Source organism: Dermacentor andersoni, chromosome 5 (assembly GCF_023375885.2).
Source record: "Dermacentor andersoni chromosome 5, qqDerAnde1_hic_scaffold, whole genome shotgun sequence".
NCBI classification, from domain to species: Eukaryota; Metazoa; Arthropoda; class Arachnida; order Ixodida; family Ixodidae; genus Dermacentor; species Dermacentor andersoni.
The window spans coordinates 125,763,460-125,994,357 of NC_092818.1; the positions used below are offsets into that span (position 1 = coordinate 125,763,460).

At 46.1% G+C, this 230,898-nt stretch overlaps 10 protein-coding genes across 10 annotated transcripts; 2 read left to right on the top strand and 8 right to left on the bottom strand.

The window, feature by feature from the left end:
• Positions 1-30,956: 30,956 nt before the first annotated feature.
• LOC126531106 (beta-mannosidase-like) lies at positions 30,957-38,757 on the top strand. The gene is made up of 5 exons (XM_055070502.1): positions 30,957-31,051; positions 31,516-31,660; positions 35,736-35,947; positions 36,133-36,327; positions 38,752-38,757. The coding sequence occupies exons 1-5, from the start codon at positions 31,031-31,033 to the stop codon at positions 38,755-38,757; spliced, it is 579 nt and encodes a 192-aa protein (XP_054926477.1). The 5' UTR covers positions 30,957-31,030.
• A 9,425-nt stretch (positions 38,758-48,182) lies between these two features.
• On the bottom strand, positions 48,183-89,310 carry LOC126531104 (beta-mannosidase-like). The gene is made up of 17 exons (XM_050178500.3): positions 88,734-89,310; positions 87,083-87,229; positions 86,459-86,607; positions 83,210-83,415; positions 79,305-79,375; positions 78,321-78,511; positions 76,489-76,642; positions 75,699-75,835; positions 73,984-74,160; positions 72,099-72,181; positions 69,880-70,070; positions 67,352-67,534; positions 66,024-66,118; positions 63,117-63,261; positions 57,792-58,015; positions 53,752-53,940; positions 48,183-48,938 (listed from the first exon to the last, which is right to left on the bottom strand). The coding sequence occupies exons 1-17, from the start codon at positions 88,894-88,896 to the stop codon at positions 48,678-48,680; spliced, it is 2,766 nt and encodes a 921-aa protein (XP_050034457.1). The 5' UTR covers positions 88,897-89,310; the 3' UTR covers positions 48,183-48,677.
• Positions 89,311-96,824: 7,514 nt separating this feature from the next.
• LOC126532058 (beta-mannosidase-like) lies at positions 96,825-126,406 on the bottom strand. The gene is made up of 15 exons (XM_055070503.1): positions 126,397-126,406; positions 125,541-125,687; positions 124,633-124,781; positions 123,661-123,866; positions 121,803-121,873; positions 120,466-120,674; positions 119,208-119,355; positions 118,501-118,643; positions 116,791-116,967; positions 113,592-113,674; positions 112,774-113,000; positions 106,444-106,553; positions 105,387-105,534; positions 99,822-100,048; positions 96,825-97,146 (listed from the first exon to the last, which is right to left on the bottom strand). Exons 1-15 carry the CDS (start codon positions 126,404-126,406, stop codon positions 96,859-96,861), a joined length of 2,343 nt encoding a protein of 780 aa, XP_054926478.1. The 3' UTR covers positions 96,825-96,858.
• A 4,371-nt stretch (positions 126,407-130,777) lies between these two features.
• LOC129384780 (solute carrier family 2, facilitated glucose transporter member 8-like) lies at positions 130,778-136,068 on the bottom strand. Its single transcript, XM_055070373.2, has 2 exons — positions 135,395-136,068; positions 130,778-131,844 (listed from the first exon to the last, which is right to left on the bottom strand). Exons 1-2 carry the CDS (start codon positions 135,583-135,585, stop codon positions 131,490-131,492), a joined length of 546 nt encoding a protein of 181 aa, XP_054926348.1. The 5' UTR covers positions 135,586-136,068; the 3' UTR covers positions 130,778-131,489.
• Positions 136,069-137,164: 1,096 nt separating this feature from the next.
• On the bottom strand, positions 137,165-139,017 carry LOC126532059 (uncharacterized). The gene is made up of 2 exons (XM_050179753.2): positions 138,516-139,017; positions 137,165-137,403 (listed from the first exon to the last, which is right to left on the bottom strand). Exons 1-2 carry the CDS (start codon positions 139,015-139,017, stop codon positions 137,165-137,167), a joined length of 741 nt encoding a protein of 246 aa, XP_050035710.2.
• A 7,502-nt stretch (positions 139,018-146,519) lies between these two features.
• LOC129384781 (solute carrier family 2, facilitated glucose transporter member 8-like) lies at positions 146,520-151,832 on the bottom strand. Its single transcript, XM_055070374.2, has 2 exons — positions 151,209-151,832; positions 146,520-148,156 (listed from the first exon to the last, which is right to left on the bottom strand). Exons 1-2 carry the CDS (start codon positions 151,397-151,399, stop codon positions 147,802-147,804), a joined length of 546 nt encoding a protein of 181 aa, XP_054926349.1. The 5' UTR covers positions 151,400-151,832; the 3' UTR covers positions 146,520-147,801.
• A 10,955-nt stretch (positions 151,833-162,787) lies between these two features.
• On the bottom strand, positions 162,788-167,943 carry LOC129384782 (solute carrier family 2, facilitated glucose transporter member 8-like). The gene is made up of 2 exons (XM_055070375.2): positions 167,319-167,943; positions 162,788-164,270 (listed from the first exon to the last, which is right to left on the bottom strand). Exons 1-2 carry the CDS (start codon positions 167,507-167,509, stop codon positions 163,916-163,918), a joined length of 546 nt encoding a protein of 181 aa, XP_054926350.1. The 5' UTR covers positions 167,510-167,943; the 3' UTR covers positions 162,788-163,915.
• A 640-nt stretch (positions 167,944-168,583) lies between these two features.
• LOC126532061 (uncharacterized) lies at positions 168,584-171,342 on the bottom strand. Its single transcript, XM_050179755.2, has 3 exons — positions 170,786-171,342; positions 169,421-169,644; positions 168,584-169,004 (listed from the first exon to the last, which is right to left on the bottom strand). The coding sequence occupies exons 1-3, from the start codon at positions 171,285-171,287 to the stop codon at positions 168,681-168,683; spliced, it is 1,050 nt and encodes a 349-aa protein (XP_050035712.2). The 5' UTR covers positions 171,288-171,342; the 3' UTR covers positions 168,584-168,680.
• An 11,696-nt stretch (positions 171,343-183,038) lies between these two features.
• LOC126532415 (endothelin-converting enzyme 1-like) lies at positions 183,039-184,562 on the bottom strand. Its single transcript, XM_050180120.2, has one exon. The coding sequence runs from the start codon at positions 184,541-184,543 to the stop codon at positions 183,293-183,295; it is 1,251 nt and encodes a 416-aa protein (XP_050036077.2). The 5' UTR covers positions 184,544-184,562; the 3' UTR covers positions 183,039-183,292.
• A 24,884-nt stretch (positions 184,563-209,446) lies between these two features.
• LOC126531109 (phospholipid-transporting ATPase ABCA3-like) lies at positions 209,447-229,869 on the top strand. The gene is made up of 12 exons (XM_072288354.1): positions 209,447-209,689; positions 210,931-211,930; positions 213,064-213,364; positions 214,186-214,623; positions 214,744-215,209; positions 216,069-216,719; positions 218,807-219,521; positions 220,912-221,040; positions 222,290-222,664; positions 223,696-223,939; positions 224,659-225,099; positions 229,174-229,869. Exons 1-12 carry the CDS (start codon positions 209,447-209,449, stop codon positions 229,769-229,771), a joined length of 5,601 nt encoding a protein of 1,866 aa, XP_072144455.1. The 3' UTR covers positions 229,772-229,869.
• The last annotated feature ends 1,029 nt before the right edge of the window (positions 229,870-230,898 follow it).

Genomic DNA, 230,898 nt, shown 5'->3' on the forward strand with positions numbered 1-230,898 from the left:
GTAACTACAGAAACAGAATACAGGAACCCGTTTACGGTGTACCTGTTTTGCCACATACTTTCGAAAATCTGCCTAAAGCGTCCTCAACCTACAAATACTAGAAGCAAGCGTCTGGCGCAAAAATTATTCACGTTACCATTGTCATCTACTACCACACGATTACCGGCTTATCCCCCGTAGTGGGTTGTGCTATTTCCCTTGAAACCAACCAACGTACCTTGCGATGTCAATGAGAGTATGACAGATCTGTTGTTGCATATTGTCTTCCTATATTCCTGCGTATCTCTTGTAAAGACATTTGCTGAGTTTTCCCTGGAAGGCCAGTGGAAGGCACGCAACCGGAACAAATGTAAGCCTTATTTTCTTTGTGCGAAATTGCACGTTTGTGGGTCAGTACAAGATAGCAAGGAAAGGTCTCCGCCGTTCTTAATTTAAGTTTTTGCCTTCATTTGAATGAATGAATGAATGAATGAATGAATGAATGAATGAATGAATGAATGAATGAATGAATTGTTCATTTAGACAACATATTGTCTGGTATGTAGGGGCTAAAGGCAGATGCAACTGCCTGACAAGGCCCCCCTACCCGTACATTGCTCAGGGAGTGGAACATCATGAAAGTACACTTTATACATAATATATCATCAGTAATGCGGGAGAACATGAAAATATTTAAACAGGCAAATAATAAGTATGTGTGTTACAAAACATTATACAGCAAATAGGAGAAAAAATTTAAGGGAAACAAAACGACTTAGGAACTTAGCATAAGTTAATTCCTAACATTTTTCTTTAGACTATAAGCAGATCTGCATTCCTGAATCATACTAGCGATTTCTGGATTATTATTGAGGAAATGAGGTATTAGGTAGGCGAGTGTCTGAGTACCATATTTGGTTCTAAACATAGGTGTTCTAAGTCTGTTATGCCTAAGGTGATATTGTGAGTTGTCGGATGACAAAAATGTGGACAGGGTATTTGGGTCATGCATAATTTCCCTATGTGTATACATAGCAAGCCTTAGTTGGAATAGATGACCTATTGTGAGTATGTTTAGCTTGGAAAAGTATGGTGCAGTGTGGTCACTACGTTGAAGGTTTTCTATGCAACGCACTGCTTTTTTTTTTGTAGGATTATTAACCTATCTAAATTTGTCTTAGTAGTTGTACCCCAGATTAGTAGACAACAGTGCATATGTGAATGAACAAGGGCATAGTATAGCTGTAGTTTTAACTATTTTGGCACCAAAGTTTTGGTATTATACAATATAGAAATTGACCTGCACATATTTGCATGTATCTTGTTTACATGTGGTGTCCAGCTCAAGTTTTCTTCAAAGACGACACCTAGAAACTTATAAGTACAAACCCGTTCGATAGCGCAATTTTTAAATCTAATACAGGTACTATAGTCATCAGGCTTATTACGGCTTTTGAAAATTATATACTTAGTCTTTTGTACATTTAGTTGAAGTTGATTAGAATGCGACCAGTTTGATAGATTAGTTAACCATGTATTAGCTGCCTTTTCAAGTTCATATAAGTGTTTACCTGTGAAAAAAAATACTTGTGTCATCTGCATAGAGAACTATGTCAGGAGTTCGCGGGACGCTTACAGGATCATTTATATAAAGAATAAAGAATAATGGTCCAAGGATAGATCTTTGCGGTACGCCATATTTTATCGGCTGTAATTGGGAACGGTAACCATTCAGGCTAGTAAATTGCACCCTGTTGGATAGATAACTGCTTATCAGGTTTAATACCAAACCCCTAACACCGTAGTGTGGGAGTTTGCGAAACAAAATGGGATGCTTAATAGAATCGAACGCCTTTTTAAAGTCTAGAAATAAACCAAGAATGTATTGCTTATTATCAATATTATTAACAAATTTTTCTTTGATATCTAAGAGCGCCGTTTCGGTTGATTTCTTTTCACGGAAGCCAAATTGCTGCTTGGAAAGCATTTGGTGGTCGCGAATAAACTTCATTAATCGTGATTTTAATGTATATTCTAACACTTTAGAAAATAAAGGTAGCACAGATATAGGCCGATAGTTATTCAACTCATTATGAGAGCCACCTTTGTGAATGACTACTACTCTGGCTATCTTTATGCCTTCAGGAAAAGTACCCGTGGTGAAAGCTTGATTGCAGATGTGCTGAAGTGGGCCACATAGTAATTCAGCAACATGTTGAATTGAACATTTGGGGAATATCCCCTGGGGATCCACGATATATATTTACGACAGTAGACTCTTTCGTACCACGGTACTGTGTTGGTCCACTTTTAGCAACCATTCCAGAGAACAATTGACCGGATTCGATAGAGAACTTGAGTCTCTGTTGAACCATATGTTTCGTGGATTCTCCCTACTCTGCCAGATTTAGCGCAGTCGGAAGCATTCGATGAGACTTAGAAGCAAATAGTTATTTTGAGACAGGTCACTGGCACTGGCATAAACGTTAAATAACCATACACGAGGCCGAGGACAGTTACGGAGAAATGTTCTTGACCTCTCCCTGACGTTTCCGCAGGTGCCAAGTTCTAGAAAAAGCCTGCGTTTGTACAGGTTTCCCGTGATAATAAACACACTTGTCTTTTATTTTGATAAAAGAACGCACCAACTCTTCTCGACTGCAGTCTACAAGACACAAACGGCACAAGTTGGGGGAAAGAGTTCACAATACGATATTGTTTTGCTTCAGTGGTACATAAAAAAGTAAATAGATAATGCCCTGCTACGCCGATAGAATGCATCGCCGCTATTTCATGGACAACCGTCAACAAGTCAAGTTTCTTGCTTTAAGCTGTGTGCTTTTCCAATTGATGTGTTAATATCGTGCTCCGTCAAAAACACCCTCTTTATCGGCGCTATGACCAGCGTCTCCTAAAGAAAAGGCTGTGGCTAAAGCCATAGCACTTCATACAATTATTTGAAGGAACTGTGGCGCTCGTGTCTACGGGAGCTGCAAGCAGCGCAGTTGAGCCAGCATGGGAATGATGGGTAGTACATGGATCTGCGTAAACTTAGTCCTTCGGGCTTTAAATGGCTTGGTGACTTTGGAAGGTGATCATATTAAAGAAAGTGCTGCATTGTGAATAATAGGGGAAACATTATTAAAGTTGTGCAACGGCAGTATTGAAACACATGACCTCTAGCACAGAGGCGCGACTTTGAGACCATCACGCCACAGGCGCATGAAGAAGCGGAACCGTTGCAATTAGCAGCGATTATGCCCGCTTGCAGAGTCTTATTACCTTCTGCGTTAGAAAAGTATAAATGGCTCTGAAATAGAGGCCAATTTAGGCCCAGATAAAGCGTAATAAACGAAGCCACAGGAACGTCTCAAGCCTCAAGCTCCTGCGAAGTCCCGTCTTTGAGGACCAAATCCTGGCCGTCCAGTGCGCCCGCGATCGGGCCGGCAGACTATCTGTCCGTCCCGTCGTGGGATTAGCCGGGTGCGCGTTTTATCGCGCTTTGCTGGACCAAATAAAAGTTTATTCACTCACTCACTCACTCACTCACTCATTCACTCACTCACTCACTCACTCACTCACTCACTCACTCACTCACTCACTCACTCACTCACTCACTCACTCACTCACTCACTCACTCACTCACTCACTCACTCACTCACTCACTCACTCACTCACTCAATCACTCACTCAAGCTCGAAGATCAGACAATTCCGTGTACTACCCATCATTTCCATAGTGGCTGAACGATCACAGCGCCAGAGTGCCCTGTAGTAATTGTAGCAAGCTCTATGGCTAAGTCAGACTCCGCTAGGTCAGACGAATCCTTATAACTTTATGTGTACGTTAGATGGATCCGCAAGTTTCTTTGTTTTTTTTTTCATTCAAGTATGCCCGAAGTATCTTGCTGGTTTCGGCAGGATTCGTGCTAAGATGTGTCCGGCAGAAGCACGCTGAACAAACTAAATACAAGCTTCCCTCATGTCAACGTTCATTCTTTGTGTGCTGTGGTGGAGCGCGCCTAAGTGAGGCCCAGCCGGCGCTGATCGGCGTGTTCATCACTGCTGCAACAACTGATTGTCCTTCCATGCGTTGATGCGCCATTTTACAGGGAAGAAATGCATTCTATTCTGTGCCTCGTGACGTGTAACGTGTGCTTCTCGCCAATAGACAGACCGTTGATGCAATTAAGCTCCGCTAGATCAATTTCAGTGGTTCATGGAAATACGTCCTTGTTGCACTGCGCTTTCTTTCTTTTTTTTTCTTTTTTTTACATGCCTAGACGTTCCCGTTAAGGAGCATTGAGCGTGGAGCTCGCACAGCCGCCATATTGAAGAAAATTAGCTGAAGGAATTGTATGAAGACTCAAATCTTAACACAACGCTAATAAGGAGACACGCAACTACCTTCCGATAACTCTAACAGACACCGGTGACATATTTTATTCCTCTGCACTAATTTGTGAGGACGTAGGCAACACTCATTATTCTACTGGACATCACTAAACACTGCTCAGGTACTCCGCTAATGCAACTTCGGTTACTGCCTTGTGCTATCAAGTGACTTGAGAATGCATTTAAGGCAATCAGAGAACGAGAAACGACGCCTCGTTAAAGATTTAATTCCAACGAGTAGGTTAGCACCGAGTGCGTTTCGCATAATGATGCATCGCCAAGTAGGAGGTACTCAGAATGCCACCTAATCTGAAGGTTGTTTTTAGCTGTACGATTGACTAAACAAATCATTTGTCAGTGCAAGTGTATTGTCGCTGTAACCCCCCTCCCCTCTTTTTTTTCTTCTTGGTTTAGCGATTGAAATTCGCGCCATTGTTCCTGGTGGCATTTACACGGATCTGATGAGGAGTGGCATAATTAGCGAACCGTACTATGGTTTCAACGACGTGAACTACGAGTGGGTCGCCTTGGAAGACTGGACGTTTTACAGATCGTTTATAGGTATGGCTGCCGTACGCACATCTTACACAACGTGCGCCATTCCGTTGGTCGATAAAATATACGATTGAGCGGAAATATTCTGTACAATGCGCTCGCACACAGCTCCCAGAGACCTCCTGGAACACGAAGAGGTAACCCTCGTTGCTCACGGTATCGATACGGCATGCGGAATTGTGCTAAACGGCGTTCAAGTGCTCAACGCAAGCAACATGTTCGTTAGGTACGAGGTAGAAGTGAAGTCCTTACTGAAGGTAAGCTGTGTGAAGAAAGTCTGATTGCATTGGTGCGCATTGGTTGCCTCTCTTCGTACAGACCCTTTTGTCCACATTGTGACAGCAGACTGTTTTGGGAACACCAGAGAGCTTCCGGTTGCGCGTCTTTGTCACCCAAGTTCACAAAGAAAGAAGAAGTATTTTGCCTTGTATTTCAATGTAAATCAATCTTCTTGCTCTGCTCAAACATGAACAAATATCATTTATCAAGCAAGTTTTAACTGTGCAGTAAAGCTGGTGCCAGTGGCTGGGTCCTATATATTTCCAGGTTATTGCAACTTGTATTCTCTTCATTACTCGCTAAATTTATCGGGCTCTTCCAGAAGGCGATACCCGAAGTTCTTTGGGACCTTTGCGTGCAAACTTTAAAGGAGTCTTAGGGTACAGTCACAGACTGCTGACAAAATTTTATGCGATAACGGCTTCTGTATGCTTTGAAAGAGAAAGGTTAACCTATGCGTGTAAAAACGTTTTCATTTACCGAGCCTGCATCATAATGACATTACGAAATTGACTAACGTACACGGGCGTATGTCAGAACCAGTGCGGGAATGTTATTTAATTATATGAAATTGCGGTTTTTAATGTCCACCTTAATGCAATCGCTTCCTACGTCTCCTGGAGGCAGATCAGCTTTCAAGGCTAACAATGGACAAGTACTACAGTCGTCATTATTTGCAGATAAGATTCAAATGAGCAAGGAAAAAAAATTCATCAACAATTATGACACTCCCTAATGCGAAATTTTAGCTCAGCTCTATACACGCGCTTTCATTTCGCGATATACTGAGGCAAGAAATTTGAGACACACGTAGCAGAGTGGCCATTCGTCGAAAATCTGATCTGCGGGTGAAGCGCAGCGGTTTTTATACTTGACTCGTCGAAGGTTCCAGTGTAACCGCGGGTGCCGCTTAGCTTCCAGAAAGTACTGCACAATTCGCGTCACGCATAGAATTAGGTTACAGAACAATCGCAAACAATGATAATCAAAACAAGCGCGAACTAGACCGAACTAAGCAAACCAAACAAGCGCGAGAGAGCGCTGACGCAAGCATACGATATAGTACGAAACAAATTGTCTGGCTGAGACCAGATACGAGAATGCATCGAGCGGTCGGACCGGTCGCCATATTGTACGAAACGAGCGGTCTGGCTGAGACCAGATACGAGAACGCATGAAGCGGTCGGGCAGGTTGGCATGACACCATTTTCCCGAGCGCACAACTCTGAAGGTGTCGCTCTCATTGGTCTCCGCCGTTCGCGGCTCGCGTCTTTCATCTCCCGCTCCGCCTTCGATCTTTTATCGTTCGCTGTGCTCGTTCGCCTGGTTACGCCGCTTACACCGACGCCGCCGCCGACGCCGACTCACACAGCAGAAACGGGCGCCTAAGAGCTGCGCTCTAAATGAGATGTAGTATTTACTTTTGCAATATTAGTCGTATAACTCGGCGTTCTTGTTTTATCATAGCAGCGATACCATTTAATTTTGCGATTGTAAAAAAGAAAAGATAATGGCGAGGACTTGAGCTAGCGGCTGCAGTTTGCACGAGCGAAATGTACTATGGTCCATAACTTGACTTGACAAAGCATTCTGTTCGCCAGAACTGCTTATCATTGGCTAACGGCTATTGGTATTAGAGAACATTAAATTAAATTCCGTCATTCTGCGTGCTAGAACCACGATCTCATGATGATACCCGCCCTAGTGGGAAACTTCAGACTAACTTTGACCACCTATGGTTCTGCAACCAGCGACAAAATTTAAGTACGCAACTGTTTTGCATGTCGCCCACATCGAAATGCGGCCGCCGAGGCCGCCATAGAACCTGGGACCTCGAGCTCAGCAGCTCAACGCCATAGCCGCTAAGATACTTCGGCGGGTTATAAGAGATAGAGGGAGAAAAGAAAAGGCCGTAGTGCTAGCAGTCAGCAATGGTTCCGCACTTCAGTAACACCTTTTTGTTGCCTTGCTAAAATACGTGCTGTTTTGATCTTTTGGCAGCGCTCCCAAATGCTAAAGAACCAATTCACAGGAGTGGCGGCCAAACATCGATTAGCATAGACCTTGCGGCGATCGAACATCATGCATCTTCTTGGCCTCCTAGTCCTAGACGCAGTAGGAATAATACAGAAGTGTCGCTCAAAAAGCGATTGTTTATTTGTTTTGTATTCCGTCGCAGCATTGTTGGTTCAGGTAATCGGTGATATTGAACTTTAAAGGCGAAGCTGCGCCAAAAGCCGGCGCTCAGCTATGATAAACGCGAGCATGCATGTACTGTTAACCATAAGGAGCTTACTCTAAGAAGCTATACGCGCTCAACTTAGTCCACAGGAAAGGAAAAAAAAAGTAATAAAATAACAATTTTCCTTATCTTTTTCTGGTGCTGTGAATAACGGAACGGTGAAGCCTTTCGAAAGCAAAATGCAATAAATGTGTGAGTCAGCGTTATGCAAAAAGCTGTGAAATACCGCAAAACTCACGTGGTGCCTTATGCTTACAGAGGAGGAACACCATTTCCGTGCGTTGCGAGTCGCCTGTAAAATATGCGAAACGGATGCACGAGGTGCAACGTGCAGCTTACCCGGTGTATCCGCTTTGCCCACCGGCGGTGCAGAAAGGGCACTGTCACGTCAACTTGATCCGCAAGATGCCATGCTCCTTCAGCTGGGACTGGGCGCCTTCGTTTCCTTCTACTGGCGTTTGGTAACCAAGCAACCGATCAGCGCTTGCTACTCCGCCTGAGGCGGACGTAGTGTGCAAACACCAGTGTGCTACACTTACCGGTAGAGATAGCGAGCAAGGCGTTTTGCTTGGATGAGCATGAGCTGTAATATCTTAGCCTTATCTTATCTTAGCCTATGGTCTTATCTTAGCCCGTGGAAGCGCTTTTCATGTCAGTGTACTTGTTTTTCTATTCGGTTTCATACGAACATGTCGAGAAATCTTCGGACATTTTTGTCGCAGCTTACCAGTTTAAATGCATTCACTACTCTAGGGCAAACATGGTCATAGTAGTTTATCGGGTCAGGTGGCTTCGCGTAAAATTATTTTTATTTCATGGCAATATTTGATTAACAAAGGTTCACTGATATAAAAGACAAGTGAGCGGCGCAAGCCAATGTCCCTTAATGAAGTGCTTTTTAAGCTTCTGTCTAGCGGGTACCTATATTCCTGGCTTCATGAGAAAATATTTTTATTTACATTGAAGCACGCAATGAAGAACGCACCACGCTAACGCTTGGAAAGAACATTGGTCCTATTTGTTGCTACAAGGAATACTTTTTAAGCGTTTAACGTCCATTTGAAGACAGTCGACGTCGCGTCTGGTTTACATCAACCATCGTGTGTAGACCACCAATCCTCTAGAGAATACCTTAGTGTCAGCCGACTGCATTTTGTGCACATGTGTGCGCGTGCGTGTGTGCGTGAGTGTACGTGCGTGCGTCCGTGTGTGTGTGCGTGCATGCGTTAGTACCTGCGTGTGTGTTTGTGTGTGTATGTGTGTGTGCGTGTGTGTGTGTGTGTGTGTGTGTGTGTGTGTGTGTGTGTGTGTGTGTGTGTGTGTGTGTGTGTGCGTGTGTGTGTGTGTGCGTGCGTGTGTGTGTGTGTGTGCGTGTGTGTGTGTGTGCGTGCGTGCGTGCGTGTGTGTGTGTGTGTGTGTGTGTCAGCGCCCACATACACACACACACACAACAACAACAACAAAATAAAAAATAAAGGAATACTCGTTTTGCAATTCATATCGAGCTCGACAGTACATGTGTGGGAAAGGGCATTACTTTTCAAAGCTAAGCTTTCTTTGCCGCTTCCCCACCTTGCGCGTGCTGGCTGTTGGCTGTTAGTAGCTGGCTTGCCTATCTTATACAACAGCTTGGGCCACTGGGTTGTGTCTGAGTATAATACTTGTGGCACTGGGTACGTGCAACTGGTCATGTGACACCGGGTATGTGAACATTCTTGGCCAATCCCCCAGAATGTGTATGTGCCACGGAGCAGGTGACCCAATAGTATAAGCAGAACAAGAGGCCAGAAGCAAACTCGGCAACATAAAATTGAAGTCTGCTGCAGAGAATTGATAAAGTCTGCCACAGAAACGGCCAAGTGTGGAAGTGAACAAGATGGGACCAGAGCGTGCTTTGAACGAGGAGCCTTTAGGTGCCTAGTAGTGAAGAAGACGGCAGCTCTGAAGTGATAACATTCATATAAGCATCAAAAGAAGCGTCGCTCATCACCTATTCACAGATTTTGGTGGGATATTGTTTTCTCCTCAAGTCATAATTTCATTCATTTGTCGGGAGAAAAATATAACACCACCCTCTAGTTCTCACACACAGTTACAACATATAGTCATACGTTTAATATAGCGCCACTCCGAGGGCTAGCTTGTACACCACTCTCCTTTTTGTGCCTATTAGAAAGCTAGCCTGACCCAAAAGCCACCAGTATTCATCTGTATTATAGCAGCACTTTTAAGTGCTCCACAAAAGGCCGACGAAAATTATACAAACTCAACTTTTCACAGTTTCTAAGAATGTGAGTTTAAGATAAAGGTGCGTTTAGAACTCTCCGATGAGGCTGCGGTTTTTTCGGTCTTAGGGCCCTCCTTCTCCATACGTGGTATAAACGCGCTAGAATATGCGAGGTGAGGCCCTTGCTGGCATGACCAGATGTTAAATCATTGCGTCGCAATACGGCCAAGCTCCCTCCCCTTGTTTTAATCAAGCCCATCTACCGTAATAAATATATAGCGTTGCGGACAAAAGTTTCCTATATGGCCACATTATGCTGCTTTGCTTGTGATTGCTTTCTTGCGACGATACCAGGACCTGAGAATATTTTAAGCTCCCGTAACGTGTCTGTCAACACAGCCTATCAAGACATTAAAATTCAACAATCGTTAACTTTACACGTCAGAGCCATCCTTGGGTCGACAAAGAGACTTTGTACGGCAACGTGTTACCAGTCTAATACTGTCACTGACACAAAAACAGCATCCTATCAAACTTTCTTGAGTGCGTTTCCAGAATCATTCCCGAAAGCAACGAGTGATGCTTATAATGTTCAAAATATGAATGGCTCTTCCCTTTTGTCATCAGGAAGCCTATCCAGCTGGAAGGAACCAATGGCGTCGTCATCCGCGATGTATTAGTGGAAACGATTTCTCACAGTAAGCGTGCTTTTACACGTTATCTGTGTCGTGAAATAGAAATACCGTGGCGTTCCACTCACCACCAAAGCACTCGTCGCAATTTTCTCCGCGTTTATATAGAGCTGTTTTGTTGTAAGAATTATTGATAGCGATGTCACTCCTGGTAATAGGCTTGTTAAACAAGAACAGTATATATAACGCTGACATCTGTGGCGCCACTGCTTTATTGCTGTGATCATCAGCGTCAATAATTATTGGTGCCAGCTTCGGTTACTAACCGTTACTGCTACTCGTGAGTACGAAAACAATTGCTTGCCAATTGTGGTACATTGATGCGCCCGTATTCGCCCTCGAGGAGCCTCTCGCAAAGTTCTTTACCTGCTTAAAATTTTCGTTACGCTTACAATTCCCGCAGTACTACTGTACTGCTATCACATGCGTCGCAAGCAATGGAACAGCGGCACAATTGGTTCGTAACAGATTGTATAAGACTCCCTCTGATCATGTTTTTTTTCCCCGGAAAGAGTTGTCACTTCTCTCATGCTCAGCTGCTTATAAGACGATCGGCACTCAATGCAATAGGAAACGCTAGGCGATTACACACACGTTCGTTTTGTTTTTTGACGTAGTCTTCCCAGGTGTCTGAAGGCCTAAGAACTTGTACATCCTAATTGGGCTGATGTTTCTATGGGCCTATCTTTCTTGCGAGGACCTGGGCCGGTGTTTTCGGTGCGTTGGTTAATGTTTCCGTACGGCACTTGGCCCGATATTTGAAGGACGGTGATTGATAAGATAGTGATGGTGATTTATATGTGTTCGCATGCTTCGTGTTCACTGATGAAAGAGCAGCTCCGCGTAGCCCTGCAGAGTGTAAAACAGTAACACAGACTGACTGCTTATACTGCAGCAAATCTATTGAGATGCTGTTTGCTTCCTTCGATAGATGTAGAATACGCATTCAGTCACCCACTAGCCCCAAACTACAGATCAATGTGACTTGAGGTTCATCCAACCTGCTCGCTTTTTTCAGAGCAAGAACACGGTACCGATAGATGGGCCCTCAATGTTACCCTCTGTTACAAGTCTTCAAGTACTAAGCCACGGATTGGAACAGTCTGGATGACATTGCAGGATGTTTTTCTGGGCATGGACTCTGTTACATTTCATCCGTCGATGCAACCGGATAGCAAGCTCGAACTACTTGTCCCAATGCCGGAGGTAAGCTTTTTAAATCTTGTATTTTTATCTACCTTTTTAAGGAACAGGGTTCTGTGTGCTGTGAGTGGGTCATATTTTTGTACAGCTGGCAAAAAAGCGCTGCAGTCACAGTTCCTTCTTCGCTAGAGCTGTTCGCTAAAGAACAAACCATTCATGGTTTCCGGCGTATATTTAAGATTTTATAAGCAAAAGAACAGCAAGGTTTAAAAATGTATGGGTTCAAATGAATAGCACAAATATTTATGACAAGCTCCTAATTGAGTACACCTGATTTTTGTTTTATAATATTCGACGTCATTGAGTTCATCTTAGGGAAGACAATAAAGGTACATTTCTTCATTGCTCCATTGCACACTAAGTCAAAGTATTGATAGTTTTTTTTAAACGCAGGACATCACTATTCTTCGCTGGTGGCCACTCGGTTATGGTCCGCAAAGTTTGTACACGCTCAAGATATCAGCTTCCGTAGACGACGAACCGTTTGAGAAGATCATCCGGATCGGGTTTCGAACAGTTCAGCTGAACGAGGACGTGATCCGTAAGTTTTTTTGTTGTCCCTGGACAGCAACTACAAACATTTTTTGATCCGTCAAGGAACAGCATCAATCTGCACATGACCACTAACACCGAGAACCTCGTCTGCTGATTTTATATTTACAAAGAACAAGTATTTCAAGAGTGGGTGTCATAGAAATGATTAGTCTATTTCCCTCAATTCTCTGTTAGATATTTATTAAGTATACGCATTATATCTAGGGTTCAACGTTCGCGGTTTGAAATAAAAGAAAAAATAACAAAGAAAAGCAAGCCGTTCTTTTTACATCGAAGCTGTATACCGCTACCGTCCAAGGAAATTTTCGTGTCGTAAGTAAAAGACTCCCCATACTTGGGCCGATCCCAGAGATAGTGCAATGCCGGGCCGAGCCGCAGTGGAGATGAAGCAGGCGTTAAGCACTGCCCATACGTGGGCCGATCCCGAAGATAGTACAATACCGGCCCAACCCGCGGCGGAGGTCCAGTTCGCCATTAAGGGGCCCCCATACACAGCTTCGCTGGTCATACTTCTTCTCAGAGTGGAAGGGCACTGAGATTATTTTGTTTAGCTTTTTTTTACGCAAGAATATGGTTTGAACTGAAAAGAGTCATGAAAGCAAATTTAACACAGAGCTTAGACAGTGCTTCCCCTGCAACTGCGGGGGTACATACTTGTTCCTGGCCTAGTTTGTACTTGCTGTGGGTCATACGAAGCCTGTTACAAAAGTTCATGCAGTGAGTCAGCAAGAAAGTGGGAAAGGGTGCAGCGGCTCGGCTCTCTCCCCTTGAAAGGACCCGGTTGGCACCTCGTACAAGCCAGAGTGCTGCATGACGAGAGATAATTTTCCGCGAGCACTTTTTGTGCAACCAATTTTAATTACTCTGTCTAAGTGAAGATCTACGAATTGACGGAACCAAAAATCAATATCAAGTTTCCTATGAAAATGAGCAAGAATGGTGCAGGAAGTAATCGAATGTTACGAAAGGTCTATGGGAAGGATGCGCTCAAGGCAATAGCTGTGTCCAAGTGGCTCTAGCGCTTTCGGGCCGTGGAAACGTGAGGGACGGTGCAAGATCAGTACGGCCCTCCACTTCGCGCGAAGATAAAACATCGATCATGTGCGTTCTCTTGTGCTCAGTGACCGTTGAAGAACTGGTATAATGACATCAGAAGCATTTCGTTTGGATAAGTCGTGCATGCACCAAGCTCTCATTGAATATATATGAAATGAAAAGGAAAAAACTACACACTCCTGAGCAAAAGCTGCGACGAAAGGAATATTGCATTAATAAGAAAACTTCAGACGACAGCGATGAATTCATGCAAATGGTGGTATGTCACCGGCGGCGAAACTTGGATTTACGAACACGACATCTAGAGCAAAGAGTGGGAAAATAAAGGTAAACCGAGCCCCCCCCTCTCCCCCCTCAAAAAAAGAAGGTTATAAAATATAAAGCAAAAATTAGTCATGTTTAACGCATTTTCTTTTTTATTGCCATGCAATTGTGAACCCCACAAATTTGTACCTGAAGGTCGAGCTATCAATGAAACTTTTTACGTGGAGATCATGAAGCGTCTGAGAAATAAAGTGCGTCGCGTGTGACGAAATTTGACAAAACAGGGGCACTAGATTAAGCCCCACGAAAATGCCCCTGCGTACTCTGAATTGATAGTGCTTGAGTTCTTGGAACCAGTTTATCCTTCGCTGTACAAGAACACCGTCGCTACTCTTCGCTCTGCATCCACTCGCGTGAATGAACTGAGAAATTTCACGAATCGTGGCACATAATCGTATTTACCTATTCATTTTTTTTCTGCTTTGATCATTCGTGTTCTATACCCACTTACTGTTACAAGTCTCACAATATTTGCTTTGTAATGTCAAACGCACTAAATTCTATTCCTGCTTGGTGAAATCGCAGTAGGACGTTATGTCCTTGCTGTGCTGCTTCCTGAAGGCTTTGTTATTCTCTGTATTAACTACAACTGCAGTGTTGAAGAGTACGATCTGCAGTTTTAGAGCACGTTTCAGCGACAACAAAATTACAGAATTGCGCACTTACTGACAAAACGAAAAAGAAATGGCGAAGCTCGACACAAGAAATGATCCACGACAGAAGCCAGTGAAAGTTTATCTGAAAGCACATATTCACAAAAAAAAATACAACTTCACAGATGGAAATAAAAACAAAAAACATGCTGAGTTTTGGGAAAATAAAAAGAATGTCACACCATAATGAGATCATCCGAAGTTAAAGTTCTCGCTAAGTCATGATATAGCTTTTAATCGTCAGTCATTATTTTCGGCTACAGATCTTGATAGGCAAATGCTACTAAGTAGAGCACCCTTTCTGATGCTTCTTTAATGTTTTCTGAAGAATTATGTTCCCGCTCTCATGTCGTAGTAGACATTGTACTTCTTATGACCAAACAGAGAACAGCGGTTTAGTGCTGATTTTGATTATTGTGTATTTAGGTATGTGCAGTCGTATTGCTATTGGCTAACTCAAAGAATTTGTATGCGTTATCTTGCGCTATAACCGTGCACCTTTAGGCCGGCGTTACAAAACTGTGCGAACACGTTTTCTTCTGATACATATATTAAAATTAAGAATAAGGCTTTAGCAGCGTACGGTATATTGGATACTACCACATGTAGCAAGTCTGACTAATTGTGACGTCGGTTCATGATGTCACACGCCCCAATTCATCACAAAGTTTTGCGTGACGTTACGCGTCACATCCTCGAACCTCATAGCAAGCTCTGGCAGTGGCCTCTAACCACCGTACAAAATTAAAAAGTCATTTTTACGTGAAATCGTTTGACGGCTGTCTGCACGTCAATCCACCTAACAAATTAAGTGACAGTGCCGGAGGAGAAATTGTGGCAACTTCAGAATCGAAAACAAAGGTACCTTCAAGGGCACGACAGCCAATGAATTGAGAATCACGATGTGACAGTGGGATTTACTTATTGGACGTTTGTAGATACATGGCGGTTAAGGTACACGTCTGTGCACCATGCAATTAATAAGACAACCGCGAGCAGTTTCAAATTTGGGGCCAGCCACGACAGACGATACTATAAGGCCCTACAGCTGCACCAGTGGTCATAGATGAATAATTAAGAGCCAATGCATAAACCAAACAATCGTTTTATCGGCGCGCATAGAGTCATCCATTCCTAGACAAAACACCTGCTCATTAGTATTCAAGTGCTCCCCGCCGTGGAGGTGTAGTAGCTTTGGCATTGCACTGCTACGTCCGAGGGCGCGGGTTCATATCCCGCCCGCGGCGGCCGCATTTCGATGGGGGCGAAATGCAAAAACGTCCTTGTGCTGTGCATGGGTGCACGTTAAAAAACGTCAGGTGGTCAAAATTATTCTCGAGTCCCCCACTACGGCGTGCCTCATAATCATATGGATGTTCTTTTTTTCACATAACACATCAGAATTCATTTTTTTATTCAAGCGCTCGAGCACGTTAAACCTGCTTCAAAGATGATCACCCTATAGTACTTCGAAAGCATACGTGCACGGTGTGCGATAACGATAGAAAATAATATCATACTAAACTGATCATTACATTGTGCTAGTCTTGCATGCTGTTTATGCGTCTGGCTAAAACCATGATGTTGCGAAGGAAACGCAGACGTGTTGGTTATGAAGAACTATACAGTCGAGTTTGCAAGACAACACAGAACTTGTTTCTTTTGCGTTGAATTCCATTTGCGTTGCAGAGGACTTTGACACTGCGACTGCTTTCGGCTTCGTGGTGAATGACGTCCCCGTATATGCTAAAGGCAGCAACTGGGTGCCACCAGATATATTTCCGGAGAGAATCACAAACGAGTACGTCAGGGAGCTGCTGCTTTCTGTCAAGGTAACTTTGGAAGCATTACACTGAAATGCTTTGAAAATCAAGAACGTTATTTGTGTCCGTAGCTACTGCAATATTGCTTCCCGAACGAAAATAGAGTACTGGGCTAGTCAGAAAGTTGCGTCTACAGTGCTAAACAAAAACAGACAAGAAAGAGTAGGATCCCAGGGGCGCCGATGTCGTCTCAACGTATTCTCGTCTCTGTCTTCTTGGGTTTTGCAATATATACATATCTTTTTACCTGCAGTGTCATATGCAGCTGATGAGTGTTATAAGTGTTGTAAGAGCTTGAAACGATGAAGTAAAAATTCACCGCGTGACGGCGGGAGGTGTCTGCGCAGTCGTGTTTGCATATTACGCGGGTGTGTGCACAGACACCGCTGCTCCCACAAGAAAAAAAAAACACTAGGACGATGTCTATGGAAATCTGAGTTTTGTTGATGAAACCATGGCACCGTTCTTGAGTCTATACTTTCTCGCAAGCAAAATATTGCCGAGCTCTCCACTGAATGTAGCCACCTCAGCGAGTCCACTTGCCTTGAAACTTGGAGTTTGCACAATCTCCCATAGCGATCCCACTGCCCGGTGGTTAAAGAGAGCACCATTGGCGGGGGCTGTTCTTGGTAATAAAATGAAAGCACTTCAGAGAACTCAAATGTATTACGTACGCTCAATGGACAGGCAAAAATACACAATGAGACCCGCTGTTTGCACCCATTCTTTGCAGGAGGCGAACATGAACATGCTTCGCGTTTGGGGCGGCGGCGTGTACGAAACGGATTACTTCTATAGCCTCGCCGACGAGCTGGGAATCCTTATCTGGCAGGACATGATGTTTTCAGCGAGTCTTTATCCGGCGGATCGGTCTTTTCTATACAGTGTCTCCACCGAAGTCCAGCAACAGGTGATCGTCAACTAGATAACGCCCCTGAGAGCCTTTACCTATGTCAACTGGGGAATAACACCGCTCACACGCGAACTCTACATACAGAGCTGACTGACTGCCGTCACACACACGTGCGCACACGCGCACGCACACACGCACACACACACACCCACATATATATACAGGGTGTTTCAGCGAACACTCAAAATTTTTTAAAGGTTGCCTGTGGCAGATAGCTCAATTCTAGTTTATGAGCCGGTCTACTCAAAGCGGCGGACACTTCTTGCACAAAAAAATTTGATTCAAATTTGACTAATTCATAAAAATTCACTCATTAAGTTTTTAACTAACTACATTATGGCCTATACTGCAATTTACAAATTCTAGCCGTGGAGCTCGCAAGGCGGACCCACTTGGAACGCTCAGGACGACACCAGTTTCGAGATATAAATTCCCGAACTTTGCGGAGAAATGCATTGGCGTTCCAGTTACTTGTGTGCTTCAGTGCATGAAACGACATTTTGTGAACAAATTAACTGCAACACCAATGCATTTTTCCGCAAAGTTCGAGAATTTATATCTCAAGACTTGTGTCATCTTGAAAATTCGTTCCAAGCAGCGCCTAAGCTGCGCCTGTGTTGTGTTCTTCGTTCAGTCCTCATCTTGTGCGCTGTACAAACATGTCGATATTGAATCACCAACTCGCTCAAGCTTCCACCTTATCCCCTTGTACTAGATTTTCCTTCCAGAAAGTGGTGTGTCCATAAGAAGCTTATAGAGTTTCCAAAGGCGTAACTAGACGTACCCGCCGTCTGACTCCTGCTATAAGAAAGGTTGAAATCAAACAAAACACATGACGGGAGCGAACCAGGTGATGAGTTCATGAAAAGCTTCGTAGGCTATACTAGTTCTTAAGAACACATGCCGGGTTATTATGTTAGAGAGCATATTATAAGCAAAGGCGACTGACCGATGATAATGAGTCCTTACGAACGGAAAGCTTTGTGAATTCAACGCAACGAGTTTCTTGAAACTCATGAACTGCCCAGCCCAGGCAACGTCCACAGATGAATGAAATAACGGTGCGATGATACAAAATCCGCCAGTTGCGTACTTTAAATTTTATTGCCTTTATATCAATAGGAACGTCACTTCATGGGCAGGCCACAATGCGTGCCTTGCCTCTTCCTTATCTCTTCGCGCTCGCGAAAAGTAGCTCAAATCAAATTATTCCTTTTTTTAGAACGAAGGGGCCAGAACTGGAAAGCCGCCTTGGTTTGCCTAAAGGTCCCGACAACCTTTCACATAGTGACACGTGGCAGTACAGGAAATAAAAGAATAAAACATAGGTAGACTTGCGTTGACACACATTGATGCATATGTCAATGAAAGAAAAAGATGCGGGTAATAAACAGAGAACAGATTTATTCAAACAGACCGAAGCAAAAATAAGCATCAAAATGTAAGGTGCGGGTGTATTGACAGCGTCTGCCTCTTTACCATGGCCGGTTGCACAGCTGCAATATAAGGTTGCCTTATGGATCCTTTATTTACGAAGGTGTTCAGCGGTTCAACAATCGAAAGTACGTATTAGTCATGCACCACGCGCAGTAAGAGCCAAAAACGGAAGATGCACATGGGGACGACTAAGGCAGCCCAAACGCAAGCGCAGTAACTGCGAGGGCATCAAACATGTTCAGGAGAGGGATTACCATTACCTCCCGTTTAAACAATTTCCTCGGTATACCATTACAATAAAATTTTTACTTTTAAAAGGCCCAAGTAACCAAGCTGATAATTCGAATTGGACATTTTCTCGTCCTCTAGATACTTATCAGCCGCCTTCGTAAAGAATAATCGATTTTGCTACTGGTTAACAGTTATGAGCTTCCTGCTTTCAAGGTACTTGGGGTCAACTGTTTTCGACAGCGTTGAAACTGTTTCAGGGAACGAATCAACATTTTTTTTTGCATACTCGATAGATGCTTGTGTAACATTTAAATACAGCCAACTCCGCTCAAGGTGATTCTATCCTTACGATAAGACCATTTCCGCCTTTCATACATGTTTGAACTTAGAAATTTATGTTTGCCTTAAGTGAAAGCTTCATCTCAAAATTTATGTAATAGCCTATTTTTACAGTTTCCGGAAGCATCAACAAACATGAAATTCAGATTTTGAAGAGCCCGTACCTTCAACATTTTGTCGGCACACTTCAAGAATTTTTTGTAATGTGGTGGTCATCGCTCACAGCAACTTCGAATCAACCAACCATTGGTCTGTATAGACCTCTGCATTAAAACTATTTCGTCCTTAGGTTCGACGACTACAATATCACCCTTCTCTGGTCATTTGGGCTGGAAACAACGAAAACGAAGACGCCCTTTCTTCCGGTTGGTGGTACGCATTGTTGTCCTCATTTCCTAAAAAACTTGAGAGCCTCGATTTCATTTGGTATTGCGTGAAAGAAAAGAACTGGGCAGCATGCCCGCTTGCTTTGAAACGCACAGTTAGCTATCAATAACTACAAGGAACAAAACTCTGTCTACCTCGAAGAATGACTTCGGGCTAATTAAGATGTGTGTAACATTGTTTGTAACCGCATGCTTGGCTTATGTTAGTAGCCTCTCACGTAGCGCTGACTGGCTACAAATTCGCCTATTCTCTTCGAAAGGAGGGAAGTACAGAAGGACTACGACCTATACCGTACCGATTACCTAAAGTTGTACATCGGCGTTATCAAGACCATCGTTGAGACCGAAGACAGGACGCGACCTTTCGTCTCATCAACACCGAGCAACGGAAGAAAAACTGCCGAAGATGGCTGGATTAGTTCCTCACCCAACGGTGAAATGAATGGTGATGGTAAGTGCAAAACACGCGTATGCCGCATAACAGTTCAATAGATAGTCTTGGTACGTCTTACGGAAAGCACTTGCGTTTTCTATAAAATAGCAGGTACTAAGGGCCGCATGCATACAACCCAATAAAATAAAATGTGGTCACCTAAAGCAGGCTGTCCTAGAATTAGCTCTTTTCGGGGATTCATAAAAATTTCACGGGGTGCGCCTCACCTCCTAACCCCCCCCCCTCCGCCCCCCTTCCGGGCTTTCCCTTACTTTAAGCACTCCTGCGTCTATGCCCAATGGCTGAAAAGATCAAAACCCTCTATATGTTTGTCTGCGCCTAGCATAGGGTTTGTTCTACCTTTTCGGCAGTTTTAAGAAGGTAGGTATCCGCCTTTACAATTTCATATGCTATAATATGCTGAGCATATGAACTAGCAAAGGCAGATCATCAAAAGCGGTAAAGCTTAGTAGGTGGAGGCTGTTTTTCGAATTTTGGGAGAAGTGATAGTTTCATCAAGGTCATAACAACTTAAACTATGACGTTACGCATAAATTATCAGAGCTGTGCGATTTCCCCATGTACACTCTAAAAAAAGTTTACACCCTTTGGGGCTCATCTTGCCCCCCAAAAATAAGCGTCACCTGCCTTGATTGCGTTTCTTCTCTTGAAAATACGGCGCTCGCTACTTTCCTTTTGAGAATGCTGTGTCAAGCTGATAACGCGCAAGCCGTTCGTGACTAGGAAGTACCAGGCTGGCAGCGTTAAAGAAAGGAAATGCGGGCAAGACAGAGGACGATTATTTTGGGGGGACAAAATAAAACCCAAAGGGTGTAAACTTTCTTTTAGAGTGTAGCAGCGATTTATTCAGAATTCTGTACAGCGTTCACTACAGACATGTTTCATCTCGCCTCGGTAACATACTTGTAACACCATTAAGTCCGCAGTCGAGACGTACTGCATTTGCACTTGTTCCCCGAAGAGGGAGATCATTCTTCACTCTCTCTCTGGTTCCTTTTCCTTTTATTTTATTTTTTTGCGGCTCTCACTTCTCTCAGTGTTGCTGCTGTACTGCGTGTGGTTTAAATGACTTTTAAACGAGGAACAACCTTGCGTTACAAGCGTAAAGCAAAAAAAAAAAGGAAATGAATGCGAGAAAAATTGCGCTAAGGTAATCTCTTCACTAAAGTAAAAGCTTTGTCAGGGCATCATAACTGCCTCATTCCCTGCAAAAAACATCTTCGCACGTCATGATTGGTCTCCCTCTCTGCTGACTTTCCTTGTCGACTGTTTCTCATAGCGTGAAGTTGCTTCCCGTCCAATTTACCGCTAAAGGCAAATACTAAACGCACGCAAGAATGAACATGGCGTTGATGCTCCACTTCGCACCAAAGCATACCATTGAGAGCCCCCTTTCTCTTTTTGCGAAGGTTGTTTTTCATATTTCTGTTCGTGTGAGAATTACTGATTACGAATCTTGTGCGCCGAAGCCACTTAATACGGTGCGTGTCCAAGTGGACATTCCCTGTTGCCGCTCTCTTTGATATGAAGGCAAAAAGCCACGATTTCTGCTGTACGATATCATTCCAGGAATGAGCTCCCGAATTGCATGCTTTTACGCGCAAGCTTGACTGGCCAGCTGTTCACATCGGCAGTGTTTGTCCGAGGCCGCGACGCATCTTATATGACGCTAAACTCGCTCAGATTTTCTCTAACATTCTTTACAATGTTATTCCTCGGAATTTTAAGGATGACAGCTCACAAAACAAATGTCATGAAAGAAAGCACTGACCGCGCATACCTTTTATGTTACATTTTCTCAGAAAGAAATATTAAAAATGCGAAACAATAACAAAAGATCGGCCTACGCAAGGGACCGCGTTTTTACCAGGAAGCCCGCCTTCGCTTATAGCGTTTTGCTTAGACGCTGCGTAATCGCAGCGCCCCTTCTGTGCATGCGTAGCAGGGGTGCGTTCCTGTGGCACGCCAGGCGTCGCACCGCCGAGATCAATGCAGCGTCCGCGACCTAGTTCGCGCCCTTTGAGTTCGTGCTTCTACGCCGTTGTGCTCGCTGTTCATGTTCGCGGCGTCCATACGCTTGCGCGTAACCCGCGTTCATGAAGTGAAACGAAACTGACATTTTTTTTGTTCGAGTCTAACTGGTTTGATGAGTCAGCAAGTTTGTCTCCTCTGCTTATAGCACGACCGGCCTTGACACCTGCGCATACGAAACGCTTAACTAGTCGCGTGATAGTTGAGAGAAAAGAAAACGCCCACTTTAGAAATACACCATGCCAGTGGGTTTGTCGCATAGCTTCGGTCATCGCCGATAGGACGCTCAGATGAAGTATGAGGATGCTGACTTGAGAGATGAACTTGTCCATGCGGTTTTTTCTTACTTTCAGTGCACTTTTACAGTTACAGCAGCGAACTCTGGAAACCGTCGAGCTTCCCTGTGCCGCGGTTTGTGACCGAGATCGGCATACAATCCTATCCACCCAGGGACTCGATGGAACGTGTTATGCCCGCATCGATGGTCACTTACCCTTTCTCTCGCTTCCTGGACCACAGGCAACACTACGCCCTCAGTAAGGCTGCATCTGTCAGAGCTACAATGACATTAGCAAAATGTCCCCTGTGGCATATATTCTTCTAGACACCATCTTACACAAATAAATACCTCCCGAATGCACACTAAGGAAAAATAAATTGTGTTGCACTAGTAGATTACCCTACTAAACTACCAAAAAAAGTATCTCTTATCGTCAGAAAATCGCTGAGAATTGAGGGAAAACGCAAAAGCTAAAGATGGGTGGCGACGCTGCCTCGAAATTTCCGCGCCAATTTGCTGTGACGTCATAAATTTTAACGGCACCTGCTCGGGCCTAATTATAACTTTACGTTTTTAAAACGACTACATTCAATTATAATATCCAAGGACTGAATCCAGCAAGTTTCAATAAAATTTACGTACTGAGCCACAGTGCCCCATATAGGAAAAATTACCTTACTGAAATTTCGGTGGAAAATTCACGAAACGGAACGGTGACTATAATTTTCTCTTCTAATAGTCAGCTTATTACTGCGAAATTAATGCTAATAGTCGGAAACAGTCTAATCTGATTTACCATTTCGGTAGAGAGCCTATGGTTGAATAAATGGGAAAGCCAGAGCCTGCAAACAAATTTATTAGCACACCTAGAGCACTCATGCAATTAATTCTTGGCACTGCGTAGCGTGCAGATTGTCGCAGTTGCCACTTAACAGCATTTTAGTAATGCAGGACTCTTGGCCAGTAGAAATCGCGTTTCGTTACAGGCTGTGTCCTGTACGACAATGTTTCTTTTTGTACGCTAGCTTTCTATTGAAGTCCTTATTACCATTATTACGGCCTACTGCTTTTTCTACTACTACTACTACTGGTGCTGCTCATGCTGCTACTATTGCTACTACTAATGCTATTACGACTACTACTGCTTGTGCTACTACTACTACTACTGGTGCTGCTCCTGCTGCTACTATTGCTACTACTAATGCTATTACAGCTACTACTGCTTGTGCTACTACTACTACTACTACTACTAGTACTACTACTACTGGTGCTGCTCCTGCTGCTGCTATTGCTGCTACTACTGCTATTACGACTACTACTGCTTATGCTGCTGTTCCGGCGTTTGTCGCCGGCAATCACTGCGTGAGCAGCAGAAAACTTAGACAAAAGGTTAATTAAGAAGATACGTAAACAATGCACACTACTACTACTACTACTACTACTACTACTACTACTACTACTACTACTACTACTACTACTACTACTACTACTACTGCTACTACTGCTACTACTACTACTAACTGCTGCTACTGCTATTGCTACTCCTGCTGCTTGCTGCTGCTAGTATTGTTACTACTACTACTCTATCGCTGCTACTATTTCTACTGCTACTGCTGCTACTACTACTACACTGCTCCTGCTGCTACTACAGTTACTACTTCTCCAACTACTGCTACTGTTGCTGCTGCTTCTGCAGCCTCTGCTGCTACTGCTACTTCTGCTGCGGCTGCTGCTGTAAAATGCTGTAAAGGATGCTGCTGCTCCACTGAAATAGAATACTATTGCTTCGACTACAACTACACTACTACTACTATTACTTCTGCTATTACTGTTTCTGCTGCTACTACTCCTGCTACTACTTCTGCTTTACAGCTGCTATTACTACTAGTACTACTACTGCTGCTGTATACTATTGCTACTATTGCTAACTGCTGCTGCTGCTACTAGTGCAGCTGCTGCAACTACTGATGCTGCTATTGCTACTACTACTACTACTACTACTACTACTACTACTACTACTACTACTACTACTACTACTACTACTACTACTACTACTACTACTACTACTACTACTCTTGCTACTACTAACTGCTGCTGCTTCTACTACTACTACTACTACTACTACTACTATATACTGCTGCTGCTCTTGCTACTGCTGTTAGCTGCTGCTGCTGCTGCTACTGACGACGACGATGCCACCACCGCCGCCGCCGCCGGTGAAGCGCCGCAAGCTGCTGTTCCGGCGTTTGTCGCCGGCAATCGCTGCGTAAGCAGCAGGAAACTTAGACAAAAGGTTAAGAAGATACGTAAACAATGCACACACATTATTCCGGCTCATTTCGCCATGTCCAAATGCTAGAATCAGTGCTGTACAGTAGGCGTAGTAGAAGGCAGAGCTAGAAGTTGTTTACTAGGACATAGTGGTACGTATAAGCTCAGCCACTGCATTAAATCGAGATTACTGTCATTCGTTTAGGCTTCTTTTCTTTAGTTATCGTCAATGGCTTGGAAGCCACAGGTTGTACGCAATATAATTTACATTACATTACATTTTAGTAGCTTACAGAGAAGACGTGATATCGTTCGACCCTCGTTTATGTTGTGGCTCGTCACGAAACATTCAGCTTTGAGCATTATTACGTGACATAGGTAAACCATTCATTCTTCAGCATGCACTCAAATATACATGCCTGTGAGTCTCAGTGAGTTTCAGTGCATAAGGCTCGATGTTAGTCCCACTAAAAGTGCGAGAGAGTGTCTAGAAAATTCGCATTACTGTGTGTCCACCATATTTTTTCAAAGAACCTTGCTTTTGACCAAAAATAATCGCAAGATTGGTTCACTGGAGCAAAACCTTGATTTAAATTAAATAAAGGTTCGGCATTTCATTCCGAGCTTGTGGCGCAAAAAAAAAAAAACAAGGACGAAGAACTACTTGGATGACAGTAGCTACAGTAAAGCGCGCAGTGCTAACAGAACGCCGTTAACGAGAAGCATATTTTTTTATCGCTAATTGTCCATTGTGAACACAATAACACTGCGAGCTGATCATCTTTTAATGCAAACATCTGCGTGAGAATGCTGTGATGTGAACGCTGAACGGACGCATTTGATATGCGCTCCGTGTTTTTCGGGCGATTTCTCTTTTTATCGGCCACTTCCATTTTTTGGAGTGGACTTGCTACCACCACTTCGGACCTGGTGTTGTGCTTTCCGTACCAAGGCAAGCAAGTTATCATATTTTTTCGACCTTTCTCTTTTGGCCAAACCTGCTGCGGCAGCTAAGCCTAAGAGCTGCCACGACCTCGACGCGTTCGCGCGCAGCTGCGGTGGCAATGCCGCACCCTGCCATGCCCAACGCCGCATCAAAGATGCCTTACACCATAGAAGGCTCCGATATCACCACCGAGGAGTTATCCGACGGCACATGGCGTTCGAGATGCAACGCCGCTACCGAGGCCCATCTCCGCCTGAACAACAACCTGCCGGAGCCCAGACGCCGGCCACGACGCTGTCTGCCCCGAATGCACGCCAACGCGGCCGCCCTCCACCACCGACCAGAAAGCGTCCGCTTCCCCGCCTGCCCTCGGACGACCTCAACATAGTCCTTCGCCCGCAGGGCACACTCAACCTCCACACCGTCAGCCCCGCCCGATTGGCTGTTGCCATTTACGCAGCCGCTAACGTCGACCAACGCCTGGCAGTTACTGCCGACCAGGTTAGAATCCACCCTGCCAACAACACAGTGACAGTGAGCACGCCTGACAGTGCTCGTGCAGTGTCTTGCGCCAAGGTCCGCGCCATCACCATCGACAGCACAGAAGTCCCGGTCGCCGCCTACGCCCCAGCCCCGGACAACTCCGTGCGGGGGATTCTGTACCGGGCTTACAGCTATGAAAGCGACGCCGAAATCTTCGCCGAGCTTCGGGCTCGCAATCCCGACATCCCTATCGTTGCTGCGCGGCGTATGGGCCAGGCACGACACTTTGTCGTCACGCTCACCGAAACCAAGCTGCCCCGATACATGCGGTATTTGGGCTTCACCTTCGAGGTCTTCCCTTACAAGGGGCGCCCGGAAGCTTGTTTCAACTGTCGCAAACTAGGTCACAGAACAGATGTGTGCCCACAACCGCGCCAACCCACTTGCCGCCGCTGCGGCGTGGCCCACCGAACCTCGACCAGCCGGCCAACCACACACTTGTCAAGCCACGTGCATCGTATGCAAAGGCCTACATCCCACTGGCAGTAGAAGCTGTAAATACCGTTTCGTGCCTACCAACCAACCTAAATGTTCCAAATCATCCACGGACACTGAAACTGACCCCGGCACCTTGTCACGGGGCCATCAGTCTCGCTCTCGGAGCCGCGGCCGTCAACAACGATGCGCTCGATGCCCCATTGCGCTCTCGGGACTCCCGGGCAGACTCCCAGGACGGGCCGGATACCAAGTCCACCAAACAGGTCGCGTGGAAGATCCCTCCACCAGCTACAAGAAAACTGCCCAACCCCCAGGTAAGGGAACTGGCAGACATGGTTAAACAACTACAGCTACAGTTAGCAGAGATAATGCTAAAATTCATAGCCTTGATTCTGCACGGGCGCACCCACAACCGCGGCCACAGCAGGTGGCTCGCGCTCCCACCTCCGACCCCACCAATGACCCCCACATGGGCACCGTCCAGCCCAAGTGCAATAAGCGCAAGGCACCTCCCCCCTCCTCTACATCTGACCTTGATGCATAATTCTAAGCCTTTGACGCCCGCTGATCTAAAATAGAGCACGTCCTGAAACGGCTGACCCCCACTATCGACCAGCTCATTGAAGGCTGCACCAAAATGGCAGCCAATATTCACACCCTAACCACACGCCTCGACCACCTCATGGGCCCTCCGCAAACTGACGCCCTCACTACACCAAAGCCCACTCAGTCGCTTGGTGCGCCTCCCTCTATACCGACAGTGCAGCCGCGCGGGCGTCTGCTGGCGGTATTATCAAAACCGACGTAGCGTTTCCGCAGCGTCCCGAACCCTACAGGAAACGCGATGGCTAGCGCGCCCATCACAGTATGGCAGTGGAATTGCAGGGGCTTCAAGGCAAGGCGGAGAGCCTTGGAGTATACCCTGCAGGACCAGTCATTTACACCCCACATTATAGCGCTCCAGGAAACATACACCGACACCAAACTCGCCAGCTATACCGCTTACAACCAACCGGTGGCGCCGGATCTCCGCCCGAGCACCGCCACCCTTGTACACCGCAACCTCACCGCCAATCAACTCGATCTTGACTACTCAACATCCTAAACGTGTACAGCCCCCCAAGTGACAATAGCGCTAATGTCGCCACTCTCCTCCGCAAGGCGTGTGCGACCGCGCGGAACGAGATGCTACTTATAGTGGATGACTTTAACGCACCACACGCCGAGTGGGGCTACCCCAGCAATGCCTGCGGTTGTAAAGGAGCCAAGGTTTGGAACACTGCCAAGACATTGGCTCTGACGCTTCTCCTCGACCCCGAACGGCCCACCCGTTTCGGTAACAGCATCACGAAAGACAGCTGCCCCGACCTCACTACGAGCTCAGCGTCCGCAAAGCCCCATAGACGACCTCGACACATGGACAGATACTCTGCTCCGCGACGCAGCCAACTCCACCTCCACAGTCACCCAGGAGGAGGGTGGCCCCACCCCAGATGCTAAAATCATGCATATGTGGGAGGCCCAGCGCAGCATCCACGCTCGCTGGCTCCAACGCAAACACAACCGCCCTCTCAAGCTTCGCCTCGCTAGCCTCGAACGAGAGATCGAAGCCTACTCCACCAAACTTAGTCAGGAACAATGGAATTAGACTTGCGACCGACTTGACGGGCAGTTGGGATGCAAGAACACATGGCTTCTGCTCAAGCACTTACTTGACCCGACCCACACCAAGTCTGCATCACACAAGAATCTCAACCGCGTCATACACGCGTTTCCAGGCACGAACCAGGAACTCCTCGTTACTTTGAAAGACAAATACATCAACACCTCCACCTACATTCCCACCCCCTTAAATTACAAAGGTTCCCAGAACCCAGACATGGACAGAGACATCACGGCGTCGGAAGTCCGCACCGCTCTCAACCGCATCAAGACTACCGCGGCCGCCGGCGATGACCGTATCACCAACAAAATGCTCCGCAACCTCGACGACCAGTCCGTCGCAGCACTTGCGGACCTTTTCAACCACCACTGGCATGAAGGTCACCTTCCGGACTCCTGGAGCATGCCAAGGTAATCTTCATACCCAAGCCAGGCAAACGACTCGATCTGGGCAACCTCCGGCCCATCTCGCACACATCTTGGCTGGGGAAGGTTATGGAGAACGTAGTTCTAAACAGACTCCACACTCACGCAGACAAGGCTCCTAAATTGGCTCCTAAATAGGCTCCTAAATTGATATACGGGCCGAAATGTGCAACTAGAATTAAATGATGATGGACGGTACTTAAATGGCACAGATTTAGCAAAACGCTTTATTGGGTACTTTACGAACCTCATGGACGACATTGAGGCTGCCAATTTTCTAGGTGTACGAAACTGGGAAAGTGCACTCTTTCGACCTACAACTCCGGAAGAAGTGTGCGCTATGCTTATGCCACTAAAAAACACCCAATCCCGCGATATTGATGGACTTAAGATAAAGTCAACTAAATTTGTTATCGACAATATCCTCCCAGTGCTCACCCGCATATACAATGTTTATCTGTCTACTGGAGTATTTCCGACTGGCATGCAGTGCGCGAAAGTTACTGTGTTATTTAAATCTGGTGACAGAAACAGCCTTTCCAATTATCGACCTGTGTCAGTACTTCCAATAATTTATGAATGTCTCGAGAAAATCATCTGTAAGAGGGTGGTGTCATTTTGCGAGAAACATTCTCTGTTAACTGAGCATCAATTCGGCTTTCGTCGAGGCATGTCAACAGAAATGGCTCTGCTAATGCAAGAAGATCTCGTATTGAGAGGGTTTGAGGAAAATAAAATACCACTCGGTGTCTTTGTGGATTTTTCCAAAGCATTCGATGGGATTAATCATATCGCGTCGTTCATGAAATTTGAGCATTACGCTTTTCTCGGTTTGCCTCTTGAGCTTCTTAAGTTGTACTTTCGCACTTAAACAAATGAAAACAATGTGTTAGTATTGGAAATGATCGCTCAGGTTTATTAAACATGCACGCTGTGGTTCCTCATGGCAGCATACTAGGGCCTGTACTTTTCATTATTTCCATTAATGACTTAATAAATGTTACCGACAAAGCCCAATTTATACTTCATGCTGATGATAAAGCCTTTTTCTTCCAGTCATATTACATAGAAAAGCTGACACAATTAGCAAACACCGTATCGTGTAATCTATTGTTGTGGTCAAAAGCAAATTCATTAGATGTAAACACAGAAAGAAACGGCAATACTGTTTACACCTGTACAGAAAACCGTAAATCGTGATGCGGAAATCTTTCTTGGAAATAAAAAAAAAATGATATTGCAGCTAGTGTGGGAACACTGGGAGTAGCGTTCAATCAACATTTAAGTTGGGATGAACATGTTGAGCGCGTAACTTCAAATATGGCTAGAGCGTGTGATATACTTTGTAAATTGCGAAACACTCTTCCCCAAAAAATAAGGCTACTGCTCTACAATTCTATATTCACTTATCAGGCAAACTACTGCTACCTTGTCTGGGGAACGACGTCCGAAAAAAAATTTATGTCGCCTATCTGTCTAACAAAAAAACAAAAAAAAAGCTTTGAGCCACGTTGCTCAGGTTGCGCATGACGCTCCCACGGGACATCTATTTTCATCACTTCACGTTCTTCCCTTTTATCAGCTGTATGATTTTAACCTTGCAATAAAATACGTGACTAGCGTGAAATGCAATGATACTAAGTTTCTTAGTCTTTGCAAGTTAGAAAAACCTGAAGTGCAATACGACATTCGAAATCATGAAATATGGGCGGTTCCTTTTTCACGGACCAAACAAGGCCGTAACAGATTAGAATGCAGAATGCCGATGCTACTGAACAACTTTTCAGAAAGAAATGTCGACATAAGCACAATTAGCCGGCAGAAATTAAAAAAGGCATTGTAATAACTATGAATAAACAGGTGCATATACCATAAACGCAACTTCTCTGCAGAACACTGTATTATTCTCTGCGAAATTACCAAAATAAAACATCTGTACAGGTTGTGTTAAAATTGCGTCGCTGATTAGAATGCATTTAAATGTGCGCCAGGGAAGTGTTCGTATAGCTAAATATATGTATGCCCCTTGATACATTTTCCCCCCTCTATTAATTGTTCGACACACGTTAAAGACGTTTATATGCGATTGTGATGTGTACATTGTATCTGAAGTAACATTGTTGATATAAATGTATTGTACTAGATAATCATCACGAGTAGAAATCATGATTACAACATAAATCTATGTTCATATGTTATTTTATACTTAGTTATTGAAATGTCAGATATCATGTATGTGTTTTCTTTATATCAGATGTTTTTCACTGACAAATACAATGGGTGCCGGAGCTTCTGTCAAGCTGCTGGAAAGCGGCTTCTTGCTCCAGGCCTGGCATTTTTTGTTCTTTGTAAGAATTGAATGCGAAATAATAAACTTTCTGTCTGTCTATGGTAACGCGCCCGACGCAGCCGGGGATCGAACCGCCGCGGAAGCGACGCGGGAGGTCTTGAGGCCACAAATGGCTAGGCGCGGTGTGAGCGCCATCTGTTTATGATGAGCCAACTAGCCCGTGAAAAAGGCACATAGTGATATCGCCAATAGACGCAGTTTGCTTAGACTGCTATGAAGTGGTTCAACTGCAATAAAATTATGCGTTCCTTATCGTAGGTGCCCACTTTGCTGCTCGGATTATCCAAGCTTACTTCCGCATTAACAATGCGTCCGGGAACGACAGATCAGCGGGCTACGACATGGTCTCCTACCTCACGCAGGTCAGTTTATATTTTTCGAAAAAATGACGTCCCTGGAGTGTTTTTAGACTTGTGTGCTCCGAAGACTATATCGCAGACAGTAACCTGAGCAGCCGAAGTGGCTTAATGACTATCACGTTGAGCTGCTAAGCTCAAAGTGATGGGTTCGAATCCCAGCCGCGGAGGCCACATTTCGATGGGGAGTGAATGCGAAACCGCTCGTGTACCGTGCATTGGGTGTGTGTTAAGAGAACCCCAGGAGGTTAAAATTATTCATTTGCCTCACAATCCATGTGCCTCACAATCAGACCGTTGTTTCTTGCACGTAAGACCCTGGAATTTAATAAATAATTAACATAGCGTGTATGGAAAGCAGATCTTCTGGACGAAGTGTCGGCTCAGAATAAATGCGCGAGCACCACTCGCGGCTGCTCGTTCCGTGCCGAGCCCGCTCACAGACAGTATTCGCTTCTGTCGCCCGCCAGGTCATCCAAGCTGAAGCCGTACGCACGGGCTGTGAAAGGTTCAGACGCCTGCGCGGTCACCTCTACGATGGCCTCGGCCACAATATGGGCGTTCTCTTCTGGCAGCTCAATGACATTTGGCCTGCGCCGTCGTGGGCGTCTATCGGTCAGTGAAGGGCATCTGTCTGTCTGTCTGTCTGCCCGGGCGCGAGCGCGCGCGCGTGTGTGCGTGTGTGTGCACGCGTTACTGTGCGTTACTGTGCGCACACGGACGTGTACGTGCGTCCCGTACAATGTGCGCGTGTCATATACACTCAGGAAAATGCTACACGTATGAAAACGTCACTTCGAGTTCCCGAAAACACGAGATCCCCTGTTTTGTTTCTGTGTTTACAACGCGTATAAGAATTTTATCTCCCTCTAAAATAAAATAAAACTATCTACCCCTTTGAAGCATCGTGCAGAATATGACAGGCAGTAAGCAACAGAGTATACCCGTTTCTTTCCAAAGAAACAGGTAACCTGCATTAACCGAATGGCTAATCATTCGCAAGCCACCGAGGTGCTGTTGACGTGCTTCCAACGTGGATGCCGGAAGTGTTTCCCCTGATACTTCCGGCGTCCCGCCAGACTCGCGGAAGGACTCACTGCACGCTTTCTTCGCCGCTCTCCAGTCCTCGCACTCGTGCGTACTGACACCAACGCAAGTAGTCATCACAAGCGCTCGACACGCGTCGCGCGAACCCTACAGTGCGCTTATCCGTTGGCATTCATAACGTACACGAAGAGCCCGTAGATGCTTCCATTCCACAGACCATCTCCAGTAAAACGAATAGAAATGAAGCAAACTTCTCCCCATGAAAGACTCATCGTGGAGAGGCCAGCTTTGACAACATTTTTAACGAGCTGTGTAGCCTGCATACATCGCCCAAGAGGCACGCCCTAACTACCGTATACAACAAGCTGCCTGAAAACCTAATAAAATGTTTGAGAATCGGATCCGTAATTACGCAAGTTCTAGGATATTTCTCAAGAAGTTTCGATTCTACGTTGTTTAAAGAAAGCTATCAGTGTTACAAGGAAGCTCTGGCTCGGATTCTCCGTGCTCAAGCACATGTGAAATATAAATTGCCTCATTAGGTGAGTGCTCTACACCTTTAATCCGACTTGTAACATTTAGGAGACATATTATGGTTACAGTGGAGGATAACTGCAGTTTTCTTTTTTTTCATTCCATTCATTGCAAACTTAATTAAATTTATGTAGTAGCATCATGTAAAAAAATTGCAACCGCAAGGTTACAGCTCGTTAATTACACGACTGAACCTCGTGTGAACATTACGTAAGCTTTAATAATAGAGAGTTTAAATAATTGTCCTGAAAGCCTTGCATTATAGTTTAAATGCAGTATTTAAATCAGTCACGGGAATTTCAAGTTTGTAAGTTAACAGCGAGCCTCCATGTAGTCGAAGGCTTCCTGTTTAATAAAAATTGTTTGTTTTCTATAGCATCTATTATAAACCTTACAGTGCTTGCAATATCTGAGATAACTTGGCTTTTTTAAAATCGTGCGATTTCTTTCAACTTTTGTAAAATATATTCATATCTAAATACTGATATCAGTACTTCTAGACAATACAATTTAGTGTCTTGTTTCATATATATATATATATATATATATATATATATATATATATATATATATATATATATAATTGCAAATTTGTTTCACGATCGCCAAAGTAGAACATTTTTTAGGGGCTTTTCGTCAAACTACTTTGTGCAGGAATCGATGTAAAGATTGGTCTTAAATACGTCAGTGTCACCAAAAACCTACACGAGGTCCTGTTCGGTCGCTGGGCATAGCGTTCCTAACTGGCATATTCACTGTCGCTACCACCTACATATTGCTAAGAATAGTGTGCGCAACGTACTTCGTACTTGCTGCGTGACCACTGTGAAGATAAATGAGTAAAATTTCGAATAATTGAGTACTATTAATAATTTAACTCGGCATATAGACAACCGAAAAGCAATCAGCATGCGCCCGTACTTTTTGGAAGAACGGGGAGCGTCAGCTACACAAGCCTAGAAATGGCAATTAACCGCGAGTGCCTAAATGTCTGTCACTAGCTTAGATTGTTAATATCGCGAATAACTTAAAGTAATTCCACAAAAATTTATAAATTGCGGGTGCCTTCTTTATAAGCGAGTAACTATTGGTTATCAGTGAATTCATTAGCAGTAATTGCGGTCTCTATTATTGTTAGCGAGCGCAATGTGTTCTGTCGGTGTTTCAATCCAATCGGGCAAGAGTGTCGCGCCGCCGTACGATCGGGGATATAAATATTATTAGCGAAAACTTAAATTCTACTTAATCGATTGACCGTAACCGGCGCGATTGCCTTATTGGTGAGCCCTGCACTATGATCCATATCAGACCTCAATATACTTGCCATAGACTCACCTCTAGGTGTTCTCAAGAAAAACATTACTCGAAGCTATTTTAGAGACGTTCATCGGTCCTCTCAAAATTCTTCAATTAATGCTTTATTTTCCCCCAACTGCAATGTGGCAACTTTATAAAACTGTTGTGAAGGAAAGAAGAAAGCGAAAGAGAATCAGTCAGCTTAACGAGAGAAGGCTACCATTGGCTTACCGGCTGCGGTATACCCGCAGTGGCTATGACGTTGCGCTACTCAGCACAAGGTCGCGGGTTCGATTCCGGCCACGGCGGCCACCTTTTGATGGGGCGACGAAATGCAGCGACGCCCACGTGCTTATATTTAGATGCGCTTTAAAAATCCCAAAGGGGGTCAGCGTTATTTTGGAGGCCCCTACTACGGTGTGCTTCATATTAGCAGCTATCGAACCGTAGCTTTTTCCACGTAAAAGTCCAGAATTTATTTTCATGTTAGCCAAGCCCGTAATGGCGGGAAGGAGTGATTGGGGAAGAAGCGCGCAGAAAGAAAGAAAGAAAGAAAGAAAAAAAGAAAGAAAGAAAGGAAAATTATGCAGCTGCAACGTGCATCTCTGAATTTATGTGAAGCGACGCTTTCACGAGTGCTACGAGCTTGCCAATTTCATTCCTGCATCTGTGGCGTAAAAGAAACTGGCATTCATGCATGTGCTCTCGCGCACCCATGCCACGCAACATGACAACAGGCGACGATAATTTTAGAAAGCTAGTTTGACGTTGACACGATATAGAAGTATACCTGCGATTGTTACATCGGGGTCAGAGAATCGGGACGCTGTGCTGGGGGGACCGACGTTCAATCTTCCCTTCGAGCACGCAAGTATGCTTTTTTTTTTTTTTTTTTTTGCGCGTGAGCTATCCGGCGAGACTGCAGTAGCAGCCAGCAGTACCCTGCAGCCAGGGTCAGAAAATTCCGGGAGGGTCCGCAAAGGAAGAGCTTCGCTTTAAACGAACGAAAGAAAGAAATGAGTTGGGCGGATGCATACGATGCAGCACACGTCGCCGATCTTCCTAGTCTCTCACGCAATCCTGGTGATATCAAAAACTCTGGTAGCGTCGTCGAAAGCCGACGTAAGGAATTGGTTGAAACACTCTTTATATTACGCGAAAGCTTCTAACGCGCAACACATCGGCATACACAACAGGCATACACAGACTGTCCAGTAGAAAAACACATCCCGAAAACAGGTTCAAAGTGGGGCATGCCCACCGCCTGTGCTTTACAAAGATGACCCTGCATGTTTGCTTATCTGCGTAGGAAAAAGAAACTACTGCTAGTCAAAAGAAATCGAGTGTCTTCCAGTGCGATTTCCCTAAATGAGTGGCTTTGATTTATACAGATAACCTTGCTTTAACTTCACGACGTATGGCGGACAAGTCACGTTCGGCGCGGAAGTTAACGTTAGTGCAACTCAGTATTAAGAAATCACTGTACTTTATGCTGACTTGAATGACCGTAATTTTCCCACGCATAACGGTCGTTGCTGACTTTATTGCAGCTGTTAGAGCAATGCAAGTGGAAAAGCGGGCCGAGCAATTCGGGCTGACGGTTTTGCGCAGACTTAGTGGTCATAAAGAAATGTTTTCCGAGCAGCGAGAACAGCGAACTTTTTTTTTCTTTTTACGGCCGACTGCTACGGGAGACACGTATAGTGTAATTCACGCGGATGCAATCACCTAGCCTCTCAGTTCATTTTCAGTGCACTCGTTTTATAGCCGCATTCCGTCAACCTTGCACCGCACCTCTTGTGTCTTTCACCAGAATACGGTGGCCGCTGGAAGATGCTTCACTATTTCTCGAAAAAGTTCTTCAGTCCCATTATCGTATCGCCGTACCTGGAACGAGTGGAGGAACTCAGGGTGTTCATCGTCAATGACTTGCTCACACCTGTAGAAGGCGCAGTGCTGGACGTCACACTACGCTCATCAGCGTCCTTCACTCCTCTCTGGGGATTTCAACTGCAACCCAAGGTGGTGAGTCATCAGCGATTTCACCAATGGCGTTCGCCAGACGTCAACGCATTTTGTGACTCGTGTCACTCGGGCACCGCAAACCGCACTTAGCAGGCACGCACGTGCACACACCCGCGTTTATAAATGGACGCAGAAAGCAATTCTGTCAGCGATGGTCTTCTGACACGGTGGTTTGTCACTTACAGGCAAGTGCCCTTTCTGTCGACCTTGGGAGCTACCCTGTAAGCGACCCGCTACGACGTCACAGCTGCTCGAGATTCCGGCTCTGTTTCTTCTGGTTCGAACTACGCGACCAGACAACGGGAAAGCTGTTGGCTCCAGAGGCGTACTTACTTCCGGGCGACTTCAAAGAGACCCATCTTCACTCCACAACAATAAAGGTAACTTCCACTGCTTACCATTCAACAACTTCGTGCTCAATAATAACTTCATTCTAAAGTTTCGATAACGACAACCTCAGAACAGTTTGTGCCAGAACGCTTAGCTTTGTAACAGTAACAAGCACAAAAAAGATGAACCAACGATACGTTACCGTTTTGAACATGATGCCTTGACCTGTGCAGTCCATTTAACGTTCTTTCTTAACTTTTATACGAAAAGTACGTGGGCGCTTCATCGCGATGGGGAAGAAGAAGCGCCGAGCAGTGCAGACGTGGAAGCATCGGCTCCGTTTCTTTTTCCATGCTCCGCTCGTCAGTTTTTAGAGTGCAACGAAAAGAAGCATACCACTGGATCTGCGAAGCGACGGCGAATCTACTGACACCAAGATTCGAGGTGGGGCTTGTTTTTTCACAATCTTACGGAACATTTTCTGCTCCTTAGTGAGGAGTAGGGCCACCTGACCGCAGCCATGGCGGATACAAACATGGAAGATAAAGATTTTTCTGGAAATGAAGGAAACATTGGTCAGGACGACTACGGCTGGCAAGTAGTGGCTGGCCGAAGATCACGAGCTAGCACAAAGGCTGTGGATCAGGACAGCACATTGCCACGTAATCAGCGAGAGCATGGAGTCAAAGGAACCGCCGTCGGTGGAATGGTCAAGAATCGGATTATCAAAGCTTCGAGGAATCCTCAACTGCCCGAGGAGCACAGAAAAATCATTATACGACCTCGAGGAGGGCTCAATTTGAACAAGGTGAGCAACACCACGATTGGTTCCGCAGTCATCGAGGCGTCCGGCCTAACGGAAGAGGAGGCCCGTGAAGATGTTTTCTGCCCGAACTTCACTCAAAATATCATCGTAGTCAGCACACCTAAGCCCGAACATGCTGCGAAGTACGTTAGAATCAAGTCTTTCAAGATTATGGAAGCGGAATACGAGGCAAATGCATGCGAAGCGGCACCACATGCCACATGCAAAGGCGTCATCCGAAGAGTGGACATCAGAGACTCGCAAGCTATAATAACAAGAAAGATAGTGCATGACTTGAACCCGCTTGCGCTGGCTGCCAAGCGCATCAAGACGTCGGGATCGGTCATCGTACTTTTCGATGGACTCAAAGTGCCCAATTTTGTCAGGTACGGATCCACACTAGTGAGATGCTACCTCTACAGGAAGCAATTCGACGTCTGCTTCACCTGCGGAAGGGTCGGGCACCGCTCTGATGTGTGTCCAACACGTGACTTTGTTCAGTGCAGGGGATGTGGAACTCGCAACCCAGGAGATGAACATGTGTGTGTACCTAAGTGTAAATTTTGTAAAGGCGATCACCCTACCGGCGGCAAGTTTTGTGAGCAAAGATTTCAAATCCCTTCAGTCATACGACTTCGTCGAAGAGAGCGCAAACAGGACTCGGTCGTCAACAAGAGTGCAGTCGGAATCGCAACAGCTGGCGCCCAACCATCGCCCCGAGGACAGGGAGCACTCACGCTCCAGGAGTCGCACCAGATCCAGGCATCGTTCACTATCCAGGGAGAGAAGGCGCTCCAAGTCAAGGGAAGCGCAGGTGCGCTTCGTGCAAAGGGACTCAATACCTGGCGAGAAGACGCCAGGAAACACTTGGGCTGACAAAGTAAAAGGTATGGCGAGAGTGGCTGGGGGCGCCTCAGTTGCTGTGGTTGATGACAATCATGCCAGAATAGAGCAATTAATTAAAGAAGTAACTTCTTTAAGAAAAGCTAATGAAGAATTGACCAGGCAGGTAGTAGAGCTTCGTAAAAAAGACCAGTCGAGCCCTGCTAGAGTAGAGATTGATAGACCTGTAAGCAAAAGCAGCGATCCAGGAGAATCCAGCTCTCCTGCCCCTAAAAAGAGGGCGGTGAGTTCCGAGGATGAGTCAGTCTTCTCAGCCCTCAGTGAAATAAAAGATGCAATTAAAGCGATAAGAGAGACAGTGGAAACGACCAACTTTAAAGTGGACAAATTGTGGAAATGGAGACTAACGGCGGAGAAAAGACTTAGGAAAATTGAGACGCGAGGGGATGACGACGATGAGTATCTGCCATCGGAGGCGGATAGTATAAAGTCCATTCCTGGATTGTCGGGGGTCATCACAAAGAGGAAAGTAGCGGGTAATAGAAAGGCAGCCTCACCTAATAACAATGGACAGTAATCATGGATTTAACGTGTGGCAATGGAATTGTCGCGGGTTCCAACACAAAAAAGCAGCGCTGCGACAGGTGATCAGGTCATCTGAGGCCAGGCCAAAAGTAATTATGCTGCAGGAAACCTTAGCGGACGAGATTATGCTTACTGGGTACAAAGTTATATGTAGAGACAAAAAAACGGGGAGGGGGTTGGCGACCCTCATTGACAAAAAGTTGCCATACATTGAACATGATATTCATCTTGGACATTCCAGGTTTGAATTTATTCTAGCTGAGATAATACTTAAAAGGAACAGAGGTAAGACCCAAAGCATTTTCTGTTTGAATATTTACAGCAGTCCTAAAGACATGAGACAGAGGTTTAGAGCACTCTTCAACAAGGTGCTTTCGTTTGCCAAGAACTCCCCGCTCATTATTGGATTAGATTAGATTATATTATGGGGTTTAACGTGCCAAAACCACTTTCTGATTATGAGGCACGCCGTAGTGGAGGACTCCGGAAATTTCGACCACCTGGGGTTCTTTAACGTGCACTTAAATCTAAGTACACGGGTGTTTTCGCATTTCGCCCCCATCGAAATGCGGCCGCCGCGGCCGGGAGCTCATTATTGGAGGGGACTTTAATGCTCCCTATCACACATGGGGTTACACTTGGAACGCAAAGAAGGGAGAGGAGCTATGGAGTCTTGCCCTGGATTTGGGGTTATGCTTGATTACTGATCCGGCGTATCCCACCCGTTGTGGCACGTCCACAAGCAGGGACTCCACACCAGATCTTACTTTCGTAAACAACTCAAGAGGAGTCAATTGGGAAAATTCAAACATGGATCTCGGGAGCGATCATTATATCATACACATAACCATACGCATACCGAGACAGGAAACTAGAATCTTCAAATTCACTGATTGGGATCAGTTCAGAAAAATCAGGGCGAACAGAAGGAAAGTGGGGCCTCTAGATACCGAGCAGGATCCCCTTCAGACGTGGGTCACCCAGCTCAGAGAGGACGTCAAAGAGGCCACTAAAGAAATCAGGACAGAGGAAAATATTGAGGCTATGGACAGCAGGCTGGCGCCTCTCATTGAGGCCAAACAGTCTATATTACAGAGATGGAAAACGCAGAGACTTAACAGAAGGCTAAGGAAAAAAATTGCGCAATTAAACAGAGAAATTGATGATCACTCGAAGACTCTCGTGAAGCAACAGTGGGATGAGATCTGTAATTCGGCTGATGCTAGACTCAAGCATGGAGGTAGCGGGAACCTCCTCAAGCACTTGCTCAACGAGAATGAAACAAGGACAAGCAAGAGAACAGCTATATCTAAGTTGGTTCATCAGGAAAGCCAAGACAAAACAGAGAAGGATATCATGGATAGTCTCGCAGCCAAATATCTCCCACTTAAACAACCAAACGAAGAAGACCAGATCCCCAAATATACGGGAGGCATATGTGAAGAACTTGACCGGGACTTCACTGAGAGTGAAGTGAGGGCGGCTCTTCACAGTCTTAATAGTAGATCGGCAACTGGACCTGACGGAATAACTAACAAGATATTAAGAAATCTGGATGATGAATCAATTTCTTATCTAACTGAACATTTCAATGAGTGTTGGAGAAAAGGGGTATACTCAGAGGAATGGAGGGTGGCCAATATTATCCTCATACCAAAGCCAGGAAAACAACTCACTCTGGACAACCTCCGTCCTATTTCCTTAACGTCCTGTCTAGGCAAAGCTATGGAACGTGTCATCCTAAATCGACTCACTAAATACGTTGAGCAGAACGACATCCTCCCATATAACTTGATCGGCTTTCGTCCCGGGCTGTCAACTCAGGATGCTATGCTGCTGATCAAACACCAACTTATACAGGCCAGCCCAGCGCATACGAAAGCTCTTTTGGGATTGGATGTGGAAAAAGCTTTTGATCGTATAAAGCATAAGGCAATACTTGGCGTCCTCTCGGAGATGGGGTTAGGTAAGAGACTTTTTAACATGATTAAGGACTTTCTTAGAAATCGAACTGCACAACTCATGCTGGGTGAGCTTAAATCAGAAGCTAGGAATTTGGGAAATAGGGGCACTCCACAAGGGGCTGTGCTCTCACCCATGCTATTTAATTTAGCAAAGTCTAAGGTTGCAAGAAATCTGGAGAAAATTGAGGGTATACTATATGTGGTATATGCCGACGACATAACCATATGGAGTGCCAAGGGTAATGTAGGACAGACAGAGACCAGATTACAGGAAAGCTTATATGTTGTAGAGAACACACTGAAAGACATGGGGTTGAAATGCTCGGCAGCCAAATCAGAACTCTTGGTCATTAAACATCGCAGAAAAGGTCGCAAACCAAGAGGTTACATTCCGGAAGATGAGCCAAGAGTGTGCTTATACACTCATGAAGGATCCGCAGTCAGGCTAGATGAAACAATCAAGGTTCTTGGGTATCACATAGATGGTAACAATGCTAACTATAGAACAATACAACATATCTCGAATAAAACAGATGAAGTCATTAGGTTACTAAGGAGAATTACCAATAGACACAGAGGCTTAGGAGAGGACAGCGCTTTGAGGCTAATACACGCCTTTGCTCTCTGTCACTTCACTTATGTGGCTGGATTATTCAAATGGAAGCAGGCAGAACTTAACAAACTTAATGTGATGCTCAGGAAGCTCGTTAAAGTAGCCCTAGGGATACCCACTAACGCTGCAACTGACAAACTCATGAGTCTAGGGGTGCACAACACAATGGAAGAAATCACGGAGGCCCAACAGCTAGCGCAACACGAAAGATTGACAAAATCACGAGCTGGCAGGAACATATTACAGGCAATAGGTGCAGAACTGAATACATCAAGGAGCCCAATAGAGGCTGAAGTAGAATTAAGGACTGACGTTAGGAACAAGATCAGAACCAACCCTCTCCCCAGAAACATGCGTCCAGAATATAACGTCGAAAGGAGAAAGGCAAGAGCTAAAGCACTCTTGCAGGAAATACAACAGCAGAACCAATTGGCAGCTATAGTTGATGCAGCCTGGGTGAAAGGTAAAGAAGCATATACGGCCATTGTCTCAAATTATCAAGGGAAGGTGCAAGATGCTATCACTATTTTTACCAAGGACCCCATGGTGGCGGAACAAGTGGCAATTGCTCTAGCCATCAGGAGTAATAAGTGGGCCTGCATTTACAGTGATTTGAAATCCGCTATAAAGTGTTTTGATAAAGGCTACGTAGCTGGTGTTGCAGCTAAACTTTTTGAAAGCATTGGGATTATGGGAACTGAAATTCGATGGTTTCCTGCGCATATGGGAAAAGTGGACGAGACTCGGATAAACCTCAATGAGGTTGCTCATGACTTGGCACGAGGACTTGCTAACCGTGACAGTCACAAGCGAGCCGTTCACCATCAAGCCAGGGAATCTCGAGATCATTTAATAACATACAATGACATTACCAAACACTACTATTTAGGACGCAGGCAATTCCCATTGCCACATTCAAAACTGAACAGGGCTCAGGCAGTCTCACTGCGCTTATTGCAAACAGGTACATATCCCACACCGTACACCATTAATAAAATATATCCAGAGAGGGAGATTAAGATGGACTGCAACGATTGTAATGGCATCATTGGAATCAGACGTATGCTGGCGGGGTGCCCCGCGATTCCCCCCAACCTCGTTGAGGAATGGACACAGTGGGAGAATAGGATTCAAAGCCCATTGTTTCAAAACCAACTAAGGGCCGTCCAGAGGGCCCATGATGTCGCTGAAAGGCTTGGCCTGACAGTGCCAACGTGGGAGCGGCCCGCCTTGACTTAAGAAGTCAAGCCTCCGGACCTCATTCCAATAAATGTTTTCACACACACACTTCATCGCGATCTCCACGCCCATTTACCGTGCATTGGACGCACGTTTAAAAAAACCCGGTGGTCAAAACCAACTCATAGTCCCACACTATGGCATGCCTCTTAATGCTGTCGTGGTTTTGGCCTGTGAAACTCCCAAATTCGATTAATTAACTTGATCGGCAACTTCAGCGAAAGTTTGCTTTCGGGCTCATGACGTGAATACCCTTAGGCATCAACTCAGACATGTACTAGGTTAAAGTATGCAGATGCTCACCAGAAACATTGTATATTTACTACCACGCAATACATGTACAAAATGGAATACTGCAAATGTATAAACTTGAGAGGGGAAATGCTTCAAGTCTGCCTCTGCGCTGCCAGAACGTCACTGGAATAGCTGTGATGATGTGACGTAGCTGTGATGAAAAATAAAATCAAAACTGAACTATTAGGCGAGGATGTGTCAAAGTTGTGCCAGGGTCTTTTCGCACTAGTGCCTGCTGTAGCTGTGATGTAGCATAAAAGTAAAAACTGGACTATTAGGCGGGGATATGTCAAAATGGCGCAGAGCTATTTTCGCACTAGTGGGTGTTGGTATTGGCGTCGATGTCCAAATATATCAGCGCTCAGCATATCGTTCCAGCACCCACACATTCACCACACGAGTTTGTTATAGAACTGGCTGCTTTTGCGAGCGAGCTCGTGAGTGCCGAAAGTCATTAAAAAAAGATCAGAACACGTGTTACCTTTTTTTCAGCCTCTTAAATATCTCATTTTCCGTGTTCCTGCAACGCTAGACACAAAAGCAAAAACATTTCCTAATGCGGAAAAAATCATGTTTATTCGCATTAAAAGCCAGATTTTTCTTGCCCTGCTTCTTTTTTTCGTGCGCGAAGCAATTGAGATCTGTTGCATTTTTCAAAGCGTGCTTCAGCATGTCTGACAGTCACATATATGCAAATTGTTGCATCCGATACGTTTTTGACGGTTTCGATAATCACGCACCATTACGGGAAACATTGCAAGATGACGTGCCCTTCACGGAATGGTCGCTTCAATGCTTACTCTCATTAAAACCGGATGTGAGGCATAAAAATCAGTTTGTAAATTGTACATTTGCATTTGTGATACATTGCACATTGTGGAATTGTACATTGCCGCTTGCTCCTAAGACTTGTTCCGTTCTTCTCCTTAATTCACTAAATGTGTTTTCTTATTTACAAAAGTGCAGACGTGTTCATTTAACCGCTTTAACGGTCCCTTTAAACCTAACATGCTTTGGAATCCAGTAGCACCTTGTCACATCCTTCTACTAGTACAAGCCTATGGGACGGAAAGTTCGGGGGTAGCGAAAAACCTTCAGGAGAAGCTAAGGACCGCGCAAGGAGCTATGAAACGAAATATGACAGGCATCATGCCAAGAAACGGGAAGGCGGCGTATAGACTACAGAGCACACAGGTGCACATGATTATTTGGTTGAGATTGACAGAAATCAGTAGAGTTTGGCAGGTAATGTAGAGCTAAGAGCGGATAACCAGCGAGCTATTCATGTACCAGAATGGGTAAAGGAAAGGAAATGCACTCCGCTAGCAGAGGATTAATTAGCTTGTGCGATGTGGCTAGGAATTTTGCAGGCATAAGATGGAATCAGCTGACGCGTGACAGGCGTAATGGATGATCGCGGGGCGAGGCCTTTGTCCTGCAAGTGGACGTTTGTCCTGCATGGTGGTGACGAGTATTATTAACATTGCACGAATAAAGAAATTAAAGTGAAACTGTAGTTGCCTAGTGTCCACGTGGGAATTATCCGGAGCGTTTAATACACGGTAATTCGCTGCTAGAGTCTGAGTGATAAATTGTTCCAACTAACCACGTGCCGATAACACGGTACTGAAGATGCATTCTTTACCGATTTGCTTCGACACGCGTGTGTCCCACATGTATTGGCTTCTTTATTATGGCAGCCTAGAATGCTGCTACCGCTGCCACCGTGCTTCTCGTAAGCGTATGAAGTAGAATCTCGGTCAACAAAAATCGCTAAAGCGGCGTTGCCGCTTAAAGGGAAGAACATTTTTTAAGTTGATTGCGTATATATATATATATATATACAACAGCTGTTCGAAAACGCTTAAAAGCGATGGCGAAGACTGAAGCCGGCAAAAGAATATGTACTTATTTAATGCTTAACATGCATCTCCGTGGCACCGCTACTCGCCCCATGGACGACCAAGCATAAGCACAACCAAAGTTTCGTGCGCGTTACAGCATTCTATTCGATAATGTTTATTCCCTACGCTCGGCCGTGCGCTATTCAGCAAACGACTGGAGCAGTACGAGCTAAATTGTTTGTTTCGATAAATTGACGGGGTCTTCTCTTAAATGAAACTGGCAAATTCTAGTCCATCCAGTAGCCGTCGACGGCGCCCAAAGCACGAGACAAACTAGCTGCTACGTTTACTCATTTATGCTTAACATGTCTAACAGTAACATGCTGTGGTAGCGCAGTGGCGATGGCTTGGGCTGCTGAGGTCGAGGTCGCTGGTTTGATCCCCGCCGCGGCGATCGCATGCCGATGGGGGCGAAATTAAAAAAAAAAAAGCGCTCGTGTACAGTGCATTGGGTGCCCCTTAAAAGAAAAAAGAAAGCTCCAGGTGGTTAAAGTTAGTCCGAATCCGCCCACTAGCCGTGTGCCTCGTAATCGGATCGGGACTTTGGCGTATAAAATCGTCAAACTCATTTAACTTACTATTGCGACGGTGTTAAGAGGATGCATCACAAACAATGCTCCACGTCGGAGAAATCTTCGGGTAAACGAAACTCCTGTTAAGTGGAACACATTTCTGCGGTCTCGTGAGGTTCCGTTTAACGAGATTCTACCGCAGCGCGGCGGTAGAAGTGCGAGTCTGGAGACCGCTGAAGTTATCTGAAGAGCGCACCTAGGTCGCATTCGTGTTTTGCACGTGATCTTTAAGGGCACTTTCTGACGGCGCATGCAACGGTAACCGTACAATATTGAATAAACCCATAATTAGGGGGAGGGGGGGGGGGGGGTTCTGTTTTGTTCTTCTCAAAGGTCTGCAACAAAACTGTCATCGCCAGGATTTTTTTAATCGCCATGTCATCTTGGCGTCAGGGCTCCGCTTGACTAATGTTTCGCTTCACATGGATTTCAACATGCGCGTTGCATAGGCATAATTTTTTTTTCTTCGTCGTCTTCCTCGGCATCGTAGATACAGCGAAAGACAACGCCAGATCTTTCAATAACGGACACTCTTACTCATCAACTTGATAGATAGTCTTACTCATACATATTGCGGCGAGACCGTGCTGCCAACAGCATCATTGCGTTGCAGGTAACCTCAGTCGTAGGGCCCACGGCGGTTTCCCCGGAACCTGGCTTCAGCACGTTCGACGTCACTCTACGTGCAAGCAGCGTCGCGCTCTTCGTTTGGCTGACGGCTCGCCACCTGATTGGACGCTTTTCTGACAACGGATTTCTGCTGAAGAATCCAATCATGGTTGTTCAGTACATCACACGAGAAAATGTTACTGCCGAAGCACTTGAGAAAGCTATAATGATCGAAACGCTCTCGAATTACGTGAGGACAAGTGATTAGCTTCATGATAAAATGAATTGCACGCAGCGCTTCTGGTATGCTGCAATTCTTCGTGTGTTAGCCAAAATTTTTCTTTTCCATCGTACCGTCAGTTCAGTATTCTCAGCCTACACCACTATTACGTGGCGAGTTGTACCGACTCCTAATTTCATAATATCTCCCTTGGCACTGTCCGAGTGTTAGCGAAGAGCTTTGTTTCCGACGACTGTTTTGTCGACAACTCAGTGTAGTTAGGACTTTACAACTAATCTTTCCTGCGAGAAATAATGCAAAGTGCCTCATTCTCTGCGTGAACTTCAAATTGACGCGCATCGAACGATTTTCTACTCCCTTAGTAGGATTCCTGATTTAAATGTCGCAGTAGTTTACCTGCAGTTTTCTGTTTTTCATGTTATCGGTCTAGTTTTCTAAGTATGTGAGCCCAAATAAAATATCCACTTAGTGCGCTCTTAATGGAGTATGTCGTGGTCCACTACTGCAGTGTTACCGATACGTCACAGCGTACGCATGATTGTGACTCCCTGACAGGAAGACACGCGTCTGAAGCCTACGTACAGGTAAGGATACCCGCGTGTACTTGCCCGAAATGCCAGTTGCCATGTCATAAGCCAAGGTTATGCCCCATATGCTAACATATGGGGCAAAAACATAGAGGTTCCTCTAACAAGGAAGCTCGAGAACAAGTTAACGACCACACAAAGAGCGATGGAACGGAAAATGTTAGGCGTAACGTTAAGAGACAGGAAGAGAGTGGTGTGGATCACTGAGCAAACGCGGATAGCCCATATTCTAGTTGACATTAGGGAGAAAAAATGGAGCTGGGAAGGCCATGTAATGCGTAGGGTAAATGACCACTGGGCCATTAGTTACACAATGGGTGCCAAGGGAAGGGAAGCGTGGATGACAACTAGGTGGAGTCATGACATTAGGAAATTTGCAGGCGCAAATTGGAATCAGCTAGCGAAAGACAGGGGTGACTGTAAATAACTGGGAAAGGCCTTCGTCCTGCAGTGGGTATAAAGATAAAGATAGGCTGATGATTATGGTGATGAAGCCGAGACTGCGTGGGACCACGGAAAGTTGACGGCGTCTCTAATGTCGTGGTAGTATGGACTTGCCCAGACTTCCAACTTCCCCAGACTCCAGTCTCCTACTGCAAGCTGGCCCCTCCAACAGTGCACAGTCAGCTATAATGGCTAGATGCGTGACAACAGATACCACAGAACACTGCTTCAATTCATAAACAACTCATGTATTATATGTTTTCTTTAAGCATAGATATAACACATGCCAAATTGTGCAGATATCGGCATTGAGCGAGGCATACCATATGGCTCACTTCCTACGGCTGGATGAGGAATATTTCGACTACGTTTCCGCGATAACGAAAAAGTAATTTGCTGCTAGAATCACACACACGAAAAGGAAGAAACTTTGACAACATCATGGGCAGCAAACATGTCCTTCAGCAAATACCAGCTAAGCCTTGAACCACTTCTTATGAAACCTCGTTAATCCTCGCCACTAGCTTCTGTGTTACCGGGTGCTTCATGAACCAGAGCAGGAATATTTTAACTGGCTCTTGGAAAGCTGGATGGACGGAAATCTTTGCCGAAGGAAGTTCAATTGAACCTTACACTTATGTCGTTTGACGTCCGGAAAGTGCACGGCGTTTTATGAGGGACGTGGTAGTGGAGGGCCCTGGCATGATTTTGACCACCTGGGCTTCTTTAGCGCGCTCGTATGTCTAAGGACACGAGCGTTATTGCATTTCGCCCTCGTCGAAATGTGACCACCACAGCCACGAAACTACCCTGCGGCCTAGTGCTCCACAGCCATTTCACCTAATCTAAACTAACCTACAAACGCAATCGCCACTGAGTCACGCGGTGGTGACTTGCATAGGGCAGTTAATGAAGTTTATTATGCTTGACTACACTCGACGCTGGTTACCTATAGAGCGGCCGCTTTGTTTGAACAGATATACTTATATTGAAATATTATACGTACTCGCATGAATCCCACGAAGGCTTCGAAAGTAGGAAAATGAAAAAAATGCATTCACTTCTGCACAGTGAGGCAAGAAGAAAGAAAGAAAGAAAGAAAGAATGAAAGAATGAAAGAAAGAAAGAAAGAAAGAAAGAAAGAAAGAAAGATGTACCTTCATTAACAGCTTGATGCTATGCGTGCAAGCTGGAAAATGCAAACATTTTGTGTGCACAAGCAAGAAGGAGTTTAATGCAAACGAAAAACACAGCAGCACAATAAACGACGAACAAAACGTGCACGAACAGCAGCATGTAGCAAGAAATAAAGTGTTTCACTCCTTCACAATGAGGCAAGCAGAAAAAAAAAAGATAAACAAACAAGCTTCCCAATGTTCTTTTCCTTAAAAAAAAATCCATCCACTCGCATTGTCAAAACTCAGACAAACGGCTAAACATGAGAAACTAAAACTGTAAAACAAACAACAACTGTAACAATAAACAACAAAGGAAAGCGCTCTTCCTCAAGCAGTCTTGAAGCGTGCAGTCCACACTGTTACGTTAGTGCAGTTTGCTACAGTGTGTTCACAAAATGTCTCGCTGAGCTTTTCCCTGGCTGCTTGGAACGCAGTGGTGTCCGGCAGTCCTCGACGCGCACGAAACACACACACACAGCGCAGCAACCTCCCTCATTCGGTGGTAATTTGCAGAGCCTCCTTTCAGCGGGACAGTCTTGTGTAGTCTGTGAGCGAGGTTACGTTCATGATCTCCTGAAGTCTTCCGGCGCTCACGTTATCGGTCGTTCTGAAATCTACAACCATGTTGCGGTCCTTCATAATGAAGCCGTTCTTCATGAAGTGACCCTGAACGCCGGGCACTTCCAGCCAAACGTACAAGGCAATCCTCTTCGCTCTCAAGTGCACCTTGAACACCTTCTGAGTACGCATAGCGCTCAGTCTGGGAGGCGAGATGGATACGATCTGCGCAAATCGGGAAAAATATTTACTTGCGCGAAGGTGGCCTATATTGCAACTAGCTACGACCGCAAGATCAAGCTATGCCATACATACATACATACATACATACATACATACATACATACATACATGCATACATACATACACACACACATATATATATATATATATATATATATATATATATATATATATATACATACACACACACACACACACACACACACACACACACACATATATATATATATATATATATATATATATATATATATATATATATATATGAATGCGACAGGAATAGCTAGATGCGCACTGCAGCAGACTCTTCGCAAAATAAAAACATGCCCCCTATGCGACAAAAAATTCTCTTCCATCGGTGTGAGTGGCACAGACTAACGTTTCCAGGACTACTCTTGTGCACGTATACACAAATTCCCGAGATATTGGAAGGGAGAATGACCGCCGCGCTAGCTAATTCGGTAGAGATCGGCAAGTGTAAATGCCTTCGGAGAAGTATGTGGGTTCAGCTCCAACATGCGGTAAATTAACTTGTTCTCCACTTTCATTCAACGTTTTCGTGTTATTTCCATATATCGATCGAAGTCCCCCCATGCACTTTCTGGCTTCATTTTCTTTGCCTATTTTTGTAACTAACGAAAACTCGATCCGCTCGTATCCCCTCACTCTTTCCCCTAATGACGGAATCGGTGATGACGGTTACTCCTGGGCACGCAGCATAGACGGGCTTGCGAAATGGTGCACTTTGCTTGCACCCACAACTGGAAAAAAAAAAATGCCACGTGCCGCACACCGCTGGTGGAGTAAACGCGCGTGATCTGGCTCTTGAATTCCCGAGGGGACACCTTTTTAAAGAAAAACAAAAACAAAATTATAGTGACGCTTCACTTCGTCAACGCGGGTTACGCGCAAGCGTGTGGGTGCTGTTCCGGAGTTTCTAAGCTATGCCGTCTTGCCTGACACACTCGCATTTGTCGCGAGCCTCCTGGCACGCTATTCGGGAGTCTCCTAGGTATGCCTAGCCCTCGGCTTTTGCCGGTCTTCAGCTCACGTCCGGCGCTTGCCGACAACTACGGGGTCGGTCGACTCACGCTCGGCCTGCCACGGCTTGCGTTGCTGCTCCGACGTGCTTCTCGCTCGGTGCTTGGCCTCTCGATCGCCAGACGAACCCGGTACATCCCCGACCCTAGTGTCCCACTTATTCTCGCCTATTTCGCAGACGGGGCGCTAACGATCGAGACGCTTGCGCTTAAAAAACAAAGCAATAGTTGCGCGGCAGTTCTCGTTGTTGAAGAAACACACAGTCATTCAGACTGAAAGAGGAAGTTTACACACTTAACCTCTCGGTTTCGAGGCTTCCCCTCATAGCTGGCAATGCATTTAGTTCTCTCGCGACAGTGCTCAGAAAACATATTGTGGCAAAGTGAGCACTTTCCTCCTAAAAAAAGGAAATTTCGCGAAGCAGGTTTCTGATTATTGCGGCTCCATTCTTCTTGAAGATTGCCTAGAGGGCTAGACTTACCAAAGCGAGAGTGATGGTGACTTGAGCGGGTGGTTGCGAATGCAAAATATTGCGCCGCATGTTAACTGGTTATTTCTGTGCATAGCTATTTTGGACTTTACGGTGGTGCACCGTTTGCTTATGACTGATAATCAATAGATAAACAAGGGGTCACGTGCGCCAGAGCACGACTGGGTCACAGAGAGACTTCGTCGAGTGCTTTCTTTTTCTCCGGTGTCCTTGCCTAACGGCCTTGCCTTCCTTGCCTAACTGTACTATTGGATTTCTCACAGATGTACTGTGCTGACTTCCTTATTGGTTAACGAAGAAAATAGCAACAAATAAAAGAAGTAGAATGTTATTGGTTCTGCTAATTGTTCATCAGAGGGATCATGTTCACCGCTCATGCACAGTCCGCTGATTAACCGTTGAGGACGCAGCTAGTGCTTTTTTTTTCTTTTGTGCTTTTTCTATTTGCTCCTTTCCTTATCTTCATTGTCTGCGTCAATATGTAGTTCTCATTTCCTCTATTACTTATACAAGACTATCCAGCGAAACCATTAGTGATCCAATTTCGTCGGGTTTATTTTTAATGAAGATTCTGTAGGAGTGTTGTCAGAACCTCCAATTTGCTTGTTTGATAACTTGTTTTTTCGCTCTTTCAGTGATCGACCATCGCAAAGCTCCTTCACTATTACAGCCCATTTCCTTGTTTACAAACACAGCCTCCTAGGAGACCTTTGCCTGAAATAACCCGTCAGATTTGATAGCAGAAGAAAGAAAGAAGAAAATAGAGAGCCCTAGAGATCCGCCGATAGAAGCCTCCACACTCCCCCCACGTATTCCCCTAATCTGCGAACTAATCATAGCTTTGTAGATAAATTCCCCCTCCACATCTCTTCAAAAGAATAAAAATACCCATGCAACGTGGTACATATGGATAGCCTATATACCGGCTGATTTCTTTTAGTGAAAATAGGCTAATTGACAAACCCCTTTGGCAGGTACGGGAATTTTGTCACACCAGCTGCATTACTTGCAGTTGCGGAAATGCAGGACAAATCTTGGCGTTATGTTAGCCAATGAGCAATGTTTCGCTATATTTTTAACTATTCGACTTAGGTCGAGCAGTAACAAATTCTTATCTATGTCGCAAAAATTTTATCCCTCTTTCTATTAAATCACTTCGTTCCGATGTGGTACATACATTGCCTTCCTGTCGTGTTCAACACACTAGTGGGCCATTTATTGACAGGTAAAACTGCGTAAAAATTTCGCGGTCCTTTTTCTTTCTGTGGGGCCACCCAGATGGTTCCTGCTCAAACAGGGCATTCTATCCAGAGCCAATGTGTAGCGTAATCTCTTGTTCGTTTCAAAGTTTACAAGAAACGGCATGTACGCGAAGGGCATACAACTAAGCACAGCAAGAAAGACATTCAGCTATATATATCGAACGGATGTGCAAGAATGTTTTCCCCAACCGTCCAGTATAGGGATGCTGAATAAATTCTATAGAATGTTACTTATTACTTAGCTCGGATCGTCTACCGCACGGGACAAGCTAACTGCACAGTAAAAAATTACGGCGCTGTCCAAGTCAGAGAATTAGCACAGATGCGCCAGCCAATTGCGGTTGATCATTTGCGTGAAGTCATGGAGATGGCAGGTATTTTCTAATATCGGCCTTCCTCGGTAACAATTCTGCAACGTGGAGGCTCAGACGGCGGGTTCCGTGAGGCTTTGTGGAGGCCGGTTTTATGCTGAATGCCATAGTTATCAAAAAGTCTAGCGTGGGAAGTGGACAGCCACGAGACACATGGTCTGAAGTCGCCTGCAGTCATGCACATAAGCCTCCCGCGGCTATGAAGAAGCTGACTACACTATGCAGTGTCGGTACTACGCTATGCAGTGTCGGTATAGTTTCTATCACCGCTGCAGTCCATCGCGTGAAGGGGCATAACATGCCTATCTCATTAAGTATTGGTTATTTGGTCTACTAAAGTCACTTTCAGTCAACCACCCAAGCCAGTCTATCGATAAGGCGCTGATATTTAGTGGCCTGAGGCGTAAGCGAGCGAAACACATACCTCTTAAGATTGGCAAGCATGGCTGCAGCACAATGGTTGCAAAGCTTTAGGCAGCGAAGCAGACAAATCCGAACCCCTGTCGAACACATCCGTTCTATATAATATATCGTCCGCACGCAGTCACGGTCGTCAGTAGTGCGCAGTATTTGACCTAGCGCCACGTGAAGCAATGTTTGAAAGAATTCAAAACGGCTGCCATCTCGATGTATCTTGGCGGGCTGGCGATGCTATATCAGGCAACGTCTGTTAGCTTAACGTTTCTGTTTAGCAGCAATACCATTTCTTATCTGGCGGCCTCACGTTGAAAGCTAAAAACGCTTGCATAAAGTGTTAATAAATGTTGTTACTTGTGCTTAGTTCTTGTGAAGGAACATTAGTAAACGAAATACGTTCACTGAATGTTGCAGGGATTGCACTGAGGTTGGCCCTTCGCTCACAATTAGACAGTGTATACCCTTGTACTTGGTGTTCTGCCATAATTTAGCTCTATCTAGTTTTCTGCATATTTACAACACACGTCTCTTTGACTGCACTTTGTAGAGACAGACCAGTCAACCTAACATTCAGTACAAATAGTGGAAGTGGAAGGTAGACTAAAGGTGGAAGTAGGACTGCAAAGGCACGCCGATAATAGCGCCGTTCGATAGCCGTCTCACATCGTTTCTAGAGCTGACAGTTTCGCAGTGTTAAAACTGACAGCGTGAAAGAAAGCATTATTACATCCGCTATGAATTTCCTGGTGTCTTATGTTAAAGCGAGGACTGAGTGACGCCTCTTATTTACGTTACTCGTTTGAACCTTATTTAAACTCTTTATTTGCACTTTTTTGCAGTTATTTGCACTTTTGAACAGGACCCGTGTAACCAGGGCGCATTCGCAAGGATAGTCCAGGACTGACTTCCCGCATTGGTGTACACCTTTTGATCGAGGCCACTGCTCGAAGGTGGCGGGCGGCGCGTTCTCTGGCAAGGCAACCTACCTGAGGATCTCTTGCCGTTGGGTTCGTACTGTCATGCAATCTCAGGCAAGTTACAATATGTTGGCGGACACCAAGCTCCACCGCTATAGAAGAGATCAAGCCAGCTGGAGCCAGAAAGCTTACAAATATCAGTGGTCGACCACGTATATACCTTTAACTTCGTTAATGCCAACACACTCCGCCAAGCTGTGCAGTTTTCACTGCGTGAAAAAAAAAAAAAAACCTCACCGAGACCGCCGGTCTCCGGTGCTTGGACAGGTAAGGCGTGGAGGGCCAGACGAACGACTCGGGAGCCAGCAGGCCACCCTTGCTGTCCCGAAGCGTGCACCACAGGAAGCAGCGCTCGTCGTCGCACACGCTCTCGTTGATCATCGGCTTGAGCTTGCTCTCGAACACTTGCGTCGCCGACCCGCTCGCCTGCGAATAAACCCCGCCATTACTGCACGGTCCGCGGTACACTCTCAGTGACACCTGCGGCACCTTAACCCCCGTTGTTCTAGAACGTTCCTCGACTCAACACGCCGCACCTCGACTCGAGTGTGTACTTGGCAGTGCCGCCTCTCAACGGAAGTGGTCACCGCGCTTCACTGACACTCCACAGCAATTCTTTAGAAGCGTAATGTCTTCTGCAGTCAAAGGGCGGCGCTGCGCATAGCTAGGTGGAACAGCGACATTAAGGGAGCTTAATATTTAGAAATATCTATAATAATAATATTAATACTATTGTTATAATATTATTCGAATTGAAAATTTATCTGGTTCGTTTATCACATACTATTATATGTTCCTCTCTATACGTTGGAAATTTTATAACGCATACAGCCACTCTAGAACGGCGCCACCTATATGCAAGTACGAGAAACTCTTTGAGACATGGGTAAGTCCAGACTTCCGAACGTGTTAAAACTACCAGCCGCAAAGACACGACTTCCCCCTTTGCTTTTAGTAAACGCAGAGAGGTCGACCACTACACTCGAAAGCAGTTAGTGTCATATTTCGCTGATATTTGATGCGTTCCGCTCTTCTTCTTGTACGTCCATTGTAAAACACGCTTTATTTTTTTTAAGCAGCCAATTTCAATTCAATTATGGTTTATTTTTCTTTCCTGTTTTTGTCACGCTGTATATAATATTGAACCTAATTCTATTATTCTGTGTTTTCACCGGTGTTCCAACTATGAACAACTTGTCTTTGCATTGTCACGCTCTCTCTGAAGGACAACAATGTTAAAATGTCTTTTTCGTTCTTCACGCTTTCATGTATTCCACCATTAACTTGGTTTTAGTTATTGCTATATTGTACTGTCGCGAATTCTACGCACACTGGTTGCTTTTGTCTTGTAAGGGTCTTTTGGTACACGTCAAGCTAGTTAGGAAGCTTTTAGCCCAAAGAGACCATCCAGCACATACAGGAAAATAAAATTGATTTGATTGATTGATTACGACCAACCTAGACAGGGAGTTGCTATGAGATATATTCTCAAGCACTAGAGCACAGACGACGATTTTGTGGAGCTGTTGAGGGAAATGTATAGAAACGGAACAATGGTATTGTGTTGATAAAATATTTAAAATAAGGAGAGGCCCTACCTGCACCAATATATAGAGACAACCGAAGGCAAATATTGTGAGAATGCCGGAAATGAAAGTGTGGAAATTCACCGATTGCCTAAATTATTCACATTATTTTTCACGCTTTATTTTAAGGGCATAGAAAGACGACGGGAAAACAGTAAATTAGGTTTTGGTTTATCTTACATTCGTAATAGGCAAAGAGTGCAACAGAAGGTCCCTGGCTGCTGTATGCGGACGGCATAGTACTACTAGCGGGCAATGCAAATAGTTTACAGAAACCTGCAAATATGTGTCGCAATGCAGCGATAAATCCAGGCCTTAAGTTTAGCACAGAGAGATCCGAACTTATAATTTTTAACGAAGAGACGAGCAATGGCATGGTGTCAACTCAAAAGCTAGTAATAATAGAAATACCAGGTTGTAAACATAAATGAAGGAAAGGCAGACTCAATATCCTACAAGATAACCTCAAAATTAAAGAGAAGTGGAATGCAGCATGAATGGAAGAGAGGGCACACTGGGGCTACAATGCGGTGCGAGTAATCTCGAAAGGGATATTGGTACCGGCGCTAACGTTCCGAAATGCCATTCTGTGCATGAAATCAGGCATCGTGCCAGGGTTGGAAGTTAGCCAAAGGCTGGTAGGCCGGTTTGCTTTGGAGGCCCACGGCAATAACACCAATGAAGCAGAACGGGGAGAAATGTGTTGGGCCTCTTTTGAAGCCACAGAAGCTCAGAAAAAAATTAGTTTTGAAGACTCAGGAAGATGGATGAAAATAAATGGGCACCAAAGTGCACAAATATCTGTATCTCAAGCGTGGACGAGAATGGAGGAAGTGGTCCAGAAAGTTGGCATCAAGGTACAGGTTAATCGAAAGCGCAAATATGCAGCCAATCTATTGTCTCTCCCGCAAAATGGGAGAGACAATAGATTGAATGTAAAGTACGGAAACCAAGAACACCATAGAGATTTACAAAAATTGGCAGAAAGAAATTACAAGGGAAAATCTGTACGATAACACAAAGGGCAGTGCCTTGCTATTTGAGACCCGAGCTGATTTCTTCAGGACCAAAATATACGGGAGCAAATATTCGCGACAGAATGAGGCATGCGTATGCTGCAGTAGAATCCGGAGACAACTCAGCACGTCCTAAGGAAATGCGAAGTTATTCACCTTACGAGACCCATAGGAAACGTCCACCTTCCAGTAGCGCTGGGATTTAAAGCGGCTGGAAGTATTAAGCAGTAAGCCGTCGAGATAAGCAAGAGACTGTTAGAGTGTTGGGGGAAAAAAAAGTAACGAAATTAATTTAGATATGCAGATTTTAAGGAAGAGACCAAAAAACAATGAGGCAGACAAATGCTAGACTGATAAATACCTGTAGATTACTCGATTAGCTCCAGCAGGCTAGGTGACTATTTGTCGCCGCCCCGTTTCGAATGAGTGGCCAATAAATCATCATAATCATCATCATGGAGTGGAGGAAGAGTGTCCGAGTCGAGTGTCCTTTGAGAATACAGGGGTTAGTCCTCCATGCAGTGCAACTAAGACGCAGCTTTATCTCGTGGCTATCTAAATTTTTAAATACTCCGTTTAGATGCGGTGTCTCCCAATAAGTAGACGCAACTTTTTGAATGTTCCGACTAGTGGCGTCAAGAAAAAAATCCTAAACATACAGTGCTGTTACTTTAGTAGGGAGAGTAATACAAAACGCTGGTATTTGAAGAGGTGCACTACCAAGATTGCCGAAGTTTGACTTGCTCTGTATCACTGCTGTTGATCAGTGTTGTTGCGTCATAAGGACCCGTACTGAATTTAACAAGGGCATTCACTTAGAACAAACTTTTCAATTCTCTTCGTAATTGGATCATCTATAAGAGAGTCCAATACCCCTAACCATTTTTTTTTCCTGACGACTGGCTTGAAGTGATTTGAACGTTCATGCTACTGGTAGTCTGTTTTTTCTACAAAGTTTGTGCCATATCACCAGAAGAATATAATTTGGAAGTATAAATATAAATATAAATTAGAAGGCGTTGAAGTCCCTCAGTCATAATTCCTGACTGAAGTGCATACACGCAAAACACAGAACCAGCTTCACTCGCGAGACGCTGATCTGGGCTCGTATTCACAACGTTATTCGTTAGTAAGTGCTTTTGACGATTGGCCGGCCGCCTCAGTTAATTTCACATCATCAGCATTGACTGGCATTTGCTCTTACGAACAATTCTAGCGTAAAATCTTTTTGTGAAGACAAGCCCTGGTTTGGTATAATCCGCTCATTTTTGCAGCTACATTCTATTACTTTCTTATCAGCCGCCGTTCACGGCCAGCTGGTCGTGCTGATAATGTGGGTGAGGCGCTGCTCGGGACCCTGACAAAGCGTAATAAGGATGGATGGATGGATGAAAAACTTTATTTGGTCCTGCAAGTAGTGATAATTAAGAAGCATTGGAATACAATTGATACAGTATCCCATCCCTGATTTTGATTATACTGTCTATGTCACATTCAACAGAAAACTTGCGATGCTAATGAAGTGTATGGTCTGTCATGTCTCCCCATTCAATTCTAGTTAGATCATTTTGCCAGTGCGCGCGGTGTCCACTGTTTGGCGCGCCGAAGACCGCATTTCTCCGGTCTCACAATCGTAGCTTTGTTTCATTTCTTTTTTCTGGTCACGCGTACTTACCACGTCCTCGATTTCAACAATGTCCTCCTTGACAGCTTCGAACTGCGTCCAAGCGTACTGCTTGATGGAGAGCGTTACTGGTCCGAGATTGCGGCGCAGGTCGTTGACGACCCAGACTTTAAGCGTGGCCGTCAGGTACTTCCACTCGAGGAAACCCGACACTAGCACGGGACTGAAGAACTTTCGCGCGAAGTAGTGCAGCATCTTCCAACGGCCACCGTATTCTGAAAAAAAAAAACAAATTTCAATACTTTAAAAGTATGAAATTAGAACCGCCTCTGACTAAGTTCCTTTACAGGGGTCGTGCAGCCAATGTCGTGATTCCCTTTCCGTTATCTCGTTTCTCTCAGTTTAAACACTTCTCAGTCACAGTAAACCTAGTTTTCCTGCGAGGAAATTTGCTTATCCTATAGCGGCTCAATCATTTGTGCAAACAGCGTGTACAAGCGTACCAAAGGACGAACCCCAGCATGTGCAGTCAGCACTTAGTCTTCACTTGAACGATGACCGGGGCCGTATTGGTTGGTCATGTGAGTAGCGCAGAAAATCGCACTTACCGAAATGGAAAAATCGACTAATGCGTGTTAATTAACAATGACATAACGCAGGAAAAAACAGAACAAAGAGTAATACAGTCACCATAAAATGCTTGCAATTTTTACGGCCAAACCATGTTTAGTTTACCTAAGTAGTCCTGATTAAGAAAGAAAATACCTCATAAAGAATGCATCCGGATTAGGAGCCTGACTTCTGACGCTGACTGTGCTTTATTTATTTATGTTTTGCAAGTGCGCCCTAAGGGATAATTTAAATGCTCCATTAAGGGGTTTTAGCTTGTCAGTGTGCAACGAACGTCCACGAGATGTCACGTTGTAGTGACGGTAAAAAGCGACAGTAGCACAACGGCGAGTTAGAAAGTGAACCCCTTATTCGCGAACTTGTTGGGCAAAAATTTAATGGGCCAAATCTGATCCACGGGTTCAACGCGTCGGCAATTTATACATGACTAATCGTACGTTTGCGCGTAATCGGTGGTGCTCGCGTACGTTCCGGAATGCAGAGGGCTATTCGCGTCGTGCGCGCAATGTAATAAGGGACAAGATTTTTTTCGCTAGAGAATGCGCGACATTGGAGAGAGTTTCGTTACATGTAGGCGCGTCTTGCACCAAGCGATAACATTGTAACAGCGCCAGCCGGTGAAAAGCGGTCACTGAAAAAAAATAAAAGCAATCTGCACGTGTCAATATTGCCAGGTACATTCAACGAGGATTGACGCGCGCTTAACGCGGCTTGGCGTGAGTCAGTGTCTGTAGCATATGTAGCACGATGGGTTTGAAGGGCTACGTGCTATAGCACTATATCATTCAAAGAACCTGCTAGACCTAATCGCCCATTGACTAAGCCGGTAATTCCACAGCGCACACCACGCCCGTGCTTACAGCGTCCCGATTGGTGATAAAGACTCGCCCACTGTCCCTTTACCTCTCGAATTATTTTCAAAAACGAAAACATTACCAAAGTACCAATTTCTTTTAATTCTTGGTGGAATCGGCGCATTAAATAAATGCCAAAAATACATTCCGAACAATGCGTTCATTTGAGAACACACATTAAATAAAAAATATTATGCCAAAAAAAGTTGGCTTTTATTTATTTTATTTATTTATTTATTTTCAAAATACTGCAGGCCAATGTGGTGGCCCAAGCAGGTGTGGGTTACATCCAACATGAATGTACAAAAGAAAAGACAACAAAAAGCAAGTAAGAAAGAAAAAGCAAAAAGAAAAAATAAAGCTTAAGAGAGAAGGTGACACTCCAACTCAGCGAGAAAATTATTGGAACCAAAAATATTAGACGGCAAAGAATTCCATTCTTCCACAGTTCTTGGAAAATAACTGAATTTGAAAGACTTTGATCGGGCAAAGATTGGGGTTAGAGCAAATTCATGGCCATGGCGTGTGCGTCGTTTTGTTAGGGGTTTTATACTGTCAGGCAGATCTATTTTTATGTTACCAAACATACAATTATAAAGAAATGAAAGGCGACTAGACTTTCTGCGGGCTTCTAGAGTAGAAATACAGTTTAATTGCATTAGGTTGGATGGGGAATCAAGTCTACGGTATTTGCCAAATATAAACCTAACAGCCTTTCTGTTAATACGTTCAAGTTGCATGATATCTTTCTTTAAATAGGGATCCCAAATGATAGAAGCATACTCAAGCTTAGAACGAACACACGTATTATAAGCTAAAAGCTTTGTTTGCGAGGGTGCGAATTTCAGCTTTCTTTTAAGGAACCATAACTTACGTAGTGCAGATGTGCAGATATCAGAAATGTGGGTTGACCAAGTTAATTTGCTTGTGAGGGTGACACCTAAGTACTTATATTTGCCTACAATCGAGATACTATTGTTTCTAAGGGTATAACAGAACTGGCTAGGATTTAGTTTCCTGGTGATACGCAGTAGTACTGTTTTCTGAGTATTTAGTTGCATGCCCCATTTTTGACACCAGTCGTCAATAACATTCAGTGCATGTTGCAATTCAATGTGATCTCTGGGTGACACAATTTGTTTAAAAATTATACAATCATCCGCGAACAAACGTACAGACACATTTTCGGGAATAACATCTACCAAGTCATTAACATAAATTAAAAACAAAAGTGGTCCGAGTACACTTCCCTGTGGGACTCCAGGCGTGACATGAAGAATAGCACATGATGAATCATTAATTACCACATACTGTTGTCTATTATGAAGATAAGCCCCAATCCATTGAACTATTTTTCCTGGTAACCCCAAGCACTGTAATTTGTACAGCAATTTCCCATGTGGCACTTTATCAAAAGCTTTACAGAAATCTAGAAAGAGAACATCTATTTGTCCTGACTGGACGGCTTGAAATTGGCTTCTTCAGCGCCAATAAAGCTTTAAAAAACATTATTTTTTTTGTTATTTATAGTTACTGCGTAGAACTCATTCCGGAATTGCACCACAGTAATGGCGCATAGTAAAATAGACGAGCCGTCGACTTGCGACGCGATGCCGAAAAAGCATCGGCTATGCTTTCTGCGAGTAGATTTACAGCGCTTCATTGTATGCTAAGAAAGATAGGGAAAAAGAAAAGAACAGAGTGCGCTATACACTAGGCATTCTATACACTAGACACTAGAGTGAGCGGTACACTACAGACATTCCCTAGGCCATGATGCCATACAGAAAGCTGCCTGCCACTGCCTACAGTGAAGTTTGCTGGCTCTAGCAGACACATGTGATTCTATTGATCCCGAGCCTTCTCACCCCTTTTCATTACCGCACAGAAAAAAAAGAAAAAAAAGGACGAAGAAAAGTAGAGCTAAGCCACAGATAACTGCGGCCACAAATCTAAGTGGATTAACGTGAAAGTGTCTATGTTTTATTCGGTCCATGTACCTTGCGTGCTAGTTACGTCATAAGCTTTTATTATTATTCTTTTACAAACATGATGCTTGTCAATGCAAACACAATTTGGTCACTCGTGCACTGTTTTATTCTTTTGCCGATGGTTATTTTTCACCTTATTTCACTGCTGCCTAGTTATCGCTCGACGCAAACGCGCCTACTGTAACCAAAATTTCTTGAATTGGTCGCCTGATGTATAGCTTATTAGACTGGTCTCATCAGAATGCACGCGTGAAGCGAATAGTGTTGCATACATTACTGAATAGGTGATTGCATTTCTGGAATAGCAATCAACGATTTCTGTGGAATGTACACTGATACCAGAGCAAACCGACTTGCTCCGAGTCCAAAACCCCGACCGACTATGCTCGCGATTATTGAAATTGGTTGCAGTAGCCCGTCCAATAAAGAGTTAAATTCTTAACTTACACGTCTAGGAGCGTTTCGTCCTTCACGGTCACTAGAACATGGCAGTATTAAACCGGATACACCTTCAGCACATAGATATTGTGACACGTTAGACACAGACGATCCACTAATGAAAAAATAACCCGCAGGTTCGATGATCAGTGTGAGTACTTGAATAATAAAGGGTTAGCGTAAAATCCGACGACTTTTTCATTAGCGCCAGCTTCCTGTATGCATTTGATACGAATTGGTATTACGCCGCGCTCTGTAATTTTTATGGCGCTTCCCCCTTCAACCCGTATTTCTGTTCAGTCATATCTTTTCAAAGCGCAGCTCTCGGGCACCCGCTCCTGGGTTGGGCGTCGCTGTCCCTCGACGTAACCGCACGAACGCGCTCGTCCCACTGCTCGCGCGTTTGTCGTCGTCTTCCATAGCTGGCTCCCACGCTGCTCATCATGCCGGCGCTCCCAAACTGCCCCTCCCTCTGCGAAGGCGCTGAGGGCACTGGCCCACTGCCAGTCGGTGCTATGATTTCGGTCTCAAATTCATTGTCTCAATATATCGCGAATTGAAAACATGTTTACAGCTGCGCTCGAATTTCACATTAGGGAGTATCGTAATCGGCAGACATTTTACAGCGAAAGCTGTATATGACTAAACTTCCGTATTTTTTCGGCGTCCAGCAACAGAAACGAACTTAGCGATTTCTAACAAACCCATGTTGGTGCAGTGTGGCGGAGCGGATGTCAAAATGCGGAACAGGTTTGAACGCTCGCCGGGAGCAATACCGTGACGTCAAGGTTATCGCAGTATATAAACAGGAGAGGTATCGGCGCTAAAGACAGCTGCGTTATCAAAGGGGCGGACTCATATAGTTCGTACACCCGAAGAACAACATGCGCACGAGGAGCGCCGGAGGGAACATCAACGAGAACGTAAACGGCGCCGGTGAGAAACGACCACCGACGAAGAACGTTCCGGTAATGCTGAACGATAACGACAATCGCCAGCCCGAGCACCTCCCAACGAGCAACGACGCCAGACTTGCAACGCAAAAAATGACAACCATTCCCCTCTGTGAAGATGGAATGGCAGTGAAAGCACTTTGCTTTTCGTTTGAGAGCTTTAACTGTCGTCAGATTTCGGTGCCATTCCATCTTCACAGAGTAGAATGGTTCTTTATTTTGTTTTTTTTTAATTCTCAATCCTAAACAACCCAAACGGTGTCGAATTGCAGAAATATCGACCACCCGACTTTCCTGCTCATCGATGTCCTCCACAATCTACCTCTTCCTCGCTTTCAGTTATATACGACATGTCGAGTTCATCCTTTCGTAATGTGATCTAAACCAAGAAACACAGCAACAGTAAGATCGATATGCCGGGTTCCCATGTCGCCAAATGCAGTGCCTGCGTTTCAACCGCATCAAGAGCACTCAGACGGACACTTCGGTCCTCCTAATCACGCAACTCACCAATAGAGGACCAGCTGGGACCGGGCCACATGTCGTTCAGGTGCCAATACATGGCGCCCATAGTGTGGCCGTAGTTGTTTTCCATGCGGGCCCTGTTCCGGCGAAAGTACTCGGTGGCTACGCGCACAGACTCGGCTTGCTCCAGCTGCAATGCGTCCGCCAGCAGAACAATTCTCAGAGCCGTAAGGAGAAATCGTAGAGACTTCTCGAGTTATGACGAGCAGAAGTCAGTACGAACAACACGCACACCGATTTCAACCTTTTAAATGTGATTAGCATTCTTAGGATACTTCACGCACTTTGCAGTATCTATCTATATATCGGTCTATGTCCGGATCTAACCGTTTCCCTTTTAGACCAGCTTGGGTTACTGTGTCTGTACTGCTGGTTATGTGCCACCAGGTGTGTCGGTGGGTGTGTGTCGCTCCTCAGTGAACATCTTCGACGCCAACTTGGGTCCAAACACACACGTACTCCCGTTTCTGTAGGACCCCAGTTGTTGACAATGGTTCACGTGGTGTCGGTCGTGCCTTGCAAGTTCGCCGTTTTGCAGAGAAGCTGTTACTGGGACTACAACCGTTCGAAAACGTAATCTCGCCTAAGTGTCGGGCCGTGCATCATTTGCAGCTGCCCGACATGGGAATTTAGCAGGAGTCATGTACAAAGTCATGTACAAAGAAACAGGAGAAAACTGTACACGACACTAAGGACAATCGATGGCAGCTATAAAGCCATGAAGTGGTAAGGCGCGGACACTTCCAGGCAGAAAATTTGAGCCTTCGTTGGTGTGAATAAAAAAGCGCTTTATTTAAGCACTATATGTTCAGCCATAACACAGCATAGTGTTCACATGGTAACTTCTAGTTATCGAAAGTTTTGCAAATTTGAGAAAACCAACTGAGAGAGAAGGTTCTGAGTTAAAAAGAAAAATAAAGACGCGCACAATTTTCAAACGCTTCTTTAGAACATGGTAAATACCGTCGTGGTTAGAAGATGGTCAATATACTCGTCGTGGTTGCTTACTGGCTTTAGGGTTACGCTGCTAAACACGAAGTCGCGGGATCAAATCCCGGCCGTGGCGACCGCATTTCATTGGGGGCGAAAGTCAAGAACACCCCGTGTACCATGCATTGGGTGTGCGTTAAAGAAACCCAGATGGTCTTAAATAATCCGGAGCCCCCTCCACGGCGTGCCTCATAATCAGATCGTGGTTGTAGCAGACAAAAACTAAGAATAAAAATAAATAAATAAAATATCGCCAAAGAACGCGCTATACATTGCCACTCAGTTATTTGATGTAGGCGTTGTTTCGGGTCGCATAACTTCAATTTCTGAACCTGTCTCATGGTCTGGGATGTGTTCAGTAGCCTAGAATGCGCTCTCCGAATGATGCAACAAGTAGGGGACGATACTTGGTGAGGCGATTCCAGTTGTTTAAGGCTTGTAAATGCTATTAACTGTCTTTCGCCTTGCAGCTTGCAGCATGGCGCAATAAACAGCGTCTTTACGCCACATAAATAAAACAGCAAAGGCGCCCGCCTGTACAATCATTGTTTCCTTTCTTACAGCTACTCCAGTTTCGCATTGCTGTGAAGTTGATTTCAAGTTCTGTAGTGTAATTTTGTGTTGTTGCTCAGCATACCTGAGCTCTGATTTTTCTTTTTTCTGGTTTTTCTTTTTTTTTTTTTTGTTGCTGCCCTTCGTTATATCGCTTTACATCGTCCCCACTCCTCCCCCTACCACCCTCTTCTTTCTTTAGGCTAAGACGCAAGTACATAAAATTGTTATCATGGCTTATTCTCTTTGCCTTTGGTGACCCGCAAGAGAGCAAGCCCTGTGAAGATCGCCAAAGAACGCGCTATACATCGCCACTCAGTAATTTGATGTGGGCGTTGTTTCTAGGGGCATAACTTCAATTCCTGAACCAGTCTCAGGGTCTGGAATGTGTTCAGTAGCCTAGCATGTGCTCCCCGAATGATGTAACAAGTAGGGGATTCGTGATGTTGTTTTGTTTGCTTACCATCAGTCATGTTTTAATAGTGAACCAGTGTTCTTTCTTTTTTTCTTTTTGCTTTGTTTTCTTCTATTCAGAATTGGTCAGCTATTGAATATTTTCTCATTATTGCATGCTAAATTGCAAATAATGTTTATCCTCACCTGCTTGGTCTTTAAAGACCGCAGTATTGTCTAAATAAAACAATAAATAAATCGTTTTCTTTTGTTATGTCGTAACATTCCTACTTTCTTAATAAATTCTATTGCATATGTCTTGCTTAATATTACGCTATGTAAACTGTTATGTTGAAGTTGACATCTAGACACCTCGCAAAGTGTCTATTCTGCAGGGAAGCCGCTACTGCGATTACAACCGTTAAAGAAGCAGAATCTCGCAGAAAGTGCAGCATCTGCTGCTCCATGCCTATACTATTGCAACTACTTACACCTACAGATTTGCAACGAGCTGGACAATTATGAACAATGTAGGAGGCCAATAAGTGTGAAGCGCGAGCGGAGTTGGAGGTGTGGTTGCAACTAGGTGCATCATGAGGACTTATCACAAGTTTTAATTATCCGTACTCTTTGGCCAGAACTGACCCTTGCGTCATTAAAAACCATTAACCAATCATCAATGAAATTTTAATTATTTGCTTCCCTGAACTATTCTGAAGATCCAAGGAAGCGTCCGGGAAAAGAAATATTCGATATACTGGGTTGAAATTATGTATAAGTAAAATACATAGTTTATACAGTAAAAGTAGGAGTGGGGGAGGGATAGGATGGGAAGCCTTCGGAGAACTGGGCATGAACCGCAGAAGTCGTAGGCGGCGTGCGTTTATGGTTTTCGAATTGTGAATGAGAAATTGTGGAGTAAGGTGGAAGTACTGCATTTGCTCAAGACCCGCTCACCTGGGTTATGTATGAGGTCATATCGTAGCCCTTTACCCCAGATTGCATCTGGAAACGGAAGTGTTTGTGGAAGTGACGTGAAGCCTCTTCTCCTCCTACAGAAAGAAAGAAAGAAAGAAAGAAAGAAAGAAAGAAAGAAAGAAAGAAAGAAAGAAAGAAAGAAAGAAAGAAAACACGAATTACAGTGATTGAAGCAGACTTGCACGAAGGATGCACATGCGGACCCCTTGGAAAGCAATGTTTGTACTTCAACCTGCTCAGACTTAAAAAAAAGCTTAGTGGCAATATACATTCTACAATTAGAATATTGTTGACGACGGGCAATACAGGAACCTCAAAAGCTCAATTTTGATCGAATGGCGTCTGTGCAGGTGCACGCAGCAGGATTGCTATACAGGTATAGACAAAGTGTCCATTCCACAGGAACGTTCTAGCAAAATACTCTTCTTTATCTCATTGCATCGCTTAAGCTATAAAATCCCTTGGTGAGTTGTTTCCTTGATTTTTCATCCAGGACAGGACCCATGGCACTTGATGCCTAACAATATACATAATTTGAGATGCACTTCGTGAACGTCGTCAGGGGTGATGCAATTACCATGCACAAAGTAAGTCTATTTGCGAGAAAAAAGCATAATTGCGGCAAGGTGATTCGACCTTTATTATATGTTACTGCTTGCATCTGACTACAAGTTAGCGCGTAAAACGTTTGGTTATGTAATCTGACTAACATTTGAACAGGATAAATACCTATGTTCATGAACAAGTACAAGGGCTTTCCGTTGTGCATATTTTCAGAAATAGTTTATCCTTTTCTCTCTCCTTGTTGTATCGCACGGGTTTCAACAGTCATGTAGAAGCAGTATACACTTCATCTTTTAAAAACAAAGCATTCTTGGCTTCCCTTTGGGATGTAGGGGGCGGGCAGAATTTTTTCTTTATTATTCCGTCGACGAATTCAAATGTAGAAAACTGCTGGTACGGCTATCTTGTTTTGCCTTCTCTAAGTTTTGTTAGACGTCGTTCCTTCGAGGTACTCCACATCTACGGCTCGATTCGACTGCATTGTACCAAGTTGTCAAAACAAGAAAGAATTTAACGTAAAGCTGAAGACATGAAGTAGCAGCAACCCCTGACGAAGACAAGTCTTGTCGAAAACTTGGCTCCAGCAATATTCCTTGTTTTACCGTTGTACGAAGTTTCATTCATTTAATACGCTCTTTACGCAAAAGGAATGGATGACGACTCCGCGCAAAGATGTGGATCCTTCGAAGGCCAACACTGTTGCGTGGTAAACAGTAAAAAATTAACGCGCGAAGCATTCTCACCTCCAGTTCTGCGATCGCGGTGCTTCAGAAATTTTGACTCTGGCGCAATCGCGTCTTGAGAGTCGGTGAACTTTTCCATCAACTCCCGCGAAGGGTAAGACGTGAAGCCGTACGCCGACACGAAGCGAGCTAATGGGTAGTTCTGGTGGACCCAACCGTCGTCGTGATAGTTGAAGTGGTGAACTGCAATGAAATATTGAGGATACGTGTGTGATATGAATTCTGCCGGATTTTAATAGCGTTGGCCAGTGAGCTCTATTATTAATGTCATCGTAGTGTCCAAGGTATTATCAATAATAATAATAATAATAATAATTATTATTATTATCATTATTATTATTATTATTATTATTATTATTATTATTATTATTATTATTATCATTATTATTATTATTCTCCGGACAAATAGGACATTATGTATAGATTAAAAAAAAGATCACGGTATGTACTACGTACATCAAGCAACGTATACAGGGCTTTTCATTTAGAAAAACACAGTTCTTGTTTTCTTATAAAACAGCTGTAGGCGCAGCGAACATGGCGTTTTTGCAAGCGAGTTCCTAGACGACATGGGCACACTTTTCCGCCAGAAACGTGAGCTTCAAAAGAATAGTTAACCAAATTTATTAGCTTTCTGGCTAGTGCATTAGGAGCAGCTGCTTAAATGGTGAATGTGAAGGCAGACACATTATAATGAACCCTGATTATTTAAAAATCTTGAAAGTCGCACCAAATTTGAGAAATATTTAGCATCGAATTTCAACTGTAAATGCAGGCGATATCGCAACCGAACAGCGCGGAAACGCAGAAAACGCGGCCCCGCTATCTTGTCCAGCCGAAAAGCCCCATGACGACAAGCGCGGGAAAGTTTGAAACCAAACGTTTCGGCCAGTTGCGGCAGCTACTGATTAAGTCACGCTTTGCGTGGTAAGCACGTGCGACTGCGCACAGGGTCAGGATTTGCTACGGCATGCTATCATTCAAACTTCACCCCAGACTTGCTTTTTTTTTACGGGGCGTTGCCGTCTGACGCATAGCGGGACGCGCTCAGTCTCAGTATTGCCTCCACTAAGCTTACGAATTCGATGATGGATATCTCGCATTAGGTGGGATTTTCAAGATTCTTAAAGGATGGGTGTGCTGCAGGAAAATGGCACTGCCGCCGAATTTACCATTCACGCAACTGCCACGAAGGCACTAATAGAACAGTTAATCTTGTTAATTGGCATCCTGAAGCTCATGTTACTAACGGCAAGAATATGCCTGTCCGCCTCGCCTATAGGAACTCTTCTGCAAGAGCGCCACGTTCGCTGCGCTCATTATAGCTTTATAAAAAATATGTATAGTCTAATAAGAAACACTCTGTATGGACCAGTAGTCAATCAAATGAATGCAGCATCTCGTTTAGTGAGCTCGCCCTACGGTCAAATAGGCCGGTAGGTATTAAGATATAAAGTATAGCCACACCACTCTTGCATACAACTTCTGTCACTGGAAATTTCGGTGCAACAGATACGTAAAATAATAACATAATTTAATAAGCACTACTTCAGAGCACATTAGCGCAGCCGTGGCGAGTATATGCACTTATTCAGCGCTCACGAAAATACGCTTTCCATTTAGTACTTATTGTTCCACACTTTGGTTGAAGCCCTCATAGGCTTGAAACCGCTAGAAAATCCACTACTGGGTTCCAGTAAGTGTAATAGAATGAGTTACGTTGGTTGCTCCACTGCCATTCAAATATGCACGTGTCCTAATAGGACAATAAATAGCACCTGGCCTATTTAGTTCACCATAACGCCTACCACGTCATCATAACATTCAGTATCCAATTACAGAATTGCACTTGACGGAGTGCACGGGCCATGGCTTTCGTTTCGCTGCGCCGGCACTTCTGTTTGATGGCTGAAAAGAACTCTTCGACGATCTTGCCTTTGATTTACCGCTTATCGATCGCTAATGTGGAGCTGTATTACTAAATTAGTTTCTACTGTACCACTAATTTTCGGCGTGTGAGGAAGCTCGATAAGCTAGAAAAGACGCAGAAACGAAAGACGCGTGGTGACACTGTCTCCAAGTTCCCGTCCCAGCTTGCCGTGACGTCATAAATTATTTTGATGGCTTCTGCTTGAGCTCTGTTTTATGTTATCGGTAAACATGGACTTCATTGTATTTCAAAGAACCAAAATACTGAAATTTCTGAAAGTTTCGATAACTTTCACTGCTTAACGGTCCAAATACGAATACACGCATTGACATCTGTGACGTCACACTAATAAGCCACCGCTGCGATTTCACCGCGAAATCGACCTCCATTCTCTGTTTTAGTAGTCAGCATATTAAAGCGATGTTAAAGAAAATATGCTTTTGAAAGTATGTTTCAGGGGTCCGAACAGACAGCATTTTTCTAGAGTGCCCCGTTAAGCGAATAGGATCTTCAAATGAAATTAGAAATAGCTGGTAAATACGAAGCATTCGGTTGAGCAAACCATTGAGCAGCGGGCGGCGATGCGTTACGAGCTCACCGTCGCCATAGCGCCTGGTGTTAGGGTTCAAGCCGATGCCTTCTTCCGTGAAGCTGGCGTTTCCGTTGGTTGGACTCGACAGGATGTAAGGTCGTGAGCCATCCTCCACCTTCACTATCTTCTCGATGGTGTCGATGAAAAGCAGGCGGTAGTCGAGTTTGTGACGGATCTCGCGGAGAAGCATCTCCGGCCTGCGAAAGTGTCATCACGGGAAGGCCACAAGTGCAATGACTGAGTCCACAGATTGTTCGGGACCTCGGGGCGCTCAGAATAGCGAGGATATGCTTGGTTATCAACAATATACTTTAGACATAATAATGAGGATGCGACATGTCACGTGCGTAAAGCTGGAGGCTGCATGTCGTCACGTTCTTTATAGCCAAACCATTAACAATGTAAGCGTCGGCCAGTTGCTGACTCTTACGTGGTGTCAGTGTAACAAGCACATACTCTGAGAAACAGATACAGAAACTTAGACATACGGCGTCACTTTCATGACTGTGGCTGTGTGCCATGCACGTGACAGTCGCATAAACCCGCCGCAGGCAGCTACTTCTGACAGAAAGCTTATCCCATGTTTATTCATTGACACAGCGACCTGTTTGTCCTATCTAGACCATTCTGCATGTAATCGAAATTTTGTAGACTATGTCAACACAATACATAAGTCCCTGAATGCTCTTTCTTACAAACCTTTTGGTGGCCTTGAAACACGTGGACATAGCCCAGACAACTCACAGGACACAGCACACAGCTTCTTTTCATCAAAATTTGTTGGGTTACAGCCATATAGTCAGTATAGATAGAAAAAAAAAGATCGTCAGCGCCTGTCGTGATATGTAGTTATGCTTTTCGAAAAGTAACAAGAACGCATTATCGGACTATCACCGCAAAAAAAAATACTTTACCCTTGATACAGGGCAGTCAGACAAATTTACATTAACATCTTTGAGTCATCTTGGCTCCGCATCTTCAAGTTTTTACATCAGTGGTGCTGGCGTTTACGTGCTTGATCTAGCACAATCTGTTATTCGGCAAGCCAACTTGTACGTGAAGGTGGCATTCGCCGTTCTTTCCGCTAAAGTGCGGTTTGCGAACAGACTGCGCAACCTGTCGCGATTTATCAAGTGCCTGCGAAGGCACGGGCTAGAGAGTAAAAGAATCTCGTTGAAATCTACTGAACACACAGGTGATGAACAGCGGTCGAACAAGGAATGTCACTGCAGCCAACAAACGTTGGCTGCAGCGCGATTCCTTGTTCCGTTGAGCTTCTTCCTGTGAGCGTCTTCCTTGTATGGAGCATACAGAAGACAGGATAATATAAAAATAAAAGAAAACAATTGGGCATCGTACAGGCTATCGGCTGTGCCCTTTGCAAATTCAAGAGTGAGAGGGAAAGATTAAAAGGGTAGCAAACAAGACCCGGCATGCTGCGTCCCGTTTTAGGTCGTTTTACTAAACTCTTTAAATTGGCTTCTTGCAGGCTGTAAGAACAACGTTCGTGCTGTCAAATTCATTTTGCAGGAAAGTAATCCACTGATCTGTTTTGAAGTACATCTTTGATAATTCAGTACATGCAGATGAATCACTTAGCTGTGCTCGTACGTGAAGATAGTGGAGAGTGAACGTACTCCCTGAGCGAGCACGAAAATTCAAGTTACCCCTTCATATCCTGCAGAAGTAGTTGCGATCAGCCCCTTTGCTCTTGTTATACAAATACAATGAGCGACTTACACGAAGTAAAAAAAAAATTTTGCAAAGAACACGATTCTTTTGATTAAATCTGGCGTGAGTACGTCGCGTAAACTTTGCCCTTCACGATAAAATGGTTACTGAAATTGTATAAAATTTTGCATGCTTCAGCGCGATAAGAAGAAATACTTAATAGAAACGTGTCTTCAATATCGTTTCTGGTTTTTTTTTGATAAGCCTAATTGAAAAAACTGAGTAAGCTTCTTTTCATGCGTTTGCTCTTCTTTTCACCCACGCACACTACGTCATACCAGTGCCGGCGCTACGCACATTGGCCAGCATTCAAGAATAATTTCTTACGCTAGAACTGTTGTAGAATCAGGTGCCAGTTAGTAATAAATTTGGACATTATTATTAGTGGTTGCTTCCGGGAAAGTAGCAAACAGTTCCTACGAACAAAAAGGGTTTTGTGAATCCAGCCCGTGTTCTATTCTTCGCCTTATTGCAGGCTAGATCGCACCACGTACCACCATTTGTAAGCAATTCCTTGCTCAATCTCGTAGTTTCCGGCCCACAAGACAATCGATGGATGCCGCTGTAAACGACGAACCTGCAAAGCGCAAATGTTGATAAGTAGTCGAGCAATCGACATTGACGGTGCAATGTTAGTAATACATTGTGTGCCCTTCTGCGTGTCTTTGTGGTGAAAGGACATCAATCCGTCCTTTCATCATTTACCAAGTGAAGTCGCTATGCGCTTGATTGAAGAAAAGAAAATGTGACGGACCAGTATGGTTTACTTTAATTACTTCACCACTCGGGACGGCTCCGCGTTGTTCGAAAGTCACCCAGTTGTCTCCTCTTTATTAAAAAAAAATCCTGTCACCATTTGCACGTAGTGCTCGTTGGTGCAAGCCGTAAAAATTAGTTTTGCGTTGAAAAACGTTTAGCACAGTGGTCCCGAAATGCTCGAGTTTGCGCTGCCTCAGGCTGGCAGAATTCTTACAACTTTACTATTGCCTCTGTCAAAAGGAAAATCGCGCGAAGGTAGCAATAACAAAACATGATTGCGGACGACGACTCGATTGGAGGCTCAGAAATATATTTGTGTCGAGCTCTTGAAATTCAGCCTTTATTGTTTTATCATTTCTATTTCGGTTTCGTGATTTTCGAAGAACAAACAATTTTTTCAGTAGGTTCATTAGGACGTATATTGGTGGCTTGTTCATCTTGTTCAAGCCTTGTGTCAGCGCAGCTACGTGCATCGCAAGTTAGCTTCCTTACCCTAGAATTAAGCTATTTTCAAGATACGTTTTAAAAGCTCATAGCTGCACTTTCAAATTAATAGCCGAGTGGTCTATGGCTGCACGAAGAATACAGTCGTAGTTACTCGCTACTGTTTTGTATTCGAAGGCAAACATGCGCTCTTATTCTGAGATTCGCGTGCTTCCACGGCTCCACGTGTATGTGCGGAGTCTGCGTATCTCTGTCAACGGCGTCACTGCCCTCTTGGTTTTGCTTTGGCCCACAGCAAATGTTCGGCAGTTTTGGACATTCACAAAGGCTTCTCATTTTGTTCTTCGTGTCACATTGCATTAGCGCATCAATCGTATACTTGCAGTTGCCGAATCATTAGCTGCGAATAGTGCATATTGTGGAGCATACTAACTGTGATGTAGTGCATCGACGGGATCATCTGGTCTCGTCGTCACTTTGCGATTCACCACTCATTATCGTACCTGTCTTCGTTTCAATGGTGTCGTTTTAAGAGAGCTGCACTCAGCAGTAGTACAACTTACCACTGCTCTAGTTATGTAATTGACCGAAGGCTGCCTATCACAAACATTAAAGCCCTGCACAGTGGTGCTTGTACGTTTCAGGAAGGCCTGCTTCCAATGTGCACGCGACCTCCATCTTGCGTTTTCTAAAGATACTTTTGTGCAAAGTATGGTGGTGCTTGCTAGTCAACTTCGATGGCTACATGCAGAGCATAATGACCTCCGATGCGTCGCTGTTCAGATAATTCATGCCAATCATGATATGGCAGTCAACCGAAGAAATTTGTCCTGTCCTCTTGTATTATGTATCGTCTATCTTTCTGCCATTCCTTACAAGGCGTATCTATCTCTTTGTAAATTTTCAAAGATTCAAATTATAAAATACGGACAATTTGCTTCGTAACACGATTGTTGGAGGTCAATTGTCTTGTACGTGGACCACGAAATATAATCTGGAGCTCCATGTCATACCCCACCTTTAATTACTATTTCTAAGGACACGTTATTGGTTGGGCAGCAACGAAGTTGAGCTGTCGTAAACACTGTTGGTCCGGTGTGTGCAAGCAGAATCCACGCAATCTTTTGCTCTAGGCACCAATTTAAAAGGAGGAGCTGCAACGTCATTCTCGCTTACCTGCTGCTTGACTTCAACAGTGACGTCAGCAAGGAATTTGTTGTGTGCAGGATAAAGGCTGGTTGCGAACATCATCTCCTGCCACACCATGATGCCCAGCTCGTCGGCAAGGTCGTAGAATTCGTCCGACTCGTAGTACCCGCCTCCCCACACGCGGAGCATGTTCATGTGGGCCATCTGCACATGCGAAGGAGGAGGTAGGCGAGCCGAATACTTGAAACAAGGTGAAACTTAGATTGGAGCTCTTTATTCTTCTTGTTTCTAGTCATTTTGCTTCCAAGCTGATATTCCCCAACAAATGCGTGCTGTGCGTCAATTTGTTCAGATGCATGAAGATTTTAGTTCTAGTAAGACCGCATTTTGTGCAATGTCCTTTTGAGCAACCTTCAGCTTTCTTCACAGAAGCTGTGCTTTCTTACGTCGTTCTATACTAAGTAAACAGAACACGTTACATGCCACCGTAGCTTATGTCGAGCTACGTGGTTGAGGTACTACAGCATTAAAAAAAAACTAAGCAAGGCTGTGCGAGAAGAGAAAAACACTAGTTGCCGCACTTCCGCACAAATAAAACAAAACTGGTCTTCAGGCTGACAGAATCCTTATCAAGGAACCGCTGGAAGCTATGAAGACAGTGACAAAAGAATTAACGTTTAAAAATGGATAAAATATTACAATTTCAGGTAGAAAAGTCCGGAATATTCTTGTCGTCTAAATTCAAGCAGCTGCTATGCTTTGCCGCGACGGCTGCTATGCTTTGCCGCGACGAGGTCTCATCTGCCTGAGGGAAACAAAACAAAGAAACGGCGGTTTTATCACTACAAAAACGCGTTCGAACTGCAAATCGTCAAACTAAAGTCAGAAATCTTTTTTTCTCGCTACACGGGTCACCAGCCCGCCACCAGCTCGCCACATGAGAAAGCAGATTTTTTTTTCGAACCGTTCTGAAGCGAAAGGCGTTTTCTTTTTTTCTTTTCTTGACATCTTAGTTTGCGCTTTCGTTCGCTTCGCGTTCAGACCAAAAAAAGAAGTCTTTCACCACTGGTGTAGAATGCTTTATATTCACTATCCCAGCAGCGTATACCTTTGATCATTTCTGTCAGAAGTGCACAGTCCATACAATAACTAGTTACTGAGCGTAAAAAGAAAAACTCAAAATCTGGTCAATTTCCTTTCACTTCTTTTACATTCAAATTGGAGACAAGTTTTCCACGGCTTAGCTTTGAAACCAATAAAGTACAACGCTTGGATTCCTGGAAAGGAAAACTTCGTACTTTGAAAGGATCAGCACGGGAGGTCTTGCCACGTACTGCAGAACCAGTTGCTTCTTGAATGTCGTAGAATTATATGTTATCTTTGGAACAGCACACTAGAACTGGACGTACACCGCGCTGTCCTATGTGCACCTTTCCTGTATGTCTAGTTTTTTCGTTTTTTTCCTCGCACTGTCCCGAAAATGCACTTGAACGCTTACTAGCTGTTCTTTCTGTAGTGCGCTCGTTGTTATTGCACGATTCCCTCTCCACATCATTTTTGACAGTATTTAGGTGTTTCTTATTCAGGCTCAGAGACATATAATTGTATGTCGGATCAAAAGTGTATGAACACCGGCGCAGTTGAGGCAAGTGCCTTTTTTGTAAAACGAAGTGGTATTAAACGACTACCGCTCTTCCGCTTCAGGCTGACGGCAGATTGATCCTTGGTGGCACCCACATTACCTTAGCAGAGCGCAGGAGGTGCTGTATATGCTCAAGTGACACCCTTTCGGGGAAGCTGTCCGCAGGCACCCAAGTACTGCCTTTGGCGAAGATGGGCACATCGTTGACCACGAAGTAGAATTCCGCTCCGTTTTTCCCTACAGTGGTACAAGGCGTATAAAAGAAACTTATGGGAGAACGTGCACAACAAACGCGATAAGCAAATACAGGCAAGAATGTAATAGAATTGACACTATACGTCGTACTGCAAAAAGCAAGTGAGAATATACAGGGCCACTGTGGAATTAGTCGAGCAGCACTAAAGCTTATGGCAGTTACAAGTGACTTTCATACAGCTGCTTTCAGGTTGTCATCACTTCGCATAAAATTTGTATGTGCTCAAGGTTTATTATATACCGAGTTCAATAAATTAAGTACAGTATTCTTTTATTGGGGGGGGGAGGGGGGAGGAGTTTCCTTGCATTAAAGTCGACGCACATGCTTTTGATTTATATTTTCGGCCTTGCTCATATCGTAGGTTGGCGACCTAACGTCCACTGTGATTACAGGTGTCGCTGGGTGTTGCAACATGCCAAAACAATGGACTAATTACTAGTACCATGTCAGCGGAGAACAGTGAAACGTTCTAAAGAAGGAAGTGCCATTCTATACCACTACCCGGACCATCAGCGGCAACAGTAACATATTAATAGTTGGCTATAATGTTCTGTCTAAAACGTTCAACAACACCATCAAAACAAAGGACGTTCAGAGTAAAGTAAAAAAATATTCTATGCTGAAAAGTACTTACTTCTGCCGAGGAGATCCTCTACCAGTTGCACCGTTCTGAAGCCGAACCTGGCGCTTTTGGTGTACGTTGTCCCGGCAACGCCGATAGCAACTTTGAGAGTGTATAGATTCTGCTCACCGTAGCCGTTAGGCCACCACCTCTTTATTTTAAAATACTGCAAAAGAACCGAAATCCGAGTCACTGCCATGCACTACCATTGCGTAGAAATATTTCCACAGCACAGTACACAAACTCGCCACATGTTAACGTTCTCATGACGGTAAGCAAGCGGTTGCGCTGATAAAATAAAGCATGCCCCTTATTAAAACGAACAATAAATGAAGCAGGCAGGAAACGACCCATTAAACTATCATACCACCACCGCACTCGGTGCTAAGAGTTCGCTGGTCAAAAAACACACAGCGCCCTTAAACTAACGTCAGGACATGCCCCCCATACCCCACATGCCACAGGGGTTGAGGTATACCCACCTTAAGACACACGCGTCACTGTGTCAACACCACGAAAATTAGGTTGGTCACAGTAAATCAATGCGCAAAGAAATGCAATTGTTGACACAGAAAAATGCTAATATGACACCACTTATAAACATCAACTTAAGTTGGTACTGTAAGAGAGTGAAGCATGGTGCAAGGCATCTTCAGCTTTCCGCGCTTTTCCGCACGTTTGTTATCCCAAATCATTCTCCGATTACGAGCTTTTTGGCTGAGCCATGTTTTAAGAATCACAATTTGGAGATTACGCATGCCAACCACACGTCAAAGTTACTGTGACGCATTTCTTGACAATGTGCAGCTGCGGTGTTCTGTTCTTTTTTCTTTTTTTTGCTCTTCGTAGTACTCTGAATGCATTTAACAATTTTATGTCACTGCGGGGTAAAGATAAAAGCATGAGGCATGCTAATCATTTCTCAAGTTAGCCATGATCACCAGCACACTAAGACACTGGAGCTTCTCATGCTTCTCTTCATTACACGACCAAACGTACAGGTGGCACTATATTAAATGGGAGCTGCTCCAAATCTCGTCAATATTCATTCCTCTTCTTATGACACCAAAATGACACCCACTACTCGATTGGGCCCAGAGCAGCACATGTGACGACTGCGATTATCAACGAGCCACGCGCAAGCGTGCTGCGGTATTATTTATATTTTCTTCCCGATCAAAGTACATTCTGAGCCGTTGAAAATGCCATTCAATGGTGACAAGGTGATTTTCGAATTCAATCACAGCGCAGCACACATCTGAAATGATAGACAGGTTGAACAGGGGAACTGCGAAGGCTTAACAATACGCTTAAGCGGAGCGAACCTCTCTAAATTTTCCTCAACGCACGGAGAACAACTGGCAGCATTTCAGCCATAGTTAAACGGGTAACACATCTGGCATCTCTAATCAAACGTTGTCTTCCAATCGCGCAACTCGCACTCCACCGCTAGAATATTTACGGATATTTCTTTTATCGTGCCCTTTTGCTACAAAAGCAGCGCCGAGAGGTATAAATCGCTGAGAGAGGAAGAACTGCTTTCTAACGGCTAAAGAGAACGCTCTGCCGCTGACACCGTAACTGTATAGTCCAAGGCAGGCAGTTGGACAACACTTGGAAGACCGTTGGCAGGCATGTGTCGCATTCGCGGTTGAACAGGGCCATGCGCACTCTACGTTCACACGCTGTCCGCTTCTCGTGGACTGGCCGAACCCATTGAGATACTTGGCTTCGTTGACGTGACATAAAATGACATATTCTGCAACCCGTGGCCGAAAGGCTGAGGAAACAAACCCAAGATAAAGAGCCTAGCACAGTTTGCTTTTCTCCCGAATTCAACGTACCCTAGGAACGCTGAAATCAAACGAGAGCATCCCTTCAAGGTTCGCTGTGGTTTCAATAAGGACGTCCTTGTAGTAGGCCAACTGACGTCCGTCCAAACTGAAGTGGAGCGAACCGTTCCACGCCTCGCTGGACGCCAGTTCAGTGTAGATGGTGACGCTGAGCGACCACTGTTCAGTCCCGTTCTCCAGCACTGCAACAACAACAACAAAAAAGTGTTTTCCAAAGGCATCAAAAGCATGATTGTTCCGTGGAGAGGCTCATCTCTGCAGTAAAGGTGGTTGCTTGGCCCACCAAGTTTTCTTTTTTCTCCCCTATTCTCTGACCGTTCGACATTTCAATAGATGGCAATTCATCCATATCTTATTATTTCTGTTGTCGCCTGTCAGCCCGTTCCCACTCAAGATGTGCGAAAACTATAGGTTGGGGTATTTACGTACAGCGCATACTGATCTCTACATGCCGTGCCAGTCAGGCGCTAAGATGGTTCGTATGTATCACAATAGCGGCAGCAAGGTTTCGTTACGGAAAGCGTCCATTACTCAGACACGTATTCAAACCAACAAAGTGTATCAGTGCTTTTATTGCATTGAAAGAAAACTGTGCATTGTAGTAATATAGCATTTGATTTATTAAGTACCCACGTGCTATGTGAAACACATCCAGGTTTTCCTCGTGCTATGCAATTCGCAGTCAGGTCAAAATCCAATTTATAAACACACCAGTCATAGCAAGTGGAAGCAAGTAGATATTATCTGCAACCTACTGCTTCCCAAAAGGTGAACGAGAATATCGCGTGCTGTTACTGTGGCACCAATGGAAAATAAACTAATGAAAAGTCTGGTCGACGAAGCTCTAAGAAATGATATTGCGAGCAATGCACAAGGTGACCGTCATTGCTTGCGTTCTGTGAATAATGCTTGCTTTTTGCTATCTCAGTAGTCATTTGCACTGTTTGTGCACCGCCACTACATTGGTACACTTACTTTCCACCGTGGGGACGACTGTCAGGTCCCGGATTAGGACTTCATCGTACGATTCAAGGGTGATGGGTTTCCTGCATAGAATAAGAAAACGTGCTAGTAGCAGCTTAGCTAAAGAGTAGTTTTCAAGTCTCCGTATACAATATCAAAATTGTACAATGTTGTATTAGAACCGCGCTCCCCAATAAAAAAGCAAGCCAAAGGAGAACGCTCAGATAGACGTGACATAAGGACGAGGGGTAGCGTTCAAGGCGTATCTATCTTCACTAGGGTTGAGGATTGGGCAAGTTGGTATTGCATCCTAAAATTGGTACAGCGCAACATAAAAAGGAAGAAACAAGCCGAACCTGTATCTGTACCTGGCCGGCGCTGCTAGTTTCTTCCTTTCTATGTTGCGCTGTAGCAGTTTTAGTATTTATCTTCGCTGCTTTTAGAGTCCCTTATAAACAATTTCAAAACATTTGAAAACGTTTAGCAGGGCGTTAAGCTCCAACCATTTGGACCACATTTCAAGCGGCTTTCTCGCGCGGCATCGTAATGTCTACCTACACGCGCTGACCACCAAATAATACCCACAGGGCACACCCCAGACACTCAGCATGCGCAAAATATACAAGCCTGATTAAATTATGTCTGTGCCAGCGCCTCCCAGAAAAGCTAAACATGCCTTCTTAGAGTCGGACGCAGAGATGACGCTGGTCCCGCCATAACAAGGCGTGATCCCTGAAGTATAGTATTCGTTGCGTGGAGGACAATTTAGTGATTCTGCACCATACTTCTGCACCAGTTGTTAATTCAACGACAACCATAGATGTTTTGGTCTTACCTCTTATAATTAACTGTCTTAGTAGAACACAGTTCACGCCATACTTCACTTTCTGCAGTACCGAGTGTCTTACCCGGTTCAAGCAGAGAGCACACGAACATCGACAATATGCCAAAGTCAGATCAGAACAGGCAAGGATCGTTTCACACCCTTAAACATGCCTTATTCAAATTTAGAATGTATAGAACGTCGTTCCCACCTAGAATTACAACCACGTGTAATCCAGTCCTGCCCTATCGAAATGAAGGATGAGGAGGGGGGGGGGGGGGGGGGGGGGGAGTATTAAGGTGCAGCGTTCAGTAAATGAGCCGAAGTATCTACACAACTGCGTTGGAAAAATAATCTATGTGATCGTCGCTTTGCGTCTTGCTCCGCCGAGAGCGATAGACCGGTTATCCGTCTTCTGCCCTCATTCCTAATTCCGGCCGCTGAGGAAGAACGCTACCGTACGTCGCACAGGGCGCCAATCGACAGACAACGTGCTTAATGATATTGCGACTGAACTGAATGCATTGCAGTGCGTATAGATAAGCAGCCTCCTCGCTGTCATTTCAAAATCAGGGTAGCCTCGCTGTTCGGGTGCATCTGTGATAAAAGCTCATGAAAAGGCCTGAAATATGAGCCCCCCAGTGTTGTGAACAGATAAAACGACATGGGATAAAAGGACAGGGAGAGAGGATGTAGTGACGAAGAACTATTTACTCACCTACAAGATAGAAACTAGGTCAAAAATATCAACACACAGCTTCTGGGTGACTTTCTCGAGAGAGTTTGTCATCCGGACCCGCCCACAGGCACCGTTAGGTCTCGATCTGTTGGTCAATTACATTTCCGTCAAGAATGCTTTATCATCAAGCATAATTACTCGAGTGATCCTTCAAGGTCTCAGTTTCGCATGTCTAAAGTGACTTCCTTTCGGGTATATATTCCCGCAGATTTTTTTCTCTTCTTTTTCTGCAGGGCTTCAACTCTGTCCAATACTCATCTGTCCAATACTTATCAATACACACGAGCACGCACGCACGCACGCCCCCCCCCCCCCCCCACACACACACATGCGAAAGCCGCACGGAGGGATATGATCGGCATCATCCTGTTGAGCCCTGACTTCTCTCATCACTAAAATCACAGGCTAGAGCCCACACAGCTAAAGGTGTGAAGGTCGATAGCCGTTTGGCCATTTATTGAGGTGAATGACGCAGCCTGTCTATGTATAGCCATCCCTAAGGCTCAAAAACAGCCTCCCATGGCGATAATTTTTGCACACTTTAGTACCACAGCGGCTACAAATGTTTCAACCTGTCGCTTGTCACTGAGGCGGAAACGTATGATTTTTTTTTCATCAAACTAAGCACACTGGACTCCTCGATCTAATGGTCACTGCACTCATGGTCGACGCCACGATCTCTTTTTTCCGCCATGACGGAGCACAGCTGACGTAGATTAGACAAAATCATCTCATAACGGAAAGCTACGCGTCATTAAACACTTTGTGTAACAACGGCCTTGCTCGCCGCATTAAATCTACCGTGACGCCCGTAAGGGTGTGACGTTCGCTCCTCGGAACTCGGCAATATTTAGGACCTCGCCCTTTCAGTATGACGTCAGCGCTTCAAGTAAGAAGAATGCGAGATCTGGGGCTGAATTGACGTAGCTTTTTGTTCACAAATGCTCTTCGTCATTGGCCGACCACCTTCACTGATATTATGTCCAACATCGCCAATGGCTGCAATATGCTCTTATGAACGGTTTCAGCGTAAGAATGTTTTTGTCAATACGAGCCCAAATTACTCCACACTTAAATGGCTCTCTTTTTTATCGATGATGTTTGCTCGCCTCGTGACCACTGTCACGTAGTTGTCACTCCGCACAAAACGCGCTTACCTGTATTAGAAATTTCCACCATGTTGTCACCGACTCTATAGCGAAATAGTCTCGTGTGATCAGATTGCGCGCGTAAAGCGAACAGTGGCGTAGCTTCTAGAACGTTCGCCAGCACCAGCTGGCCAAATCCAACGACAGTGGAAGACGCTGCCCCGTACAAATAGCAAATAGCTGAACACTACAGAACATCAAGGAAAACCGCATTATTTTGCCCCAACCTCATCCTTCCCTCAACACGGAACAAGCACATGTCCTTCGCAAAGTTCAAACTAACTCTCTTCTCACGCCACTAATGCTCTACAACTTCGGTTGGTGTAGCACAGCTCACTGCCGCAACTGTCCGTAGATAAGCGCAGGTGCAGAACACATTCTGTACTCATGTAACACTGCCATAACCTCTCCTTATTTTTCTTACCCTTCCCTTCCTACCTAAAGTGCCTGGTTTCACTCGGACTCGGCGGACGAACAACCGGCCTTAGCGGAGCAAGCGCTCTACTTTACTGGGCCTTAGTGTTGGCCTTAAATAAAGTTTTTTCCTCCTCCTCCTCCTCTAGCACCAGCGATTATGTTATAAGGTACGATGGGTCATGCATAAATATCCGACGTACTCGATCCGTAGATCATATTTCAAGTTGCGACGACTTATATAACCAATCTGAAGGAACACACAATGCCAGATACGATGTTTCACATCTCTGTTTCCATCACTAAACTTGCAGTGCCTACCGGAGGGGCCGCAACAGATGCTCATGCATGCTGTATACGGAAAGTTCGACTAACGTTCGTAGACGATCGCACACGACCCAAGTAATGTCTTTCTCTGCTTGGGAAAACACTGTGCTAAAACATCCACATGAAAAAGAAAAAGAAATAATGCAGGAGATATTTGACATACAGGCAACATTAGATGGAAGTGTGGGAGTAAATACGTGTTTGTTTCAGCCAGCTTAATACGTGACTCACGCGTAGCTCAGCAAGCTCGTATCCATCTATTAACACCGACGCTTTCACCAGCTCTTCTAGAAGTAATAAGTAAACTGGTAATAGGCGCCATGCGCGTGGCATGGGAAAGCGTAAAGGCTATCGATGAGCCTTCTTAGCAAGATCGTACAAGAAAGCCCGGTTTTTTTGCAAACCACCTCTTAGTTCAGTAACTAATACCCCCAACAAAAGGCTATCACTGCACCCGTGCACTTACCAGATGCCCTGCGACGGAAAGGCTGGTCCCAGTTCCGAGCCGAATCCGCTCTGGACGCGCCGGATGTGGTTGCCATGGCAGTAACCGTGGTGGTGGGAAGGGGGGCACAGCGGGTACACAGGGTAGAAGCTAGCTTGTGCCTGGTGCTGGCGCCGCGCGTAGTTCACCGCTGACTCACACTGTACCGATATCTTGTTGTCTTTCTCCTGCACGTACGTGACGAGGTTTACTAGACAAAAGAGGATTGGCACCGTCGCAGAAGTTATGAATACTGAAGTCGACGGAGCCCCATGCAGCGGACAAAGGCGAGGGGCGAAGACCACGAAGTGCAAAGTACGGTTGCAGTTTCTTGCACACGGGCACTTTAACGTAAAGTTATTCCAAACTGTTTCTATTCAATTTATGCAATCAGCCCTCCACGATTGGCCAATGTTCTTTCGAACCCCCGCCCTATCCCCCACTTCGTCTGTCTGTCACGCGACGACACGAAAACAGCAAAGAACTCCCAATCTCATATGACGTGTGCACACTGATTAGGCATGATTAATCTGAACGAAAGAAAAATAATTCCGATTCTACACCTTCTTCGCCATTAGCCCTTTGCTATTGGTCAAAAGATTGCGGGCTGCACCCACTTCGCCTGTCTGTCTTTTGACGCAACACCACGAACACTTACCATGTCAAAGTGACGTGCACGCAATAATGATTGATTAATATGCGAAACAAAACAATTTTTTTAATAGCTGGAGACTGGCCCGTTCTGAAAGGAATAGAAAACGGCTACCTGCCAATCGCTCTGGCACTGGCTACTTGGGGTTACCGGGGAGAATTAATTAAAACAAATTCGCGGCAGTATAACGTTGCCGAGTGCTCTCGCAACATATACGACATCGCTTTGCCAACTACTCTTCGCTGAGGATTCCTTTTAGTGGCATTTTAACCTTCCGTTGCACGCAACCTCGATTTTCTACCAGCCACCTCAAGGTAAGCAAAAGAAGTGTACCATAAGCAGATGCTGGCCCCGCCCTCCTCATTCAGTTATCTACTTTCACTACGCTAGCTGGGCACCACGAAACTCGCGCTCCACTTACTTCTGCGTGCTCCTTACCTCTTGTCAGCCAGTTAGATAAGAAAAGCCTGTCAAGGTAGGCAATGATATTCGCTTTGAAAGCAAAAGGAAGCGACCGCCTATAAACGAGGAGAGCGATTGATTGGGCTGTTCAAACAACGCTGCTGGACACCGCCTGATGTTTGCGTCGGCTATTACGTAAATTCGACGTCAGGAGATTGGAATAAATACAGAGTGTAATACATATTTTAGCAAGCGCCTCTGTCGTGTACCCGATTTTCTGTGTCCCTTTATTTGCGGTGTGCTCATACCAACAAGCCCGGCTGGACACCATTCTGAAGAGTGAAATAGTTTTAAATTAGATGGCCCCAGGTCTGCTTGAGTAGGTTAGGAAGTTTTTTTTTTTTTTTTTATCAGCTCACTACAGTTAAAGCTAGTGCACGTGTCTAATTAAAGATGTTGGGAAGTTGACCAAGTTATTCCGTTACTTCGGTCAGTTTACTACTTTGACCAGTTCAGTGTTTTAGTGTTTGCTTCCTCACTCAACTGTTGAGAGCGCGGTATACTGTATTTCCAGCCTGCTTTCATTGAAAAGCTGTTGCGCTAGACCCGTGGACTTCACGTGGCAATGGTAGAAAGAAATAGAACCTTATTAATTCTGACGCCCTGTACAGATGTTGTTACATGTTTTATTGCCCTGGTCTTCTTTCGTCGGATCCTTGTGTCATATGCTGCCTCAGTGAGACTGATGTTTATTACGAGCTTGAACATCGTAGTCACATTTCTTGCCAATGAGTTGGCAAGAAACTTCCTCAAGAGTCTCCGGTTAATTTCAGTTCTTTCTTTTTTATAGTACTTCATTTTATTTATTTATTTATTTATTTATTTATTTATTTATTTATTTATTTATTTATAAGGGCATTACCACAGCGTATGCTTAATGTTCGAGTACCCTCCGCCCTTATCGCATGTGGTGGCCCTCCCTTATACTTCATAACATCATCGTCGTCATCGTCGTCGTCGCCGTCGTCATCACAATCATCAGTACCATCATCACCACCATCCTGTTTATTTCCACTGCAGGACGAGAGCCTCTCCCTCAAATGTCAAATTATCCAAGTCTTGCGCCAAACTCCACATTTATGCCTGGATATTTCATAGTTTTCTTTTTCTTTCCTGTCTTTGTCCAGGCCGTGCTTCATTAGATATCCTTACGGATTGGCAACGTGCCCAAACTACCACCCTGGTGAGCTGTATGTACTGCATTCTGTAACATGTACGTTGTGACAAGAAATCGGCTACCAGCTGCCGTCCCACATCAGTTGTAGTCTCATAGACACCATGCTGATTGGTTCACACCACGTCGGCTTTAGGTGCACGTGGACTTTTTCGTTGGTGCAGCGCAGCCCACTCTTTAGAAGCCATTGAAGGCGTGCCGTTCACTATCACAATTAACTGGCACTTAGTCTTGCTAGACTACAGTCATACGACGATCATACGACTACGAAACTGTCTCTACACGAGCGGGATAGCGCCCTTCACTAACGGCATACGGTGACCAAAGCACCACAGACGTTGTAAGTGCACCCGGTACAAAAAGATGCGCAGAAGCGGAAGAGCTTGTTTTTTAAGCTAGTAGGAGTGTAGACTAATGGTGTTTCATTACGTTCTGGGATTTTACGTGCCATAAGCACGATCTGATTGTGTGGCACATTGTAACGGGTTACTCCGAAATAATTTTGACCCTCTGGGTTTCTTGAACATACACTCAACTATAAGTAAATGAGCATTCTTGCATCCTCGTGCTCAGCCCCATAAAGCCTTAGCCACTGGGCAACCGCGGCAAGTGAATAGCTGTTTAATGATGTGTTTAAAGATGCACGTTGGCTGAAAATGAAACACAAGTGTGCCCATTCTAACTGCTCCGGTCAGCTGAATTACTGTTCGAAGCGACCACCACAGCAATCATCCCCGCACCGATTAATCGATAGTAGAGTGTTTCCTGTCGTATTCGCGTAATTCTTCGTTTCGATTAGTGTGGTGACTATGTATTATTTTCTACAATTCGTGTTACGTCAACCACAGTTACTTCAGGTCTAATATGTTTTTTCATATAGGCTGCAACAGAACAAGGCTAAGATATGATACAGGTTCGCCGTTTGCGCAAACGCTACACGCACCTGGAGTACTTGCTTGGCGTCTGCCACATGACGCACGAACATGTTGGTGGACGAGATGAGAAGGGCGCCGTTGACCCTGACGTCGCAGGCAGTGTCTAGACCATGCGCCACTAGGTTGACCCGCTTGCGCTTGAGCACTCCCGACGGTACTGCGTCGAGTGTCGAAAAAAAGGAAGCTATAAGCTATCCCAATATCAAGAAAAAAGCCTAAAAGTTCTATAATCGTGGAATGTGATAAATGTTCAAATAGCAAGATACAATGCTTAGAAGCTGCACTCGGGAAAATCTGCATTATGCAGCGACTGAATTTTTTTTTTCACGCAATTTCCGTCAACTCATATGCACTAAAACTTTAAAGAATGGGGCGGATATCAAATATGCGCGGACATTCCTGTGTGATACAGGTAGCTGCAACAATGGCTAATTTGCCTTTCGTTTTGGGATCATATGGGTTCTAGCCCGGCTATAGTTGTGCTTGAAAACTAGCAAATGAACATTACAACAGCAATGACTGCCATCTGTGTGAGCACTTGTAAAGGTCTTTATCATACGATCCCCGGTCACGATTTTCGTTGTCACAAGCCCGAGTGCAGGGGCGATACCGAACAAGCCGCTGGTACTAACCGTCAAAGGTCCTGTAGAACGTCCAGTTGTCCATGGCCACCCAAGTATACTCCACGTCATTGAATTCGTGGTACGGCTCCTGGATGATGTTATTACTTTGAAGAATTGTGTAGATTCCTCCAGGAATGTCACCGGGTACAGAGATCGCTGCGAGGAATTCAGGTATGGGACGAGGATTGAATTTCTCGTGGACGTTCCTAGTCGGAGAATGCTTAGCACGACAGTAAAGTGATATGAAGTTACGCCTAACTTTTCTGGACACACGACTGTAATGGTTTTGCAAGATGGCGTAACGGTTAGAACACTCAGTTTGAAGCTGCGTGTCCGCTGGCTGGATCCAGTTATACGGTGAAACGCGCTTGGATATGAGTGTTTAGCCTTTCGTCAAGTCATGTTTTAACGAAAGCGTGACACGATAGGTCATAAACAGGATGTGCCTATTTTCTACCGCATAACCATTGTTTTTAGTAAACACAAATGTGAATGGAATTCCTACACCTACTCTTTGTAACGTCACTGATTATGGCAGTACATGACCGTAGCTGGTTAGTAGTAGTTCTATAAATATTGACTAACTTGAAGCCTAAGCGATGCATGGGATCACCCTGGCAAGTTCCGTGGACTTTCGGGAAAATGTGCAAATATACGCAAAAATACAGCGAAATCTGTTACGTCAGACTGTCAGCTCCACGTTTTGGGCTCAAAATTGAAGTTATAATAAGTTATAACAATCAACCTGCTTTTTATCCGATAATAATCAACCTTTGTACTACAAAGAAATACTGGTGGCGTTTTGAATTATTAATCTACCGGCCTGCCCTGACAGCTTCTAGCAGCTTCGGTAATCATGTGACCTACAAGGAAATCTTTTCACCCTATCTCAGAAGCGCTGGATGGAGCTGTCTTGTTCTTTGAGCAAATAAGTAAAAAAAAGCGTTAGATCATTGCATTCTGCATCCAGGCATGCACAACTGCAATAATATCAATATGTGCAACTCTTGCACCCCTTGCGTTTCGCGTTTTGCATTCTTGCGGTGGGAAATCAGCGAGCAAATACGCTATTGAGCCTTTGCTCTCCCTTCTATAACTGCTAACGGCAATGGACAGCACTAGTGGAATTTTCATTCCATTTCTGACGGCTAATAGGTGGAACTTCCAGCACACAACGTTCTACTGTACTGCAGTTGGCTTAGTTCTGCTCATTTAAATTCCAGCTGGGTTACTCGTCAATACATCGGTCCTGCGAACGAAATGCACGCTTGTGCAATACTGTTTCAAAGCAAGCTCGCACGCAGTTAGTAAAAACTATACCGCAAGTGAGCGGGCGTCCTTCATTATGCCTAATTTATTCTCTAACAGCTAAACTTCCTTGAAAGGACACATTGATAGGTTTGTCGTTGACAGAACACTAAAATGTATCATGCGCAAACAAAATGTAGACTGCCGACGACCAGTAGCGAATGGTTATTTTGTGTCAGAGCCACTGCAATTCCCATTTCCGCTTATAGCATGCATTATAAAGGGGCACCCAAGGGGACTTACATCTGCCCAAAAGTCAATCGAACATGTCGAATAACCCGCGTATCAGTGTTCTATCTTGATTAAAAAACTGTTGTTCGGGGACGCGACTTCATAATATTCGGGTACTCACATTTGTTGGCATTGGTGACCATCCATTCGCCTCCCAGGGACAGTTCGATACTCTCGGACACATTCATGGAGTACATAATAAACACTCCAAATGCCACGACACCGAGTCCTAGGAGGTACGGTGCCCTTGGCCCGTTAATATTGCTGCTGAGCGTGGAGAACATCTTAGGAAGGATACCGTGATCCCGGCTGGGGCAGAACCTTGACGACGGATCCCAGGGTTCGTTGAACGGTGACGATGGCCCTTTGCCTATGTTCCTGACCTTACACCCGTTTGCCTGCGTTCCACACGCCTTCTACTGACGATGGCGATTGGCCTTCAATCTTTGACAGAATTCTCCTGCTTCTTCTTCGTCCACATGAAGTGGCATGCAGTAAGGTACAGAACAAGGAAGTACACTATGATAATAATGTTTTTTTTTTTCAGAAAGAAGATATATATTTGATTTCAGAACCAAAGAAAATGAAAGCAGAGGCGTTGCCCTTGATGAAAATTTTTCTGGACATTCTTATTTCCACTGTGCTAGTATGAAGGAGCAGAACGATATCGCGTGTGTTTATGTAAAGAGCTTATGTGGGACTAATACAAGTTCCATTGCAGATTGTCACATGACGTTAGTGGGAGATTGAGATATAGCGTGCTTGCGTTTGGAAATATAAATTGCGTGACATGGGACATAACCAAAAGACGAAGAAAAAGAAGTTAGCGAAAGAGAGCAGCAAAAGTAATGACGAACGTTTGCAAAAAAAAAAATCTTTACTCAACAAAGAACGACAATTTACACAATTAGATTAGGGTGAGCTTTCATATCACCATGACAATGCGTTGTCTCTTGCCAGCCTTAAATATTTAGTTTTGTGGGGCTGCCGTGGGCATCCTGACCCTGCGTCGTTTTTGTGGCAACGCTGAAACGCTTGATCATTCCGTCTTTCCTTGCCGCGCTTTCTCGTGTTTATCTCAAAGAATTTTACGATGGCTGTTCCACAGACTTGACTGGCATTCGGTTTTGGGGCCAATAAATAATGTATTTTCGGTTGTTGTTGTTGTTGTTGTTGTTGTTGTTGTTGTTGTTGTTCTTGTTGTTGAGAAAGAGTTGAGCTGACCCAGCCCGAAGAGGGTTCGACGAGTCAACCCACTCCTTGCAGCCGGGTTGCCACTGAACTCGCCTCGACGCTAGCGTTTACATCAACCCGACAACCGGGTTTCAGCCCGACAAGCTGACTCTACTTTCCTTCGTCGTGCTCATAAAAACGTATCCATATAAACCTTTGCTCTGCTGCTGAGGTGAGTAGACTTGAGTTCCAATTGAAATTATGACAGAAATGTGATGGGTTATTCCGACAAAAAGGGCATTTCGAGTAGCTTCCAAGACTGTTTGTTAGTGTCTTTGTATTAATTTTATTATGTTGCTACAAATGATCAGAACGCCAAGATTAAAAAGAAACTACTTGCTGTAGGCATTGATCTGTGGTTATCATAGTGACTACAGTTCCCCTGCACCAAAACAAATGTTTCTGAACGTTTGGCTTGCACCAAGTTAATCCTCTGCAGAACAACAGTCGTCCTGACCATTTAGTAAAAAGAAAAAGACAAAGTTACTCTAGTGCAATCAATTATCAATACAGTACGGGGGCATCACAATGCATTAAAACTGCCGCTAACGCTCAGCAGCTTCAAAATTAAGGAATCAGTGTTCCTGGTACCATACGCAGGTCAGAAAGTCTCTCGCAAGATCGTATTGCCACTGTCGGAACGAGTTATGCATGATGCGTGTAGTGAAACGAGACTCTTTCGCGCTTTCTTATAAACACTCGGCGCCATCTAACGGCACCGCCGCGAAGCCTGCGTATGGCCTCCGAAATGCATGGCGCGCCGGTGCGTGTGAGCGCCGAGAAACGCGCTATGCGGCAGCCGGGCACCTTTCCCGCGCTTCCTTCCGAACACGATGTGCCATCTAGTGGCGCCGCCGAGAAGTCCGCGCGTGGCCTCCGAGGCGAGAAGCATGACTCGCCTGTACGGGCGAATGCTGAGAATTGTTCCCTCACTTGTCGCACACTCAGTGGCACGTCGCAGTGAGTCAAGTTGGCGAGAGGTTCATTGAAGAGCTGCGCATACCCAGTGCAGCTCGTTAAACCGTTGGCGCGAAAGAGAGAGAGAGAGAATAAACTTTATACAAAAGAGCACGCGAGCGCAGGTAGCTCTTCCGCTCTGCTTTAGGTGGTCCCCTCATGCCAGGAGTCCAGCGGCCTTAGCTGCCCTTCTCGCTAGGTTTAACAGGTTGAGCTGGTGCGTCGAGTTGCGTCGAAGACGTTCACTGAAAAGCGTCTCATAACCAGCGCACTTGTGGTGCAGCCTACTAAATCGTTGGGCTGCTCTCCTTGAGGAAACCATGTAACGTGGGTTCAATTCCGACTAACATCGGATAAGCTTGAAGAAGAAGAAACCTTATTAAAGAATTATCCGGCAGTTTTTGTTGTGGTGGCCTCAGGTGGCGGCTCGAAGTCCTTGGACTCGGGCGGCATCTTCGGCTTGCCGGGCGACCCAGAGCTGGTCTGCCAACTCTGAACTTTTGAGAGCTGGCGCTTCTTTTGTCATTGTAGAGTGGCACACACCTACTGGCACTAACCCAGTGACCCAAGTTCGGATCCAAGAGTTTCAATGAAGAGCGTTACCTACCGAGTCCCGCATCTGTTTTTGTGCTTCAATGCGTAAAACAGCAGTTTCTAAAAACTAACTGCAATGCCAATGCATTTCGTCGAACAGTTTGGAAATTATCTCGGAACTGGTGCTGTCCAGAGAATTCATTCCAAGTGGATACGCCGTGCGAACTAGAGGCTACAATTCGTAGGCTGAAATATGTGACGTAACGTAATTAATTAATATGGTAATTAGCGTGCTTACCTTGACTATTCGACTGAACGTTTTTATTTCTTGTAGAATTAATAGCCGTCTGATGGAGTAATTTAGATCAAGAGTTAGAAATGTGCTGTCATAGGCAATCTTTAAAGAAGTTTGATGCGGCTAGAAAATACAGCCTGTATCAGTCAATGATTATTATTATTATTATTATTATTATTATTATTATTATTATTATTATTTAGGTACATTTCTTCTGACGGAAAGTTACATCGTTGCCCCTTAACGCGTATCTGAATCACCGTCTTTTTGGTCCAGCTTTTTAAAATAAGCTCTTTATTCAACTAGCATTTCCACGCACCCAAAAAACTTCACGAACACAGGTAGAAGGTATAGCACACGATCTGCGCTTTCAGGTGCAAGTGGACATTGCTTTGATGAATTGGCTAAGTTGATTGCATATTTACCTTTTTTTTCCGCGCTGCAGAGCCAGATACTTCCTATCGCAAGATGACACGGCCAGGCGTTTCCTCCGACTTTCTTTTACAGCACATGTCAACACCGCGTTCACATATGCCATGCCCCACAAACATTCGCACCGACTTTACTAACCTAGTCCAAGCTGCTAACCTAGAGTAACTTATGAAGTTAAATTGTTTATTGCCCAAAATAATGATTTCGAGTTTGTCGTGGAATTCATCAAGCAATCGTGACTATAGAGAAGATTGTGTGTAAACGTTCTCAACTGGAATTTTTACAAAAATGCAACCGAATCATGCAGTGAATAATTTTAAGCATCCGTAATTTATTAAATTACATATAAGCATAATTTGTCGCCAATTACATTCAGATAGCTCTGTATACGTCATAAGCATCTTGCACATTTGTGCTTTTTATGTTATTTGCCTCGATAACACTATGATGGATTCTTTTGGAAGGAGCACATGAATATGCGGATTGCATTAGTGGCCTTAAAGGCTGGGTAAATCTGGGACGAAGTGAAATAGCAATCGACTCATGGCGAAGATGGAGAGCTGGAAAGGGTCACGCAGAGTTGAAATATCACATATTTAGGAAGGTACATTCAACAAAAAATAAATAATGCCTACAATATCTTTGCGAAGACTTCGTGGAAGCTGCCAATACAATGTTTTTTTAACTGTGTTTGTTCATACTCGGTGTGACGGAAACGTTATTTTCTAGTAATCTTTAGGCGTGTTCTAATAGCGAAACGTTCGAATCGAATCTAATACCTAATATTTTCTGATTTTGCAATAAAGTGAAATATATTGGTTGCGTCGTGTTTGTTTGGGAAATGATGAATTAAGGCTAATTTACATCGTCTACATCCGGATAAGACAGTTTTGCCTTTCTTGTAGGCCTGACCTAGAGTAGTGTACACATGAGCGTTTTATTGTTCCTTCGGTGCGCTCCAGATACGGGAAGTCTATTCGCGAATATTGCATTCCAGTCCTTTTTAATAATTGGCCTGTAAAGATATTCTCCTTGAATGGCCGCAAAGCTGGGGAAAAAAGAACTATTTGACGTTTATTGTATGTAAAGCTGTGATCGAATCCGGGACCGACGCTTTTCCGGGCCGGTCGCTCTACCATCTAAGACTCTAAGGTAACCAGGAGGGTTGCCGTTGTTTCTCATAAGAGCTAAACGCGTCTCCTAATACCACCTGGCAATTGGGCAATCTTTAATAGATGTGTGGGTCATCACTAAAGGAAAGGCAATGTAAAGCAAACCAAGCATGCGTACAGCGCTGATCTAGAACCGCAGTTATAAACTAAGCGTTATATAGTGGCTTTATGGCGATGATTATAAATGAAAATGATGATGAGACTACAATTGTGATGATAACGTTTCTTATTATTACTATGACAAATTATTCGCATCAAATGTACATGTTGAAATCATTTGAAGCGCAACTTTCGCGAAGGGGTTAATAAGATGCTATAAAATTAAATGTTATACGCACAACGTTCTTTATCGTAATGTTCTACAACGTGTACTCCAATCTCATGCAATGCTCATGCTTATGAATTGAACAGATCACCACTGTCAACGTCATGCAATGTTTATGCAAGGTAGTGCACCGTTAAACAAGCTTAGCCGAACGCGAACAGCAGTTCATGCGAAGGCACAGTGTGAAACGTCGACGCAGTGATATCGTGAGAACAAGGCGATGGTTGATGTTTGTCGAGGAAAGAATAAGGAGGAGAGGTGTACTCAGAGAGAAGTTCAACGGAAAAACTTCATAAGAGTTTAGCATATCCTAGGCGATCGTGTGACGTCGGGCAGGAAATTTTCTCACTTTTGTTCTATAGCAACCTGCCTTGTATGCTGATACTTAAGTATTTGCGCCATCATAGATTTCTGTGGGTGCCTGGGCTTACGAGATTTTTGTTGAACAAGGACGCCGATTCTATGACTCCATCATATCTGCCTTGGACCAATTCATTACATTGTCATTTTGCTTTGGCTTTCTTTTTTCATCTTAAGAAATGTCTTCCTCAAAGAGATATTCTGCGGCTAAAGTTCTGAGGACCATCCCACGTGCGATATGCTATTACCCACCCAAAGTTTGAAAAAAGTACCGTGGCAAATAGGGCGAGCATACTGCCAGTCCCGAACGTCCTCATCTATCCCAGATCTCTCCTTGCAAGCGAGGCTTCCCTCGAAATTTAATTTTGATAGCAACTTGACAGGGTATCATGGCAAACAAAGTATTTCAAGTTAAGGCTGTTTGCTGTTTGGGGACAGTACTTCAAGGACGTTCTCTTAATTTCATAATTTTCTTGAAGAAATTCCTACACCAAATATTCTTTCACTAATCTTCGCTTACAATTCAAATGACCAGAACTCAAGAAAGGTCCTCGACTTGCTTCACGCAATGGCCAGAGGTTAGCAGAACACACATAGTTCGGTTCGCCTTGCCGTAGCGAAGCGACTCTGTACTTTAGCCCATACTTCGCCAATCTTCCGCGAAACACCAGTCGTGCTAACTGTTTAGTAAAAGGAAGTCAGAACTTACTCAACTGCAATCAGTTATCGGCACAGCACGCAGACATTTCAATGCATTTTAACTGAATCTAGGGCTCAGCGGCTTGAAAATAAACCGAACGATGTCGCTGGTAACAGCCTGGTCGGAAGGCTTCGCACTCATTTGCTTCCACCGCGCGTCCTTCCCTAAGGAGGATTATGCAATAAAACCTATATATGCTTTTTTCCAGTCACACGTCATACAACTTTTAAGTTACTTGGCACACTCTAATAGTTAAAGCAAAGCGTCCGTACCCGTACCCGGACCGGCCAACTATTTGTTTTATCGCAACAGCTGCGTCAACATTCAAAATATATGGAGGAGGATTCAGACCACTCAAAAGCTGGAAGTTTTTACCTCGGTTAGAGTGTACTAGAAGAAGTACTCTAGTACACTCTACCTCGGCGGCTTAGAGGCTACGGCGTTGTGCCGACGGCTACTACGTCACGCGTTTGATTATCTGACGCGGCCGCCGGATTCTTATTGTTAGGTAATACAATATCTTCGTTTACTTTATGTGTAATGTTAGAGGGTTCCTGAAACTTTTAGTCGTATCTGAAATAACGCTCTCACGCCATGGACTCTCACAAATATTCGATCCCACCGCTCTGCAGTGCCACGTCGCCGAGTAACAATATAAAAGAAGCTACGCGGTAGCGCTCACGTCTTCTACAAGGCGCTACGAGTGTGCTCACGGAATGCGCAAACCCGTTGAGCAAGAAGGCGAGGATTGGCTGTCTAACACATTCTTCAAAGATGCGGGAAGACCACGTGACAGGTGCACGCGAGCACCGGCCACGTTTCTTTCTTAGCTAGAAGACGTCGTAGCTGCCCCCAACTTCTTTCTGAAAGACACATTTTTGTTTCTTGTTTCGTTATTTAGTTTTGTCCAGCTTCACGAGATAGGCTTCCTATTCCGTTCACTTTCCTGCAGATGCCTAAAAATGCACGCATCTCAGAAAGCAGCTCCCGCAAACGGTCCGAGCCCTCATGTGGAAGTGCGCTTTCGCTTTGACGAATCTCAACGTTTATTGCACATTTACCAATTTGCCCGCGCTGTAGAGCCAGGACCTACCGAATGCAAGATGGCACATTGTCAGTTGTTCCCTGCTCTCTCTCTGTTTTCCACAGCACTTGACAACACCGTGCTCATATATGTCGCGCATCACAAGTACTCGCACCTGCTTCTTATAGAGTAACGCGGAGGTAAAGCGCTTCGGCCACAGAAAAACAAAGAACGGTGTTCAGCACGTGGAGGCAATCTTCAAATCATCTGGTAATATTGACAACATATTCTCAACCAACATACCAACTCTGCCAGCATTGTATATACGAACAAGTACTAGGCCGAGAAAAAAATCTTTTTTTTGTAACTGTACGTTTGCAGTAATTTTTAGCGGCTTTAGACAAACATAGAAATTTCTAGCAACAACCTTCAGCTAATTCTATACGTTATGCGTCTCTTACAATTCTATACATGTAGTCTTTCTTGATCTGATATCGTTGTGTTTCCTTCGGAGAGAGTGCACCTGATTGTGTCGGTATAGTATAGCCCTATTGGGTTGCTTTGTGGAAAGCTGGCTATATCAGCGACGAAGTGGAATAGCAAGCGATTCATGCCAAATGGTGAAGAGTTGTGAAACGGTCAGAAAAAGATAAAATATGGCAAAATCACGAGAAATTCATTTAACAAGCAAAACGGACAAAACCTACAACATCCCCTGCGCAGACGTCATCGAAGGGACAAACACAGATCCTTTACAGTATTTGTTTCAAATACGCAGTATGACGGACACATTGCTTTTCAGCCGTTTTCTGTGGTTCTTAAAACTATTAGAAATTCACGTCTTGGCAAGCCCTACACGGTGCTTCTAGAACCGCTCACTTCGCAGTAATTCGCTAAAATAAACCAGTATATTAAGTTCGATCTGTTGTTGCGCTTAGTTTCTTTCTGAAATTGGAGAGAAACGTCGGTAAGCGCACACCTATAAGCAAGCAGTACAAACGAAGGAGATGCTGAAGTTCGTGCAATTGACTTTTGTTTTTGTTTTTCTCGGCCTACGTAATGCAGAACTATGACGACTGAATTCATAAAAATCGCACAAGCCCCTCAAAAGGAGCATACCTAAATGTCCTGCATCATGACAGCATATACGCAGTTTTCCTTCGCGAAAATGTTTTGTACACATTCACTTAATAATACTTCCGCGATACAGTTTATCACTGGGAAACGAGCGAATCTCGTTTTTGGTCGTTACCGTTTGCCCCTGACATCGTATAAATGGTTATGGCCTCGTGAAGCTGCTCGGACATCACGCCCTCGGAGGTGCGAAACTGGACCATCTTGACGGGATCTTTCAGGAGAAAGCCGTTGTCCGAGAAGCGACCTCTCACAGCACGCGAGTCGAGCCACACGAAAAGTGCCACGTTGTCCGTGCGAATCTGCACGTCATACTTGTACGCATCTGGCTCCAAGTCGGAAGAAGTCGGTCCCGTTACGGACCACACCTGAAAAAAGAAATGAAAGGTCAGGTAGGACAAACTTACGCAAAAGTAATCAGGAAAAGAATTTCGATTCTGGGTTTTTACGTGCCAGAACCACGATCTGATTATGAGGCATGCCGTAGTGAGGGACTACGGATAAAGTTTGACCACATGGGATCATTAACGAACACCCAATCCATCCACAAACATTCATCACACCTGATCGGTAGGCAAATCCTATTTGCACCTGTGCTTAGTGAAATACCGGTAAAAGCCTGTTAAGAACGTTACCTTTATTGTTGCCGGCCTCAGGAGTGCCCGTTTAGGCTTCGCGGGCAGCACGTAAGCCTCTGGTGCAAGCAGAGACCCCGTTGAATTGTCTTCGAGCATAAACCACAAGAAGCAACGCTCGCGCGAGCACGAGCTGGATTTCCACAGGCGGCCCAATTCTATCTTGACTGCATCATAAGAGCTGGCAGCAGGCTGCAAACATCGGCAGTGGCATCGATTAACTTACTGTTCTGATTTTCTTTGTTGCCCGAAGAAGAAAAGAAAACAAGATTAGGACTGCACCTAAATATATTTGTACCTGAGATTAGAAGACATCTGGAAGTGCTTTCACATTATGCACCCCGCAGAGTGAATTCATTGCACTTACAAAATTATATAACAATTGGTAAATGCGAAAGAAGGCCTTTATATTTGCAAATTTTCATGCTGTACGTAGCGTGAATTCAAAGACGAACAGCCTCATTTCTTAGGGTAGCCTGCAAAATAGTTGACATTGCAGAGATGGCAAGTGGACGTTGCATCGCGAGCTTCTTTAAATGGTCAGTCTTGTTGGAGAATTCAAGTGCATGCCGTTATCTCCGAGGTGATATGTAAGCGAACCTTGAAAAGGTTTCATTTGGCAACTAGACATCCCATCGGAATCCTGCTTCAGGTCGGTTAAGCGGCCCATTCGTAAACGGCTGACATAGGTTGACAAGGCCGACGATTCGCTAAAGCCCTCTTTTGCGGAAGAGCCAGCAACGAAAAAAGACGTTTTCAAATGAAGACAACGATGCCTACATCGCGAACACACGACATGACATCATCGCGTGGTGGGTAACGACTGCTACTTATATATATATATATGTATATATAATTCATAGACCACAGCCGTAAAAATGTCAGCCCATCGGAAAGAGGATGATAACCCCCTGTATTCTAGAACGTTTGTCCACTCAACACTCCACCTAGGCCCAGGAAAGTGGATGGCAGCTTCCACCCTTCGAAAAAAGCGGTCATTACACTGCACGCACACTTCACAACAATTACTGAGAAGCAAAGTGCCTTCAGTCGGGTGGCGTACTCAACAGAGAGGAGGAAAAGCTTCTAGTGGGAATACGGGAGTAAGAAAACCAATGGGCGAGAAAGTGCGCCCCTTGCTCTGCAACATTATTACGGCGATCAGTTTCAACTTCAGAATTAAATTCTCTGATTTAACGGCCCGAAACAGCATCAATTATTATAGGGGACTCCGTGGTGAAGGGTTTAGCATCAATTCTGGCCACCTGCGATTCTTTAACGGGCATCCAAAGCATGGTACACTATAGAGTTTTGGCATTCGGCATAATGCGTTGTAGCATACCATCGGATTGCGGCCACCGGGGCCGGGAACCGAACCCGCAACCTCGTACTCACCAGCGCAGTGCCACAGCCCCAAATCCACCTCGGCGGGTCAGTACAAAATTATCTGGTGTTTGCTGCGATTGATTCAAATTCAATGCGCGTGAAACGTGGAAGTTTGACGAAGTCGGACACACTCATCACAAGGAAGCCGTTCTTTATAAGGTACCGCGATCATCTCACCCGCAAAAATAAGCAAGAAAAAATCACACTGTCCACTGCCAGAGCGCCAATGTTGTCTTTGGCGCTTCTTTATTTCATGGCACCATGTCGACGCAAACTGAGCTGGTTGAACATAGCTTTGTTAGGTTTACTACCCGCACGCTTCCTATTCTGAAACATTAGTTTACCTACATTTCGTCGGGATCGATTTTTGCCTGCGGTGGCCACTTTCTGATATAAGCTTTCACTTAGCTCGACGTTAAACTGTGCAATTTGTTCCAAGTTATATTGAAGCTCTTTAATGCGGTGTCTACCTTACCAACAGGGGGCCGTATCATGTAACGACGCGTTATATTTTCCATTGTTCTTGCTTTTTATCATTGCCGGACAGGACAACACGTTATCGCCTGTAACTGCGACTGGTCGCGATTTGTGATAAAAAAGAATGCAATCAGTTGGAAATAATTCCTACATAATACGGCCCAAATGTTCCTTTGCAATGCTAAACCCCTCAATCTAACGGTTTGTTCATGGCGTGAAGGTACAACAGAAAGCACAATGAAGGGAACATTACCGATGTAATTACTTTCGCCTACGTTTACAGAAATGTCAGAATACAAGGTGCAATAGAAATACAATTATGCGCCGACCACTAACCCGTTTAAATGGGTTGCCCCTAGGGACACCGCTACCAATTACGTCCGCAGCTCAAGCGTTTTTCAAAACTACGAGGCGCACCTAAGCACTCTCTTTAACACGAAATCGACTTTACATAACGCAGTGCTTTTTCCTTTCTTTCTTTCTTTCTTTCTTCTCGTTTATTCATTCATTCATTCATTCATTCATTCATTTATTGCACGCCGTGCATTGCGAGTCTCACTTACCACTGTCAGACGAACTGTCATCGAGCGCACAGGAATGAACGATGCCCACTGGTACACTAGAATCCTGAGCAAAACATCATGCAACGGCAAAAGTTTGTCGTTGACAACAAAGACGCAGAGATCCGTTCCATATATAAACGGTGACACGAGCACGGGACTGAAGAATTTCTTGGCGAAGTAGTGCAGCATTTTCCAACGACCACCGTACTCTGAAAGTGAGAGAAATAAACGATGTGGTTAGGTCACAAAGCAAGACAACAATTGACTCTCGTACATACGTCCAAATATGTATGCACATGCGCCTAATGTCCTAACATTGTATCCGTGCCTAATTTGGGTGTGTCGAAGTTTCACCAACTAGCCCAGCGAAATCTTTTATATAAGGTGACATAAAGTTTTCGATATAAAGCATACATACATACATACATACATACATACATACATACATACATACATACATACATACATACATACATACATGCATGCATGCATGCATGCATGCATACATACATACATACATACATACATACATACATACATACATACATACATACATACATACATACATACATGCATGCATGCATGCATGCATGCATGCATGCATGCATACATGCATACATGCATACATGCATACATACATACATACATACATACATACATACATACATACATACATACATACATACATACTAAAAATACGTATTTGACAGCTCAATTAAAGAACTCGAGGTCACAAAAAGCTAGTATTCGTTGCACTAGCCATTGGTTGGTTGGCCTTCCTCACTCCTTGCGACTCTAACCGCTGCGTTCTAGAACGTTCCTCCACTCAACACACCACCTCGACTCGAGAAAATAGATGGCGGCACTGCCCGTGGAAAGAAAGTGGTCACTGCGCGTCAGTGACACCCCACGGCAATTATGGAGGAGCGTAGCATCGTCTTCAGCCGAGGGGCGGTGCTGTGCGGAACAGCGCGAGATGTTTCGTGCAGATTGTGGTGTGCACGGTATCCCGAGGTATTACCTTTACGTGGCACTAAAGTGCAAAGAGCGATTGGGGCAGCAGATGAGGCTATATGGAGGATGAGACGAGAGAAAGGGTTTCAAATTGTGGAAGTAAACAGGGAAGTGAAAAGGTACGGGGGTTTTCAACGAGACGGCATCCACTTGAATTGCAGCCTTGGACAAGAAGTGGGCTGCCTGTTGGCTGTTCGAGCAATTGCTCTTTTGGGGGCCCCACGGGCGCTCAGGCGACCAGGGTAGGTAGTAATGAATAAGGTCCCCTAGAAGAAACTCAGACTAGCATAATCGTCGATAACGAAAAAAAGGACGAAACGAAAAAAGACGAGAGCTCGCCGTGCAGTAGGCTACAGAAACATGCAGGGCAGCAGAAAAAAACTAAAGTGACTTGAGATTGAAGAGCAGTTAAAAAGAGAACAAATAGACAGCATCCGCATGCGTTTACAGGAACACACCTCAAAGACTTAGACGAGCCACTAGTGATGCAGAATGATATTTGGGAAGGGCGCAACAGAAATAAATCGGAAAGGAAAGGAGTGGAAGTTAGAATGCTCATAACTGATGGAGCCAAATGAGGAAGGATAATTTCAAATTGAATTAATTGAATTCTGGAGTATTACGTGCCAAAACCACGATTTGATTATGAGGCACACCGTAGTGGGGGAGTCCATATTAACTTTGGCCTTCAGGGCACCCTTAACATGCCCCCAATGCACGGGACACGGGCGTTCTTGCATTTCGCAGCATCCAAATGCGGCCGCAGCGGCCAGGATTTGATCGCGTGATCTCGTGCTTAGCAGCGAAACCCCAGAGCCGCTAAGCCACCGCGGAGGGTGAATGCTAATTGTCGAAAGCATCTTTGGTTATCAGGCACAGCGAGTGGAAAGAAAACTTGGCTGGCCGTTATGTATTTGTGGACGGGAGAAAATTGCAGAGATACGACTCAAGAGTTAATGGAATGCCGAAGGGCTGACATTAAGGTTTTCAGGAATAATGCCGAAATTATCCTGTTAGGTGACATGAATGCCCACTTACAGGATCTAGACGATTATACCGGCAACAACGGAAAGTTAATGCTAGATCTCGGTGAGCAATGTAATCTCATTATGGTGAATACGTTGCCTAAATGTGATGGGCAGATTACATGGAATGGCGGAAACAGGCAATTGATCATCGATTACTGTCTGATGACACAAGGGATATACAAGTTGAGAGAAATGGTCATTGACAAGGAAGGGTATATCAACATAAGGAGTGACACTAAACGCATCATTTTGAAAATTTTATATGTATTTTGGAAAGAGAGTAAAGAACGAAGAATGGTCAGTCCAAGTTTGAACACCCAACAAATAAAAAGCAGCCGAAAGAGTCGAGAAGGAACTTAGCAAATGGCTAAGCAAGAAGTGGGAATATAGTGAGCTTCTAAGTGTAATGACAAGAAAAATTAGAAAAAAGAAGCAACATGCTTGTTTGAAAGGAAAAAGGAAAACGAAAAGCTAGTGGAACAGGGAGATGCGGGAAGCGATCGACAACTACAGAAAGCACCACGAGGGCATAGGCAGGCAAAAAATGCACAGTTGCCGCAGGATGAAATTGATAGAAAATGGGAAATATACCGGGAGAACAAAAGCATAGTTTAAATACTGGTCCATGCAAAGATTAAAGGTGAAAGCGAACGTTGGTTGTCAGAAATACGTGAGAAAACAAGTCGCAGTTGTGCCCTAAAGGTGAGGCATCGATTACGATAGCAAATTAGTGGACAGCTATATGAAGTAAGGAGGGTAGTTTTATCGGTCGTATAAACTTGTAAACATAGGCATACTAACTAAATTAACAAGCATGAGGTTACGCACGCACAAGCAAACAAGAACACATCTCACTCGATTACCACGGAAACTCGCTGTCAAAACGCAGCAGTGAGGAAACGTGGCAGCAGCGAGAGAATTGCCCTTCGTGCAGCCGCCCGCATCCCCTACTCGAACTACGCTGCGAAAAGACAGAACAGCGCGGACTATGTACCCGCCTCAAATGGCTTTCAAATACAGCGACCTGACCGGGCCGCCCAAAGTAGAACGCACCCCCCCCTCCCTACCCTCCCCGCGGAGCCTTGCGTGCGGCGGAAGGCGGCGCGCTTCTTCCCCGCTTTCCGCCGTTGCGTGCTCGAGATTGAGCCACGATCGCCGGCTCACTCTCGCACGCTTTCACTGGCACATACTGCATACGGCACGCGGCGACGATTTTATCGCCCTTGGACTTTATACAGAACATCACGGCGACGCCGACGGTAGAAATGCGCCTGGGGCGTCCATACAGTTGCTACCGCAATAAATGTTTACAGAATACTTCGCAGATTTCGCTTTTACCTTAGAGGTAAAAGCGAAATCTGGGAAGTATTCTGTAAGTGTGCACCTTGTGGACATGTCCATTTCGTCTGCTGCTTAAGCACTGATTGGCTGGGAGCGCCTGTCTCCTTTTGACATGTACCCCAGCCCGGCCAATCAAAACTTCAGCAGCAGATAAAATGGAAATGTCCACTAGGTGGACACTTAAAGAGTACCCTTCCTCCCCTTAGGAAAGAAACTATTTATGATAACTCAAAGAGAAGTTCTGTACTTTTCGAAGCGAGATAAGGATGCCTTAGAACGCTCAATTATAAAGCGAGGTACACCACGGAAGACGAAGCTTGGGGTTGCTGCGATAAATATCGGGAAAAGATGGAACATGTTTTATTAGAATGTGAAGACTCAGCTGTGAACCCAGCTGTCGGTTTAGGATCGGCTGGCCTCCTTGAGGCCCTTAGGTTCAGGAATAGCCGGGGGAAAGTAAATATGTCCGCAATAAAGATTAGTACAGGGCGATTGGAGGTTTGGTGGCAGAAAAGTAGGGAGACCATAAACAACTGACGCGTAAAAAAACAAAGTTCTCAATAGTGGTTCAGAAAGTTCGATGCTGGGAATTCCTTGTGTGCTTAAAAAAAAAGACAGGTAGGACATTAGGCAAAATAAGAACAAGAGCTTGGTGGCGAAACCCATCGTCCCGCTTATAGCATACATATACATCCAACCATACATCCATAGAGTGAAAGGAGAGCGCTGAGTCGAGGGTCGTTTGAGAATAGACCCTTTTCACGGCGATTCCGTGGGCGCCGTCATGTTTGATCACGTGGTGACAGGTACATTACTTGCCTCAGCTACGTCCATGTTTTCAATAGATGTGCATGACGTCTCGGTCTGTCTCAGCAAACCACTGTTTCAGCGTATATTGTAGACCGTGACTGAGTGGACGAGACGAAACATTGTCCGTAGCATCAGAGGACGTTGTTTCAGAGGACGTAGAAGAAAAAAGGTTTGTCTTTTCCAAAAGACTCACCTTTTCTATGTTTCCGTTCATTCACTTGAACATTACATTATCATCGCTGTTTCACAAGGTCACACTTAGAGAAGGAACATTTATGTTGAGCTGTGCACAATAATAGTGTAGATAATAAATATGGTCAAGTCGGTCCGGCAACAATATTTTAACGGGGAAGAACTCATTTGGCTATTCTACAGATCAAACAGTGATGTAAATATGCGCGGATTTTGCAGACGTACGTTCAGCAAGAACTGGAAATGTCGCGCGATGCTTACACATCCTTTTGTCGCCGCCCTCTCACACCCTTTCTTTTTTAACCATCAAACTTCGCCCAAATTTCTTGTTCAAAGCTACGCCCGTGCCAATATTCAAGATTTTGTACCGAAGGAAAGCTTCATTGTGTATCTAAGTATTCGACTCATGGATACAAGGTTAGAGTTCTTCCAATATTCGACTACGGTTTATTCTGCACCAGTATTTGCAAGCCTGAAGCCATTTTTAGGACGTTTGTCACTTGAAATCAGCGTGTACCGCAGTGGACACGTAAAGACTACGTAAAGCCAGCCGATTACCGCGTTTTTTTAAGTACCACCTGAAACGCAAATGTTCCCTCCTCAGATAACCACTCAAGCGCTCTGAAAGAAGTTTTTTTGCACTTATATGCAAAGGTCAACACTAAAATGTGATGAGGGACCAAAATTCTCATATAAGCTTCAAAACTTTACGTAATGAGTGTAGTTAAAAAAACGAACCTGAAAAGACAATGGCGGCGTCAAGATTGTAACTAGGAAACTGCTCAACAATATGCTGTAATTCTGCAATCTGGATATGATAGCGTCCTTAAAATGGACTGCCTTTGCGTAGGAAATTAAAAACTAAACTGCATATTTTATTTATACTGCATGTTTGCAGAACTGAATAAATCAGGGTGACAAATTGACGTGTTATACGTTCATCTCATCGGCAATTAATTGTGTATTACAGGCAGTTTACAGAACTGCAATATACCTTATTGCTGCCTACTTATGGGGTTGGAAGCTCGGAGTTCTAGCCTTCTGTTTATTTGTTTTCTTTACAATTCTGTGCGTTTCTGTGCGACATTATCAGGCCTTAGCATAAACTATTCTCGTATATCGTGGAAAAGCGGCTAAACGCTTGGTAGGCGGCCTTACTGACCAATGGAAGACCACGACGGGGCCTGCCAGATTTCGTTGAGCTGCCAGAAAAGAACGCCCATGGTGTTACCGCGACCGACAGGACCGAGGTAGCTGCGCCAACGTCGGAACGACTCGCAACCGGTGCGAACACCTTCGGCTTGCACCACCTGTGTTCGTTTTGTTTTTGAAACGAGATAGGGAAAAATGCCCTGAGGATGGCACTCAGTGAGCAACAAAGACAACTGCATCATGTTTTTTAAGGATTTAAACGTACATAGGAAGACTAGAGGAAAGCATCGTTAGAAAAGCTATATATAACTTTCAGGACAAATGGTGATCATAGAACAAGTCTGAGAAAAAAGTGACAGAGTATCGTCGCAGTTCAGATTATGTTGCACGTGTCTGATCGCATATGTGTGCGCTGAAGTATTACATGGATGCACAACATGCTCAAAACAACCCTGTAAAGTTTCTTACTGAGCACATAAAGAATAATTAGGCAGGAAACTGCCTACTTCAGTTCCAAAAGCCTCTCAGTAGATTACCGCACGCTCTATACGGCTATTTGTCAATGCACCTCTAGGAAAAAATTTATCCTAACACCAATAGACAGCTTCATGTGACTGCATGTGATTTGCGTGATCTCAGATAAAAATTATTCGTGAACTTCTGAAGCGACAGCTTGCATCTGGTTTCCGTTATACTGCTAGCGGCATAAAAAAAAAGCATTCAGTTCGATGTCCTGATGCTTCAGTTGCACAGGGATATCTGTCGAGTAAGCATCTAGGCACCCTCGAAAATAATCTTCAAACTCTCGGCTATTTATTTTTCTTTTATTTGAGCAATAACAGAAAAATTTTGGGAAGTAAAACGACTATACACAGTGTCGAAAAATACCCAGTCACTGTTTTTGTCTTGAGATTAGCAATAGCAATAGCAAAGTCTGCCAATTAAAAGTTAGTTTTTTTGCATATTGCTGCTTGTTGTTAAATAACAATCTAGATGCAGTAAACTTTCTCTGGAGCTTCTAGTGATGCTAGCTATGCACGGAAGCAGCACGTTCTAAACACACTTACTTGGCTCAAGTATGAGACCATGCTGTATCCGTTTTCTGTTCCGTTGACGTTCCACTCGTCTGTTGGTATGGTGAAGTGGTGCTTCAGAGACCGTACTATTTCTTTATTACCTGTAGGGGAGGAGGATCGCAACAGGATTTGGTAAATGGTCTGGCATCTTCTGTCTGTCTTTCGCAGGAGCAATACCTGCTGGTTCTGAACCTGTTCAGCCTTTGCTCAAGTGAGAATCAGTCATACGCGTCAGCTTTTTCAGCTTCAGTGTACACATTCTACCTCTACTAGCGAAGACGTGCGAAACATTTTGTTCTGCTGCGAGTAGTCACCTCGGTGAGCAAATACATGTCGATTACCCAGCACGTCATGGTGCCAGCTGATAGCCACCTTATTGAGTCTCAGTTGAAATGACTATCAGCTAAGGGGACGGTCCCGGATCCTATCCTGATAACGGGCTAAATTTTTTACTTGCGAGGCTTTCCTTCTTCGAAGACCCGTTTGGGCTTCCTTTGTTTACTCGTGCTGTTCTCATGTCGATCCCAACGTCTTGTTGAATTAAAGTATTTCCAGCTTAGGGATTGCAATTCGCTCGTACTTTTGGCACGTGACAGTGGTGCCACGTTGTCTCAGTCTGCGTTAAGAATAGGCTATAGGCATCTGTCAGTGATCCCACCTATTCCATCGATTAATTTCATTGTTACATTTCGTAGACCACAGCACCAAGCGCTCTTAAAACAGCGCAAACGAAATTGCCAGTACCTCCGACGTGACGCTGTCTGTATTGGAGGAATGGTGAGAAGGGGTATACGAGCGCCGATTCTGGCGCTACTTTTCGCATGGTTTCAGCAGACGGGTAGGACTGGAGGCCGAACTCACTCATGAATCGGGCAATCGGGTACGACGTCGGGTCCCAGATGTCATCATCGTATCTGTAGAAATGCACTTTACCGAAAAGAGAGACAGAAATAATACTAGTAAGAGACAGGCCACATGAGACAGAACTCTTCGCTATATGCTCAATGCTCCAAAGCATATACGGTCACAAAACCAGCGTTCGAAATGTCTTAAAGAAGTGACTGAACGCGCGAGGGAATTGCAATGACATCGTACTACACCATTGCTCCTGCTTTGTATTTTGCTCTGGTCAGCCAAACAATCAACAAAACAATTAATGTTAACGTATGCTATTTGGCGTCCCGAAACTGCACGGTTGGTTATGATGATATGCCAGGGTTCCGGATTAAGTTAGAGCTCATGGAGTTATTTAACGTGTATTTGATCCACCTGAAACCCGAAGGACCTCAACGCTTTGAAAGACGGTTCTTATTACTTACTGTCATGTTGCGAACGTGAAATACTCATCTTTGGTTTAGATAACCCTGTTTACCCACTGTAGTTGCTTAGTGGCTATGGTGTCTGGCTGCTAAGCACGAGGTCGCGGGATCGAACCCCGGCCATGGCAGCCCTATTTCGACGGGGGCGAACTGCGAAAAAAACCCGTGTACTTAGATTTAGCTGCACGTTAAAGAACCGCAGGTAATCTAAATTTACAGAGTTCCCCACTACGACGTGCCTCACAATCAGATCGTGGTCTTGGCACGTGAAACCCCATAATTTAATTAATATTTAATAACCCTCTTAGGTGCCAGAAAGAGGACCTCCGCGTTCCGGAACAACGTGAATATCTCCACGTTTGGCATGGTAAAACTATTTTGCATAAAAAGGGAAATGAAGATGCAACATTATGTGGTGAGTTGCCATGTCCGCGTTGCATATGGATTCTCATGTCATCTCGCGGTATTCGAAGCACATTTCAGGGCTGATTTTCGTGTTCCGTGATGACACAACGGCCTATGTCATATTAGTGTCAATATTCTCGAAAGCTGGTCGCAAGAATATCACTAAACCCCTAACTACATACACTTCCTCAGTCACCTCACTTTTTATTCAATATAAGTATTTCATGCAGTTGTTTCCGAATTGACATTGGAAAAACTCAGTGCCCTTCTGCTCTGTGAAGAAGGATGACCAGCGAAGCTGTGTATGTGGGTCCCTTAATGGCGAACTGCACCTCCGCTGTGGGAGGGCCCGGTATTGCACTATCTTCGGAATCGGCCCACGCATAGGGAGCGCTTAACGCCTGCTTCGCGTCCGCCGCGGGTAGGGCCGGCATTGCAAATCTTCGGGATCGGCCCACGTATGGGGAATGCTTAACGCCTGCTTCCCCTCCGCCGCGGGTAGGGCCGGCATTGCAAATCTTCGGGATCGGCCCACGTATGGGGAGTGCTTAACACCCGCTTCACCTCCGCCGCGGGTAGGGCCGGCATTGCACATCTTCGGGATCGGCCCACGTATGGGGAGTGCTTAACGCCTGCTTCGCGTCCGCCGCGGGTCGGGCCGGCATTGCACTACCTTCGGAATTGGCTCACTGCTTAAATGATATTGCGCGACATAAAAAACGACACGGACGTGAGAGAAGACTTGCGCTTGGTGTGTCGTCTTCTCTCACGTCCGTGTCGTTTTTTATGTCGCGCAATATCATTTAAGCAATGGATTACCAACTTGCCCGGAATGCTGCTCTCATTAATTGGCTCACGTATGGCAAGTTTTGTGTCTGCAGACGGACACGATCCTGGGGGAACTAGCCCTCAACAGCTTCGATGTAAAAAGATTGAAGCCTGTGTTCAATAGATGTTACGAGGGGACTCGGTATAAGTACACGTGCGTTTGGCCTTTCGCCGGCATCAAAACTGGCCCGCCGCAGCCGGGGATCCAATCCGCGACCTCATGCTCCGCATAGCAACATTACAGCCATTGAGCGAGCGTGGCGCGTAATCAATTAATGAATCGATCTATTTATGTTTTAGCAGTCCAATCGATGAGTGTTAACAAAGGGCTAAAAGGTATGCAAGTATCATGTTACGTATGATCAAGGCTTTTGCTACTTAACTAGAGGAGCACAGGGCCTTCATTCCCAACGCGGACTGGTCGCCTTTAGTTGTGCAATGGAGTGCCTTGTCAAAGTTTAAAACACGAGATTTTTTTTTTACCACAGGACATCCTGAATTGATGAACTGCAAGTACGCATATTCGCATGATGTAAAGAAGTGGACAAGAAGCACGCGGATATGTTTATCCATGAGCAAAGTGAACGCACGTATATTATTCAGGTTAATACAACCCATAACCTGCGAAAGATCTGTGAGGAAGTGTAGATATTTATTGTTTATTTAGACCTCGCGATGTCAGCTGCTAGCTTCACATTTACGATAGAGAGGTTATAGCATGAGCGAATTTTCTTGTAGAGGATGCCTGACAGCGCCAACCTTGAAAACAGGCGCGACTTGCGGTAGGTGGGGTGGTTTCCGGCGCTTCAAGGATAGAACAGCACGTGCAAAGCGGTTCAGCAAAGAATGAAACGAAAAAACAAATGTTTCGAGGTATTTAAAGGGGCCGTGCACTAGCTAACCGTTCCAGGCGAGATCAAGGTCTTGAAAAGATAAAGTTACAGGAAATAATTTGTCCATAACGCTGATTATTGAATAGAGCGTAAATAACATGAACTGTCGCTCGTGTTTTGTTTGCTTGTCGCAGTGGCCATCAGAGGTCAATCAGAACGCTGTTACTCTTCCTTAAGCCTTGAAAGCGAGAAAAGGGAGGAAGGAAAAGCAGTGAGGTTAACGAGACTGAGTCCGGTTTGCTGTCCTACACGTGGGAAGGGGGAGTGAAAGGGACAGAGAGAATATGAGTCTATGTCGCACTTTCACATGCAGTAAGCTAGGTGCAGCAAGTCTACAGTCGGGAACTGAAGTCGGTTGCCTTCAGGTGTACTGAAGAAGCAATCGAATGGGGGGGGGGGGGGGGGGGGCTTTGTGGGCTGAACTGTGAGGCCAAGCTCCCAAGACCTTTTCCACTGAAAATGATCTATCACCCAGTCGATTCAAGGCAGACTGGAGAATCTGACGTTGATTATCAGAGCGAGAACAGTGACCCAGAATATGATTGATGGTTTCTTCACACTTGCACTTAGCGCACATCAGTGAGTCCGCCATTCCAATACGATAGTTGTAGGAGTTAGTGAATGCTATTCCTACCCACAGCCGATACAGCAGTGTTTCGTGACGTTGTGAAATGTTTGCTGCTAATTTCTGTTTCAGTAATGGGCGAGGCTGTATAATTGAAGTTTAGAGTTCTGCAGCGTACGCCAGCAGCTCAACGTGATGGCACGCACGAGATTGCGAAGCTCTCTTGCAGCATTTACAATCGATGAAGGTATACGGAGTGTCGGTGCTCTAACCTGGGCATGTCTTGCAGCGTCATCGGCGAGGTGATTACCAACAATGCCACAATGTCCCGGCAGCCGCTGAAAGATTATACATATTCTCGTTCAGAAGCGCACTGGTAAATTTCGTTTATTTGGGACACCAGCTGGTCGTAATTACCACGTAGTAAACGCCGCAATCTTTGGAGGGCTGCTTTCGAATACCAACGTGTTCAATGTGTTCCACAGCAGCGCGAAGAGTGGCCAGTTTGGAACCTCTAGATGTCGTGACGTGTGAAGTCAAATTTGATGAATGTCGATTGAGATGCATGGTATAGCAAAGGAACCCGTTGAACTTTCCGAGACCGAACCGTCCGTGTAAACATACATTTGGTTAGCGTACGAGCAATGCAAAAGATAAAATATGGTCTGCTCGAGAACAGCGGCGGTCAGGCTAGCCTTCTTCGCAATTCCTGGAACGGCAAGGTACACAGGAGGCTTTGCAAGCACCACAGATGGGATGGCGTTCTTGTTGCGGGCGAGTGTCTCAGTGACCAAGAGCGCTGCATGCTTAGCCGCAACTGATCTGAGAAACGCTGCTTGGTTCTTTTCTCAGGCAAGCGAGCGAGATGCTGGTCAGGACCTCTGAATATGTGGCGACATGCGCCCGGAGTTCGTCGACCGATATGTAAGTCGTTATCAAGAGTTGCTACAGCTGAGGCACATCAAGGTATCCCCAGACATGTTCGAAGGGCTTGTCCTTGAATGCTCTGTAGAACACGGTTGTTAGTTTTGCTAGCATTGGACACCACTTGAGTGCTATATCACAAGTATCCTAGGAAGAGCGTCCTGTGTAGTTGAAGCATAGATGGTATGGATGTGCCCCACGTTTTACCGGCAAGAAACCTTAGTATATTGGTGATAGAGGTTAGCCTCTAAATGTATGAGATGTGGGGGCTCCATGAAAGGTCTCTGTCGATAGTAACTCCTAGGAATCGGTGAGATTTTGTGTATGAAATTGTTTGGTGGTCAATAGAAAGGGGGGTACCAGGTCATGTGCTTGTGGGTAAAAGCGACCAACGCGCACTTCTCGGTCGAAATGCTTAGGTCTTGAGCACGCAGGTACGACGATGTCAGGGTCATGGCTCTTTGGAGCCGCGCACGCACCTGGGGACGTGTAACTGCCGATACACATATGCATGTGTCGTAAGCATAAATGGAAAGGTTGACTGTATGTTGTAGAACCTCGGCAAGTCCAATGATTGCAAGGTTGAACAAAGTGGGGCTAAAAACCACGCCCTGCGGTACGTCACGGCCATCTGAACTTTGCACAAAGAAGGATATGTTCAATAGCTCCAAATCCACCGAAACATTCGCGGACCAATTCCATTATTTTATAGCGCACCAACAATGGCTTCATGCGCTACATTATCATAGGCGCCTTTCAAATCAAGTTAAAGTGCAACCGATATACCTTTGAAGGGTTTTTCTCGTTGGACAGACGTCACGAGATCAATTTCGTTGTCCACAGAGGAGCGGCATCTTCTAAACCCATCCATGGCCTCAGGGTATATGTTGTGGCACTCAAGATGCCACTCGAGGCGTGTAAGAGCAATTCTTTCCAAGACCTTCCCAACGCAGCGGGACAGCGCAATGGGTCGGTAAAATGCTAGGTCAAAAGCGAATTTCCAGGCTTCAGGAGTGGTATCAAGTGGCTGGATTGCTTTAGCATGTATATAATACTGTTTAGCTCAAGCAGGCTCAGGTGACTGTTTGTAACCGTTCTCTTTCTAAAGGCATGCCAATATAAATCCACCTCCTGATTACAACTTGCAATGCATAACCAAAACTATCGACGGTGCGTGTTGCGGGGCACCGACGCAGTGCAATCTCGGTAAACAGAAAAGCGCACAAAAAACGCAGTGCCCACACTCACATGCGGACAAACACACACGCACATACCGAAGCATGCGCCCGGCGCTTGCACGCGGCGAGTGCTGCACGTATACCCGTAACGAGGAGCCGCAATGTCCCGAGAACAGGGAAGACAGAAAGCAACAAACTATTGCACTTACTGTCACCATAGTTTGCACTGTTTGGCGGACCTCGCGGCCAGATGTCTTCTTCATTCAAGGTCAAGTTTTTAGGAATTGAAGTGTTGAGAAACGCAGGGTTCCCGGCCCTGCCGTTGCTGGGAGATGAAGAGAGGAACGGGCGCGACGTCTCCTCTCTGTCAATGACTCTCTTTACGGTGTACACGTACAGCTTTCGATAGTCGTCCAAAACGCTGGACAGGTATCCCCTGTTAAACGGACAAGAAAGGAAGCAAAAACTAAAACAAAATATTGCCTTTTAAAGATCATCCACCCACCGTGGTTGCTTAGTGGCTATGGTGTTGGGCTACTAAGCATGAGGTCGCCGGAGCTTAGAGTTATGTGCGTGTTTAAGTTCCATTACGGCGTGCTTACAAAATCAGATCATAGTTTTGGCACGTAAAACCCCATAATTTTTTTTCTTTAAGTTCCACCAGTTTCTAATGCAAGAGCAATCTTCTTGGCTGGTTCTGCAACGTCGGCACTTTTGGTGCGCTAAACGTTGACATACTTCATTGCAGTTAGACAGCATTGAAACTCCTTTAGAGCCATTTCAACAGCAGTGAGCGTCATTGCTGTCAAGGTATCGCTTTTTTTATATTTCAAGCGTTAATAAATCACTCTCATAAAGCCATCAGAGAAAATACATGGGATGCTCCGATCACGTGTGCTACTCTGTACCCCAGGTGAATATCGCGATGATTTAAGCCACGATGTCGCCCAAAGCCTTTCATAAATTCCATTGCATGTTGAGAAGCAGGTCAGACGTAACCTGACTGAGTCCAAGAGCTATTGCTTACCACTGGTCATCGTAGATGCCATTTTCATTCTCGTTGTTGCCAACCCATACAATCAGAGAGGGATGGCGTTGAAGACGACGAACCTGTGCAGAAGTTCAAATTTTTTTATCACTGTTTATACCTCCCGTCATATCCGAAATGAACGCTACGTAGAAACATAAAGCCGGGGAATATTAGTAACATGTTTCTTCACTACCATGAGAATCACCTTGACCTTTATTACCCACGTTTTTATTTTCTTTCGTTTTATGACTCTCGCAATCGCTCAATATTTTTTCTTCGGTGCCAGGGGGTAGGCGCGAACCACAAAAGGCACAGCGGCATTGAACCACATTTTTTGTGTCCGAGAACGTCGCAGCTGTCAAGTTACAAGCCTTAATTTTAATAAAGGAGGGCCTTTTTGCAGGTAGTACAGGTCCCCTGTATACGATGGAAGAACTATTGAAAAGTTCGTCCTCGTAACGCGGCCCTTGGAATGCCGAAGCACGCTTTCTACGCTATCACATGTTGCCGAAGAAACAGGGCGCCGTGTGTGTGTGGGTGTGTTCCCTCTTCGTCCACCGTCGTTGTCGCGCCTTCACTTCAGATGATGGTTTATGTGGTTTCGCGTGCTGAAACTGTGATCTGATTATTGGGCAAGCCATAGAGGTGAAGTCCCGAAAAATGTTGACTACCAGGGGCTTCTTACACGCATTGAATGCACGGTACGTGAACTTTTTTTTTCTTTTTTTTTTTTGCGTTAAGCGCCCAGCGGAATGTGGCCGCCGCAGCTGGAATCAAACCCGCGACCTGACCTGACTGGCCAGATAACTGTGCGCTATTGTAAAACGCCGGCGTTGAATGCGAAGATAGTGTCAAAACGATCTTTTTAACGTCCCTTTAAGGGTTCTTTTCTTTTTTTCTTTTTCAAACGTTTTTTTATCCTGCGCCACCATGCGATCGTGTCATATCGTCGTGATTTTTGCAAAAGGGAAATTCAGAAAGCGAAAAGTCAACCTTTAGCTAAAATAAACAATCAGAGTTAGAGAACCGCCTCCCATTTCATCCAGATTGATTGTTTCCGCCATGGATCGGTCTTGGCACAAACAACAATTTTAGCTCCGCCCTGTCCTGCCCTGGCAAATAAAATGCGTGAAAGGAATTCGGGGACATCAATACAAGATTCCTCATTCCTGTGGCATTTTCGGATGGTCGTTCGAGAGCGCCACTCCCAGAAGACCGATTTTGTTCGGATGCTCAAAAAGGAACACTCCGGCCACATTCGGGTGGTTGTCTTTCCGATCGCCTGGCTTCATATCTGAGCGCCGAGTGGGGCGCTGCCAGTACTTTTCGTCGGAGCAGCCCAGAAATCTTGCCGCGTTCCGGTCACGTGATCCCGCCCTACCTCGTGGTTGCGCACGTGAAGAGGGATTCTCGCTTTGTGTGCGGCGCGGAAGATTATCATCGGCAGCGGCCCTGGCTGCGTTACAACGCTAACCTGAGCGATCACGTTCGTCCCTCTCACTACTCCGAAAAACAGCCGGAGGAGGAGGAGGAAAAACTTTATTTGCTCTAATTGGTTATAAATTAGCGGTGGCAGATGCGGTCGGCCGTCTTCACGGTCTTCTTCCCCATCTGCGCAGGGTCGACGCCCCTATTCCAGGGCACCACTGAGGGTGGCTACTCGGCGAGCGTGCCTTACTAGTCCATGCTGGACTTTCGGGTCGCTGCTGGCGAGCACCCTCTCCCACTGCTCCGCACTCGGGTCTTTTATTTGAAGGAATTGTTGATTCTGAACGCATTCCCATGTAATGTGATATAAGGTGGGCTTGGCGCCGCACCAGGGGCAAATGTCTCTATACTGGGTGGGAAACATCTTGCTTAGTGTGTTTAGGTTTGGATATGTTCCTGTTTGCAGCCTCCTCCAAGAGGTTGCTTCATGCTGATTTAGGCTGTTGTGGGGTGGAGGGTATTTGATTCGGACCCCCTTATAGTAATTCAAAATGTCTGAGTAGCTTGGGTTGACTGATATGGGTTCCTCAGGGTCGGTGCTTGTGGCCGCTCGGTTTGTGTGCTCTCGAGCTGCCTTGTCCGCCCTTAGGTTCCCTTCTATTCCAGCGTGTCCCGGTACCCAGAAAATTGTATGCCTGACTTTGTTGTGCTCGGTAACGGAAGCTGAGGAAATAGCCGTAGCGGCAGTGGAGGGCTACCGATCCGAAAGGTCTTTAACAATACTCACCGACTCGCAAACTACGTGTCGGAATAGGACGCAGAGCGCTTCACATCCTCCGCTCCTGCAGGGCTAACAACAAAGTCAGGCATACAAAAACAGCCGGCTGTTCTATTGGCGCTGGGTATCTCCTACTTGGATTCGGAGCGCTTCCGGAATCGGGGAGCTCAGATTCAGAGGAGAGCAGCGACTATCCGAGGATGTGACAAGTGTAAGTTATAGTGCCTGTGGTGTTGGGCTGCTAAGTACGAGGTCACGGGATCGAATCCCGGCCGCGGAGGCCACATTTCGATGCGGGCGAAATGCGAAAATACCGGTGTAGTTAAATTTAGGTGCACGTTAAAGAACGCCAGGTGGTATAAATTATTCCGTGCATGCCTCATAATCAGATCGTGATTTTCGCACGTAAAACCCCATAATTATTTTTGTGCGTGTGTGACATCGGGCGCATCCAGCGACAAGTCAAGCGCATGGAAACACTTCCTTCCTTCGCTCCTTGCTCACATCTTCGTTTTATCAATCCGCCTCCTTGAGTCCTCCAATACTTTGCATGTGCACCGCTAGTGCAATACTAGTGATCAGCCATATGTACGATCTAGCGTCAGAATGTGGCACGGATGCAGGTCAAGGAAGTTGATACGCGGGCACTTGCCTCAGTGCAGCCTGCTGTGCGGGTTCATAACCGTGAAATGAAATCCCCTTGGCCTTATCTGCAGTAACCTTCAGTTCGTATTTCTACGTGACCATTCAAGCTTCAATTCTTTGACATACAATCACTGTGAGAAATCACTCTAAAGTGCTAAGCTGTCATCGTTCCCCGTTTCTCAAGAATAAGGCTGCCCTTGACCAAATTGCGTCCACTGAACTTGCAATTGCAAAACTTGGCCATATGGTTTGCGATGTGGCACTCACGAACTTCCAAAATGCACAACATGCGTGATTGCCTATGAAGCAGAAAGCCCTGCAAAGCCACTCTGACGGCGCACCTACCTGTTGGCGCACTTCAACGGCAACACTGCGAAGAAAGGCTTCGTCTGCGGGATAGTGGCTGACACAGAACATCAGGTCCTGCCAGATCATAATTCCAAGTTCGTCGGCGAGGTCGTAGAAGTAATCTGACTCGTAGATACCACCGCCCCATACACGAATCATATTCATATTGGCATCCTGCATATATATATATTTTTTTTCACTGCACCATTTTTGTGCAGCTCCGAACACCTATGAATACCACAAAAATCTCACTATCATAGCCAATCTGCGTAATAGATGTGGCAGGGATCCTGTCATTGTATTAGTCGCAGTAAATGTTTTTATCTAGAAGACTACAGGGCTAATATCTTAAGTGAAGAAAGGAAACTTCAGCTGCACTGCGGCACGAACAGTTGGTCAGGGGCTGAGCTGGCAACGCTTATTGTTCAAATGCGTATATAAAAAGAAACACGCATGAAGTTAGATTGGACATAAGCGCTATATTGTTCTTCCCAATCTCTGACAGCTAATTTTAGCGAAAAGAAGAAGCCTCTCAAGTAACTTCACCCACCAATTGCAACATGCAGTTTAGCTATAAGTTGCATACCGTGCACCTGCATTATTTAAAAAAAAACATGCCAGTATCCAGTTGCCCATACATCTTCTTCCCCATCGTGAATAAGTAAATGTAACGCAGAAGTCTATCTTTCAAGTTACTTTCGCATTTTCAAGAGCTCCTTTTAAAGTTATATACCACAGACAACCTGCAAACAAAAAACAGTATTTTTTTTTCGCTAGACTGCAGTTTCAAATGAAGGTAACTTTTATTTTACTGCAAAATTATGGAGATTGCGTTTGTCCGTTTGGTCGCGGCGCCATAGCGCAGCGCATTTTCGACATAGGGGCCGCATCGCGACGAAGTCGCTTTCGAACTTCGCGCGCGCGGGCCACCGCTTTCCTTCTCTCTCTTTCCTCCGAGGGTGCCATCAGCAGGGCAACCGTAAAGCACTTGCTGCTCCCCCCCCCCCCCCCTACGGACCCGGGGTTCATCCAGTTGGTCTGCTTGGGTGGCAACTCGCGTGCCCTCTCTCTCTCTCTGCGGCTCGAGCCGACCGGGGAGCGGGGTCGCGCGGCGTGAAGCTCTCGGACGGCGAAACTGTGCGTACTGAATTCCGATTCAAAACACGCGAGTCAGCCCTCTGGCTGGTCGACTCCACCGAGGATCCTCGACTCGAGGCAGGTGCACAGCTATTCGCTGCTCCTGTTCTGGAGGCAACGCCAAAGATCACTTCACGTGCGCGGTCGTAATGCGCCGGGTCGCCCTCGGAGTCTACATCGAGCTGAAGAAACCTCGCCCTGGTAGCACGGTCGTCGGGCACCATCCTCCCGTATTGTGGCGTGTTACGGCGTTGCCTGGTACTCAGTGCCACCCTTAATTTGCGACAGTGCTTCGGTTCACGTGCACCACGCATATAGGGTGTAACAGTTAGTCAACGCCAAGGTGATCGTCTAATACGCGTCTTCCTTGTACCCTGGGCCTTCTCCTCCTTGCGTAGCTCTGTCTCGCTCTCAGTGGAGACTGAGCGATCGTCCGCCTCGCGCACACCCAACACACGCGGCTGAGCGGATCGTCTCACTGAGGGGCTCGGACCCTTTGACCCTCGCGGTTGTCTAGGTGACACCCGATGCAGCACCGCGAGACGGTGACCAGAAGCTGTATGAACGCACCTTGGCGGACTGCAGCAGCTCTCTGACGTATTCTTCCGTAACCCTTTCCGGAAAGATGTCCGCTGGGATCCAGTTGCTACCTTTGGCGAATATTGGCACATCGTTGATACTAAAGTAGAACTTAGCGCCGTCATCGACTCCGTCTAGGACGCAAGCATTGAAAGAAAGAAAGAGTGTGAAATCCTTTGAATCATTCTACATAAATATATATATATAAACAGACGAAATGGTTGGGGTGGGGGGGGGGGGGAGGTGTCGAAGAGGGCACATGTTAGCCTTATAGGACCTTTTTTGTGGTAGCGACTTATCTTTATTGATGCATTCAACAAATGGACTCAACTGTTTATTTTGATAATGCACAAATATTATAGCACTATACGGCACGTTGCACGGTTGTTAATTCACGATTAACTTTATAATGTGAAGCAGCGTGAATATTGTCACGCCAACGCAGAAATATTTAATAAATCTGACTTCAATGTTCTTGATATGTGTCTTGCCCAAGAACAAGTTCTCTTGATCGCTTCCTACAATTCCCAACACGAGAAAGCGATACAAAAATAATTAACCGTGATGAGCACTGTAGTTTTGGCACAAAGCGAACGCTAAAAAAAAGCACCTGTAGGCGGTGGATGGCACAAACTACGAAACACTAAAGTAGTGTTCTTTTAACAGACGATGAGTTATATATGTTGGAGGTCTTTTACCTATAGCATCTTCCTGGAGTTCAACAGTTCGAAACCCAAATTTGATCATCTTGTCGCACAGTTCGTCGTCGATAGACATAGTCACGTTGAGCTGGTACAGCTTCTGACTTCCGTAGCCAGTCGGCCACCAACGATCTATTTCTATAGCCTAGAGAAGCAGGAGATCACAATTTAGCTGCTCAGTATCAAGAACGCTATCATGAATCATAACCACTGTGTTCATATAAAAATGGTTTCATTAGCAGCATTTTTCCATGCATTTTAAACCGGTAATGGCGGTTCTGATTCAGCGCGCAATGGTCGGCGTTTTGACGGCAGAAGAGGTGTTCCTCCATTCCAACCACAGAAAACGCCGTATACATGTCCGCATGTATCATACGCGTAAATAATTCAAAGCGTTACTCATTACGATATTTCGATTAAAAAAAAAGTAAATCATTTTGGTCACCCAATGAAACCGTTTTATGTACATTGCTTACCGTTTCAATAAATGTATGCGTGGACTCCCTCGTTGCTTTTGACTGTTTTGGGCGCCACGCCCAATATAATTTCCACCGCGTAACAGATGACACAACAACACTTTGCGCGTCATTTCCACAATATGGGCCTTCTTTCAGTAGATTATTAGTACTTCGTTTACGTTTCTTGCTCCGTCATCTCACCGATAAAAACAAGCTTATAGCGAATTTGATCACACTCGGTCGATGGCTTGATGTCGGCTTGATATAGGGTCTCTCGATTTTGCGCGCAGTTACATCAAGTTGACTTCAAGACACCGCATGCATTTCTACAACCACTTCCACGCAATGCGAAACAACCCTAGTGCTCTTCATTGGTCCTTATCCCTAACGAACACCCATGCCGGCGACACTCCTATGTTGCCGTATTATTAGCACAACAGCATTTTCTTCGTGCAGTCGTACTCGGGCGCCTACCGCAAGCTGATATTTGTGCTGGCCCTGGTATGTCTATGAGCATGGTCGCAAACACAACAAAATAAAATAGGAAGATATGTGCTACCTCGCAAAGCCACCACTCTACATCCAATGTAGCTGTTATCGCGATCATGCAAGCAAACTACTCTCTGCAAAGATAATTTCTCAAAAAGGTTTTCTAGGTAATTATGAACTATGGGAAAAAGTAGCTGCAGCAAGATGGTATTATGCATTCCGCCGCAAAAACAGAGCAACTTCACGCCAACGCACAAGATTTCAGCAGGATAAAAGAACGGTGAGAACAAAGCCTGAAAAGGACTCACCTGCGGAACGACCACGGAAATTTTCACCTCTCCACTAAGCTCTTCAAATGATTCCCTGCGAGTTCTCAGCTTCTTGAGGATAACTGTTTTACTGCCCAAAAGGATGTCGCCCAGGCTGATAAAGATGGTCCCGTATTTTGGTGCACGTGGTGATAGCTTGAAGAACACGCCGACGTTGATGACCCATCTGAGCCCTCCGTACGCCGTGCCTGTAGTGAACAAGCAAGAAGAGGTAAAGTATCATCATCCTCGTAATCGACATTATGCATATTTAGACACGACATCTGATGCTGTGTGCCACTATCAAAAAAGCCAAAACGTGGTCTGACGGGAATTGTGCACTGCGCGCTCGGCAGTAATCGCATTACAACTTTAGGCTAATACGGAGTAATTAGTGATAAGTAACGGTATGCTCTTTACACGCAAAGTCTATAAGTAGATACGAGTACACAGACGCATATACAGCTACGGAGAGTTTGCAGATGTTACACACAGGAAGTGTTTAAGTACACGCAATGAATGTCAAACATTAAATAAGTAAACAAGAAATGGGTATGTTCCAAAAACATATATAAACTATTACTTAACACAAACTTTTCCCACGTAGGCGCAAATCAAGTACAGAAACTAATATAAATAATTAACGACTAATTAGCGCGTACTTCGATGCTGGGAGCGACAAACTCGACGCGTAATCTTAATGAGGTTGTATAAATTTGCCTGGTTAGACATTACGAGATTACTTTATGATAGATGTTAACAATATCGCGTACGAACCGACAAGGCGGTAAGTGTTCACGTGTTTGTAGTAAAGAAAAACGAATACTAGTATATACTAGTATTCCAAAAACGAATACTAGTATATACTAGTTTTCGTTTTTCTTTGCTACAAACACGTGAACACTTACTGCCTTGTCGGTTCGTACGCAATATTGTTAAAATCTATCATCTATAGACTACTAGCTTTCGAGCGAAGCTCTTACGAAGGATTAGCGCTCAGCCGCAGCTTATTACAAAGCGTATATACGTATATTCTTTTCGTATATGTTCCTTTATCTGCACCTTACCTTTGAAGCGCGTGTCAGCATGCCGAAATCAGAGTTTAAGGAATGTTGTTTATTACTTCGTTATTATAGTTCATCCCTATACTTTCACACCCCTTTTTCGTATCTCCAGTGAAGAGTAGTAGCAGACTGGAGCGCATGAGCTTAGGTCGAGTTCTGTGAATTTCCTGTAAATAGCATTACTCTCTGTCTCGCTCTCTTGTTGCTGCTAACGGTAGTTTTCAGGGGAAGTGCGTTATTGCGCTTCTGCCGTGGGTCACGCAGTAAACTCACGTTGTGGTGTCGTTGACACAGTTACGTCTCGAATAACCGCTCTGTTGTAGGCCTCTAATTCAATCGTTTTCCTGCCGAAGAAACGAATAAAATTCAAGGGTCAGCCAGTCGATCACCGGACTACAACATATTATTACCTATTTAAAGCGTTTAGCGTATCTCCCAAACAAGGATCAACAAAACCTCTAACGCACTCCTAGAAATCACGATGGAATTTATTAAAGGAGACACTTGAGTAGATGATATCACAATGGTGCTTACAGCCAGTCGCGTTAGCCCAATGACTAGGGCGTTGTGCTTCTGAGCACGAGGTCACATGTTTGGTCCCTGCCATGGCGGCCGTATTTCGATGGAACCTGAAGTGTCGTACAGACCCCGACTCATGCCAGGACTACAAGTAGAAACAGGGTTTCTTCCAGAGACATCTGGTCGTCGTATTCTTCAGCTCGTGGATGCACGTGCCGTGCCGATGCGCGTATGCACAGCTCTGCAGTTGGCTCGATACGGCAGAACCGAATTGCAAAAACTCTCGTGCAGCTATATAGGTACACGTTAAAGAAACGTAGGTGGTCAAAATTAAAACCCGCAGTCCCCCACTACGGCGTGCGCCTTATAATCAGATCGTTATTCAGGCACGTAAAACCCCAGAATTAATTTTTTAATGGTGCTTCCGGTGTACTCACTCATTCAATCATATTAGAAGGACATCTAATTTGACTTCTGCTAGAGACCTTTCTTGCTTCATGTGTGCTTTCGGTATAGATGCTTCAATTTTTTCGTTTTCTCCTATACTCCGTTCCATACATAGTAGTCAACGCTGCGGAAGCTACGCAAGAAGTTCGGTCAAGAAAAATTAACTCTCCGCGCCTATGCTTCGCTGCGCGCCATCAGCGTTCGCTCGCACGGGAGGCTCCTCGCGACGGGTTGCAAATAAAAAACCCGAAGACAGCAACAAAAATAAAGATGACCTAAAACAAGACATTAGCAGCCGTGTAACACAGTGTGTTTATTTCCAAGGATTAAAACTTGATTCATTCAATATTTGGCCTATATAAACAACAGTTGCGCACAGGTGCGGTCACAAAACACCGAACCATATCTAAGTGCGAGCGAAACCGCTGCAAGAAGTCGCTCTAGCCTCCACAGCGTTGATTGCTGTGCATGGAACGGAATATAGTCACAAGTACCTTGTCATGGTCACCATGCTCATTTGTTTGTTGCTTACTTTTTCCCAAGTGCTCATAGATATTTCAACAGAGGGTTAGAATAATCATACACGCATATGGTATGCTATTGATTCCTAGAAAAGAGTGACGCGTGACATATCTTGCTTATTTCTAAAAAAAAAGAATAAACATCGTACTATGACTAAGCTTTTAAGCTGCGAGCCGGCTTGGTCGTCCTTGGCAAATTTAGTCTCGTTCTCTTGGTACAATGAAGTACCGCAGCTCTGCGGTGACGGTGCATCTAGTCAAGAAAAAAAAGCCTTCACTGCCTCTGCAGTGCGTGAAAGCAACAGTGGCGTCGCCAAGTATTGTACGGAGCATAGCAATGAAGTGGCAGAATAGAGACGCATGCGCTGCGGGAGACAATCAACCAGCTCTGCCGCGAGCAAGCGACCTCGCCCTCGTCTCTTTCGGTGCAATTTCGACGCCCCTGGCAAAGCCCGCCTCGAAAAAAGTAAAAACCGAGTCATAGAAACGTCCCTCCCCTACTCTGACGCATTTAACCTTGTTTCGGGCTTCAATGCATTCTGTGACTTCGTTACAGCGAGGTATTGTGCACGTCGCATGAGAAATCTGAAAGGGCGCAACAGTATAAGATTTTGCTTAGCGTACACTGTGCGATGTGCACTAACCAAATTCCTGTGGAGGGGAACGACGGCCCCCAGTCCCAGCTGAACGAGCAGGGCATCTTGCGGATCAAGTTCACGTGGCAATGTCCCCTCTGAATAGGTGGAGGACACAGTGGCAATACGGGACGTGACTCTCTGATTCGTTCCTCGTGCTCACTAAGGGCGTACAACACCGGTGACTGGCAGCTCACCACGATGCTGTTGTTCCTCTGCGTTTGCGGGTCGAAAAAAGCACGATGCGTTGACTGCATGAACAATTTTGGGCTGGCTCGTTGTGCAACATCTTCCCTCGTAAAGTGAGTAACGGGTGGGGGAGCCAGAATGATAGGCGAAGACAGCCGCTTCTGTTTTCAGTAAGATATCGCTAGAGAGTTATAACTTTAGTACGTTAACCAATGAACATCGCTTGTCTTCATTCATTCCGCCATTGCCATCCCGTTTCTCAATCTGACACTCAAGAGGCTTCGATTTAACAGAAGGAGAAAAAAAAACAATCGCACTCATCAGGTCTCCCTGAATTGGTTAACACGAGCTGTGAATCTTCAGCTGTAAGCCGTTAACAAACGAAAACGTTAAATACCCCGCAAACGTTCCCATACTTAAAGTGCATCATGCTTCTTTGTGCATGAGACAAGTCAGCGGTACGTCCCTATACAGGAACCCCCTCAGACGATTCAGGAACATCCGTTGGTTATAGGTTCAGCGAAACTTAGTGCAATAGCAAACACTGATCGATCAAGTAATGTCTAGGGCTGGAATCGACGCTTCTATACAAGAGGTCTTGTCTTGGTCAGGGCAACAACTGCTTGGCCCCTTGTCGGAATGTCCGTTCCAACCCTTATTGATCACGTCAAGTCTCCATCTTCCGGTGAACTTCACGTCTTGCTTAGTGGAATGGGGTGTAAAGCATTGTGTCGGTCATTAGCAAGCCAAGCATCATTTTTGCACTCAAGGTGGCGTAGGCTTAGAGCTCACCCTGAGAACCAATCTCACGCCGACTTCGTAGCGAATGAACATGTTTTCCGTCTTCAATACGTTGACGCCGTTCAAAGTCACCGTGCAGACCGTGTCAACACCATGAGCCACGAGCCTTATAGACCGGTAACCGAAAATGTACGTGGGAACTGCGAACGTGGCAGCGACAACAAAATTTTGAGCAGGGGCATCTGGCACAAGGCTTAGCAAGGACATGACACTGAAAACTCATCTTTATTTTATTTTTAGTTCTTCAATTTTGCTCTCTCACTCTACAAAACCTTATCTATCTCTTTTCCGACTTATATCAATGATATTCAATAATTTAACGTAAGAAGTTATCCTTTGGGCCCTTATCATTAAAGAGCTTGTTATGCCATTCTTGTTTCTTAAATAACCAAAGCAAATCAGCTAAGGCCCCGGGCTATTTTAAGCAAACGAATTATTCTCGAACCTCTGAAAAGTTTCGCAAATATATTTTTTCTTCTTTTGTGCGTGTGTGTGTGTGTGAATGGAGTGAACTTCACTACTTATGAACAGTTAACTGAACCGATCTCACGCTATCAAATTTTGTGATGTTATGCCGAGCTAGGGCATTAACTCAAAGCGATGAGGCCCTTGTTTTTCTTCTTTCTTTAAAGTCTGTTCTGGTTTACCAGGTCTCTCTTCATGCAAAAGTAGGAGAATGTGCTTCACGAAGGCAGAAACCTAATTTACTCATTAGGCCAGTCCCCTTCAGTCTCCTGTATCAGCATTAAGCGATCAGCTTTCAAAAGTAAGCCATACCAACACGAGAGGTTAACAATCCATTTCTGAGCAGTTATCTGTGGGCGAATAAGTTCTTCGTAGTGTCTTGCGAGTGCTTGTTGAAACGCAGCCAACTCTGAGGAAGGCTTAGAGTAGCTTACGTGCAAAGCTTCTGTAGAATGTCCAGTTTTCCAGAGCAACCCATTCGTAGTGCAAATCGTTTTCGCCGTAATACGGTTCACCTATTACACCAGCCATCTTGAGATCTGTATATATCCCGCCAGGCACATTGCTGGGTACGCTGATGGCTGCATATTAGAGAAGAATAGTGAGGCGGCTTCGTGTGATGCGTGATACGTGACAGCAGCCATATGTCCCTTGACAGTTACTGTTTTTACAGAGCTACCCATAGTCTCTAACCTGTGAACGCATTTAGCGTGACACCTTAGTGAAGAACCAGGTGATGTATCTATTTTGTTTTTGTTTTCTTCTTGTATAGACTGTACCGCAATTATTAGCAGCCACTTTATCTTCACATAAGTGCACACATACATTTGTCTTGGTACTGCGGTGTTCTTAGACACTCTGGCTCGTTTCTTTGACCATGCAGCGAACAACTAAGATGCGAGTATTTTATTACTTACTGCAAGAAACGACCTATTCTAGAGTAGTTTAAATCAACATCAGTTTTAAATCATCCCACCCAAACCTTCTTGCAGCTGTCATAAATATTTTTTGTTGATGTGTGGCTTAAAAAGTAACTTGCTTACAGTAATATAGGCCGACTCCCAACGCTACTACAGAACTACATATTTAACTCCAACAGTACAGCTGTCTGTATTTATTCCCAGGGATCGCTTAGACATGCAACTACTCTTCAAACAACAAAGAACGTCAACTCCGTCGTCTTATCATGGGCAGTTAATGTTCAACAACTGAAAGTAGGGGTAGGGAATGGGTCTGTGAAATTTACACGAATGCGTACATACATTCGAACGCATGCAAAATACTACTCACTTACAGCCATTACTGTTGTTGACTGTCCACCGCCCATTTAGTGAAAGTCGTTCGAATCCCACTACGTCGCTTGTAAAAATGAGAAGGCTTGCCAGATTCACATTCCACACCATCTTTGTTCTCATTCCCCTTCAATGGCTCATGCACAGCACGGAGTAATTTGCCAGAAAGCGGGTGGTTTCACAAGTGTTTTTAAGAAGCTTATAAAATAGATAAAACTGACAATATTGGAACATGGGTTAAAAAAGTTTAGAAATGAAAAGAAAGTTATAGTGGAGCTTGAGATAAAATATTTTAAATGAAGAAATAAAATAAAGATTCAACAGATAATTTTAAAAGTTTATTAAGATTATCGTTTCGTGTCTCTAATAAAGTTTTAAACTGCAAGAAAAGCGTAGCTATGACTGAATTCCAGTAGAGATTGATGTAACATCTAAAAGATTTGTTTACCATGAAAATCGCCAGCAAGATAGGAAAAAAATTCTCTGTCGACTCGGGTATATTGCAAAGGTACTATAACTATTATTATTATTATTATTATTATTATTATTATTATTATTAATATTATTATTATTATTACTACTACTACTACTACTACTACTACAACTACTACTACTACTACTACTACTACTACTACTTGATATGAAAACACACATATACTATGGACAGAGATGGAAATGGTGAAAGAACAAGCTGGCAACTGCCATCAAGAGAGGCACAACGCATGCCTATCTTTAGGAAGGAGGGATTAGAAAAAGAAGTTAAAGATAAGGAGAAGGAAGTAAAGAATTAACAATAAGCACAATGAAAGTCCACAAAGACTAAAGTAAGAAATAAAGTAAGGAAACGTCAAAGAATAGAGTGCACCAGTCGGAAAGAACAGACACGCAGGAACACACAAACAAAAATAAGAAAAAGCGCGCAGTTCGCAATAAATGAAAAAAAAAATGTAAGCAAATGCAAGAATAAAACAGCTAGAGCAAGAAAGTTCCGTCTCCCGCAATGAAAAGAAATTTTGTGCGAATGGGAAATGAATTCAGTTCCTTGTAGTAAAGTAAGCAGAGCTCGATGAGCCTGGTCGCGTCGATAAGCACCACCACTCGTATACAGGCAATCCCTGTATCCCTGAGGCATTAACCGCCACATTTAAAAAAAAATACAAGCAATCATCGAGGATCGTACACTGCAGGCCCAGCAGATCATAGTCCCTTAATAGCGATGTGCGCTGCGTAAGGAAAGCAGGACACTCTAATTTAGGGTGTCCATGTGTCTCGCAGGGGCCACAGGACGCACACAACGGACTGTACACATGTTCTTCGGTATACACCATCGGACGTCAAACATAGCCAACCCTTTACTTGAGTAATAGTGTTCTATATAGCACGCCGTGACAAGTCTCCACCAGGAACAGGGAGAGGAAACGAGCCATTTGCAAAATGCCAGTCTGGATGCTGCTTGAGGAGGTACTGACGAACTGTAACACAGAGGTGGTAAACCAGACCACACATGTGTAAACAAATGTTAGCGAAGAGATACGGGAGCGCAGCCTTGTAAAATATATTTCAAGTTTCTTTGGGGAACACTAATTATTATTCCAGGGTAAATACAGATTATTAAGGCCAGCAGACTATGTGAGGGCAGATTTTAAGGAATTTTGAAATATGAAGAAATCCTGTACCCTAGTCGCGGTAACATAAACGGTAGTCAGCCGAACAGAAATAACATGCCCATGGAGGAGTGCTCATGCGAGTGAACCTGTCATTTCATTAAAGCACAATCGACAGCGATCTGGTACCCAAGGCAAGCAAAGTTGACGTAAGATTCGGAGGAACCACTTGTGAAATTTGGGGATGTATGCAGTAAGTGATGCGCACACAGAAAGCGAGTCGGTCACAATAACAGCTAATGAAGCATTTTGGTAAAGTTTTCGTAAGACTAATACTATCGTTAGTATATCTGCCAGAAATGTACGCGTGAAATCAGGAAAGTGAAGGGAGAAAGACCATTGAAGAGATTCAGAGAACATCTCAACGCCTGCCTTCCTTCTCATTGCACAGATGGGCGTCAGTATATAGCTATTACGTTACCAGAAACGATTTCACTTAAGTAGTCTTGTAAGATAGCAATATACGTCTGGTGGGCAATAGTTTAGCGTGATTTGGAAAGATGTCTTCTAACCAAATTTTTAAGCTTCGTAAGGCGCCATACGAAGGGTGAACATGATGTACGCGCACACTAAAGAGTTGTAATTGTGCTTGCACAAATATTACCGGAGGGCTGTGTAACCACGACCACGATATGTCATAAAAACTCAGACGTGTCAGTCATATATAGATACCTATAGTAAATGTCTTCGAAAAAATCATGTTTAAAAATTTAGGAACCATAATAATGCGAAATCTACAGGCTAGCTTACGAGCTTCCTGGTACAAGATCGTGGTGGCAGCAAATTTTACTTGCCCAAGGCATAAGCGCATATCTTCTCATTCTAAAAGTACAAGGTCTTTAATTTTATAGATAGGGGCCACCAGAATATAATACTCAGTCGAATTCTATAATTTGGGCAAAACGTACATTTGATCGTCAGTAGAGTGTTCCTGCTTTTCTTTCGCATGCACTTGCTTTATACAAATACAAAGCCTCCTTATGCACGTTAACCTAATAAAGGGAACATCACTAGTTAACATTCCTTTTGAGTAACTCGTGTGTCACTCATCCGTACGGCACTAAAATTGATTTAGTTAGCAGACCTGGTCAGATGTCAGTATGACTGCGCTTACAAAGCAGCCATAATAAAACATCAAAAAACAATTACGGCAAAAACCATCCCTAACGATTATCCATGTCACGTACCAAGCATTTCTGAAATTTTCAGACGACGCAAACGTGCGCAAAGAGTGGCGACGATGGTATAACGACTATGGCTTGACAACGATGACGACTGTGGCGGGACAAGGACTATAGGATGAGTCGTTGTCAAAGCCATCATGGTCATACTATCACCTTAATTTGCACTACATCTCGCGTCTGTAACATGCCCGGCGGCTTTTCGAGCCGCACTATCTCTACGGGATGGGCGCACATTTTCCGGAGATAAAATTGGCGTCCCTGCGCGTGACCTTGCTCTGACCTTGGCTCCGACTGGACAAAGAAATGCTTCACATTTAAACAGACGGCGATCGAGCAAAGTAAAGTTTTATGCGACGTCGAATGCTGGCACTGACGTTGATAACATCCGCTGCAAGCGTTGTGCGGAATAGGCATTCTCCACAGAGAAATCGCGTGGTAAATACGTTTTGCGACTCGGAGTGATAGTTCACGTGGACTGACTTTTTGCGTTTCGGGACATCTAGCGACGACTCTGCAAGCGCGCCGTCAATCACGTATACGTTGGGGCAAGGTCACGGGCAGTGTACTACCTTCAAGTATGCCCACAATCTAAGAATATTATAGAATGACCGTGAATGAAGAGGAGAGGAGGAGCAGAGCGTTTATTCTGAAAAGATTGGATCTACAGCCTGGTGTGGAAGTCAGATGTGTGGAGTAAATGATAAGTTTGCTTAGTGGCACGATCCAGATTCGAGTAGCTCCCATGCCAAACAGGCTCTCGGATCAGGCAGTGTATGCCGGACTCGACCGCGAATGCCGGCAGCGCACACAATGTGGGCTTCTAATCCTCGGCGGACCCAGTCGGCCAGATCCACTCCTCGCCCCAGTTCAGAGAGACAAGTGAGACGAATGCGTGCTCTGCTTAATAATAACGATGATGCTTCTCAAACAGCTGTGGTTCTCCAGTAGACTTTTACCCAGTGCCCCTGCGGAAGCGATCCGTTTTGAATAAATTTTGTTCAAAGTTTTACTGCAGGCATCGTCCGCGACTACTACGAGAATTGCAAACCAGATTGAAAACCAGACAGAACCAGTCCACAGCAGCTGTCACTGGCAAAGAAACACTGAATAATTTAAGCTTCGCGATGTAGCCGAGGTTGGGAGATATCGAAATCCTGTTGCACCGCTTCGTCCTAGCGTAAGACAAAATTTATAAGCAGCACAGTAATCGGAGCGAAGTGAGCAGCTAGGGCTTAGGCGGGATCGTCTTTCCTGACGCTATCTATGCGTCCGTTCAGTTTCTCGACCTTTTGGATTCAGCTCAGACAACCGCACAGCACATAGCACGGTGTGCCTCTTGCGAACGCCCGAGTGACCTGTGTGCGTGAGCGGCATGTGCACGACCTAAGTATTTTAACTTGTCCAACAACATTTTCAATGACTGACAACACAATGTTTAATAAGCTGAGTACTCCGCTTTCACCCCTCCCCCCCAAAAAAAGAAACGCTTGCTTGGCAGTGCCTCACCGGCAGCATGGTTGAAAATCGTTAGCGATATTCTGCTCCTTCCAATAGAGCGCGAATACGGTTTCATTTTTTTTTCTTTTTTTTTTAGTTGTGAGGGCGATGGCTCTCAACAAAAATTCGCCTTATTTGTTTCTACAATCGAGTCCTACTGACAGCTTGTTCAGCAGAGTACACACCGTGCCCGCAATGCGTAAACAGATGCACAACATAGACGACAGGGTTGCTTTGATGGCGTAGTTACTCGGCAACTGATTAACAAAACTGTTATAAAATTTTCAAACACTAGCATTTCCATGATGTCGCATATGGTGGCGATTACACTGTACAGCGTCCTATCAATTCCACATCGCGGTGCCTCGCGTCTCTTAAGTTTCGAGACGACTCACTGCGTAATAATGTGTCACAGTCCATCACGCGAGGTATACATATTGCTTCGAGACATGTGTTAGCCACCTGACCGGCGTAGTCTACCTGGTTCTCTTCGAAATGTTTCGTAAATCCCGCAGCAAGGCCTTTTACGTAGGTCACGTGGAAAAAAGTACATCAGGTACTGACTGCAAGAAAGCACATTTTCGCATGCACTTGCATAGATTGTATACGTAAAAATCCAAAAAAAAAATAAGCAGTAACAGTCACAAGTTGATTCTACGATAATTGGCAACCAATACTAATGTGCGAAGCTCTCTTCGGCGTTAATGGCGTCCAAACAACACCAAACAGGACCCTGCTCGCGCGGCTCATTCTTCCCGCTCGATGGCCACCAGCGTCCGACCCTCAGTCTCAGGCAGCAGGAATAGCAAAGCAAGGGTGAGCAAGGCCAACACCAGGGCGGCATAGATGTGCGCGTTCCGCAGGCGCATCAGCGTCTGGAACTGGTCGTTGAAACGAACCAGGAGGAAGGCGAGAAGCCACCGAGTGGCCCAGACTGATGACGCGCCCAGGTATCGCAGCCAGGATGGTCCCGAACAGAGTTCGGCCGTTAGCAGCGGCGGCAGGTGGCAGAGGCCCACCGAATAGCTCAGCACGAGAATGTTGACCGAGTAGACGGAGCTCCAGTTGGTCTCACCCGGAGGCTCCGCCGTCGACCACTGACTGCGACCACGGCGCCAAGAACAGCGAGAATATCAATCGCTTCTTCTCTCAAAAGAAGCGGATCGTTTCAAATCTCTCTTTTTTTCTTTGTTTCGAGCGATAAATATTTGCACGCGAGGTCAAATGAAAGAAGACAAGTGAACTCCTTGCCTGGTCTGGTCCGCTCACATGTTGCAGATGGTCATTAACTACGCAACATGTAAAATACAACGCGCGTATTGCGTTTTGCTCCTTTCTATTAATAACGGACCGTCTAAAGCAATAACTGCGTTTTTTTTTCTTCTGTCTGTCTCTTTAACGATGCGGTCATTACATTAAGTATGAACCGCTAGCCCGAGAACAAGTTCCGCTAAGACAATATCTACCGTGTATCATATCGTTCGCTAAAGCAGAATGCTATAGTTAATAGCACAAAGACAGTAGTGCAATCGGTAAACAATCGACAGAACAGGATGGTGATGGCAGTGGTGGTGCCACCGCGACTAAATATTAACTGCCGCAGCCTTTGCCTAATGTCTCCAAGGCAATGCGAAAGAATCGCGAGTACCTCGTCCGGGCCGTGGTAAGCCCGCTGAAATATCGGCCCCGTAAGATTTTACATTCAGGCAAATCATTCTGCCGGTTCTTTTGAGATTCGCAGGCGCGAGAGTGACACGAAATCTCAGCCATAGCACCAAGTGACAGCGCTGACCACTCAATATCGCTCAACTGTATTTTTCTAACAGCGCTTTCAGCGCTTACACTAGGAACACTTCTCTGCGCACGACGCTTTTCTGGAGCCTAGATTGCTGTTGTTCCCGTCAAAAATAAGTCGGTATATAAAGAAAATTAAGTATATTTCGCTTTAAAAACACGACTGCTTCTTCAAATCCTATAGCAAGTTTAATAGTAAAAGGTTCTACAATCATGGCCGCAGCTGTATAGCATAGTAAAGTTCCGACGATTTCTTCCCTCCCTTCTTTTTTTTTTTTTGCATGGTTTTAGGTTCCACACTAGAAATGTACACCCGTGAGCAAAAGTATACGGACCAGGGATCGCGCGATAAAGATGATTTTTTCCTCTGCCTGTGAATGCAATTTGAAATTGAGGACTGTAGTCCAAACTTGGCATTGCGAACCTTCCAGTGTACTCGTCAATTTCAGTTTATGCGGGTTAATTACAAAGAAATTTAGTCTTTTTCGAGACCCTGTGGTCCGTATACTTTTGCCCACGGGTGTACAACAAGGTGGCAACGATACCCAGAAGGAACGAGAATCAGATTAGCGTGAGCGATCCCCGTACCTTCTTTATTGAGTCCTTGTCCTATGGTGGGTTTTCACTGCGTGGTGTTTAGGAATTATGGCTCATAACAAACAGACTCCAAACATCACGCGTATTTAAGACATCAACTACATTTAATTTCAATAAAACGAGGTGCTGGGCTAGCTGGTGATGCATTCTTTAAAACTGATGGTATACCGCTAAAAGGGACGAACACACGGTGAAAAGACGACACGACGACGACGGAACGCTACTCACAGCTGGTTTATTTTTGGGAAGGGTTCAAATTTAAGACAAGCACGACACATTCGCACAACCGAACTGCGCTAGCCTTCTTTTACAAATAATGATATCGCAATATCGCAAGCATTCACTGGAAGTGAAAATTTAACAAACCAAGACAAGCTTGCGAATTTAGTTTTGCATGTGGTCGTTTGCGAGTGTGTGCCACGGTTTAAAGAAGCAAGGATCCTGGGCACAAGTGCAAGCGCTAAAGCTAGAGTGTTGCTGGAAGCATTCCACATACAAAAGAAGGCGGGTCTGTGCATCAGCGATGTTTCGATAAATTTGTACTCGGCTGAGCACACACTGCTGAACAGATGTGTAAAACCGTAACATATGGCTTTTTGTCCATTGTTGTCTTTTATTGGTCATTTGTTTAACTTCTTGCTGCTTGGTATTATCATTTCACTTCCCGTGACTGCTTGCTCTATTGCGATATCATTATTTGTAAAAGAAGGCTAGCGCAGTTTGGTTGTGCGCATGTGTTGTGCTTGTCTTAAATTTGAACCCTTTTCAAAAATAAACCAGGGGCGCGATCGGAGATATTTTGTTCGATACGCGTTCTGTTCAGTTGCTGCAATATAATAATAATAATATTTGGGGTTTTACGTGCCAAAACCACTTTCTGATTATGAGGCACGCCGTAGTGGAGGACTCCGGAAATTTTGACCACCTAGGGTTCTTTAACGTGCACCTAAATCTAAGCACACGGGTGTTTTCGCATTTCGCCCCCATCGAAATGCGGCCGCCGTGGCCGGGATTCGATCCCGCGACCTCGTGCTCAGCAGCCCAACACCATAGCCACTGAGCAACCACGGCGGGTTTGTTGCTGCAAGGTCTCAAAGTTGCAGTATGCAAAATTTGTGACAGCGGTGAGGAGAGAGCAGCCAATCAGGAAGCGGTGCACGCCCCGGAAGTTTACTTCCGTCGTTTGCCGTCTGCTTGTAGACAGTATACTACAAAACGAAATGTTTCTCGTCTTTCAAATGAATGAAATCTTTATCTAAAAAAAAAAAAAAAAAGTATTTTTTTCTTCTCAAGCCCAAACACGTTTTCAAATAGTAGTACGTGTGACTACTGCAATTTATAACTATTAGTTTCTTTGCGTCGTCCCTAGGTGGTGTCGCGCACAGCGAGAAGAAAAAAGAAGAAAAAAAAAACGACGGGAAGAGTGGCGCACTTTTCAAGAGACAGCGACAACATTCCAGTGGCTCGCTGGCACCGTTGATGGGGTCGGTTTCTCTGTACAACCAACGAATTATTTGTTTCGAGAAACAAAAACGACGCCGGAATTCACTTTCTGCCATTTCTTCAAACGCGTTTCGCACCGCCACCCGCTCTCCTCCTTCCTCTAGAATCTAGAAACGCCAGCGCAACAACCTAAGTTCCCAACGGAAGCGCCATTTTTTCGAATTAAACTATGGATTGGATTCAAACGTGCCATGCCGCAAGCGCCTGTTGGATCCAATCCAATCCACCAGACGCGCCATGCGAAGCCGTATGATCGCTCCAAACTTCCCAGCTCCCGTCGGGTTCGGCGCCTAGCAGACGAAATGCTCGGTGGGAGGATGATTGACAGGAACCTGTCGTCATTTTGACGTTACCAAAAACGTGGCCTCGCCCCGCGGCTGGCGACGTCAGCGCGGTGTAGGCCAATCGCGCGCGCCGGTAACCGAACGAACGCGCCGAACAACCATCTCCGATCGCACCCCGTTGTCAGTATCGTTTCCTCGTCGTCGTGTCGTCTTTTCACAGTGTGTTCGTCCCTTTTAGCGCTACCATAAGTTTTAAAGAACACTACATTTAGAGCCACAATAATCTAGGCTATATTCACAGCGGGCGCCTTCGAGGCTGTCCATTGTCACCGGTTACAGTCTTAAAACATTTTTACGCAGTGATCTTCTACGCAGTGATCTTCATTCATTGCTGTTTACTGATGTAGTATCGAGGGTGTTCTCGTCATCCTTTAACCAATCATGATTTCTTTTTCTCCCGATACGCCACGCACCCGAAGGCGAGATGTTCGAAAGGTGGAAAGGCGGCGAAGCAAAAGACCTCGAGCAGAGCCGATACGCACAGCAGCTGACGCCGACCCGTCGGGCGCGTCAGAGAGGTGAACAGCACTGCGAAGGACACGTGCATGGCCGTCATGATGACAGCGGCAAGCACTGCTGGCATGTCTTTCACCTGGCCTTCCATGGCCTGGATGCCTCGTAAGAAGAAGAGCTGTGCGCTCGTGGCGCCTTGCAACAGCTGGAGAAGCAGGCACGCCGACAGATGCCTGCGCGCAGGAATCGATTCTTGAAAGGAGAACGCGGTGGTATCTATCAATTAGACGAACAAGGGACAAGGAACACCAAAGAACGATGATAGCTTTTAGAAATCAGGGCGTCATTTGTCTCATTGTCAAGAGTAAACAGCACCGACACAGAAGACAAATAACTGGACGAAAGAACATGATCGCTATATACCTTGCAAGCAGCTAAAGCCACCAGCCACCTTTAGTTCCAAGTTGTCGCTCAAATTGCTTCGTGTACTCTCTTTTTGTCGTTCTTGTTGTTGTTGTTGTTGTTGCTGTCGTCGTCGTCGTCGTAGTTTTTGTTGTTTTGTCTGTTGGCGCTATCTTATGCTTGAAAATGCTACGCCAATCGACATACTCTTCTTGAGGGCATCTTGTCTAAATCTGTGTATTGAGGCATCTTGAGCAATCCGCACAAAGATTATGCCGCAGGACCATACTGGTTAAAAAAAGGAACAAGTAATCACGATCTTTTCTTTCTTTCTTTAATAGAGACTTGAAGTAAGGCATAATGTTCACTGTGTATTAATGTGTGCTCTCAGGCATTTGTTGTATACCAATCAGCAATTAGGTAAAAGTCGGCGACCCTTCTGCTGCTGTCATATGCGACAGAACGTTTCGGGTAACCTTCCATCACGGTCTTCACGCCGACACCAATGCCTAATTCGTGACTCTTGCGAAATTTTAAAACAAATTTGAACAAACTGCTAGCAGCCTGATGCAATAGCTGGCTATCTCACGGCCCACAAAGTGATGTCAGTATTCATGGAACGAATACGCAATGGCGCCCACTGAAACCAGCCTGATATGCACTCTGCATGAACTCGGTGGTTTGGCGTCGGGATCTTGAAGGCGTCCCGGCCTCAGCTCTGGAGGTATGTACAACCCGTAGAGCCGGCCTGCGGCCACGCCTGCCTCGTCGGAACGTCCCGAAAGCAGGAGCCAGCGTGGACTCTCGACCAGGTACCGCCGCGAGCCCAGAAGTGGTGGCAATTGCGCCAGGGTCCAGATGGTCGCTTGCAGCCGCCATGAGAGACCGCTGAGGGTGTAGCTCACCATAATGCCAATGCTCGTAGCGACCTGGCATTGTGATGAGTGTGCACAAGGCAACTTGGGTAAACACAAGGACGAGGGGAGCACACGTCATCCACACTCCAACCACACAACGGTGCCAAACATGAACACGCACAAACATGAACTCACGGGTACGAGCACGAAGCTACAGGCAAAGTTTTGCGCTGAGTGAATTGATAAGGTGACGGCAAATAGGCCGGTCACAAAAATGTTTAACGATCAGTTATTCTTCTTGCAGTGCTGAACAAGTCCTTCACGTGCCAGAACATCGAAGGCTTTAAATTAACAGTTTTGCAGGCATTTCACCCTGGTATATACTTTTTTTTTCAGCGTTGCGCTTCAATCTCTCGGCCTCTATGTGGTGAGTCTGGTTAGTCAAGCGAGTTGTAATTTTAACCTTGGGCGTCAACCGATGCCTACCTCGGCGAGACCCACGTAGAAGGTCCTCTTTTCCGTTGGCGCCACCTCGGCCACGTACAGGCTGACGCCGATGTTGGTGACGCCCAACCACAGGCCACACGCAGCCCTGGCTGCCAGGAGCGTGACGGTATCGAAAGACGTGGCAAGCACGACCCACGAGACAGCCGCTACCAGAACGCACAGAAGAAGCGTCCTCCGGCTGCCCAGCACCCACAACGGTAACCCTGCGCGCCAGCGAAACCGGTTACTCAAAGTGAATCGTTCAGAAATTGCCAGCAACGAGGTGCTTTATTGTTTTAGAGCGTGAAACAAACGTAATCAGAACCATGAAAGTGACAATGAATGCCGAATTAAGTCGTGAGTATGTAGTCGAGTAAGCAGCGTGATTTTGTAAACAATAAGAAAGGAAACAGGATGGGTGGCGACGCTGATTTCGAGTTCCCGCACCAGGCCGCCGTGTCGCCCTGACTTTTCAAGGACAAGGTGTCTTCTGGGGCCTAATTATCTTTAATCGGTAAAAAATGAGCAACAGTGTTTTCCACAAGCGCCAAAGACTGAACTCAGAAGTTTCGATAACATTTACTACGCCACAATGCCCTCGCCCACCTCTCCCTGCCCCACCCGAAATACAAAAGGAAATGCTTTAAAACCCATCATGCCTCACTGACCAACCAACGCTGGAGTTCCGGCCCGAAGTAAGAAAAAATGGCAGTTCGGCGTTCGTTTTCTCTTCAAGTGATCACTGTCTTACACCGAAATTAACAAAACTATAGTTTAGAAAGAACACATTATAAGTCCAAACTCTTATTAAAGTGTGTCTTCAGTACCTCGTTAAAGCTCCTGAAAAGCAGCAGGCAACCCGCACACATTTCGCTGTAAAATGTTGATTACATGGAGGAAAAATGAATGACAAAACTCCAGCGTCGTTTCGTCAATTAGACATCATAAGTTTCGAAGTATCTTCTCGTATGGGGGCGGAGGTGGGAGAGGGGGAGGCATTGTGGCGCAGTAAATGTTATCCAAGCCTGTTAACTTCAGTTGAATTGCATTCTGGGCTTTTACGTGCCAAAACCACGATTTAATTGTAAGGCATGCTGTAGTGGGAGACTCCGGATAAATATTGACCACCAGGAGAGGGTATCTTTAACGTGCCGCCGAGCTAACTTCAGTCTTCGGCGCTTTTGAAGCACACTTTTTGCTCTTGCTTTCCGTGATATTATGTTTTGTGTAAAGTGCTCTTCATAAACTTTGTAGGTGTTCTTTCTATGCCTTCTCCGATCTACAGTGCTGCAATGCCTTGAGGACACAATAAATAAATAAATAAATAAATAAATACCCGACAGCATGGCCCCGATGGCGGCAGCGAACGAGAGAACGTCGACGACCCATCTGTTCTGGGGCGGCACCTTCTCTAAATGGTACCAGGGCTCGTGTTCGATGGAAGGCATGGCCGCCGAGGCGAAGCCCAGCGTGGTGCCGGCAGCGCACGAACAGAGGCAGGCCGCCACCACGGCTCTGACGTGGTGGCCTCGAGCGCCGACGGAGTCCACGTAAGAGGCCGGGGTGCCGCCTCTCGCCAACGTCTTCAGGTTGCGCAATGCCTCCATGGCCGCGTTGCTGGCTGACACTGCTTCCGGCTCCGCAGGTGGTTCCTCTGACGCAGAAGACGCCTTGGGCACAACCGTCGACGGCGACACCCGTGCAGACTCCTTGGATGAGCCCTTCGAGGGTACCTTTGACGTAACGCTCGACGATGCTGTCGAGGGTGCCTTCAACGTTATGTTTGACGTCGCCGCCGAAGTCACCTTCGAAACCACCGTGTCCCCCGTGGTGGGCATAGCCGCGGTCTCCAGGACCGACGTGGCTGCCGTAGAAGTGGCCTGCGCAGCTTTCCGGGACCTGTGACCAAAGCGACCGGCGACGACTGAACAACAAAAAGGCAAGTGAGTTGATATAGGTTCATGGGTAGGAAGAGTTGGCGTAGAAAACAGGAACAAATTTTAAAACAATGAAGGCGACGCTTGGTTCACATCCAACAACTGAACACATCTGAAGCACCATGTGGAACTTGGAACATATCGGCGTCCAGCAGCTGATTTTCCTGTCATAGAATAAAGCTTGTGCCATGTTTAAGATACCTAGGAAATGTAAAGGAAAGTTTAGAATCAATGCACAAACTTTAATAATGTGCAACCTTGACAAAGCAATGCGCCTCCGACACCTTATTCGGGCTGCGTAGCCGCCATATATCTATCTTTTTTTCGTCTTCGTTACTGTCTGTCGATATAGGCTGTCTTGCCCTATTTATATTTGTTGTCATTCGGCCACAGCTTGGTCCCGTGCCTCAATCATTATATTCCCCATCTTCTGGCTCCATTTATTCTGAGGTAGTATGGAATAACTATTTTCATTGGAGCCTCTCCTGTTATTCTTTCCATTCACTTGCATTACAGTCTCAAAATTCATTTCTATTTTGTTGCTATAGGCACAGTTACGGGCGGACGAACAGAGGCTTCGTGTCACGACTTTCTCAGGCCAAAACTATGTCCGCAAGTGCAATAACCGGCATCTTTAACTGATGTAGTTTGTCAACGTTTTTCGTCATGGTGCGAAAACGTTGTCAGCAATGCCCAGTTTTTCTGTCAGGTGCAAGCGATGTGCTTTCTACAAAAACCGCAATATATGAACTGCATCCTAGCCAGGCATTACAAGAGAGATTGTAGTGTGTAGCCTCCCGTGAGCCACCCTTTCCAACCTCCCTTGAAGGATGGCTGAAGTGCCACAAACGTCGCCACGTGTCACCATTTCAACGAAAGATTTGACTTCTGGGTATAGCATGGAGCAGGGAAATAAAACTCTGTTCCTCTTATCTGCGCTACAGTGAACTAGAACACTTTCTAGTGGCCCGACCGCCTACCCTGGAGAGGGCCTGAAGCGGAAGAAAGATGCGGCGGCGCTGTAGTCGACCGCACTTGAAAGTGTGTCAGCTTTCGGGCCGTGGGCTGGCCATCACGCTGCTAGGAAAACCGCTTCGTCCATCGTTTTGGGCGGCCTAAGTTTGTCACCACGAAGTAATGCGAGGGTAGCAAGGGACAAAATATTTCGCTTCCGGTTTCTGTTCTTTGCAGCTTCATTATGAATGTGGAAAGATTCAAATAGTCTCGCTTGCGCGCGTTGTAGTTGTGGAATCGTCTGGCCGCAGACATAGCTGCAATACTTCACATTTCGTGATGGTATTCGTTGCAGTTTGCCATGGCTTACTATTGCACTGTTTTTTTCATGAACGTGCAAAACGTAAAAGGAGTATTTGCAAACGCTTACCGTGATTTTCGTGAGCGGCTGAGCTGGATAGCAGGCTGCAATGTGTACCCTTCGTATGATACATCTCTTCCCACTGACGGTGCACTTCCCACAAATTACGTGCCTTAATTAGGCTTGTCTCGTCGCTTTCAAGAGCCTTTAATGACAACATAAAAATTATTTTCTGTCTATGCTCAACATGAAGTCGCCTACGCCGAGATGGGAACGCATACATAAGGAAGTTTGCCACAGATAAAATGCAATGACAATTAACATTATTGTTTCTTTAATATGCTTTGTCGCGACATTAGAAGCTTGTTCTTGATGACTCATATTAGATCCTGTCTCTGTATCAAACTTTAGAAATCACTACGGCATTTACACTGAGTGATGCCAATGTTCTAATTTTTTTTCTTTTTGCGCCGGATTTGGAACGTAACGCGCTGAAATATGGTGCGTTGTATTGGATGGATGTTCTAGGCTTCTTGGTGACATTTCATTATATGTTATTACCATTTAATACCTTCGTTTTTAGATTTCTGCATCCCAAGGAATTTGCAATGGATTTATCACTGCTATCTTGTTATGCACAGATGGCTGGCAGAGTTACGAAGAATAAAGAACCAAGTTGTCGTGTACCACACCAGTGCACATTTATTTACGCAATATGATCACTTTTCAATTAACTACTGTCGAACGACTTGGTATCGTTACCCTCACATGCGACTAAGCTTCAAGTGTTGGTGTGACTTTCTGCGCGCTGCATCACGAGACTTGTTTAACCCTTTAATATAAAAGTGCATCCTGGTTGCTGTATAAAATCTGATCATGTTAGCTGTCAGAGTTTTTCTGTGTTCCTTACATCCAATAGCTGCGACTTCTTTGCTATGTATGACAGCCAGCAAATCCATGATGCTGTCTTGGTGCAGCTTCTTGGAGCTGAAACAGCCTGTAAATATATGCCCTCGAGGCTACTAATGAACTCGAACAGTGTCACCGAGGGATAGAGCAAGCCACCGAAGTCACAGGCGCTTGTGAACACCGCTGCATTCAACATCTTCCCTCCCGAGGCAGGGAGTAATAGCTCATTTGTGCAGACAAGGCACTTAGACTTTAAAACACACTTCCTTGCCACGTAACCAGCCGCATGATATGCCAGTCTCGAGTCACTTCTTTGGAGGTTACAGCCATGTCCTTGTTCAGGCATATCACTGACTGGAGCTTCTGCTGCAGTCAGTGATATGCGTAGCCAGTTGCGCAGCCTGGCGCGTAAGAGTGGTTTAACCGCCGCTTGGGCGGCATCGTAAATACTGACGCCGGAAAAGGCACGAAAGAAGCAACGCTCCGCGACGACAGCAACGACAAACCACGTGCAGAAGCAGAAGCGGCGCACACTCGCTTCAAGTGCGAAGGACGACATCGCCACCGCTACTTTCTTCCAAAGCAGGTACGCGATGCCCAATTGGACGCGCCTCCGCTCGAGCCCACTGTAAGATATTCTAGTACACTGTTTCTGCGCTGCGCTTTCCACTTCCGAAGACAGGTCAGCTGTCGGAAGTTACTACTTTTACGCGCTTGAACAGTTCTCCTTCAGGAAGCTGAATAACAAAGTTGGTGTTTTTCCTTCCAGGCTTGCCATGTTGCGTAATCTACAGCCGTGAAGCTGTTATCGCCACTTCGTTGCCAGTGCTGTAATCGTGCTCAAAGAGCCTTCCACCTCGTACGCGAGACCAGCACTATTTATTCGGCTATCGAGCAGAATGGCGTGAAGTCGTTGTGCGTGAATTCTGTCTCGAGAAAAAAAAACAATTGGCGATGTACAAATTAGGAAACGTCGCACAGCTCGAACACGGTACCTCCTAAATTTAATTAAATTTTGTTGTATCACGTGCCAAAGCCCCGATATGATAATGAGGCACGCTGTAATGGGGGACTCCGCATTGATATCGAACATGTGGGGGTTCTGTAACGTGCGCCTAAATCAGAGCGCACACGTGTTTTCGCATTTCACCCCCACTGAAATGCGGCCACCACGGCCAGGATCGAGCAAGCAACTTCGAGCTCAATGGCGTAACGTCTTAGCCAAAAATCTACAATGGAAGGTGAACACCTCTTGGACCGTAAACTCAGAGCACAGGTGACTAAAGTTGGCCTGCGACACAGCTACTTTCCCTCTCTCTCTCTCTCTCTCTCTCTCTCTCTACAGAACGCTATTTTATCGCGAAATGAACGTTAATGACTACTCATGCTTGGGTGGAGGTGTGATGAACGGTCCGTCTCGACTGTAACGAGGCTTGCTCGAGCGGTACGAAAAATACATTAGCGAATATATAGGTAAGTTGGTGCTGTCAAGAGGTAAATAAGGAGACTACTTGCGTACGCATCGGATTTCTTCTTTGATGACGCCTTGACGCGTTTTCCTGGCATGGTCAGTCCGTACCGAATAGAAAATCTTCTTCTACTTCTTCTTCTGCTTATCCTTCTCCGGGAGTAAGCTGTCAGTTTCCGCGTGAGCTGCCACGATGCTCATCTTCGTCTTTTTTTGTCGTTGTATAGTATGGTGTGGCAAAACTTTATTCTGGTCCTTCGGAACACGCGTTAGCACGTATCGGGCCGCTCGCACGGCAGTACAGAAAGGCCGAGCCTCCCTGCTGCGTCAAGGACCCGATGGACAGCCCACAGCTGTGCTTCAAGAGCGGGGCTGCTTAGGGCAGCCTTCCATTTGGACGGCGTGACGCCGTCCTCGTCGCGTGACGCTGGGCACCGCCAGATCACGTGTTCTAAGTTAGCTATGTCTGAGCATAGCTCGCAAATATTGGTCGATTGTTTCTCTGGATAGATTCCATTTAAAAAAAATGAAACCGAACAACATACCAGCATTTTGAAAATAGGCATTAAGCGCGCACATTATAAAACGATGACAATAAGAAAAGCATAAAGATGGTAGAAACGAGACCTCTATAGGAAAGAATGGCATCATTGGCAGCGTTTTTCATGTCTTTAACAGCGGAACTGTTCTAAGTCAAGCTTTCTTCATCCATTGTCCAGTGTCACGTAGCCTGCGTAGCCCCGCTCTAGACAAGCAAATCCTGGCTGTCCGGCGTGCCCGCGACCGGGCCAGTGGGCTAGACCTGCCGGTCCCGACGTGGGACTAGCCGGATACGCGACGAGTTCGCCGCACCCGCAATAAAGTTTCTTCACTCACTCCGGGCACAATAAGTGCACAATAATAAATGCACAATAAATTCCGGAGCTCGCACGCAACTCGAAATAAATAATTGAATAGATCCTTCAATCGCTGATCGTGTCTTCTAATTATTCTAATAACATCCAAAAAGAATACAAAATTTGCTGTTAATATATAATTACAAATATTTTTATTTCATTTCTATATCTGCCACGTAAATCTATTTCTTAATTAACGTCAACGTTAAATTTCACCCTGATTTAATTTTCCGTTTAGGTTTTCTCTCTCCCCTTCCCTTAGCCTTTACCCGCCGGCTTAGGATTGGCCAACATAATCCACTACGCCACAAGCGAGGAGCAAGCCAACAAGCAAGCAAGCAAATCCCCAGCTTCGAGAGCGAGAAGCACAAGCAAAGCGTCACCGGGGTGAAGCCGCTACCACCGGCGAATCGATAACGGGAAGCGCGACCCAGGCGCCGGTGAAGGCAAGCGAACCCCCACTTTCAAGAGAAGGCAACCCACGCCAAGCGAAAGCAGAGGCTAGCTAACGCCCAACTTCGAGAGTGGGAGGCCGAGCAGAGACGTCAGATTTCTCTCACGGAAGGTGCCGATGGACGGTTCAAGAGAGGATTCCTCGACCGTGAGTCGAGGAATCGGCTCGGTCACAATCTCACCCAAATGAAGAGTGTGCGCCACCTAGAACCGGAGATCGAATCGAGCAAAACGACGACAACGAGACAAATGACTTTCATGAAAATCGCGCTAAACACGAGTTCAAACTTGAGAAAACGACCACCAGCTTCGCCGTTTTGATAGCTTTCACTGCGTCGAACTGGCTATACTTTATTTCTTTTCTTTCGAGTTTTGCGTATTTTGATAATGCGTCATTTGATCCAGCTGGCATATTCGAGCATGACAGATACTTGACGGAGATTGCCATGGGTGGCATTTCCTTTTGCTGCCGAAAGCACTGTCCAGTACAGACCACTAATATGCAGCATTTATGATTGTGTCTTCCACATCGACCTCCTATGACGGAAGAACATTGTACATTGGCACGGCTTGTTCTCGTTCTTGTTTCCTAGTGAACAGGCACAACCCACTCTGGGGGATTGGCCATAAATCGGGCGGTGGAAAAACTGTTATATTCTTTTGAATAAATTAGGGTGGAATGAAAAAAGCGTCTTGCAAATGAGATATAAGGTGTCTACGGTTACAGATATGAATGGTTAATTATCTAAGTATTTCATTAAAGAGTTATGTGAGCATAATAATTATTAATAAAAATTCTAGCATGCAATTTTTATTTGTCTCACGCTGAAAGATGCAGAGGGCTTCACAAACGTTCCTGTGGCTGTAGCCCAGTACGGTAGCCCCAAAGGAAAGAATTACAGGAAGAGTCAAATTCAAGCCGAGGTTTTGGAAGGATTCGTCTAAATATCTCCTGCTTTGAATAATAAACCGGCGGAACATCAAAAAGAAGTGTTGCAGATATACACTCTCGTTGCATAAAGGACACAAAAGTGATATAGCCACACCAGACCTGTGGAGGTAAATGTTCAGTGGGGGAACTCGGCACTGTAGTCTCGTAATAGTTACTTCAATTTTTTCTAGTTGAGCACCATCTGTTGTTCCAAGGAACATTGAGATGCGAGAAATCAGATGTTGACAACGATGACTGCGCGAAGTTATTCGCAGTAGTATATTTTCTGGATCGCGCTGCAGTTATTAAAACTGACGTTGCTAAAATGGGAATTATAGGACCATCGTGGGATGCTACTGCGAGTGCACCTGCATATTTCTTTAAGGCTTAAACCTTTGTGGCCTCACACCCACGCTAAACGAACGAGACGCAAGTGCACGGGAAGAGATAATAGACAGCTGCTAATGAATCTGACAACTTGGATGTGGTTAGTGAAGAACAGACAGAAAATCAGTCAAGATTACAGCTGGTGACAAAGATGATGGTAACTTGCGCAAAGCTAAGACAATTGCCAATGATTCCGCCTGAACGATAGGCGTGAAATCAGGTAGCCGAATGGAAAAAGACCAATTTATATGTGGTGATACAACCTCAAGACCTGCGTGCTTTTCACAGACGGAAGCGTCAGTTGCTATAACGGTCTTTGCATACAGGTGTGCAAGGTGGTCTTCCAAAATACTATTCAGATATTGATACGGCAAATGTTTAGCATTGTTTGGAAGAATATCATCAAATTCTATTTTAGTGACTGGAACAGAGGAATGTAGTGAGACCATCTCGCATAGGTGAACATTTCCTGGGTCCAATAGTTGTACGAAAACAACTCGAGGTCAACATGAGCGATACCATTGATGGTTAAAAAATGAGGCCTAATAATTAATGAAAACTTATTGTGACCCCCTCTGTCGTGATTCATATATATTTACGAAAGTTTGTACTGTTAGGACATGAAATTGCATGAGAAGAGAAGGGATGCGTGCTTCTCGATATATCATATTAGCGACAAATTTAGGAAGCCCAAGACATAAACTTAATGCCTCTCATTCTGATAGAACCAGAGGACGACGGCTGCTACATTCGTTAGATTTTGCCTTCTCGTTCTCTATAGCCTCGTGTACCAAGTCAAACTCTCTTCTCCTATTCGACTCAGAAAGTTGCACTCGCACTGCGAAAGATCGGGAAAGAAACGTTCTTTTTTCTGTTACAGTGCTCAAAAGCCGCTGTTCACGTGTACCAGTGACCCTTTGCGAATTTCGTGGCAGCACAACGAAGCGCCATGACACCAAAAGTCAAGTCCATGCAACTGCTATAAAACTTGTCTCGCAGATGTTTTGCTGTCGTTATTCAAGCAGCACCTATCACGGTGGGCGGCAAAGGCACACACAGCTAGTGTTCACTCTCTCTCTCTCTGTTTTCCTCTTTTTATTCCCCCTTTACCTTAACACCAGTGTAGGGTAGCAAGCCGGACGCTCGTCTGGTTGACCTCCCTGCCTTTGCTCTCCTTGCTCTCTCTCTCTCTCTCTCTCTCTCTCGTGGTTGCAGATCTCCAGAGAATTCATCGACGCCGAGAGCGATTGCTCTTATTTTCCCATAAATTATCACATGCGCCTACCTTTAGATCGATCTCAACTTCGTTTTTGAGCAGCAGTATTACAATATTTACAATACAACAGTACTAAACAGTATTTACAATAGCACTATCGCACTCAACATGAGCTGCAACGTGCGAGCCGTGGCTTAAGCTAGGCTCTCAAGAAAATAGTGGAGAGAGCAACTTTATTTGAACAATGCGCATGCCCCCTGCTTTCCGTCATCTTATTTATTCGCCGAGTGATAATACCCTAGCCCACCGAGCAGCTATCGCTCCATCGTGCAATTTAAAAAGAAAAAAAAAAAGAATAGTTACCAAGCTAGGGCAGCGCGCGCCATGACGAAGCACGCTCAGCTTATGACTAAGTACTTAAGGGCTGCTCTGCGGGCCAGTGCATTATCGCTCCGCGAAGTAACTCTGCTCCTTCCAATAGGGCGCGAATACGGTTTCTTTTTTTTTCTTTTTTTTTGAGTTGTGAGGGCGATGGCTCTCAACAAATATTCGCCTTATTTGTTTCTACTATCGAGTCCTACTGACAGCTTGTTCAGCAGAGTACACACCGTGCCCGCAATGCGTAAACTGATGCACAACATAGACGACAGGGTTGTTTTGATGGCGTAGTTACTCGGCAACTGATTAACAAAACTGTTATAAAATATTCAAACACTAGCACATCGCGGTGCCTCGCGTCTGTTAAGTTTCGAGACGACTCACTGCGTAATAATTTGTCATAGTCCATCACGCGAGGTATACATATTGCTTCGAGACATGTGTTAACCACCTGACAGGCGTAGTCTACCTGGTTCTCTTCGAAATGTTTCGTAAATTCCGCAGCAAGGCCTTTTACGTAGGTCACGTGGAAAAAAGTACATCAGGTACTAGCTGCAAGAAAGCACATTTTCGCATGCACTTGCATAGATTGTATACGTAAAAATCCAAAAAAGGAAACAGTAACAGTCACAAGTTGATTGAACGATAATTGGCAACCAATACTAATGTGCGCAGCTGTCTTCGGCGATAATGGCGACCAAACAACACCAAACAGGACCCTGCTCGCGCGGCTCATTCTTCCCGCTCGATGGCCGCCAGCGTCCGACCCTCAGTCTCGGGCAGCAGGAATAGCAAAGCAAGGGCGAGCAAGGCCAACACCAGGGCGGCATAGATGTGCGCGTTCCGCAGGCGCATCAGCGTCTGGAACTGGTCGTTGAAACGAACCAGGAGGAAGGCGAGAAGCCACCGAGTGGCCCAGACTGATGACGCGCCCAGGTATCGCAGCCAGGAAGGTCCCGAACAGAGTTCGGCCGTTAGCAGCGGCGGCAGGTGGCAGAGGCCCACCGAATAGCTCAGCACGAGAATGTTGACCGAGTAGACGGAGCTCCAGTTGGTCTCACCCGGAGGCCCCGCCGTCGACCACTGACTGCGACCACGGCGCCAAGAACAGCGAGAATATCAATCGCTTCTTCTCTCAAATGAAGCGGATCGTTTCAAATCTCTCTTTTTTTCTTTGTTTCGAGCGATAAATATTTGCACGCGAGGTCAAATGAAAGAAGACAAGTGAACTCCTTGCCTGGTCTGGTCCGCTCATATCTTGCAGAAGGTCATTAACCACGCAACATGTAAAATACAACCCGCGTATTGCGTTTTGCTCCTTTCTATTAATAACGGACCGTCTAAAGCAATAACTGCGTTTTTCTTTCTTCTGTCTGTCTTTTTAACGATGCGCTCATTACTTTAAGTATGAACCGCTAGCCCGAGAACAAGTTCCGCTAAGACAATATCTACCGTGTGTCGTATCGTTCGCTAAAGCAGAATGCTAGTTAATAGCACAAAGACAGTCATGCAATCCGTGAACAATCGACAGAACAGGATGGTGATGGCAGTGGCGGTGCCACCGCGACTAAATATTAACTGCCGCAGCCTTTGCCTAATGTCTCCAAGGCAATGCGAAAGAATCGCGAGTACCTCGTCCGGGCCGTGGTAAGCCCGCTGAAATATCGGCCCCGTAATATTTTACATTCAGGCAAATCATTCTGCCAGTTCTTTTGAGATTCGAAGGCGCGAGAGTGCCACGAAATCTCAGCCATAGCACCAAGTGACAGCGCTGACCACTCAATATCGGTCAACTGTATTTTTCTAACAGCGCTTTCAGCGCTTACACTAGGAACACTTCTCTGCGCACGACGCTTTTCTGGAGCCTAGATTGCTGTTGTTCCCGTCAAAAATAAGTCGGTATTTAAAGAAAATTAAGTATATTTCGCTTTAAAAACACGACTGCTTCTTCAAATCCTATAGCAAGTTTAAGAGTAAAAGGTTCTACAATCATGGCCGCAGCTGTATAGCATAGTGAAGTTCCGACGATCTCTTCCCTCTCTTCTTTTTTTTTTTGCATGCTTTTAGGTTCCACACTAGAAAAGTATACAACAAGGTGGCAACGATACCCAGAAGGAACGAGAATCGGATTAGCGTGAGCGATCCCCGTACCTTCTTTATTGAGTCCTTGTCCAATGGTGGGTTTTCACTGCGTGGTGTTTAGGAATTATGTCTCATAACAAACAGACTCCAAACATCACCCGTATTTAAGACAACCACTACATTTAATTTCAATAAAACGAGGTGCTGGGCTAGCTGGTGATGCATTCTTTAAAACTGATGGTATACCGCTAAAAGGAACGAACACACGGTGAAAAGACGACACGACGTCGACGGAACGCTACTGACAGCTGGTTTATTTTTGGGAAGGGTTCAAATTTTAGACAAGCACAACACATTCGCACAACCGAACTGCGCTAGCCTTCTTTTACAAATAATGATATCGCAATATCGCAAGCAGTCACTGGAAGTGAAAATTTAACAAACCAAGACAAGCTTGCGAATTTAGTTTCGCATGTGGTCGTTTGCGAGTGTGTGCCACGGTTTAAAGAAGCAAAGATCCTGGGCACAAGTGCGAGCGCTAAAGCTAGAGTGTTGCTGGAAGCATTCCACATACAAAAAAGAGGCGGGTCTGTGCATCAGCGATGTTTCGATAAATTTGTACTCGGCTGAGCACACACTTCTGAACAGATGTGTAAAACCGTAACATATGGCTTTTTGTCCATTGTTGTCTTTTATTGGTCATTTATTTAACTTCTTGCTGCTTGGTATTATCATTTCACTTCCCGTGACTGCTTGCTCGATTGCGATATCATTATTTGTAAAACAAGGCTAGCGCAGTTTGGTTGTGCGCATGTGTTGTGCTTGTCTTAAATTTGACCACTTTTCAAAAATAAACCAGGGGCGCGATCGGAGATATTTTGTTCGATACGCGTTCTGTTCAGTTGCTGCAACGTCACAAAGTTGCAGTATGCAAAATTTGTGACAGCGGTGAGGAGAGAGCAGCCAATCAGGAAGCGGTGCCCTCCCCGGAAGTTTACTTCCGTCGTTTGTCGTCTACTATATACTACAAAACGAAATGTTTCTCGTCTTCCAAATGCATGAAATCTCTATCTAAAAAAAATGTATTTTTTCTTCTCAAGGCCAAACACGTTTTCAAATAGTAGTACGTATGACTACTGCAATTTATAACTATTAGTTTCTTTGCGTCATCCCTAAGTGGTGTCGCGCACAGCGAGAAGAAAAAAGAAGAAAGAAACGACGGGAAGAGTGGCGCACTTTTCAAGAGGCAGCGGCAACATTCCAGTGGCTCGCTGGCACCGATGATGGGGTCTGTTTCTCTGTACAACCAAAGAATTATTTGTTTCGAGAAACAAAAACGACGCCGGAATTCACTTTCTGCCATTTCTTCAAACGCGTTTCGCACCGCCACCCGCTCTCCTCCTTCCTCTAGAAACGCCAGCGCAACAACCTAAGTTCCCAACGGAAGCGCCATTTTCTCGAATTAAACTATGGATTGGATTCAAACGTGCCATGCCGCAGCCGCCTGTTGGATCCAATCCAATCCACCAGACGCGCCATGCGAAGCCGTATGATCGCTCCAAACTTCCCAGCTCCCGTCGGGTTCGGCGCCTAGCAGACGAAATGCTCGGTGGGAGGATGATTGACAGGGACCTGCCGTCATTTTGACGTCACCAAAAACGTGGCCTCGCCCCGCGGCTGGCGACGTCAGCGTGGTGTAGGCCAATCGCGCGCGCCGGTAACCGAACGAACGCGCCGAACAACCATCTCCGATCGCACCCCGTTGTCAGTATCGTTTCCTCGTAGTCGTGTCGTCTTTTCACCGTGTGTTCGTCCTTTTTAGCGCTACCATAAGTTTTAAAGAACACTACATTTAGAGCCACAATAATCTAGGCTATATTCACAGCGGGCGCCTTCGAGGCTGTCCATTGTCACCGGTTACAGTCTTAAAACATTTTTACGCAGTGATCTTCTACGCAGTGATCTTCATTCATTGCTGTTTACTGATGTAGTATCGAGGGTGTTCTCGTCATCCTTTAACCAATCATGATTTCTTTTTCTCCCGATACGCCACGTACCCGAAAGCGAGATGTTCGAAAGGTGGAAAGGCGGCGAAGCAAAAGACCTCGAGCAGAGCCGATACGCACAGCAGCTGACGCCGACCCGTCGGGCGCGTCAGCGAGGTGAACAGCACTGCGAAGGACACGTGCATGGCCGCCATGATGACAGCGGCAAGCACTGCTGGCACGTCTTTCACCTGGCCTTCCATAGCCTGGATGCCTCGTAAGAAGAAGAGCTGTGCGCTCGTGGCGCCTTGCAACAGCTGGAGAAGCAGGCACGCGGACAGATGCCTGCGCGCAGGAATCGATTCTTGAAAGGAGAACGCGGTGGTATCTATCAATTAGATTTTCGTATCCTGGTCTTTTCGTATCCTGGTCTTTTTGTGTGATGTCGAGTGCATCAAAAACGATCACGTGACAAAGCCGGCTTGGCATTGGTAGATGGCAATGTTCGTCAAAACTATTTTTGTTTCTTGTTTAATTTTTGGTCCCTACCGCCCTCCCCCCTGAGTATCTTCCTGTATTTATTCCACTGACAAGGGAATAAAACGATAGTTGCAAGTAGCGCTCTGTGGTGTGTGTCTCTTCTGTGTGTCTCGTAAGAATGTTGCGCAATCCAACCTCTAATATGCTATACCAACACGCCCAGTCGTCAACCTTGGCACGAACAAGGGACAAGGAACACCAAAGAACGATGATAGCTTTTAGAAATCAGGGCGTCATTTGTCTCATTGTCAAGAATAAACAGCACCGACACAGAAGACAAATAACTGGACGAAAGAACATGATCGCTATATACCTTGCAAGCAACTAAAGCCACCAGCCACCTTTAGTTCCAAGTTGTCGCTCAAATTGCTTCGTGTACTCTCTTTTTGTCGTTGTTGTTGTTGTTGTTGTTGCTGTCGTCGTCGTCGTCGTCGTTTTTGTTGTTTTGTCTGTTGGCGCTATCTTATGCTTGAAAATGCTACGCCAATCGACATACTCTTCTTGAGGGCATCTTGTCTAAATCTGTGTATTGAGGCATCTTGAGTAATCCGCACAAAGATTATGCCGCAGGACCATACTGGTTAAAAAAAAGGAACAAGTAATCACGATCTTTTCTTTCTTTTTTTAATGGAGACTTGAAGTAAGGCATAATGTTCGCTGTGTATTAATGTGTGCTCTCAGGCAATTGTTGTATACCAATCAGCAATTAGGTAAAAGTCGGCGACCCTTCTGCTGCTGTCATCTGCGACAGAATGTTTCGGGTAACCTTCCATCACGGTCTTCACGCTGACACCAATGCCTAATTCGTGACCGTTGCAAAATTTTAAAACAAATTTGAACAAACTGCTAGCAGCCTGATGCAATAGCTGGCTATCTCACGGCCCACAAAGTGATGTCAGTATTCATGGAACGAATACGCAATGGCGCCCACTGATACCAGCCTGATATGCACTCTGCATGAACTCGGTGGTTTGGCGTCGGGATCTTGAAGGCGTCCCGGCCTCAGCTCTGGAGGTATGTACAATCCGTAGAGCCGGCCTGCGGCCACGCCTGCCTCGTCCGAACGTCCCCAGAGCAGGAGCCAGCGTGGACTCTCGACCAGGTACCGCCGCGAGCCCAGAAGTGGTGGCAATTGCACCAGGGTCCAGATGGTCGCTTGCAGCCGCCACGAGAGACGGCTCAAGGTGTAGCTCGCCATAATACCAATGCTCGTAGCGACCTGGCATCGTGACGAGTGTGCACAAGGCAACTTGGGTAAACACAAGGACGAGGGGAGCACACGTCATCCACACTCCAACCACACAACGGTGCCAAACATGAACACGCACAAACATGAACTCACGGGTACGAGCACGAAGCTACAGGCAAAGTTTTGCGCTGAGTGAATTGATAAGGTGACGGCAAATAGGCCGGTCACAAAAATGTTTAACGATCAGTTATTCTTCTTGCAGTGCTGAACAAGTCCTTCACGTGCCAGAACATCGAAGGCTTTAAATTAACAGTTTTGCAGGCATTTCACCCTGGTATATACTTTTTTTTTCAGCGTTGTGCTTCGATCTCTCGGCCTCTATGTGGTGAGTCTGGTTAGTCAAGCGAGTTGTAATTTTAACCTTGGGCGTCAACCGATGCCTACCTCGGCGAGACCCACGTAGAAGGTCCTCTTTTCCGTTGGCGCCACCTCGGCCACGTACAGGCTGACGCCGATGTTGGTGACGCCCAACCATAGGCCACACGCAGCCCTGGCTGCCAGGAGCGTGACGGTATCGAAAGACGTGGCAAGCACGACCCACGAGACAGCCGCTACCAGAACGCACAGAAGAAGCGTCCTCCGGCTGCCCAGCACCCACAACGGTAACCCTGCGCGCCAGCGAAACCGGTTACTCAAAGTGAATCGTTCAGAAATTGCCAGCAACGAGGTGCTTTATTGTTTTAGAGCGTGAAACAAACGTAATCAGAACCATGAAAGTGACAATGAATGCCGAATTAAGTCGTGAGTATGTAGTCGAGTAAGCAGCGTGATTTTGTAAACAATAAGAAAGGAAACAGGATGGGGGGCGACGCTGATTTCGAGTTGCCGCACCAGGCCGCCGTGTCGTCCTGACTTTTCAAGGACAAGGTGTCTTCTGGGGCCTAATTATCTTTAATCGGTAAAAAATGAGCAACAGTGTTTTCCACAAGCGCCAAAGACTGAACTCAGGAAGTTTTGATAACATTTACTACGCCACAATGCCCTCGCCCACCCCTCCCTGCCCCACCCGAAATACAAAAAGAAATGCTTTAAAACCCATCACGCCTCACTGACCAACCAACGCTGGAGTTCCGGCCCGAAGTAAGAAGAAATGGCACTTCGGCGTTCGTTTTCTTTTCAAGTAATCACTGTCTTACACCGAAATTAACAAAAATATAGTTTAGAAAGAACACATTATAAGTCCAAACTCTTATTAAAGTGGGTCTTCAGTACCTCGTTAAAGGTCCTGAAAAGCAGCAGGCAACCCGCATACATTTCGCTGTAATCTGTTGGTTACATGGAGGAAAAATGAATGACAAAACTTCAGCGTCGTTTCGTCAGAGAGACATCATGAGTTTCGAAGTATCTTCTCGTATGGGGGCGGAGGTGGGAGAGGGGGAGGCATTGTGGATCAGTAAATGTTATCCAAACCTGTTAACTTCAGTTGAATTGCATTCTGGGCTTTTACGTGCCAAAACCACGATTTAATTATAAGGCATGCTTTAGTGGGAGACTCCGGATAAATTTTGACCACCAGGGGAGGGTATCTTTAACGTGCCGCCGAGCTAACTTCAGTCTTCGGCGCTTTTGAAGTACACTTTTTGCTGTTGCTTTCCGTGATATTATGTTTTGTGTAAAGTGCTCTTCATAAACTTTGTAGGTGTTCTTTATATGGCTTCTCCGATCTACAGTGCTGCAACGCCTTGAGGACACAATAAATAAATAAATTAATTAATTAATAAATAAATACCCGACAGCATGGCCCCGATGGCGGCACCGAACGAGAGAATGTCGACGACCCATCTGTTCTGGGGCGGCACCTTCTCTAAATGGTACCAGGGCTCGTCTTCGATGGAAGGCATGGCCGCCGAGGCGAAGCCCAGCGCGGTGCCGGCAGCGCACGAACAGAAGCAGGCCGCCACCACGGCTCTGACGTAGTGGCCTCGAGCGCCGACGGAGTCCACGTAAGAGGCCGGGGTGCCGCCTCTCGCCAACGTCTTCAGGTTGCGCAATGCCTCCATGGCCGCGTTGCTGGCTGACACTGCTTCCGGTTCCGCAAGTGGTTCCTCTGACGCAGAAGACGCCTTGGGCGCAACCGTCGAGGGCGACACCCGTGCAGACTCCTTGGACGAGCCCTTTGAGGGTACCTTTGACGTAACGCTCGACGATGCTGTCGAGGGTGCCTTCGACGTTATGTTTGACGTCGCCGCCGAGGTCACCTTTGAACCCGCCGTGTCCCCCGTGGTGGACATAGCCGTGGTCTCCAGGACCGACGTGGCTGCCGTAGAAGTGGCCGGCGCAGCTTTCCGGGACCTGTGACCAAAGCGACCGGTGACGACAGAACAACAAAAAGCCAAGTGAGTTGATATAGATTCATGGGTAGGAAGAGTTGGCGTATAAAACAGGAACAAATTTTCAAACAATGAAGGCGACGCTTGGTTCACATCCAACAAGTGAACACATGAAGCACCATGTGGAACTTGGAACATATCGGCGTCCAGCAGCTGATTTTCCTGTCATAGAATAAAGCTTGTGCCGTGTTTAAGATACCTAGAAAATGTAAAGGAAAGTTTAGCATCAATGCACAAACTTTAATAATTTGCAACCTTGACAAAGCAATACGCCTCCGATACCTTACTTGAGCTGCGTAGCCGCGATGTATCTATCTTTTTTTCGTCTTCGTTACTGTCTGTCGATATAGGCTGTCTTGCCCTATTTACATTTGTCGTCATTCGGCCACAGCTTGGTCCCGTGCCTCAATCATTATATTCCCTATCTTCTGGCTCCATTTATTCTGAGGTAGTATGGAATAACTATTTTCATTGGAGCCTCTCCTGTTATTCCTTCCATTCATTTGTATTACAGTCTCCAAATTCATTTCTATTTTGTTGCTATAGGCACAGTTACGGGCGGACGAACAGAGGCTTCGCGTCACGACTTTCTCAGACCAAAACTATGTCCGCAAGTGCAATAACGGGCATCTTTAACTGATGTAGTTTGTCAATGTTTTTCGTCATGGTGCGAAAACGTTGTCAGCAATGACCAGTTTTTCTGTCAGCTGCAAGCGATGTGCTTTCTACAAAAACCGCAATATATAAACTGCATCCTAGCCAGGCATTACAAGAGAGATTGTAGTGTGTAGCCTCCCTTGAGCCACCCTTTCCAACCGTCACCATTTCAACGAAAGATTTGACTTCTGGGTAGTATGGAGCAGGAAAATGAAACTCCGTTCCTCTTATCTGCGCTACAGTGAACTAGAACACTTTCTAGTGGCCCGACCGCCTCCCCTTGAGAGGGCCCGAAGCGGAAGAAGGATGCGGCGGCGCTGTAGTCGACCGCACTTGAAAGTGCGTCAGCTTTCGGGCCGTCGGCTGGCCATCACGCTGCTAGGAAAACCACTTCGTCCATCGTTTTGGGCTGCTTAAGTTTGTCACCACGAAGTAATGCGAGGCTAGCAAGGGATCAAATATTTCGCTTCCGGTTTCTGTTCTTTGCAGCTTCGTTATGAATGTGGAAAGATTCAAATAGTCTCGCTTGCGCGCGTTGTAGTTGTGGAATCGTCTGGCCGCAGACATATATAGCCGCAGTACTTCACATCTCGTGATGGTATTCGTTGCAGTTTGCCATGGCTTACTATTGCACTGTTTTTTTCATGAACGTGCAAAACGTAAAAGGAGTATTTGCAAACGCTTACCGTGATTTTCGCGAGCGGCTGAGCTGGATAGCAGGCTGCAATATGTACTCTTCGTATGATACATCTCTTCCCACTGACGGTGCACTTCCCACAAATTACGCACCTTAATTAAGCTCGTCTCGTCGCTTTCAAGAACCTTTTGTGACAACATAAAAATTATTTTCTGCCTATGCTCAACATGAAATCGCCTACGCCGAGATAGGAACGCATACATAAGGAAGTTTGCCACAGATAAAATGCAATGACAATTAACATTATTGTTTCTTTAATATGCTTTGTTGCGACATTAGAAGCTTGTTCTTGATGACTCATATTAGATCCTGTCTCTGTATCAAACTTCAGAAATCACTACGGCATTTACACTGAGTGATGCCAATGTTCTAATTTTTTTCTTTTTGCGCCGGATTTGGAACGTAACGCGCTGAAATATGGTGCGTTGTATTGGATGGATGTTCTAGGCTTCTTGGTGACATTTCATTATATGTTATTACCATTTAATACCTTCGTTTTTAGATTTCTGCATCCCAAGAAATTTGCAATGGATTTATCACTGCTATCTTGTTATGCACAGATGGCTGGCAGAGTTACGAAGAATAAAGAACCAAGTTGTCGTGTACCACACCAGTGCACATTTATTTACGCAATATGATCACTTTTCAATTAACTACTGTCGAACGACTTGGTATCGTTACCCTCACATGCGACTAAGCTTCAAGTGTTGGTGTGACTTTCTGCGCGCTGCATCACGAGACTTGTTTAACCCTTTAATATAAAAGTGCATCCTGGTTGCTGTATAAAATCTGATCATGTTAGCTGTCAGAGTTTTTCTGTGTTCCTTACATCCAATAGCTGCGACTTCTTTGCTATGTATGACAGCCAGCAAATCCATGATGCTGTCTTGGTGCAGCTTCTTGGAGCTGAAACAGCCTGTAAATATATGCCCTCGAGGCTACTAATGAACTCGAACAGTGTCACCGAGGGATAGAGCAAGCCACCGAAGTCACAGGCGCTTGTGAACACCGCTGCATTCAACATCTTCCCTCCCGAGGCAGGGAGTAATAGCTCATTTGTGCAGACAAGGCACTTAGACTTTAAAACACACTTCCTTGCCACGTAACCAGCCGCATGATATGCCAGTCTCGAGTCACTTCTTTGGAGGTTACAGCCATGTCCTTGTTCAGGCATATCACTGACTGGAGCTTCTGCTGCAGTCAGTGATATGCGTAGCCAGTTGCGCAGCCTGGCGCGTAAGAGTGGTTTAACCGCCGCTTGGGCGGCATCGTAAATACTGACGCCGGAAAAGGCACGAAAGAAGCAACGCTCCGCGACGACAGCAACGACAAACCACGTGCAGAAGCAGAAGCGGCGCACACTCGCTTCAAGTGCGAAGGACGACATCGCCACCGCTACTTTCTTCCAAAGCAGGTACGCGATGCCCAATTGGACGCGCCTCCGCTCGAGCCCACTGTAAGATATTCTAGTACACTGTTTCTGCGCTGCGCTTTCCACTTCCGAAGACAGGTCAGCTGTCGGAAGTTACTACTTTTACGCGCTTGAACAGTTCTCCTTCAGGAAGCTGAATAACAAAGTTGGTATTTTTCCTTCCATGCTTGCCATGTTGCGTAATCTACAGCCGTGAAGCTGTTATCGCCACTTCGTTGCCAGTGCTGTAATCGTGCTCAAAGAGCCTTCCACCTCGTACGCGAGACCAGCACTATTTATTCGGCTATTGAGCAGAATGGCGTGAAGTCGTTGTGCGTGAATTCTGTCTCGAGAAAAAAAAACAATTGGCGATGTACAAATTAGGAAACGTCGCACAGCTCGAACACGGTACCTCCTAAATTTAATTAAATTTTGTTGTATCGCGTGCCAAAGCCCCGATATGATAATGAGGCACGCTGTAATGGGGGACTCCGCATTGATATCGAACATGTGGGGGTTCTGTAACATGCGCCTAAATCAGAGCGCACACGTGTTTTCGCATTTCACCCCCACTGAAATGCGGCCACCACGGCCAGGATCGAGCAAGCAACTTCGAGCTCAATGGCGTAACGTCTTAGCCAATAATCTACAACGGAAGGTGAACACCTCTTGGACCGTAAACTCAGAGCACAGGTGACTAAAGTTGGCCTGCGACACAGCTACTTTCCCCTCTCTCTCTCTCTCTCTCTCTCTCTCTCTCTCTCTCTCTCTACAGAACGCTATTTTATCGCGAAATGAACGTTAATGACTACTCATGCTTGGGTGGAGGTGTGTTGAACGGTCCGTCTCGACTGTAACGAGGCTTGCTCGAGCGGTACGAAAAATACATTAGCGAATATATAGGTAAGTTGGTGCTGTCAAGAGGTAAATAAGGAGACTACTTGCGTACGCATCGGATTTCTTCTTTGATGACGCCTTGACGCGTTTTCCTGGCATGGTCAGTCCGTACCGAATAGAAAATCTTCTTCTACTTCTTCTTCTTCTTATCCTTCTCCGGGAGTAAGCTGTCAGTTTCCGCGTGAGCTGCCACGATGCTCATCTTCGTCTTTTTTTGTCGTTGTATGGTATGGTGTGGCAAAACTTTATTCTGGTCCTTCGGAACACGCGTTAGCACGTAGCGGGCCTCTCGCACGGCAGTACAGAAAGGCCGAGCCTCTCTGCTGCGTCAAGGGCCCGATGGACAGCCCACAGCTGTGCTTCAAGAGCGGGGCTGCTTAGGGCAGCCTCCCATTTGGACGGCCTGACGCCGTCGTCGTCTCGTGACGCAGGGCACCGTTAGATCACGTGTTCTAAGTTAGCTATGTCTGAGCATAGCTCGCAAATATTGGTCGATTGTTTCTCTGGATAGATTCCATTTAAAAAAAATGAAACCGAACAACATACCAGCATTTTGAAAATAGGCATTAAGCGCGCACATTATAAAACGATAACAATAGGAAAAGCATAAAGATGGTAGAAACGAGACCTCTAAAGGAAAGAATGGCATCATTGGCAGCGTTTTTCACGTCTTTAACAGCGGAACTGTTCTAAGTCAAGCTTTCTTCATCCATTGTCCAGTGTCACGTAGCCTGCGTAGCCCCGCTCTAGACACGCAAATCCTGGCTGTCCGGCGTGCCCGCGACCGGGCCAGTGGGCTAGACCTGCCGGTCCCGACGTGGGACTAGCCGGATACGCGACGAGTTCGCGTCCTCGCCGGACCCGCAATAATGTTTCTTCACTCACTCCGGGCACAATAAGTGCACAATAATAAATGCACAATAAATTCCGGAGCTCGCACGCAACTCGAAATAAATAATTGAATAGATCCTTCAATCGCTGTTCGTGTCTTCTAATTATTCTAATAACATCCAAAAAGAATACAAAATTTGCTGTTAATATATAATTACAAATATTTTTATTTCATTTCTATATCTGCCACGTAAATCTATTTCTTAATTAACGTCAACGTTAAATTTCACCCTGATTTAATTTTCCGTTTAGGTTTTCTCTCTCCCCTTCCCTTAGCCTTTAACCGCCGGCTTAGGATTGGCCAACATAATCCACTACGCCACAAGCGAGGAGCAAGCCAACAAGCAAGCAAGCAAATCCCCAGCTTCGAGAGCGAGAAGCACAAGCAAAGCGTCACCGGGGTGAAGCCGCTACCACCGGCGAATCGATAACGGGAAACGCGACCCAGGCGCCGGTGAAGGCAAGCGAACCCCCACTTTCAAGAGAAGGCAACCCACGCCAAGCGAAAGCAGAGGCTAGCTAACGCCCAACTTCGAGAGTGGGAGGCCGAGCAGAGACGTCAGATTTCTCTCACGGAAGGTGCCGATGGACGGTTCAAGAGAGGATTCCTCGACCGTGAGTCGAGGAATCGGCTCGGTCACAATCTCACGCAAATGAAGAGTGTGCGCAACCTAGAACCGGAGATCGAATCGAGCAAAACGACGACAACGAGACAAATGACTTTCATGAAAATCGCGCTAAACACGAGTTCAAACTTGAGAAAACGACCACCAGCTTCGCCGTTTTGATAGCTTTCACTGCGTCGAACTGGCTATACTTTATTTCTTTTCTTTCGAGTTTTGCGTATTTTGATAATGCGTCATTTGATCCAGCTGGCATATTCGAGCATGACAGATACTTGACGGAGATTGCCATGGGTGGCATTTCCTTTTGCTGCCGAAAGCACTGTCCAGTACAGACCACTAATATGCACAATTTATGATTGTGTCTTCCACATCGACCTCCTATGACGGAAGAACATTGTACATTGGCACGGCTTGTTCTCGTTCTTGTTTCCTAGTGAACAGGCACAACCCACTCTGGGGGATTGGCCATAAATCGGGCGGTGGAAAAACTGTTATATTCTTTTGAATAAATTAGGGTGGAATGAAAAAAGCGTCTTGCAAATGAGATATAAGGTGTCTACGGTTACAGATATGAATGGTTAGTTATCTAAGTATTTCATTAAAGAGTTATGTGAGCATAGTAAGTATTAATAAAAATTCTAGCATGCAATTTTTATTTGTCTCACGCTGAAAGATGCAGAGGGCTTCACAAACATTCCTGTGGCTGTAGCCCAGTACGGTAGCCCCAAAGGAAAGAATTACAGGAAGAGTCTAATTCAAGCCGAGGTTTTGGAAGGAATCTTCTAAATATATCCTCCTTTGAATAATAAACCGGCGGCACATCAAAAAGAAGTGTTGCAGATATACACTCTCATTGCATAAAGGACACAAAAGTGATATAGCCACACCAGATCTGTGGAGGTAAATGTTCAGTGGGGGAACTCGGCACTGTAGTCTCGTAATAGTTACTTCAATTTTTTCTAGTTGAGCACCATCTGTTGTTCCAAGGAACATTGAGATGCGAGAAATCAGATGTTGACAACGACGACTGCGCGAAATTATTTGCAGTAGTATATTGTCTGGATCGCGCTGCAGTTATTAAAACTGACGTTGGTAAAATGGGAATTATAGGACCATCGTGGGATGCTACTGCGAGTGCATCTGCATATTTCTTTAAGGCTTAAACCTTTGTGGCCTCACACCCACGCTAAACGAACGAGACGCAAGTGCACGGGAAGAGATAATAGACAGCTGCTAATGAATCTGACAATTTGGATGTGGTTAGTGAAGAACAGACAGAAAATCAGTCAAGATTACAGCTGGTGACAAGGATGATGGTAACTTGCGCAAAGCTAAGACAATCGCCAATGATTCCGCCTGAACGATAGGCGTGAAATCAGGTAGCCGAATGGAAAAAGACCAATTTATATGTGGTGATACAACCTCAACATCTGCGTGCTTTTCACAGACGGAAGCGTCAGTTGCTATAACGGTCTTTGTATACAGGTGTGCAAGGTGGTCTTCCAAAATACTATTCAGATATTGATACGGCAAATGTTTAGCATTGTTTGGAAGAATATCATCAAATTCTATTTTAGTGACTGGAACAGAGGAATGTAGTGAGACCATCTCGCATAGGTGAACATTTCCTGGGTCCAATAGTTGTACGAAAACAACTCGAGGTCAACATGAGCGATACCATTGATGGTTAAAAAATGAGGCCTAATAATTAATGAAAACTTATTGTGACCCCCTCTGTCGTGATTCATATATATTTACGAAAGTTTGTACTGTTAGGACATGAAATTGCATGAGAAGAGAAGGGATGCGTGCTTCTTGATATATCATATTAGCGACAAATTTAGGAAGCCCAAGACATAAACTTAATGCCTCTCATTCTGATAGAACCAGAGGACGACGGCTGCTACATTCGTTAGATTTTGCCTTCTCGTTCTCTATAGCCTCGTGTACCAAGTCAAACTCTCTTCTCCTATTCGACTCAGAAAGTTGCACTCGCACTGCGAAAGATCGGGAAAGAAACGTTCTTTTTTCTGTTACAGTGCTCAAAAGCCGCTGTTCACGTGTACCAGTGACCCTTTGCGAATTTCGTGGCAGCACAACGAAGCGCCATGACACCAAAAGTCAAGTCCATGCAACTGCTATAAAACTTGTCTCGCAGATGTTTTGCTGTCGTTATTCAAGCAGCACCTATCACGGTGGGCGGCAAAGGCACACACAGCTAGTGTTCACTCTTTCTCTCTCTGTTTTCCTCTTTCTATTCCCCCTTTACCTTAACACCAGTGTAGGGTAGCAAGCCGGACGCTCGTCTGGTTGACCTCCCTGCCTTTGCTCTCCTTGCTCTCTCTCTCTCTCTCTCTCTCGTGGTTGCAGATCTCCAGAGAATTCATCGACGCCGAGAGCGATTGCTCTTATTTTCCCATAAATTATCACATGCGCCTACCTTTAGATCGATCTCAACTTCGTTTTTGAGCAGCAGTATTACAATATTTACAATACAACAGTACTAAACAGTATTTACAATAGCACTATCGCACTCAACATGAGCTGCAACGTGCGAGCCGTGGCTTAAGCTAGGCTCTCAAGAAAATAGTGGAGAGAGCAACTTTATTTGAACAATGCGCATGCCCCCTGCTTTCCGTCATCTTATTTATTCGCCGAGTGATAATACCCTAGCCCACCGAGCAGCTATCGCTCCATCGTGCAATTTAAAAAGAAAAAAAAAAGAATAGTTACCAAGCTAGGGCAGCGCGCGCCATGACGAAGCACGCTCAGCTTATGACTAAGTACTTAAGGGCTGCTCTGCGGGCCAGTGCATTATCGCTCCGCGAAGTAACTCTGCTCCTTCCAATAGGGCGCGAATACGGTTCCTTTTTTTTTTTTTTTTTTTTGAGTTGTGAGGGCGATGGCTCTCAACAAATATTCGCCTTATTTGTTTCTACTATCGAGTCCTACTGACAGCTTGTTCAGCAGAGTACACACCGTGCCCGCAATGCGTAAACTGATGCACAACATAGACGACAGGGTTGTTTTGATGGCGTAGTTACTCGGCAACTGATTAACAAAACTGTTATAAAATATTCAAACACTAGCACATCGCGGTGCCTCGCGTCTGTTAAGTTTCGAGACGACTCACTGCGTAATAATTTGTCATAGTCCATCACGCGAGGTATACATATTGCTTCGAGACATGTGTTAACCACCTGACAGGCGTAGTCTACCTGGTTCTCTTCGAAATGTTTCGTAAATTCCGCAGCAAGGCATTTTACGTAGGTCACGTGGAAAAAAGTACATCAGGTACTAGCTGCAAGAAAGCACATTTTCGCATGCACTTGCATAGATTGTATACGTAAAAATCCAAAAAAGGAAACAGTAACAGCCACAAGTTGATTGAACGATAATTGGCAACCAATACTAATGTGCGCAGCTGTCTTCGGCGATAATGGCGACCAAACAACACCAAACAGGACCCTGCTCGCGCGGCTCATTCTTCCCGCTCGATGGCCGCCAGCGTCCGACCCTCAGTCTCGGGCAGCAGGAATAGCAAAGCAAGGGCGAGCAAGGCCAACACCAGGGCGGCATAGATGTGCGCGTTCCGCAGGCGCATCAGCGTCTGGAACTGGTCGTTGAAACGAACCAGGAGGAAGGCGAGAAGCCACCGAGTGGCCCAGACTGATGACGCGCCCAGGTATCGCAGCCAGGAAGGTCCCGAACAGAGTTCGGCCGTTAGCAGCGGCGGCAGGTGGCAGAGGCCCACCGAATAGCTCAGCACGAGAATGTTGACCGAGTAGACGGAGCTCCAGTTGGTCTCACCCGGAGGCCCCGCCGTCGACCACTGACTGCGACCACGGCGCCAAGAACAGCGAGAATATCAATCGCTTCTTCTCTCAAAAGAGGCGGATCGTTTCAAATCTCTCTTTTTTTCTTTGTTTCGAACGATAAATATTTGCACGCGAGGTCAAATGAAAGAAGACAAGTGAACTCCTTGCCTGGTCTGGTCCGCTCACATGTTGCAGATGGTCATTAACTACGCAACATGTAAAATACAACGCGCGTATTGCGTTTTGCTCCTTTCTATTAATAACGGACCGTCTAAAGCAATAACTGCGTTTCTTTTTTCTTCTGTCTGTCTTTTTAACGATGCGGTCATTGCTTTAAGTATGAACCGCTAGCCCGAGAACAAGTTCCGCTAAGACAATATCTACCGTGTGTCGTATCGTTCGCTAAAGCAGAATGCTAGTTAATAGCACAAAGACAGTCATGCAATCCGTGAACAATCGACAGAACAGGATGGTGATGGCAGTGGCGGTGCCACCGCGACTAAATATTAACTGCCGCAGCCTTTGCCTAATGTCTCCAAGGCAATGCGAAAGAATCGCGAGTACCTCGTCCGGGCCGTGGTAAGCCCGCTGAAATATCGGCCCCGTAATATTTTACATTCAGGCAAATCATTCTGCCAGTTCTTTTGAGATTCGAAGGCGCGAGAGTGCCACGAAATCTCAGCCATAGCACCAAGTGACAGCGCTGACCACTCAATATCGGTCAACTGTATTTTTCTAACAGCGCTTTCAGCGCTTACACTAGGAACACTTGTCTGCGCACGACGCTTTTCTGGAGCCTAGATTGCTGTTGTTCCCGTCAAAAATAGGTCGGTATTTAAAGAAAATTAAGTATATTTCGCTTTAAAAACACGACTGCTTCTTCAAATCCTATAGCAAGTTTAAGAGTAAAAGGTTCTACAATCATGGCCGCAGCTGTATAGCATAGTAAAGTTCCGACGATCTCTTCCCTCCCTTCTTTTTTTTTTTTGCATGCTTTTAGGTTCCACACTAGAAAAGTATACAACAAGGTGGCAACGATACCCAGAAGGAACGAGAATCGGATTAGCGTGAGCGATCCCCGTACCTTCTTTATTGAGTCCTTGTCCAATGGTGGGTTTCCACTGCGTGGTGTTTAGGAATTATGGCTCATAACAAACAGACTCCAAACATCACTCGTATTTAAGACAACCACTACATTTAATTTCAATAAAACGAGGTGCTGGGCTAGCTGGTGTTGCATTCTTTAAAACTGATGGTATACCGCTAAAAGGAACGAACACACGGTGAAAAGACGACACGACGTCGACGGAACGCTACTGAGAGCTGGTTTATTTTTGGGAAGGGTTCAAATTTTAGACAAGCACAACACATTCGCACAACCGAACTGCGCTAGCCTTCTTTTACAAATAATGATATCGCAATATCGCAAGAAGTCACTGGAACTGAAAATTTAACAAACCAAGACAAGCTTGCGAATTTAGTTTCGCATGTGGTCGTTTGCGAGTGTGTGCCACGGTTTAAAGAAGCAAAGATCCTGGGCACAAGTGCAAGCGCTAAAGCTAGAGTGTTGCTGGAAGCATTCCACATACAAAAAAAGGCGGGTCTGTGCATCAGCGATGTTTCGATAAATTTGTACTCGGCTGAGCACACACTTCTGAACAGATGTGTAAAACCGTAACATATGGCTTTTTGTCCATTGTTGTCTTTTATTGGTCATTTATTTAACTTCTTGCTGCTTGGTATTATCATTTGACTTCCCGTGACTGCTTCCTCGATTGCGATATCATTATTTGTAAAAGAAGGCTAGCGCAGTTTGGCTGTGCGCATGTGTTGTGCTTGTCTTAAATTTGACCACTTTTCAAAAATAAACTAGGGGCGCGTTCGGAGATATTTTGTTCGATACGCGTTCTGTTCAGTTGCTGCAACGTCACAAAGTTGCAGTATGCAAAATTTGTGACAGTGGTGAGGAGAGAGCAGCCAATCAGGAAGCGGTGCCCTCCCCGGAAGTTTACTTCCGTCGTTTGTCGTCTACTATATACTACAAAACGAAATGTTTCTCGTCTTCCAAATGCATGAAATCTCTATCTAAAGAAAATGTATTTTTTCTTCTCAAGGCCAAACACGTTTTCAAATAGTAGTACGTATGACTACTGCAATTTATAACTATTAGTTTATTTGCGTCATCCCTAAGTGGTGTCGCGCACAGCGAGAAGAAAAAAGAAGAAAGAAACGACGGGAAGAGTGGCGCACTTTTCAAGAGGCAGCGGCAACATTCCAGTGGCTCGCTGGCACCGATGATGGGGTCGGTTTCTCTGTACAACCAACGAATTATTTGTTTCGAGAAACAAAAACGACGCCGGAATTCACTTTCTGCCATTTCTTCAAACGCGTTTCGCACCGCCACCCGCTCTCCTCCTTCCTCTAGAAACGCCAGCGCAACAACCTAAGTTCCCAACGGAAGCGCCATTTTCTCGAATTAAACTATGGATTGGATTCAAACGTGCCATGCCGCAGCCGCCTGTTGGATCCAATCCAATCCACCAGACGCGCCATGCGAAGCCGTATGATCGCTCCAAACTTCCCAGCTCCCGTCGGGTTCGGCGCCTAGCAGACGAAATGCTCGGTGGGAGGATGATTGACAGAGACCTGCCGTCATTTTGACGTCACCAAAAACGTGGCCTCGCCCCGCGGCTGGCGACGTCAGCGCGGTGTAGGCCAATCGCGCGCGCCGGTAACCGAACGAACGCGCCGAACAACCATCTCCGATCGCACCCCGTTGTCAGTATCGTTTCCTCGTAGTCGTGCCGTCTTTTCACCGTGTGTTCGTCCTTTTTAGCGCTACCATAAGTTTTAAAGAACACTACATTTAGAGCCACAATAATGTAGGCTACATTCAAAGCGGGTGCCTTCGAGGCTGTCCATTGTCCACAGGCTGTCCACAGTCTTAAAACATTTCTACGCAGTGATCTTCTACGCAGTGATCTTCATTCATTGCTGCTTACTGATGTAGTATCTCGTCATCCTTTAACCAATCATGATTTATTTTTCTCCCGATACGCCACGTACCCGAAAGCGAGATGTTCGAAAGGTGGAAAGGCGGCGAAGCAAAAGACCTCGAGCAGAGCCGATACGCACAGCAGCTGACGCCGACCCGTCGGGCGCGTCAGAGAGGTGAACAGCACTGCGAAGGACACGTGCATGGCCGCCATGATGACAGCGGCAAGCACTGCTGGCACGTCTTTCACCTGGCCTTCCATGGCCTGGATGCCTCGTAAGAAGAAGAGATGTGCGCACGTGGCGCCCTGCAACAGCTGGAGAAGCAGGCACGCGGACAGATGCCTGCGCGCAGGAATCGATTCTTGAAAGGAGAACGCGGTGGTATCTATCAATTAGATTTTCGTATCCTGGTCTTTTCGTATCCTGGTCTTTTTGTGTGATGTCGAGTGCATCAAAAACGATCACGTGACAAAGCCGGCTTGGCATTGGTAGATGGCAATGTTCGTCAAAACTATTTTTGTTTCTTGTTTAATTTTTGGTCCCTACCGCCCTCCCCCCTGAGTATCTTCCTGTATTTATTCCACTGACAAGGGAATAAAACGATAGTTGCAAGTAGCGCTCTGTGGTGTGTGTCTCTTCTGTGTGTCTCGTAAAAATGTTGCGCAATCCAACCTCTAATATGCTATACCAACACGCCCAGTCGTCAACCTTGGCACGAACAAGGGACAAGGAACACCAAAGAACGATGATAGCTTTTAGAAATCAGGGCGTCATTTGTCTCATTGTCAAGAATAAACAGCACCGACACAGAAGACAAATAACTGGACGAAAGAACATGATCGCTATACACCTTGCAAGCAACTAAAGCCACCAGCCACCTTTAGTTCCAAGTTGTCGCTCAAATTGCTTCGTGTACTCTCTTTTTGTCGTTGTTGTTGTTGTTGTTGTTGCTGTCGTCGTCGTCGTCGTCGTTTTTGTTGTTTTGTCTGTTGGCGCTATCTTATGCTTGAAAATGCTACGCCAATCGACATACTCTTCTTGAGGGCATCTTGTCTAAATCTGTGTATTGAGGCATCTTGAGTAATCCGCACAAAGATTATGCCGCAGGACCATACTGGTTAAAAAAAGGAACAAGTAATCACGATCTTTTCTTCCTTTTTTTTAATGGAGACTTGAAGTAAGGCATAATGTTCGCTGTGTATTAATGTGTGCTCTCAGGCAATTGTTGTATACCAATCAGCGATTAGGTAAAAGTCGGCGACCCTTCTGCTGCTGTCATCTGCGACAGAATGTTTCGGGTAACCTTCCATCACGGTCTTCACGCCGACACCAATGCCTAATTCGTGACCGTTGCAAAATTTAAAACAAATTTGAACAAACTGCTAGCAGCCTGATGCAATAGCTGGCTATCTCACGGCCCACAAAGTGATGTCAGTATTCATGGAACGAATACGCAATGGCGCCCACTGATACCAGCCTGATATGCACTCTGCATGAACTCGGTGGTTTGGCGTCGGGATCTTGAAGGCGTCCCGGCCTCAGCTCTGGAGGTATGTACAACCCGTAGAGCCGGCCTGCGGCCACGCCTGCCTCGTCCGAACGTCCCCAGAGCAGGAGCCAGCGTGGACTCTCGACCAGGTACCGCCGCGAGCCCAGAAGTGGTGGTAATTGCACCAGGGTCCAGATGGTCGCTTGCAGCCGCCACGAGAGACGGCTCAAGGTGTAGCTCGCCATAATACCAATGCTCGTAGCGACCTGGCATCGTGACGAGTGTGCACAAGGCAACTTGGGTAAACACAAGGACGAGGGGAGCACACGTCATCCACACTCCAACCACACAACGGTGCCAAACATGAACACGCACAAACATGAACTCACGGGTACGAGCACGAAGCTACAGGCAAAGTTTTGCGCTGAGTGAATTGATAAGGTGACGGCAAATAGGCCGGTCACAAAAATGTTTAACGATCAGTTATTCTTCTTGCAGTGCTGAACAAGTCTTTCACGTGCCAGAACATCGAAGGCTTTAAATTAACAGTTTTGCAGGCATTTCACCCTGGTTTATACTTTTTTTTTTTCAGCGTTGTGCTTCGATCTCTCGGCCTCTATGTGGTGAGTCTGGTTAGTCAAGCGAGTTGTAATTTTAACCTTGGGCGTCAACCGATGCCTACCTCGGCGAGACCCACGTAGAAGGTCCTCTTTTCCGTTGGCGCCACCTCGGCCACGTACAGGCTGACGCCGATGTTGGTGACGCCCAACCACAGGCCACACGCAGCCCTGGCTGCCAGGAGCGTGACGGTATCGAAAGACGTGGCAAGCACGACCCACGAGACAGCCGCTACCAGAACGCACAGAAGAAGCGTCCTCCGGCTGCCCAGCACCCACAACGGTAACCCTGCGCGCCAGCGAAACCGGTTACTCAAAGTGAATCGTTCAGAAATTGCCAGCAACGAGGTGCTTTATTGTTTTAGAGCCTGAAACAAACGTAATCAGAACCATGAAAGTGACAATGAATGCCGAATTAAGTCGTGAGTATGTAGTCGAGTAAGCAGCGTGATTTTGTAAACAGTAAGAAAGGAAACAGGATGGGTGGCGACGCTGATTTCGAGTTCCCGCACCAGGCCGCCGTGTCGTCCTGACTTTTCAAGGACAAGGTGTCTTCTGGGGCCTAATTATCTTTAATCGGTAAAAAATGAGCAACAGTGTTTTCCACAAGCGCCAAAGACTGAACTCAGGAAGTTTTGATAACATTTACTACGCCACAATGCCCTCGCCCACCCCTCCCTGCCCCACCCGAAATACAAAAAGAAATGCTTTAAAACCCATCACGCCTCACTGACCAACCAACGCTGGAGTTCCGGCCCGAAGTAAGAAGAAATGGCACTTCGGCGTTCGTTTCCTTTTCAAGTAATCACTGTCTTACACCGAAATTAACAAAAATATAGTTTAGAAAGAACACATTAGAAGTCCAAACTCTTATTAAAGTGGGTCTTCAGTACCTCGTTAAAGGTGCTGAAAAGCAGCAGGCAACCCGCATACATTTCGCTGTAATCTGTTGGTTACATGGAGGAAAAATGAATGACAAAACTTCAGCGTCGTTTCGTCAGAGAGACATCATGAGTTTCGAAGTATCTTCTCGTATGGGGGCGGAGGTGGGAGAGGGGGAGGCATTGTGGCTCAGTAAATGTTATCCAAACCTGTTAACTTCAGTTGAATTGCATTCTGGGCTTTTACGTGCCAAAACCACGATTTAATTATAAGGCATGCTTTAGTGGGAGACTCCGGATAAATTTTGACCACCAGGGGAGGGTATCTTTAACGTGCCGCCGAGCTAACTTCAGTCTTCGGCGCTTTTGAAGTACACTTTTTGCTGTTGCTTTCCGTGATATTATGTTTTGTGTAAAGTGCTCTTCATAAACTTTGTAGGTGTTCTTTATATGGCTTCTCCGATCTACAGTGCTGCAACGCCTTGAGGACACAATAAATAAATAAATAAATAAATAAATAAATAAATAAATAAATAAATAAATAAATACCCGACAGCATGGCCCCGATGGCGGCACCGAACGAGAGAATGTCGACGACCCATCTGTTCTGGGGCGGCACCTTCTCTAAATGGTACCAGGGCTCGTCTTCGATGGAAGGCATGGCCGCCGAGGCGAAGCCCAGCGCGGTGCCGGCAGCGCACGAACAGAGGCAGGCCGCCACCACGGCTCTGACGTAGTGGCCTCGAGCGCCGACGGAGTCCACGTAAGAGGCCGGAGTGCCGCCTCTCGCCAACGTCTTCAGGTTGCGCAATGCCTCCATGGCCGCGTTGCTGGCTGACACTGCTTCCGGTTCCGCAAGTGGTTCCTCTGACGCAGAAGACGCCTTGGGCGCAACCGTCGAGGGCGACACCCGTGCAGACTCCTTGGACGAGCCCTTTGAGGGTACCTTTGACGTAACGCTCGACGATGCTGTCGAGGGTGCCTTCGACGTTATGTTTGACGTCGCCGCCGAGGTCACCTTTGAACCCGCCGTGTCCCCCGTGGTGGACATAGCCGTGGTCTCCAGGACCGACGTGGCTGCCGTAGAAGTGGCCGGCGCAGCTTTCCGGGACCTGTGACCAAAGCGACCGGTGACGACAGAACAACAAAAAGCCAAGTGAGTTGATATAGATTCATGGGTAGGAAGAGTTGGCGTATAAAACAGGAACAAATTTTCAAACAATGAAGGCGACGCTTGGTTCACATCCAACAACTGAACACATGAAGCACCATGTGGAACTTGGAACATATCGGCGTCCAGCAGCTGATTTTCCTGTCATAGAATAAAGCTTGTGCCGTGTTTAAGATACCTAGAAAATGTAAAGGAAAGTTTAGCATCAATGCACAAACTTTAATAATTTGCAACCTTGACAAAGCAATACGCCTCCGATACCTTACTTGAGCTGCGTAGCCGCGATGTATCTATCTTTTTTTCGTCTTCGTTACTGTCTGTCGATATAGGCTGTCTTGCCCTATTTACATTTGTCGTCATTCGGCCACAGCTTGGTCCCGTGCCTCAATCATTATATTCCCTATCTTCTGGCTCCATTTATTCTAAGGTAGTATGGAATAACTATTTTCATTGGAGCCTCTCCTGTTATTCCTTCCATTCATTTGTATTACAGTCTCCAAATTCATTTCTATTTTGTTGCTATAGGCACAGTTACGGGCGGACGAACAGAGGCTTCGCGTCACGACTTTCTCAGACCAAAACTATGTCCGCAAGTGCAATAACGGGCATCTTTAACTGATGTAGTTTGTCAATGTTTTTCGTCATGGTGCGAAAACGTTGTCAGCAATGACCAGTTTTTCTGTCAGCTGCAAGCGATGTGCTTTCTACAAAAACCGCAATATATGAACTGCATCCTAGCCAGGCATTACAAGAGAGATTGTAGTGTGTAGCCTCCCTTGAGCCACCTTTTCCAACCGTCACCATTTCAACGAAAGATTTGACTTCTGGGTAGTAGGGAGCTGGAAAATGAAACTCTGTTCCTCTTATCTGCGCTACAGTGAACTAGAACACTTTCTAGTGGCCCGACCGCCTCCCCTGGAGAGGGCCCGAAGCGGAAGAAGGATGCGGCGGCGCTGTAGTCGACCGCACTTAAAAGTGCGTCAGCTTTCGGGCCGTCGGCTGGCCATCGCGCTGCTAGGAAAACCACTTCGTCCATCGTTTTGGGCTGCTTAAGTTTGTCACCACGAAGTAATGCGAGGCTAGCAAGGGATCAAATATTTCGCTTCCGGTTTCTGTTCTTTGCAGCTTCGTTATGAATGTGGAAAGATTCAAATAGTCTCGCTTGCGCGCGTTGTAGTTGTGGAATCGTCTGGCCGCAGACATAGCCGCAGTACTTCACATCTCGTGATGGTATTCGTTGCAGTTTGCCATGGCTTACTATTGCACTGTTTTTTTCATGAACGTGCAAAACGTAAAAGGAGTATTTGCAAACGCTTACCGTGATTTTCGCGAGCGGCTGAGCTGGATAGCAGGCTGCAATATGTACCCTTCGTATGATACATCTCTTCCCACTGACGGTGCACTTCCCACAAATTACGCACCTTAATTAAGCTCGTCTCCTCGCTTTCAAGAACCTTTTGTGACAACATAAAAATTATTTTCTGCCTATGCTCAACATGAAATCGCCTACGCCGAGATAGGAACGCATACATAAGGAAGTTTGCCACAGATAAAATGCAATGACAATTAACATTATTGTTTCTTTAATATGCTTTGTCGCGACATTAGCAGCTTGTTCTTGATGACTCATATTAGATCCTGTCTCTGTATCAAACTTTAGAAATCACTACGGCATTTACACTGAGTGATGCCAATGTTCTAATCTTTTTCTTTTTGCGCCGGATTTGGAACGTAACGCGCTGAAATATGGTGCGTTGTATTGGATGGATATTCTAGGCTTCTTGGTGACATTTCATTATATTTTATTACCATTCAATACCTTCGTTTTTAGATTTTTGCATCCCAAGGAATTTGCAATGGATTTACTACTGCTATCTTGTTATGCACAGATGGCTGGCAGAGTTACGAAGAATAAAGAACCAAGTTGTCGTGTAGCACACCAGTGCACATTTATTTACACAATATGATCACTTTTCAATTAACTACTGTCGAACGACTTGGTATCGTTACCCTCACATGCGACTAAGCTTCAAGTGTTGGTGTGACTTTCTGCGCGCTGCATCACGAAACTTGTTTAACCCTTTAATATAAAAGTGCATCCTGGTTGCTGTATAAAATCTGATCGTGTTAGCTGTCAGAGTTTTTCTGTGTTCCTTACATCCAATAGCTGCGATTTCCTTGCTATGTATGACAGCCAGCAAATCCATGATGCTGTCTTGGTGCAGCTTCTTGGAGCTGAAACAGCCTGTAAATATATGCCCTCGAGGCTACTAATGAACTCGAACAGTGTCACTGAGGGATAGAGCAAGCCACCGAAGTCATAGGCGCTTCTGAACACCGCTGCATTCAACATCTTCCCTCCCGAGGCAGGGAGTAATAGCTCATTTGTGCAGACAAGGCACTTAGACTTTAAAACACACTTCCTTGCCACGTAACCAGCCGTATAACACGCCAGTCTCGAGTCACTTCCTTGTAGATTACAGCCATGTCCTTGTTCAGGCATATCACTGACTGCAGCTTTTGCTGCAGTCAGTGATATGCGTAGCCAGTTGCGCAGCCTGGCGCGTAACAGTGGTTTAACCTCCGCTTGGGCGGCATCGTAAATACTGACGCCGGAAAAGGCACGAAAGAAGCAACGCTCCGCGACGACAGCAACGACAAACCACGTGCAGAAGCAGAAGCGGCGCACACTCGCTTCAAGTGCGAAGGACGACATCGCTACCGCTGCTTTCTTCCAAAGCAGGTACGCGACGCCCAATTGGACGCGCCTCCGCTCGAGCCCACTGTAAGATATTTTAGTACACTGTATCTGCGCTGCGCTTTCCACTTCCGAAGACAGGTGAGCTGTCGGGAGTTTCTACTTTTACGCGCTTGAACAGTTCTCCTTCAAGAAGCTGAATAACAAAATTGGTGTTTTTCCTTCCAGGCTTGGCACGTGGCGTAATCTACAGCCGTGAAGCTGTTATCGCCACTTCGTTTCCAGTGCTGTAATCGTGCTCAAAGAGCCTTCCACCTCGTACGCGAGACCAGCACTATTTTTTCGGCTGTTGCGCAGAATGGCGTGAAGTCGTTGTGCGTGAATTCTGTCTCGAGAAAAAAAAAGCAATTGGCGATGTACAAATTAGGAAACGTCGCACAGCTCGAACACGGTACCTCCTAAATTTAATTAAATTTTGTTGTATCACGTGCCAAAGCCCCGATATGATAATGAGGCACGCTGTAATGGGGGACTCCGCATTGATATCGAACATGTGGGGGTTCTGTAACGTGCGCCTAAATCAGAGCGCACACGCGTTTTCGCATTTCACCCCCACTGAAATGCGGCCACCACGGTCAGGATTGAGCAAGCAACTTCGAGCTCAACGGCGTAACGTCTCAGGCAATAATCTACAGCGGAAGGTGAACACCTCTTGGACCGTAAACTCAGAGCACAGGTGACTAAAGTTGGCCTGCGACACAGCTACTTTTCCTCTCCCTCTCTCTCTCTCTCTCTCTCTACAGAACGCTAGTTTATCGCGAAATGAACGTTAATGACTACTCATGCTTGGGTGGAGGTGTGATGAACGGTCCGTCTCTACTGTAACGAGGCTTGCTCGAGCGGTACGCAAAATACATTAGCGAATGTATAGGTAAGTTGGTGCTGTCAAGAGGTAAATAAGGAGACTACTTGCGTACGCATCGGATTTCTTCTTTGATGACGCCTGGACGCGTTTTCCTGGCATGGTCAGTCCGTACCGAATAGAAAATCTTCTACTTCTTCTTCTTCTTATCCTTCTCCGGGAGTAAGCTGTCAGTTTCCGCGTGAGCTGCCACGATGCTCATCTTCGTCTTTTTTTGTCGTTGTATGGTATGGTGTGGCAAAACTTTATTCTGGTCCTTCGGAACACGCGTTAGCACGTAGCGGGCCACTCGCACGTCATGTACAGAAAGGCCGAGCCTCCCTGCTGCGTCAAGGACCCGATGGACAGCCCACAGCTGTGCTTCAAGAGCGGGGCTGCTTAGGGCAGACGGCGTGACGCCGTCGTCATCGCGTGACGCTGGGCACCGCCAGATCACGTGTTCTAAGTTAGCTATGTCTGAGCATAGCTCGCAAATATTGGTCGATTGTATCTCTTGATAGATTCCCTTAAAACCTGAAGCCGAACAAAATACCAGCATTTTGAAAATAGGCATTAAGCGCGCACATTATGAAAGGATAACATTAGGAAAAGCATAAAGATGGTAGAAACGAGACGCCTGTAAGGAAAGAATGACATCATTGCCGCGTTTTTCATGTTTAGCTGTTCTAAGTCGACCCTTCGCCGGCCGTTTTCCGGTGTCACGCAGGGGGAGGCAGGTTTCGGAGCTCCTGACCCTCTACTCTATCCTTTTGCTTGCCATTCTCTTCCTCTGCCTCTTCTTTCACTTGTGGAGTTCTTCCTTACCATTACAATATATTTATATATATATATATATATATGACAGGAATGGCTTACGTTTATTGAGCCCGAGTGAGTGAGTGAGTGAATAAACTTTTATTGGGTCCAGGAAAACGCGATAAAACGCGCACCCGGCTAAGAGAGACATGGCGAAGAACTCCCGCCACAGTCCACGCTGATGATGCGCCCGCAAGCGCGATGATGATGAAGGGCACGCACACAGGATGATGATAGTATACGAATGATGAAGAAGTGAAGTGACAGTGAAGCTCGCAGGCGAGCGGCAGCGCCGACGTCTCGCAACTCGAAATCAATAATTGGATAGATCATTAAATCGCTGATTGCGTCCTCTAAATTATTCTAATACCACCGAAAAAAGAACACAAAATTTGCTGTTTATATATAATTACAAATATTTTTTTATTTCTATATCTGCCACGCAAATCAATTTCTTCACTGACATCAACGTTATATTTCACCCTGGTTTACTTTTCCGTTTAGGTTCCTCTCTGTCCCCTTCTCTTTAACCCTTAACCTTTAACCGCCGGCTTAGGATTGGCCAAGCCAATTCACTCCGCCACAAGCGAGGAGCAAGCAAGCAAAAAAATCCTGAGCTTCGAGAGCGAGAAGCGCAAGCAAAGCGTCAGCGGAGGGAAGCCGCTACCGCGAGGGAATCGCGAACGGGAAGCGCAAGCCAAGCGCCGGTGAAGGCAAGCCAAGCCAAGCGCGAGCAGAGGCAAGTTAACCCTCAACTTCGAGAGTAGGAGGCCGAGCAGAGACGTCAGATTTCTCCCACGGAGGGTGCCGATGGACGGTTCAAGAGAGGATTCCTCGACCGTGAGTGCGGCCACAGCTACAAGATGTGTGATGGACTGTGGTTTGATCAGAAGCTCACGCAAATGAAGAGTGTGCGCATTCCAGAAACGAAGCTCGAATCGAGCAAAACGACGACGAGACAAAAGACTTTCATGAAAATCGCGCTAAACACGAGTGAGTGAGTGAGTGAGGAAACTTTGTTGTGAACGCCTGCAGAACGGTTAGCCTTCCCCTGTTAGGGAGGCGTTACCGTGACGCGGCCATGACGTCTTCGCGGCGTGTGGCGCCTCTACTTCGGCCGCGGCCGCACTATTCCCTTTGGTCGACCGCGCCTGCCCCTCTTTTGGGGTGGCAGCCTCCCTCCGGTTTCGCTCGGTCGTTGCCTTTCGAGGGCCGCCGAGATCTGGTGGACGGCCTGGGTTTGGACATCTTGGTCATAGCATCTCGTTGCGGCCTCGAGTCGCGGCGGGATCGTTGTTATTGTTGCAGCTTCATGCGGATTCTTAGCACAGTCCCAAAGGATGTGAGCTGCAGTGGCTCTTTCCTTTCGGCACACACAACACAGATCACTTTCATAAACACCTGGACACACGTGCCTCATCAGCACCGGGGTGAATAATGACCCCGTTTGAAGTTGTCGATATAAAACCGCCTCCTTACGGGTCAAGCCCGGATGAGGTGGCGGCATAGTCCTTCGCTCTAGTCGGTACCATTTCACAATTTCGTTATAGGAAGTCATTTTGTCCTTGGTTTCCCACCACCACGACGGGTCGGCTGTAGTAGCAGCGGCACGGTTGGTTAGTCCTCGCGCCGCCGCGTTCACCGTCTCGTTGTGGTTAGCGTTGCCGCGATCCGACACATCACTGCCCATGTGGGCCGGAAACCACTTTATCACCACACACCGACTTTCACTCGCGAGATCGACCACACGCAACACACGCGCGGCTTCACCACACACCCTTGCTCTGGCGTAATTTTTCACTGCCGTCCTAGAATCACAGAGCACAGTCGTGCACTCGGGGTCGGCGATGGCCAAAGCAATGGCCACCTCCTCGGCTTGATGCGCGCCACGAGTCCGCACACTCGCAGCTGTTCTCGTTGCACCGGTCGATGCCCCGACGACTGCAGCGGCGAATGCCCTTCGGTCATGTTGATACTCTGCCGCGTCCACAAACACGGCACCCCTGTCCTTGGCATAGAGATCGATGAGCGCCTTGGCCCTCGCCGCCCGCCGCTCTTTGTGGAACTCAGGGTTCATATTCCTTGGCACCGGACATACCCGTAGCCTTCTACTAATTGCGTCCGGTACAGGCACCTCTGTATTTTCGGGTCCCATTTCCTTTGGTCCCAGGCCTAGGTCACGCAGCACTTGTCTGCCCGTTCTTGTTTCTGATAGCCGCGCGAGCTGAGCGGTCCTCTGCGCCTCGGCGATTTCCTCCAGGGTGTTATGCACTCCCAAGGCCAGGAACTTGTCGGTGCTTGTGCAGTCGAGAAGTCCGAGTGCAGCCTTGTACGCTTTGCGTATGAGCGCATTGATCTTATTTCGTTCGCACTGCCTCCAGTTGTGGAAAGCAGCAACGTATGTAATGTGGCTTATAGCGAAGGATTCCACTAGCCGGGTGAGGCTTTCTTCCTTCATGCCTGCTGTTCTGTGCGACACCCTCTTAATGAGGCGGATGGCCGTGGTGACTTTGGCCGCCAGACGGTTGACCGTCTCGCCGTTGACTCGTTTGTGCTCAATCAGCATCCCTAGCACTCGGATCTTCTCGACAACCGGGATCATGTGACCACCGCTCGTCCTGATCTTTATTGTGTCTTGCTCTCTCGCAGGTTCGTTGCCTTTCGTCTTCCTAGCTGTCCTTTTCGGAGGAATCACCAACAGCTCAGACTTGCTTGGGGAGCAGACGAGCCCAGACCCGTCCAGCTGCTCCTCGATAGCGTCAACCGCCTCTTGCAATGTATCCTCGATGTGTCCGTCGCTTCCTCCTGGGACCCAGAGCGTTATGTCGTCGGCATAGATGGTGTGTCGGACCCGCGCCACTCGTGAGAGGCGCTCGGCCACCCCTATCATTACAAGGTTGAAAAGCAATGGCGAGATGACTGAGCCCTGGGGGGTCCCGACACTGCCGAGCTTCTTCTTTTGGAGCCGCAGGTCACCGGCGATGATTTCGGTAGTCCGCTCCGTCAAAAAATCCTTGATGTACGCATATGTTCTCTTGCCCATGTTTAGCCGTGACACCTGGGCCAGAATCGCTGAGTGTCTCACTTTGTCAAAAGCACTCTGCAGGTCCAAACCCAAGATGGCTCGCTTGTCTTTCGTGTTGGTAGTGTCATCGAGGATTTCATTTTTCAGTTGTATCATGGCGTCCTGAGTTCCGAGCTTGTTTCGGAACCCGATGACGGTGTTTGGGTAGAGCCCCGAATCTTCCAGGTACCTCTGCCACCTGTTCATGAGTACATGCTCCAACGCTTTGCCCACACAGGACGTAAGCGAGTTCAAACTTGCGAAAACGAGTTCAAACACGAGTTCAAACTTGCGAAAACGACCGCTGGTTTCACAGCTTTCACTGCGTCGAACTGGCTTCACTTCTTTTTCTTTCTTTCGAGCCTTGCGCATTTTTATAATGCGTCCTTTGATCCAGCTGGCGTGTTCGATCATGAAAAATACTTGGCGGAGATTGCTACGCGTGGTATTTCCTTTTGTAGCCGAAAGCGCTGTCCAGTACAGACTAGTAACGTGCAGCACTTATAAGTGTGACTTCCACATCGACCTCTTATGAGAGAGAAACTTACGACATTGGCACGGCTGGGTTTTGTTCTTGTCTCCTAGTGAAATGGTGCAACCCACTCTGGGGGATCGGCCATGAATCGGGCGGTAAAAAGACTGATAATTTTTTTTAATACATTAACATGAAATGAATTAAGTGTCTTTCAAATCCGACTTAAAGTGTTCACTGTTAGAGATATGAATGATCAATTATCTAAGTAATACATTAAAAAAGTGTTGTGAGCATAACAAGTACTAAGAATTCTAGCGTGCAATCTTTTTTTCTCTTTTGTCTCACGCAGAAAGATGCAGAGGGCTTCGCAAACGTTCCTGTGGCTGTAGCCCAGTACGGTAGCTCCAAAGGAAAGAATTACAGGAAGAGTCTAATTCAAGCCGAGGTTTTGGAAGGATTCTTCTAAGTATCTCCTCCTTTGAATAAGAAACCGGCGGCATATCAAAAAGAAGTGTTGCAGAGATACACTCTCATCGCATAAAGGACACAAAAGTGATATAGCCACACCAGACCTGCGGAGGTAAAAGTTCAGTGGGGGAACTCGGCACGGTAGTCTCGTAATAGTTACTTCAATTTTTCTAGTGAAACACCATTTGTTGTTCCAAAAAAAAAAAAAATTTTGAGATGCAGGAAAGCAGGTGTTGCCAACGATAACTCTAAGTTATTTGCAGTAGCATATTTTCTGGATCGCGCTGCAGTGATTAAAAGTGACGTTGGTAAAATGGGGATTATAGGACCATCGTGGGATGCTACTGCCAGTGCATCTGCATATTTCTTTAAGGCTTAGACCTTTGTGGCCTCACACCCACACTAAACGAACGAGACGTAAGTGCTTGGGAAGAGATAATAGACAGCTGCTAATGAATCTGACAATTTGGATGTGGTTAATGAAGAACAGACAGAAAATCAGTTAAGACTACAGCTGGTGACAAGGATGATGGTAATTTGCGTAAAGCTAAGACAATTGCCGATAATTCCGCCTGAACGACAGGCGTGAAATCAGGTAGCCGAATGGAAAAAGACCAATTTATATGTGGTGATACAATGTCAACACGTGCCTGCTTTTCACAGACGGAAGCGTCAGTTGCTATAACGGTCTTTGTATACAGGTGTCCAAGGTGGTCTTCCAAAATACTATTCAGATATTGACACGGCAAATGTTTAGCATTGTTTGGAATACTATCATCAAATTCTATTTTAGTGACTGGAACAGAGGAATGTAGTGAGACCACCTCGCATAGGTGAACATTTCCTGGGTCCAATAGTTCTACGAAAACAACTCGAGGTCAATTTGAGCAATATGAGAGATAAAAATGAGGCCTATTAATTTATGAAAACTTATTGTGACCTCCTCTGTCGTGATTCATATATATTTACGAAAGTTTGTACTGTTAGGACATAAAATTGCCTGAGAAGAGAAGGGAGGCGTGCTTCTTGATATATCATTAGCGACAAAGTTAGGAAGCTCAAGACACAAACTTAATGCCTCTCATTCTGATAAAACCAGAGGACGATGGCTGCCACAGTCGTTAGATTTTGCCTTCTCGTTCTCTATAGCCTCGTGTACCAAGTCAAACTCTCTTCTCCTATTCGACTCAGAAAGTTGCACGCGCACTGCGAAAGATCGGGAAAAAAACGTTCTTTTTTCTGTTACAGTGCTCAAAAGCCGCTGTTCACGTGTACCAGTGACCCTTTGCAAATTTCGTGGCAGCACAACAAAGCGCCATGACACCAAAAGTCAAGTCCATGCAACTGCTATAAAACTTGTCTCGCAGATGTTTTGCTGTCGTCATTCAAGCAGCACCTATCACGGTGGACGGCAAAGGCACACACAGCTAGTGTTCACTCTCTCTCTCTGTTTTCCTCTTTCTATTCCCCCTTTACCTTAACACCAGTGTAGGGTAGCAAGCCGGACGCTCGTCTAGTTGACCTCCCTGCCTTTGCTCTCCTTGCTCTCTCTCTCTCTCTCTCTCTCGTGGTTGCAGATCTCCAGAGAATTCATCGACGCCGATAGCGATTGCTCTTATTTTTCCATAAATTATCACATGCGCCTACTTTTAGATCGATCTCCACTTCGTTTTTGAGCAGCTATGGCAACAGTATTTACAATAGCACTATCGCACTCAACATGAGCTGCAACGTGCGAGCCGGGGCTTCAGCTAGTCTCTCAAGAAAATAGTGGAGAGAGTGACTTTATTTGAACAATGCGCATGCCCCCTGCTTTCCGTCATCTTACTTATTCGCCGAGTGATAATACACTAGCCCACCGAGCAGCTATCGCTCCATCGTACAGTTTAAAAAGAAAAAAAGAGAACAGTTACCAAGCTAGGGCATCGCGCGCCATGACGAAGCACGCTCAGCTTAGGACTAAGGACTTAAGGGCTGCTCTGAAGGGCCACTGCATTATCGCTCCGCGAAGTAAGTAGACAGCGTAAAGCACGCGGGTACGCATGCGTATTTCTGGAATGGCGTAGCCTTCTCTACTTTTTGCTCAAGAGCGTAGCTGCGGCCACGGCTCGTTTGTTGCAGCTCACATTGAGCGTGAAAGTATACATGTTCGAACTTTACTGTCTCCATATGGGACTACGTGACTCAGCCACCTTTTCGGAATAAAGATTTTTCTCCCGCTCCTCACCTGGGTCTCCATGCTGCTGCGTCGCCCCCTGGGCGCACTCCTTCGTCAATTGGGCCATCAGGCCTCGTCGACGTCATGGACGCGTCGGTAGCATCACAGTACGGTCATGGAAAAATAGTGGGCCAGCAGTGAAGGCGGTCCTTAAGTTATGAAGGACGAGCTTTGTAACGCCTGAAATTATGAAGTCAGACACGGCGATAACGTAGCGAGGAGTTTTGAAATTTTACAACGAAGCCATCACATGCAGCCCGCTGTGCGTCTGCCTGCCACTTGGAGCCAATTGAACGGTTCCAAATTGTAACACTATTCACAAATGTATCTTCGCTACACTTAATCACTCAAATCTACCCAGCGCTTTGCTCATGGCATCCCGAGTAGCGTCGCCAGATATGTACGAAGCAATACTAAAATCGGGCGAGCCAGCCCAAATTCAGAGTTTTTTGGGAGGAACATATATGTTTGATTCAATAGTTGTCCGACTGAAATGACTCGAACCTACGAGTACTACTCCCGTTTCCCAGTTCTCTATATGTATAGACTGAAAACGCCAATTGATCTCTGTACACCTCAAAGGAAGTTGCCATTTTCATATGAAGATAGCATTCACAGCGATTTGTTATTAGCAGCTTCTCTTCGCAGTGCACAATGCACGTCTCGACAGATATCGGGAAACCTACTGGTTTCCGTAAGAATTACATGCTATAGCGCCGACGAATTGTGAATACCTGTTGTCGCTCAAAGCCTTAAGGTAAGAGACCAGGTGCTATAAAACAAATAAGTACGCTCCCCATGTGAGGAAAATTCATGAAATGTCACTCGTGTATGGTTTTATAGAGGCCGATTGCGCGCCACTTAGAAAAAATTAAGACACAGAGGTGTCGGAGGAAATTTCAAACACGTTCCACGAGTGAGTACAGTTACACCTCACAATACTGATGGCGTTATTCGCTGATAAAGAAGTCTCACCTTCTTGAGCATAGTGGTTCCGCCAACTGCATATGACAGGAGACATCCAATGACACGCATATCTAATACAGAATTCCACGAACACCAGGACAGCGAATAGAAAGGTCGTTGTGAGGTGTTTAACGGAGGATCGAATTCTATTTCTTTTCCAATTTTGCGCGATTAGGGTCAAGGAAAAAGTACACATCAAGGTTCTGTCCGTTGTGAAATACAAAAAGGCGAACAAGAGTTATGCGCAGCGAAAGCGATGGCTTCGGAAAGCGCGACGTGTCACATGAAGTCGCAACGAGTCGCCGGGTTCATCGCCTTTCCCGCACCGCACTCAAACGCCTCGGCGAACTCGGGCATGTTGAGCAGGGGGACATTGCAGCGCATGCGCGGAGGCGAGTACCAGCCGGGGCTCTGCTTCTCGTCCCGGGAGCACCACTTGAAGCAGCTGCTGACAAAGAACAGCTGCTCAGCGCTGAACCGGGACAGCGCCCGCGACGCTGCCGCCTCGCCTTCGCCTTGCTGGTTCTCCACGACCACCTTGGGCGCAGCCTTGAAAGCCCGGTATGCCTTGAGCACGCCGCCGCTGTCGGCGAAGTTTTCAGACAGCGCGTGGTCGCCGAAGTTGACGCCGCCGGACCAGGGGATCTCGTTGTACAGCCTGCGCAGGCAGGCCAGCTTCGCTTCGAACATACTGCGCGACGCCGGAGTCCACCAGTCGTGCCGCAGTCCGTCGCGGCCGTATAGACCCATGTCCGGGTCGAACGCGTGCGTCAGCTCGTGGCCCAACACGTGACCGAGGCTGCCGTAGTTGTACGATGCCGGGTGCGAAGTGATGTAGAAGGGCGGGTACAGAATGGCCGCCGGTATGACCACCACATGGTACACGGGAAGGTAGAAGGCGTTGACCAGAGTCAGCGGCACGTTAACCCGTTCGCCGGACGATGCTTCCGAGCCGTTGGCGGAGCGCAGGAAGCTCTTGGCGTAGCGCAGCTCCGCGACGTGCAGCGCTAGAACCATCTCCAGGTACGAGCCGCTCAAGTCGGGCACGTACGGGTACAGCGACCGGAGGGCACTGTCCGAGGACATGCCCTCGGGACTGCCGACGATGGAGCGCAACGTGGCCAGTTTCTCGAACGCAGCTCGCTTGGTGTCCTCGTCCATCCAGGACACGGCGGCCATTGTGACGTTCGCCATTGCCCGGATGCGAGAAAGCATGGCACTCACGTTCTGAACCGTCTGCGGGGGCAGCCAGCGCCGCGTGAAGACACGCGCGAAGGCGAATGGCAACGTGGAGTCGGCGTCCACGTAACAACGGCCGAGCATGTAGCCAAGCGTAGCGGTGTAGGCGCTCCGAGAGCCCGATTCGCTGGGAGTGTCGGCGAACTGGGCATGCGACAGCGGGTACGACGTCATGGGCGCCAGATGCCGCGCTACATGCCACGTGATGTACGAGAGCAACGCAGTGGGGTCATCGAAGCCTGCGACAAGCCACGCGAGAAGCTGGAGCAACCGGCGATTCATGACGAACATCTCGTCGTCCAGGCCCAGGTTGATAGGAAGATGCTGGTTTACGATCTGTTGGGAAAGAAAATGAAGGCGTGTTTTAAGTGTGTCGCGCACGAAAAGTGTTACGCTGAGGAGAGTGCGAAGTGTGAGGTGGAACTTGTATTACAACAAAGAGGTTTAGCTCGACAATAATAGACCACCGCCACCATATCGTCTTGCTGAGTGGCAGCTGAAAGCTGCAGCACACCTAAAGCAACGTCGTGTATCTGGGCTAAATAGAAGCAGGCAGCAGAATTTTTAATGCGATATTCGGATTATCTGTTAGTGTTGAGTTTTTCGCAGCAGTACGGCGTTGAGAGAGATAATTCTGCCCGCTTTCCGCGAAGATGTGTACTGTGGACGACATCATTTTTACACATGATTCTAGGCTAAATGCGCATTCATGAAATGTCGCCACGAGAATTACGGTAATGAGTCAGCATGAGGTATGCTATATTCTATTGACCTGTATGACTACTGGCTTTAATATGAAGCCTCTAGCAACAGTGGGCAACGAGTCATACTCATGAAATTGCAAAACTAACGAAATAGTAACTACATAGTTCCAAAGCCTCGCCCAGCAAGCACAACAATAATACAGAACGTCAGACTGAGCACGTTTGTTATATGGTACAGGCTTCTCCCTATTAATAGACAATGTTCGGTATAACATAAAACCGAAAAGTGTTTTTTTTGTGTGTTTAAGCTGTATAGCGTGGCCACAAAAGCATGTGTTTCTAGATTGTAAATTAGTATTCAGTGATCACTTCTACTATATCAGCCTTTCTACCAAAGCTAAAACCTTCACAGGGGTATTTATTAGCACACACTGTTGCCTGGGTCAAAATGTAAATAGAGAAAATGCCACGCCCACAAAACGATTGCAATACCGGGGTTAGCTAATCATTGGTTGGCATAATAGCGACTGCCTTCTCTGCCCCTGACCACAGATAACAGTTTACACTTCGACGTCGATCATGCAGATTAAGACTTGAAGGAATACTGACATATTATCAATTCTTCATTTTTCGCGACAAATGAAGGTCTGGGACATCGGAACCTCAAATATATATATATATATATATATATATATATATATATATATATATATATATATCGAAGCCTCAGAGGGCTTTAAATAAGTTAATATAGTAGATTTTCTACAGCCAGCTTCGGTTTCATATCTCTTGATTTTACAATGTGCCGTGACATGTCGCATAAAGTAGTTATGCGGAAACAGGCCACTGAGACCTTTTGACACTCGTTTCGACACAGCTATGCTGCTATGGCATAATAACGAATAGAAACATGGGAGGCGACCAAGCGAGCAGCAGCGAGTGGCAGAACGTCACACTGACCTGCACTCCTACGTATGCGACTCCCTTCTGCGTCATAACGTGACGACGCAGTAAACTCTTGGCAAACAAAGCGTAAGCTGGCTGCAGAAGGCTACTCTATTAAATTATCCAGGGCGCTTAGAGGCTTGCCAGTATTTTTTCTATAATACAGAGGTTTAGGACCTTCGTCTACAGCAAAATATGAACGGTTTCGAACGGTATGAGACACGTCTTAAATAATGCTTTCAACATTGCATTTGCTTCTGATGCAAGATCTTGCTGTGCACAATTGTGCACAAACAGCGCCTGAGAGAGTTAAAACACAAAGTTCTATAACGTTTTTTTTTTTTTTTTTTCACTTCGAAGCACAAGATTCTTGTCACGTACTTGCAACCATTCTGCCGCGGACAGGTAAGGGCCGGTGATGAAGTCCAGCTGACGGAAAACAACGTACTCCATATCAAAGTCAGGTCGTGGATCCATCAGCGACGGCACCACTGCGGGTAACACTCGATTGTCCAGCAGAAGCACCTGCGTTTGGATCGAGGTTAGCTACACTGTTCCCAGTAGCTTTAGCAAGGCAGGTTATTGAAACATATCGCCACTGGCTTCACAAGCTTCTATGCTATTTGAATTGGTCATGAAGTTACCCACAAAAATTCTGTAAGTTGCATATCGTTCCATGTGTGCTGAAAGCGATGGTGACGATGCTAGTGAAAGAAAAACCTCAAATGGTGTAGTTACTTCTTTCTGGCCTTTGCACCTGAAATCAACAGCTAATTCAGCATTGCGCATTGGCGCCCGCAGTATGCTTGCGGACCAAACAACGCTCGAACGATAAGGAAGACCGGCAACAAGTGTTAACCGCATGCTGGAACAAAGCGCAATGTGCATAAACTGTTGTGATGTCTTGTGAGCGAACAGCCAGTATACAGCAAAATTATAGTCATTCATAAAATTCTAAGTTGCGTCAACATGAAAGCAGCGCTAAACTGAAAGGAAAGACCATGCGGGGTCCTAAGATCCATCACGTTCAGGTCGACATAGCCTCTCTATAGCGCATATGAAACTCCCTCGGCCTTGGAAATCTCCGCGGAACTAATTTAATTAATGCTCCGACAACATGCCACAGGGTGAAAGCTGGTGAGAAAACACGACCCAACTAACTCAAAGCGCAAAGCCCTCCACTCACACCGTTTTGAAGCGAAATTCTCCAGTTACGGAAATTCATTGTTCCCACTTGCCTTCTCGACGGTTTCCGGGCATGCGACCGAGCCGTTGAGTATGATCGAGGCCCTGTTGAAGTATCTGAGCAGCGTGCCCTTCTCCTGAAGAGCATTGCGCGCCACAAACCACTCTAGCAGGTACGGGTTGCTGCCGAAATGCAAGATGCGGAAGCCCCGGCGCTTGAAGTACGCGTCCACGCTCAGGTGGAAGAACACGGGCACGCCCCAGTCCAGGGAGAGGGCCACCAGTGTGTCCAATATATCCAACTTGGACCTGCAGCGTTACGGTCGGGTGCATCACTTGAACATCAGAGAGCTTTAGCGAAACAAAGTTCACGAGGGTTGCAATGTGGGCTTGTTGTTAACGCATCTTGAATAGGTGTACGGTAGCGCGTTTAAAAGACAGGACAAAAGAAGACACACAGGGACACACACAGCGCTAGTTAGCGTTGTGTGTGTTTAGCGAAATTTAGCGAAACGTCATGGTCTGCCTTTACCGTTAACGCTATCGATGCCGCCCAACTGCTCACGCGTGGTACGAGCCTCGTGCGTGCGCAGTATAGGCTATAGGCGATATCGGTGACGGCACAAGGTTAACACTATGCTAAAATATATTTCCTAATTGATCGATCAATCGATTAATTGACTTATTGATCCAAGAGTACCACAGGAGATAAGCGACAGGCGTCTGGGGGGAGAGCTTGGGATACGCTAACATTCTATTCATTGATCGATTTACAGACGGACTCATTGATTTTTGACATCTCTAACTGACGCCGTTTTGCAGAAATCCGCATTCACTTAGACTACCTAGAGATCTTTACTGTGCCTTTAAAGTTCTGTACACGAGCGTCCATGCATTCTGCTGCACTGAAATGTGGCCTCCGGGGTGAGGTTCGAACTTGTGACATCGCACTAAGCACCAGAACGTCATAGCCAAGGAACCACAGCGATGGGTCCACTTAACATTCCGGCATAACCGTCCCCGCGGACAACCTCTCCAAAGTTAGAATTAAGCAGGAGATGGTAACATAGTTTAATGCACTTTGCATGTAGCACGACTAGGTAGACCTTGATACCCTACAACAGCGCCTTATATATTGCGGCTTTCGAGGCAGTTCAGGAAGCTACAGTAATTTTCAAATCCACACAGTAAGCATCTTGTATGTAGTCAGGACATACTAATTTTAGGTAGCCTTTTAGTTTCTTCTTTCTTTTCTCCACCACTCATAATTAACAGTGCTATATATATGTGGATGCATATGAGCCAGAGCTGGTGCACCATAATCATTTAGTAAGCACACTGGCACGAACAATGTTATTGGTAACAAGGATCGTGAAAACATACATATCATTTACAGTCCGCAAGTTTCAACCTTTAAACATACGAGGTCTCCCGGCTATAGGGTAAAAAATGTTGAGTGAGAACGGCATAGTGACGGTAAATAACACGCAATACGAAACTCGTCCAACGTATTTTTCTCTTGCAGCGATTCGACGCAAGAAAAAAAAAAAAAGAAATCCTCCGCAGTCGAACCTGGGTTGGGACTTGGGCCAGCTGAGATTAAAGCGCGCCAGAAATTCTCGCAGCTCGCCCAGTCGGTGCTGCTCGTTGAACGCCAGCTGTGCGCACCGCTGGAAGAGGCGTGCCACCCGATCCGTCAGCTTGGGCCCTTCAGCGTCTTCCAGCATCAGGCTGACGATGGCCGCCATGGCTACGCGCTGCTGAAGGGCCTGCAGCGTACGGCAGGTAACCAGCACAGGTGGCGCGGTTGAAGTGACGCCGTTTCAGCGAGTTTTGCGTTTATTCGAAAAGACCGCTTAAAAACCCAAGATGGTGCAAGTAAGCCATTCATTTTTAATCAGTTAATTGGCTGCATTTCTTTGCAACACCAAGTTAGCAACTGCTCGCAATAGATCACAACGTACAGTTAGTCGATGCGCCACGTCAAGCTAAGCTTACTCTCTACGGTAGAGTTTCAGTTTTAGTGCATATCGCCGCATTACAACTTCAGAATTTAAGTGTGGACGCCCCACAATCTTTGCACCATGCATCTTGCGAGGCGCACACAATTACTGAAATGCGCACACTGCGAGTTTATGACATATATCTCTCGCTGGCGGAGCATGCAACCTAGACCTTTCGCAATGCGTAATGAATACCAGACGCGAAACCACATATTTACAGCGCAAAGGACAGGCGCCTGCTCTCTGATTCTCTGCTAGCCGAAACCACTAAACTTTAAGAGGTTATAACTTTTAGACATGCCCATTTTAAACAGTTCGTGAAATAGACGTTCTAACACCCTGTGACTACAAAGAACGTTTGTCGTACTATAGTCGGATACAACTTAAGTCTGCAGTGAAGCCCCGCCCACGCCCTCATAACCGCCAGCCACTGTTCCTCCGCGAGGCTGCAAATAGTTCGTACTTCAAACTTGCCCTGTTACCTAAACAAGGCGGTAACCGCAAAAAAAAATTATAAGCACGTAATTTTACACGTTTTCACTCGTCTAGCGTAGTGAAATGGTGAAAGTCTAATTCTTTATTCAACTGAAATGAAATGCTTGCTTCGCTGCAACTATTTGCTGTCAAGTTTCACATTATTTGGCATTGAAGTTTCATGACAAACGGGCTCAGCAGTGAAGTGAATTGTACCGCGGACTTTTGAAGAGTGAAATGCTCAAACTCCATACGCTTTGTCCATGTCTGTTGCACACCTCATGCTTCCGCCGATGAAAAGCCTCTTCAAGAACAGCGGACGCTCCAGAGGCATCAAGTACGACGCCATTTTGAAAATGTTGCGTGGCGACGACATTGTTTGCTTCTGTGATTGGCTAGCGGAGTAACGCGACGCTGCGCGATCAGTGTGCCTCGGTTGCCAACTTCTGATTTTCTTTAAGTTGTATCCCAGTATAAGAAAAAATTCCAAGGAGAAAAATTTCGCGTTTTTTGATGATTCCTTAAGCAATGGTAATGGGGACCTATCTGAGGACTTTCTGAGGAAGGGACGAATGTCCCATGCAGCCCATGTTTCGACAAAGTGACTTCTCGTTAGGGCGAAGGCATTTCCCCATGTCGACACACTGGCTCCGTGGGACATCCCTTGTCTAATCGCTAACGCTATATTCGAGGATGCCCAGGGGCGCGCGTCGAAGATCGTCCATACTGGCGATCAGCGCGCCGGCCTCACCTGGAAGTGGTTGGCGGCCGCTGGATTGGAGCGCTGCCAGCCGCCGCACACGAAGCCGTAGAAGTCCTCGCAGGGGTCACCGCGCGCGTCCTGAAGAGAGTTGCCCAGCGTGGTGGCCACCTCGAAGCAGCCGGGGTCCATGCAGCCGAAGAGCTGTCGCCGCAGCAGGTGCGACAGTCCGAACCCCAGCGCCAGCGTCACCAGCGTCAGCGAGGACACGAAGATGCCGTACCGGTACCACGCAGCCCTTCCGTCGACCGACGATGTGCTGGCGAGCGAGCCCGTAGTGCTTAGGTCGCTCCGGTGAGACGCCGCCTTGCCGAGTTCCTCGCTAGAAGGAACTTGGCAGGGAACGCTCACTCGTAGCTGGGCCACGGAAGAGGTCATGGCGCGGATGTCGAGCGTTACGTGTCCTGTACCGTATACCACGTTGTGGCTTCTCTAACTCGCTGTGGTTTCTGCGTGCCGAACTGTGGAACGAGGATCGATTTCGCTGCTTTCCTCAGCCCCTGCGACACGCGCCCGCGAGGATGGATGACAACCGCCTCGCGCCTGTTTTTCTTCTTCCTTCTCATCCTCCTTCATATTCTCCTAATTTATGCGTATCTCGCACACCCGCAATAATGTATCTCCTTATTGCGGGTATTCTTTAACACAGCAAATACGTATACGTTACGTTTTAATGCGACCAGTTCAAAACGCGCGTCAAGTGCAGCGTGGCTTCGAACGTGAAAATGCAGACTTTTCGCATCACCGAAACCTGGGGATGTATTCTGTGAGAGTCCACCTAGTGGACATGTCCATTTCGGCTGCTGTTGAAGTTTTGATTGGCTGGGCTGGTCTGCGCTTCTGCAGCAGTGAGGTACCACAGCCAATCAGCACTTTAGCAGCAGACGAAATGAACAGGCCCACTATAGGCGGACTCTTACAGAATACCTCCCCAGATGTAGTGGTCTCACGGTACTAGACCCCACTGACGCGTGCCCATGCATTATTACCCGGATACCTAAAGCCGAGTTCACCAGCGCTCCACAGTACAAGAGAGGAAAGCAGGTTGCCCTGCGTTTACGAGAAAAGCGCACGCTTAAAATGGGAAATATGGCAGCTTTCGGGGACGTGGTCATTGTATGGTTTTCAATCATCACACCGGGCTGAATGTCACGCCATTTATTTGTTGGTGATGACACGTGACCGCCACCTCCACTTTCGGTGCAATAGTCTCCGCGCTGCACTTGGCGTGCGCTTTGAAGTTGTCGCATAAAAGGTGCCGGAAATAATTATTTGTGGCCCTTTCGACTAATTGAAACTTCGTACAATAATTATGGGCACGACAGCTATCTAAATTTTTTTTAAAATTGGGACATAAATATGTCTTGTCAATACTTCAACACGTGAGTCGAGAGGTTGACAGTATTGTGTAATATTTTTGAGTTTGCGTTTCTTGACGCTAAAGCAAGAGCACCATCCTGTAGTAGTTACGTCTCAGTTTTCACCATAGGAGCGCCAAAAGCCCGTTCCCTCGTTTCCCTTCTGCTTCGTTGTACTTTACGACATTGTTTCGCCACTAGCTACTCTCTGACAAGGAAAAGCTTGGTTTGGCTTTGCTTCGCTCTAACTAGGACAGCCTCCATAGAAATTTTCGGTTCGTCCTTACGGCGCAAGCCTTTATGCTGCAATCTTCTAAGGCGGGTTGTCGCGGTACACATCTTGAACTGACGCACTCAAAGTGCAATATTTCGAAGGTTCTGTTTGGAACAAATAATATCATTTACTAGACGTGACGTCAGGTGGGCAATGTTCACTTTGAAAGGTACACTAAAGGAAACCGTTAAATTAAGCAGCATTAGTATAGCACGCTATACAAAAAAGAAAAAAAAATACCTTACCGTGAGGCGGAACCTTGGTAAAACAGAAAACAAGCCAAAATGAAATCCGGGGGGCAAAGCTGCCGCGAAGTCATGAAGTGCCGCACTGGTTTGTCAAGACGTTATGGATTTCGACAGCATTGTCGTTGACCTGCATTTAACTGTTTTTCATTAAATGACTAACACGTTCTTCTTAATTAACTAAAGAATCAATATTGACACTTATGAGAACATATCTGGCACCAAAGGCCCCAACGTAAACTAAAAAAAAAATAATTCATGACGTAACACTTACGTGACTTCCAACAAGAAATTTAAAAACAAGAAGATTGGTCTCAATTTCTTCAAATATTCGCAAAAGATTTTTTTTCACTAAATAAATACCAAGAATTTCGAAAGAATATTACCATTAGCTGGCTTAAAGCAGGTCTCAGAAGAGAATCCATGCACTTATGACTGCTCTTTTGTCCCGATTCCGTACGTCTAAAGACACCCACATGTTTGACATAGTTTTTACCATCGCTGGTTATGTAATTTACCACGTGCGAGCCCACTTCATTCGCAATCTGAAAAACTGAAGTTCCGGAAGTGTTCCGATAGTGCGCCAGTTTTGCCTACCTAAGTAGAACAAAAGTAGGCAGTTTTCATGGTCGCTAGACGAGAATTCAGAAAGCTACCAAGAATATCCGAGCGAATAAAAAAGTGGGCTATTTGTCGTAGACTGTCCATATTGTGCCCAAACTTTTCTAAACGAGTCTTTGCAAGTATCCTCATTAGCTGTTAATTTTACTTGTGCATACTAAGAAAGATTAGGATATTTTTTTAGTGTTTCCAAAATTTCCGGAAAGAAAAGTTTTTTATGTCCTTCTCTTTTTAGCCGCTTCAAAATTTCCAGAACTTTTACATCCCTACCTTCAACTATTCGGTCTAGTGGACGTCATGCTAACACTGAAGAGTTCCAATCACTACCGGCTTCTCATTGCAATTGTTGTGAAGGTTACTGTCCCAGACGATAGAATTGTAATGCCAATGAGCCAATACTAACGGAAAAATTACTTCTTTAGTTTATCCTTTAGCACCGTACTACAGGCCCTCTTATTCTCTCTCTCGTGGCATATAGGAACCGCATGTGAATCATATCAGTAGTGAATATGGTCAGTAAAATAGAACACTAAGACATTGAAAACACTTTAATGTTTTATTTTAAAGGAATCACTGGTAATCTTCTTCTGCGTGCACTACCAAACCCTGATCATCAAGTTGACCGCCCATATGTGGCCCAAGGTAGCTCTCCCCTGGGCTGCGAAAAGCGTCGTAGTAATCGTAGTTATCCACGAACCAACCTGGATCTTCGTTTTGGCTCGAGCCTTCGGAGTGACTAGCGCCCAGCCCGTCGTAGTATTCATCGTCCGTGTTCGCATTAACCGCCTGCTTCACAGTCTCTCGTGTCCTTCCGCTCGAGTTTTCAGGCGACAGCGATTGCTCCCCGTGTTCTTGCGGCATTCCTTCTGATTCGAAGTGCTCGATCCGATCACCTGTTGAGAACGGCACACCATTTTTCATTGACTCTTGGAAACTTGAGTCCGCCGAAGGTCCACGCAAGATTACCACAGTAGTGTTTTTTGTACCTTCTGACGACCCCGTAGCAGTCGCGGAAGTGCCAGTACTTACGCCGGTGTGCGTGACCGTTGATTGATGACTCAGGTCGGCACTTTGCTTGTGATCGACGAAGTCCTGGTGGGACGGAGGTTGTCCGTGATAAGCCTCCATCGGAGCAGGCGTGGTAGTAATGAAATAGTCAGGCTCGGCATTTGCAGCGTTGTCCTCATTCTCGTGAAAGAGAGGCGCAGTGCGGTTTCTCAGGACGAACCAGTTGCTTCGAACCGTCTCGTAGGCATTCCGGAGTCTCTTATACGAAGTGGCAGCGCTCAGTGCTCGTATGGCCCCGTATCGTTCCACCAGAGACGTCAGGTTCCGCACGACCGACCTGCCGCGGTCCAGGAAACCGGAACCCAAGAATTTCTTGTGTTCGTCATACATTATGGAAAGCATGTCCATGACTTCCGACGCGTTCGGCAGTCTCCGGAGGGTTGTGCTGACCAACTTAACAGTCGCGAGCACGGTGAGGGGCACGGGCTCAGTCTCCGACAGTAGCTTCTTAACCGCTGTGAGTTCTCCTTCGGTGATGTTTTTCCCAGACTGCACGTACGACATGATGATTCGTGCCATCATGCGATCTAAGGCCTCCATCGTGAGGTTCACGGGCAGCAGTCCGACTAAGCCGTAGTCATTTCTGGTGTGCAACGAAGTCATGTTCAGCAATTCCTGTTCATCATACGTGATGTCTTTGTACTCGGCTGCGGCTGCGAATTGACACTTCGATGCCTTGCTGGCTTCCACACAGAGCATTGTGGCCGAGTCGAAGCGTTTATTTCGGGGGCAGTCGAAGACGTGCTTGACAACCGTACCCTGGCCAACCCTGACACAGGCGTAGTACTTCCTGCATTCGGATTCAATGTGGGGGAAGTATCCAAAGTTTGCCGGGCACATGGCGTGACTCGTGGTTCCATTCTTGCTGTCTGCGGAAGTGTTCCTTCTTTCCACGACAAATTCCGGAACACGAGTGACGCTCTGTTCGACGTCGAGTGGAGATGGAGTCGGGACGCTCGTGGCAACAGTGACCTCTTCCGACGCTTCCGGTTCCATTACGGTGTTGTCCGCTTGACTGCAGGACACATTTTTCGAGCCGCATTCACCACTTCTTTCATCGAAAGTCGTTCCAGAAGGGCAGTCAAAATGGCGTTGCCGCCAGTTGCCGTTTTCCATTTTTTCGCAGTAGTGATAGCGCAGACAACCGGACCCGACGTCGTTGTGGTAGCCGCCGCCAGATCGTTCGCAGCTAAAATGCTGGAATTCTGCATCATCTTGCATCTGGTTTACGTCCTGAAAAAAACAAAAAACAAAGGAAACACACTCCCAGTGAGTCCACAGCTGGTTTAATTGTTACTTAGGTATTTTCTTAAAGAAGCGCTTCGTCACTGATAACAGTAGTTGATCGCCAAGTTTTGCTAAGACCGGCATGATCCACTGGATAACAATGATTGTGCTCACAGCAACAAAGGACAACTAAGAGCATGCTGAACAAATTAAATTTACATAAGAAATCTACCTCACCTGCAATAAAGGCAACCTACATTCGGCATAGGCAATTGTATATCATCAAACCTCTCGAAACATTCAGTTTTCAGTGCATGAAGTCATACAGAAAATGGGCTAGAACGATAAACGGGTACGTTTGAAACAATAAATGAGTACACTTGAACCGATAAATGAGTACAAACTCAAACGCGCTAGCTGATAAGTCGAGTGTTCTTACTTTATTTTATATGCCAACAAATACGACAATGAGTGCGCGGCCACACATCATTACGCCCTAAAATATACAGGACTAGAGAAGTTTGTTTGTGCTTTTTATGTAGTGTGTTATTTCGGAAAAACATGCGGTAGGCAGCATCAGTCAGCGCGAAACTGGTGATTTTGGTTCTCGTGACCATTCAAGCTGCAAAGTGAGTTACTTTCAAGCGTACGTATTAAACAGTCGATCGCACGTCTTTTTCCTCTTGATTTGGTATGAAATTAATACTTGGAAGCATTACTGTTATATTTCATGTACTTTCATATTTGGTAGGAAAGTAATACTCTCTGTTATGAAAGTAATGACTTCATACTAAAGAGAGATAAACACTAAAGCGAAAGAACGAGAACAAGACGAGAACACCGGACAGGCGCTGATTTCGAACTAAGGTCTATTAAATAAACGTGACGGTTAAATGCAAGTACATAACCACCATTTGGTGATGCCCGGTGCTGACCATGTGCGTGTATTTAAATGTCACGTTTCTTTTGATAAACCTTAGTTATAGTACTCCGTCTTTAGCTTTGCATTGCTAGTTTCTTCATTGAGCGTAAGTTAAGCATGCATTGCTCACCCGTCGGTGTACTCCACGCAGGTGGTCTGAAGTTCCATGGCACACACCACTGTAAGACACTTGGACAAAAACTGCAATGTTATCGTAAGTTATACATTTCACATTGAACAGCAAATAAAGTACTCAACATAAACGTCCTTACACGGCTATCCATCAGTTACTTCCATGCTTAGCCCAACCCGCTGCAAATTTTTAATAGTAAGTGCAGCCCACTTACAGCGCTACCATGTAAAGCATTGGTTACAGAACCATCCGTATTGTGCTAAGTCGTACATAAAAAGTGCAAAGAAACCGCCCAGACATATCGATGTGCGTTTATAACGATCGGATATCCTCACATATTTTATAACTGTCGACAGTTTACTGAGATATAATCAAAAGTGCCACTTCGCAGTTTAAGGCCAGCTTGTCCTCAGTGATATCTACAGTTTTTGCCAAACGTCTATGAAATATACAGCTGGTCAAATCATGGACCTCTTCTGAAAAAAAAAAAAACGAACATGTGCCCCGAATTATATGAAAGCGCAAGCGTACTTCTTTGGAGACTTGCAGTAACGCAAGTACTTGATTAACTATATTGAAATCTGACGCAACAGTTCTGCGGAAACTCGCAAGGTGGAGAGGAGTAATTAATAAAGGGAAAGTGAGACATCCACCCAGACGTAGCTAAGTGCTACTTAGGAAACCCATACGGGTTCCTCGAAAGAAAAGCTTCGCAGTAGACGAAAAATTCCCGACCAGGACGAATTTTTCCTCATCCTCACACACTTTAAAGCAGTCTCCAAAATTCTGTTGAAAAAAAGATTACACAAACGTGACAGATACGCAATGGCGGTTAACCATACACGCGATTAGAGAAACGTGGTCAATGTATGGAAAATGACGTGCAGAACAGACGGTCACTTCGGGTTACTGAAAAAAATTATAATTAACTATGCCCGTATTTGCAAAAGGTTCTTACGCTTGACCTGTTTGTAAGAGAATATGTCAGCAAATCATGATGCCGGACATATCATTAGCGAAAGCTGCAGGCCTATGGCAGCCTTCACAAGAGCCTTCCCACGACATTTCAAACAATATGATTGGCCTCATGCTTGGCAACGGTGTCTGTAAATGAGCAAGGATGTAAAAACCAGGCTTCCCTGTGAGTGCGCGCGTGTGTGCGTGTTTTCGCTTTAAGCATGAACTGTTTTTATGACCCTATTATTTTTTTGCGACTCGGCAGACTTGACACACTTTCTTTTTAACAAGTTCATTGGTTGTGCCTTTATAATGCTGTTATAGCTATCAATAACAAAAAATACTCTGATCGAGATAGCAAGGTACGAGCATATTCTAAATAATTAGACAAATAAGGTATGGAAGATCAAGTAAGCAATCGAGAAATTTTTTCGTGATTTTGCGATATTGCGATATTTTTCGTGATTTTGCGAAGCAATATTTTCCGTAAATCTACGATAAAGCGACGTGCCTCTGGTTACCGAAGGCGTCGAAAAATAGTGAATCTCAAGCAAGCAAGCTTGAGAATGCAACTGAAAACATTTTGTACATACTTTACCAGTTCAATTTAAAGGGACACTAAAGGCAAACTCTAAGTCGGCGTGGACTGTTTAAATACCGTTCCAGAAAACTCGCAACGCTTGTTTCGTGCCAAGAAAAGAGTTTATGAAAAAATTGCATCTGAAGGGTCCGAACACTTTTACCGCAAGTCAAATCTCCCGCGATCCAACCGGAGAGTGGTGACGTTACATACGACGTCATCGCCCTTTGCTGCCGTCGGCGAGTCAAACGGCGCCTGACAGACGGCCGTACGGTTTTTTGCATAAAACGCAAACGCGCGGCCATGGAGAAACCGAGCCAAGACAGAGCGGCGGATTCGCTGCTGCAGCTGCTTTTAGTCAAGTGACCTGAACCGTTCGGGCATCCCACGACATCACATGGAAGGGGAATTTTCTGCTACTTGCAGTTTGTGTGAGTTTCGCGAGCCAACAAATTCAGTGCAGCATTACGCGATAGCGAAACTACTGAAACGCGAAAGCGCGGGCGGCACAGAATCGAACGAAAACGAGACGTTTCGTCCGCCCGCGTTGTTGTCAAGTGTAATGTCGATGAGTTCTTTTTTCTAAAAATGAAATAGAACTGGATAAGTAGCATTTTCCTTCGTCTTATAATGCAATACAATAATTAATGTTTTTGTCACAAGCGGTTGAGGACTATAGAAACAGAATTTAAATGAGGAGTGCCTTCGTCATCGGGCAAGTACTTGAATGTGCCGGGGGAGTCTCCTAATCGTGTGCTGCATTTACCTCAATTTCTCGATTACTGAGGCTCTGTTCGCGATAATATTGACGCTTTAGAGATTACGGAGCATTAATCTATCACTTTAGCTGGACTTAATATTTGACTTTACTGTCCCTTTAAAAAAAGAACGAGGCGCGACAGACCACAACTTAAATTTCCGTCTGCGTTGTCTCCTGCATTTTCAAGTAGCATATTTCGTTCTCTGACACTCAGTTATGGCGCGAAGGAGCGGTTAGCCACGAAATATTCAAGGGGCGAATTCACGCAGTTTTTTTTTCGTAAGTAGAATTTTCCATATATCGGCTTCGTTAGGTAGTATTATGTTCGACATTTTGTTTTGCTGGCAGTTGCTCTCAGGAACAATATTTGCGTAAGGACTTTTTTTGTGAATACGTGCCCAGCTACCTGGCACCGCATTGACGCGCTTAGTTTATGGTTAGATGTGTACTAGTTTTCTGTTTGCGGCTTGCGGTTCAATTTATGCTGGGGCCGTATGACGTAAAACTATTCCAATATGTTTTTATTCCAATCTCTTGACGTCAAATTTGCGTAACCGCCGACGCAAGCATCGGGTGGTCACCCGCAGGGTTGTCTGAACAAACCAATCAAACGCGCCCCTCGTTCATAGGAGGTCACTTTTGTTTGCATGAAAAACGAATAACATTGCCTACCCTGAGCGGCTTGTCTTATCTAATTGGCTCACAAGAGGCGAGGAGCATGCTCAAGTGGAGAGGGATTCGATGGGGCCGAGCCACGGCACTGAATATTGATAACCGGATGAAGAGGGCGGTGCCGGCGTCTGCGATTGGTCCGCTTTCTCTTACTTAGCTTGCGGTGGCTCGTCGACAAACGCGGTGGCATGCAACGGAAGCTTAAGAATGACGCTAAAACGAATCCTCAGCAAAGAAGAGTTGGCAGAACGAGGTCGTAAACGTGCCGAAAGTTCTCGAAAACGTTACACGGCCACGCAAAAAAGCTTTATTACACGCAAATAAACCCATTCTCTCCGGCAGGGGTGAGCAGCCAGTGCCGGAGCGATTGGCGGTAGCCATCTTTTATTCCTTTCGGAATAGAAAAGTTTGGAATAGTTTTACGTTATAGCGCCACTGATTATAACCATATATACAGCAACTCACCGAAGACCGCAATGATGAGCCAACGGATGTGCATCCTTCCATGAACGTCCTGAAAAGCAAGTAAAACAATGCGGAGTGTGTTTGGTCCTGGCTGACGAGCATGTATCGCTAACGCAACTCTTGACATTTACCGCGCGAGGAAGGGTGAATATACTGGGCGGCGTCAGCCACATCCAATCTGGCACGTCAGTGTTTACGTTAAGCCGCATCCCCCCCCCCCCCTCCCGACTTGCTACCAGCGATTCATTTAGGCGGGCACTGAGGGCGATCAGGATGGAGCTTGTGGCTATTGTGAGGGGTCACCGCTGCTTCGGACAGATAAAGACAATAAAGGAAGATAAAGACAAATAAAGAAAGGTTGCAATGAACAGACATGGTTTCCAAACAATATACGCTGCATCAGCAACGTTTACTTGTAATTTGCCACGGAGCACTGTTTGCGAAAGTTCCCCGAAGCTGTTGCGGCTGAATCAGTCACATAGGCACGTTCGGCATTCCTCAGTCGAACGCTGGCGGGGTCCGGAGGTGAGAAACTGGTTGAAGTATTTACTAACAAATTGACCAACAGCAACTGAAGCTGCGTGCGCACTCCGCCGCAACGCCTTCGTGGTGGGGCAAACACCTTTTTATTCCTTTTTCATAAAATTTCAATTTTCAATCCATTTTCTCCTTACCTTCATAATACATACATTTCAATTTTCTGGCAAGTCTAAGCACAAAACGATTGTTCGCTGAACGTGCGGTTGGCGAAACGTCCCATGTAGTGAAGGCACATAACAGTTTAGAAACGCACGTTCTCGACAGACACAGTACTCGATAATGCTTTCTATACGCAGTACTCCTTTTCGATTTATGTAAAAACAAAAGCAAAATTAGAACAAGAAACTCATATTGCCACACAAGCATACTCAAACAAGCAAATGCAAATAATAATAGCGTACGACCACGCCCTCTCGACTTTAGCGAGTTCCGCGTGTGCGCACTTTGCTGGGGTTCTCCCTTCAGGTGTGCTGTATCCTGAAACGGCCATCGTGCGGATATGCGAAAAGAATTTAGTAATGCGTAATGAATTTAGTAATGAATTTAGTAATTTAGAATTTAGTCAATGACGCGCACACTCGCCCTAAGTTAAGGGCTATATCACGCTCTCAAGATATGGAAAGAGAAGACTGAGAAGAACTTAGAGGTTCAATTTTAGAGCGCAAGGTGCCCGTTCCTGTGGGCTCTGCGGCCATGACCGCTAAGAGATGGCGCCAGAATAGCGCGCCGTCGTCTGTTCAGCGATGACATGCGGCGAGCGCGTTCACTTACATAATACATGGAAACAAAGCGCTGCATGAGTGGAGGTCTGTCTCCGGTAGTTGCTGTGAATCGCGCCCACGCGTCCCCTACGCGCTGCCTTTCGCGACCTCTCGATTAGCGAGGCCGTCGCGCCACACTTCGCTCCGTTTGCAATGTGCCGCACATGACATATTGTCCGCGCCAGCCAATATATGGCGAAATGAAAGCACGTATAGAGCTGCGCTCAAATTTCGCGTTAGGGAGCATCGTAATCGTCAGTTAATTTTTTTTATGGAAAAAGCCACGTACAGGAGCCAGCTAACAATGAAGCCAAGGAAAACCGTAAAAAAACCAACGGTGTCAACTTTTTTTTTCTTCTTGTTGAAATGTACAACTAAGAAAAAAATTAATGCGGATCGCACGCACTCTGGGAATGGATGTAAGCGAAACTTCCTGTGCTGTTTGCTTTGATTGACGATAATTAGCGGGGATCTTGACAGCGAATGTTTAATCCCTTCAGCGTCTAGTCCAATGCGAGACTGGTAAGTTGATGTTAAACGTTACCTTGCGTAAACCACTGCTGTTTGCCTGCGTAGTACACATAACACACAGGTAGACGTGTTTGCTTTAGGTGTTGTTCTTTGCCATTGTTCACAATCTCTGAGGAGGTCGGGAATTATCATTACCTCATGTGACACATCACATTGGGGCAAAAGTATTAAACATTAATTGAATTATGGGGCTGTACGTGTCATAACCACAATCGGATTATTAAGCACGCCGTAATGACGGACTCCGGTTTAATTTTGACATTCTGGTGTTCTTTAACTTGCACCTAAATGTAAGTACAATAACGTTTTTGTAATTCGCTCTCGCTTAAATGCAGCTTCCGCGGTCGGGATTGAACCCGCGACCTCGGGCAATGCCATGGCCGCAAAGCTACCGTGGTGGGCACAGAAGTGTTGATTTTACGTGCGACCACTTACGCAGACTTGCACAGACCCTACGGTGGTCTAACGCGGCTTTGCATCTGCATGCCCTACTTAAGTTGTCCGCTTGACATATTTGCATGGTGTTTATGTTTCAGAAATAGCAGAAACATAGCGTACCGTGCCTTCAGTTTTCCAGCAACCGCTATTGCGCTGCCTCTCGCTCTTTCCGGACGCACACAAAGATAGAGTCACTTATAGGTGCACTATGCATGCGAAATTACAAGCGTAAAGGAACAGCGTCCCACACGTAAACCACGCTACACTAAAACGTGCTTTCTGCAAAGTTAATTTGCGGAACGGTAACGCATTTTCCCTTAACCCCGCTATTACGCTAACGTTAAACTAAGACAGCCTCTTGCCTGTACAGGAGCGGCCGCAACGTTCCCTTTTTGTTGCGAACATGCAGCTGCTGTGGCTTCCATCGTCACATGCAGCCGATGGAAGCCACAACAGGGACACACATGGAGAAACACCCATCGCTATCTAACTGGGCAAAGACTACACACCTTCCAAAGACAGTTTGATGCCGCAGAGCAAACGGGGCGGGTTAAAGGAGTCTGCACTTGTGGAAAACATATGAAGTGAGAGCACATGCGCGCTGAACAAATGTGAAAGAAAGGAAAACTCTGCTGCTTAAAGTCTGCCGCTTAGAACTAGGAGAATATATGATTCAAGAAAACAAAGCAGATACAACGCACATGTTGGAATCTACGTGAAGTGAAGCTTTAGTAAAGCGGTTAATTAAATGTTCTACTACTAACAACTAAGTGCGCACAAGCTTATTTACTTTGGTCCTATGCAAAGAGTAATCTCATGGAATGTTGTTTATTCACCACAAAGTGTTAGAACTTTATTATCATGCAATTTTTATGTTTACGCACAGCATCGCTCACAAGCTATGAGGAAGCGCAAACTCCAATTTAGGCGGATGCACAGCGTGAGGTGTATAAGCAGCGATGCCGCAAGAACGAATGCGACGCGCTATGCCTGCTGATGAAAGAGTGGTGCTAACCGGTGTATGCACAGAGGATTACGACACGTATCGGGCGACATTTAGGGATCCTGCACCTCTCGTATCGCAGTTAAGCATACCTATTATGGAGAATTGGCCAAGAACGGGCACACCCCCAGTAGCACATTCCGAATGGCTAAATCAAAAGTAACATAAACCGAAGAATCGATCCGTTAAATATAATTCACCATTGCAATAGCAGATCGGTTTACTTTAGAGATGCTTGTGAATAGACATGAGTTCAGATCTTACGTAGTGAGTAAACATAATAAATAATATAATTATCACAGTTGATACAAAAATTGCATAAGCAACTTCGCTGGAAGTTTGCAAATAAATATTTCGGGTGAGTTGTTCTTTCGCTCTGTCTTTCTATTCATCACGAACATTGCTATCAGCTGAGCGGACCCAATCTCAACATCATATTTCATGTCGGATATAGTGAAACACCTCATCACTATCAGAATACTTACAAATCTACAACACTTTCATGAATAAGTGACGTCAATCTCGCCAGAATTGGCGTGCCCTATGGGTCAATTTCACAAATCTTCCTTCGAACTTATCACGACATTATCAAAATTGTTTTATATCTGCGTCTAAGCTGTTAACTGGAGAAATGTAGCATCACTTGCAACATGCATAACTTACAACAAAACGTACACATCTATCCATGGCATAAGACCTCTACTAACATGATCGTGACCTGCTATAAGTGATCAAGGTAGCAGTTAGAGCTGGTTGATCTGTGTTAATGGGAAGTAAAGCGCTGAAAAGACGAGGACAAACGAACAGTGCGGCAGTACAGTGCGACAAGTTGTTGGCAGCTGCTGTTTACCTGAGAAGCAATATTCGGCCAGTGTTTGCGACAAGCGCTAAATACATGCAAAAAAGAAAAAAAAAACACACGAAAGGAAGAAAGACTCATGTATTTGTCTTGTGCGCAAGGCTCTTTTAGCTCGATGAAAGACGAAATTTTTAACTGCTAGTGCAACTAAACTTTCAGAAAGTCGTGCCAAGTACTCCTAACATCGAAACACATTTATATGAGCTAGTATTATTTAACGACAAAAGAAACGCAAACAGGTGATAACAAAACAGCAATAAAAATGTCGCTGTGCGCTTTTACCGCAATCGCATCAGCGATTGCGAACTCACCGATCTCGTCCGTTCACCCATATATCCTTCGAGCAGCGTTTACGAATAGCGCCGACACTTCGACGTATGTAGGAGCGTCGCAGGCTTTGGAAGACGACTGCTAGTGAGGCGCTCGAAAAACCGTGGTCCTGGCGGTGTTCAAGGAATTCAGCCGGAGGATTACCGGTCACGTGCCTGTGTTGTTCTGGGCGCGCGGTCCACCGAGCGGCGCCTGCTTAGTCACTTTGAACCATGCTTTGAACGCCGCCACGGCTCGAGAGTACGAGTAGCAGCCACGGGCAGGGACTAAATAACGTAAAGCGCGGAACAATAGCGCTCGCCCTCGTGTATTTGTGTTCCTGGCTCGCTGTTAAGCTCTTCGCGCTTCCACTCAAGACGAGCACTGAAGGATTTGCTCGGTGAGCGGCGGGGCTGGGCCAACACCCCAAAAAGCCAGCGAGAAGGAAAAAGCGGCAGCGGGTCAGGAAAGCCCCCCTTTACGAGGGCTGGTCAGTGAAGACCTGTTACGACGATCCGACACGCTCTGCAGTTGCTGGCTTCAGGGAAGCCTGAAAGGAGCAAGCTATATGACTTAGCATTCTTTTTTTTTTTTTTAAGTGAAGGTCCTCGACCTCGAAGTCCTAGAAAAAATACAGGCAGGCCTCAAAGCACACTGCATAATTTACGACAACAACTTCTTTCGAAAACGAGTTTTGGTTTCGTTTGCCAGGAGGCGCCGTGTGTCATGACGTCGTGACACACTGAAGGTGGTCACGTGATAAAAGGACATCGCGACGTTCTGACACTAGCTCTGGCTCGCACGGTGGTATGTTACGCTGCTACATATCCTGCTACCCCGTGACCACCTTCCGTGTTATTTATTTATTTATTTATTTATTTATTTATTTATTTATTTATTTATTTATTTTATCTTCAGGGTACACTGCACGTTACAGAGGGGAGGGGCAATCGTACGTCAATATATGAGTCTGATAATAGGCAAGGTATAATTGAGAAAATAACATGGGCTAAACAATATAGCAGCAATAAATAAGCAAATAAGCACAGAATTGCAATAAGATATACAATAAATATATAATACCACATGCAGAAATACAACAAAGAGAATGGAGTTACACAGTGGTTAAAGACCAGCTAATCAACTGTTAATGCGTTTTTAAAACGTATAGCGTCGCGGATGTCCGTTATAGACCTAGGAAGCTGGTTCCAATCTCTTGCAGTCTTAGCCAAAAAGACAATGAATAAGTAACTGTGTTACTTTTGGGAACGTGAACTTTCTGACGGTGGTCGAGGCGCGCTGATATGAAAGGTGCGGCACGTATGAACAATGAAAACAGATATGGGTTATGATAGTAAATCTTATGAAAAAGGCATAGGCGAGAATATTTCCTGCGAGCAGCAAGCGAAGGAAGTTGCAGTGATGCTTCCGTGGAGGTTACGCTGGATGTTCTGTGGTAATTAGATAAGACGGCCGGCCCAGTTTGGTATTGCCTTGATGTTTTGGGTTAATGTAACATGGTGGGGGTCCTACAGCGCTGACGCATATTCAAGCTGTGGCCGAACGTATGTAGTGTATAAAATTATTTTACCGGAATATGGTAGCGCAAAAAAAGTTTCCACGGAGGTAATCTAGAATGCGGTTGGTTTTAGATTTGATATGTTCAGTGGGTTTATCGCAAGGTGAGTTGTTGGTTACATGGACACCTATAGGTACTCCGGCGCTCCTCGTACGCATGTTGTTCTTCGGGCGTACGAACTATACGTGTCCGCCCCGTCGATAACGCAGCTGTGTTTAGCGACGATACCTCTCCTGCTTATATACTGCGGTAACCATGACGTCATGCTATTGTTCACGGCGGGCGTTCTAATCTGTTCCGGATTTTGACATCTGAGCCACTACACTGCACCCGTATGAGTTCGTTAGAAATCGCTAAGTACCTTTCTGTTGCCAAACGCCAAAAAAAAAGTTACGTCCTTACCCTTATGCCTGGGACCTCTTTGGGTCCCACGTGTGACAAGGGTAGTTCAAGGGCGCGTTACAGGTCCCCGAGCCCACAGAGGTATGTGCCATTGAGCTTGGACCCTTCCTGCACTTTCACTAGGATCAGCCCACATGATGATTTATTTCTGTTGACGGAAGCCGAAAAAACAACGGAAGGTCAGTCATAAACAGCTTTCGCTGTAAAAATTTGTCAAGTGTGCCGTTGAACAGCATCAGGGGAGGAATTAATTTTGCATTAATTATTTCGCGGTGGAAGAGCAGGGTCGCTGTTTCTCCAGGGTCATACAGCACATGTTACAAGGTCACGAAAAAACAAACTACACTATTCTGTCGAACTCAGTATGTATACTTCAGGAAACCGCTTCTGTAAGTGCCTTACAAAAGACCGATGACTGCCGACAAGAGTCAATGAAAGTGTCGACAACAATAATATATACATGCGCAAATGCAGAGGACACGTCACTAATGAAAATACATCATGCAATTTCTAACATGTCAAGTCACCACATGGTCACCGCTACAAGGTACCGCAGGTGCGAAGCGAGCGACCAGGTGACGAAGAAATACAGCGTCTATGGAAGAGCTGCCTCTTCTGCGCTTTATTCAATCCTTCCCAGAATACATGGTAGAACTGAAATCTTGCGACACTGCAGCAACCATGAAAAGCGAAGCAGGCACTTAGAGAGCGCAACACGATGCAGAAAAATAAAGGCCGAGATTGCGATTTTTTCACTTCGATTCCGTCAGAAACAAGCGGAGGGCCAAAACCCATCGACATTACCGTCACCTCCCGCGCGTGCCAGCCCGCGCTACCTGCGCGAGCTCAAAAGAAGACCGGCCCCGAGTGAAAAAAAGGATCGTGCTCGGCCGCGTTCTCACGGTTTCAGCCGCAAGCCATACTCGTTCCAGGCAAGTGACACAGTGACATATCCAAGCTACGGGGATTCGCGTACCCGGTACCCTCCGATCTGCGCCTGTTGCCATCGGATTGCGCACGGATGGCAAATGTATAGGGTCTGCCTGCCACGGTTTCAAGAAACCGTAGCGTCAGACCCTACTACATCTTTCGTATATACAGGCGCGGTGCCGAGCACGCTGAGCACGCTGCATGCGTACTCGACGACGCACGCTCGATGACGCGGTGTACTCGAGATGTTTTCGGCCCAACGTCACCGCGTCTTTGTGACGGTCATGAGAACTGGTGCCTGTCCGTAGGTCATTTCAAACTGGATAGCTTTAGCGCACGTACATGGGAAAAGTCGGAAAGAATAGAGGATAAAAAAGTCAAATCAAAATACGAGGTTTAACGTCCCAAAGCCAACCTCCTGAGCTGCGAAGGACGCTGTAGCGGAAGGCTCCGGATTAAGTTTGACCCCCTGGAGTTCCTTAACGAGAGCATAAAATAAGTGCAGCAGCGTTCTTGCATTTCACTCTCATCGAAATGTGGTCTCTGTGGCCAGAAATCGAGCCCGGGACCTCATACTCAACAGCAGAACTCTATACAGCCAAAATAGGCGACATAATTTAATGCACTTTCTTTCGTCAACTTTTGTTTTTCCTTTTCTGATGTGCCTGAGCTACAAGTATGCCTTCTGTAAAATGTACATTTCACGTCGCGGTATGTGTACGTTCAGTTGTGATTACTCCAACGCCCTCGTCCTTTTGTGCAGAGGCGCGGAGCCGTGTTCCCTAAAGAGCTCCAGAATATAGCGCCTGTTCCTCCCCTCGATTCCATTCCATTGCAGGTTACTGTACAGCACAGTATACATACCATCGGCTATATATGTCATGCTGTGTACTTCTATTCTTGTCAGACTAACTGAAACACGCAGCACTAATTAATTGCGAGTATTTTGGAGAGAAATCCAATCATTTGGGCTAATGCTTATGGTTTCTTTTCTTCGACGAATTAGCTCGGGGATCCACCTTGAGCGAGACGATTTTCGTAGCGAACGTCCGCTCCCCTGAAACTGTATGCAAGCGCTGAATATATACTATAGAGGGCACGTGAGCACACGCGCATAGCCACGAGCACAGTGTAGGAACAAGTGCTCCGACGACCAGGGTGCCGCTGGGGAGAAGTGCGTCTCCTAATCATGGCCTCGGAGACTGTTAGGTGAAAGCGCCTTCATTAAGTGAAGGCACTTTTATTTATTCAGGAACAAATCGTATGCAGCACTCCCCAGAACCCTGCTTCGTATTAAATGAGCGTGGGAACTCTACGTACTGTGAGAAACTGGTAGCGACCATTTGTTCAAACAGAAGTAGGAAAAGTAAATTCAATTATACTAGCGGCTTCAGCAAAAGGCCGATAACTGTGAGCACCGCACTGAAAGAAATACTATACGCGCTTCTTTTTTTTTTTTTGGGGGGGGGGGGGTAAACGCAGCAAAGCGCGGCAGCAATTATAAATCACATTTTCAGATTTTAAACAAGAAAGGGGGTTAACCAAGGGGCCCGATTTTTTATTAGTCATATCATAAGAAGCCAACAAACACTGACACCAACGGCAACATAGGGGAAATTACTTGCGCTGAATAAATGAAATAAAGAAACAATAAAATAATGGAAATGAAAGTGGATCAAAAAGCGACTTGCCGCAGGTGGCGAACGATCCCACAACCTTCGCATTTCGCGTGCGATGCTCAACCAATTAGCTACCGCGGTGCCGTTTCCCCGGGTGGCAGAAAGGATGTTCCACATCCGCCGCCAAGGTCTGCGAGTGGTGGCGCTGGCTAACACTCCCAGGGTTCTACTAGGAAACATAAATACCCAATGAAAGTGGATGTGGAAACGGCGCCGCGGTAGCTCAATTGGTAGAGCATCGCACGGGAAATGCGAATGTTGTGGGATCGTTCCTCACCTGCGGCAAGTTGTTTTTCATCCACTTTCATTTCCATTAATTTACCGTTTCATTATTTCATTTATTAGGCGCAAGTAAATTCCCCTATGTTGTCCTTGGTGTCAGTGTTTGTTGGCTGCTTATGATTTAAAAATTTTGTAACATAACTTTAAGTTTGCTCTGTCGCTAAAAGCAGTCGCAGGCGCTCTAACATAAACGTAGGCAGCAAAGCACGCTCCCAGCACGGTATCCAGGGAATGTCAGACCCCCGGCACCCCCGCCATCTAGAGTTACTGTAAATATATGCTACCAACCCTTTGGGAGCGATGTACAATAACACTACAGATTATGATGATGATGAATGAGCGGCGGCCCAACACGCGCCGCATTCTTCCGTCAGAGCACCTGTTCTTACATCATGGTCACAAGCATCGTGCCCTGTGATTTATTTGTTAATGAGTTAAAAAAAACGGAGTGCCAACCAGCTCTTTTCAGCACATGTCGCTTTCAACCATGTGACACCCTGCTCCTGATGCGATGCCGCAGGCGGCGCCATGGGCGTCTTCTCACAGGTGTACGCCATCGTATGGAAAGACGTGTACGTGCAGGCGATCAAACGACACTACCTCGTCACCACATTCGAGGTGGCCATGATCTTCCTCGCGTTCCTGGGCGTGGAGCGCGACCGTCCGCAGGTGGCGCCACCAACCCCGTGCGCCAAGCCACCCTGCCTCCGGCTCAGCGCGCCCCGCGACTACCCCGAACGCAACGAAAGCGATTTCAGGGCACCCCAGCTGGCAAGCAACCTTTCATGCATCCAGCAGGCTCTTCTTTACCTTTGTCTGTCTGAACAGCTGTCTCCAGGACTTTATACTCGCAATGCAAAAGTAACTGCATGGCACACTGATATGACTGCTACATATACAGAGCACGAAAAAGCTTACCAAGACAACTAATGCGCATTGTCCCCACGTCACCTCCCAAGCCTACGTAGCCCGACTTTCCACTCTGCGGCCTCCACGTCGTCATAAATGTTGGCTCAGCCATCGGTAAACCAGCTAGCGGAGAGGCAGGTCTCCTTGAGCACCCATACGAGCCGTTAACATGGGCACCAAAAATTGAATGTGGTACTCAATTACTATAAAAAAACTTAACTCAGAAAGACTGAAATGTCTTTTTTTTTTCGCGTCAGACTTTTTTATGGCGTCTTCGCTGCAGCATACGTAGATACTCGAACACTGTCGAGCATATATAGTATGTCGTTGTTCCCCTTATAGTGCCGGCTTAATTGAGCACAGTGTTGTGGGCTGCACCCGCAAATTTCCTTCGTCGGCGGAACGACAACTCGAGCACGGTTTTCATACGCTTCGGTCAGTGGGTATTCGCAAGTCAGTCAGTCTTCGTAATGTTTAGCTGTGACAACAACGCACGTCGAAACGCAGAGCACAGCGCCACGCAGAGTACCTGTACTATATATAACTCTGGTGTGGCCCCTGACCTCGTACAGCTGTGCATTCTTACAGCTTTCTTCCCAGGGTGGCCGTCAACACTGTGGTCTGGTTACGTTATAGATATGCAGACCTTGACGTGAGTTAACCGAGGCAGCGACCTCGCTTTTTCTTACAGGCGTTATACCCATGCAGTGGATGTTGCTTACGTCCTTAGCGATTTCCGTAGTTGCTCCGATAACCTCTGTACAAGCGCTTACACCGGCAAGAATGTCGAAAGAAGCGAATAGATACATAAAAGGTGGAATGACCAAATGACCACGACGTAGATGTGAAACGCGTCAAACGAGCAGCAGAGAATTTTGTAAACAGTCGACAAGCGTTCGCAGCAGCAAATGCGGTATTCGCAAGCCTTCGGTTGCGGCACTGCATATGGTGTGTGTGTGTGGTATACGTTTTGCGTTCCCTCACTCTAGCACTTGTCGATGACTTGTCCAAAGTCGCAGTGTGGTCACACTTCCATTAACGCTATGTCCTCCTCATTCACGGCAACAAATAGAACGTATAGCTCCACTTTCTTATTTTCGCAGATCCTCTACGCGCCGCGAGAACCCAACGAGAAGCTCGTCAAGACCGCGTTTCCCGCAGGCGGCCGCGTGAGAGCTCTGGGCTACGACACCGAGGAGGACCTGCTGCGCGCCTTCTACCACTTCAGCCCGAGGCCCAAGCGCGGGCCCGAGCAGCGCGTCGTCGCACTCGTCTTCGGCGATACCCGTGGCAAGGGGAAGAACGACCTCGAGTTCACCGTTCGCTTCTTCGACGACGCCCACTACATCACGCGACGCAACAAGGTGTTCGCGCTCTTCAGCACGCTGCCCAACCCGGTGACGCAGCGCGAGAGCGTCGCGTACTGCCAGATCGCGCTCGTGCGCGCCAAGACCGAGCTGATGCGTCAGGCCGGCGGTGAGGAGACCGCCGCTCGGCGCGCGTACCGAATGACGACGCGTCGGTTCAGCGAGGGCCCGCTACCCGAAGACGCCCTGTCCGAACTCTGGATCATGGCAGTGCGCATCGGCGTCGGCTACCTGGTCACCTTCTGCACGCTCGTCGGACGGCTCGCCGAGGAAGCGCAGACCGGAATGCGCGAGAAGCTGCGACTGGCCGGTCTGCACGACGCCATATACTGGCTGGGACACTTCATGGCCGCCATGTTCAAGGGTCTCGTCAGCATCGCCTGCATCATGGGCTACATGACGATGGTAGAGAGGGAGGAGAACGGCCGGACCACCACCTTCCTCGAGGGCACCAACAAGATCGTGGTGTTTGTGTCCCTGGTGCTGTTCAGCTTCCAGTACGTCACCACGGCCATGGTGCTGTCGCTGTTCTTCGCCAACAACACGGTGGCCATTCTGTTCGGCATGTGCTACTGGATAACGGCGTACGCCGCGCCCTGGCTGGCGCTGGAAGATTTCGACGGCCTGTCGGCGCACTACATCATGCTCACTCGTTCGACCAAACTAACGACTTCGCTGCTGCCGTGCATGGCGCTGCACTGGTGCTACCGCATCATTGGGTGCGCCAACGTGGTCGGTAAGGCGCCGAAAAACCGAATTGTTGATACTGCGTATTTATAATCCATAAGTGCCCGCTAAATGTTTTTTTTTCTTCAGAATCCACTAAAAGTCTGATATGCGCCCAACTAGTTGCATGTGCACAATTTAGTGCATATATCTTATCTATATAGCTAATGACTGACCACATGCCATGTTTGCGTATTTATAGGTGTGAAATCACCGGCTAAATTATATGCGCGGCAAAAACGTTTCGTGCCACTTTGTCCCTTTACTGAAACAGGTAGTCTTAAACTCGTTTTTAATGGGACGCAAAGAGAAATACTAAAGCGTCTTAAACTGGTCAAACGCTGTCTTCATTGAGTTCTAGGTCGAACGTTGATTACCGGAAGACGCAATTAAGGCTAAGTATTTATTTCCCCGAATTTCTCGCCAGTATCCCAGTGCCCGAACGGTGGTTTATATAACGAATCTCAAAGTATATTCTCGTACTTGGGCAGATGCGGGGCAGTAGAAATTTCCGAAACTTAGGTTCATTTTTCGGCTCTTCTATAATATAGTGCAGTCTATCTCGTTTGCTCAAAATAAGTAACGATAGGTCTGAAAAGGCGCCAGGCAATCGAAATCCATGGAGCCACAGCAAGCACAGTGGGGCAACCTTAAAAGGTGGTGTCGCCAACCGATTGTATTTCGTGTTTGCATATTTTCCGGCTTACTATAAACTCATCTCACATTGAGGCACATATTTTGCATTGTAGAATGGTAAGTTGCTAGCGCAGCTAAGCTTATTTTTGTCTTAAGTGCCCCAATAATGTCTTCCGAACTTTTTCCATACCCACGTTAGACGATTTCATTTCCGATTCAGGGACGCCGCCATCTTTGGCATTTACACGAGCATTGCGTGCGTACGTGCGCACGCGGGTGTGTGTGTTATGCGATGGAACGTCAAAATAGGATGATCGTAAATAGCGACTGCAACCGCACAACCATTTCATCGCATATGAATCCACAGTGTAGTACTGGGAGTTTGGGTTACCACAAACAGAAAACCGCAGCTTAAAAAGCCCCTGACGGCGGCACTCAAACGCGTCTGTAAAATAGTCTATATAGGACACGTGTATGAATGACGCGCATGATTCTACTGCTGGGCAGATGAACAGTACAGCCTGTCATCCGTGTCTAAGTACGTGCTCGAGCTGGACAACGTGACCATGCTGGAGATCTGGACTGTGATGGTCGCGTACAGCGCGCTCATGTGCGTCGCCATCTGGTACCTGGGCAACGTGCTGACGTGGGCCCGCGGGGTGCCGCTGGCTCCCTGGTTCCCGGTCTCCTCATCGTACTGGCTTCCCAGCCGCCAGGGTGCATTCGAGAAACTGCCTCCGGCAGCACAGGACGGCGTCCACTTCGAGCAGTACCCGCCCGACAAGGAGGAGGCCGTCTTCGTAAACAGGTGACCGCTCAAGATCGCGTATACATAATGCGGACACTGTGCACAGTGGAAATAGAATTTCGTCGCTGTGTGTGTGTGTGTGTGTGTGTGTGTTGTGTTGTGTTGTGTTGTGTTGTGTTGTGTTGTGTTGTGTGTGTGTGTGTGTGTGTGTGTGTGTGTGTGTGTGTGTGTGTGTGTTTTGTGTGTGTGTGTGTGTGTGCAGTATACGCGTCATAGATTATCCGTCCCTGACAGTCCCTGACTCCCTGAAGTGGTGCTTTTAGCCAATGAGTGTTGCGTATGCACGGTCTCTGGCAGTCCGGGACTGTCAGGGACCGATAATCAAAGAGGCGCAGCGTTGTTATTAACGACTGACTGCACCACGCAGCCGACGCACACGGTGCTCAATGTCGCTCTGGAACTGTCGTCAAAGCTGGCCTGCGGGGCCTTGATGTGTCCTTTCCATTCTCCACGCTAAGGCCTCGTGCCATCCTGTGCGATTAAAGATCTACACACACACACACACACACACACACACACACACACACACACACACACACACACACACACACACACACACACACACACACACACACACACACACACACACACACACACACACACACACGCACGCACACGCACACACACACACACACACACGCGCGCGCGCAGACACAGGCACGCACACAGCTCGATTTAAGTACGCGATCAAAAAGTCTCGATTAATTCGATGCCTGACTCATTTATTCTCTCATTAGTCTATGTATATGCCCTGTAACTTGGGGCGTAAAAAAAACTGAAAGTCATCAATGGGCTGAGAATGGCGTATTCCTTCCAAACAGACTGGAGTACGAGAAAGAGCACACGCACGTCCTTCGCGACACCAACTTCAAGGCGTATCCCAACGAGCTACTGGTGGTGATCGGTCCAAGCGGGTCGGGCAAGTCGTCACTGGTGAGGATCGTTACCGGCATGCAGAAGCCCAGCGGCGGTCAGGTCATCGTCGAGGGCTTCGACGTGACCAGCCAGACTGCAAGCGCCCGCGCCAGCATGGGCGTCGTGCTGCAGAGAGCAGTGCTATTCGACGACCTGACGGCCTACGAGCACCTGCTCTTTTTCGGAAGACTTGGAGGCCTGGTCGATGAGGCGCTGGTGCACCGCGCCGTAGTAGTGACAGATATGATGTTACTGACCGAGCTCGCCTCTACGCTCACATTCAACATGACCACATCGGCCAAGAGGCGACTAGATCTGGCAATTGCCATCCTCTTGAACCCAAGGTACGCTTTAGTGTTGTCAGTCGGTGAGCTTTCAAATCCTTAGAAATTTGCATAGTGTAAAGCAGTAAGCACACAGAACGCATTTTGGATGCGTTTGCGAAGCGGCGTTGTGGTTTACAGCATGCAGCTGGATAGTCAGGCGGCAGTCAGACTTGATTTCGTTCACTTAGGTTTGAGCACATGGAACAAGGGAATTACTGACGTTTACGAGATTATATATACATGTCGTCGTCACAAACTTTCATTTTTTTGTTACTTTTTTTTCGTCGGCAGGGTGCTCATACTTGACGAGCCCGTGTTCGGCATGGACATCGAGTCCCGCTACAAAGTACGGGAAGTGTTGAACAACGTCAAGCAGAAGACGTGCGTCGTGGTGACGACGTCGGACATCGACGACGTAGGCACGCTGGGCGACCGAGTCGCCATCCTGGGTCATGGAGGTCTGAAGTGCTTCGGCACGCCCGCTTTCCTGCGCTGGCGTTACGGCTGCGGCTACAATTTGCATGTCACGAAGGCGCCCAACTTCCAGACCAATCGTCTCGTCCTCGCGCTCAGGGAGGCCTCCAAAGATGCGCGCCTGCTACAGGCAAGGATGCATTCGACGTGTGCTAAGTCGGCTGGGTACAGCTGTATTTCGGTCTGTGCTCTTCATAGAATGTCTATAATATATATTTCATTGAACAAGAGATGTCGCTACAGCCAACGTTTCGACAAAGAGACTCGTCAGAGCGAAGACAACTCCTCTTGACAAAACGTTGCCTATAGTGACATTACTTGTTAAGCCACAGCTGTTGATCACTTCGAGCCTAGCTCCAGTTTCCTGTGAACGTCCGTCTTGCTTGGATTATTATGTCTTTGTTGCATGAGTCCTGCTCAATTTCCTGTACTATACGTTGGCGCGGGCTCATTGTGCGTCGACCTTGTAAAACTTGTTATAGATGCGCTTCTAGGGTGCAATCCTAATACATTGTCGTCACCGCAGAAAGCATTTTCATGTCAAGACAATGCACTTCAGATAGCATGTTTAACCAAAATTAGTTTCAATTTCCCCTATTACAGGCGCCAGTAGTCATGGTGGTAAATCCAGAGCCAATGGATGCAGTCTGAATTATATATATATATATATATATATATATATATATATATATATATATATATATATATATATATATATATATATATATATATATCTATATATATATATATATATACGCGCCGCAGTTCATAGCATTGAGTCCATTCTAAAAAGGATGATCGAATATCCACAATGTGTGCAGGAGACTTGAGGCGACGACGTTAGAAATTCGCAAGGTTCCAGAGGCGCAGAAACAACGGCACTGTCAGGGCGGGTATAGTTACGCAGACTCCTTTTCAGTACCGAAGTTTCGTGCGCCACGCGAGACAAGCTATTGCAGCGGGAATGAGCAACAGAAACCCACTCGCAGGACCACAAGCGCTTCGCGATCATGAGCCTGGGAGAGCAGCAAGACTACGGCCCCGTGTCGGACGCGCTGCTGATCGTCGAGCGCAGGCAGGCTGAGTTCGCCATCCAGTCGTACAAGGTGTGCGTCACCACCATGGCGGACGTCTTCCTGCGCGTCGTCATGGAGATGGACGCCGGCAGCCTGGAGAGCAAGCGGCGCGCCGCCGCGCTCAACAGGAGCCGCCAGAGCAGCGGCACGCAGGGGACGGGCATGACTGGCACGCAAATGGTCGAGCACACCGAGGGAAACATGGTGATGCCCACCGCGAACGTCGGGGGCCTCACGCACGAGGAGCTTGACAAGTACGAGTCGTCGGTGGAGATCGCGCAGCACGTGCACGCGCTGAACGACCTGGCGGCGGGCATGCCCCGCACCGGCCAGATCTTCCTCGCCATGCTGTTCAAGCGGCGCCAGTACATGCGCCAGACGCTGTCGACGCCGCTGGCCTGCTGGCTGCTGCCTTCGTTCCTCATGTTCCTCGTGTGCCGCTACGAGGCCGGTGGCCAGGAACAACTGGCGTTGCGCTTCGGGGCCGACCGGCTCGTGTACGACCTCGGAAGGCTGCAGCCGCACACGGACGTCTTGCTGGCACGCGACAGCGCATCCTCCGAGGTATGCGACAAAGCGTCCAGCAAGCGCGCCTCTCTTGAATACGTATATGTATATAGACGATCCACTTAACGAAACCCGATTTCATGAAAATTTTCCACCTAAAGAAGCGCTTTCGATTCTCCGACGCATATTCATAGAGCCTTGCGAGTTGAAAAACCTATAGAAGCAACTAGGTGACCTCTACGTTCCACACGATTTAACGATGTTTGAAGGGGAATGTGGGTAAAACAACAGGCCATGCACGGGAAACATGTGTTAAAAATGCCTCCAAATGGTATTGACGCATTGCTACAGCAAATACATTGTCATGCCGGTTTGATGCATGCGGGCTGTTTTCCTGCGCAGCTGGCCACTGCACACTGTCAGCATTGAAAGCTTATCGTCGGCTAATCGAAAGACGCGCTCAACGGGCCCGTCTTTTGTATGATCAATGACATCCACGGCTGCTGCTTTATCGCTCTTGAATAATGTTATTAGTATGAGTGTTTTTAATGTTCTCGATTTACTCAATTCAGTTAAATTTCGGATTTTACGTGCCAAAAACATAGTGTGAGATAGGACTCCGGAATAATTTTTACCATGTGGGATTCTTTAACGTGCACACAAATCTAAGTCACGAGCGTTCTTGCATTTCCCCCGCTTATCTATGCATACTTATTTTAATGTTTACGTTTTTATCGATGTAGACGGGTTAGACAGCGGTATATGCATGCGTAGTTTCGCAACTTCACAACATACCGCGAGCCTAATTTTGGATAGAACGGGCTTCGGATGTAACGAACCTTTTTCGCTGCATTATCATGGTCAGCTGCAACGAGCGCAGATTGTATTAGAATATAAAATGAAGATGGCAGTTTTTTGTTTTAATTTCGCGCCGAAACACAGGCGTTGGTTTGTCAGAGTGACGTCACGGATGTCAAAGTATTTTCTTGTATTTCGGCCGTTGTGGCGGCAGTAAAGGTTATCCAAGCTTGCTAAGCTTAATCTGTCTCTTTTACAATACAAGGCAGTCCATCTTTATCGACAAAACTTAAGGCCCGGGTAGATACCCGTCAAAATTCAAAATTCATGGCTTCACGGATGGTTGGTGCGGGAAATTCAAGGTGGCGTCGCCACCTGTCTTGTTGTTTGCGTCCTTTCCTGACTCACCAAGCATCTTCTTTCAGTTAGGAATGGGTTTTGTGGTACTGTAGAAGGAGAATTTACTAATACAGTTCAAATTGCTTTTATTTTTCTTTAGTGTTCCTTTAACGACTTAAAGGATCTCATCGACTCTTAACTCGAGCCTTCCCTACAAGTGCGTGCAATTCGGCGAGTCAGAAAATTTTGTATAATTGAGCTGGATTTTCTTCAACCCTAAACAGTCTGATTGCCCCCCCCCCCCCCCCCCCCCCCCCCCCCCCCGTCAAGTTGTGGCCCCGGTGAATTGCCATCATTGCGAAAACTTTCGTTCCGAGAAAACCGTAACTAAAGGACGATGGAAAACTGCCAGAAAGCAAGGACACAAGCAAGTGTTTGACACAGAGCTATTTTCCACACTGACTTTGCCAAGGGGCCATTTTTAACATATATATGGGTTTCCGTCAGGCACCTACCCAGGATATTTTTTCCGGGGGGGGGGGGGGGGGGGGGCAACCCAAGTTAACTTTTCTGTGCCAATGAGGGGGGGGGGGGGAGGCTAAACAGAGGTTGAACTAGCGAAGCATCGGCGATGCGCGTGACCGTTGGAAGATGGTGACAACTGAACGCATCTCGAGTTAATCGCGCGGGATCCAAATCGATGTGAAAACTGGCCTTCACACCCCAGGATATGCCGATAACTACCGCCATCCAAAAGGAGTGAAAAAGGCAGCAAAATGTTGACCGCCCAATAGCTGTCAAGTCTCAAGAATGATTTGGCGGCGCTTTAGCAATGTGTGTGAGGAGTGGTGGCGTGGGTGTGGGGGTAGGCCGCTTAGTTTCGGAGGGGGGGGGGCGCCCCGCCCCCGTGGGTACGTGTCTGGGTTTCCGTTGCAAACCTCGATCTGTACTAGACATAAGGCCAATTCCCTTGTTCCTTGAATTACCATGCTGCGCGATACTGATAGGTGGTGTGGTTAGATTTCGTGATCATGATTCTCGCTTTGCGTCAGTCCGCGCCGTCCGACCATGAATTGCCCGATGTCCGCCCTCCGCAGCTGGCCGACTCTTTCTACCGGCCATACGCCCACTCCAAGTCACTCACTGTGCGCACCGTGCCCAGCATGGACAAGTACATGGCGAAGCTCAAGCAGGACAGGTCGGCCCCCATGGACGCACTCGCGGGAGCGCAGTTCGTGGCCGAAGACGGAGGCGCCGCCAATGCTGCCGGCGGGCGGGCGGTCGTCTGGTACCACGGCGACGCCTATCACACGCAGTCGGCGTCGGCAAACCTCATTGGCACAGCGCTGCTGCGCTGGGCGTCAAACGACCACACGGCCTCGATGCTGTCCATGCTGCTGCCGATGCGGCGTCACAACTACAGCATCTACTCGCGAACGCTGCGCCGCTACGACGTGGCCGAGGAGCTTCACATGGTGCTGTCCCAACGCTTGATGCGGTTCATGTTGCTGCCGGCGGCCATGTCGGTAACGGCGGCCAGCTTCGTGCTGTTCGCTATCGAGGACCGCGTGAGCAAGTCCAAGGAGATGCAGCTCCTGTCGGGCGTGCCCCCTCTGGTGTACTGGATGGGCAACTACGTCTGGGACATGCTCATGTCCCTCATCTCGCTCGTCTGCATGTTCTTCCCGATCACGCTGTGCTTCCCGCAATTCATCAGCGTAGGTACGTCGACCACGATGCACTTCACGAACTGCTGACTGGTTATGATGACGACACAAAGCCCCAGTGAAATTGCATCACTTTCAGATTGGGAATGCTAACATTGTTTTTCACGTAGTCTCCGAACATTAATACAAAAGGCATGAAACATTTCATGGTATCTTGATTACGCTCTGAAATTCTCGAAATTTGTGAGGGTAGAATAATTCAGAGCCCAATCCTGGCGTGATTCACTTTGGCTGCTAAATATATATCGCATAGCATATGCGTCGCGTATGCGACATAAATAAAAATGTAGCGTACATTACGACGAATATATACGGAACATCACGGCGACGTCGATGGCAAAAATTCGCATGGAGTGTTCGTATAGTTGCTATCGCAATAAGAAGCCCCGATAAATGTCTCAACAGTTCACACCTTGTCTGCTGTAATAGGTGTAACTACTTGTCTTTAGCCGGCCACTAACTTCATAGATACGATATGGCCGGCGTCCTAGAGTGTATTCTAGTACACTACCACCCTACCGCCATCTAATATTGTACGAACCTTTCTGCGTGCACGCTGCTTTACGAATGCGGGCTTACATTTCACATTTTTGGCATAGAGCGCACGGCGTATCCTGCACTTGATAGTTGACATAAAATGGGCAAAAAGAATAAGCACAACCAATAATGAAAAAATTATACATATCATAAAATAATAAGATGAGCGAAAGGATCCCGGCAATTGGCACAAAGCATCCAAAATTGCAAGAGAAAGAAGGAAATGTCTATATCCGGAAAAGCATATTTAAAACTAACAATGCAGCAGGGTAAGTACCCTCGTCAACTTTAAAAAAAAAAAAAGCTTAAGTTCTATTTTACATCGTAACAGGTTTAAATCACGGCTATGACACGGATTTACCAATTTATGTATGCGTTTCTTCTGCGTATTTGTAGTAAGTTCTGGACGATTGCGTTCTGCTCTGAGGACTTCACGGGCGGCAAGCAAAATAAAGCCGTGTGGGTGCAGTTTTGGTAAACGGTATTACATACGGAACGCGTCTTAATTCATGGGCAATCGTTTTCTACATATAAAAATAAATAAAGCATCTAAGAGCATGCGCAGGACGTTTACACATCCTGAAATGCACCTTTGCTGAAAACTGTAATGGAGGCCGGAGGCAAAATGAATGTTTGGAGTGATATATAGCTTAGAAAAAGAAAACTACGAAATAAACAAAAACCAACATCGACACAGACGTATTTCTTTTAAGCGTTTCTTGAGCGCTTCTTCGAGTGACCTCGAGAGGGTAAACTCAGCCTAGCGCTGCATCTTGCACACCTTTAACAAGGGCTTACTCGCTTCGTGCCCCACAAGGTTGAGCACCTCTGTCTCTGTTGTGACGCAGCTCCAGCCGTGATAAGCATCTTCTTGGCCTACGTGCACAGCGTCTTAGCGTTCGTCTACTGGTTCTCCTTCTTCATGGACTCCACGTTGGCTGGCTTCATCCTCGTCAACATCATCACGTCTCTCACCGGTATGTGCACTTTCAATGCAGAGTTAATCCTGGTGGTAAAAAAAAAAAAAATCCGAGGACACCTAAGCACTTCTTACGAGTTGTGAATGCGAAAGCATTATTGTCCAATTGAATACCGCAGAGCGGTCCTTCGAGTTTTGCGTTGCATGTACCATAGCGGTACATGCTGCCCGAGCCAGCAAGCACCAGCAGCTGCCTGCGGTGCCATCGCTGCGTGCCACCGACGTCTTGCGCGACGGGAGACCGAGGGATCAGCAGCGGCCACCAAGGCCGGCAGGTGCGCGCAGCAGCTAAGCCCAGTGGGGGTGAGAGAGAGAGAGAGAGAGAGATACGGGGGGCCCCGCACCCTATTCCGAGAGCGAGACCGCGGCACCGGATCGCGCGCGTCACTCGACAGACTCGCCGTCGACAACCCATCTCGCCCCGCGGCGTCGTGTCGCCATGTCTGCTCCGTCGAGGCGCGCTGGTGACGTGACGTCTCGACAATGCCCTCTCCCCTCACGCAACACCGTTTCGCCCGCTCTGCTCCGTCGAGGCTCGCTCGTGACGCGGCGTCGCAGCCAATGGGAATTTAGGTGCCCTTTCGCATCTACAGACGCCTGCGTTTTCGCTCAATGGGCCATTTGATGCTTTCGCATCAGAAATGCGCAATAACCATCGACGATGACTTTCAGTGTAAGCAAATAGACGAGCGCTTTTAGTAATGTATTTATTCACTTTCATAAAGGCATGATGCTCTTGGACGCGCTTCGTTATACATGGCGCTATTTTTCCTGAGCCTTTTCAAATGCTTTTCTATCTCGATATTATAAGATATGCATGTTCTTGCATATTTCGCCGGCTCTACTGACGCCGGCGTCCGACTGCATGTTCTCGCCAACGCCTTGGTCATACGGCCGCTACGGGGTTCTGACGTAAGCTGCGATGCTTGTTGTTGCTTGAATGACATTTGATCCCGGCTACCTCGCCGCATGAAAAACCCTTGCGGAACTCTCCTAAACAGTTTCGCTGTAGAACAAGAAGCAAGTTGCAAGCAAGGTAGTCAATGAGTTCACCGCACTTATTCCACATTCGGCCGATTAAAGTATCTACAGTGTTAAATGATTTCCGGCCCTCTATTGTCTCACCTCTTGCCATCATCAAAGGCGTGCACTAGCTGTGGCATCGTTCAACCATAACCACAGCGTGGATCCGACGTTTTGACGTCCAAGACATAACCAATGTACTAAGGCTGGCGCACACGTTGCAGGCACGGTGGCCGGCCTGACCTACCAGCTGTCTCTGATCGGGAATGAGAAGGGCTCCGAGCTGCTGATGTTGGACCCTCCGCGGGACCTGCTCCTCTGGCTGCTATACCTGCTGCCGCCTTTCTCATACACCTGGGCGCTCATCAAGACCATGGAGAAGCTGTCCGAGGAGCCCTACTGTATCGGCGACACGATCGACGTGCGCGACGTGTGCGCTTACGTGCACAACAGCCTGGACGAAGGCGCCGTGCTGCTTCCGAACCTGCGCTACTGCTGCGCCAACTTCTACGCCTCCAACATGACCAGCGTCCGCTTGCTGCCGTCCTTCTCTTTTCACAGGTATTTGAGAGCTCCTTATGTTGCGCCGCTCTACCAAGGTTCGAAGGTCTGGTGTCACCCTGAAAATTGCTTCTAAGTGGATATCCCTTGAGAACTCACCGGCTACAATTCGTAAATTCTGATATGTAGCATAATGTAATTCATTTAAATGTTAGTGAGATAAATCCAAACCAATGACTAGAATTATATTTGCTGTCTCCCACAGGCGATATTTAAAAATTTTGTATGGTCTAAAAAAAGAACAACTGGTTTATATGAAGGCCCCGTGGCTATGGTATGGCATTGCGTTGCTGAGCTTGAGGTCGCGGGGTTCGATCCCTGCCGCAGCAGTTGAATTGCAGTGGGGTGCTCGTACAAGTTCTCGTGCACCCTTAGAGGTTAGAGAACCCCAGGTGGTGAAAATATTCATCAGGAGCCCCCCATACGGCGTTCCTCGTAATTAGATCGTGGTTTTGGCATGTAAGACCCCATAATGTATTTAACGTGTATAAAACTGCGTCGTCCTTATAAATCCAGAAAAAACAGAAAATTAGAAATGCATTTTAAATAAGAATCACCGCTCTCGTTTCCAGTATACAACTGAACATTTTCCGTCGGTGGTAGATGGCGACTGACGTTCAAGGCGTACTCTTTTTAATAAATGAAGATTGCCTTCATTTTTCCCACACAACCAAATTGGGAAAATGACCACAGACTTAAAGCTACAAAAGTGTACCTCATCGAGTGCGCCTGAGGACAGTAGCAGCCATTACTCATTCTACTATGTAATGCTCTTGGCCTGGCTGTACAATTTTCTGCGCATATATTACCTTTGCTCGTTGAAAGCATAGTAGTCGAACCCCTTGAGTGACCAATCGGAGCTTCAAGAGCCAAGCGAAGTATAAAGCATCGTCGCCAAATCGTTAATGAGCTAAGTAAGCGAAATCGTTATGTTATATCAACAAGACCAAGTTGCCCTCGTCAGTTATTACTCCCGAACTGCCGAAGTATAATCGTGCAGCTATGGTAAACGACATTACAAATGAAATAAACACATAATGCATTATCAAACGAGAAAATGTGCAACAAGTTTATTTGCCGCTTTGCAAACCTCGCTACCGGCCGGCACTCCCCTTGTGTGGCCCTCTCAGAGATGGCATCTTGACTGAACTGCTGGTGATGCTGGCCGAAGGATGCGTTCTGCTCCTGCTCTTGGCGCTGTACGAGAAAGGCTTCTTCCGCTCCTGGGACCCCGGCCGCGTAGATGAAGTCGTGGCAGCTTCCAGCACGATCTCCGCCAAGGACGTGCCTGTAGACGTGGCAACCGAAGCCAGGTATACCGGTGTACTACAGTGACGAATATGCGCGACATATGTCCCTACGCAGCGAAGACCTCGCACACTTTCCATTCTTGCAAAAGTGCTGTTCCGCAGCTGCTGATAGAGCAACAGCCGTTATGTCAGCTTTGATTGTTGCACGCTGTTGCGTTTTGTAAGAGACATTGGAAGTGAGACAATAAAGAAATTAGAAGCGAGCCTATATATATATATATATATATATATATATATATATATATATATATATATATATATATATATATATATATATATATATATATATATAAAGACAAGAAAGGGGGTTATGGGAAAGATGTTTGTTGGTTTCTTATGATATGACTATATATATATATATATATATATATATATATAATGTGCGTGTGTGTGTGTGTTTAAATTCAAGCAGAATATGTTCTGTAGGTCTGGTGTGCCTGCAGTTTAGAAAGAAGGAACACACATATGCAAAGGGGCATGTTTACTATGTACGGGTGACGTGACCATTCTTAAGTTTCCCGGAATATTTTTATATCGCCTGTGGCAGGATAGCACAATTCTTGTCCTTGAGCTAAATTATTCGAAGCGGACATTACTAGCATGAGAAATCGAAGCACATCGCAGCCAGTCGAGCCCCGGCGGCACCTCGACTGTGAAACACGGATTTATATAGGCCCAAAGGTTCAACAACATACCGTAATTTTCACGAATACTTGGCGCAGGCATGTGCACAAGGCCATCGCGGCGCATGACCTGAACAAGCCGGCACTGCTGGTGCTGGACCTGAACAAGCAACTGCAGTCGATTTCCGTGCTACGCGGCCTCACCTTCAGCGTGGAGCCCGGCGAGGCTCTGGCGGTGGTAGGCCTGCGCGGCTGCGGAAAGTCCACGTTGCTCGACGTGCTCTCGGGCAGCACGCAACCCACCTCTGGCACGGCCCTAATTGGGGACGTGCCATTGCAGAATCGGGCCGAGTGGGAGCAGCGCATCGGTGTCTGTCCCTCGCACGACAGCGTGCTGGGCCGCCTCACGGTGCGCCAGACGCTGCAGTTATATGCGAACATCAGGGGCATTCGGCCGCAAGACATTGACCGCCTCCTGGAACACCTTGTCCTACTGTTGAACCTCACACAATCCGTCGACGAGACGACCGAGTCTTGCGGGTGAGGTTTTGCAATGCTTAATGCCGAATGCAGTCCAATCCATCAATAGAAGCTGCCACCGTCAACATTCGCAAATGGGACGGGATTAGCCGCATGTCTAAGAAGCAACTCAATGATGATTATTGGAACTCATCAGCCCTGTTCATTGAACAACGGCTTCTTAGTCACAGGCCCGACCATTTTTACACATAACATGAAACCGTGACTAGGAAAATGTAGGTCTTTATCACCGCGTTCCCGTCGTCGCCGCCATGTTTGATCACGTGGCGACGTTTCCATTGTTTGCCTCAAGCAGCCTCCACTGACTAGCTTAAAATGGCAGCGCACGAGGCCGGTGCATACGGCATAAAATTTAGGCCGTCGTTTCGGCGTTTGTCGTCGACAATGACTGCGTGAACGGCACGAAACTTTGACGAAAGCTTCAAAACACATGTAAACATCGCACATCCATCCTACGAACGCTGCTGTAAAAGGTGGGCGGTTGAGACAGTGATATGGCACGTACTTTCAGCCTTGTAAGACGATTTCGCGCTCTGCCGTCCAATACGCTTCTTCCAAGACAGTCCGGCAGGTATTTTTCGCCGCTGTATTAAATAAGGGGCTAACTTGGGCCGGTTGGTACATCCTTAGGCAAAGAAACATCGCTTTTGAACGATGCAGAGAGCGACGCCAGACAAAGCACGTGTGCCTGCAGTCTCACCAGCTATCGATCCCATTCCAAAGCGCTCTTTCTTCACTTTGATTAAAACAGGACTATACTGCAATTGACTAGTAGTTCTTTCATTTATATGTAAGGACTATATAGTAAGCCATAAGATGTCATGCCCTTCGTTAAGTTACTTTTTTTTTTGTGCGATGCCATTGCATATACTAATTTTCCACGCAATCCCTCACAGGGTGTCTACCAAGTTGACAACTTCAAATTCCCCGAGTTTTCCAGGCTTTCCCTGAGTGCCTTTGCAAAATTTCATGAGTGACACAGAACTTTATTTTATATGAAGACGAATTGACACCATGTCGCCTGATGTCGTCACTCTAAGTAAGCATGTTAAAAAATAAAATAACGGCTTAATTCAGTTTGAATAGTAAGGAGTAATGTTTAGTTTATTCAAAATAGAAAACTGAAGGAAGGGGTAGTAAAATGCGCAGCGAAATATATTCGAAAAAAAAGGCAACGCCCATTGCAAATCGAGTTGAACATATTCAAATACGAATAAAAAGAGATGCTTATAGAAGCAAATATTTTACAAAATGAGCGATTTCTATCAAGTGATAGCAAGCTCATTGGTATTGTCCGAACTTTGTCACAAGCGAGATTCTCTCAGCAGCTGGGAATTCAACCACAACTGTCCCGATATATTCTCAGCCCACGCACAATGACTCCGTGTTGCGTTTCACGGCTTTAAAGCGTTTATGTTGGTTTAGATTAGGGTCACCTGCACCTCGGCATCAGCCAACACTTTTCTTTTTAAGTTCAAGCTCCTTCAAAGAAGAGGCGGCACAGTTCATTCCCCAATACGACGGTCCTTTCTGTTCTCGTCCTCTTTCTGTCGCACGTTCACCCCATTGATCATTTGAAGCATCTTCTTGATCACTTGAACGTCAACGTACGATTTTTCAGACTCCCTAGGGGCCGCTAAATCTTACGAAAAATCGCGCAGTCCGAAAAAATGAATGCATGTCTTTTACTGACCTTAAGAACTCAAATCGCCACAGACACGTCCGAAATAGCTCTGAAGGCCTGGAAGTACACTTATTAGGCATATCGGTACTCGTACTGTGGCCGGAGACGGCGGGTGCACGCGTGTACGCGTGTACGTAATACGTACTATGCCCCGGACAATTGCCCCTTCTCTCACTTGTTAAGCTTCACCGCAGTACTTCACGTAAGCTTCAGCGCGTAACATTGATGTACTGAGGCGAAGCTGCCTTTCTGGAACCCGCATTATGCAACGCGCCGTAAGCTTCGAAGCCAATCGCGAGGATTACAGAGGCGCAGTCGGTGCCATTGCTGACAGTGGCGAATTCTTTCAATGAAAAACATGGCACCGAACGGCAAGAACTTTAATAACTAACGTCGAAGGTAGGGCTCGCGTTGCCGCGATGGTGGCTACGGCTGCCAGCGGATCTGCGTGCGAGAGCGCCAGTTCAAGGCGGCGAGATAATCAAAACGGTGGTGTTGGTTTTTATTAATGCCGTTTCGGACCTGCGGACACGGCAAAAAGTCCGGACAATCGGACGGCGAAGGGTTCTTGCGTCCGAAATTTCAGGCGTTCTTATACATTGACTCTATGGGGTACGTGGCGGTGTAGCGAAGCCGTCCACATTATCGGGCACGCCCCAAAAATCGGGTGTCCGGAAAATTGGTCAAGACAACTCATTGCGATTCCTCTCTTTTACTCGAGCCAGCATTAGGACGACTTTCGTCTGATTTCAATAAAACGACACCTAATTTTCACTGATAGCACAAATTTCCTGAGTTTTCCCAGACTATTCAAATCCCTGAGAATTCCCGGTTGGTAAACACCCTGCCTCGTGAATGTGCCGATTGCGCTACATTTGTTTATGCCGTGTTTCCAGCTTAAAATATCCGTTTTGAAGTTTTGTAGTAGCTTAGAGAAAAGACGTAATATGGTTCGTCGCTCGTATTACGTACGATGTGGCTCGCGACGAATCCTTCAACTTCGAATTTTTTAAAATGTAACACGTTTAAACCACTCACTGATCCAGAACTTCAGTTCGGCTTAGTTGGTGTTTACTGCGTATCATATTGACCGCAAATAAAGACGGGGACAGCGGAAGAGAACACAAAAACAACACGGGCGGTAACTTTCAACTGGTTTATTCACGGTAGCCTGTGGGCGTATACAGGCAAATAGAACATGCGCAGAATGCAGCAAACAAGAACACTAATCAGCCTAGCGGGGAGACCAATTATAAAAAATATATATATTTCCGATTGAAACAATAACCTAATGGAAGTGTCACTAACACTGTCTTGGCCTTCCTTGCCCACGGGCTGCCATGAATAAACCAGTTGAAAGTGTTGTTTTTGTGTTCTCTTCCACTGTCCCCATCTTTGTTTGCGGTCAATATGATATGCACTCACTGATCGGCATACTCGCTAACGAGTGCACCCTCATCTAAAACATGACTGAGTCTCAGTAAGTTTCTGCGAATGGTGCTGGGCGTTAATGAAGACCATAAATATTGTTACAAGCACGAGAGGGCGTGTACTAAATTTGCGGGGTTAGCTGACATTGCCTTTGTTCAAAAATGGTTGCAAAATTGTTCACTACAGAAAAGCCTCGGTTCGAGTTAGATGACAGTTCTAGGTTATATTCCGGGGTTATGGCGCGATGAAACATTGATGAAATCCTCCGGATCACAGTAGCTACAGTAAATCGAGTGGGTAGCGGAACATCACTAACGAGTATTACGTCTTCTTTCGATGCTTCATTTTTAACACAATACAGTGCGAGCTCATCAGTTTTTAGCACAAAGATGCATGTGAGCAGGCCGTAGTTGTCAATTCACTAAATATAGGGAGCAGATCTTAAGTATGTACGCGTACAGCATATTTAGCAGACTAAAAAAAGGTTTAGCTTCCTCAAACCGCATAGTGAGTTATGAGAGACGCATTAGCACTGAAGAACATCAGATTTACTTCGACCATCTGGTACGTTAACTTGCATCAAAACCTAAGCACAGGAGCACTGCATTCTACTGCGATCGTGCAGCGCCCGCCGCGCCGGCGAATCGAGCCGGCACGGAGGTGACGCGGCGGGTTTTCAGGCAACAAATGGCGAGGCTGTCTCAATGCCAGAGAGATGCGGTATAGCAAGCGCCGTCTGTTTAAATTGAGCGAACTAGCTGGTGAAAAGTGCCTTAAACTTGAAAGGATATAATTATTGTGGACCCAGCGCTCTTAACTGTAAATAGTCAGGCATGATTAACATTGAGCAAAAGAGGCTATGTCGGGGGTCTGAATCCTTCTGCTCTTCATATCAACCGAGAGCGTAGTTATCTGCTATACGCGTCGTAAAGCGCTTGCGGCATTATTTACATGCGCAGCGCCGTGACGCGCCGCAAGTTGGCCGTGGCCATTGCCATCATCGGGCTGCCCTCCGTAGTGCTGATGGACGACCCAGCCACCGGGCTGGACCTGATGTCCAAGCGCAAGATCTACCGCACAGTCGCCCTGCTCCGCCATCTGGTCAAGTCGGCCGTTCTCATTGTGACGCACAGCGTGAGCGACTGCGTCGTCATGTCCGACCGCATGGCCGTCATGCGGGAAGGCCGCTTCCAGTGCCTCGGCGCCGTGAACGAACTGCGCGAGCGCCTCTCGGCCGGCACCGTGCTGCTCGTCAGGCTTGCACTGGACAGCAGCGGCGACGCGGAGGTGCTTAAGCTGGTGCACATGCTCGTGCTCAAGACGTTCCCCGACGCCAAGTACAACGGCTGGCTTGGCCGCTCGCTGGAGTATGCGGTAACTCTCTCGGCGCCCTGGAGTCAACTTGTGCTGAGGGTTCGCGATCTGCACTTGCAGATGGTCAATAACGTCACCGACGTCGTCCTCACAGACATGACGCTTGAGCTCGGGCTGCTCAAGGTGGTCAAGTACCAAAAGCCCAAGCGGGCTTCCACGCCGGCTGAAGACGTTGTCGTCTAAAGACGTGCTGTGTAGATTATATCGCGGCATATCTCACGATTGCTGCACGAGGAGCGCACCCAAGCGGAATAAAACTTTATTATACTGTTTGAAAGGAAGATGCGCTCTCACACTGCCATGTTTTTGTACGTACGACTGGCACTTTATCACAGCACTTTGAAGTCAAGCTTTGTTAGCATCTTTCCTCCGTTTTCTTTGCACTGGCTCTTGATGCCTTGCCAAGTACATAGACAACATGGCCGCGAATTTACAACTAAGTAGGGACTTCAGCCACTGCGTACTGTGACCAAGTTTCTACTGGCTGGCTGTTTTTCCAGAGTAGACAAATTGGGTCACTAGGTATGTGCCCGAATAGGCAACTGAAGCCACTGGTTAAGCCACTAGTGCACATCCAATGATGATGCTGCAATATGTGCACGTAGCAGTGCAACAGAAAGGGTTGGAAACCTTAAATGTATTGAACCGTTTAACAACGGCACCCCCCCCCCATATCAATACCAGATATAAAAAAAATTCTGTATGAATGTGTGAAACGCATTGAGAATAAGTATGATCAACAAAAAAAAATATTTTGCAGAAACTTCTTCTGTGATAAAGGGGAAAATGAAGAAAACTGGAAATGGGCTTCATCCCTAGACACCTATGGCTTCATTTTGAAATTTGTGCAGACAGCTCTCGTAATATGTGAACCATATAGGTGCACATTTCATTTGCTTTACATTGCATATGTGACCCTACTGCAGCCAGAGATATTGCATCGGTGTGTCTCCTAGCTCTGACCGTACTTTCAAAAGAAAGTGAGTCACATGCTGAACTTCTTCTACCTCGTACTGTGTTCCTGCTCTAAACCAACAGATGATGTTTGCTGTCCGTCATTCAGTGCTGGCTGGAGACATGTAGCCAGAAACTTGGTGCTCAACAGCGAAACTCGGCAAGAAAAAAAAATTCGGGTATGTTGCCTGTAGGCAACATTCAGTTGTACTTCTCTGTTGAAGCACATCTTCAACATTCTTCACTCGAGAAGCATATAGGTGCTCGTTCAATGCCTCTTAGATAGCACAAGGCTGGTGTACTTCGATTGACGTCATGCTAACTTGACCTACTGCCACAGAATCTAATGGGGATGA

Bases quoted from the DNA above. Each gene is read 5' to 3' on its own strand.
- LOC126531106 (XM_055070502.1), top strand. From the start codon at position 31,031: ATGGTCTCCTACCTCACGCAG. The intron at 31,052-31,515 runs GTCAGTTTATAT...GTCGCCCGCCAG, and splicing joins TGGTCTCCTACCTCACGCAG to GTCATCCAAGCTGAAGCCGT. The intron at 35,948-36,132 runs GTGAGTCATCAG...TGTCACTTACAG, and splicing joins TTCAACTGCAACCCAAGGTG to GCAAGTGCCCTTTCTGTCGA.
- LOC126531104 (XM_050178500.3), bottom strand. From the start codon at position 88,896: ATGTTCTCCACGCTCAGCAGCAATATTAACGGGCCAAGGGCACCGTAC. The intron at 63,262-66,023 runs GTGAGCGGGTCT...GACGCATTGCAG, and splicing joins TGACCTCATACATAACCCAG to CTGGAGCAAGCCGAGTCTGT. The intron at 58,016-63,116 runs GTGAGTTGCGTG...TTTTTTTTTCAG, and splicing joins TCCCAGCTGGTCCTCTATTG to AATACGGTGGCCGTTGGAAG.
- LOC126532058 (XM_055070503.1), bottom strand. The intron at 116,968-118,500 runs GTGCGTTCATAC...ATATATATGCAG, and splicing joins AGCTGCTGCAGTCCGCCAAG to GATGCCAATATGAATATGAT. The intron at 113,675-116,790 runs GTAGGTGCGCCG...ACTTCTGCACAG, and splicing joins CCGTTGAAGTGCGCCAACAG to GTTCGTCGTCTTCAACGCCA.
- LOC129384780 (XM_055070373.2), bottom strand. From the start codon at position 135,585: ATGGAAGGCCAGGTGAAAGACATGCCAGCAGTGCTTGCCGCTGTCATC. The intron at 131,845-135,394 runs GTGCGTGGCGTA...CCGTGGTCGCAG, and splicing joins TTCGAACATCTCGCCTTCGG to TCAGTGGTCGACGGCGGAGC.
- LOC126532059 (XM_050179753.2), bottom strand. From the start codon at position 139,017: ATGCCCACCACGGGGGACACGGTGGTTTCGAAGGTGACTTCGGCGGCG. The intron at 137,404-138,515 runs GTATTTATTTAT...GCTGGCGCGCAG, and splicing joins CATCGGGGCCATGCTGTCGG to GGTTACCGTTGTGGGTGCTG.
- LOC129384781 (XM_055070374.2), bottom strand. From the start codon at position 151,399: ATGGAAGGCCAGGTGAAAGACGTGCCAGCAGTGCTTGCCGCTGTCATC. The intron at 148,157-151,208 runs GTACGTGGCGTA...CCGTGGTCGCAG, and splicing joins TTCGAACATCTCGCTTTCGG to TCAGTGGTCGACGGCGGGGC.
- LOC129384782 (XM_055070375.2), bottom strand. From the start codon at position 167,509: ATGGAAGGCCAGGTGAAAGACGTGCCAGCAGTGCTTGCCGCTGTCATC. The intron at 164,271-167,318 runs GTACGTGGCGTA...CCGTGGTCGCAG, and splicing joins TTCGAACATCTCGCTTTCGG to TCAGTGGTCGACGGCGGGGC.
- LOC126532061 (XM_050179755.2), bottom strand. From the start codon at position 171,287: ATGTCCACCACGGGGGACACGGCGGGTTCAAAGGTGACCTCGGCGGCG. The intron at 169,645-170,785 runs GTATTTATTTAT...GCTGGCGCGCAG, and splicing joins CATCGGGGCCATGCTGTCGG to GGTTACCGTTGTGGGTGCTG. The intron at 169,005-169,420 runs GTAGGCATCGGT...TCACGATGCCAG, and splicing joins TCTACGTGGGTCTCGCCGAG to GTCGCTACGAGCATTGGTAT.
- LOC126532415 (XM_050180120.2), bottom strand. From the start codon at position 184,543: ATGTTCGTCATGAATCGCCGGTTGCTCCAGCTTCTCGCGTGGCTTGTC.
- LOC126531109 (XM_072288354.1), top strand. From the start codon at position 209,447: ATGGGCGTCTTCTCACAGGTGTACGCCATCGTATGGAAAGACGTGTAC. The intron at 219,522-220,911 runs GTACGTCGACCA...GTTGTGACGCAG, and splicing joins CCCGCAATTCATCAGCGTAG to CTCCAGCCGTGATAAGCATC. The intron at 223,940-224,658 runs GTATACCGGTGT...TACTTGGCGCAG, and splicing joins GACGTGGCAACCGAAGCCAG to GCATGTGCACAAGGCCATCG.